The following is a 259,057-nucleotide window of genomic DNA, read 5'->3' as shown; positions in this document are numbered from 1 at the left end:
AAATTGTTTTGATTCTACATCACTTCATCTCAAACTTGTCTGAAATTTTCCTATTTCCATTTCCTTTGACATAATATTCCATTAAATTCATATAACAAATGATTGGTTCTGACATTTTCCAATTATCTGCTTATTTCTAGATCATTGTTATTACAAAAAGTCTGGCTCTCTATTTTATTTTTAAAGGTTTATCTATGCCTTTATCGTTGTTTTACAGTGTCTTCCCACCCCCTTTCCAGAATGAATTTTCCTTTGTAACAAAAAAAGCAATTAAGCAAAATCATCTAACCATATCTGATAATGTATACAATATTGATTTCCATCTCTGATTGTACAACCCTCTTTGTCTTCTATTTTCTTTCGCTACCTTTTCCCAGTCTTTTACCTCTCCCTCCCATTTAGAAGAGAGATTATTATCATGAGGGCAGGAGCCCAGAGGCTATCAAATGTTGTCTGATATCAAAGAGAAGGTATGTTTTATTATCTCTTCTTAGGAATTTATTAGCTTTTCTCTTATTCCTTTTAGTAAAACTGCTACAATGTTGTTGTGTATATTTTTTCTTAATCCTACTTATGTGCTAGTTCATACAAAATCACCCACATTTGTCCAAATTCTTCATATTTAGAACTTTTAAATTTTAAAAAATATTCTATTATATTTCTCATTCTTTAAAACCAATCTCCAATCGCTGAGCACCTAATTTGTTTTACTTGTTTGGTGTCACCAAAAATAGTTTGTATTTTGTTGTATTTTGGACCTTTATTCCCTATCTTTACTTCCATGAAGTATGTACTCACTACTGAGATTGCTGGGGCAAAAAGTATGTCTGATCTAGTTACTTTTTCTTATATAATTCCAAATAGAAATCCAAAATGATGGTACTTCTTAGTTCTATCAATAGTATATAAGCATGCCTAATTATTCATAGCTTGCCCAACATTTACTGTTTCCATCTTTTTTTATCTCTGCCAATATGAATGGTGTGAATTTTTCTTATTTGCATTTCTCTTACTGTTAATTATTTAAATCATATTTTGATGTGATAATGTATAGTTTGTAATTCTCCTCTTGAAACTTGTGTGTTCATATCGATGGATATGGTCTATTTGGGAATGGCTCTTGGTGCTATAAATTTGTGTCATTTCCCTATGCAACTTATTTATTTCTTATTCAAAAGGAACATAGGTCTTAAGTGGTTGAGTAACTTGTCATTCACACAGATAGTAAGTAGCATAGTCAGGATTTGAGCCCAGCTCCAAAATTCCACCTTTTGCTACTCACTAGTTGTGTGCTCATTGGGAAGTTATTTCACCTGAGCCTCACTGTCCTCACCTGTAAAATGATAAAGTTGGATTCAGTCTTAAATTCTCTTCTGTTTCAAGGAGAGCGAGCAAGAAAAGAGAGGACAGACAGTAACAGAAAAAGGAATAGAGTGAGTGACAGAGATAAGAGAAATACAGATGAGAGGAAATTAAGAGAAGAAGAGAAAAAGGTAAATGAGAGAGGTGATAAAAAGTAAGGATAAAGAAAGAGATCAGAAATAGAGAAATAGCAGAAGATAAGAATTGGGTCTGTTTAATTTTATGCAGTTCCCCAAACAAGTACTTCAACATCTACACAGGGCATTCTTCTAATAAGGCAGAGAGAGACTTTGGAACAAATAGCTGATCAGAGAAAGAAAGTATCTGACAAAAAAGACCCAGAGGACTGAGAAATAAAATGGATCTATTCAATTAGTCATCTATTGAAAATCATTATGTTAAATTATTAAGCCAAACCTAGGAATATAGCTCAGTTTTATGTAAAGAAACATCATGGCACAAAAACAAACAAACAAACAAACAAAACAAAACAAAACAAAACACAAAGAAACAAAAAAACAAAAAAAACCTGATTTTTTAAAAACATCAATTATAAATGTTAGGATTACTAAGTGAGAACTCGGGTTGTCTGGATAGTGACAAGGTGAGAATTCAGGTTGGACAATTACAAGGTGAGAACTCAGGTTGACTTGATGGAAGGAGCAGGCTCATTGGCTGAGGTGGTTCTTCCCAGAAGCCCTTGCATTATCCCACGCCCATTCTCTGGGAGAATAAAAGAGAGGACTCCCAGAGATAGAAGAAGACTCTGCATTGCATGAGGCTTGACGGGGCTCTCTGCAGGAAGGGAAGTCACTTCTCTGGACAAGAGTTAACAGCAACTGCCTGGAGACAACGGTTCATTACAGGAAGAAGAATCTGTCAGAGAGATTTGAGTAGAAGACACAGCAGATCTCTTCCCAGAGAGTGATCCGGCAGCTTCTAGAGACGACAGCTCGCTACAATAAAAGGGATTTAGAAAAATATTTCTGAAGATAGACAGCAAAATCAGCAGATGGAACTAAAATAATGATCCAATGTCCCAAATATCCCCCCTCCAACACATGCACATATATAAATACACAATCAAGGATTCTGAATGCCCATTGCATATATGTGTATCTAAGGTAGGAACCTAGCACACACATATACCCAGAATACACATGAGGATACACATATGACAAAGGGGACTGTACATCTCACATGGCATAAACAGTACATACAAACAATATCGAGAACACACTTTTAGTGTGCCAGTAGGCACAACAGCTCCTATTTTCTGAAGTACATATGAAGCAATTGACTCTTCTTCACCAAGTTGTTTAGAACAAACTGACAAAAACACAGCAGCATTTGATAGCCTCTGGGCTTCTGTTCTCATAACAATAATCTCTCTTCTAAATCTGGATAATAACCAAATGTAAGGAAGAGGTAAAAGACTGAAAAGAATCTTGATATATGAAGTTAGATCCTGAATACAGAGAAATTAATGTAAAAATGAAATAAGAAACGGGCAGAAAAGGAAAATAGGGGACCGAGAGTTGTACAATCTGAGATGGAAATCAGTCAATCAAAAAGCATTTATTGTGTTTAATATGTGCTAGGCATTATACTAGATGTTGACTATTTGAAGAGAAAATGTCTAGACATCCTAATGGCCAGACATTCATAACCCAGGAAACTGGGGATAGGAATCGGATTTTTATGGCTATTTTTCTGGACCTTGTACCAAGGAGAAGAAAGAGGGTGGTGGGTGGTGGGACAGGGGATATGAATTGAAATGATATAGGATTCAGAATTGCCCTGCCAGAGTTCAGATTTTGGAACATGAAGTGACATGGAATTGAAATGACAGAGTTGGAACATGGGAAATTGGAATGATACTCATATGAGGTGATACACTTGTTATGGTGAAGAGTGGGTAAATATCCTGAAAGTCACACAGGCACAGCCCTGCAATCTCAGGATAACCAATAACCCTACTCTACTCCACTGTCTCAAAGCATCCGGGGATCCCCTTATCCCCAGCGGCATGGTAACAGGAGGGTTAAATAGTGCGTGGCAGGCGGAGACGGAAGGTCTGAGCTGACGCCTAGCCAAGACAAGACAAGACGAGCTGAGCAGCGCTGAACTGAGCCTCCGCCGCCGCCGCCCCACACTCGGGGCGCCTCCTCCCGCGCCCCGCCCGCTAGTCCCCTGACCATGCGCCTGGCCTGGCGCCCCCCGCAGCCCCCTAACCCCGCACAGCCTCTCGCCCCTCTAGTCATCCCGCAATATCAACCACGGAGCAGGTGAGTGTGACACCCTGCAACCTCCATCCTTCATCCCAGGTGCCCAGGCTCTGTCCTTCTTGGCCCCTGTGTCCTTTCCTAGTCTCCTTTTCCAGCCCCAAATTTCCATCTATCCTGTCCCTATGCTTCCATCCTTCCTTCCCCATTTGTTTCCATCACCACCATCACCGTCATCATTCATCTACATCTGCATCTTTCATTCATCCATCTAGATCTGCATCCTTCGTTCCGCATTTCTTATCTCCATCCTTTATTTTCCGGCTCCGTCTCTCAGTTCCCAGTTGTCGCCATCCCTCTTGCCCCTCTCCTTGCCTGCATTCTCTGCCTCCCCATTCCTCCTCCCTCTTCCCATCCCTTCTCCTTCGCTCCCTTCCCTCTTGTTTTCCTTCTTTTCATTTCATTGGCCTCTTCCCACCCACTCTTCCTCCTCGGTGTTTCCCCCTCCCCTGTCCATCTCTGGGAGATGCTCTGTCTAGTTTGTAGTGAGAGGATGATTTGGGGATAGGGGCAGACTCCTTGGGAAGGGCCCCCTGCCCCACCCCCTAGCCTATCTCTTGCGCACAGACCTGTTGTGCGGAGCTTGGACAGGTGGGTGGGGGATGTGTAAAACACAGAATCCGGGGGACTGCGGGGCTCCTGAAAAGGTTGGAAGGATACTAGATGCTGGAATTAAGGTTGGGAGGATGGATAAGGAGACAGGAAAGGATGAACCCTGAGGTTTTAGCAGTCCCTCAGCCCTTCTCTACTTCCCTGATTAGCAATCACATTCTTCCCGTTCCTTCTTGGGAAAATTTGGAGGGACAATTCCGACTCCCGTATGTTTTCTCTTCCATTTTCCTATGCTCTGTCTTGTGTCTTCAGTCTATTCCTCTTACTCCTCTCCTTTCTCCTCTTCTCTACCTTTATTTATCTCCAACACTTTTCTGTTCTATCCTCTTTTTCTTTCCTCTATCATGTTACCATATCTCTTCTGTTACCTGCCCTCTTTTTTTCCTCCCCACCTCATCATTGTCTTTCTCTTTTCTCTATCTTTTACTCTCCTCCATGCTCCTCTCACTCTCTCATCATTCTCTCTCCCCCACTACATCCTTTTCTACTTACCTTTCTCTGATACTCTTTCTTCCCACATTTTCTAAATCCATCTCCCATCCCTCAGCTGCCTCCTTTTATTATTATTATTTTTTTTACTCTTCCACCTCCCTTAACCATTTTTCTTTCCATCTTTTCCCCATAATCTATTACCTTTCCTATTTGTGCCCACTGGGCTTCTGGGCTGCTCCACATCTCTACTAATAACATTTTTTTTTAACTGTTTTTCCCCTCTATCCTTCATTTTTACTAGCTGGTGGTGATCAGGTTTTGGATTCAAACCCGGAATCAAAATTACACCATTCAGACTAGGAACATTTACTTCTGTTGGGACCAGAGTGAGATCCTACTCATGTGGGATCCTCTAGGATTCAGAACCTAAGGGATGCCACATTTTAGGCTTACTCTAACTCCACCTCTCTTCAGAAAGCATCTATGCAACTTAGCTGATTTAACAGTAACAACAAAAATTTTAGCCTACATTTTTCCATTCCCCCTTGAAAATCTGAGGCCCTAGCTATGATGGAAATGGCCTCCTAGAATACGAAGTTACAAAAGCGTTAAGGAGCAGTAAAGAAAAAAAAAAAAAAAAAACTACTCTTCCTCCATCCGAAGCATCTTTTCCTTCCCTTTACCATTTTCTTGGACCCTTCCCCTGTGTCTCATGCTCAAATGCTTACCTAGTTCTGAGCAATGAATAAAAGTCAGGGGATAGCATGATATAATGGCAAAATATATAGGATTTAGAGTCAATAAGTACAAGCTCTACAGTATACTACCTGGCAAGTCACAGCCTCTGTGACCTCAATTTCCTCATCTGTAAATGAAAGGGTTTGATTAAATGGCCTCTGAGGTCCCTTCCTACTCTGAACCTATGAAATGCTGAGATGTGACATCCAAGTCAAGAATTCAGAAGGAGTCCTGAAAATAAGGATTCTAGACTCTAACTGTGTATCTCTTCTCTCCTTCAGTGAAGACTGAGAATCAAGATCGTAGCTGAGGGAGACCTCAGATATGGAGGCCAGGATGTGGTAGGTACTGGACACCAAACAGGAGTCCAGACACCCTATTCCTTGGGGTGTGGATCCTCTTATCACTGACCCAATCCTAGGAAGTTTCTACCTAGAGATAAAGAATGTTTGGGGAGTAAAAACTATAGTTAAAATCTGGCAAGAGATCTCATCTGTTTCTTCATTACCTAACTGGTGGCAATGGAGAAATCTTTTAGAGGTTACAACAGCAACAATTCTCCCTACCCCTAGATTAAGGAATGGTCTTCACCACATCCCCCAACCCTGTGAATACAAATAGGTCCAGTTGGGGAAGAGCATTAATCTCAATCTTTTTTTCTTCCCATTCCAGGTCTACACTCTTGATGTCCCATGTCCTCCCACTCTGGTCACTACTCCTGCTGCCCTTCCCACCTCCAGCCCAGGGCTCCTCTACCTCTTCACCTCGTACCCCTTCAGCTCCTGCTCGTCCTCCATGTGCTCGGGGTGGTCCCTCAGCTCCTCGACATGTGTGTGTGTGGGAACGAGCACCTCCCCCAAGCCGGTCTCCTCGTGTCTCACGTTCGAGACGCCAAGTACCACCAGATACTGCACCCCCTGCCACTCCATCTGGCTTTGAGGAAGGGCCACCTTCATCCCAGTACCCTTGGGCCATTGTATGGGGCCCCACAGTATCTCGAGAGGATGGAGGGGATCCTAATTCTGCTAATCCTGGATTTCTGCCACTGGACTATGGCTTTGCAGTTCCTCATGGGCTGGCTACCCCACATCCCAACTCAGACTCCTTGAGACGTGGCGATGGAGATGGAATCATCCTTGGGGGAGCTCCTGCCACCCTTCGTCCATTTCTATTTGGTGGCCGTGGGGAAGGTGAGGTTGAAAGGGCCTTCTGAGGGGTGAGGTAAGGCTGGTTAGAGAGTTCTGAATTTTGGAAGATGAAATTCATCTGGAGTGGGAAAGTAAAAAGAGTCTAGAAATATAGGTGCAGCTGGACAGAGTGAATTGAAGTTGGGGGTCACTGATACTGATGAAATTTAAGAGAGTATAGCCTTACCCCTCCCCCAAATACTTTGGGTAAATATAATCTATAATCAGATTTATATGTAGATTATGATAGCTGGAGAAATAAATGGAACTCAAAAGGTGAGTCTGGTGATTTGGCAGTAGATAGGAAACAGATGAATATCCTGATAACTCCTGATAACAGAGAGATCTGTTGTCTAAAGCAATCCCATTTAGGGATTGTGCAGATGCACTAGAGATTTGGGAAAAAATGGGCTTGAGAGGTGGAAAAGATGATTTTAGGAAAAAGGAAATAGGAGAGTTGGTTTAAAAAAAAAAAGAGAGAAGACTCATAAAGGGATTTCTCATTCTAAACATATGCATGGGAGCACACACACACATAGTTAGAAACTAAATTACCATTCTCCTCAAGGCTTCTCTAATGCTTGATCGTTTCTTAAACAGGTGTGGACCCCCAGCTCTATGTGACCATCACTATTTCTATCATCATTGTCCTAGTAGCCACTGGCATAATCTTCAAATTTTGGTAAGCTAGAGTTTGAAAAATGATTTATTGGTGGGTGAGGGACAGAAAATGTTAAAGAGGTATAAAGTGGAATGGATGGCTGGGTAGGGCAAGAGAGAAGGAAGGAGGCAGATGTAAAGTAAGACCCTGAAAGGTTAGAAAGGAATAGAAGGAATAAGATGGGGGAGTAGGGCAATATATCCTACCTTAGAGACAAGTAAGATTCAAAACATAGTCTGCTTTCCAGAGAGACAAAGTAAAAATAGTGATAGAATTTTTTTTTAAATTGAGACAGTATAAAGAGATGAGCATATGTTTCAGTCCCTTCTTGTACCCCCTCCACAAGATAATTTAGTTGGACTATATAAAATCTGGGAATTTCTTTTACCTCCCTCTTCACCGAAAGTCTAGACCCTTAGAGCGCCATATCCTATAAGAAAATTAAAGTTTTGGAGTGGAGCTTCTACTGTACCATGTGATAATTTGTGGATGAGTCTTTCATACTCTACTGAGAATTATAGGATTTCAGGTTATATTAGTACTCAGTTTGAAATAGAACTAAATCACGGGACACCTGGCCAAGAAAGCAAAAGGCTTCTGACACCAATCTGGGGCTGAGACCATATTGGGAAGGGTAACATGGACTGTATCCAAGGTGAGGGGTTCCTAAATAATGATAGGGTGGGAGGGTGAGTCTGAGTGCATTCCTTCAGGGAGAGTCTTCAGAGGTTTTAGGGGAAATATTTCTGGGCTACATTGTCCAAAAAAGGCTTTGATGGTAGATGGATGGTCCTTTTAGAGAACACTGCTAGGGAGGTTTTCCAAGGACATTTAACGGATGCTATCCTGCAGTACTTCTGGAAGGTATTGCTTGGGGAAGGGTGGGGGGTGATGACTGATGTCCTCTTTCCTTGGATCTCTACAGCTGGGACCGTAGCCAGAAACGACGAAGGCCTTCGGGGCAGCAGGGGGCCCTACGGCAAGAAGAGAGTCAGCAGCCCCTCACTGACCTGTCTCCTGCAGGAGTCACTGTGCTGGGGTCCTTCGGGGACTCACTCACACCCACCCCTGATCGGGAGGAGCCCCACGGGGGACTCCGGCCTGTGCCCCCCCAGCCCAAGGGGGCCCCTGCTTTCCAGTTGAACCGGTGAGGGAGAGAGGGCTTTAAGGAGGGAGGGAGATGGGGAAGAAGTTTGGAGTAGAGGGTCCGTTTGATGGAGGGTGGGGAATGAGGAGACTTCTCAGGAGCTGTGAGTCTTTTCCTAGGGAAGGGGGGCAGTGGGTGGGTGAATTGTAAAATATGTCTGATTGGGCTTGGTCCAGGGCTCTTTCATCTTTTCTCTTAACCCACCTCTAGATCTCTTTCCCACCTGAAGGGGTGAGACCACATTATCTCTAGGTCCCTTCTAGTTCTAACATTCTATAACTTTATGAACTCTGAGCCTATGACTCTATTGCCCAATCCAATCCAACAAGTGTTAATTATGCTCCTTTAGCTATGACACCATCCCATTAGTTCTGGCCTCATGCCTTTGGTTCTGACTCTCCCTTTTTATTTTTGATTCCACCCCTTCTCCATAGCCCTCTCCCCTTCCCCCCAACAACTCCACCTGTCTCTGGCCAAGGCCTCCAGTCCCTAACTCAGCCCTATCCCTGTGTCCCTGACTTTGCCCTTTCCCTCTTCCCCTTAGGATCCCCCTGGTGAATCTGTGATGCCCCTCAGTGGTGGGGTCCAGCCAAGCAGAAGCCCATGGGGCCTACACAGCCACCATTCCGCTGGGGGTGGGGCAGCTGTGGTGAGCTGGGGCCCCAGATGCTGCTGGCAGAGGACCCCTGCTCCTGTTCTTGCACACCCATTTTCTTGCACACTCATCTGGCCCCAAAGGCAGTCACCCCACTCACATCCCATAGATAGGGCTCCTCTCCCACAAAGCCCTTGTGCACTCACACAAAAGCCTCAAACACTCACCTCCATGCCAGAACAGTATTGCACACTTGTACAGATAGTTTTTTGCACTCACCCTCTTCCACATCTATTACTAATCTCTTGCATTCTATTTCCCCCTGGTACCACTCTTCATTCATCCCTTTTTTAAAAAATATTCTCATCTCCACCTGACCATCTAATTGGCCATACTCTCATATACATACACTCTCCCACATATATTAACTCTCTTACATATCCACTTTGTTGTCACATTGAGTGGCCTGCACATGCTCTCTTGCACACTCATTTAGGTTTTGTGGCCCCTGCATGCTGCCCTACAAGTGGGGAGGGGGTGACCTTTGGGGGCTTCCAGTGCCCTTAGTTTTCACTGCCCTAATCCACCCAATGTCTTGTGTTTCCTGTCTCTCCCTCTCTAGTTGTCCTAACCCATTCCTACTCAGGCGCTCTTACCACTCTGTGGTCTTCTTGATGGGAGGGAGGGAAGGGCAATGAAACCTCAACCCTTGCCCTTTACAATACTGCTAAATTCTGGTATCTAAAAGGGTTATAGGGTAGTCACCTCCTGAGCCCCTGGAGAAAGCTCCCAAGTCACCTCCGTCTTGCTAATAATGCCAGCTGTCTCTGTCTATGTGTCAATCCCTCTGGATATCAGAGTCCCCCTACGCCAGCTCTTTATTAAGGGAGTGGCCTCACTAATTCAGCCGAGGCTTTGTAGGAAGCAAAGTCAGTAGGCTTAAGGCCATTGGGCACTCTGCCCTCCCAACACCCATGACTATGCCCTTCTTATCCACTCATTCCTTGTCTCTCTCACTCTGCCTTTTTTCTCCCCTCTTTCTTTCTTCCTCTATCATTTGCCCTTCCTTCCCCTTTCCTTTGCTTCTTCTCTGAGCCTAATCTGTTTCTCTTTCCATTTTTCTCTTCCTCTCCTCCTTTCCTTGCCCCTCTTGGCCCCCTATGCTGTGATATATATTTTTGTATTATCTCTCTTTCTTCTTGTGGTGATAATCTTTGATTCTTGTGGGATGTAAGTTTCAGAATTTTAAAATAAAACCTTTGCAAAATATTCAAGCCCCCTACTTCTGCCTTGTGACCCCTGTTGAGAGGAATGGGTAATGGGAGAAGGGAAGAGAAAGACAGGTGAAGGAATCCCTAGCACCTGTATTTGACTAGAAGATAAGTCTAATTGGGGTCTCAATCTTTAATGCTGAGAGAAAGGGAGGGAGAGGAGAGGACAAGCAGCCATGAATGAGAAAATCTGCCTATCTTCCAATAAATGTACAAAGAAATATAGTGGGGAGGAGCAATGTGGTGTCATGCTTAGCTGGTTTTAGAATCAGAAAGATCTGAGTTCGAGGTATTGAGGTATTCTGTAATCCCAGGCAAATCACTAGCCCTTTCAATGCCCCAGGGCACTCTTTATGTGGCTGAGCTGGCGCTAATTTACATTGATTAGTAAAATTTCTTCTCTAGGAGTTTGTTTTATCACTGATGTTACATTGTCCACCCATCTCTTCCCCCCAAAAAAAAAGAAAGAAAAAAAAAAAGAACCGGCAAGATAGGGAAAGATTTAAGGCAAAAGGAAATGGAAAGAGAAGGTTAAAGGAAAAGGAGATGGAAAGAGAAGCTTAAGGGAGTAGACAAAGAAAAGGAATTTTTTTAAAAAATTAGAAACAAGAAGTGGGAGGGTGGAGAGGGGGAGGGAAGACGTCTTAATTGTTCGTCTGGGGCCTTCACACCACCTCCTTAGAGCTATCTAATGTTGCATTAGTGTGCCTGTGTTTAGCTCTCCTACTGGGCTCCCCTGACTCCAACATTTCTTATGGAGGGCCCTTAAGTAGAACCTCTGTGCCAGGGTGCGTGAAAGGGAAAGGGAAAAGAGTGGAAGCTGACTGGGTTGGGTGGAAATAGGGGAATTCAAAACCCCAGGTTCTGTGTTTGTGCCAACAGCACCTAGGCTCCTTGCTACCCCCCAGTGCAGACATCAGCTTCTCCATGTTGCTAGGCACTGTTGCTATGGTTTCTGCACAGTACTTGTTTCTCCCCCTATTTCCTACCCTCAGCCTCCACCCTGAAATGGGATAGCTTCAGGGTGTGTGAAAGTAGTTGCAAGGAAGGGTATCTGGGTCCCCTGAGAGACTATATGTATATCCATGTGATAGTATATAAAAATAGAATTAGACATGTATTCTCTGGCATGATTGTGTGCTGATACATTCATAGGTCACATTTAGGAAAATTACTAGGTACAGATTGGGTAGGTACAGATTCATATAAATGTGGAACAAGGTTATCTACAAGTGATAAAAAGGAAAATGTGATATGGGGTGGAATAGGGAAGCAGCAGACCAAAGCACACAGAAATGTGGAGAAAACAACTCTCTAGAGGAAGGAGTCAATGAAGTGGAAACAGAAGGGATCAGACGCAATGTCAGCATCAGAGCTGACAGAGAAAACCAGAACCAAAGTAGAGAGAATATGAAGGGATTCGGTGAAAAGACAGGGAGGAGAAAATGGAAACTCCAAACAAATTTCTTGATCTCCACTTCAAGCCCAAGGCAGATCTTTCCTTTTTTTTTTTTTTTTTTTTTTTTTTTGACAGCTCTAATTCTTAAGTTTTTCTTTATGTTGAATATTTAATATCTCCCTCCTTATAACTTTGACGAATTGATCCTGGTTATACATTTATAGCCCAAGCAGAATATGTGCAATCCCACTTCCTGGTTAACCCTTCAAATACCAGAAGAAAGTGATCACGTTCTTTCCCCACTTCATGCTATAATTTTTCTTCTCTGGGTTTAATAATTCCAATTCCTTCAGCCAATCTGAGAATGGGTTCCAAAGAAATACCAAATGAAGTGATAGAACAGAGAAACTTTAGGAATAGTCTTCCCCTGTAAATATTACATAGATACAACAATCAGAATGCTAATGATTTATTTTATAAATGCAAATTTACTTTAAAAAAAAGGCTCTTAATTGGTCTCCTTGTCTCCAGTCCCTACTTTTTCTAATCTGTTTTCCATACTGCTGCCCAAATAATATTCACTTAAAAACTTTAATGGTTTCCATTGCCAACCAAATAAACCTAATTACCACATTGGAAGTTCATTACAATCTGGATCCAATTTACCTGTTCATTTTATCTTACACTATTCTCCTTTACCTATACTGAGCTATACTGATCCTACCCATTTACCTCCTGCTTTCTTCTATCACCATGTCTTTGCTCATACCAGCTGCTGTTCCTGGAAGAGATTTCTCCATCCCCTTCTCTGTCTTTTGAAGGCCCTTCCTTCTTTCTAGGCTCAATTTAGAAGCTACCTCTTCCATGAAGCATTCCTGGAAGACTTTTCTTTTCACTGTTCCTCCCCAATCCTCAAAGTGAAAATGATCTCTCTCTGCTTGAGTTTTTTTCCTAACCTTTTGCCCAGATTTGCCCATTTTGCCTCTTCTTTTCACTTATCAGTTAGCACTCTTATTTTTTTCTATTAGATTTTAAGTTTCTTGATAGTAAAGTTTTAATTAGTTATCATTTGTAGCTGCAGAACCTAACCTTAGCCTGTGCATCAAGTAACCATTTAATAATGTTGGTTGGTATGATCAGGGCAGAAGGCAATGGTACTATCACCTCCATATACCTTTTAAAGCAGCCTAAAATCTCATAAGTTTTCTTGACTCATATCACACTGCTGACTCACATGGAGCCTGAATTGTTAAAACATCCAGATCTTTTTCAGAAAGATTTCTGTCTAGTCATATTCTCTACATCTTGTACTTGTGAAGGTGATTTTTTTAACTCAAGTGTAACATTTTACACCTCACCTTATTACATTTCATTTTATTAGATTTAGCCCAATGTTCTATTCTAATTTCTTTGGATCCTTACTGTGGTTCAGTGTGTTAGCTTTGGGTCATCTGCAAATTGATAAGCTAGTTATCTACTCCTTTATTAAAAATCTTTGATAAATATGATAAATAGCACAAGACCAAACTCAGATCCCTGATTCATTCCAATGGAAACTTATTCCCAAAATGATATTAAGCTATTAATTACCACTCTTTGAGTCTGGTCATTCAGCAAGTTTAAAATACACATAATTGTACTATTATTAGGCATATATCTCTTCTATCTTTTCCATAAAAATAGTGATATTTTGTCAAATGGTTTGTGAAAATCCAGATCACTCTATCTACAGCATTCTCCAAAGGAAATAAGGTTTCTTTTTCTTTTTTAAAATATAGCACTATCGGGGCAGCTAGGTGGCGCAGTGGATAGAGCACCAGCCTTGAATTCAGGAGGACCCAAGTTCAAATTTGGTATCAGACACTTAACACTTCCTAGCTGTGTGACCCTGGGCAAGTCACTTAACCCCAGCCTCAGAAAAAAAGAAAAAAAAAAAAAAAGTAAAATTAGCACTATCGTTTAAGAATATAAACCACCTCTAGCTTTATCGAACTGAGCTCTTCTCTGTAGCAAAGAAAAACCATCAAATTAAAAAAAAAAAAAAAAAAAAAAAAAAAAAAAAGGACCACTTTTGACTACGTGCAACCTTCTTCTGCACTTATAGGTCCCATTCTCTTTATCAAAAATAGAGGAATGCTTACTCTTCTCTAGATTCAAATTTGGTCATTACCAGCATTCAGTGGCTTAGTCTGGCTTAGTTTGAGTATACTTTTTATTGAGGTTATTGTAAGCATTGTGTATATTGCTCTTCTGAATATGTCATTGTGAATCAGTTCATACAACTTTTTTCATATCTCTTGATATTCTTCATATTCACCATTTCTTACATGATAATAATTATTCATTACCCTTATATACCATAATTTGTACAATTATTCTTCAATAAATGGATGCTTACTTTTTTTCAATTTTTTTCTAATCACAAAAAAAGTGCCACCATGAATATTTTGAATTATATAGGACTCTTCTTTTTGTCTTTCAGCTCCTTGAGCTATATGCTCAGGAGATCTCCAGGTCAAAACGTATGAATAGTTCTAGTCACTTTTCAAACATAATTCTAAATTATTGTGATTTCAGAATGATTCGATCAAAACACAGATTTACCAACTGTATGTTGTACTCTGCATGCCTTTCTGTAGTCTTTCCAATACTGATTATTTCTCTCTTTTGTCATCTTTGCCAATTTGCAGGGTATTGAAAGCTCAGGGTTGCTTTAATTTGCATTTCTCTTATCAGTAATTTGAAGTGATCTTTTATGTGGTTCTTAGTAGTTTGCAGTTCTTTTGCCAACTGTTGGTTCATAGTCTTTGATACTGAGGAATTTATTACCTGGTCTTGATAAGTTCATGCTGACTTTTTGTGATTCCAAATTATTTTTCTTTATTTCATTCCTTGGTATTGTGTTCTATATCTATAGTTTTCAGAATGCACCATCTAGTACTGTACTGGGCATTAAATGAGATAAAAAGATTAGAAAGGATACATCCTCTGCCTTCTTGAAGATTATATTCTTTTGAGGAGTAGGACACACACACACACATATATGATTGTAATACACAATAGATTTATTGGGAAAATAGATGATTGTGAAAAATTTAAGTGGAGGATGGAAGATAAAAGAATCTCCTAACAGACTATAGTAATCTTCTCTCAAAGAAGTAGGAGTTATTATTATTACCTAATTGTCTGTATCTTCTTTATCCTGGTCAGTATTCTTAAAATGCTAAGCTCCAATACATCTTTATTTACATATGAACTTACTTGCTATTCTTGCTTTTGCTTTCTATTTCTGGCTTTCTGACCTTTCTACTGGCTCTCACCCAAGTCTGGAATTGGATTCCTCCTCAATTCAGCTTTATAGAAACTTTGGTTCCTTTTAAAACATAGCTCAATTAATCAAGCAATCAAAAAGCATTTATTAAGCATTAAGCACTCAGTCCTCATAGTCTATGAAATAAACCACAGAGAGCACTTGGCTATCTTCAAATGATAACTCAATACATCACTAAGCATTTATGTGCCAGGTACTATGCTAGATGCTGGAGATGCAAAGACAAAAATGAAATACTACCTTCTCTCAAGGAACTTACTTTCTTGGGAGAGAACAATGTATACAATTACATATAATTAAATGAATAAATTTTTAAAAATACAAGGTAGTTTAGTGAGGAAAGGTACTAGGTAGATATATATGGAGGAAATCAGAGAAGGCTTAAAGGAGTTGGTTTTTGAGCTGAGTTTTAAAAGCAGTGAGGAATTATATGAGGTAGAAGTGCAGTGAGTTTGTTCCAGGCTTGAAACACAGACAGTACAAGAGCATGCAAAGGAAGATGAAGTGCCTTGTATGAAAAAAAGAGCAAAAAAGATGAGTATAGCTGTAGCACAGAATGGAAAAAAAAAGAAAAAAGTAAAACTGGAAAGATAATATGGGACAAGGTTATAAGGATTTATACTTGATCCTAGAGGCAATAAGGAACCCCTATAGTTTATTGAATATATGTGTGTGTGTGTGTGTATGTGTGTGTGTGTGCACGCGCGCGCCTTTGAGTATGTGTATGACTTCACTGGCAGCGGTATAGAGGATGTTATAGAGATAGAGATGGAAAAAAAGGGCCACAGATTACACATAGGAAGTAAGGGAAAATAATGACTTTAGGATAATGATAAGGCTCTGAATCTAAGAGAATAAAGAATGGTGGTACCCACAATAGAAATACCAAAGTTTGGAAGAGCAAGGGTTTGATGGGAAATGACAGGTTCTGCCTCTGAACATGGTGAATTTTTAATATCTATGTGACATCCAGTTTGAAATGTTCAAACTGATGATGTAGGATTTGAGCTAAGGAGAGAGATTGAGAATGGATTTATAGATTTGGGACTCATTTGCATATGGATGATAATTAAATCCATGTGAATTCATGATATCAAGTCAGAGTGTAGAGAGAGAAAAGAAGGCCCAAGAGAGAGCCTGGAGTGTACCCCCAGTTAATGACTATCATAGGGGTGATGAGCCAGCAAAGGAGATTGATTGAGGAAGGACCAGAAATGTAAAAGTAGGAGAGAGTAGTGTTATAAAAACCCAAAGAGAGTATCCAGGAAGAGGGGGTGGTCAACAGTGTCACAGGATTCAGAGAAGTCAAGAAAAAAAAAAGAGGAAAGGGCCATCAGATTTGATAATTAGGAGATGATTGATCACTTTGAAGATAATTTTAATTTAATAAGCTTTTTTTGTTATTGACCAGTCATTTCAGTGGGGTCTGACTCTTCAATAACTCTAGAGTTTTCTTGGCAAAGACACTGAACTGGTTTGCCATTTCCTTTTCCAACTAATTCATTTTATAGAGGAGGAAACTGAGGCAGAGTAAGGTGACTTGCTCAGGGTCACAAAGCTAGTGTCTGAGACTGAATTTTTTTTTTTAATTTAATTTTTATTTTATTTTATAATTATAACTTTTTTTTGACAGTACATATGCATGGGTAATTTTTTACAACATTATCCCTTGCACTTACTTCTATTCAGATTTTTTCCCTTCCTCCCCCAACCCCCTCCCCCAGATGGCAGGCAGTCTTATACATGTTAAATATATTACAGTATATTCTAGATACAATATATGTGTGTAGAACCGAATTTTTTTTTTGTTGTTGCACAGGAAGAATTGGATTCAGAAGGTAAAAATAACAGTTTACACTCATTTCCCAGTGTTCCTTTTCTGGATGTAGCTGATTCTGTCCATCATTAATCAATTGGAATTGGATTAGCTCTTCTCTATGTTGAAGATATCCACTTCCATCAGCATACATCCTCGTACAGTATCATTGTTGAAGTGTATAATGATCTTCTGGTTCTGCTCATTTCACTTAGCATCAGTTGATGTAAGCTGAGACTGAATTTGAACTGAGATCTTACCGATTTCAGGCCTAGGATTCTATCCATTTCATTTCCTAGCTGCCTAATTAACTTAGAAAGTCAGATAGCAAAGGGCTAAGAAATTCATGAGAGGAGAGGAATTGATGAGGAAAGGCCATCTCATAGGAGCAGAGGACAATGAAAAGAGACTTTGTGGTGGGGGAAAAAAAAGATACAGAAGAGGAAGCTTACAGCTCTTCCCCGAACCCAAGGAAGAATTGTCTTCTTTGGCCACTTTTCCCTGACTCAAGATTGCTGATACCTTCTCCCCCAGTACTCTAGCTCCCTTTTCAATTGAATTCTTTCCTATTCAATCACCTTAAACAAAACATTCATCCAAACATGACATTTCCCTGTCAGAGTAACTAAAAGGTTACACCATTGCTGCTTCTGCTGTCTGCAGTCTCAACTGTACTGCTGCCCATCCTAATCACTGCTACAAGAGATTTGAATTGAAACGGGTCTCAATTTCCACCTACACAAATGCCTGACCCTCAAAGCCTTTTCTTATTCACTTCTATGGCAGCCAAAGCTTCCTACCCAAGTATCTTTCTCCAGCCCTGGAAATCTAAATTGAAAATGAGAAGGGGGTAGGGAAAGGGGAAAGAAAGGGAAGGTGATCTATACTACCCAGCACAAACCTAACTGTCTCACTAGGGACTTAACTGTTCCCCCATTAATCTCCAACATGGACCTTAGCAAGAGGAAGACAGTCACCAGCTTTTTAGGGATCTAAAAAAGATAACAGTGCAATTGACAATCATTCCACTGTCCTTACTTCAGTCCCCAAACTACTCCGGACCTTTCAGCAGATGAAAATTCAAAATAAAGAAAACTGCTGTGGATCCCCATTACATTTGTATACAATGATGTGAGATAATTAAATTTGTTACTGATGTAATAATCCTTACAAAACTTTACATCTTTAAAATGTAATATGCTCTTATTTGCTTTGTTCATTTGTTTTACATGTTTTTCGACTGAGTTCATAAGATATCGACACATTCTCTAATTCAATAGGAAGCCACACTTTTATCTGGATATCAAGCATAACTTTAATAAATAGCTCATTTCTACCCTTGCTTATAGGTTTCCTTTTAAATTTTATTTTCAGCTCTGAATTCTGTCCCTTCTCTCTTTTCTTCCAATCCCCACATTGAGAAAGAAAAACAAAACCTGTCACAAACATAATCAAACTAATAACTTCAATGGATTTTAAATCAAGCCAATTCCCCGTCACTGAAGCATAATGGATAAATTCCTTATCATTTTATTTTTTGGGAATTCCTATATTTCTGGAACAAATCAGCTTCTCAATACATTAATACATTTGCCAGCATTCATCATTCCTTTATTGTAGTTATCCCCAGGTATTACAGGTCTAATAAAGTAAAAAAAAAAAAAAAAATTCCAAAATTTGAGGGGCTGGGAAAGAAAGTGTGAGATAAATAGTTTACAGGCTTATGTGAATTTCTGATATAAAGCTTTTAATGAAAAAGCTTCAGGGGAAAAAAAAAAAAAACTCCCCAATCTTCACCTGTCTTTGTATTGTCTTGGCTACTATGAGCAGCTTTTAATTCATAAACAATATAAATCCCCCCCCCCATTTTGTTGTTCCTGAAACTAAAAAGCTTATGCCACACTGCAGAAGAGTCAGTAAAAAATCCTTCCAGCTGCCAGAGGCCTCCGAAGGTCTTTGCACATTTTCTAGAACTTAATCAGGTTATTTTGCAGCAATACTTTGTTAGTTTTCTATATTGTTTTCTTTTTTAAAAAAATCTTTTGTGTTTCAGTGCAACTGATCCCGTTTCATTGGGCCTTGAATTATTATTGCCATACATTATTTCTCTATGCAAACAGTGACTGAAATATCTCTTAAGTCATTGAAATGTGCTTTTTAAGAATGACTTTTTTTTTTTTTTGCAAGTTTCTAGTTTAAAAAAAAATCACAGAATTAAAAGCACAATAAAAGAAAGCCATGAAATATGGGTATGTGGCACCAAATCTTGGACTCCAGTCCCAGAGAACCAAAATGGGTGGTGGGTGGGTGCAAAGCCGATTAGTCAGGAGTTATCAGCCGGGGACACAGAGGCGTGATCACACCGAGACCACTCCACGAGTCTCAGCTCCTTAAAGGCATTAGTTGTTTCTTTTTTCTTTAAACTCCTACTTCTTAATACCGTGCTTAAAATGCTGTTTGTGTAATATTGAACTGAAATAACGTCCTCGCCCTTTAAGGCACCATTTCCCCCTCCCCCCCCATTTACCTTAGAAGGACTGCTTCATAATTCATGAGTCCAAGATCCTCCCTCCTTCAACCAAAAGTCTCACCCCTCCCCCAAAAGGCCTCCTGGGGATAGTGAGTTCATTTCTGCCCTTACTTACCCCCTACTAGTTCCGGTTAACGTCACGTTCACCTCTGACCATTGAAATATTGCCCTTTCGAAGAAGCCACTTCCGCCCTTATCCACCCCACTTCCGTCTCGAGGTTGTCTGTCTCCCCAGGTGCCCGAACTACCAGATTCGCTCTAGCCGCTCCCGGAAGTGACTGGGCCTTTGCACCCCTCCCCCTTCTCCCCACCCCAGTTCCCTCCTTTCCCCACCCCTCCTTCGTTTCCGGTGTTCCCGCCTTCTCGCCGCTGCGGCTCCTCTCCAGGCCTGTGGGGGGAGGGGGGGAGGGGAGGGGGGTGGGGAGGGGGAGGAAATCTGGGTTCTTCAGTGCAGGAGCGCCAGCAGCACTTCCGGGTGAGTGGAGGGGAGGGGGGGCGCCAAGTGCCTCGCGCCCCCGCCCTGCGGGTGTGTGGAGCGGGGCGTGTGTCTATATGTGTGTGTGTGTGTCCGTCTGTGTGTATACACACTCCTCCGGGGTGGGGGGCAGAAGGGTCCGTCGGTCCGCCCAAAGCCCAGAGTGCGCGCGCTCTCTCGAGCTCTACTTCCCCTCATCCCATTTCCCTCCCTCCCCCCCCACCCCTTTGCCTCCCTCCCGGCAAAAGGCACGCGCCGCCCCCTCCCAAGCAGCTTTCAGACTCTCGCGCCGCCGCCGCCGCCGCCGCCGCTGCTGCTGCTGCTGCAGCCGCTGGAGCCGGGTGAGTCTCGCGGCGCTACCGCCGCCGCCGCCGCCGCTGCTGCCGGCACGCTCCGCGTTCCCTCCTCCCTGTCCCGAAGGGGGTGGGGGGTGGGGGGGTTCTCTGTGTGTGTGTCTCTCCCCCCCTCCCGGAACCGGAAGTGGTTGTGGAGTAGCGGGCGCAGGGGTGGGGGGGCGGGGGGAATGGTGGGAGTGGGGGTGTAGGGGGTGGGTTTCTGGTGGGTGTCGGAGCTTGGCTTTTGGAGGGGAGGGATCTAATGTCCCTGAAGGGCCCTGAGGAAGGGGGGCGTGAGCAAGGGGAGATACTCTTAGCTGATGTCTTGGGGAAAGAAGGGAGTTTATTAAAGCAGTGGGGTTCTTATTGGGGGTGAGGGGCTGAAGTTTGACCCAGAGGGGCTCCCTGGTATGGGGCCCTTGACAGATAAGGAACAAAGTCCTCTCAGGGGGTTGGGGTGGAGGGAATGGCCAGTGGGAGTGCCTCGGCCTGCACTAGAGATTCCGCCTCCTGGCACAAGAACTTGGGGCACCCTTATCTTAATTCTGTCCCCAGATTGGTCTTCTTTCCTCACAGGTGGGAGGTGACCAGAGTGCCCCCTTCCCCCCTCCACCCCAGCCTCCTTTTTTTCCTGCCTTCTGCTCCTTGGGTACCTGTGAGAAGGAATTAAGTATCTAAGCTCTGCTTTGGGGGTGGGGGGGGATGGGGGGACTCCTTCCAGCTCATAAGTAAATGGTGAAGATAATTTGACTTAATTACGAAGAGATTAAGTCCTTTTTTACTTAGTGACCAAATTCCAAATTTATTGTAACCTTCCCTCTACGGTTAGAGGCAGGAATTTTTGTCTTCCTCTAGACTGACAGCTGACAGATTGAAAATCCTCAGAGGTCCCCAACACTTCATTAATTACATCCTTTTTGACCATTCTAACACGCACACTTTGTTTTCAGAAAGTTCGGGAGCCTTGAGGAGGAGGAGTAATAGGACAGAAGGAGGAGGAGAGAGAGGGTAAGAAACATTTAACACAAGGAGGGGAAATTTTAGCTTGAGTTAAGAGAGGATCATTTATCTATATTAAATGTTGTTCTTCGGGTAACAAGTTAATTGTATTTGTTGTTGAAGTGTCAACCTGTACTAAATCAATTTAGACTTTGTCCAGTTTTGAAAATGATACTCAGACTTGTATTTTGGAGATCTGGGTTTTAAGCTGCAAAAGACTAGTTAGGGAGAGGAGTCCCAGGTTAAAACACTCCTGATGGTCACAGTGCCATTTAAAGAGATGCTATTTATGTTCCCATGTGGCATTGCTTAGCAGTAGTTTCCTGCTGTTGAAGCAAGCATGGCTTAGAGTGAGCTTTTGTTGTTAGTACTAGGATGTTTAGAGTGTAGTTGCTGATTGAAAGATTTTAGTAGTTAAGTTTGTGGCATCAAAGAATTGTAATTTGGGGGCGCAGACAACATCAGATGCTGAGATTTCAGAGTTGGGGCTCAGTTTGAAATACACTGAGAACTGAGTTGTCTTGGGATATAGATTTGGAATTAAATATAGAAATGACTAAGAAAGCCTGATTCTTTAATAGTGAAAGAATTGTAAGATTCTCATAATTGTTAAATTGCAAGACTGACAGGTAGAAAGAAATAATGTTCCGGGATACCTTGGCAAACTAGTTTGAGGCATAGCTAAACAAGATATATTTTTGTAGACAGGGATTTGAATTCATAGCATTGATTTCTCTAAGATAACTATTTTGAATCAAGTTTAGACTGTTAGAAGTGGTTTATAGAACTCTCTTTAGTACCTGAGGTTAGTAGTAACTCTTAATGTCAGAGACAAGTTTCCTCCCCACAACCATGACTGTCCTATTTTCTAAAGACCCTCTGGCTCTCCAAGATCCAATTGCCCTTTTTTCTTTACTAATCTCTTACCATTATTCCTAGTGAGAATAGCAGCCCAAGAGGAAACTGTTTTGAAAGCCACCCTACTAGTTTAGAATCCCAATTCTGGACTAGGGTAGGCTATTCTAGATGGTAGACTGTTTATTGGTAATAGTCATTTGGGTTTTTCGGATATGGAACAATGGTTTCTGTCCAACAGTGTAGGAACTTAGCTTTTGAGAAATACATGAAAAGTTCTTCCTTCAATTCCATTTGCTTATTTGATTGTTCTTTATAGTTCCTTGTGTACTTGATGACTTTGAACTGAAATATACAGGTATTGCTCTACTACTGGGGCTTGGGGATGGGAAAGGAAAATCCCAAAACAAAAAACTTTTCTCCTTGATGAAGTATTTCTGTAACATCTTTCTTCACAGGAACACTTCAAGTATATTATTCTTTAGTATAAAACTTTTATCTCTATCTTTTCTGGGTAAACTTTTGTTTCTGTAGTTCATTCTCTCCACCTGGAGGCTTAGGGAAGCAGTGAATTGTCCAGAGCCATATGTTGAAACAAGAAGGTATAAATCTCAAGAACTCGAGAATTTTTTCTTATTCTCTTCTATTAAGGAGGCCAGGTTAAGGAGAATATTCCCTGATATATGGCAATGGGCTTTGCACATACCAGATACTTAATAAGTGACTGTTGAATGAATTGGTTTGAGAAAAAAGGATTCTTTCTAAAGATTACATAAAAGAAGAATGCTTTCTTTGGAAAAAGAAATGGAGACTCTAATAATAAATGACTTTGTTATTTCTAATGGGGAAATTAAGGGAGATAGTCTCTCTACTTAAAATTTTGTGATAGGATGATACTCCTGGTGGCAGGCACTAGCATGGTCATTTTGTTTATTCTTTAGTAGAAGTATGGTAGATTAGAATGTTGAGTTCTTGTCTGTATGTAATCTCAGACAAATTACTTATTTCTCTACCCCAATTTCCACCATTTCTGAAATGTAAATTCCACTTTGCTTGCCAGATCTTTTGCTGATCAGTGAATATATGCAAGCTCATTGAGCCCTTTAAAAGAAGAATGCTGTTTAAATATAAGGTTGCAATAATGCTAAAATATATAATTCTTGTTTTTCTTAATATTGGTTTAGTTGATGCCTAAAGAGAATCTTCCCCAATGCCTTACAATGAAGAATTTATCTGTAGAATCCAGGTCTTCTGATTTCCAGGAATTTTAAAATTCCTTAAAATTTACTTTGCATTGTGAAATGCTTAGTAAATATTTATTGGTTAGTTGATTGATTTGATTTGATTTTCTACCATCATCTCACTTTGGAGTTATAAGGTTTCTGTTTCTCACACTATAGGATCCTCAGTTATTGAGTGTAGTGGTATAGCCAGAATCAACTTTCTTTGGTTTGGAGCCTACTATCAGATAGTTTAGGGTTTATACATCTTTTATTCAGTGTTACTTATCAATATATTTCTTTGGGGATAATGACGTTGATAAAGATGGTGGCTTTGTAAGATGTGGTGAGAAGAAATATAATAAGTAGAATTAATGTTGAGCCTATTTCTGTGACTTTTAGATGTATTAAAGGTGAATCTATCATCAACTTTCATTCCTTCACTTAAACCATTGTTTTTCTTTGGTGGTTTTGTTGGTAAAACCAAAAGAAAAATCTCAAAGGATTAGCACATTTGTCATTCTTTCTTCCCTCTCAAAAAATATTATTTATGATCCGTAGATGTTTTTGCAGTGAGGAAATTATAGTTTACCTGAAAGTTGACCACCACTGGTAGTCTACCAGTTACCATTCCATGTCTTGTCCCAAGACCTGTTAGAGGCTCTTTAGTGGTTTTTTTCTTTTCCTTTTCTTTAAGACTTAGAAAAGATAACTAGGCAACTGAGTAAGTAGAAGTTCTTTTTTTTTATAGAATAAAGTTCCATCATTCTAAAATCCATTTACCTTATTGGCTAAGACTGGATTTTAAAAAAAATTTACTCTTCAATATGTTTGTTATGACTCTACCTGAGTAATTGAGAGAACCAATGATCCTCAACAGAGAGGCATTCCTCAATATTCAGACCTCCCTGGATTGGATTGAATTATTTTTTGTTGCTTTTGTTTAATTTCAGGCTTCCCTCTCTTTAGGTCCCTCCCTCTTCTATTATTACACTGTAGTGTTCTTGTCAATAAGCTATATGCCTTTTTTCATTTCATTAAAAAATAGCTTGCCTTGATTGTTTTTTTTTTTTTTAAGGATTTACAAAATATTCCTTATAATAACTTTTTAAGATAAGTGGTATAAGTATATATCATTCTCATTTTACAAGTGGGGAAACTGGAGATAGTGACTCATCCAATTTCCTTCTGCAAATGTTGGTATTTGAATCCAGGTGTCTTGGCTTTCGACTCTACTCCTCTTTTCTAGATTATAAGATTATAGGTTTTTAGCTTCCTTAAACATAACTTCTAATTCCTAGTAGTTATCAATATTTTTATTCCTGTAAGTTTTCCCTACCACAAATTGTACAAAGCAGGATGTTGCAGGTACTAGGACTGGCCGTTAATATTGTTTAGGAGCTTATTTGTTTATATAGCAAACATTGTTTTTCAATTATTTATTAATTTATTTGTTTTTTTCGGAGGCAATTGGGGTTAAGCGGCTTGCTCAGGGTCACACAGCCAGGAAGTGTTAAGTATCTGAGACCAGATTTGAACTCAGGTCCTCCTGACTTCAAGGCTAGTATGTTTTTCAGTTTAAAAAAAATGTTTAGTAAAATATTATAAACAGACCGCCATACTAGGTTGGAGACATGGTGAGAAGAAATATATCTCTTCCACAGATAAAGAACTAGGACACAAGACTTAAGTCCTGACTGAGAAATACAAGAGAAAAAAAAATTTACATTTGAGCCATTATTCTAGCCCATGTCAACATAAACAAAATATTGGCAATAGGGGTCTAGCCAGGAATGCATTGTATGAGTTGTCCAATATAATAGAGCAAAGAAAAGTACCACATCTAATAGAGGGGCTTGACCTTGTACAAAAATGGGTGCCAACTAGCAGTTCTGTCATTCACTACCTAGTATTGAATCACATAGATCCAATGTGAAATTAAAGGGGAAGGGAATCTGTACCTAGGTATAATGATCCAGGGCATAGAATGGGCACAGATTCTAGACTTTGTATTGTGTGAGAAACAAATACAGAAGCAGGCAGCAGTTGCTCAGATTTGACTCTGAAAGCAAAATAGGGTCTTAATTCCACTTTCTATTCTAATCTGAAATCTGAAGTGAAATAACCATGGAAGGAATCCAAAACCAAAGGGGATCCTGTAGCTCTCTTGTTCCAAACTTGAAAAACGTTCCAGCTAGTTCCAGCTAGCTAATAATGGATAAGTCTAGCTGCTGTGTGTTGCTTAGAACTAAACCTAGTACAGGAACTGAGACCAAGAGAGTAGCAATCAGGCTTTGTCATGGATCAGACTGCTTTGAGAACATCTAAAGCTTGCTGGTCCTTAGCCTGAACTATCACTGTGATCTAGAATGACAACACTCAATACCCCATAGAAGTAGCAGTACTAAAGAGAACATAAGTGTAACCCAGATATATAAAGAGGTAGGTTAGAAGATTAAGCAACCAAAAAAACCAAAAGTCCCTTCTAGTAATACAGATGCTCAAAACACAAATCCAGAAGAAAAAGAATGATTCTCCAAAATATCTACAAACTAAACCTCAAAGAAACATATACGATTATAAGTTAATAAGAATTCTTGAAGAGCTGAAGCAAAGATTTCTTTAATTAAATAATTGTATAAATAAAATGAGAGCACAATAAGAAAGATTGAAAAAGATCTAAAAAAATTTTTTGTTAAGAGAATTAACACCTTGGCACAAGAAGTACTAAACTTTATTCAGCAAATTCCCTGAAAATAAAAGTGGACCAAATATAAGATAACTTCAGAAGACAAGATGCATTAAAAAAAAAAAAAAAAAAAAAAAAGTTAAAACTGAAAAAGTAAAAGGAATTGTAAGATTTGATTCATGGCAAAAATATTGACTTAAGAAAGAGATTGAGGAATGATAATTTAAGACTCATTGGACTTTTTGAAAGTTATGATGAAAAGAGTCATTTCAGGAAATCATAAAAGAAAAATGACCAGTTCTCTTAGAATCAAAGAGCAAAGTGAAACTAGAAAGAATCCACCATTCACTACTTGAAGGAAACTTCTAAAAGAAAATTCCAAAGAACATTATAGCCAAAATCCAGATCTATTAGGTTGTTTAAAAAAAAAAAAAAATACTACAAGCAAGCTAAAAAGACAATTCAAATATTGAAGATCCACAATCAGGAATACACAAGATTTAGTAGCACAACTTTAAAGAAATAGGGAGCTTAAAATGCAAAATTGATTATATTCCTGTAGGGGGAACAAATGGCCCTTTAATGATATAGAGAATTTATAAGCATTCCTGATGAAAACACCAGTACTATGTAGAAACTCTGAAATAGAGACATAGTCATCAAAAGAAACAAACACGTAAATATAATCAAACAGTCCTAAGGATTAAAGGATAAACTGTTTATGTTCTAAGTATTGTTGAGATCATAGAATTTCATAAGATAGAGAGCCTCTTAAAGTCTTTATTATATTTCTGTGATCCTAAAAGAAGAAAGCAAAAGAATAAGGAATATAGTGAGGAGTGAGGGAAGGAGTTGGAAGAAAAAGAAAATCTCACTATCCTCTGAACCAGTCAACAGGAGGAAGAATCCACCCAAATAAATAGCTTCTAAATACAAGGATATATCCCAAAGATTCAAAAATAGGGAAAGGAAAAATGACAAGCTTTTGATTGGGCTTTAGGGAAGGAAAGAGAAATAGGACAAGGGAGCAGAAGCATATTTCATCAAACCTAGAGTATTTTCTGAGCATACTTCTTTCTCAATGCCTTTTCTAGAAGACAGAAGAAGGAAACAAAGAATGAAAAGCATAAAAGAATAGTATAGAAGGAAATATATAATTAGTAGTTATAACTGTGAATGTCTATGGAATAAAGTTACCCATTAAATGGAAAGAGGAACAGTAGGTTGAATAGAAAAGTAGAATCCAACCATATTTTTTTTTTTTAATAAGGAACTTGAAACAAAAATTCAGAGTTAAAATAAGTGGTCAGTGAAATCTACTATGCCTAGTATTTAAAAACAAAACAAAACAAAACAAAACAAAAACTGGGGCAGCTAGGTGGCAAAGTGGATAGAGCACCAGCCCTGGAGTCAGAAGAATCTAAATTCAAATGTGACCTCAGATACTTGGCACTTAATAACTTTGTGATCCTGAGTATGCCACTTAACCTTAACTACCCTTCCTTCTCCCCCCCCCCCCCAATAAAAGGCAATCAAAATCTTAGGCAGTACAACAAGAATAGATTCAATTAGGAATTCCCCAAACAGGAGACTACGTTTTAGTAAAAGATAGTATAGATGACTTAATTTCAGTATTAAACATATGTACTGAATGGTATAACATCTAAATACTTGAAGAAAAAGTTAAATGAATTATAAGAGGAAATAGACAATAAAACTATAAGAGGACCTCAATATAACCCTCCCAGACCCAGATAGATGGAATTATTTTTAAAATGAAGAATAAATAGTTTTAGAAAAGTTTCATATTATATATCTGAAGATTATGGAATGAGAGTAGAAAGCACATTTCTTAGCTATGCATGGTGCCTTTATAAAAATTAACCATGTGTTAGCTAGGACATAAAAAAAATTTTATTCAGGTAAAAAGAAATGTTAAACTTATTTTTCATGATAAAACAATAAAATGAAAATTATTTTCACTAAAGCGTTGCTAAAGAAATGATTAAAAATGAATTGGAAATTAACTTAATCCTAAAGAATGGATGTGTAAAAGAACAAATCATAGAAACAAGACATAATTTCTTTAAAGATAATAACAATGGAATAGTACATCAAAATTTTGGGAATGCCACTAAATATGGCCTTATGGAAAAATTTAAAGCAACTACCTCCCAAAAAAACTTTTAAAAACTAACAAAATTTTAAAATGTAGTAAATAGAAATCCTGAAAACAGAGAAAGCAAAAAACCCACAACAAATAATACAGCAAGAATTTAATAAATAAAATTGATGAATTATTTACTCTAATTTGATTTTTTTTTTTAAAGGAAAGATGAAATTCAATTTATCAATATAAAAAATTAAATGTTTAGATAACTGAATAGTGGAAGGGTTAATGACCACATAAGGAATAGAGAGGATCACATAAAAAAGGATTTTTTTTTTTTTTTTTTTTTTTTTATAAAAAGTAAAAAGTCCCCAATACAGCTAATGTAAGAAAAGCAGGTATGCGGGGTTCTTTGTTGAAAATTTCTCTGATAGTCTCATTTGTAAAATAAGGAAATGATTCAAATATGTAAAAATAAGAACAGTTCCCAGTTGATAAGATTTAATATGAAAGTCATTTTTCACAAGAAGAAATCTAAGCCATTATAATAGCCATATGGGGGGAAATGGTCTACATCACTGTTAATTGGAGAAATACAAATTAAAACATTCTGAGGCTCTACTTTATACCCATCAAGTTGGTAAAGTTGACAAAAAGAGAAAATGATCAGTGCTATGAGGTATTTTAGTCCAGCCGTTCTGGAAAGCAATTTGGTGGTATGCCTCACAGATAATTAAACTATGTGTATCTTTTCACCCATTGATACTGCTGTTAGATCTGTACCCCCAAAAAGGTTCTTTTAAGGGGTAGGGCACATCACTTATTTATCAGACTTAATGGATAAGCAAATTTATAAATAAACAAGATTGAGTGCAAAATTTGATGTAAAATGAGTAATTTTGGTAATATTTAAAAAGTTTCTGTATGAATAAAACAAATATAACCAAGATCAGAAAGAAAGCAGAAAATTGGTGAAGGGATTTGTAGACAGTTTATTGGGTAATGGTCTCATAAAAAAAAAAAATAATTAAATCTATAAGAATATAAATTTTCACACAGTTGAAAAATAATCAAGATTTTTAAAAAAATATTCTTTTTTTTTTTTTTTTTACATTTTTAAAAGTAATTTTATAATTATAATTTTTTTTTGACAGTATGGGTAATTTTTTACAACATTATCCCTTGGGCAGCTAGATGTCTCAGTGGATAGAGCACCAGCCCTGAAGTCAGGAGGACCTGAGTTCAAATCTGGTCTCAGACACTTAACACATTCTAGCTGTGTGACCTTGGGCAAGTCACTTAACCCCAATTGCCTCAGCAAAAAAAAAAAAAAAAAAAAAAAATTATCCCTTGTACTCACTTCTGTTCCGAATTGTCCCTCCTTCCTTCCACCCTCTCCCCTAGATGGCATGCAGTCCCATACATGTTAAATGTGTTATAGTATATCCTAGATACAATATACGTGTGCAGAACTGAATTTCTTGTTGCACAGGAAGAATTGGATTCAGAAGGCAAAAATAACCTGGGAAGAAAAACAAAAATGCAAACAGTTTACACTCATCTCCCAGTGTTCCTTCTCTGGATGTACCTGATTCTGTCCATCATTGATCAACTGGAACTGAATTAGATCTTCTCTTTGTTGAAGATATCCATTTCCATCAGAATACATCTTCATACACTATCGTTGTTGAAGTGTACAACGATCTCCTGGTTCTGCTCATTTCACTCAGCATCAGTTCATGTAAGTCTCTCCAATCCTCTCTGTATTCATCCTGCTGATCATTTCTTACAGAACAATAATATTCCATAACATTCATATGCCATAACTTACCCAACCATTCTCCAATTGATGGGCATCCATTCATTTTCCAGTTTCTAGCCACTACAAAAAGGGCTGCCACAAACATTTCTTGCACATACAGGTCCCTTTCCCTTCTTTAGTATTTCTTTGGGATGTAGGCCCATTAGCACTGCTGGATCAAAGGGTATGCACAGTTTGATAACTTCATGGGCATAATTCCAGATTGCTCTCCAGAATGGTTGGATTCTTTCACAACTCCACCAACAATGCATCAATGTCCCAGTTTTCCCACATCCCCTCCAACATTCATCATTATTTTTTCTTGTTATCTTAGCCAATCTGATAGGTGTGTAGTGGTATCTCAGAGTTGTCTTAATTTGCATTTCTCTGATCAATAGTGATTTGGAACACTTTCATATGAGTGGAAATAGTTTCAATTTCATCGTCTGAAAATTGTCTGTTCATATCCTTTGAATGGTCAAAAGATTTGAACAGTAAGTTTTCCAATGAAGAAATCAATTTATGATTGGTCATGAAAAAATACCCTAAATTCTTATCAGTTAGAGAAGTGCTAATTAAAACAAACGTAAGATATTTTACACCTACTAGATTGGTTAAAATGATAGAAGAGGAAAGTGACGAATATGGAAAAATTGGGACACTAATTCATTGTTGGTGGACTGTGAACTGATCTAAACATTTCAGAAAGCAATCTCAAATTGTACCCCAAGAGTTATTAAACTTTTGACCCTGTAATATCATTACTTGGTCTATTTCCAAAGATGACTGAGGAAAAGGAAAAGAACATATATGTTCTAAACTGTTTAAAGCTGCTCTTTTTGTAGTGGCAAAGAACTGGAAATTACAGAGATATTAATCACTTGGGAAATGGTTGAACAAGTTGTGGAATATATTTGTAATAGAATATTGCTGTGCTATGAGAAATGATGAGCTCAATTGATTTTAGAAAAATACAGAAAGACGTGTATGAAATAATGAAGAGTGAAATGGGCGGAAGCAAGAGAACATTGTATATAGAAATAGCAATATTATTTTAAGGAAGACTGAGCAAATAAATTATTTTGACCATCATAAATGGCCAATTTAAGTGTAAAGGACATAAGAAGATGCTATCTGTATCCAAAGAATTTATAGAAAAACTTTACATAATGCATATACCTTGTTTATACATACATACATAAATACATATATACATACATATGTCTAATGGTAGTCATTTCTAGGGCCAGGAGTGAGGGAAAGGGGGTATTTTTGTTATATATTTGAAATAAATAGCAATTTGTGCATAGTAGATTTACAGTTTCATATGCAATCAACTTTTTTATTGTACTGTTATGGAAATGCTTGTTTTATTCCATAAATTTAAATTTTTTTTAAAGGGGGGGTTGCAGGAAAGGATCCCTATGTGCAAAATATTTATAGCATTCTTTTTGTGTTGGCAAAGAACTGAAAACTGAGGAGTGACCATCAATTAGGAAACAGCTGAGTAAGTTATGGTATATGAATATAATGGAATACTCCTTTGCCACAAGTTAATGATGAAAGAGGGATGATATCAGAGAAATCTGGCAACTAATGAACTAATACAGAGTGGAGTGAGTAGAATCAGATCAATTTGTATAATAACAATAATATTGTAAAGACAAACAATTTTGTTGATTATAAAGACTCTGAATACTAAGATGACCAACCATGAATCCAGAAAACATGATGAAGCACTTGCTGGCAGACAGATGGTAAACTATTGAGACAGAATTTTTCAGGGGAGAAATGGCTAATATGGGGGTTTGTTTTGCTTGATTACATATTTATTACTATGGTTTTTTTCCATCTTTTTTCGGTAGATGGGGAAATAGGAAGGAGAAAAGGCAGATTTTTGTTAATTTTTTTAAGGTAATTTAATTTTTGAAAACAACATGCTAGGTGATGTTGGAGTGGATGGTATGCTTAATTCCTGCTCTCAAAAACTTGGATTGTTTTTCTTTCAATTCCTTTGGATTGTAGTGTGTAATTGTTAAAACTGATGCTTTCTTTGGTATTCTTTCCCCATTCTCTTTCATTCTTAATCTTTTTTTTTTTTTTTTTTTTTTTTAATTTAATTTTTTTTCTTTGAGACTGGGGTTAAGTGACTTGCCCAGGGTCACACAGCTAGGAAGTGTTAAGTGTCTGAGATCAGATTTGAACTCGGGTCCTTCTAAATTCAAGGCTGGTGCTCTATGCACTGAGCCACCTAGCTGCCCCCTCATTCTTAATCTAATGTGGCCATGGTTAATGTGTTCTTTATTCTTTTAGGTCAGCTTTTTCTGTTGCTGTGTAATTGCACATTACATTATTCATCATGTTTACTCCCTATTTCTTAATATTCCTCTTACTTGTCCTCCTTAATGGTATTATCATATTCATGACCAAAATGTATTAAACCATTCATTCATACATTTAGGCTATTTTAAGTTTTGTGTAATGATGTGTAATGCTGCAAGTAAAACCTTTGATGAGGGGGAAGGGGGGGGGACCAAACTAATACTTTTTAAATTGAATGCTAATATTAAGGGATAGAGTTAATACTTGTCTTTATTAAATTTTATTATATTTCAGGGGATAATTTAGCTTTTAGTTTAAGTCACTTAAAAAGAACCCAGAAGTTTTACTGTTTTCAATGGTACATTCCCCTTCTCCATTTTCTTATAGAAGATCCCTTATTACAAGGCAGGAGAATGAAATTGCATGCTGCTTCATTATAAAGTTTTTGTAAGAATCGGAAATGCTATTTAGTATAGTCAGGAAAAAGCTAATAAGTTAAGTTTCATGAAGAAGAATGAGAAACTAGACTTTTAAGGTGACTCAAGATGCATTTAGTAGAATTTCACTTTTCTTTCCATGTTGCAATGCTGAATCTCCCAGCTTCAGTCATTGACTGAAGTCATGTTTCTTTGGCTAGTCCCAGACCACTCTTTAGTAAACTTCATCCAGCCTCATGTTATATCCTTTTCCCAGTTTTAACTAACTTCTTGGAGACTTAATTTCCCATCTATAATATAAAGGGATTGCCCTAAATGACCTTTGAGGTCCCTTCTGTTTAGATCTTTGATCAGCCATTGGTGATATGAAGAAGAGTAGAATCTCACTACTTTTATGGAAAGTAGCTAGAATTTGAATAAATCTGTATTGATTTATTGATTCTTTCTAGCATTGTCATTTTCTTAAAATTTTCACCTTTATCCCAGAATCCTTTTAGAATCTGTAAAGAACACTTTAAACAGGAAGATTGGAAAGCTTGACTTGTGCATTTCAGGAAAAGGAGCATGAGGCAATAAGGAGTTCAGGAAAAAGGCAAGAATTTCTTTCTGATTGTTATTTTCAGCTTTGCCACTTAGTGTGAAACTATGGGCCTATTATTTACCATCTCTGGGGCTAGGTTTCTCTTTCTGTCATAGAGGGAAAGTAATACTATCTTAGTATTGAGAAAGGAGAGTGAATAAGGTAAGTGTGGAGTCTTTTTAGAATTGTTAACTAATCAGACTGCAGTTATAAAGGTACCTAAATTTAGTCTTAGGATACCACTGTAGTAGGATAAATCCACCAAGAAGCAGATCTTAAGATCTGCCTCTCAATGGAAGTTACCAGGAGCCTTTTATGCTACCTTTAACACATTGTCTTGCTGATTATGATTTATCTTCTCTCTCCTTTCAGGTAGAATGGAAGAATCTCACTTCAATTCTTCCCCGTACTTCTGGCCAGCAGTTCCCACAGTCTCAGGACAGGTAGGTTATGCTAACTTGTTTTTCGTCCCGCACACATGGAGAGAGTAGTGGATCCCAAGGGTCAGGTACCCAGTTCCTATCTTTATTCTGCCACTTAGGAGCTAAGTGTATTTGAGCAAGTCACTTCTGTGAGCGTTCATTTCTCCATCTGTAAAATGAAAAGACTAGTGTCTGCTTACTTCATAGAATTGTGTTAAGATCAGCAAAGAAAATTTGCATAAAAGTGTTTTGAAAACTTTAGAGTCTTATGCAAAAGTAAGGTAGTATTTTTATTATTGTTCAGCTTTAAATAGAGGTGTATTCTATTTCTGTTTGCCACTTAACTGCTAGTAAGACTAGAACCAGGCTAATTAGTTACTACCTCTAAAGTATTTCCTGTCACTGCAAGTTTTCCCTTCTATACTCCTTTTAGAGGAACAGGTACCAGCTTTTATTTTATTTTTATTATAAACAAAGAGAAACTATGGAGAAAGGAAGAAAATAATCTTTGCTCCTTTCTGATAACAGATTTTTCTTCCTTTAGATAGAGAACACGATGTTTATCAACAAGATGAAGGATCAGCTATTACCAGAGAAAGGCTGTGGTCTGGCTCCACCTCACTATCCAACCCTGCTAACAGTGCCTGCCTCAGTACCCCTGCCATCAGGCATCAGCATGGATGCTGATACCAAGCCAGATCAACTGACACCACATAGCCAGGCTTCAGTCACTCAGAACATCACTGTGGTGCCTGTGCCATCCACGGGACTAATGACTGCTGGTGAGTTATTCCATTTACTCTTCCTGAAACTGCCTGACATACTAAAGATCTGTGGGCATGATCACAAGATAGGCTGGTTCCAGTGTCATTGAGTAGAATGGGATATGTACATCATCTCTCAGAAATTCTGTTATTAGGGTCCATGTGTGTTCAGCATTAGATTGTTCAAATTTTTTTTTTTTTCTTTTTCTTTCTTTTTTTTTTTTCTGAGGCTGGGGTTAAGTGACTTGCCCAGGGTCACATAGCTAGGAAGTGTTAAGTGTCTGAGGCCAGATTTGAACTCGGGTCCTCCTGAATTCAGGGCTGGTGCTCTATCCACTGCGCCACCTAGCTGCCCCTGACTGTTCAAATTTTTAAGGGGAAAACAGATTCCAATCAAGGGATACGTTTCATTGTTAATTCTATAGAATTGGGGATTTTGAAGCTCTGGGCTGAGTAGGACAGTTCATTTCAATAAAATGATTATGCAATTCTCTGGTAACTTTAAATGAAATACAGTGAGGTACCAGTACTAAGAAATGATAGCTCCATCTTTCTTCTACTCCTAGGTCCAGGCTTGGTGATCACATCCCCCTCAGGCTCTCTAGTGACTACAGCCTCCTCAGCTCAGACCTTCCCCATCTCAGCTCCCATGATTGTGTCAGCCCTTCCCCCTGGCTCCCAAGCCCTGCAGGTGGTCCCTGACCTCTCCAAGAAGGTGGCATCAGCTCTGGCAGAAGAAGGGGGCGGGGGAGGTGGGGGTGGTGGGGGTGGTGGCACTGTGGCTTCCAAACCTCCCCGGGGCCGAAAGAAGAAGCGGATGCAGGAATCAGGGCTGCCTGAGATGAATGACCCTTATGTGCTCTCCCCTGAGGATGACGAAGACCATCAGAAGGATGGCAAGACCTACAGGTGGGGGGCAGAGCCAGGGGGCTGGATGGGGTGAGGATCACTATCTCAACCACTCCATTTTGTGTCCTGCTTCAAATCAGGACTTTGTTGGGTGACTTCCATGTCAGACCCAGTTGCATGTCAGGGCTGTTTTGGGGTAGGAGGGAGGGTGGCACCAGAGCTGGGGGGAGGGTACATGGTTTCCTCAGTACTTTGTCCCTTCTTTACCTCTTTTTTCTGTTGCCCCTGTCTTAGGGTATCATAGCAGTAACCTGTTAGGGGCCATAGGGTGAAAAAGGGACAATTCTGCAAATATTTTTGGAGTTCACCTCTTAATAATCAACTTGGGATCCCCTGTCTGTCCCCAGCTATATTTTGAGGCATGAATTTTCCATTCCTGCTTTTCCAGGATATCTATTGGCCCAACCTTCATGCCTCCTTGTGGCTATAATGCCTGTTTGTTCCCTGTACCTTCTTGCCCCTGCCCCAGCATAGTTGGGATGATGGTAGAGGCCTACACAGGGGTGAAGGGTGGGGAAGAAAAGAAAAGCTCATCTCCTTTCCCCCTTCCTATCTTTTAAAAAACCTTATGTAGTTAATGTAGATGTTTACTCAGTGCCTAAATAACAGACTAGATCAGACTTTCTGATTCTGTCTTTTTCAGAGTTACCATTGTCAAAAAGTATTTCTCAAATACTTGTTTGCATGTGGTATACTACACAAAGCAAATAACAAAGATAGCCCTTATCCCCTGGAAATCCATGATCCACAAGCTGAAAAAAACTCTTGTGGTTTGGGGGAAGCTTTGACCCTTATGAACAAAGTGGGTGTAAATTCAGAATCATAGTCTTGGACAGAAACAGACATGTTTGAATGGGAGACTGGTTTCTCTCCTTAATATACCCAGATGGGCAATGTTGTTCCCATTTTAGGAGCCAGGGAAACTGCGGCACAGGAAATGGACAGAGCCCTGGGCTCATGGATACAGGCTCCACCACCAACTTGCTGTGTGACCCTGGGCAAGTCCTTTTCCCCTCTCTGGGCCTCAGTTTCCTCGTTTGCAAAATGGAGAGAATTCTGTTTTATATGCCTCCCTTCTAGTGGTATTAGGAATATTTACCTAGGTGTAATACTGGGTTTTAACTCAGAAGAAAGGGAAGAGAAATAGTAATTTATAGCATTTACTTATTTACTGTATATAGCTTCACCATGGAGAGTGGTCATTCTTCCTGACTGTTTTTCCTTTACTTAGGAAAAGTGTTACTGGGAACTTAACCCCCAAACCATTAAGTATCACAGTTCTACAGCCTTCCTCATTTTAAACACAAATGTATTCTCAAAAGGTTGTGACTCATGATTTTGGGTAACTTCTATCATGAACTCAAACTTGTTTCTAAAAGGAATCAATATGAATTCTTTTGTAAAATTGAATAACCACTCTCTAATTGTTTTGTGTAAATCTGGATACACATTGGATGAAATCAAGGGATCACCTTAGATAATGTAATTTTAACATAGAAATTCATCTATTTCAATAGCTGCAATGTGTGTGTGAGAGAGTGATGGCTTACTAGAATGCCACATATAGCATAGTCTCAGCTCTCCCTAACTAGCTTTGTGACCTTAAATTACTTGACCTCTCTGGACCCAAGTTTCCTCATCTGTAAAATGAAGAAGTTGGATCATTTAAGGTCCCTTCCACTTTTAACATTAAACCTCTTAATTTTTTTAGTTTAAAGTGCTCTGTCTTGGCACATCTCTGCTGATATTATCTTAAATCTGCTATAGAGTTGATTCTGAGCATCAAAGACTACCAGCATAGAGAAATGATGTACTTCTTGTGGTTTGGGTGCATTGATTTTTTCTGGAGCTAGGATTAGCTGTCACAGAGAGAATTTATGTTCTATAAGAAAGCTAGATTGAGTAGAATTAAACCTATTCTAAATTATAAGAAGGAATTCATACAGAAACAGAATTATGAACTGTTTGAGTCTTCCATAGAGCAAAGAGAACCCCTCATAAATAGTAACAGGATTGCCATATCAAAGAACAAACTCTCATGGGTATTGGCAGAACTAAAGATCTAGCTCCAGCCTAGTTTGCTATGACCTTAGGTAATTTACCTAATATTTCAAGGTTTTGATTTGCTTATTTGTGAAATGAGGGAAAGGTTCAATACCTTTAGTTTCTTAGAGCAATGGTATCAAATTCAAATAGAAATTATAGAAAACCACAAAGGAATTATTATCTATGTTGTATTTTTATTTTGTTAAAACATAATTCCAATTACATTTTAATTGGTTCTGGCCACACTGTAGAATTTGAGGGCCAGGAATTTGACAGTTTTGCTTTAGAGGGCAGATGGTATAAGAGTAAGGTATTTATATTTCTGATAATTTTATACATTAACAATTTTCTCACGTCTTTTTTATGGAATCAAGATTATATCCAAGAAACCAAATTTTATTATGTCTAGAATGGTGATCTTTGACTTTAGCAGTGGCTTTAAGCTTGCCAACATTTTCTGCACCAGAAAACTGCATTGAAATGGATTGGGTTTTGGATTTTTTTAATTATCCCAACAATGGAGGTGTGCTTGGTGTGTTAACTTTTTAAAACTAATTTAAAAAACCTGGTGAGATTTTAGCCTAGATTCATCAGAATTGAGGTATTCTACCTCTTTGGGAAAAAAATTCCATCAACAGAGAGTAATGTTGGACCATTTAAATAAAAATGTTGAGCAGTGTAAAATAAATGGCAAAATTAACTTATTGCTGACATTACTTTCATTTATATAGTGAGCTTAATCTTTGGTGGTGTTTGATATTTTCTCAAATTGAGGAAGCCTAGAGTATTTTTACTCTGTGGTATACTCTAGGTACTAGTAGGCATTAACATTTTTATCAGAAAAATGAGATCTAGAGAAGTAAGCAAGTCTACAATATCCCACAGTTAGAACTCACAGCTCTTGACTTCATCAAGGGTCTGTTCCCCATTATTGCTTTTTGAAAAGTACATTTCCTCTTCTCCCTGTCCTTTCTTCCCCCTTAGAATTTGCAAAGGGAAAGTGGATTAAAGTACTAGAATTTAAGTAACAGCTTTTGAAAGGGAAGGAGGGGTCTATATTTAACCTAAAGCTCTAGCAGCCATAATATTTCTTTTCATTGATCATTCTCACATTTTACAGAAAGAGGAAGAATAGAACCTGAGGCTCAGAAAAAGAAAAAGAAAAAAAAAAACTTGTCCAAATTTTTTGCCTTCCATTATGTTATTTTTTTTTTTAATTATGCTGCCTTTTCTTGGAAGTGTTGAGGTAAAACAATTGAGTTCCAGCTGACATAGTCTTTACCCAGAGACCATCCAAATTAATATGAAGACTTTTCATATAAGTCTGTTCTAGTTGGTAGCATAGCAGAGAAGAAAGTACTTTTATCCCAGTTAGATGCTGAATAAAAGTAGATCCAGGCAAGACTGACACTTTCTTCAACCTGATAGATTGTACCTACATATACCTGAGGAAAAGGTGTTTAGAGCAGAATGAGAAATTCCTTAAGGTGGGGTGAAAAAATAAGACCAATGCTGAAACAAAGTTATCCAAGAAGAGGAAAGATCCCTTTTTGGGAATCCAATTCTTTACTGCTTCCCTGGGGAATTGAGTGCATGGGTTTCCTTCTCCCCCTCCCCCAAATCACAAATGGGGAATACCACAAGGGGAGGAGAAAGAAATTCAGAATCTAAGAGGAGCAGAATAAATACATGTCATGTCTCCTATATGGTTGAACTTTTCACTTAGGGCTGGACTTAGCATGGGAGGAAGGTATGGGATGTGTTTTGGTGGGGGGGCATATCTAATTTGTTGCCCTGGCTGGGCCCAGGTGCCGGATGTGTTCGCTGACCTTCTATTCCAAGTCGGAGATGCAAATCCACTCCAAGTCACACACAGAGACCAAGCCCCACAAGTGCCCGCACTGTTCTAAGACCTTCGCCAACAGCTCCTACTTGGCCCAACACATCCGTATCCACTCAGGGGCCAAGCCCTACACCTGTTCCTACTGCCAGAAGGCCTTCCGCCAGCTCTCCCACCTCCAGCAGCACACACGGTAAGGCAAGCAGCCCTTCTTATCCATCCCTTTATCTTCACTGTGCCCATAGCCAGGCTACTGTGCCTATCTTTCCTCCCAGATAAGCTCTTGATTCTCTGTTTCTCTGGTTTACACTCTACAAGAACCCTGTCTCTCTTGGGTTCTCTGGGAGGGATTCTCCTCATACTTTTGGGGATCCTATTTTATGTATAGAATCTGTATTGATGTCATGGGCAGTATCTTCATGTGTGTAACTTTTCTGCAGAGCAGGCCTTGCTTTTGCTTTTTGCCTAGATTGAGAGCCAAGTATGATAAGGTATGGATCTATCTTTTGGCCTTATGAAATATCAGGAATTTGTTCTTTGTACAAATTACTATCTTTGAAGAGGATGTCCCTGGGAACTGTGTTGTGTGTGACCTTAGAGGGGACCGGGGAATTCATAGGATCATAGATCTATAGCTTGAAGCAACTTAGAGGTCACCATGCCTGTCATTTTACAGATGAGGTTAAGTTATTTGCCAAGGTACTAAGTGGCAAAATTGGGATTCAAACTCAAATCTTCTGACTCCAAATCCAGTATTTGTTCCCTGTACTGTGAGCTCTGATTCCTAATACAGGGTTATCAGGAGCCAAGCACATAGCAGCTCTTCACTATTTCTCTACCATTCTTGCCACCAACTTATATCAAGCAATCATCTAGAAATGGGTCTCCTCTTCATTTAGTTCTAGTCAGGCCTGTGGTTGTCTTTGGGAGGAGGGGGGCAATACTTTCATCCGTCAAGAAACATCATTTCACCCAGTGGAGAGCTCAGCCCGTGGTGTCGAACTGCTTCCTCCTCCTCCTTCCCCCTCCCCCTCTCCTCTCCGGCAGGATCCACTCCAAGCTGCACACGGAGACTGTCAAGCCCCACAAGTGCCCGCACTGCTCCAAGACCTTCGCCAACAGCTCCTACCTGGCCCAGCACCTCCGTATCCATTCGGGGGCCAAGCCTTACACCTGTTCCTACTGCCAGAAGGCCTTTCGCCAGCTCTCCCACCTTCAGCAGCACACACGGTAAGGGAGAGTGGCGGGCGACCGCCCCCTCGCTGGCATGCCCTCCCCACCCCCGCCCTGGACACACACAACAACCCGCATGCAGGGGGCAGGGGAGAGACCTGGCTGGAGGAGAGCATCACTGGCAGAACAGAGAGAGAGAGAAAGGACTGAGTAACAGCGCTGGAAACATCAGTGGGTACCAGGAGAGTTTGTGCGGGGCAGAAATGTACCAGGGAGATACAGTGGCTATTATGCCATACCCCTGATATATGGGAGATGGAGACAGACTTGGAGCAGAGACGACTTCTCCCCTACCCCCTGTACCCTCCCCTAAAAATATACACACATGCATACACATTTTGCAAGATATTTCCCTTGCAGTGGAAATTGATTGGAAGAAACCAGATCAACATCCCATAGGGTACTGACTTTGTGGGACCTTCATTTCATCTCACAAAGCAAAGGATTCCTGATCAAGATGATGGTTCCTGTAGTGGGGTATCAGAATAGTGAAATCCAGTCCAACAGTGAAACTCCAAGGGAGACCAGAAGAAAACCATGATCCCAGTTCCCAACTGGAACTTAATATTGGAACATCACAGAAGCCTGAGAATCTTCAGCCATCTGAAACAGCTTCTTTATCAGCTTCACAAGAGTGCCTAATGATTATATGCCATTTGAATGTGAATATGGGAAACAGTGGAACAACAGAGCTTGACAATCAGGAAGGACTCGTAATCATGGATTCTCAAATCTGACTCTGGGACCATCTTCCAACCACCCCACTCAACCTCATGGGGCCTTTGACAGACCTGCCATAGACTAAACTTCTTGCCTTTGTAGCTTCTCATACCTCTCACTCTGGAAAGTAAAAAGAACCTCAAGCATCCAGTGTGGGAGATGACAAGATCTATGATGATGGTGGCTTTTTTTTTTCTTTTTCTTTTTTTTTTTTTCACACTGTAATTTTGATGAGCTGACAAGTATTTAACTGAAAGGGTAGTCTTCAAGTTGTGGATCAAAAGTGGATGTAAAACTTTCAAACGTTCAAGAGTATTCAGTTCATGCCCAATGGGTAAACAGTGGTATAGGAATAAAATGTCCTAATTGGGACAAATTAGGCATTTCTTGGCATTTCATTTCCTGTCTAGCAGAGCTACAAGGTCTGTTACATGCATTATCAATCTTGCTATTTAAGATGAACATAATTCTGGGTTTTTGCATCAGTCTCCCTTGAAATCATTTAGGGCTTAGAGCATGATTCCTTGATGTAATGTGGGGAATGGGGAGGTTGGATGAAGGAAATCCTTTTCTTGCCATGGTTTAAGATATGGCTCTTAACATTGATTGGATGAAGTTGCTGACTGCATAGAAAGTTACATGATGCGTGTCCTGTGGCGGCATAGATACTTAACTGCCTAAATGTTGGGCAGAAATAGCAATATTAACCTGTAAAGAATGTGTGCCCAAGTTCTCTGATGATAATTAAGGCTGTGACTGACAGGAAGGAGAGAGAATTTGGAAAAGGATTGGTTGTCCAAGAACCAGCTTTGAAAACATTATTAATTGTCCTCCTTTTATTCTTTTCTCTCCCTTTGCAGAATCCATACCGGAGACAGACCATACAAATGTGCACACCCAGGCTGTGAAAAAGCCTTTACTCAGCTCTCCAACTTGCAGGTAAACTGCCCCACCAGAAGAAGTACTTGAACAAACCCTTAGGCCCAGACAGTTTAAGCATTAGTATTCTAACTGTTTAACTTCCTGAATCTCCATTACAAAACATTTTATCTGGCTTAGAAGGTACCTAAGAGACCATGCATCTAAATCTAATCTTTACCTTCTGTTCCCTTTGGGAAAGGGCTTGGTAATATAGTCTCTATGATGTGTATCTTGGATGGGATTGAGAGCATCAAAATGTCAGATATTGCAATTAGTTTGTCACCTTTCATCCAGTCCCACAGACGGCAGCACAATAAAGACAAACCCTTCAAGTGCCACAACTGTCATCGAGCGTATACAGATGCTGCCTCATTAGAGGTGCACCTATCTACACATACAGTGAAGCATGCTAAAGTGTATACCTGTTCCATCTGCAGTCGTGCATATACATCGGTGAGTGCTCCTTTCTTTTCTATAGCCCCAAAAGACTTTAATCGGCTTAAGTAATGTCCTGATTTTACAAGAAAAGGAAATTTTTAAAAATTGAATTACTTTTTTTATAATGCTTTTATTAGTTCATTTTTTTCTTTTAATTTATGTTTTGTGTTTTTTTTTTAAATCAAAGGAAAATAAAACAAAAGAGAATATTGTCATGTGCCCAGCAGAATATCAGAGAGTATTCAAAATATATAACAAATTACCAGATCAAGAATATATATATATATATATATATATATATATATGTTAATAGAAGAAATTATATTCATGAATGTCCATTTTTTTTCTTTGCTTCCTAGTAAATTGTTCTTTGCTTCTCTGCTGGGCAACTTATTTGCTTTATTCTTTTTTCCTCCCTTTCATTCCCCTCCCCCCCCGAAGCAAGATACAATTAAGAAAGGACATCTTTATGTATACAATATGTAGATATATACATATGTGTGTGTATACACACACACACACACACACACACATATCTTTCCTGTCCCTGCTGACTCTAATTAAATTCTGCTCCATAACTTGCTTTACTATTACTTAACCTTCCTCCCATTCAAGGATCCCTCCTTTGTCTTCTTCCTTCACCCTTTGTTTCCCCATCCACCCATCCCTCCCCCCTTATTTCTTTGTAGATTTTGGAGAATGCTAAAAACTTTTATCCAAGTTTAAGCAGTTCGTCCTTGTTGAGTTCCTAAAAATTGATCTTTGATAAAGGCTCTTCTATGATAAATTTTCTGTTAAGTTCAGTTTGATTAATAGAAAGTCCTGAAAATCTCCAAGTTCATTGAATTGTCCATTTTTTTCTCAATCAAATTATAGATAATTTTGCTGCATATGATATTTTTCACTGCAGGCCTACTCCTTTTGGTTGTAGGTAGATAAGATTCCACCAGGACCTTTGGGTCTTTTATTGTGACTACTGCTAAGTCTTATACAATTCTACTTGTAGCTCCAGCGTATTTGAGTAATTTTTTTTCTTGTTTCTTGCAAATTTTTCTCTTTTATATGGAGCTTTTGAAATTTGGCAATAATATTCCTGTGTGTTTTCCACACAAGATATCTTTGAGGTAATAATCAGTGCATTTTTTAAAATTTCTACTTTCCCCTCATGATCTATCATTCCAGAACAATTTTCTTGAATTATATCTATAGTGAAAATATTTTTAAGTGACACGATAGTTTTCGAGAGAAGTGGATTACATGATAGTTGATGAACAGCAATTCTCCATCTAATTTTTTAAAACAACCCACTGTAGCACATTTCAGAATTGTAGAAGGATTTAATTATTGTTTAGCAGAAGGATTATTAGATCCAGAAAGAAGTTGTGGAATGACTTTCCTGCCTTCACATTGTCTGACACATTGTTCAGTTGTAACTAATTTTTTTGTGAACATGTGGATCCTGGGTCTTCTTGGCAAAGATGCTGAAGTGGTTTGCCATTTCCTTCTCCAGTGGATTAAGACAAATAGATTACGTGACTTGCCTAGGCTCATACAAGTAGTTAGTATCTGAAGCTGGATTTAAGCTTTGTTCTTCCTGACTTCAGGACCAGGGCTCTCTCCACAGAGCCATCTAGCTTCCTGACATATAGTGTTTATATTTAATAAATGGTTCTTGATTTACTTTTATGCAAAAAAAAAAAAAAAAAAGTACCAATTCATAAAATCAGGCAGTGGACTAAATATCTTCTCAAGTTTCATTTTGATTCGTTTCTATTCAAACTTAGTAGATACTTGGATAGAGACTTGGCTGTTAACTAAGTTATAGATCTGGAGTATCTTAGTATGAAGTACTTATCCCGAAAACCAAAAGCTGTGTGTGTGTGTGTGTGTGTGTATTTCTATATCTTTTTCTTTTCTGATAACCATTATGTGAAATCCCTCAGGAGACATATCTGATGAAACACATGCGAAAACACAATGCTCCAGATCTCCAGCAGCAGCAGGTATCAGCAGTATCAGCAGCAGCTGCAGCAGCAGCAGCAGTGGCCCAAGCCCAGGCCCAGGCCCAGGCTCAGGCTCAGGCTCAGGCTCAGGCTCAGGCTCAAGCTCAAGCTCAAGCTTCCCAGGCCTCCCAGCAACAGCAGCAGCAGCAGCAACAGCAACAGCACTTCCAGCCTCCTGGGGCAGCCCCCCAAGGTGGGGGTGGTGGGGACAGCAATCCTAATCCTCCACCCCAGTGTTCCTTTGACCTGACCTCCTACAAGACAGCTGAGCACCATAAGGACATTTGCCTCACAGTTACCACCAGCACCATCCAGGTGGAGCACCTGGCCAGCTCCTAGAGACCTGATTCCACCCGACGGAGGGAAGAGAAGAGGCCCCATGTCTGTCCTCCCAACATGCACCCCCACCACCACTCCCTTTCCCTCTTGGCAAGTGGCAGGATTTGGCTCTACTTTCTTGGGCCTTTGGCTTCAGCTTCCCACAAAGGACACCACCTTGCTCAAAGAGCAACAACTCTTTGGGTCTGAAAAGGAACTCTTGAGTTGCTGAGTGGGGCCCAACTGTATTCCCTACAATCACATGGTGAAAGGGCTATGAAAGTGTAGTGGGGAAGAAGGTGGGGAGTATTTAAGGATGAGGCTTTCTTATGGCCTCCTTGACACATGCCAAACCTGAGATCTTCTCCTCCCTGTACTCCCCACTTCAAGAGTTGGGTTAATTCTTAGCAAAAGGGAAAAGACCAAAAGATTAACCTCTCTAAGCTACTGGAAAGGAAGAATTCCTGAATCCAGTCCATTGCCCTGTTTTCACGTACAAAAGGACAAGTTCATTTTGTTCTCTAATTTGGCCTCTGCTCTTGCTCTGCCTGAAGTGGTGGGAGGGAGATTTGTATTGGGAGGGAGGAGGCTGGAGTTAAGACCTCTTGGTATGAATCTCTGGATTACTAAAGGACAGAGGCTGTGGTCCCCAAGGGGCCAAAGATTCCCCATATGGTTTAAAAAAAAAAAAAGGAAGGGAAGAGTTTTCCTTGAAATATTGGTCCCTCTCCTCCCCCTTCCTCAGTCATTCTTTGGTTCCCCCAACCAATCCTTTCCCCTTTTGGCCAAAGCCTTGTTCTCAGAGGCTTTCCCCATCCTTAGGCCCTGAGAATCACCCAGTCCCAAGGAGTTTCAGGACATGTGTGTTCTTTATGAAACCCATAGCAAAAGGGACTGTAGAGAAGGGAGAGTTTGGACTGGACTTAGATCCCTGAGGTATTGGGGCCATTTGAATGGGACATGGATTTATATATAAATATATATATATAAATATATATATATATACACCCACTTACCACGGCCATCTTTGTTACCCGTTTTCATCTCTGACCATGGTATTTTTATTTTATTTTGTCTTTTTAAAAAATCATGGCAAATTTCAGAGAAGAGAAGATGCAACAAATCAGGAAAACAGTTGTTATAAAGCAATTTAAACATGGGGGAGGGGGGAGAAAAAAGATGTACAAAACAAGGGGTGTTTTTAGAATATTGTATAGAAATAAATTCATGTAAAAGGATCAGAGGCAGTGGAGGTGCTGGTGTGAACAAGTATGGGGGGGAACTGGAGTAGTTTGAAGGCATATACTTTAGGAAGTATAAATACATGTGCAGCTCAGTGGGTGCTATTTCAGAGATGCAAGGACCTACTTTTGATCCCTCCACTGTATAGACTAGTAGTCCTCAAACTTTTAAAATAGGGGGCCAGTTCATTGTCCCTCAGACTGTTGGAGGGCCGGACTATAGTAAAAACAAAAACTCACACTGTTTCCACCCCTCAGCCCATTTGCTGCATAAACGTCCTCAGTGGGCTGCATCTGGCCCACAGGCCATAGTTTGAGAACCCCTGGTATAGGCTGATGATATACGTGGATGGGGGGACCATTTTTCCAGTGCATGAATAATGTGGGGGTCTGAAAAAAGTTAACAGTTAATGAGAACAGGATTTCATGTTTGTAGAAAGGTCTCCCTGTTCCTTGGTTAAGAGATGAAGTGAAATGTCACCAGAAGTCTACATGGATTCTTGTCCAGCCATCCAGAAGCACAGTATCTGTCTATTCCTACCTGGCATTTAGGCATATATGTGTGCTTGTTAGGTTGTCTTTAGAAAGAACAAAAGTTAAATTTAGCATGTAAGTTCTTATGTGCAATGCACTGTTCTGGGTGATGATAAGTTAAGAATATTTCCCAGCCTAAAGTTTGCAGTCTAATAGGGAAGGAATATGTATAAAAGTAACCATAAAACAAAACTGAAAAGGTCGTGAGATTTTAGAAAGTGCTATAGAATTCTGAAAAAAACTAATTTCAGGTAGGAAAATTAGAGACAACATGGTGCAGTGCACAAAGAACCTGCTTTTGAGCCAAGAAGGCCTATGCATGTAATCTACTAGCTGTATGACTTTAGATAAGTCACTTAACTTCCTAATGCTTTGAGCAAATTTCTAGGAGTATCATCAGTTACAAAGAAAGTGATCATCTGTTAACAGGTGACTTCCTCATATGCCATTGAAATCAGGGGGGTCTATCAAGTTTCATATTTGATCAGAATAGTTTACAGAAGAAAAGTTAGCATTTGAGACAGAATTTGAAGGATGAGTAGGATTTAAAGATGTTAATGACTAGTGTATAGTACTTAAAAGTTTGCAAAGTGCTTTACCTACTTAAATCATAAATCTGAAGAAGGTATTACAGGTATTCCATTTAAAAGGGAAAACTAGTTTAAAGATTGTGCATTGCTAAAATATCAGAAGTAGAATTAAGATCCATGTCTTCTGATGCTGTTCCAACTAATCCATAATGTTACAAAATCACAGAATTGAATCTAAATCATACCTAAAGCATCAAGCATTTATTACTTCCTTCGAGTGCTAGCTATTGTGCTAAGAACAAAGGCAAAAATCTGCCCTAGTCTTCAAGGTCAGATTTTAAGAGGAAAGAAAATGTAAAAATATATGCATACATATATATTGTATATACAAGATATATCAAAGAGGGAAGCCACTAATAGAAAGGGGTGGGGTAGGGGAAGTCATGAAAGAACAGGGCAGAGATGAAGGAGAACATTGCAGGCATAGAAGATAGAAGTCAAACAGTCAGTGTGTGTTCTATGAAAAGTAAGATCAATGTTAATTGGCTGAAAGTTCATGGAAGGGAGTAAATATTGGAAAAGTACGAAGGGATTATGTAGTGAGGATATTTAAAAGTTGAACAAAGTCCTAGAAGTAATAAGAAGCTCTTGGGAGTTTATTAGTTGGGGCATTAATATAGGACCTGCTTTTTAGGAAATTTCCTAATCACTTTGGCAGCTAAATGGAGCAAGAATTGGAGTGGGGAGATTTCTTAGGAAGTTAAATTAGGCTCTCACAGTAATTCAGGTGAGGGGGAGGGGTGGAAACTGATTAGAAAGAAGGGGATGATCAAATTTAGCAGCATACTGGATATATGGAGTCAAGGAAGATTATACAGGTATGCCTGAATGACAGAAGAAATCAATAAGGAAATAGGAGAGTGGGGGAACATAATGAATTCTGTTTTGGACATGCTGAATTTGAAATATTCAAGTGATATTTGGTAATGTAAGACCAGAACTCTGAAGGTAAAATAAGAACCAGATATATACATCTGGGAATTAATACTTAAACCCATGGGAACTGATGAGATCACCAAGCGGATTGTGTGAGAGCAAGAGAAGACCCAGGACATGGCTTTGGATTATATCAATGTTTGGTCGACATAACCTGAATGAAGATTTAGTAAAGGTTTTTAAAGAATCCATCAGAGGAAAAGAAGAGAGCACTGTCACAAAAGTTTAGACTGAAAAGAGCACATCAAAGAGAGTGACTGACGGCGGCAAGGCTAGAGTCAAGGAGGATCAAGATAAAAAAAAATCCCTTAGATATAGCAATTAAGAGACCATTGGTGAAATTTGGGGAGACTGGGTTGATTTGGACAGAAGGTAGGCTGCAAAGAGATTAGAACTGAGTGGGAAGATAAGTGGAAGCTTTGAGGCAAGAGCTTGGAGAATTTAGCCAAGATTGAGGGAAGAGATATGGTTAATAAAGATGATAGGATCATGTGACAGGTTTTGTTAAGGATTGAAGAGGCATGAGCATGTTTGTAGGGAGTAGGAAAGCAGCCAAAAGGAAGAAATAAGGGAAGGTAAGATTAAGCAATTATTAGACACCTACTACATGCCAGACACTGTTCTAAGTATTTTTTACAAATATTACATTTGATCCCTACCAAGGTAGATGATATTATCCCCTTGCAGTTGAGGAAGCCGGGGTCACAGAGCTTGTGCAGGATCAGAGCTATTAAAGTGGCTGAGGTCAAATTTGAACTTGTCTTCCTGACTCTAGGCTCAGTATTACTCCATTGCACTATCCAAAAGATTAGTGAGGGAGTAGGGAGCAATCTTCTGAAGAAGATGGTATGGACAGATATAATGGTAGATGAAAGATGGAAGATGGTATGGAAAAAATTAAGGGCATATATATAGCAAATTGTTTTGACAAGGGGAAAAATATCTGAGACAGATAAAGGAAAAGACTGGGAGTGGGAAGGAAGACATCTGAGTGATGAGATGAGGTTAGATCTCAGCAAATAGCCTCATTTTATTTTTGGTGAATTGTGACTTTAGCTGAGAGGGTGGGGGAAATGGTACCATGAAAGGTATGAGGAGGGAATGAAAAATTTTGGAATAGCTTCAGAGGTGATTAGAATAATGAATCAATTGGGGAGGTCAAAACATTGTCTTGCTGAAGTGAGGATTCTGTTAAAATAATGTAACAAATTTTGAGTATAAAGGACTGTATTAACTGATTCACCAAGGAGTTGACAGAAAAGAGTGGAATTAGTTCATAAGTGATAGCTTGGGAAAGAACTGAGAAGTAGAAAAATTGCAGGACATTGAAGACAAACGGGTTAAAAGAGAGAAAAATGGAATGATAAGTTATGATCACAAAGGATTTTTGGCATTCATTAATATAGAAGATCATAGCAAGTTCAAGGCTATAAACCTATAGTTAGGCAACTAGTAGATGAAGTGGAAACAGTGCTGGGTTTGAAATCAAGGTAGCCTGGGTTCAAATCTAGCCTCATTCACCTGTGATCCAGGGCAAGTTATTTAATTTGTTTGCCTCAGTTTCCCTATTTGTAAAATAGAGATAAGAGCTCTTATACAGGGTTGTTGTGAGGGTCAAATGAGATTATTATAAAATTCCTGACACGTAGTGTTATATAAATATTAGGTATAGCTGGGGGTAGAGACAAAAGTCAGTCTTTACCTTCGAGAAGTTTACAACCTAAATTGAGTACACCTTAAAGGACAAAAGATTACTTTGTGATGATGGTATAGAAGGAATCTAGAAATGGCAACAAGGAGCAAAAAGTAAGCTGACTCAACCACTAGTGTACAGACAGTAATGGTTACCTATCAGCAAGAATCTTGAGGCAATAAGAGCTGGAAGATGGAAGGAAGAAAAAATTTAAGATGAAAAAATGAATTTGTTAATTATGGATCAGGTATGCCAGAGAGCATGTTGCAAGGAATAACTAGATGTGGAATGAAATGTACAAGTGGTGAGAGACAGGTTAAGGTGAAAGGGGAGATGGAATAAGGGAATAGAGTGGAAGATAAGGAACAGAGTTGTACAGTAGCAACCAATTGTCAAAGTCATTGGGATAAGGACCCTAAGATAGGATGGGAATATGCTAGTGATTAAAGAATGAGTCTCAGTATGTGGTATATTTGGTGGCTGAGGAGAGGTTTGTTGAGAGAGGCAGGTGATTAGATTTGCTCAAGGCCAAACCTCACAGGCAGGTAGTAATGCTATGTCCTGTAAAGTCTGGAGGGCCTACCTTAAATCAGAAGAGATAGACAATGGTATGGCCCCTTGGAAATCTGAGAAGAAAGGAAGACCTGGCAATTTAAGGTAAGTCTTAAATCTGGAAATGTTTTTCAGAACCCTGGAGAAAATTTAATATATGAAAACAGACACTAAGAGATAGTGTCTGGGACTGACACAATTTACTGATCCTGAGTCAAAAAGGTTAGAGGCAAGTAGGTAATTTGAATCCAGGGTTGAACTATTATAATATCTCAAAAACATTCATCCAACCTCTGTTACAAAGACCTCCAAGGAGAGAGAATCCATGGCCATTTTTTTTTTTCTTTGCCAAATCACATAGCTAACACAGTGAGTTTAGCCTTGGTAAAAATCTAAGTAAACTATATAGCATTCTTCTATTAGTTTAGTAATTCAGTCAAAAATTTTATAAAGTTCATTCTGATGTTTCCTAATATTGCTGAAACCAAGCTGCCCTTTCTCAGTAACTTCCCCTTTTTTGACATTCTCTGACCATCTCTTTAATGATAACTCCTAGATTTTTCTCAGGAATTTAAGTAAAGATCAATAATAGCCTGTAGCTGAAAATCTCTTTCTTTCCCTCTTCCCTTCTCTTTCCCTCTCTCCCTCCCTCCCTCTCTCCCTCCCTCCCTCTCTGTCTCTGTCTCCTTCCCATCCCCTAGCCCCATGTCTCTCTGTCTTTCTCAGGCCCTGTTTTGGAAATCAAGACATTTGCCCTTCATCGAATTTGCAATACTTCTATCATTCAAATATTATTAATGCCAATTCAGGAATCACATTTGTTAGTTCTTTTAGTACCTGATATAGTTACCTGAAGCTAGTTTTCCTGGGCCAGATGATTTTAATTCATCTAGAGTAAAACTAGGTGGGGGCAGCAAGGTGGTACAATGAATAGAGTACCAGCCCTGGAGTCGGGAGGACCCAAGTTCAAATTCAGTATCAGATACTTACTGTGTGTAGGCAAATCATTTAACCCAGATTGTCTCAAAAAAGAGCAAAACTAGGTGGAATCTTTCTCCTTTTTTATAAGAGATATTAACTCCCTTTTAATCTTTTCTGCTTTATTATTTCCAATGCTTTCATCTGAATATGCAAGAGATAGGGGTAGAAGTAACATGGTCTAAGACACAGGTGGGAAAGGTCTCATTTAATTGGGGCATAGAGGATATTGGAGGAAGTAGGAAGAGTAAGGTAAGGTATAGTGGTTGGTAAAACAATATGATTCGATGGAAAGAATATTCAACTTATAAAAAAATAATGGAGAACCAATTAGGGATCCTTAACTTTGTTCTGTGTCATGGACCCCTCCTTAGTATATTTTTAAAGTGAATAACATAAAATATATAGGATTACAAAGAAAGCCATGCAGTTTGAAATCAATGGGGTTTTTTTTTTTTGTTTTTGTTTTTGTTTTTTTCCGCCCAAACAAATTCATGTGCTTCCTAAAATGTATCCACAGAAGCCTTTGGGACTCTGTGCTCTCCAGATTAGAATTTCTTGTGTCAAATGTGTGCTAGGCACTAGAGATACAAAGATTAAAAAAAAAAAAATCTCTGTCCTCAAGGAGTTTACATTATATCAAGAGAGATAACAAATTATATAAATAAGCATATACAATATATAAAAATAAACAATGTAATTTTATGAGGGGAGGGAGACTAATACCTTTTAAGGGATCAGAGAAAGATTTCTTGTAGAAGATGGCACTTGCGCAGAGTTTTGAAAGAGACAAGAGATTCTATGAGGCAGAACTGAGGAGGAAGCACATTCTAGGCATTCTAGAAAGCCAATGCAAATGTACAAAAATGGCAGATGGAATATCTTGTGCAAGGAACAGGAAGAAAGTCAGGTTAGCTGGGCCATAAAGCATAGGAAGAGGAATAATATATAAAACTAAAAAGGTAGGTTGGAGTTAGTATGTGAAGGGTTTTTAAAAAACCAAACAGAAGAACTTAGGTTTGATTTGGCACTGGGGGACCATTGAAGTTTATTAAATAGAGGAGTGATCTGGGTTCAAGGTTTGACTCTGACATTAGCTGTGTGACCTTCAAAAAAAGTCAACACATCTCTGAACATTAGTTTTCTTTCTGTAAAATGGGAAGACTATACATTCCTTACCTCACAAAGTTATGTGAAAAATGCCCTGTAAACCTTAAAGATTTATCTGTACACATTATTTTTGCTTGAATGCTAGACTGAATTTATTCTGTAGTGGGATTATAGATTTCAAGCTGAAAGGACTCTTGGAAGCTCTTTATTTAAGAGATGAAGCACTTAAGGCCCCAAGAGATTATATGACTTACAAGGTCATACAGGCAATGTTTAGAGATGGGATGCATCTTTAGTCCTCCAACCGAAATATAGGACTTTTTCCAATAAGAGTTTATGAAAGTGTTTTTTTTTTCCTTAATGGAAATTAGATCTGTGCATTGAGAGGATTAAATAACCATAAATGTGAGATAGATTTCTCAGTTGGGAGGAGAGAAAAGAAAACAAAATGAGGTGGGAAGACTGTCCAAGAGGCTATTTCAATATTATTTAGGCAAGAGGCAATGGAGAAATGAACTAAGGTCAGGGTAGAGAAATGAGAGGGAAGTTGGCTGGGTATAAACTGATGAGATGCCTGCCCATTTGTTTGATACAGCATAAGGGCCCTGGTATGGTGATTACTGAATATTCCTGAAACATTATAAGATTTCTAACTACAAAATACCCTTTGGTAGCAGATAATAAGAGTTTTATACTAGTCTCTCCCTATGGGGAAAAATAAGCTAACATGGTCCACTACTTAGTACAATGTAGCTGATTAACCAAATAGTGCCCCCTTTAGTTTGGAAGTAGATGTATAAGCATCTCTGAGATTTTTCTTAATTGGCCCTTCCTTTTGAACAAGAGAGAATATATGTGAAATAGTTTGATGCAAACTCTATATACTGATTAACTGGGACAAAAAACAAAACAAAAGAAAACAAAACAAAAAGCCCAAATTCTTGCACCAGCAGTAGAAATAGATTTCTTATTTCGGTCTTCTGATGTTCTTTCTGGTCTAGGAAAGCTATGATTACTAGGAGTTTGGAGTACTATTCCTATACCTAACCAAAGGGTGTTTAGATTTCTGGGCTGTCCTGGTCTGTGGTAATTGTTATTTAAATTGGGAAGTGAGGGGCAGCTAGGTGGCGCAGTGTTTAGAGCTCCAGCCTTGAATTCAGGAGGACCCGAGTTCAAATGTGGTCTCAGACACTTAACACTTCCTAGCTGTGTGACCCTGGGCAAGTCACTTAACCCCAGCCTCAGCAAAAATAATTAAATAAAGTGGGAAGTGGGATTATTACGTACTTTCTCTGGAGAGTATATGCTGATTAAAAATGCCAATTTTAAAAGATGATGATGTTGACTGAACTGCCATCAGTAAACTGAGTTCTTTCATGCCCTGACAGGGACCAGGAATTATCTATTATTCATTTCCTTCCTTGCTCGTAATTGTGGGCAAAAAGGCAGAGTGGGTGAGGATGGTGTAGTGTGCGCTCCGGTCACCGAGTGCTGTTACTCAGCCTGCTTAGATGGACTTTCTTATATAATTGCACTCGAACAGCAGAGAAAATTAGGCTCACACATAGGACTAAAGTGCGGAGCATAAAGTCCCAGGCTTTGAGGGGACAAATGTGCTCTTTGGGTATGTCTTAGAGCCTTCAGGTGTGAAGCTGGGCAGACAGGATCTACGAGTGACGCCACCGTAATAACTCGTTCAACGAGCGAAGGTTTTAAAGCTCTTTGCACATATCATTTCATTGGATCCTCCCAACAATCCTATGAGGTAGGTTCTATTACTAGCTTCATTTTACAGATTGGGAAACTGAGGCTAAAACAGACACATCCGGATTTGAACTCGTCCCCCGACTCCAAGCCTGCTATTCTATTCACAACACACGGCGGTCTGGGCACGGAAGCCCGGGAGACTCGTGGTTAATCTCCCATCCCCATCCCTCCAAGGTTAGCCCCTCCCACTTCCTGATTGCTCCCCTATTCCTCCCAAGAGATTGAGGGAAGCAAGAAAGAAAAAGGACACAATCCCTTCGCTCCCCGTCCCTCTCCCCTCCACACCACACATTAATGAGAAATTGGGTGAGAATTTTTTTTTAAGCAACTAGAAGGAAAACACAGTTTTGGATTTCTAAAAGCATCTTCCTTTCGGAAGATTAGTAGAATCAGGGAATTTAATTCAAAATGGCGAGCGCAAGTGACGTTGTTCCTCTTCCTCCAGTCCCACACCGAGGGGCATCGGTAGGTGAGGGCGGAACACCAGCTCTCTAAGTGTAACCGGGAGGTCTCTCCTCCGAAAGGAAGGTGAAGATAATGGGCGGAAGTGCCCGGGCTAGAAACACACTAAGGGCGGAATTCCCCCCTCCTCCTTTTAAGGGCGGAAGAGGCCTTGTCTCTGGGATAAGCTCGAGCCCTGGAAGGTCGTCTATCACTTCCGGGAACGGACCGGAAGTTGCTTTGTTTTGCTTCAAGATGGCGGCGGGAATGTACTTGGAGCATTATCTGGACAGTAAGAGGTTGCGGGTGTTGGGTCGGCAGCCTTAGCGCGGGTGCAGGGCCCAGCCGAGATGGGACATGCGCACATCGGTGGGCCCGCGGGGGGAGAGAGACAACTGAGAAGAAAGGAAAGGAGGGGAGGGGAGGAGTGGGGGCGGGGTGCGGGGTGCGGGGTCTGCGGCAGCTGATGGATGTCAGCCCTGAGAGGGGCCGCTAAGGTGGGCTTGATCGGTTTGGGTTTGGGAGAAGTTCCGTAGTGTTGGCTGAGGAGGGGATAAGAGGGTTGTCTTGGACCCTGACTGTCGGGGGACACCTAATTTCAGGCTGGGGTGCGCTGTGTTGATCTGGCCTGGCCAGGTGCCCCAGCTGTCAGCCCATCTGTAACCGTGAAATTCACTGATCTCCTTTTTCTTAGAAGAATAAACCCTCCAGTGGCTCCTCCCTCCCCTCTAAGTGAGTGACAGTAACTACCAAACGAGAAAGGACTGAGCCTCCTTTCCTCATGGATCTGGGACCCCCTTCCCACCAAAAAGGACCTGGTGCTAGTCAGGTTTGATTGGTAGGATTTTTGGTAACTACTCCTCTTCTGCCAGGTTTGGACCACCACTATTATTGCCAGGGTTCAAGTCCAGTGTGAGGTTTTGTAGGTTGTGGGGACACAAGGGAACCCCATGACCTCCAGCAATTCACAGCCTCTTCTTCCCCCCAGGTATTGAAAACCTCCCCTTTGAGCTCCAGAGAAACTTCCAGCTCATGCGGGACCTAGACCAGAGAACAGAGGGTGCGTACAGACAGAGGTGTCCATTTATCTGTGTCTAGGGTGAATGATGATTTATTCTTCAGTTTGGTGTTTGATTGTACAGTCTGATGAACAGGGTACTACTGTTGCTTTTCTGTTCACTTTATGAAGGGAGGGTAATGGTAGCTAGATATCAGCACCAATTTTTCCTCGACAAATGAAGTGCTGAGGAAAGAGCTAAAGAGTTCAAAGACACTAACCTCATTCCCACCTGAAGAAGAAAGTCAGAAAATCTTATGGTTTCAACTCTAGTTGCATCTCTTTGGGGGTATAGCCCTTTCCAGAATACTTCTGCTACACTTCATTATCAGTCATACTGCCACAGAATTCACAGTATGGCCTTGACTGCAACTCATGTTGGCAGACATAATCTTTGCTTCATGGCAAATACTGAAAAAAATGCACAGAGATTAACAACAAGACCTCTACACTGTATTCTTCGACCTTACAGAAGTATTAGATATCATCTGTGGACCTGCATTCTGGCAACTCTTGAGCAAGTTTGGCTGCCCTGAGAAATTCACTTGGAGCCTGAGGCTACTCCCCGATGGTCAGGTTGGTCTCATCAGAGTTGATAGTGCCTTATCAGTAGAGGATTATGTAATAGGTTCAGTCTTTTCTCTTTTATATAGTCCTGCTCAAGGAAATAACAAGTGATCTGCAAGCTTGTGACCAAGTCCCATTGGGAAGGTCATCATAGTTAATTCATCACAACATCAAAAGTCCCGAAATGGTCATCCGGGAGCAGCCGAATGCTGAGGATTGACTTGTTTTCTCTGTAATCCAATCCTGACTTTTGAAGTGCACACAACGAGAAGAGATATCAGAGAACATGTCATTGTTTGCATGCCTCATAATATGTTTTTTGGGAAACTGACAGATGAAATGTAGTGCAAACATAGAATGAATCACCGTACCAAACTGAAGATCTACAGAGCACTGGCTCTGCCCAGCTTTGTGCAAGACCCGGACCTGTTGTAGTCAACTCAATCCATCTCATGAGCAGTTTCATCACCAGTTTCAATGAGCTCTACCAAGGAATAAATGGCAAACCAGGATCATCAGTAATGAGTTGGAATGCCACCAATCTCCAAGCCATTTTGCTTTAGGATATGCTAGTTGGTCTAGTTGATAGAATAGATGACAATAGAATGCCCAACCAAGTCACTGAATGGTTAGCTTAAATAGAGTGAGAAGCAGGTTGAGCACAAGATAAGCATTCAGTGAGGCACAGGGATGAATCACTGAGAAGAGTAACAGTGGGTGGATCACCAATAATTTGATCAGGGTAGATAGTTTTTGAGAAAAGACATAAAGTAGCTGTTGAGGCATGCAAACAGTGACAGGGTTTGTGAACAGCATCTACAGCTAGCAAAAACTCATAAGTATGTCTAAGATAGAAAAGTTGTAGAAAGGGAGATACCTCCATGTTTAATTTCAGCTTCTGCTATACCTGGTGGGTAGAAATGCTGATGGCATCCCCTTTGGTTATCATTCTTGGCTGTGTAAATTTGGGAAAGTCATTTAATTTCCCAGTTAAGTGTACCAGTGTCCTACATGCTATCCTGTGTTTTCTTATGTGAGAGTTCCCTGTACCAGTAGAGCCACAAGTTTAGTCCAAATAGTATTTCAGCCTCTCCTCAAATATTCTGTGCCTTTTAATTTGATGAGGTTGAATGGAAAGGGGTCAAGGGGGAATATGTTCAATCAACTCTTCGGGGGGTGGGGGGCATTGTGACCAGGCCTCTGTCTCTATTGTAGACCTGAAAGCAGAAATTGACAAGCTGGCCACTGAATATATGAGTAGCGCCCGCAGCCTCAACTCAGAGGAAAAGCTGGCATTACTTAAGCAGATCCAGGAAGCCTACGGCAAATGCAAGGAATTTGGGGATGACAAGGTGCAGCTCGCCATGCAGACCTATGAGATGGTATGGCTAGGATCCACGTGTTCTCTCTACCTTTCCATTTATTCCACAAGGGTCTTAGGCTTCTCAAATGTTTGGGGAGTTTTTATAGGTTTGGGAACTTTGTGGAATCTGTTTTGGGTCCAGAATTTTCCTTATGATTAGTTTCATCCTTTCTAGTCTCTCATCTCCCTGTCTTTTCTCCTTGCTCTCTACCCTGGTCCTAGGTGGATAAGCATATTCGAAGACTGGACACAGATCTAGCCCGTTTTGAGGCTGATCTAAAAGAGAAACAGATTGAGTCAAGTGACTATGACAGCTCTTCCAGCAAAGGAAAAAAGAGTGAGGAGAATGGGACAGGGTTCTGGGAGGTGGGAGGAAGGAGGGCTTAATAAAAGTAGCAATGGGTCAGATACTATATGCTACTTAATACCTATGTAATCTTGGGCCTCAGTTTCCTTATTAGAAACACTGAGGTAATGGGATTGGGTGGAGGTAGATGATTTTTTTCTTCCATCTTTAAATTCTGTGACTAAGAAAATGAGGAGGAGATTAATTGGATCAGAAGGAACAGAGAAGCCAAAAAAGGTTTAACCTATTTTTTGGTCCCCTTGCCTCCTGGCTCTTCCCCTCCTTCCTAGAAGGCCGGGTTCAGAAGGAGAAGAAAGCTGCCCGTGCTCGTTCTAAGGGTAAGAATTCAGATGAGGAGGCTCCCAAGGCTGCCCAGAAGAAGCTGAAATTTGTGCGCACGTGAGTTTGTCTTGCCAAAATCCTTACCTCCATTCCTCCATGTCTTCTACTTTCTTTTTCTTACAAAGTGGCCCAATATTTGTGTCTAGAATTGAAGATAATTCTTCCTAACTTCATCCTAATCCCCAAATCTCCTGTTATATATGAAGGTCATAACATATGCCATTACCTATTTTCTTTTAGAAGCCCTGAATATGGTATGCCCTCAGTGACTTTTGGCAGTGTCCATCCTTCAGATGTGCTGGATATGCCAGTGGATCCCAATGAACCTACCTACTGCCTTTGCCATCAAGTTTCCTACGGGGAGATGATTGGCTGTGACAACCCTGATGTGAGAACCAGTTTATCTGTAGAATGGGATGCCAAGAAGGGGTGATGGAGGGAGGAGATGAGAAAAAGGCTGTGATTGCTTTCCCACAAACACTGAAGTAGATCTTGTTAGGAAAGCATTCGCCATCTGCCGTTTCCCTTTTGGAAGATATTACTTTCTAAAAGGTTGAGAAGGATAAGAATAAGATGAAAAAAAGGCAAGAATGACCAGAACTCTGAAGCAGTTGAGTGCTTGAAATGTAATCAGAATTAGCCCAGCCCTACCCAGTTTTTTGGGAGGATCTTTCTCTGAGAGGAAGAAGATAGGAGACAGATTTAGAATAAGTTAAAGAAATTCTAACTCCTTCCTTCTAATTTTGCTTCTTTTTCCTACATTCTTTCAGTGTTCCATTGAGTGGTTCCACTTTGCTTGTGTTGGATTAACAACCAAGCCTCGAGGGAAATGGTAAGTTTATGGCTAAGGGTATCCTGAGTCTGAATCTTGGGCTGAATTTGAGAAGAGTTTCTTCCCAGATTCTTTTAACCTATCTGTCCCTCTTTACCACCTCCTTCCTAGGTTCTGCCCTCGGTGCTCTCAGGAACGGAAGAAGAAATAAACAAAGGCCTTGGATGTCATCACAATTTCATCTCTTCTCACCTGGGCTTGGGCATGGGGTGGAAATCCTGTGTTGGGGTGTTGGAATTCAGGGGGAGAAGGGGGCTGGTACAGAGAAGTCACTCCCTTCTCCCCCTGTCTCTCCCATACACATACACACTCTTGGTGCTGAGGCTGCATCTGAACTGCAGTAGGGTGGGTGGTATATGCCCTCCTTTAGAACATCACCTTCTCCTTCTTGGGGTTGGTGGAGGAGGGGTCATCCCCACTTCCCCTTTGCCTCCATGCTGAGGTTGGTGCTGTATCTTGGAGGGATACCTTCTTACTTCCCTCACTGTATATAGGGACTGGGACAGCAGTATAGGGGTGCCTCCCTTCCCCCCCATGGTGGGGGCTATGGTATGTTGATCTTCCTTCTCTCCTTGGACTTCATCTTTTTGTAGGGCCCTTTCTGTAGGGTCACCTTCTGCCCTGTGGCAAGGGAGTTTTTAGGCTTGTGTGTATTGGAGGGAGGTAGAGTGGGTGGGAGAATAAAAGTAATGAAATCTGGCCTGCTGTATTTATTGAGGAGAAATTAGGAATATGGGCCATTATAATAACTGACTCCCTCTTTCACATCCTCAAGCTACAGGAGGAGGAACAATATGACTTCAAATTCCTGGGCTTTGCTATCTTAAAAGCTTTTGTTCACCCAGTGCTTTGAAATTTATGACAAAATGCATTTATTGTTTCTTTTACAGATGAGGAAACTGAGGCTTAGGTTAAATGGTTTGCCCAAAATTCTACTGCCAGCAATTGGCAGTATCCCAAGAGATGAAAGCTAGGGTTTCCAATTCAGTTCAGTACTCTTTCCATCAGACTCCCTAGTTTATGATATGTTCAATCCCTTAAGATTAGGATAGATCCCATCTAAAGTATATATTTAAATATATCTACATAAATTATTGTGTTATTCAGTAAAGGTAGCATGATAAGGTTCAATCCCTGAGATTTGTTAGCATAGTGACCTTGGGTGGGCAAATCTTTTATTCTATCTTTTCCTTGAACAACTTCCCAGAACATCTACTAAATCAAAGCTTCTTAAACTGTGTCACAATTCCATATGGGATCATGGAATGGAATGGGAGGGTCACGAAAAATTTGGCAATGATAAAAGATTTCTGAACACAACAAACAAAAGTTAATTCAAAATATAATAAATAGAAGGTGTTTCTAATAGCATTTGTCCATATTGCATTGAACAACTTCACTACAGCCTTTTGAACACACAATATGTGCACTTTGCACCGTACATGCACGAAAGCTGTTAGAAACACCTTGGCTCAGATTCGAGATGGGGCTGCATAAAAATTTCTCAGGTAAAATGGGATCGAGAATGGAAAAAATTTAAGAAGCCCTATATTAAATCATACATTGATAGTGATATGGGTTGGTGAAGGGAAATGTATTTTCAAAGTTCACAAACATAAGTGCTTTATATAAGACATGATACTAGGCTTGGGGGAATACAATGACAAGTGAAATTGCTTTGGCTCTCAAGAAGTTATCTGTTCCAGAGGATGTAATGATATCTAGTCATTCTGTAATAATTCATAGTGATAAATATACACATGTGTGTGTTGTATTATCCCACATTCTCATACCCATGAATAAGCACTTTTAGCCTCATTTTACAAATGAGGAAACTAAGACTAAAAGATAAATTGGCTTGCCTAGAGTAAGATCTGGTAAATGTGAGGCAGGATTTGAAATCGACTTTTGATGAATTTAGGTCCATCCTTTTAATCACCTAATTGCTGCTATACAAGTACAAAGAGAAGATAACAGGATCACTACAGGTTTCATAAATGGCTGGCACAAGATTTGAAGTAAATAAAAGGTCATGAGGAAAAATTAATAGCGACTATACCAAGCATGGGGAATGCTTTTGCAGATACCCAGAAGTTGATGGTGAAATGTTTGATTTGGAATATAGTGTGAAGGAGATTAATAGGCTATGAATGAAGGTCAGAAAGGCAGTTTGGAATCAAATTGTGAAGGTCTTTAAATGTCAAGCTACAAGGGTCTTTGATCCTAGATGTAAGGATTAACACTCCATCATAACAATGTGAGGATCATGAAAAATGTGGCAGCAGAGTAAAGGGTTTCTGAACACAGCCAAAAAATCAATTCAAAATCACATAATAAATCAAACGTGTTTCTGGCACCTCCAGGGTGATTGAAGACTTTTGAGCAGGGGATAAAATAGAATTGTGCCTTGTGAAGATTGTTTTTGGAGCTGTGTAGAGTATTATCATTTGTCCTTCATTCTCCAAGAGGACCGTAAGTAACAGCAGGAGGATACCATGGTTGCAAGTGAATTAGATTTTAAATGAGGAAAGGCTGGGCAAAGTCACCAGCCTCAATTTCTCCTCCAATTGCCAACTGGGTCTAGGCAAGATATGATCAGGACCGGGCAGCTAAATAGTGCAGTGATGAGAGCATCAGCCCTGAAGTCAGGGGAACCCGAGTTCAAATTTGGCCTCAGACACACCCCAGCTGTGCGAGCCTGGACAAGTCCAATTGTTTCAGCAAAAAAAAGAAAAAATCAGAACTGGAGATGGCTCTGTATGCAGTCTCTAGCAGGTCTCAGTTTGACTAAGGCAGGGCCCATTTGGCTATTAAGACTAAGTATCTTGTCAAATAAAAAATTTACAAAAATCAATCTGCAAAAGAACAACCCACTAGGATTCCGGCCGAAAAGGAAACAATTGCTATTTACACTCACTCTCCGCCAATCAGGGCCCAAACAATGACCAAGTGGGGCTTGGCCTGGGACTTATTGTTGGCCAATCAAAGATAATTTAGATTTAAGGTAAGGTCCTTAAAGAAATCTACAACTTCAAGACAAAGGAGGCTCGGAGGAGGGAGGGAGTCAGAGAACTTGCAATAATCAGATTGAAAAGTAACGGAGGGGCTGAAGGTCTACCTGCAGATGGCACTGACAAGACATGATTAGATGACTCCGACTTTAAGACACTGACTCTGTCTATGGTGGTTTTCTCAACCAAAAGAGAATCCCGCTAAAGTCGGTATTGATTATAATTATTTTAATATCATTATCATAAAATGTGTATTGATTACCCTACCTTCTGAGTTCTAATCCCAACTCTTCCCTGCCCCTCCTCTCTCGCATTCCCAGTCTTCGAGCTCCGCCCTTTACTGTGAAACCCACTTCCTCCTCCTGTACGAAGCGGTGCCAGGCTTCCGTCCTCGATCCCTCAATTCCTGGCCACGCCCTAGTATGGTTTAGGCCCGGCGCCTTCCCGCCTTACTCCATCTTCTCCCGGTCAGGCCCCGCCCCTTCTCTGTTCTTTCTCTTGCACCGACGCGGGGGTGGGGGGGTTGGAGTAGCTCCTTTATGTTCCAGCAGGCCACGCCTCATTCCGCCCTCCCCGCTCTCGAGACTGCCCCCCTTCGGTCTCGAAGGCCACGCCTCTGGTTCTCCTAGGCCCCGCCCCCTCTCCGTCCCCTGTTAGGGACCGGTAGAGGGCTGGCGGGTGAGGTAGGAGGCTCGTGGGCGTCGGGCTGCCGAGCCTCCAAGGCCATGAGAAGCCGAGCTTCTGGCCTTCCCCTCCCACTGCTGGCAGGTGAGGCCTCCTCTGTTCTGCGGGAGAGCCGCTCTCCGGGGTGATATCTGCGGAGATCCGCCCAGCTTCTCCGTCCCCCCTCTGGAACATCCCGCCTTTGGCAGCCCCGGGGGGGAGGGGGGAGCCTGCCTCCTGAACCACCGGCAATCTCCCCTCGAGGTCCCGCCATCTCTCCCCGCTTGTCTCTGCTCTCCTCTTTGCGTTACACTCTCCCCGGCGGGTGAGGCCTGGGCGTCCCCCTCACTAGGCCTAGACTGAATTTGGGGGTAATAGGGAGGAGTTTTAGGACTTCTTCCCATTCTCTGTCCATTCCCGTGATCTCCCATTTCATTCGTGTGCCATACCCACCCATCCATCCATTCTGTCATCCATTACCCATCCTATCCATTCGTTCCTCCATCTACCCCCCATTATCCATCCACCCCTCAGTCATACATCCGTCTGTCTGTCTGTCCCTGCCCGCAGCGATCCTGCTGGCCCCAACACCGGCCCCATTCCCGGCCCCAGGCCCTGACGTCTCTGGCGCCCCGCTCTCTCCAGCCGAATACGAGCGCTTCTTCTCAGCGCTGACCCCAGCCTGGAAAGCAGAGACTGCCTGCCGCCTCCGGGCAACTCAGGGCTGCCAGAACCACAAGCTCGTCCAGTTGGACCAATATGAGAACCACGGCACCCTGCCCCAGGGTGAGCCCCTGCTTGGCCCCGAAGCAGCTGCAGACTGAGGGAAAGTGAGGCCGGGCCAAGCGCGGCCCTGCCTTCCGCCTCCGGGGAAAGGAGGGGGGCAAGGGGCGCTGCACTGAGGGGGGTGATTGTCTCTTCTGTGCGCCGCTTCCAGCCCCCTGTTTCTTACCCCCAACCCTAAATCCCCAGGCTCTGTCTGCACAGACCTACCTTTTGCTTCCTGGTTTGAGTCCTTCTGTCAGTTTACCCAGTATCGCTGCGCCAACCGACTCTACTATGCCAAGGTGAGGCTGGGGGGGGGGGTCCTGATGTCCAGGGGCGCCATTAGGAGAGGCAGGACTGGAGTTAGAGCTCAGTGGGGACGGCCGTCCGGGAAGGGGTCACTCCTAAACCGGTGGTGGCAGCGCATTCAAGCTGCATTCTAATCTAGTTACTGATAGTTACTGAGAGGGAAGGTGGGCAAAGATGCAGACTCCCGGAGGAGAAAGTGCGCCTGGACAGTCATTCTCTAAGGCAGTGGTCCTCAGACTTTCTAAATAGGGGCCAGTTCGCTGCCCCTCAGACTGTGGGTGGGCCCGACTGTAGTAAAACAAAAGCTCACACTGTCTCCCCCCTCAGCCCATTTGCCATCACCCCGCGGGCGCATAAACGTCCTCAGCGCATCTGGCCCCGGCCCGACTTTGAGAACCCCTGGTCTAAAGGATCCCAGTTATTTAAGGACAACGTTACAGAAGACAGAGTACTCAGACATACCCCTGATGACAGTAGGGAGCTCCTCCAGAGGAGTCATCTTGTGAAAGAATCCCCTCTTATTTATCATAGCCTAGGAAAGGAGATAGTGAGAAGAGGCTAAGGGTTGGGTTACCAACCTTCTGCAGAAAGAGTTGTGCTCCCCATCACTCCTCTTCTTTTCCATCTGCAGAGGGTCATGTGCTCCCCGTCACCCCCACCTCTCTCATCCCCTGAGACTTTTACCAGGATGGACAGCACAACAGTCCCTTTTAGCCTGCCCCATGTCGCAACAGGTGAGCTTCCTCAAGCAGCCATGAAGATTTCAGTCTCAGCCCCAGTAAGGGAGAATGATGCGTGTCTGCTGGTCTGAGACTGTCTCCTTGTTTGTGGAGATCAGTGTCCCACACCTGTGTGAGGGGCAGGGCACAGCTGGCAAGAGCAAGAGAGAGGGGAGTTCGACTCCCATCAGACTTTGAGACGCTGTTTGAGTCTTTTCGGGTTCTCCAGTAGTTTGCGGTGCTTCGAGAGAGAAGATGGATCATACCAAACCACACTTGAGGTTGCTTAATAAGACTCTGGGAAGAAGCTGACCTGAGAGGAACTAGTAATCTCCAATATGTCCTTATCTCCAGCTTACTACACTCAAGACTTCAGGAAATTCCTCCTTGGGTGAGGTCTGGGATTCTTTCTTGGTTGAACTGAGTTACCTTGTTCTCAATGGAAGAACTCTTTCAATCAATATTGTCTGGTATATTTTCTGGTGCACTTTGTCTGATTTCTGTATCACTCTCAACTTGGATAAATGGCTGTCTTTGCTAGTTACTATGTGTGTCCATTATTTAGTGAGAAAGGGGTCAAACCTTGAATATAAAGCTTGGGTTCCTCCTTTCCCCATTAAGAAATAACAGTCACAAGTTTAGCTTGAATCGGAAAACCACATCCTCCAGATTAACAATATTTAAAGGAGCAGATAGATACCTGTAGATACCATAGATATGTTAACAAAAATCTATTTTCTCTTGTGTTTTACACACACACACACATACACATTTTAAAAAAGAAAAACAAAACCTTTGTAACAAACATTCATAGTCAAGCAAAACATTGGTCAAGTCAAAAATGCATTTGTCTCATTCTGCACCTTGAGTCTGTCAGCAGTCTGTTATTACATTACCCATGTAATAAGGTAGCATATTATAGCATAAGTCCTTTGAAAATCTATTGGTTATTGTTATTCTAAATACCTTAATCAAAATTCTAAATACCTTAAAAGGTGTTTGTCTTTACAATATTGCTATTGTATAAATTATTCTTCTGGTTCTGCTCATTTTGCATCAGTTTGTATAAGAGTTCTCAGGTTTCACCATCCCTCCATCATTTCTTGCTAGCACAATAATACAACACATTCATATGCCATAACTTATTCAGCCATTCTCTACTTAATGGCCATTCCCTCAGTTTCTTTGCCAACACACACAAAAAAGAGCTACTATAATTGTTTTTTCTTTTTCAGACAATTTTTGCTGAGTCAGAGTATGCACAGTGTATAATAATTTTTGGGAACATAGTTCAAATTGTTTTCTTAAATGGCTGCACCTAATTCACACGATCACCAGAACTGTATTATTGTATCTGTTTTCCCATATTCCCTCCAGAATGTATAATTTTCCTCTTTTTTTTTTTTTTTTTTTTTTTTTTTGCCAATCTTATGGATATGAAATAGAGAACCCCATAGTTGCTTTAATGTTCATGTTTGTACTTTGATAATTTAGGGCATTTTAAAATTTGGTTATCAATAGTTTGGATTTATTCCTCAGAAAATTCCCTGTTCATATTGTTTGATCATTTGTCATTTGGGAAAAATTCTTATTCTTATAAATTTCCATCTATTCCCAAAATATCTTGGATATGAAACTTTTATCAGGAAAACTTGCAGCAAGTTTTTGTTTTGTTCTTTTTCCCCCCAGTTACCTTCTTCCCTTCTGATTTTAACTACATTGATTATCTTGGGTCTTTGAATCGGCCTCAGTTTTCTGTTCTGACTTAAACTAAGAGAGTTAAACTAGATAGTCTCAAAAGTTCTCATAGCTTCAATGTTCTTTAAGTTAAATGTGGTGGTGGGGGTGATAGGGAAGCAGAGGCTAAGGAAGAAGGAGGGGAATAGCATTAGGATGATGTCAAAAGCAATACTTTTCTCCCACCACCAATTTGCCAATTTGCCAATTTGCCATGTCCCATGTATTTTTAAATTATTTTAGTAACAGTATTTGCTTTTGTACTTAACAAATTTCAGAACTCATGCTTTTTTTCATCTTTGAATGCACATATCTGATTCAATCCGTTTATATCTGCTTGTGTATTTATTTGTATACCTAAATGTATGTGGAAATGTTGGGTGAATGTGAATATTGTCAGTAGTATATTAGTATGAGCCTGTTATTGGGGAGAGAAAGCTACAGAGGCTGCCCAGCTTAATTGTCCCATCTCTTCCATTCTTTTCTCACCTCTTCCTTTCTCCATGGCAGCAGAGGAAGTGAGGCCTGAAACATATCTGCCCTGGAATGAACAGATTCACACTGATGGGAAGGATCTTCTGCAGTCCTCCCTTTCTGTGGAAAAGAAGGGGAGGGGAAGTAAGGCTCACACAGAATCTCCCACTCCCCCATCTACCAGACAGGTGAGGAAGAAGAACCCTCACCCTGTAGTGATCGAGGGCATCAGGGAACTCATTCGATCAGCCCAGGTCCTGGGGAAACAGAACAAGACTACCCAAGATGATGAAGATGCTTCTTTTGAAAGGTAAAAGATAAAGACAAGGTTCCCTTAAATACAAGTCTGTGGATTTATGTAGCAGTCTCACCTCCCCAGGCCAAGCCTGATTTCTTAAAGATCCACCAAGACTTCTGTAGTTGCTTTATTGTCCCATCCTTACTCTGCCTATTGCAGGACCTGTTTTTAGTCATTATTGGCATGGGCAAGAGGGAGAAGGAGTCATGTGCCTATTCATTTTAATGGAAGATACACTGAATTTGAAAGACGGAAAATCTGGATTCTTGTTCTTGTTCAGCAACCCACAAGTACTATTGTTTCCCCATTGAGAGAGAATTGGATTACATGATCTCTAAGGTCCTTTTTAAGGGGTTAGGTTTGTGGCCCTATATTGGGTGTATATATATGCGAAATTGCCTCATTGTTTCCTTTTATATTATACTATACATGTCTTTCTGTCTACAGCTTTCCTCACATATCTTCCACAGGTCTGGTCTCTCTCTGCCTAGGGAGGAGGCCATGTTGGTATTGTGTTACACAATCCTTTCAGGCAGCTGCCCTTCTATCCCTTTGACCAAAGCCTGGCAACATATTGAAGAACAGAGTTACAACTTCGGGAACACGGTATTCAATTCAGCTTGATCGAGCAGGAATTTATTTAGTGTACCCAGCACTGTAAAATACAGAGTATGGCCTCTTGTCAATTAACTCCTACCCATTATGTCTGCCCTCTTATGCCTTCTCCAATGTGGTATCCAATTTTAAAAATTGCATTCAACAAACATTTTTAGAACCCATTATATATAATGTATTGTGCTAAGCTATGCATTAATTCATTTTTGATTCTTCACTTTTTCTGTAAAGGGTTTTTCCTTTCACATCTTTGTGAATGGAAGGTCCAAGAGCCCTTAAACTAAAAATCATTCTAGAGTGGTTAGGGACTTAAATTTAGTTCTTCAGAGCCTTGAATTGATGAGACCAGATTCTAGTCCTAGAATCCAGTTCTACATTTGTATTCTTAGCATTTCCCAATCCAATTCTCTTTTCTTTCCTTTATTCTGAAACTCCAGCTTTTGATACCAGAAAAGCCAGATCCTGTTCCAGGGAACCTGAGACTGGATCTAATTTTATTGTCTCCTTAATTGTCCTTGCCCATTTAGCTGCATGTTTTTCTTCTTTCTTTTTTTGTAAGATCTTTACATCTAGAATCAATTCCCAGAGATTGTTCTTGAGTGGGAGAGAGGGAGATACTAGCCTAGCATTTCTCCTTTCATAGCCTTTTCTGCCTCCAGGTGTGTGATAGCCTCGGTCGAAGACACCTGGAAACTTGCGAGCATTGTGCTTTCTGCTCCCTAAAATTAGAGCAATGCCAGTCAGAGATACCTCTGAAGCGGGAGCCCTGCAGTGAAAACCACATCGAAGAATTTCTCAGCCCACTGCTCTCTGCTCAGGATACCAGCATGGGCATAGAGGTAGCTAACTTAGGTGGCTATGACCATAGAAACTCATTGCTGGGGGTAATCACAGCTCTGGGGATCTTTTGGGAGGTAAGAGTGTGGCCTTGGGAGAATGTTTAGGGAGGAGAACTATACATTTATACTGTATTGCATACAGGTGGGCCCTAGAGAGGAGGGCCAATATTATGGGCTGGATTTGTATGGGGGCCTTGGCACGGACTTCTGGTGTGGTCAGCTGGCCACGAAGGGCTGTGAGGACCCTCGAGTCTCCAACTGGCTGCAGAATGAGTTCCTCTCTTTCCAGGAAGGAGATTACCCCTCCAAGGTCAGAACTTTTCCCCATGACCCATCCTCTTCTGACTTCTTCACCCCTCAATCATTCTGTTGCAAGTCATGCACATATCATAACTCTTTGATTTAGAGCTGAAAGGTACCTTGGGGATCATCTGGTCCAGACTCTTGATTTTTGAGAAAAAAGATCTGCTGAGGAAATAAGACCCAGATAGGTTAAATGATTTGCCCACTGTCACAGAGTACATAATTGAGATAGATTCAGACCCAAGCCTTTAACATATTTGGAGCATTTCCAATATGCTTGACTTTTGATTTTCTGTGGTTTAGAGAAGAAGCTGAGACCTTCATGTGACATTATCTTTCATTTGACTCAATAATCTTGGAAATAAAAGAGCTGCTCTTTCTTCCCTTTGCAAACCTTCCTTTCCCAAACGAATGGAAAGATGAATTCCTGTGATTAAAATGAGAAACAGAGTCATAGAGTAATAGAAAGTATACTGAACTTGGGACTTTTACCAACTTTGCTATTAACTGTTTTGTTTTCGACAAATCACTTAACTATTTGGGATCACAGTTTCCGCTGAAGCTGATCTGACTAGATGATCTCAAAGATCTCTTTTGGTTTTAAAACCTATTATATAGTATCCCAATATCATAAATTTAGAGTTGGAACAGACCATCAAGGCCCACAAAGCTGGCATGCCCAATCTCCTTATTTTACAAATGAGGAAACTGAGGAATTGAGAAGTTTTGACTTTCCAAGACTCACAGCTAGTAAATGTCTGAGGCAGAATTTGAACACAGTTCTTCTTCCTGACTCCAGTTTCATTCTCTGTTCATTATACCATGTTTGCCTTCTTTTCTTTTCCCTTTATTCTTCTAGGATTCTGTTTCCTTGTCTCACTGCCCCAACTCTGACTACTTTCTGAAATCATCCTTTTTTTCTACCAAGCATATTAATCCTATCATATGGATAGTCTTCTTTCCCTCCTCCCTCCTGCTATGAGTTCAGCAAAAATAAGAGAAGCATATAGGGAGGCCAAGAGTGGGGATTGCTAGTTACTCCATTACTGAGTCCTTAATTATTAACCAGAGACACTTAACACTTTCCATCTTTTTATCATCTCCAGGAAAATATGTTGCCTCCTTTCCAGTAGGTATCGTGAACCATCCCCAATCCCTCTGTCCTCTTATTGAAGACCAGGCAACACCAGCAGTTCTATTTCTAGTCTCTTTGTCCTATAGCTCCCTACTGTAGCCACTTCCCCAGGAAGAGAATCCCCAAGTAGCCACTTCTTACCCTTCTTGGCTTTTGGTTCCTCTCCCTAACAATTTACCTGTCCCTGAGGGGGAGCTTAGTACAATGGAAAGAATAGACTTGCCTACGACCCCTTAATTTTAGACAGGTTTATTTACCTGTAAAAAAGGGTAATAATGGGGCAGCTAGGTGGTGCAGTGGATAGAGCACCAGCCCTGAATTCAGGAGGACCTGAGTTCAAATCTGGTCTCAGACACTTAACACTTCCTAGCTGTGTGACCCTGGACAAGTCACTTAACCCCAGCCTCAGGGGGGGAAAAAAAGGGTAATAATAATTAGCTTGTCATAAGATGCAGATAAAATCATGTATGAGAAAGAATAGGAATCTGAGCTATTTTGGGGATTTGAAGACTAAGCGATAGGGTGAGAGAAAAGGGAGAAGGGAGAAAGAATAGGAATCTGAGCTATTTTGGGGATTTGAAGACTAAGCGATAGGGTGAGAGAAAAGGGAGAAGGTGCTCTGGACTGACAGTCTTTTGGAGTTCGAGCAAGAGTATCTGTAGAATTAGAGAAAGATCCCTTTTGTTGAAGGTTCATTTCTCAAATCCCTCATGTCCTGTGACACTTTTAAGGGACAGTGTTCTAAGAGAGTGTCTAGTATTCATGGTGGATAAGATGGAAAGAGGATCTCAGCAATGTTATGTTTAGATGGATTTAGAACTGGTGGTGATTAATGAATTGGTGTCAAAATGGAGAGGACATTAGCTAAATGTGCTTCTGGAACTTTGTGCTATCCCAATTTATTTTTTAATTATGTAGATGATGGAATGGGTGTCATGCTTTATTAAATCTGAAGATGAAAGGGATTAATAGCTACTAAAAGACCACATATGAAAATTTTTTAAGGTTTATTCAGCATTTTCCTAGTGAATAGAGTACAGGACTTGAATCACATACCTTGAAGACTTTTCTGGCTGTGAAATCATGATCAAGTCATTTAGTGTTCCTGAATCTCAGTTTCCTCTTCTGCAAAATGGGATAATAGTATTCACCTCACAGTATTGTTGTGTGAGGCTTAAAAGAAATAACATATAAACAAATATTTATCAAGATTGGAGAGAGACAGGCTTCCTCTCTCAAGAACACACCATGGCCATCTCTGTTGGTGGAAAGAATTCCCACATTGAGGGTTCCAGTGAGTAGCATTGTTGACATAATGAATTTGCAGTGCACTAGAAAACCCAAATCATTTTCACATCAACTATTTTCGATCCACATGTTCCCTGATTTATATAATTGATGTTAACATGAGGGGGACTTTATATTTACTTTTGTCAGTATGTTAATTTAATAGGATGGTGCTATTCCATCAGCTCTAACCCATCATTTCAGCTCCTCAACGTCTTTTGGGATTCTTTTTCTGTCATATTAACTGAACCCTATGTGTTGACAGGCAGCAATGGTAAAGTAAGAAAAGGGCTAGACTGGGAACTACACAAAGGATTGTACAATTTACCTAACTTCTCTGAGCCTTAATGTCTTTATCTGTAAAATTGAAATAATCCCATTTACATTGGCTACCCCACCCAGTTTCGTGATTCTAATAGCTGATACCTAAGGAAGCACTTCCTATGCATCATTTTCTTTGTTCCTTACAACAACTCTTTGAAATTGGTGCCATCTGTGATCTCATTTTACAGATGAATAAACTTGAGACTCAAGAGAGGTGAAATGATTTGCTAAGAGTTATCCATTTTCCAAGTGTCAGAGTCTGGACTAGATCCTAAATCATCCTTGATTCCAAGTCCAGCATCCTAACCATTAGACCTCCTGGGCAGAGGAAGGAGACTGGAAGTCATGTCTTAGAAGCATCATTTAAAGGAAAACTGTACATATTTATTCTGGAGAAATGAAGACTTAGAAGGGATGTTGTATCTTCAAATATTTGAAAAATTGTGGTTAAAAACAAGGAATTAAACTTGTTATATTTAAACTATAGCAGAGAGCAGAACTAAAAAGCCATAAGAAGTTATGAGAGATAATTCTTTTTTTTTTTTTTTTTTTTTGGCTGAGGCAATTGGAGTTAAGTGACTTGCCCAAGGTCACACAGCTAGGATGAAATACAAGTGTCTGAGGCCAGATTTGAACTCAGATCGTCCTGACTTCAGGGCTTGTGCTCTGTCCACTACATCATCTAACTACTCCATGAGAGACAATTCTTGCTATATATAAGGAAAAAACCCCTAACATTTTTTATTGAGTCGTTTCAGTCATGCCCAATTCTTCGTGACCCCATTTGGGATTTTTTTTGGAAAAGATACTAGAGTGGTTTGTCATTTCTTTCTCAGTTCCTTTTACAGATGAGGAAGCTGAGGCAAATAGGGTTAAATGAGTTGCGCAGGTCACACAGCTGGTAAGTGTTTGAAGCCAAATTAGAACTCAGGCCTTTCTCCAGTCTCAGCACTGTCCACTGTGTCACCTAGCTTACAGTCAGAACTGTTAATAGAAGTCTTCAAAGAGAAACTATATGTCAGAAAGATTGTAAAGATTTATCCTTTAGGTATGGGTTAAACTCAATCACCATTGAGTTCTCTTTCTATTAGAGAGCCAGTGTGATATTATGGAAAGAGCATAGGATTTGGAATCAGAAATAAGGGAATCGGGGTATAAGCCCTGGCTGACACTTATTGGAATGACAATGGATGGGCAAATTATCTTAACTTTCTTTGTCTCTCTTTCATCATCTGTGATTTTTTTATAATGGAAATATGAGTTGTCATTTTTTTTACTATATCCTCTTACCCTCTGATCCTTAACTCCTGGTCTAGATCTGTGACTCGGACTATATGCAGTACCCCAACTACTGCGCTTTTAAAAGCCACCAGTGTCTGCTTCGTAACCAGGACAAGAAGGTGAGCCCATTCTGGATCTGCCCCACCTTGATGTAGGCCTCTTCTCTATACCAAACCCTGAACCTTACCCCAAGCTATTTAGTCTCTTGTGAGCTCTTCTGAGAGCTGCTAGAAAGCATAGTTCTCTCCACACATACTTCCTTCCTCTTTTTTTTGTTCAAAACCCCTATCTAGAACCTCTTCACTGACTCCCTAATTCTTAGGAAAAATAAAACATCCCCTAGGTGAAAAATGGCATAAGATAGTAGAAGGGGTTAGAGAAAGCTGTTAAGTGTAATAGTGAAAGCATTGAATTGGGCATTAAGAAACCTAGTTCTAATCCTATTCCTTTGACTATTATCTTTATGACCTTGGACAAGTCAGAGGCTCTTTGTCCTCTTTTGGAAGATGACCAGATAGATGCTTTCGAAGGTACCTTATGATTCAAGCATTTTATGAGTTTGAGGCTACCCTTTTCTGTCTTGCATCCTGCTGTCCCATATCCTTCTCTTCCTTCCATAATATTCACAAAGGTGTTCCGCATGAGATGTTTGAAGAATGAGACGTATTCAGTACTGAACATACACAAAGGCGAGGAGGCTATACTGCTCTGGAGCCAGGAGTTCAGCAGGTTAACCCTGGGCCATGGGGGATGAACTTGGAAACCAAGGAGATAGCAGAGGTTATGGTCCCTTGGATCTACCCCAGTGCTCTTCATTCTCTAAGCTTGCCCACTCCCAACCCTTTCTCCAGCCTCATTCCTTCAAACACACTATCTCTCTTGGTCCTTCAGCAAGGTCCTTGTCCCTCAGTCTGGCCTCAGCCAGTCCATCTTTCCAACCCCTTGTTGTTTGGTCCCTGACCCTACTCTCCCATTGTTCTTGAGAGTGAGGCAACAGAGAAGGACATTTGTTATTTTGATGAGGAAATCCATCTGCCTGTATACCTGTGCTCCCCCAAAAGGTGCCTCTAAATAAATATTTATTTTCAATCTTGGATCCCATTTTATCTATTATCCCTTGGTCCTAGCACTACACAAAAATCTTGGGAAGCCTATGGCACATGTTGTATATATGTTGTTATAGAGGGAAAACCTGTCTCCTCTATGGGACGTAAAGGAAGCAATTACCTGCCATTGGAAGTTGAAGGTCTGAGTAAATTTGGAGCTCGTGATTGAAACAGATCTTGGATTCTGCTGAAACTGTGGTTGGGAACGTTACATATCTCTGATGTCTAAAGGTGTTCAATCAAGAAGCATTTATTAAAACATTTATTGTAAACCAAGCATTGGGCTAAGCACTAGGGATACAGAGATTGAGCAGTCTTCAAAGCAGAGTTGATTGCAATAATCCAGCTGAGCAATGCTTAGGGCCTAAAGTAGACTAGTAGCAATGTGAGTGCCAAGAAGCGGACAGGGCTAGTTCTGGTGACAGACACCTATAATCCCAGCTCTTGGGTTGCTGGGTTTGAGCTACAATAATCAAAACTGGTAGGAAAAAAACAAAAAACAAAACAAACCTGACAAGTAGTCTTAGTTAAATCCATCATTAATCTAGTAAACCCCCTGGAGCTGAGGACCACAAATCAAAACTCAGAGCTTCTAGTATGGCAACATAGAGAGGTCATCTCTCATTTTTCCCCCTTTTTCTTTTTGGTAAGAATAAAGGGAATAGATACAAAAGACACATTGGCAATGTACATTGTACAAAATGTAGAAGAGACATGGGATTGGAGGGGACATGTTGAGTTTGAGATACCTATGGGGACACCCAGTTTGAAATATACACCTGGAGTTTAGGATAGAAAGGGGCAGCTAGGTGGTGCAGTGGATAAAGCACCAATCCTGAAGTCTGGAGGATCTGAATTCAAATGTGACCTCAGATACCTTAATACTTACTATCTAGCTGTGTAATCCTGGGCAGGTTGATCCTCAGAAACCTCAATTGCCTCAAGAGGAAAAAAAAAGAAAAAAGGAAAGAATGGACTGAATAAATATATGGAGGAATAATTTCCATAAAAGATAATGATTGAATCTATGGGAGCTGAGGTTGGGGGCAAAGGGACATTGGCTCACTGGTCCTTTCAGGGAACTCCTATTTTACCTGCTCTAAGAAACTCTACCCTGATATTTGCCCAGCCTCCTCAAGGGATCATTGTCCCTCCCTCATTGTGTGTGTATATTGGTGTGACTCCCTTTTATTAACCTCTGATGTTTCCTGAATACCAGCAGGGTAAGAGCCACTGGGTAGATGTGAGTTGTACTCTAGTGCTAAGCAATCTTATAGAACCAAAAAAGGGAGGAGACACTGTCAGAGGAAGAATGACATGAGGGTAAATGCAAAGAGAATCAGAAGTGATGCTTATTATTCATTTGGTGACTGCAAAGTGGGTATGTCAGGAAGTCTTCCTAGAAAAAAAAAAAATTAGTGTATGTGGAGGAGTTATCTGAAGGCGGGGAAAGACAGTGTTTGATGGGCAGGGAGAGGCAGGTCTGTGTGTGCATATCTATTTCCGTGTGTGAATATTCCTTTGTTTGCATGTATCTCTTCCTGTGTGTGCATGTATCTATTCCTGTGTGTGAATGTATCTATTCCTGTGTATGCATCTAAATATGTCTCTCCCTCCTCCCTGCTTGGGATCACTTAAGAGCTATGAACAGGAAAAGGACATGCCAGGATATGCTAGGGTGGGTGTGTTGAAACCTGCCTCCAGAGCAGGTCCTACCAGCCCAGCTTGGAGAGTGCAGCGGAAGCAAGCACCAGGTATCGGCACAGCAGTGGTGAACACAGGTATGGGGGTGTCAGTGGCAGGGGGGTGTACTCCATAGTGCTATACACAGGCTCCCGGAGAATGGGAGTGAGTGGGGAAGATGATGATGGCCTCTGGTCCTGTGAATGGTTTTGAATGAATTACAACTCTAAGAGAAGCTACTGTTCATAATGAATAGGGCCAGTCGGGCCCAGAAGTTTTGAGATCTGTATCTGTATTCTCCATAGGAAAGCCCTCTGTGGATCTCCTCCCATGGGTCACTTAACTAGTGAACACAGTTCTTTTGACTTCCCTGTCCCACTTGCCTGCTTCTATCTTCTTAATGCCCAAGATCTTTAACAGCTTTCTAGACTGTTCAGAGTTTGCCACTAGCATTGCCCCACCCGGATCCACTTTCCTGGGTCAGTGCTCTGAACTTGGGCACTCTCTTCCCATCTCACTGTCCCCCACTCAGAAACTCACTTATCTGTTCTATTCTCCTAAGATCCTTTTGGTTACCTGGGCTGATAGCAATATCCTTCTAGGGGTATCTCTCTAGGAGACCTAAAAGTGACTAATAGGGGAAGTGTAATGAAGATGAGATTTGGGGGGTTTTATTGCACATGGTCTAAGCCTGCCATGTAGACCATTTTCTCTCTTGCCTATGCATAGGACTAGTCTCTGTGTCTATCTGCCTCTGTCTGTCTGTCTCTGTATTTTTTTTTTCAGTCTGTGCCCTTAGCCACCTTGTTCCTGAACTCTGACCTTGAAGAAAATGGAGATAAGGACAAGTGGGAAAACCTAGAAAAAAGCTAATCATCATGGTTCATATTTATATGTCACTTAACAAAGTGTTTTCTACATAAAAACCATATGAGCTAGATAGGATATTATCAATAAGAAAGCTGAGGCTTACAGATAAGAAAGGACTTGTTTATAGTTACAAGACAGGTAAATGACAGAATTCAAATCCTGATTTTCTAGATTCAGATTCTTTGCTCTTTCCATTACACTAGGTTACTCTTGTACTATCAAACAAATTCACCAGTCTTAGGGATACATATCTTCATTCTATATGGAAACATTGGAATTCAGAAACATCTCTAGAAACAGACCTTGCATACTTACTCATGGAGGGAGAAACTATGGGAGAGATGAGTGCCCAAAGCAGGAATAGCTGCAGACATTCCAAGGAGAAGAAAGCCACTGAAACTTTCATGGAAGAGCTTAGACCTGAGCTGGCCTTTTATAGAGGCTCACCTGACCTAACATTCACTAAGGGCATCATATCAACCACACATATTCTCATAAAGGTCATGCTTCATGAACCAAATTAGCCATTCCTCTCAGTTGATTATTGTCTGAGCTGTTAAAAATAGGAATTAGGAAGCATGTGCGACATCCAGGAAGCAGTGGAGGCCACTTCTCAGAAGGCTGAACCATGGTCCGTGTCCAAGTTGGCCAAAAGAGATATCAGAATGACTAGGAAACTTAAAAGCTTTCTCTGGAAGAGACCTAAGAGACAATCTTGTCCCAATTCTCATATACAGATGAGGAAACTGAGATCCAAACTCAGTTAAGTGGCTTGCCCAAGGCAGACAGTAAGCAGCAGAGGTAACAGCCACACTTGGATCCTTTGAGTTGCCTTAAAAAAAAAAAAAAAAAAAAGACCTGGGCTCAGGCTTAGCTCTTTAAGTTTCCATGGAATGAAGAGAACAATAAAGATGTTTAGGGGGTAGAAACAAATAAATGAAGCTTAGGAAGGACAGAAAAGGAGTCAAACAGATTTTTAGGTTAGAACCTGTTTGGGTCTTGGAAAAAAGAGTAATGTGGTAGAAACTAAGATTCACTGGGAGTCTGCTAGTTAGAGTGCATAAAATACTGGACTTAAGAGTAAGGAATATCTGAGTTAAGATCTGAGTTCAAATTCTGCTTCATATACCTGCCAGTTGTATGCTCCTGGGAAAGTCATAACTTCTGTGTCTCATCTCTAAAATGAGGTGGTTGGATTAACTCTGCACAATAAAAATTCCTTCAAAAAACATAGGAGTGGAGGAGGGAGGGAATCTAAAGGAGCAATTTAATAGGATCGCAGAGCTAGTAAGGACCTTGGAGGCCATCTGGACCAGCTGCCTCATTTTAGAGACAAAGGAACAAAAATTGAAAAGTTAAATGGATTGCCCAGGGTCACATAGGAGAGTTGAATCCAGGTCCCCTCACTCTAGACCTAGCATGCTTTGCATGGCTCCATCTTGCTTCTTATTTGCTCTGCTATGGACCCCCAGCTTTTCTATTCCTCTGTCCCAAGGAAAGAGTCACCTCCATCACCCTGAAAGACTCCTCCTGGGAAGAAGGCAAATGGATTCCTCTTCGTGCTCAGAGTAAGATAAGATGCTGAATGTGATTTATGGGTACTTTTCAGGAGTGTTGGAACAAAGGTTTATAGAAAATCTGGGTCTGTAGTGTGAGCCAAACTGCTGGTTGCAGAACATCAGAGTGTCTGAGGCCAGATAGTCAGGGGGTCAGACAGATAGCTTAACACCAGTCAGGCTGCATAGGCAGCTGTGTATGTTTTATAATTTCTTTGAACTCAAACCAAAGGGAATAGTTTTAACCCACTAGAGTAGAGTTTAAAGACTGGCAGAATAAAAAATTCCCTGACTGTTAGTGTGGTAAGATATCAGTAAACGTCAAGACTTTAAGAATCTTCAAATTCTTTAGTGTCCCTCCACCAGGAGGCTATAGAATGGAGTTTAAAGAGAAGATAGCTGCCTCAGAACCCAGTTAACAGAAAGTTAATCCTTCCCATAATATGGTAATTATAACAATTCATATTTATAGAATACTTTAATGTTTATAGAGCATTTTCTCAAACCACCGATATCTAGAAAGTTGTTGGGGAGAGAGGTGTAATTCCTAAAGTATAGGAAGGAGAGAGTCCTTTTAGGACTCATGGATTGGAGGTGGTAATTTGTTAAGTGAGGAGAAGAAGCCAAGGAGTCAGAGGGGTGACAGATTTTGTGCCAGTAGGAGATGAGTTAGTGGCACTTCTTTTAGAAATGAGGAAGTTGAGGAAAGTGATTTTCTATTTCTCTTTGACATATGTGCATGTCTTCTTGCTTCTCACCTCAGCCCAGAAATTCTTCTTCCTTTTCCTTCCCTCCCCACCAACACCACCAGCCAATAACCATCAACCAATGGGGTACCAAATGTGTGTGTAGGGGGGGAATGGAGGAATTCTTGGGCCTGTGCAATCTCTCTCATACTTCCTGTCTGCTGCATAGGACAACCCTGCCCTCCTTGCTTATCTCAGCAATGTGCAGAGCCCAGCCCAGCTCAGAGGGCACTGAGATGGATCACAGAGAGCTACAGGACAGGTGAGAAGACAGATGCCTGGGGCTGGGGTTAAAAGTGGGAGATGTAGAGGGGAGAGAGCATGGGAGGTTCAAAGGAGGGCGGCTGCATACTGGAATCTGTGTAGGTGATTTGGGAGAAAATTACTCAGGAGAAGTCACTGTGTCCAATAGGGCATAAATCTACCTTATTGTATTGAATATGTATCAGTTGCATTTTCTGTGTATGTGAGTGTGTGTGTATGTATGTATGTATGTATCTTTGTGTATTTGTAAGCTCCTCGAGGGCAGAAGCCATATACTTTTAGAGATCCTAGCACAATGCTGGGTTCAGGGTCAGTACTCAATAAATACTTGCTAATGGATCATCTCTGTGTCCCCTGTTTCATGTGTCTGTACATTTTACTAGGCTTTAGTTTAAGTGTACATTTCCTTGTTACTGCGTCTCTCTCCCTCCTATGCTCATTCTTTGTACCTGTGGATCTATTTTCCCCTGGTTGCAGATGTCTGATGAAATGAGGCCCCAGAATTGTGATCTAGGGTAGCTGTACTGTCTCTGTTCCTCTCCTACCCACAACCTCTCTCTCCCCTTTTCCCCCTCCCCTCCCAATAAATACACACAGGGCCTTCTCCTTTGAACAGATGTATTGGTTTGAGATGGCAGATTTCAACTGCTCCTAACCTATTCCCTTCTCCTCCCCTACCCATTTCAGTTTGTTTCTCTTTCCCATTTGGCTTGGCCCAGTGCCCATCTACCCCACTGTAGGCCTTAGGGACCAATCAAGTCAGAGAAAGGGATGAGGAGGCTAGGGTAGGGTTAAATTAAGGGAGGTTGGAAAAGGGGCAGAACTCAGAAAACTTAGAGAATTCCAATATACAAAAAAAAGCTCCATGGTGGGCTGATTGTTTTGCTTCTCCAAACCAACTTTATGGGGGGAGGTGGTAAAATTAGTTTTGCTTTTAAAATAGAAGTTCCTCTAGTTCATTTATGTGCCTAATCAACTAGTATTTGTTAAATGGCTACTAGGAGCCAAACAGAGTGCTTACAAGCTTAATGGCTTGATGGGGAGGGCCTAGTAGAATAATAATGACTAACATTTATATAGCACTTACAATGTTCCAGACTCTGTACTAAGTACTTTACAATTATCTAACCTTTCAAGTGTTAGGAGTGGTAACATATTTTAAGAGCTATTCTATAGGAAAGACATATAAAGTCCTCTCAATTGGAATGGAGAGTAGAAGGGAAATTGGATTATACAAAGCCTTTCAGAATCTTCTATATAATTATAACATAACATTTGTGAAAATGTTAAGATGTGGTTAATCTATATATGTCTCTGACAGGATGTAACAGTTGTGTCTTGATGTTTTGATCAACTTAGCATATACCATTGAGTATCTACTAAAGGGAGAGAGCTGGATTAGGGACTTTGGAAATGGGAAAGGTAGAAAAATAGAAGATGAACTCCTTAAGAGTTTATATCTAATTGAAGAAACTTTATAGAGCTATAATGGAAAGAGTGCTCATCAACCTACGAGGAGATTGTAAACGGAGTACTTAAGTGCTCAGAGGACTTTATAAATAAGGGACAAAATTATGTGTGTTCAAGAAAAACTCTGGCTTGAAGTAAGAGGGGAAAAGGGGAAGCAGGATGGTAAGGAAGAAGTCAACTCAATTATATCTGACTACAGATTTAGGCTAACCTGAAAAAGTAGTGGGATGGTTTCAGGACTTCCTGGGGGGGGGGGGGAGAACTACTGAAAAAAGTCCCACTTCCTGCAGTTGCTTCAGTTACTGTATATGATATGATATGCATATGTGTTTGTTCTTTCTGGCTATTGAACTTGGGCTTCCTTTCACATTTCAGGTCCCCATTGTAACAAAAGAGGAGCACTGGAGTTTCTGGCTTCTCTCTGTTTCCTCTACTCCATCTTGGTTGTACCTGGCCCTTCCTGCCCAACTTGAGGGATAATGTCCTTAGCTTAGCCCACTTGTTGGGGAAATGTCGGCCAACTCCACCTCCACTGGCACTGATATCCCCACGTGTCCTGACTACCGACTTTTCCACCGCCTGCACCTGGTGGGCTACAGTCTGGTGCTTGCTACTGGCCTTCCCCTCAATGCCTTGGCACTATGGGTGTTCCTCCGAGCCCTACAGGTCCATTCGGTGGTCAGTGTCTACATGTGTAACCTGGCAGCTAGTGATCTGCTTTTTACCCTTTCCTTGCCCCTACGGATCTCCTACTATGCTCTTCACTACTGGCCCCTTCCGGACCTCCTGTGCCAGACAGCAGGGGCCGCCTTCCAGATGAATATGTATGGCAGCTGCATTTTCTTGGCCCTCATCAATATGGATCGTTATGTGGCAATCGTCCACCCACTGCGGCTTCGCCACCTACGCAGGCCTATGGTGGCGAGGCTACTCTGCCTGGGGGTCTGGGCTTTGATCCTGGTGTGTGCTGTGCCTGCCGCTCGGGTTCACGCTCCCTCACCCTGCTATTATGAGAACATCACTGTCAACCTGTGCTTTGAGAGCTTCAGCGAGAAGTTGTGGCAGGGCAAACTGCTGCCCTTGGTACTTCTTGCTGAAGGGCTGGGTTTCATACTGCCCTTGATAACCATGATCTACTCTTCCAGTCGGGTCTTCTGGACCTTGGCCCGGCCCAGTACCACCAGGAGTGAACGACGCAGGAAAACGGTGCGCCTCCTGCTGGCTAACCTGGTCATTTTCCTCCTGTGTTTTGTGCCCTACAATACAGCCCTGGCTGTGTATGGGCTGCTTCGGGGAAAGCTGGTAGATGCCAGCTCCGATGCCCGGGACAAGGTGCGCCAGGTGTTGGTGGTGATGGTAGTGTTGGCTAGTGCCAACTGCGTCTTAGATCCCCTTGTATACTATTTCAGTGCAGAGGGCTTCCGAAACACTCTGCGAGACCTGGGAACTACTCGATGGGTAAAAGTCAGGTCTGCCAATGGATCTCAGGGACTACCTAGGCAACGGGAAAGTGCTACTCTCTCCACTCATGTTGAGGATACCTCTCACTGTGAACTGCTCTCACCTACACCTCTGGAAAAATCCTTCAGCCAATCCATCAAAGATTCAACCATCTGAGCAGAAACACTGGCTGGATTTCCCCTTCAAATTCATTCTCATGCACCTTAAGAGATTGCAAATGATCAAGGTAGTGTGGAGACAGGATCAGGTACCCAGACTCAGGTTTCAATCTTGGCGGTTAGTTCCAGGAATAAACAAAGTCTTAAGTATAAGGAAGGAGTTCCATAGAACCCTCTTTCTTAAAGAGGAGGAAAAATCCTTTCCTCCTTCCTCTGTCCAAAGATAGGGAAACATGAATGCCCAAGTTGTAAATTTGGCCCCTTTGAAGTTACCCAGTTGAACTGTCTGCTGAAAAGTCTCCTCACTAGAATGTTTTCTGCAAGGTATGCTTCCTCATACCACTGGGCCTTAGATCCCTTTATTTTGTTTTGAGGGGGGGGGTGGTAGGAAGGGATGGAGGAGTCATAGATGAATAAAATTGAAGGTAGGAAATGATTCTCCTCTTCTACGGAGTCAACTTTCTTTTTGGTGTGAGGTTAGAATGATCCATTTCTTAAACTCTGACGTGGGGCAGTGGGACAAGGTCATGGTTGGTTTGTGGCAAAATGGTGACGTAGAGAAGTTATCAGTTTCTCATCTCCTTTCACTCTCATCTGTCACAAATACCTGCGCCTTCATCTACCACGTTTCTTCTGCCTTTAAGAACAAAAGCAACCTGATCAACGCGTTTGCCTTATCTAAGTGAGAGCTATTCAACATCCATGATCCCCAACCCCAAACTTTAGGTACCGTGTTATTTAAAGATTTAAAATAGGATTACAGGGAGAGGACAATGTTTAACACAAAGGAATGAGGTATTAGTAGAATCTCCCGAGTCATAGAGGAGATATTTGGAGGTGGGGAGGAGAAGCCAGGAGCAGTAGGGTGGAGCTTATTGGCTGTCCCAGCTGGTAGAGAAGGGAGAACCACAAGAGAAATGAAAGAAGGAAATGCCCCATGTCACAAGCTTATTCTGAAATGAGGGGTAGGAGGGCCCGGCAGGGAGGGAGGAATGGGGGCTTTTCATGCCGTGAGTGGGGAAAAGAGAGACCGGAAGCAGAACATTCCCATGCGAGGGAGTGCTCTGGGCTTCTTGGCTCCCTGCCCCCACTGCCACACCACCCACACACCAGCACCCCAACCCCCCACCCTGGGAGAAGATTCCAACCAGAGCAACAAAGATGTTGCATGTATCTTGTGCCTCTGTATATCCCCCGGTTTTTTTTAATGTGTATATTTCTATGTTACCCAGCGTGTACGTATTTCTGTCTGTGTCATTGTTGCTTAACTAGGGTCTCCTGTGTGTCCTTTCGAGGTCATTAACAAACGGTTTGATTTTTAAGGGTAAAATGACCCCTGGTGGCCAAACTGGAGAATTGGCTCAGATTTCTCTGCCGGCCCTCTTGTCTTAAAGCAGGGGGATGGCTGGTGGTTAGTGCTCTTGATGACTCTCACCCTGCCACAGAGAAACAGGTCTGGTGTCTTTCTAGGGACAGTGCAAGCTCCTATGACAAAAATGTGGCCAGCTTTTGCTATATGGGCTTCTTTCCATTAGTGTCAATGATACTAACTGGGAAGAAAAGGAATGACCAAGAAATCTAGGGAAATGGATCAAGTATAGGGCCCTGGGGGCCCCTCACCCTCTGAACTGCCCCTATTGGTGAAAGGGACTTTTTTCATTGGGAAACACATAGTTAATGGAGCCGGGTCTCCCCTCCTTGAATCCCCTGCTCAGACTCTTCAGGTGCCCGAGGCTTTTAATTCCTTTTTAAAAGACTGGATTTTCTTCCCTAATTCCAGCTCAGAAATCAGTTATATTGCTTTCTTATACTGCTTTCTTCTCTTAATGATGCAGAGGAAAGGGCACTGTATTTGTCAGCAGATGACTTAGGTCAAATCCTATTTCTGTCACTATATGATTCTTAGGATCTCAGATTCTTCATCTATAAAATGAGGAGGGGTGAGGGGCTCTTTTATAATTCTTACCATATTTGAATCCTTGATCCTATGATTCTCACATCTTAATCTTGGGATCTCATCAGAAAAAAAATCTGAAGGATGATTATCTCAATTATGATACTTGTATGAAGGGACTCCTCCTCCTCCACAGTTTCCCTGTTTCGCTCTGGGTGCCCTTCCATTTTTTCTCCAACTTGTATTCTTAAAATAACCTTCTGTACATCCATCTCTATCCCTGCCCCTACTTCTGCCTTCACTTTTGTATGAACATATCCCTTTATGCAAATAAGCATGTGTAAGCTGTCTGCAGCCCTATCACCTACATGTACATACATGCAAATACCCAGATTCCTCTTCCCTATAAAATTGATCTAATCATGAACTAAGGGAAATCCACTTAGGTGAGGACTGCTTTACACACTTGAGTTTCTCTAGAGTTTAGTGAGCTCAAACTAAAGCAACCTAAATTAGTATTAAGAGTTATTTTTTGGGTTTGTGGAGTTCCCTACCTACTCTCTGAAAAGATTCATCAAAAATAAAGACAGTCCACAGAACACAAGAAAAATGCTCTGGAATGGTCCCACATTGGATGGTGGGGTTGAGGGGTGGATGGGTGGGTAAGCAATCCTCACTGAACACTGGCCAAAAATCTGCCTCCATTCTTCATTAGCCAATAATGTTCTCTAAAAAAGGGAGAGAATAAGAACATCTATTCTCTAAAGTAAAAAATTGAGGAAAATTAATTCATTTAAATACATTCTGTATGCAGATGACTATTTTAGATGGTAGAGAAACCAGTAAAAACTCTCTTCAAGAAACTTACAACACACCAGAAATGCATTTGAAAGGGACAAAGCCAAATCAAGAACTCTTTAGAAGAGCAAAGACTTCAAAAAGGAAGAGCCATTTGAGTTGAATTTTAAAATTGGGATGGAACTAATCAATAGGTAAGAAAGGGAAAATATTGCAAATATTAGGAACAAGCTGCACCAAGCCGTGTGGAAAGTATTACTTAGTGGTCTAGTGCATGTGTTTGATGATTCATTGAAGGAACTGAGATGTTCATTCAGGAAAAGAGATGTGGAGACAGGAGAAATAGTTGTCTTTTTGTATTTTTAGGACTGGCTTATGGAAGAGGTAATTGACTTGGTCCTCTAAGCTTCATAAGGCAGAATGAGGAGTGATAGGTACAAGTTTCAGACAGGCAGATTTAGGCTTATAAAGCAAATTTTCTAGCTATCTGTTTTTTTTCCAAGTGGCATGGTCTGCCCTGGAGGGAGTAGGTTCCTCTCATTAAAGATCTCTAAGCAAAGGCTTGATAATTACCTATTGGGCAGGTTGTAGGGTGGATTCTTTTCAGGTAGGTAAGTAGACCTAGGTGCCCTCTGAGGATCCTTCCAAAACATATTCTGTGATTTATGGCTGGACAAATACAGTGGTACCAAACTGTGAAAGACCTTGAACACCAGACAAAGAAGTCTGAACTTTACTGAAGCTAAAAGTAATTCTTGTTTTATGGAGCAGTTTTCCGAAAGTTGTCTCATAAAGATCCTATGAATTATATGCCCATTTTACAGGTAAGGAAACTTAAGGCTCATTAAGCAATTTGTTCAGGGCTACTCTGGAAATGACAGAGATGAGATTCAAATCCAAGTCTTCTTGATTCTTAAACCCCTGCCTCATTCCATCACTCTAGGTCTTTCCATCCCAAGAGGTATCTATGCATTGCAAACAACTGATTCCCTACAGAAGTTAATGGTGAAGGGGTGGCTTGCATTATAGTTTCCCGGGGGGGGGGGGGGGGGGGGGGGGAAGGGCTGCCCCAGACCAGCAAAGGAAAATATATTGCAAAAGGTTAAGAATTCTAAAGATACATCCCGTGCTTGATACCTCACAACATGGGGATGATCAAACAAGTATTTCTGGGGAAAAACTAGGACTTCCATAGTTTAAAAAAAAAAAAGGGGGGGAGCATATCCAGTATTGGAACTTCAGGCTTGGGGAACAGAGTGTGAAAAGCAGGCCAAGCAAAGTACTGTGATGTCAGGTCATTAGGGAAAGTTTGTAGGGACAGCAGCCTCTTTCCCTGAAGCAGTTATTCTAAGAGCCACAAGATAAATGCCCTATTGCCCTCTAGTATAATTTTACCTTCCGTGTGTGTGTGTGTGTGTGTGTGTGTGTGTGTGTGTGTGTGTGTGTGTGTGTGTGTGTAAGGAAAGAAAAAAATCTGAGAAGCAGATTAGGGAGAAAGGGTAATGAAGGACATTAGAGATGGATCCAGGACCAAGAAATAAGTTGTGAATTGGGGGTGGGGGGGAAGCAGTCTGGGACAAAAGGATTGGAAAGAGTCTGGAAAAGGGTGAGCTAGATTGAGGGAAGATGGAAGGGAGGGGAGGGAGACAGACCAGTGCTGACACAGCTGAGATGTGTGGAACAGACTTGGGATTTGGCCCACAGGTCAGGCTTCTGGCAATGTTATGGGATGGAGAGGCCTTAGGAGACATGGAGAGTATTATGGGCTGGAGCAGCCTTAGGAGACTGGCCAATATTATGGGCTGGTGAGGCTCAGATCCAACTGGAGGCAGGAGGAAGGGGTGCGGGGTGAGAAGGGGGGAGGAAGGGGGAGGAGGGAGTATTATGGGCTGGCAAGGCCTTTGGTGGCCAGAGGGGGGAGCAGGGGGGAGTTGGCACTGACTGCATGTGACCGAGGTGGGGGTAGCCTGGTGAGTGGAATGGGTGGGGTAGGGAAGCTTATTATGGGATGCTTCTTTGTACCTACTGCAGGACTGCCTCTCTGGGAAATATTATGGGATGGTGTGTGTGTGGGAGGGGGAGTGGGGTTGAAGGATTATTATGGGATGATGGTGCAGAGTGGGGAGGATAAGAAAGCTCTTCTTTGCCCCTCCCCCCTCACTCTCTAAGGTCAACCCTTTCACTCAAACCATTGTCTTCTTGGGGGAACACCTGATAACCAGTTCCCCCCAAACACCTCGGTTTTTCTTCCTTTTTTAAACTGCCCCAGCAGTTTCTCTGACATGTCGCCACCTGGGGGGGGGCTCTCAATCCAAGGTAATGGGGGCTAGTGTGTCGCTCCCCACCACCTGTACATCATTCTCCTCTACCTGTCACCACCCCCAGCTTAAGCCTTCTGCTGCCCCGCCCCCCCCCCCCCCGGAGAGACCCTTGCTGCTTCTCCCTCCCCTCTCTTCCTCTCCGGCTCCCTTCACAGCAGTAACCAGTAAAACAGGCAGACAACTATTATGGGATGGCGGCTCCCGGCAGCTCCGCAGGGAGGGGGCGGTCACCGCGGAATGTCTCCTGTGGGTGGCTATTATGGGATGACCGCCTCTTTTTGGAGGGGAGGGGCGGGGGGGGGGGAAAGGCTGACTATTATGGGATGTGCCCAGCACAGCTGGGTGGGGCTGCTCTGGGTAGGTGAAGCTTAGAGGAAAATTGGAAAGAGGAAATTGAGAGAAGGAAGGAGAAGAGAGTCGAGAAGTTGAAAACTATTTGGGGAGTGGGTGGGGAGACACCTAGAGTCGGGCCTAGCATCCTGCTAAGAGGAATCTAGAAGTTCCTTTGAGATGGCAGCTCTGAAAAAGGGACCTTTTCCCGCCCCCACTCCCCTCGCTCCCACCGTGTCCCCCTTCTCCAGCCCCACCACCTCCAGTCTCGTGCCGATGTAGTCCAAGCGTGGACACCCAGGTTCTGTTCCTAGCTTAGCAAAGAGCCCGGGAGATAATTCTGGAAAGCACCCACACCGATGGGCTCCTTCTCTCCTTTCCCATCCGCCAGCTCCCTACCTGGCCCAGGCTCTCAGTGGTGAACTTCAGAGTGCGTGGAGTACCTACCTGCTTGTGTATCTTCCCTGAGCTGCATTTATGTGGAAAGAGTTTGATATTATTAGGCCTGGGTCAGCCACCCATCCATTTGAGGGAACCCTCAGGCATAACTGGTTGCCTGCAGGCCGCCCATTCCCATGACCTCCTCAGGGTACAAAGATTCAGGTACTCTTCCAAGTCAGGGTACTGTAGGGGAGATGGGAAAATGATTGGATTCCTTTCCTCTTATGAACAGACGTTATCATTCTCCCCTAAAAGAAGGATTAAGAGGACGAGTATTAGGGTGTATGAGTTCTAGGTCCCATTCTCAACCTTTCTGAGTGTTCTCCTGAGATCTTCTCTCCTCATTCCATTTTCTGTCCTGTGGGAAGGGGCTAGAACGCTAAGGTACCCAGCTAGAGTTACTACTTGACTGGGTCTATTAGACAGAGAACTATCCTCCTCTGTCTCCGGGGACCAATCACACTGATGATTTATAATTTATCCTAACGGGTATCATGGGGTGAGGATAACAAGGGGGAAACAAGAAGGATAAAGAGAAACCACAGACACACAAGCAGCAAATACATACAAAGACACACTTCTTGACCCTATACTGAAACCTGTTCTAGTTGACAATTCATCCTTCACACAACAGCCAAATGCTCTTAAAACATACATTTATGATCATGTATCCTATCCTACTTAAAAATCCTCAATAACTCTCTTGCCTCCAGGATAAATATAAATTCTTTAGCCTATTGCCCAGATTAACAGAGGAAGAAGTAAACAGTCCCATTCCAGAAAAAGAAATAGAACAAGCTATTAACCAACTCCCTAAGAAAAAATCCCCAAGACCAGATGGATTTACATGTGAATTCTACCAAACATTTAAAGAACAATTAATTCCAATGCTATATAAACTATTTGAAAAAATAGGGATTGAAGGAGTCCTACCAAATTCCTTTTATGACACAGACATGGTACTGATACCTAAACCAGGTAGGCTGAAAACAGAGAAAGAAAATTATAACTTATTGTTTAAAGCCCATCATAACCTCAACTCCACCACCTTTTCAAATACATTCATACATCTTACATTTAAGCCAAATGAGACTACTACCCCCTTGGCATTCCATCTCTTCTTCCCTCTTTTCCTTTGCTAAGGCTTTCCTCCATTTCTAGAATTCAATCCCTTCTTACTTCCTACTCTCCTTCCCTTCCTTCAAGCATGAGCTCAGGTACCATCTCTTTGAAACTTTTAGGTCTCAGTGCTTAACTTCCTCCTCAAAATATATTGCATTTCCTTACCCATGAATGTGTATCTCTCTAAGAGAATATAATTTTCTTGAGGGCAATTTGCTGGTCAATAGATATTTATTAAACATCCAGTATATGGTAGACACTGTGCTAAGTAGTAGAGATACAAAAAGAGGCAAAAGATTGTCCCTGAATTTAAGAAGCTCAAGATCTAATGGAAGAAAAAGCAAACAAATATGTACATACATATGTAAGATAAATAGGAAATAAAGAGGGAAGGCACTAGGATGGAGGGGTTAGGAAAGGCTTACTGTAGAAGATGGGATTTTAATTGGGACTTGAAGTGAACTAGGGAAGCCAAAAGGTGGAAGAAAAGGAAGAAGAGCATCTTAGGTGTGGGGGAAATGCCTACAGCAGAAGAGTACAAATGGGAGGGTAAGACTGGAAAGTAGGAGGTGACTAGATTATGAAGAACATTGAAGGCCAAAGGATTTTGCATTTGATCCTAGAGGCAGGTTAAAATAAACTAGAGTTTATTGAGCGTGTCGAGGGTGTGGGGGGGTGACATGGTCTGACATTCCATTTAGGAAAATCACTTTGTTGGTTGATTGTAGAATGGGTTGGAGTGGGGAGAAAAAGGCAAGCACACTAACAGCTATTGAAGTAGTCCAGAGGTGAAGAAATGAGTTTCTATACTAGACAGGTGACCGTTTCAGAGAAGGGGCCATATTCAAGAGTTGTTGCAAAGGTGAAATTGACAGGATTTGGCAACAGATTGGATGTGAGGGATGAGACACAGTGAGAAGTGAAGAATAACATCAAGATTGTAACCTGAGGTATTCGGATGATAGTGTTGCCCTCAACAGTAATAGGGGGGTTAGAAAAGAGGTGAGGAGGATTTAGAGGGAAAGAGAATGGATTTAGTTTTGGATACATTGAGTTAAAACCTCTGACAATCAGTTCAAGATGTCTGAAAAGCAGACAGACCCGTGAGATCAGAGATCAGGAGAGAGGCTAAGGGCAGGATAGGGAGATTGAGAATCATTAGCATAGAGATGGTAATGAGTGCTAACCAGATCATCAAGTAAAGTTCCACAGAGGGAGAAAAGAAGACAGCCCAAGACAAGGACCCTGAGAAACAACTATAGTTAGAGGATGTACTTGAAGGAGAGTCCAGCAAAAAAGTTAGAGAAGTTATGGTCGCATAAATAGGAGGAAAAATGGTCAAGAAAAGAGAATATCAAACATTGGGAGTGACCAATGGTGCCAAAGGCTACAAAGAGGTCAAGAGAATGGTAATACCTCAGTTTTGTCTTTGTTTCATCAGAACCTACCAGAATCTGTTGTTTGTTATTGAATTGAATAAAAGATGTTCAACAAGAAAAGGTCCACAAAATGAAGCTGGGATGTTGCCTTACTAGCTTTATTTGTTCCAGACTTGCTTAGAGACCAGCAGCATAGGAAAGGAGAAAAATTTTCCACTTAGGAAGCTATTTTGCAGTAGGCCAAATTAGAGTTAATAGAGGCTTAAAGTAGCATAGTGACAATGTGTTTGTAGAGAAGGGGGACTGATAGAAGTGTGGCTATAGTATCAAGGAGACTTGGCAGTTAGTTGACTATGTAGTAGGGAAGTAGCAGAAAAGAATGATAATTGTAACTTCAACAGAAATAAAATTTTAAATAGGAAATAGTTTTGAGGAGAAGATAATTCTATTTTAAACATGTTGAGTTTGAGGTTCTGGTAGGATATTCAGGTGGGAATGTCCAAAAGACAGTTGGTGATGCAGACCTAGAGCTCAGGAGAGAGATTTGAGCTGGATATATAGATTTGGAAATCATTTGCTTTGGAGATGACAATGCAATATTTGGAAACTGATGAGATCACTAAGAAAGTGTAGACATAAAAAAGGACCTAATCAGTATAGTCATATAACATTCTCCAACAGCACTCAGAGACAATGGGAATTGTGGGGATAACCTGAGTCAAAATTTAGCAATCTGTGAGTAGCAAATAATGAAGAGGTAATGCCTTCAAGGTCAGAAGACATTGTAGAGCTGAATTGGATGTAGTGCCAAAATCAGAGAGTTAACTAGCTATTTTGGCTTCTAGGGCTAACGACACAAAAGACACATATTTTTCGTGTAGTAAAACACAATCAGTTCCAGTTAACATCAATGTAAATCTGGAGGCTCCCAAGTAAGAAGGCAGGTCTAGATTTTAGAAAGGAAGATTTTAAACCAGGTATTGAGATCCTTGAGAAAGGATGATGTCCTGAGGCCTGATTGATGACAGTGAAAAAGTATAAGCATTTGGTTTTATGTAAATGGATGGGGGATACTTCAAAGGAGAGACATTTGCTGAGTGAGATTGGAAACAGTATATGTAAATGCAATGAATTTCAAGGAGAATGCTCCTGTTAAGAGTTTTCCCATAGTAGATGGGGCTCAGAATCACAGGCATGATATGAATAGGAGAGGAGAGTTAATATTCCTAAAATACATCTGACCATATCTTCAGTGAGTCTGTTTCCTTTGTGCGAAGGTCCGGGATAGCTTCTCTGAAGGGCTCAGAATAAGTCCTTGCCCCACGTTGGGCGCCAAAATGTAAAGTTCCTGTCATCTATTCAATTATAATCCTTCTCTGGGAGAAGATCTCTTTTCTGTAAAATCTTTTCTCTGTGAGCAGGTTTCTTGGGAGCTCTGAATGTCCTCCAACTCTTGTCCTTCCCCAATCCAGACTGACTCTCCAAGCCCAATGTTGTCTTTTTTTTATCCTTCCAGAGAATGGGCATGTGAGAACTCCTTCAACCAATAAACTTGCTCCCTTTAAAGGTTGTGTAAACTCCTTTTCAGAACTCCTTTTTAAAGGTGTAAACTCCTTTAGGTGTGAACACTGAGCTAGAGAATTGTTTAAACAAACTGAGTTCTCACCTTGTAATCCTAACACCTTTGCAATGAAATTACAAGCTCTTCAGCATAGCATGTGAGGTTTTTTACAACCTGAATCCAAATGAACTTGCAAACTCTTTTTGTAATACTTTTCATGTACTTTGTTTCAGCCAAACAAGCCTAACAACTATTACCTTGTATTTGGCTTTCTATTCCCTCTCTCAGAATCATCCCATGAGCCCAGAATGCTTTTCCTCCTCATTTAGGTTTTTTTCTTATGCTCATCTTCCTTCAGGGTTCAATAGGGTACCATCTGCTCTCTAATGCCTTTCCTAACTTACACTCTTCTAGTTGGTATTTTTTCCCTTTTCAAATTATCCTGTATTTATTTTTTTTGGTATGTTTTGTATGTATGTATGTTTTATCTTTTAAAATTTTTTCAAAATATTCAAAATACACACAAAGATAATTTTCGACATTTACCTTTGCAAAATCTTGTGTTCCAAAATTTTCTCCCTCATTCCCTTAGCTCCCCACCTCCTCAAGACCGGAAGCAATGTGATATAGGGTAAATGTGCAATTATTTAAAAAATATTTCCATATTGTTTAATCTTTTTAAGAAGATATATGATTTTTGAGGGCAGAGACATTTTTTTTTTTTTTTTTTTTTATCCCAAGCAATGAGCGTAGTACCTTAAAACTCAACTTCTTAAACTGTGGTTTGTGAACCCATTTGAAATCTTATAACTGAATGTGAGGGTCACAAAATTATGAGTAATTATCAGTAAATATTTTATTTATATACTTATTTTATATAGCTATATACCTGGGGTCATGCAAAAATTTTTCTGGCAAAAAAGGGTTATGAATGAGAAAAGCTTAAGAAGCCTTAAAAGCCTTAAAATATCTTCAGCACCAAGTGCTTAATGAATGTCTTTTTAATTGAATTAAACACTGAAAGAACAATCCTGTATCTTAGGTGTATGGGAAGAAATGGATGGGTGTGATGATATTAAGGGAGGGTAAATTGAAGCCCAGAGAGGAACAGGGTTATTTAAAGACCCAGAATAAAGGGAAGATAATATACTTAGTATCTGACTGTTTTTTTGATAAAGGTATTTAACAGAGTCTCTCATGTTATCTTGGTGCACAAGCTGAAAAAATATAGGTTGTATGAATATGATGAGGTGGATTCAATACTGTTTAAATGACTAATCCCACAATTGAAAGTTCCAATAAATCCAATGATTCAATGATTTGAAGATAGATCTCTAATGGAGCATCCCAGATATCTGTCATTGACTCTGTGCTATTTAATATTTTTATCAATTACTTGGAAAAAAGGCATAGATAACATGATTATCAAATTTGTAGATGATAGAAAACTGAAAGGAGTAGTTAACACATTATATGACAATCGGGATCCAAAAATATCTCAATATTATGCAGAATCTAATAAGACACAATTTAATAGGATACATTTAAAAACATAATTATAAACAATACCATGCATCAATACAATTCTTTAAATATGCCTTTTGACTAATAATATTTAAATAATTTAATTTCATTGTATAAAATAGTATAACTTTTTACTTTCTCCTATAATACACTTTTCTCATGTATCATCTGGCCATTATGTATATACTCTATTCTTTTGGTTCTGCTTTTTTTAAAAATAATTTTGCATTATTTAATAAAAATCTTTCCAGATTTCTTTGTATTCCTCACGCTTTTCAGTTTTAATTGCACTATAGTATTGTATTACATTAATGTTCCACAATTTATTCATCCATTCAGCAGAAATATATCTAAAATCTTATACTTGAGTTTTTAAGAAATCAACTCACAAGTACAAGACAAAAAATACCTGCTAATCAGCAGTTCATTAGAAAAAGATCTAGGGGTTTTAATGGACTGCAAGCTCAATATGAGTCATAAGTGTGACAGCCAGCCATAAAAGCTAATGCTATCCTTGTTACATTAAAGAGGCACAGTGTTCAGGGGGGAAAAAAAAAAAAAAAAGTAGTTAGCACTACTTTCTGACCTAGTCAGATGACTTCTGGACTATTTGCATCACATTTTTGGATAAGATCTAGACAAGCAGGAGAGCATCTAGAAGTAGAGTGACTTGAATATTAAGGAGACTGCTATAAAAAAACTGGTTTAAGGAACTATCAGTATTTAGCCTGAAAAATAGAAAACATGGTAGGCAGGATGGAATATAACTGTTTTGGGGTGTCACATGAAAGAGGGATTAAAATTTTTCTGCTTGGCCCCCGAGGCTAGAAGAAGGAGCAAAGGGTGTATGTTGGAAAGAAAGAGATTTAGGATCTCTATAAGAAAAAAGCTTCCTAAAAGTTAGAGCTATGTAAAAGTGGAATGGTCTGTCTTGACAAGTAGTGGGGCTTCCTCTCACATGGAAAAGCAGAACATTGATCTGCCAGGTCTGATGCAGATATTTGTGTTCAAGTACTGGTTGGATTAAAGAGCTGTGAAGGTTCCTTTTAACTTTGAGATTCTGTGACTGCTCTGTCTTTCTAAAGAAGAAATTGGCTTCAAGAGAGAGGAGGAGATACTTTGTGGTTTGAGGGGCTTAGAAGAGATATAAGTGAAAGTTGTGGGAATGGAAAATACATCTTTGCTAGTTTTTCTGATCCATCAATTCTCAGATTAGATAAGAATACCTGTGTATATAGGGAAATGAGCCTGGAATTTGAGGGGGAAAATGGTGAATTAACAGCCCATTATGAGAATGCATTTTGGTGAAATAAGCCCTGCTTCTAACCATTAATATCCTCCACAGTGTTTAGATTCCGAGAGCAGACTTTCTGAAGTCAATATAGAAGTTGGGAGAAAAGTCTCCGTTTAGGGTACAAAGCTATTGAAAGCTTGCTGAAGACAAAAAGTCCAAATCCTGATAATTTGGGGGTATTTCTCTGGGGATTAAAGTTTTTCAGATAGAAACAAAAAGATTTGATGAGATATGGAAGAAAAGCCCAAGCATAGGATGTTGGACTTCTGAAAAGCTAAAGGAACTAGGTGGAGGTGGAGAAGAGGCCTCAGATATATTCTAAACATGGTTTTCAGGGTAGGAAGAGGGGGTAGGAACAATCAGTTGACAGGGATGGCCACTTATATGGTAGGGTATAGTAGGTGCCACTTGTTACAAGAGCTCCAGGATGAAAAAGTTTGATGAGATGGTGATGCATGTGAAGGAAAGGATGGAGGATAACAGATTATCCTAGAAAGGCAGGGACAGATAGTGTTAGAGGATGCACTAGCTGAATGGGTATGACAAGGAGCATTTTGAGATATCATAATGGGAAAATCATTAAAAAACAAGGAATACTATCAAAGATGTAGTGTGTGATAGGACAATATAGCATGTTAGGGGATTTTGGTGAGTATCCTGAAGAAAATGTTAATATTTTAAAATTCTGAAATTCCGGAGAGATGAACATAAATGTTTCTTAATATGACTAACAGGCTACCTTAACCTGAGCCTAGTTGAAGCCTTTTTGGAACTTCCGCTGAATGACAGCCATCAGGGACTTCTTATTGGAGATCTAGACATTGCTGAGGATTAGTTACCATTGGTTTATGTGATATTGAAAATCCCAGCTGGTTCGTGAAGTTATCTCTCAGAACTCCCACAGTGTTTGTACTGCGCTCTCATAGTATCTGATATACATTTATCAGAAGCATTATGGTTTTTTGTGGACCCCTTATCCTCTGCTAGACTGTTAACTTCTTGAGGGCAAGCAAGGCAGTTAGGTGATTCTCCCAGCCTAGTACAATGTCCCAGTGATGTCAGAAGATTAATTAGTGCGCTGTAGGACTTGGTGAGCAGAGAAGTACCCACTCTTGGGCTATGTGTATGGAGGGGCCTCAGTCCACATAACACACAGGAGCTGCTTAGGCATGTTGAGAAACAAGTCCCCAGGGCTTGAGGGTAGGGAAGAGAGCCAGCGGGAGTTTTATGTGATAGTCTGCATTGGGCCCTGTGAATATCATGGGAAAGCCTAAAAGAGTCAGTAAGCTCCATGAAAGGGGCTCATCTACCTGGGAAGGTGTCATGACTTGGTAAGCCTCACCAGGATTTGGAGGCAAGGAGTTTCCATTTTTCCATATACCTGAGTGGGGCTCCAGGTGATCTCTTTCTGAGTTCTGGAGAGGCCATCAGAGACTATTACTCCAGGATAGCTCTGGCTCAGGGTGGGGTAGAGGTGTGGATGTGTGTGTGTGTGTGTGTGTGTGTGTGTGTGTGTGAGTGGGTAGACTGGACAGTGTGGGTAGCCTCCCTCGCCCTCCCTGCTCCCGATGATTAGTATGGACTGTGTGTCTGGAGATGGGGGAGGTATGAATGTGAGTATTATGGGCTGCCTGGCTGGAAGGGTATGGGGGGGTGAGATATTATGGGATGTGACACTAGGTTGTTTCTGGGCTTATTATGGGATGTCTGGCTGCCCAGCTGCCCCTGGTGTTTACTATGGGATATCTGGATTGAAGTGGGAGACTTGTATTATTATGGGATGTTTTGAGGGAAGAGGTGATTAGATGTCCATCTGTGGGGTGACAGTGAGGGTGCTGCTCATTATGGGACATCTGCATGTGGGGAGGGGTGATTATTATGGGCTGCTAGACTACAGGGTGAGTGTGTAAAGGATGGGGATGGTGGTGGTGAGACTATTAGAGGATACTAGCCTGGAGGGGCTGGGGGTTGCTACCAGGGGGCTGGTTATTATGGGATGTCTTTATAGAAAGGGGGAGACTGGTTATTATGGGATGTGTGTGGGAAGGGGCCCTGAATGGCCGTTGTTGCAGAGGGCGAGGGTGGATATTATGGGATGTCAAACTGGGGGTGGATTGAGGGTGGTTATTATGGGATGTCTGTGGGGGATGGGGGGTGAGTATTATGGGATGTAAGGCTGAAGTGCTGGGAGGGGTGGTTATTATGGGATGGCCATGGAGAGGGAGGGGTGAGAGGGATCATTATGGGATGTCAATCCTGGGGGGTTAGAGTGGGGAAGTTGGCAGGAGAATGGTTATTATGGGATGTTTGGGGAGAAAGGGTTGAGTTGCAAAGGAACTGAGTATTATGGGATGTCCCTAACTCTGGCATACATGTGTATGGAAGTGGGGGAGTCCACGAGTATTATGGGATGTCCGGGAGGTGGGCGGTTGCTCCGGTGACACGCGCGCGCGAGCGATGAAGGGGCGGGGCCAATGGTTGCCTGGGCGACGAGGGGGCGGGCGTTGCCGGGGAGACCCAGGGAGGAAGGTGGAGGGTGGGGGGAAGGGGACTGGGGAGGGTTGGAGTTGGTTGGGGTTATTATGGGCTGTCCGCGGGGGGGCGGGGCTTGGGCTGTGGGATTTCCCGGCCGGTGTTTCGGGCCCTTTAAGAGGCGAAGCCGGAGCCGGAGCCATTTTCCCCCCTTCGGCCGCGGCGAGGAGGAGCTGGAGTGGGAGCGAGAGCTACATAGAGCTGGACCCCGCGGCTCCGGGGTGAGGAGGGGGCGGGGTCCCCGAGGAAAGACCCCTACACACATACTGCCTTTCTGAGAAACTCCCCCAGGGGTCCCCTCCCCTCTCGCGCTGAAAGACCCTTCAAAACCGGCTGGCTGCCCCCCCCCTCGGCCCCCTGAGGACTCGGGGGAGCAGCGCCCTCCCCCACCCAGGGCTTCGAGGCTTCTTCTCGGACCTCCGTGGGGCCCTTCCACCCTCCAGGACAGTGGAGAACGAGCGGCTTCTTACTGTATCAGGCGCCTGCCTCTCCTGCTGCCCTTTGCTAGCTTGTGCCCTGGGACACGTGGCCTGGCCCCCTCCCCTGGGTTAATCCGCAGACCCTCTCCCCCACCCCGTGCTCCCCACTCCGGTCGTGCTCCAGTCTGGAGGCTCCACCCGCCCTCTTCCCTTGGCTCCCTGGAGAAACTGGAGAGCTCCCGGGATCAGCTGCCCTCTGTGGGGACTGACCCCTCCCCGGCGTCCGGGAGCAGCCCCTTCCCGCCCCCCAGTGACCTTCTGCCTTGGAGAATCGCCCCTTCGCCGCCCTCCCCTTCAGCCCGCCCAGCGCAGGCCCTTCTTCCCCATGGCCCTCAGCTGTCCTCCCACCACAATGCTCGCTTGGTCCCGGAGGAGGGGAGGGCTCCTTCCTTCCTGCCCCTGCCCCACCTTTGGTCCCAGCCTCCCCTACGGGGAGTGAGACTGATCCCGGACCCTTCCCCCCTCCACTCCGAAACGCTGGAGAACGAAGTTCAGCAGAAGTGGGTTTTGCTGTCTGGCCCAAGTGGCAAGGGGAGTGGGGGGGGTTGTGGGGTGGTGGGTGGAAAGAATAGGTGGGGGTGGGTGGGGGAGGGGGACAGGGACAGTGCACGTCACTGACTGTTCTCTCTCTTTCTCTGTCTCTCTTCCCCCCTCCCCCCCTCCTCTGCACAGTGACTCGGGCCAGCACAGAGGGCCCCAGGCCGGAGGCAGGAGCAGCTGGGCCAATTCCCTGGCCAGGATTGGAAGGGGATGGCTTCGGGCCTGGGCTCCCCATCCCCCTGCTCAGCAGGCAGTGAGGAAGAGGACATGGAGGTGCTTCTAAACAGCCTTCCCCCACCCCATCCAGGTAAGTGCTCTGAAGGGGCCAGAGGCTGGGGAAGAGGAGGCATTTGGGGCCTTCTCCAACTGACTGTTGGGGCAGGGTTGGGTAATGCCTGTTTGCAGGATCTGAGGTGGGAGGGTATCTAGAGGGAGTGGTTCTCTTCTGCAGAGTTCTCCTCAAAGAGGGGGATGGCAGCCATGTGTTTCTGCCTTGGGCATTGTGGATTGAGATGTCTTGGAGATGACATCTAGTGCCCACTTGTGCCCGTTGTAGGGTCTGAGCTCATGGTGTATGTGAAACTTAGAATGAGTAAGGTAGCACTAAACTTCTCTTACGGTCAGCCAGTGCTTTGGGGCTCGGCGTGAGGGTATGGAGAGAGAATGGCCAAGCATCTCTGAAATCTGGGAGGTTCTTGGGAGTAGGGGTCATTGCTGCCTTGGAAAGTATAAACAGGGATTGCTGGGTTCTCTTTTTCAGTTTATTTTTAGCCAGTGATGAGTTACCGGTTTTCTGTTCTCTGAGCTGACTGAACTGTGCAAAGTTTGAATCTCGCTCACAGCCGGGATATGGAGCACTTGCAGCCAGGCAAATTGCTGGAGTGTTTTGGTTGGGGAATGAAAGCTGAGGGAATATGTTAATGATCTGGAAGACAAGGTTGAGCATTTGGGGAGCAGAGGAGCCCCCCAGGACATTTGAGTAGCAAAGAATCTATTTTTTTCTTAAGACTGTCCATCATTCTGTTTAGGGAAGAAATGTTTAACAGAAGACCTTGTGTCTGCGAAAGTACGTTTGTCTTGGTGGAGGGGAAGAAAATATAGGGGTGTGTTATATGTGTTTGGGGTGGCTCCTTAAGCCAAGCAAATGGAAATGTTGGATTTACCCTGTGCATTCCGGAGATGGTACTGACCGGTCCTGAGGAGTAAAGCTTTGGTTCGTTGCTCAGATGGGGAGATGCTGTGTGCTTCTCGTGTTTTCTCTGCCCTTAAACTGGCCTTTTTGTCCTCCTCCTTTTCTTTTTTTCCCCATTTTCAGATTTTCTTATCCTCATTATTGTCTATTCATGTGAACTTTCTTCCTATATCTGATCTTGAAGCATCAGAGACAATGTAGTTGAGTCTTGGGATTCAGATTCTGCCTTGTTAGCTGTGTGATCATTGGCCAGCCAAACCTCCCAGAGCCTCAGTTTTGTCTTTGGTTAAATGGAGATAATAGAAGTAGAACTAACTTCAATGGTTTATTATGAAGTTCACATGAGACAATGTATGGAAAGTACATATAGTGCTATATAAATATTAACTGCTCTTGCTGTTGTAAATTTTCTGTTATCTGAGCCAGGGATCCTCTCCATCCGAAAGGCTTCTGTTCTGGCTTAGGTTCTCCAGGGACTAAATTTTTTATTTTTATTTTTTTTTTTACTCTTGCAAAAACCGGGTTGACATAGATGCTTCTAGATTTGCAGTTTTTGAAGTTAGAAGCCAGATATATGCAATGGAGCCTCTTCCCTTCATGATTGTTTGGACATATGTCAATCCCTATCTTTCCCTGCCCTTTGCTTTAGTCTGACTTAATGGGGAGCCACATCTTGAACTTCTTTGGTGTGTATAGGTTAGGGTAAAATGAGGTTGTCCTGTTGTCTGAGAAAGTAGGGTGGTCCTAGCCTCTTATTGACAAACAGTAAAGTGGTCCAGAGACTAAAGTAAACTACAGGTAATTATTCCCTTTCTCCCCCCAGCTCCTCTGTTGGTCCCCAGGGCCAGGGTTGTTCCTGTCCTAGCTGGAAGCTGTATAGACTCCCAAGATGAACTCTGCCCCAAGCTGTTCTATGACCCAGTTTTTCCACTTTGCCACACCCCGTTCCTGTCCCTTTCCCAAATCTTCCTCTAGATCTCAGCTTGTATGATGTTGGCCATGTCAGCACATTCTTTGCCTGAGATGTTGGGGGGCTATTTGTGGGTGGACTAGGGTGCACCTCTTGCCTCCTCATGCCCTTTGCCTTCCTCTCAGAATTATTGGGATTCTAAAAAGGAGGAACTGGGGTGTTCTTGATCATAGGATAACATAGGAGTGTTCAGAAAAGGCCGTCCAAAAAATTATTCTTCCTGGTGAGATCTAGGCCGGTGTCCTGTTCCCTTGGGAGTGGGAGGGGTTGCCTTGAGCCTAGTCTGATCCTGAGCTAAGTAGGCTAGGGGGCCTGATGGGGCTTTGTCTAACCTCAGGTCTGTTTTCTAGTGTCTAGTCCTGGGAGGGAAGAGCCAGAGGCTGCTTAGGGGGTAGGTCTCCAGAGATTAGAAGGTAGAAGCTTAGTATAGAATTGGAGGAAGAATGTTGTTTACGTTCCTTGGGACAGATGTATGAGTCTTTGAAACTTGAGGGAAATGAGAGAATTTGTTGGGTATCCACTCAAATGAAAGTGGCATTGTAGGGTTGCTTTAGAACTTCTTGCCATGGATTTCCACCACAAACAATGGAATATCAGAAGTATGGCAAGGAGATTGTGTATTTGGGTTACTCTCAATGTCATCCCTATGTTCTGGTCTTTAAAACGATGTTTTTTTGGCAATGTAATTCAGTCTTTTGTTATCAATTGTCCCCTGTGTATTTATACTGGTTTTCATTCTTGAGCCCTCTCAAGAATGTCAACCTAAAAATGGGTAAGAGACCTGCATCTGGGGCCTTTTTGAAAGGGGAGGGGGGAGAGAGGGAAGGAAAGGAAAGAATAGGAAAGTTCTCATTGAGGACAATTTCTTTCCCCTTTCAAACCTCCCAACACTTCCTGTCTGCCCTGTATTGGCAAGCTGGGTGCCCTAGGTGGCTTCTGTGGTTAGGAGCCATTTTCCTTCTCCTAAGTTGTATCTCTTTTACCATTTCTATGATGGGTGGAGGTGGCCAGAGAAGAAGGAGTAAGTGAGCTAACATGGATTTCTGTTACAAAGGAAGCAACATCTGTCCTTCTCCTCCCCCTTAATGCCCCCCTCTTACCTAACCCTGCCCAGCAGCCTTGTATATAACCCTAGGCTTTGTGCTAGTGTGCTCAGAGCCAAGGGGGAGGGGGTAGCCAGATGGGAGAAAGCTGGGTTGGAGGGAGTAGTAACAGTTGATTAGACTCGGCCCTGGGGAGGGTAAGCTACTGGCCCCAGGGGAGACTAGAGTAGGAGCTGGAAGGTGAGAAAGAAGGGGGAGTAAACTAATGGGGATGGGGTTGGTGAGGAGTTTTGGGGGAAGCTGTTGGCAGTTGAGCCTAAGATCCAGAGGCTCTGGTTGCCCTGAGTAGCAATGGCCCAAAGGGGTTGGTTAAGGGTGTGGCTACAGGAAAACCTGGAGCTGAATTGTACCCATATTTTCAGAACATTATTGGAGAAGGAGGCATGCTGCTATATCTCCTTCCTCTCAGCTGGTGTAATTTCCCAGGTTAGAGATATTAGAGTCAATTAGAGTGTATCCTGATAGAATATTGGAACTTATTTTTCTTTCCCTGATAGTTACCTTAATTCAGAAGCTATGTTAATGGAGATAAAGAAAATTACTCTTAAGAAGTGGCTCTGGGGCTCTGTGATAGGCTAGAGATGGCTGACCTGCTATAGTGGCCCTGTTTAATATGCATACAGCTTTTTTCCTTGGACTTCTGGAGGAGAGTGAAGAAGGCAGATTCCCCTTAGTATTTGGGGAAATTAAAGGTTGAAGATTCAGCATTGGATCCTAACATTTACCTATCTTGCTACTTCTCCACATTTTGCCCTAATGAACTTACTTAAGAGAATGAAGAAGACCCAGAGGAAGACTTATCAGAGGCGGAGACTCCTAAACTCAAAAAGAAGAAGAAGCCTAAGAAACCTCGGGATCCTAAAATCCCAAAGAGCAAGCGACAAAAAAAGGAGGTGAGTGTGGGTGACTGAGGTATGGTATGAATGGAGGTAGGGTGGAAAAGAGGAAAAATAGGAGAATTAGAAATAGGAAAGATGTGTGTAGAGGATAGACTTTGTGTAGGAAAGGTCTGGGATAAGCCAGGTGGCTGTCCCAAGCCAGCATGTGTGTAGCATGTGTGTGTCTGTCTCCCTTTCCCTCTCCTCCCCCTCCCTGTTCTAGCGTGTGCTCTTATGCCGGCAGCTGGGAGACAGTTCTGGGGAGGGGCCTGAATTTGTGGAGGAAGAAGATGAGATGGTTTTGCGATCAGACAGCGAGGGCAGTGACTATACCCCTGGCAAGAAAAAGAAGAAGAAGCTTGGACCTAAGAAGGAGAAGAAAAGCAAGTCTAAGAGAAAGGAGGAGGAAGAAGAAGATGATGATGATGATGACTCAAAGGTGCTCAGAATCTTTTTTTTTTTTTTTTCCCTTTTCTCATTCCTTTTATTTCTCTTTTGACATCTAAAAGTCCCTTAGGAGACTTTCTCTTGTAAAAAGCTTAACTTCTAGTTCCTTCCCCTTGTGGTAGTATTTTGATATTTCAAGGATTCCTTCTTACCTCCTATTATGTACCTTTGAAAGGATGGCCAGGATTTTGATTCTCTTCCCTTGACCTTTTTAGGAGCCCAAGTCATCAGGTCAGCTACTAGAAGACTGGGGCATGGAGGACATTGACCATGTGTTCTCAGAAGAAGATTACCGAACTCTTACCAACTATAAGGCCTTCAGCCAGTTTGTCAGGTATTTAAGCTAAGACTCTCAGGGGTCCTTTGGAAGGGAAGGAGCATATAGCTCTTTTTCAGGCTCTACTCTTGCTATTTCTTCTGTTTATCAACCAATGTCTATTTTCATCCTTCCCCAGACCACTTATTGCTGCTAAGAACCCCAAGATTGCAGTTTCCAAGATGATGATGGTTTTAGGAGCCAAATGGCGAGAATTCAGTACCAACAACCCCTTCAAGGGCAGTTCCGGGGCCTCAGTGGCAGCTGCAGCTGCTGCAGCAGTGGCTGTAGTGGAGAGTATGGTAACTGCAACTGAAGTTGCTCCACCTCCACCCCCTGTGGAAGTACCCATCAGAAAGGCCAAAACCAAGGAGGGTAAAGGTTAGTGAGACTAAGATAGGAGTATGTAGATGTCTTTCCTTATCTTTTGAGGTTGAATTTGAATCTCTGGTTTAGGTTGAGTTTAGGGGAAATTATGTTGATAGACCTAGTTTAGACCTATTGTAAGGAGGATTGTCTTTTTTTTTTTTTAATCTATTGCCCAATGATATGTTCAACAAACTTCGATTAAGTGCCATACATGGAAGGTCCTGTCCTGGGCTTAGGGGATAAGTTAGAAAAGCAGAGTAGTCTTCAAAGAGTTTGCATTCTCTTGGGGAGGGGATAGGTAGTGGAAGATGTATTCTGTATGACAATATATAGGAGGGAAAGAGCATTGACATTTGGGAGTAACAGGAAAGACTTTGCAAAAATGCCAATTTTATTGACCCTTGAAGGGGGGACACAAGGATTTTGACGAGAGATGACAAGATAACATTTCAAGAATGAGGGACATCAAGTTTGGAAGACTGATTTAATCAGCTTTGGCTAGAGCCTAAAGTGTGAAGAGAAGTATTAGTTTGATAAGATTGGAATTAGATGATGGTGGATCTTACTGCCAGTCTGAGGAAGTAGAACTGTTTGAGGGTATTGCCTGTGTGAGACACTAAGGATTTGAATGGAAAAGGAATGGGACATGGGTAGTGACATGATCAGATCTTTTATAGAAATATTAGTTTGTTAACTGTGAGGAGGAGGGGACTGGAAGTAGATACAGCAATCTGTCAGGGTAGCCTAGATAAGATTTTGATGGCTGGAAATAAAGTGATAGTTCTGTGATTTGGACTGAAGAGAATGGATAGATTTTTTAGGACCGGATAATTAATTGGACAAGTTGAGTTTGAGATGCTAATAGGATATCCAGGTGGAAATGTTAAAGAAACAGAATTAATAGGTCTTCATAATTGATTGGATTTGGGAGACTAAAATAGAAGAAGTAAGAATAACTTCTGGGTGACTAGGAGAAATAGGAATGTTTAAAAGTGGAGTTTTTCGGTAGAGAAGACATGATCAACTTTTATTTTAGACTTGCTGTTTTTGAAATACTGATGGAATTTCCATGTGGAGATGTCTGACAGGTAATTGATGATGTAGATCTGAGAACGTAGGAAAGCACAGAGTGGATACATAGATAAGTGGGTCATTTTTGTACATGTGATAACAACTCATGAGATCAGGTGAAATTATCATGAAAGAAGACAGAGAAAAAAGGACCAAGGACAGAGTCCTGGGGGACATCCACTGTTTGGAGTTAGAAGATGGAAGGTGGTCTAGCCAAGGACCCTGAAAAAGATTGATCAAGTAAATAGAAGGAGAAATCAGGGGAGAGCAGTGTTATGAAAACTAAGGAAAGAAAGAATATCCAGGTACAGATGGTAGTTGGAAGGGAGTGGGATCAGCAGTCAAACTAAAGCGGCCAAGAAGGATGGAAAATGGATTTAGTAGTTAAATTGTTGGCAACTTTGGAGAGAAAAATTTCAGTGGAGTAGTGGGATGAAAGCCAGAATGGAAGAGTTTGAGAATTATGAGTGGGTGGTGAGGAAGTAGAGGCAGGCAGTTGAGTGAGCATAGATGATTTTTTTTTTTTCCCAAAAAGTTTGTCAGTGAAAGGGAAGAAAGGAGATTGGTGATTGGTAACTTGAGTAGGATAGGGTTAAATGGGTGTGTGTGTGTGTGTGTGTGTGTGTGTGTGTGTGTGTGTGTGTGTGTGTGTGTGCTTAAAGGATGTGGTAAACCTGACATATTTGTAGAAAACAGGGATAGAATCAGAAATAAAATATTAAAGGTGAATGAGGGAATAAAGTCAATAAGGCAAACTTCTGGAAGCCTTAGAGAGTTGGTATTTGCATTTGACTTAACTTTTCTTTTAGGTCCCAATGCCCGACGGAAACCTAAAGCTAGCCCTCGTGTGCCTGATGCTAAGAAGCCCAAACCGAAGAAGGTGGCACCCCTGAAAATCAAACTGGGAGGCTTTGGCTCTAAGCGCAAGAGGTCTTCGGTGAGAATCTGCATGTGGTAGGGTCACCAAATCCTAAGGAGGAAGTACCCTGGAACAGGATATAGCAATGGATATAAGTGTGGGAGGTTGTCAGCAGAAATGTTAAGCTAGGCATCTAGTACTCCCTTCTAGTATACTAACATTCTCTTTGGAAGGTGAGAATGGTACTTTCCCTTGGGTGGGACTTCTAGCACTCTGATACCTTTTTTCCTGCCAGAGTGAAGATGATGACCTGGATGTAGAATCTGACTTTGATGATGCCAGTATCAACAGTTACTCTGTATCAGATGGTTCTACTAGTAGGAGCAGCCGCAGCCGCAAGAAACTTAGAGCTACCAAAAAGAAAAAGAAAGGTGTGTTTCTCTTATGTCTTTGTCTGGTTATTGGTGAGGGCTCAAATCCCCTAAAATAGGACTGAAATTTGAGGGTGGTATCATGAAGGGTGGCGGGTTGTGCTACTTACTGGGCTTCCCCTCTTCCTTGCCTAGGCGAGGAGGAGGTGACTGCTGTGGATGGTTATGAGACAGACCACCAGGACTACTGTGAAGTGTGCCAGCAAGGAGGCGAGATCATCCTGTGTGATACCTGTCCCCGTGCTTACCACATGGTCTGCCTGGATCCTGACATGGAGAAGGCCCCGGAGGGCAAGTGGAGTTGTCCACACTGTGTGAGTACCTATCACATATGGGCCCCTTGGGACTTGGGGGGAAAGTTGTATTCTGTGGGGATTATGGGGATGAAGTTTGTGAGATTTGGGGGAAAGAAACTAGTTTGGGGGAAGAGATAGGTTGAGAGTGGGGGGGGGGTGAGACCTAGCTGTGATCTTTTACTACAGGAAAAGGAGGGTATCCAGTGGGAGGCAAAGGAGGACAACTCTGAGGGTGAAGAAATCCTAGAAGAAGTTGGAGGTGACCCTGAGGAGGAGGATGATCATCACATGGAATTTTGCCGTGTCTGCAAGGATGGTGGGGAACTACTCTGCTGTGACACCTGCCCCTCTTCCTACCATATCCACTGCCTGAACCCCCCACTTCCAGAGATCCCCAACGGCGAATGGCTTTGTCCTCGTTGCACAGTGAGTACCTGATTTGAAGGTGTGGGGTAGGGGGCAGGGGAGGAAGTACAATTTACAACTTACAACTTTATTGTTATGTGATACCTTTTGAGAGTATAGAAACAAAGGGATTGATTGGGAAATAAGGAAATTCTGGAATTCATCTGCCTTGGACCAATACTGGAATGATGTAGGGCAGGATGGTTAATGTTTTGTCCAGTGGATACTGAAGTAATGTCATACTAGAGCAGAACACTCTGTTCTTGTCCCTGTCTCAACACTACTAGAGGGATCCTATCAATTCATACTGGTTTAGAGCATAATGCTCTACAATTTTCCATAAGTCCAGTTTGCCAAGTCTATTGACATAGCAAGCTTGATTATCCTGTATCTTTTTTTTTTTTTTTTTAAAGAACTAGACATTTGGTTGGTAAAAAGAGAGTAGGTGTGAAACATGCAGAAGATAAACCTTTGACTGTACTGATATGATATAGGCTATGTTAGGCCTACTCCTTAGAGGTATGTGTTTGTATTTATTGTTTTTCTTAGTGCCCTTCACTGAAAGGTAAAGTTCAGAAGATCCTGATCTGGAAATGGGGGCAGCCACCATCCCCTACTCCAGTGCCCCGACCCCCTGATGCTGATCCCAATACTCCTTCTCCTAAGCCTTTGGAGGGGCGACCTGAGCGACAATTCTTTGTGAAATGGCAAGGCATGTCCTACTGGCACTGTTCTTGGGTGTCAGAACTACAGGTAAGTGAGAGTGGCTGCATGTATGAGATGAAATACTGGGAGAAAAGGGGAAAAATAATATTCCAAGATAAAAAATAATATCCTATTTGATAAGATGCTTTCTTTTTTTTCTGATCATAGCTGGAGCTTCACTGCCAAGTGATGTTCCGCAACTATCAGCGTAAGAATGATATGGATGAGCCACCATCTGGTGACTTTGGCGGGGAGGAAGAAAAAAGCCGTAAACGAAAGAACAAGGACCCCAAGTTTGCAGAAATGGAGGAACGTTTCTACCGCTATGGGATTAAACCTGAGTGGATGATGATCCACCGTATTCTCAACCACAGGTACCAGTAAAGCTCATAGTTGTCATAGAAATCTTAAAGGGTTCTTGGGGTTGGCAGAGATGTGGGGGAGGTGTGTGGATAACTTTTTTCTGTTCCTGAGATTGAATAAGTAAAAAGCCTGTCAGTGTCTTATAGAAAGTAGATGTGCAATAGATATTAAAGGAATCCTTACATTTGAGCTGTTAGAAGAGGGAGGGGGGTGGGTGGTGTTGCATTTGATCTGAGGACAAGAGCGTGTGACCCCCAGAGGCAGAATATGCATTTTCTAGTTTGTAATATATGCTATTCAGATTTGTCCATCCCAAGAACACAAAGAGAATGGGGTTTCCTACTGTGACAATTCTTTTTTTCTCTTTGGTACCACAGTGTAGATAAGAAGGGTCATGTCCACTATTTGATAAAATGGAGAGACTTGCCCTATGATCAGGCATCCTGGGAGAGTGAAGATGTAGAGGTGCAAGACTATGACCTATTCAAGCAGAGCTACTGGAATCATAGGTGAGTGAGTGTTTGAGTGGTTTCAGAATGGGAGAGAAGAGACATCGGAAGGGCAGGCATTTAATGCTCTCTCTTCTTTAGGGAGCTAATGCGGGGTGAGGAAGGACGACCTGGCAAAAAGCTCAAGAAGGTTAAGCTTAGGAAGTTGGAGAGACCTCCTGAAACTCCTACAGTTGATGTGAGTTGGGACAGAGAAGAGGAAATGATTTAATTAGGTGGAAGGGTGGATCATGTCTCTGTCCAAACCATGCTTCATTTGATGGGAGTTCTATAAATAATGACTTGTTCTCTCTAGCATTAATTGTTTTAGTAATTGTTCTTTTCCTTCCTTCTCCATGTCTTTGAAACAGAGAGGGTTTTATTTCCTCTTTTTAGCCAGCAGGGAAAACTAAAACACAAAGGTGGAGAAGGAGAGGGGAGGATAGGTTTGTTTAAGGTCATGAAAAAATTCCTGGAGTAAAGTATTGTGGTATAGTGGAAAGACTGCTATATTTAGAGTCTGGAAAGACTTGGATTTGAATCTATCCTTTGACCCTTAGCTGTGTAACCATGAGCAAATTACTTAATCACTTTTAGTTCTTGATTCCTCATCTGTAAAATGGTAATATTACAAATACTGTAATAATGTAGTATTGTCTTACAAAGTATTTGAGGATCAAAAAATAAGCCATTTTCACAGAGTACTTTTGCATATTAATAATACCATTGGCTCATATTTATTTGTACTTTAGGGTTAGATCTCAGCAGTCCTAATCTTCAGCTAAAGCTTTTTTCCTTTCTGTTTGTCCTATTTTGGAGAATAGACAAGAAAGTTGCCAAAATGAACCTTAGGAAGGAATTGGTAGAAACAGATTTATTCATTTTGGATAAGGGACAACAGAATTTGTTTCCCTGAAAATCTTTTAATTTGTTTGGTGGATTAGTTATCCTACCAAGAAAAGGGCGTTAGGACAAGGGAAAAGAGGGAATAATGACCTGTGAATCTTTTTCATAAACTTTTGTGCTGATATTTAATTAAGGCTGGAAAAGGACTTAATAAGGATATTAAGAAGTCGGCTTCATCTTCAGGGAATATATTAAACTTATCATCTGCCAGTTTCTGACTTCCCACTATTTTTTTCTTTTAGCCAACAGTGAAATATGAACGGCAACCAGAGTATTTAGATGCCACTGGTGGGACTCTACATCCCTATCAGATGGAGGGATTGAACTGGTTGCGCTTCTCCTGGGCCCAGGGCACTGACACTATCTTGGCAGATGAAATGGGCTTGGGCAAGACGGTTCAGACAGCTGTCTTCCTCTATTCTTTGTACAAGGAGGTGAGAAAGAACATATCTTATTAATTTACTTTTCTGTCTTCTCAAAACTATTCACTTATTTTAGTGCTGAGGTAGGAAAGGAGAATTTTATGTAGGAGGAGATAAGACAGAAAAAAATATCAAGCAACAAAATATAATTAGTAGCATTGAGAACTATATGAATCTTTGTGCAGGGCGCAGGTTGTGCCAGTTTGATCAGATCTGTGGGAGGCATTGGTCTGAGAAGTCCCCATATAAGAGGGAAGTTTTGAAGGAGGGTCAAAACAGAGTTGGAGGGTTAGATTGAAGATTGATGCTGATCCCTTTTGTTCTTTTTCAAGCTCTTGGCTTAGGGAGGGGCTGAGGAGTTGTATATAGAGTGGTTTATAGACATGGGTAGTTTTTAAAAGAACCTACATGCTTCTCTTCTGCCTCCCTCATACCAGGGTCATTCAAAAGGCCCTTTCCTAGTGAGTGCCCCACTTTCTACAATCATCAATTGGGAGCGAGAGTTTGAGATGTGGGCTCCAGACATGTATGTGGTAACCTATGTTGGAGACAAGGATAGTCGTGCTATTATTCGTGAAAACGAGTTCTCTTTTGAAGACAATGCTATCCGTGGTGGCAAGAAGGCTTCCAGAATGAAGGTATCTCAGAGGGAGACTTATCAAGAGGGAGGAGTAGCTCTTTCTGGCCAAGCATCTTCCCTTGGATGAAGGAAAAGGGATGGTCTGGGAACTGGAAGATGCTTTTTTTACAGTAGAGGGTACTGAACAACAATGATTGGGCTCCTTTGTAGAAAGAAGCATCTGTGAAGTTTCATGTATTGCTGACTTCCTATGAACTGATTACCATTGACATGGCCATTCTGGGATCCATCGATTGGGCCTGCCTAATTGTGGATGAAGCTCATAGGCTTAAGAACAACCAGTCTAAGGTAAGCAAAGTCTTTGGGCTCTCTTGTTATACGCTACCAATTTATTGAAGGTGGGGAATCTGTCAGTAGTGGGTAGAATAGAGAATGGCCATCCTGTGGCCATCCCTTTGTTATAAGGTTTTCAAGGGCAAAATTAGCAAGCTTTTTAAATTAGTAAGGCCAGTTTGGAATTCGATGGAATCATGCTGAGGTCCATGGGTAATATGAAGTAATGTTTTTCTTTCTCTCTCATATTTCCCCTTTGCACTACTAGTTTTTCAGAGTACTCAATGGCTATTCCCTCCAGCACAAGTTACTACTAACAGGGACTCCTCTACAGAATAACTTGGAGGAGCTTTTCCACCTGCTTAATTTTCTCACTCCAGAAAGATTTCAGTGAGTATTCTTGCATTACACACATCATTTCTCTTACTCAATTTAATCTTAATCCCTTGCCCTCCCCAGTTTTTTTTCCTGTTTATCATATAATTCTTCTTTTTTTTTTCATCCTCTGATAAACTTTTTTTTTAATAAAGCAATCTGGAGGGCTTCCTAGAGGAGTTTGCTGACATTGCCAAGGAGGACCAGATCAAAAAATTGCATGACATGTTGGGGCCTCATATGCTTCGACGGCTTAAAGCTGATGTCTTCAAGAACATGCCCTCTAAGACAGAGCTGATTGTGCGTGTTGAACTGAGCCCCATGCAGAAGTGAGTTGGAGAAATGTTCCCCAAAGAGACAAGAAAAAACACTAAATCCACTAAAAATATTTAGAAAAATCTGCTTGTCCCCTGTAATATTTCCAATATTCATACTTTGCCCTGTTCTGGGAGCATTCCAGTTCTGGGGCATCTGGTGATAGGGAACAATTAGGGCCTGAAGATGCCATCAGTACCAGTGTCAGGAAACATTTTTTTCCTATTTTAGTCAAGTTCTGACTACTTGCAAGTCACCTTATAGTCTTTTAGATTCAACCTAATTATTTTTAGGCTTGAAGTCTAGTGTTTTTTTAAACTTTCTGGGTTCCTGGACCCAAAAAGGGGAAGATACCTAGATCCTTAGGGTATGTCTCAGAGTTTGGTAGTATGTCTTTCTGTTCTGTCTGCAGGAAATACTACAAGTACATTCTAACCCGAAACTTTGAGGCACTCAATGCTCGGGGTGGTGGCAATCAGGTTTCCCTACTTAATGTGGTGATGGATCTAAAAAAGTGCTGTAACCACCCTTACCTCTTCCCTGTGGCTGCCATGGTAGGTAGAAAGAACCTCTTTCTTTAATGTTATCTTAATTGTACCCTTGTCTTCTATTTCATTTTTCTTTTCTACCTTTTATTCTAGGAAGCACCAAAGATGCCCAATGGGATGTATGATGGCAGTGCTCTAATTCGAGCATCAGGGAAGTTACTTTTATTGCAAAAAATGCTCAAGAACCTCAAAGAGGGTGGCCACCGTGTGCTCATTTTCTCGCAGGTATCAGAAGGGGGTGGATTTAAGTATAGGAGAGATAAGATAGGAGTAAGGGGGTTCTTAGTGGAAGATCTCAACTGATGTATGACAAATATATTTTCTCGTTAGATGACCAAGATGTTGGATCTGTTAGAGGATTTTTTGGAACATGAAGGCTATAAATATGAGCGAATCGATGGGGGAATTACTGGGAACATGCGTCAGGAAGCCATTGATCGTTTTAACGGTGAGAGATTGGGTTACATATGTGTTGTGACAAATCAAAATACCATCAGATTTTTCTTTTGGCTAATCACTTATTTTTAGCCACACAACTTCAGTTTGCCCATTCCATTTATACAGGGAATTTATTGGATGGGGAGGAAATGCAGAATGGCTTGAAAGGCATATTTGATTATTTCAGAAAGATATCTAATGTGGCATATTTTAATTCTTTTTCTTTCCAGCACCTGGTGCTCAGCAGTTTTGCTTTCTTCTTTCTACTCGAGCTGGGGGCCTGGGAATCAATCTAGCTACTGCAGATACTGTTATCATCTATGACTCTGACTGGAACCCCCATAATGACATTCAGGTGAACAGGATCAGATTCAGTGATTTAGCATTGATGCTGTTTATAAAGGGTCCCCTACTTTTTATGAGTAAATGCCTAAATGAAGAAAAAACAAAGTTTTACTTTGCATAACTTTTTTTTTTTTTTATAAATAAGAGATTAGATGTGATGGTTGTGCTTTCAGGGAATGATACTTCAATTCCATCTTTTTCTAGCTTTTTGATTGGGAAGATTGCTATTTCAATAGCAGGAGGCATTACAGACATTGGTACTTTGATTGGATAGAAGTACAGAGTCAAGGGTCAGTGGAGCAGGGAAACAAGGTGATAGTCATTTGAGCTTTTGCCTCTGTCTCTCTCCCTCTGTAGGCTTTTAGCAGAGCCCATCGAATTGGTCAGAATAAGAAAGTGATGATCTACCGTTTTGTGACCCGTGCTTCAGTGGAGGAGCGCATCACACAGGTGGCGAAGAAGAAGATGATGCTTACACATCTTGTAGTAAGGCCTGGCCTGGGCTCCAAGACTGGTTCCATGTCCAAGCAGGAGCTTGATGATATCCTCAAATTTGGCACTGAGGAATTATTCAAAGATGAAGCCACTGATGGAGGTAAAGATTTGGTTGAGTTTTTATTGGTATATTGAGCTAGAGAGTACTTATGGGACTAGGAGTGATAGATCTTCTAGGGGAAAGTAACTTAAATTCTTTGACTCATTCTATTCTACCAAACACCTCCTGGTGCTGTTCTATGTGAGATACTGTTTTCTCATAGGAGGAGACAACAAGGAAGGAGAAGACAGTAGCGTTATCCATTATGATGACAAGGCCATAGAGCGACTGCTAGATCGAAATCAGGATGAAACAGAAGACACAGAACTTCAAGGCATGAATGAATATTTGAGTTCCTTCAAAGTGGCCCAGTATGTAGTACGGGAAGAAGAAATGGGGGTAAGTGACAATAGATACCTCCTATATTGATTGGTTTCAATTCTCTTTTTTCTTTTCCTTCCTTCTTTTCTTTCTTTTCTTTCTCCCAGTAGTCCCTAGTCAGGACTAGGGTGGTATTTAGAATACCATTTTTAAATTCAGTAGGTCTGAATTGACCTTTGTCCCAACAGACTTTTGGTGGCTCTTGCCAGTATTCTTAATTTTGTATATTTTCTATTTTCTTTTTAATCCATTTGTTTCTGAAGGATTACTCCGTTGCCTCATTGTGGTATGGAGGTTTTCAGTTATTAAGCTAGAGGAAATAAACATATTGTGAGCTTTTATCGTATTGGGAAGACTTGAAACATAGTCAAGTCTTTTCAGTGGGTGCCCTCAGTTTGCAGGAATTCATTGTAAAGAGGTAAGACACTTTTTGATGAATTCTTTGGCCAAGAGAACAGTAGAAAGCGAACCTAAGGCCTAAGGTTTGGTTTTCATCCTACTTCTAAGTGACAGTGGCATCATGGTGGAGAATGGAGCAAATGGAAACAGGGGAGGATGGCAAAAAATGTGTTGAAAACATAGTTAAAAGAAAGAACCCTCCCCCCCCCAAAAAAGACAAAAGACCAAAGGATTGTAGTTACAAAAATCTTATGCTTCTGCATCATGTATATTGTCTCTCCTCAACTAGAGAGTCTATATGCTAGTTACAGGTGGTATCAAATTACATCACTAAAAAAAACTTATGTACTGATAGGAAGAAACTGATTACTGATGTATCAGGATATCTATGCACAAAGTAGTGATTTGTTAAAAGTATAAAAATTCTAATTGAGAACATAAGGCATTGTAATTGAAGTACTTCCAGTCTGATCTATTCAAAATCGCTGTTGATGCTAAATGATAGTGTAAGGATAAAAGAATAGACATTAATTCCGACTTTTTAGTAGTTATTGAGGAAACCTAAAGAGGCTAGAATTGGCCTTAGGCAGCAAATACTTGATCAGTTTGCCAAAGAAGAACAATGGAAAAGATCTGTCAAGATATTTTCTGCAATCTGTAGAACATGACATTTGAATTCTAATCCCAAAGTTCTTGTTCTGTAGTGGGAAGAGATAAAAATGGGAGAAATAACAAAGATAGAAAAGTGTCTGGAAGAGACTAAGGCATAATATAAAGAGGATTGCTTCTTAAAATACTTGAGAGGAGAATACAAAACCTGAGTGAGGAAGGACTTTATAAATTATTAGTCTACTTCATACCTGAACAAGAATCCCTGCTATAGTATACCCAACAAGTGACCAGTCTTTGATTGGAGATATCCAGTAACAAGTAACATACTACTTTTGGAGAGAGAGTTCATACATACTTTTGGATAGCTCAGATTGTCAGAAGGTTTTTTCCTTACATCTTCCTTTCTGCGTCTTCCAGCCATATCTTTGTTCTAAGATTTAAGCAGAAAAGTCTGTACTTGAATTAAACAACTGTGGCATGTTCTTAGTCTTATCTTCAGATTAAATATTGTAGTTTGTGTAGAGAAGTAGCATTGTAGAGCAGATAAGAGTGCTGGATTTGAAGTTGGGAAGACCTGAATGCACATCTCATACTTTCTGTGTGACCCTGAGAAAATAAATTAATCTTATTTTCTCATCTGTCAGATGAGAGGCTTATACTAAGGTCCCTTTTAGTGTTATATCTATTATCTTATGTGGCATTTTCTTGAGGCCCTTTTCTTGAGACAACCAGAGGACTGGTTGTCTTCTTAGCTGTACTTTCCAGTTAACTAGTGTTCTTTATAAAATATGGACTGAGAAATGAATATAATACTCCAAAAGTAGTTTGACAGGTAGAATTTGGTGAGACTACCCTTAATGTACTGTACTTTTCTTAATGCAGCATATTAGCATTAATTTTCTTAGCTGCCATATCACATTGTTGATGTTTCTCAGGTTTGCTACTTAAGCAGCCCTTTTTCTTTTTCTTTCTTATTTTTTGTTTTCTTACATCATCCCCAAAAGAGCAGCTTCTCCCCCTCCCAACGAAGATATCCATTAAAATGAAGAGGGAGGGAAAAGTCACAACTGATTGAAACATTGAGCCAAGTCTAAAAACATGTTCAATGTGTATAACACCTGTGGCTTCCTCCAACTTTATGAAGGGCCCCTAGTCTTTTTCAAACGAACTGCTGTATAGCATGCATTTACTACATTGTACTTAGAAAGATGATTTTTATTTTTTTTTTGAACCACTGTTCACACTTTGCATTTGTCATCTTTAATAGATCAGCCCACTGTTCTAGTTAGTCTAAAGTCTTTTTGAATTTTGACTGTTGCTCCTTGGTATGTGAAGCGTTCTTAACTTTGTGTTATCTGCTGATCTGGAAAACATATCATCTATACCTGTATTTATTTTAAAATATTAGGCAACATGAGATCAAATATAAATTCTGGATATTGCCTTCCTGTGGACATACCATTAATGACTACTTTTGGGGTTTGGCCATTCAGCCAGTTCTGAAGCTATTTTTACTATTGTTTATGCCATAACTCTCCATTTCTCCCTTTTATCCCCTTTCCCCCCAAAAAAGGTGAAACTTTGCTAAAATGTAGGCAAACTATTTACAACATTTCTTTAATCTACCAGGTTAGTAACCATGTCCCAGAGGGAATATAACTAGTCTGGCATGATTTGTTCCTAATGAAGCTAGTCCAGTCTTTGTGTTTGCTGCTTTCTTTTTTAGATTTTTCCATTATCTTTTTCACAGAATGTTTTAAAATCTTGCCAGGAATTGAGCCTATTGGCCTACAGTTTGCAGACTTCTTTTTTTTTTTTTTTTTTTTTTGAAAATCAGTGGTATTTTGCTTTTCTCCTGTTCTCAGTGATCTTTCAAAGAACATTAACAGTGGTTCAGCAATCATGTTTCCTAGTTCTATTTAGTACCCTGGAATGCAGTGTACCTAGGACTTGAACTCATCAAAGTATAGATGCTGTCTTCTTATCTCCTAAATTATCTTGAGTATCCTTTCTCCATTAGTCACTTTTGTTCTTTTGCATTCCAATGATTATTCTCCTTGTCAAAGAGAAAATAAAAGCATGATAGGGATAGAGCAGCTTGGCCTTCTTTCTGTTGTCTGTCTAATCCACCCTCATCAGCAACTCTGATGATTCTTTTTCTCTTATGGTATTCTTAAAAAGACTCTTCCACCCCACCCCACCCCAATCCCCTCATTTTTTCCCCCCACTTTGCTTTTCTTAAGATCTTTTCCTCAATTCTGTACCTTGGAACTTCTGACATTTTTTTTTTTCTTTTATAGTATTGTGCCACACTTTTTATTCATCCTCTTTTACGTACTCTTTTCTGTATGTCTTCAGAAATCTAAGATGGTTGATGACTTCCCTGTTTATCCACATTGATCTCCAGTTTTCTCTTTGTAGGTCTTGTTTCTCTGTCTCTAGAAAGTGTTTTGGTTTTTTATGTTTCCCCCATAGCTTTCCCTTTTTTGGACTGATAACTGGAAAGTGGAAAAGTATCCACTTTGTTTCTAATCACTTATTGCTACAAAGAATTGCTACATTGACTATTTTGGTATATGCAAAATCTTTCTTCCTATAGAATTTTAGTCTATGGGAAGCAATTGTCCTTTCTCTGAAGCTTTTGGAATCTTCCCTTTCAATATCTAGGGGGCGTTTCAGACTATCCTGGCTTTCCTCTGCTATTACATTCTGAGATGGAATAATCTTTTCTGTCAAAAGTTCCTATCATTTTTTTTTTTAATTGCATTTTTAGATTGCTTCTCTTCCTTTTAAAAAGAAAACAAGCAAAACGGTCCAAAAAAATCTTACTTTGTCTTACCGAATATATACCATTTTACTTACTTAATCTCCAGTCTACTAAGAGGCTACTAAGATCAGTATTTTTATCGTCTGTTCTCTGGGTTCCTGTGATTTCTATTCAAGCAAGTGATTCTTCCTTATTAGTTAAAATAGAATTATTCCCTTGTTGGTTTCCTCAGCTTTTGAAGAATAAAATTATCAAGGCAAGACAAGATATTATTGCCATTGGCAGAAAAAGTTATAGCAGATATCTAGATAAATACAGTCCTTGCCTTTTAGAACTGTCAGGTATTTGCTCAAGTTATTTACGAACTAATACCTTATTCTGTAGAAGTGGTTTGTTGTATACTCTGATGACAGTACCCATTTGATACTTTTAAAAATCTGTAAGTATACTTAGTGATTTCTATTTTTTTTCATTGTTACTAATTTTTTTTTCAATTAACAAATCTGTTTTGACTCTCCTTTTCACGTGCCATTGCAAAAATAAAAACCTATGTAACAAATATGCCTAGTTAACCTAAATCTTCACATTGTCTATACCCAAGAAATGTCTCATTTTACACTCTGAATCCATCAGATCTTCATTATAAAGCATTCTTTATTATTTGTCCTTTGAAATAAACTGATTTTATTGAGGTATTCAGAATTCTTATGGTTTTCAGAATTTTTTTGTTTTTATAGTATTCTTGTTTATTATGTAAATTGTTCTCCTGATTCTACTCGCTTCATTCTGCATTAGTTAATACAGATTCACAGGTTTCATTATATCTTCTTATGGTGCAATAGTATTCCATTACATTCATAATACAACTTGTTCATTTAAAAAAAATTTTGAGATTCTGCCTCCCTTCTACCAAATTGGCAAAAATGATTAAAGAACAAAGCCAATAAGGAAGTCAGACATACTAATATACTGTTGGCAGAAACATGAATTGATACAACCATTCTTTTTTTTTTTTTTTTTTAAGATGATGATTGGTTTGCATTTTTTCTTTTGAAAATTGTGTGTTTATATTCTTTGGACTTCTGTTGTTTTTTCATCCAGATATTATCCATAGTATGTTTTCCCCTATTGAGTTCCTAGTTTTCTTTATAGGGATTGTATCTTAACATGTGAGGTATATGGTTCTTTTCCAGGAATGAATTGAACCTAGGTAGGCGATTGAAATTAGGAGATTTTGTGTTGAATCAGGCATAGCCTTTCAGAATCATATTGCATTCATGGATCTCATCTTATCAGCTTTAAGACACGAGGTCAAATTAGCCTTTTTGTATTGGGGTATCTGATTTACCTTGTTTGTTACCCTTACTTTTTAGACATTTCTGTAAAGATACCTGAAAGCCCTGGGTTTTAATTACAGGTTCCTTTGTTAGATTTTTACATCCTGTGAACTTCTGGTGTTGTCTCTACTGCTATTTTTTTCCTTCCTACATTGTAGCTATTCTGTGGTACCTAACTTAGTGTACATTGACAATTTTTTCCTTTCCTTTACCAAATTCTTGTGTGGGGGGGTGGGGAGGGAATCATGGACTTCATTGCTGAAAAAATACAATTAAAAAAGCATTAGGTATTGCCTATTTACCTATATTTATTACTCTCTTTACAAGAATAGTTTATAAACTTATCTAAACCATCCTACATAAGTCATTCATGAAAATAAAATCTTTCCAAATATTCTGTAGTAAACCATATCTTTATAGTTGTACAGTCATTTGAAAAGTGTAGAAGTATGTAAGAGGCTCACATTATTATTTCTTTATTATAAAAAATGATTTGATAGAGTAAAATATCAAGGTCAAGATTTTCCTCCCAAAGTCATCTCTGATGAATGATAAAATCACATAAGAGCCCTTGAAAACTGTAATGACAATTTTATTTGACTTTCTGCTTATTATAAACAAGTAGGACAGAAATATAGGAATATAGGTACTTAATATGTTTTCCATAATCATGGAGGGTGTCTAGTAAGGAGTCCAGATAGAAAAGATATTATTCCTTAGACATACGGAGATTCTCTCAATTTTCCTAGAGCACTCTTCCCAGGAATATTGTATAATCTCCTAAATAGATTCATAGTAACTCAGATTTGGTCTAATTACCTGTGAAAGGAATCCGTTGTGTATATGTGAACAATTGGATGGAAAGTCTACAGAACATATAACATATATATCTTACACAAATATTGTGGATAAACAATGAACTTTGTCTATAATTGATATTGAAAGAGAAGGCTAGGTTGCACTTAAGAAATTGCATTCTTTTTATATCTATGCTTCTTGAAATAAAGGTCTATATTTAAAACTTTAAATTTATTTAAAACTAATTTAAAATTTTAGATAGGGAAGTGGTAGAAGTCTGCATGAGGTATGTTATCAAATAATTGCTAGAAGAATCATAAGCAATAGCATGCAGAGAATATCGCATAGAAAATATTTTTCTAGGAGGTAGACAAGCCATGTAGTGAGAGTGAAGTGTGACTGTTGGACTTTGATCTCAAGTAATATTTATGTATATCACAAGATTTGGTGGAAGAACAAAACTTCTGTGGAAGATTTATAGGACATGAACAAATTTCATAGTATGAACAGGCATCAGTAGGTTACAATCTAGTCTCCTAAAGCTAACATCCACATTAATGAGTCCGTGTTCTTGTTGAAGTGTACATTATGGAAGTACTTGAAGATCATGTTATTATCTGACTGAGGCATAAAAGCTCTGTTAGACATTTTTAGAATTATAAAAATATTTGGTAATTGCTGGTATTGGGAAATCTAAGAGAAGGATTACTGGTCATTAGTGTATGAAAAATAATGAATTTTTAAAAGACTTGTACGGGAGCAGCATTTGGATATTGTTATAAGGATTTTGCAAGGACTTTGAAGTTAAAACCATATAGATGGCAAAGGTTGTAGCCTTTTTATTTCAATGAGCATTAATGTATTTCAAACCATATTTATTAAACAGCCTTTTCTGTGCTAGGCATCAGTTTTTGCTTGAGTTTCTTTGAAAACTTTGAAGTCTAACCAGATATGGTACTATATAATTAATTATTCTGGAGGTTTGTAAACATTTTACATGTCTGAGTGGCATAGGACCTTTGAGAAGCTGTGTAGAAAGACTGAGTTTTGATTACATCTGTCTCAGGAGGAGGAAGAAGTAGAAAGAGAGATCATCAAGCAGGAAGAAAGTGTGGATCCTGACTACTGGGAGAAGCTGCTGCGACACCATTATGAGCAGCAGCAAGAAGATCTGGCCCGAAACCTAGGCAAAGGGAAGCGAATTCGTAAGCAGGTCAACTACAACGATGGCTCCCAGGAGGATCGAGGTGTGTCTGGCCGGCCCCATCCCCTGCCCTTGGGCCGCTCCCCTAGGGCCGTGGGCCCCGCTCATCTGCCCTCTCTCCCTCCAGATTGGCAGGATGACCAGTCAGACAATCAGTCCGACTACTCAGTGGCCTCAGAGGAAGGCGATGAGGACTTTGATGAGCGATCAGAAGGTGAGAGTGGTGTTCTTGGAGATTTAGGGTATCAAGAATAACTAATGCCCCTTTCATTACTATTCACCCTTACACTTTCCTAATACTCCCTTCTGTTTCCTTGTAGCTCCCAGACGGCCTAGCCGCAAGGGCCTGCGAAATGATAAGGACAAACCATTGCCTCCATTGTTGGCTCGTGTTGGTGGAAACATTGAGGTAAGCAATGGGAAGCCCCATCCTCCTATGAGAAAAGGTAGATTCAGAAAAGGTCTGTCTGATGTCCATTGTAGGAAGGAACCTGCTTTCTTCCTCACCTAGGTACCTTCTTCTTCAGGTACTTGGCTTCAATGCCCGCCAGCGGAAGGCTTTCCTCAATGCCATTATGCGTTATGGGATGCCTCCTCAGGATGCCTTTACTACCCAATGGCTTGTGCGGGACCTGAGGGGCAAGTCAGAGAAAGAGTTCAAGTGAGTGAAAGTTTGGAGAAAAGTATGGGTCAGGGCAGGGTTATGTCTTGTTGAGTGCTTCTACAATGGAATTCTCTTGGGATAGGGAATTCTGATTAGTGTGTCTATAACTATTGTGAAGCACAATAGTTGTTAATAGAAAATCATTAAGCTAAGTTCACTGCTAGAGTTAGAGCATGAATTTTTATGTGGAGTTCTGCCTGCCACATTAAGGAGTAATACATAACTATGTTGGAAGTTAGTGTTGGGTGATTTGTTCTGCAGAACGTCAGTTTGCCTATTTAACAGTCTGTTCTATCTTTTTACCTAGGGCATATGTATCTCTCTTTATGCGTCACCTTTGTGAGCCAGGAGCAGATGGGGCTGAGACCTTTGCTGATGGTGTCCCCCGTGAGGGCTTGTCCCGGCAGCATGTTCTTACTCGTATTGGTGTTATGTCACTTATCCGAAAAAAGGTGTGATCCCAACCACTTAATCATGAATGAATGAAAGTATGAATGAATGAAAAGGAATATATTACATACTTGCTTTGAATTAAGTACTAGGGACATTAATAAAAAAGAAATGGCTCTTATACTCAAGGAGCTCATAAGTCCAACAGGGGAAACATACTTACAGTGTATTAATGGATAGGAAAGAGAGTTTGGGTTTGGGAGATCACAAGTATGGTGGATATCTGATTGGTGACAATCTGATTGCCACACCCTTTCCCAGAACAATCGTAATATTATCAAATAGAGCAAGAAATGAAATGAGAGTGAGGGATTGTATTTGCAATGGTATTGCATGAAGTTGTCATGGTGGGACTGTCCTCGAAATGAGCTCTCATCAAGTAAGATAGTATGGACTGAGGGCAGAAACCAGTATAGAATTGGGACTTAATAGTGGCAGAAGCATGATTTATATTGGGATTGGGAAGAACAGATGTCCCCCAAACTATTATGAGTTTGGGAAGGAGGATGTAAAGGATAACCAGCGAGAAAATGGGAGGTCCCATAGAGAAGGACTTTCATTGCTCGAGGCAAAATTTTACCCTCTTTTCCTAAATGCTATAGGTTCAGGAATTTGAGCATGTCAATGGGCGCTGGAGCATGCCTGAGCTGGCTGAGGTAGAAGAGAACAAGAAGATGTCACAGCCAGGATCACCTTCGCCTAAAACTCCCACACCTTCCACTCCAGGAGACACACAACCCAACACTCCTGCACCTGTGCCACCCCCTGGTAAGTCTGGCTTTTTTCTTTTCCCTTCTCCCATTCCAGTCCATGCCTATTACTCCTTTCCTGCTTGTCACTGTGGCAGGAAGGCCAGAGGTAGGACTAAGAGCAAACCATCCTCTCAGATTAGGAGGGCTGCCCTGAGATGGGGCTGACTCTTAAAGGCACAAGAGGACACTTTTAAATTATATAAATGAAATCAGGCTAATTTGCCTAATGTATATTGTTGAATGTCAGTTTTATAAAGCGTTTCACATGTGATATGATAGGGTTTTAAATCTTCAATAAGAATCCACATTTTAAAATTTTACCCTATGTTGACTACTTAAATTAAAAAACCAGGTGTAATGATGCATGATTTGTTAACTGGAAGGCTGAGACTGGTGGGTCTCATGATTGGGAGTTTTGAGCTTCACTAAGGCTAAAGTGCACTGAGTGTAAACTGAAAAGGTTGAGAACCTAGGGAGTAGGAGATCAAAAAAGAAGAGATCAAAGCTTTCATGCTGATCATTAGTGGGTTTTGGGGCCTGGGAGAGAAAACTGCAGTTCTAGTTTGGGTAAGAGAGAGTATTTTTCTCCTTCTGCCTTCCTATCCCCTCCCCCCTCCAAAAAAAAAGTACCAAACATACAAATTTGTTGTCTAAGTCTTTTGTATCACAGGAGCTATATACCCAGTATAATCCAGTGTTCTCTACAGGCCATGGTCAGTGTGATTTCACTTACAAGAAAAAGTTAATAAGGAATGTTGATTACCTCTAGGTAACCTTTTTGCCAAGTTTAGGGCCCTATTCCCACTTTTTTTTTTTTTTTTTTTCTAGATGATGGGGTAAAAGCAGAGGAGAATAACAACAAAGAAGAGGAGAACACAGAGGGGGAGAGAGACGGGAAACCTGCAGCTCCTGAGGCTTCTGTGGAAGTAAGAATTGTGGTGGTAATGGCTAAGAAATTGTTAATGATCTTGGCCCTAGAGAAAAGGAACTTAAAATCCTCACTTCCTTTGGTGCTACCTATCCTACTGTTGATTTTTTTTTTTTAATTTCCTCCCTCTCCCTCTCCCCCCCCCCAAAAAAAAAAAAAAAAAAAAAAAAAGGCTGCACAGCCCTCTGCATCTAACCCAGAAGAGGAAAAAGTTTTGGCTGAGCCTCTGGAAGGAGAAGAGAAGGTGGATAAGCCAGAAGTCAAAGAGAAGACAGAGGAGACCATGGAGACAGAAACCAAAGGTATCAGGATTTCTGATCATGGATTTCCCCATATAGGTTTTGGCTTTCATCCAGATCATAGCATTAGAGAGATCTTGAGTTTAGGGGAATGCTATTTTTAAAGAGCATTTAAGCTAAATTTAAAAAAGGGTGGGTAAGAGGAGTCTAGAAAATTTTCTTTAGCTTTCTATCTTTGTAACTTTAATTGAAGAAGCTTAGAATTAGGGTTATTTATTCTGTTTGGGTCATGAAAGGATATCTGGTATAGGGAGGTATTACTTTAGTTTATACTTTAAGTTTCATTTATTTGCCAGGTGTTGCTGAAACGGAAAAGGTAGAGGAGAAAGCAACAGTGGATCTGACCCCTATTGTGGTAGAAGACAAAGGTAGGTATCTAGAAAATATAATTTAGACTAAGGCTATGACATCAGAAAATTTAAATTTTAAGATATAGTCTTGTGTTTGCTTCAAGATCTTTGTCTCAGAGATTGCTCATAGATGTCTGTTAAAGTACTGATATGAAAAGAGAGTTTGAAGGACCTAGCTCAGGGTGACTGCATCCTCTATGTTGGAATCATGGGATAGAAGTTTATCCGGGGCTGATCTTTCTCCCAAATATATTCTTCAGAGGAGAAGAAAGAAGAAGAAGAGAAAAAAGAAGTGATGCTTCAGAATGGGGAGACTCCCAAGGACCTGGGTGATGAGAAGCAGAAGAAGAACATCAAGCAGCGTTTTATGTTCAACATTGCAGATGGTGGCTTCACTGGTACAGTACAGATGATCATAGGAGTTTTAAGAGGGTTCTTTGACAAAGATCATTTGCTTTTTAGGTACTGGGGAGGGAAGAAAAGGTGCTTTTTCCTAGGGTGATAGCATACAAAATTTCTTATCCTTATATATAATTTTTTTCTTTTAATATATTTCCCATTAAGGATATAATTTGGAGGCGGTGTTGAATAGATAGAAATTCCCTGAAGGTCCAGGTCACCATGGTCCTTTTGTTACTCTTCTTAAATTCCAGAGCTGCATTCCCTTTGGCAGAATGAGGAACGGGCAGCCACAGTCACAAAGAAGACGTATGAGATCTGGCATCGGCGGCATGACTACTGGCTGCTGGCTGGCATTATTAAGTATCCTTTGTGTTTTTTGGTACTCCAGTTTATGGGAAGGTTTTCTTGGGAAAGGATAAGGAAGATTGATCCTCAAAGGGACTTGGATTCTTGTTTTTCCTGTTGTTTTTTATTTGTCTTTTGTTTCCTGAACATCCTTCTCTTAGCCATGGCTATGCTCGGTGGCAGGACATTCAGAATGACCCGCGCTATGCCATTCTTAATGAACCCTTCAAAGGTGAAATGAATCGTGGTAATTTCTTGGAGATAAAAAACAAATTCCTGGCTAGAAGGTTTAAGGTGAGCAAGAAGAGGAATGTAATCTTTGGTGTTTTTTTTAATGAAAGTACTGGCTAAATATTTTTTTTTTGGTCTGTGGAGTATAAGATTTTGGATCTGGAATTTTAGGGTTGGGGGGTAGGTAACATGTAACATATAGTTCTTTCTTTCAAACTTAATGTTGTTTATTTGGGAAGAGAGAAGAAGATATGAAATGTTAAATAATTTAAGAATTTAATGATCAAATTCCAAGCAAATTGTTCATCATCATGAATTTGAGTATTTCAGTGGGAAATAAGCACTGTCCTGGAGTGCAGGAAAGGTTTTCATGGGAGAGATGAGAGCATTAATAAAAGTGATACGGTATAGTCAGAGAGCATAGAAACAACTGAATTCAGTATGAAACCTATAGTATGTAAAGTTATCTGTGATAACTACACATTAGGGATACAAATACTAACATAGAATTGTACCTATCCTCAATAAAATATTAAAAATTTGGAGAGGGAAAAGGGAAATTAGCATTGAAGGAGGTTTCAAGTTCTATATGACAATGTTAGCTGAGATTTGAAGAGGAAAATAAGGATTCCTGATGGTGATCTAAAGAAGTGTATTTCAGACATAGAAAATATCTTTAGTTAGGGAAGTAGCTTAGAATGTTTTAGCTGGAACTTAGATTAAATGGGCTAATGTGAAATAAGGCAGGAAAGGTAGCCTCAGAGTCAGTTGTAGAGAGCTTTAAAGGCAAGTTTTTAGGAGTTTTATTTTATTTTTAAACTTTTAATGAAGCTTTTTATTTATTTATTTTATTTATTTTTTTATTTTATTTTATTTTTATTTTTAAAACATATGCAAGGATAGTTTTTCACCATTGATCCTTGCAAAACCTTGTGTTCCAATTTTCTCCCCTCCCTACTACATCCTTTCCTAGATGGCAAATGATTCAATATATGTAAATCCAATATAGGCATATGTATTTGTACATTTATCTTGCTGCCCAAGAAGAATCAGATCAAAAAGGAAAAAAATGAAAAAGATAATAATTCAAGCAAACAACAAAAGAAGTGAAAATGCTATATTGTGATCTCAGGTCCCGCTGTCTTCTCTCTGGGTATAGAAAGGAGTTTTATTTTACATGCACTGGGAGACACTGAAGTAAGGAAGAATCCTGAAAGACTTGTTAAGGTCATGAATCTGAATTTCCTAGAAAGATGGCATTATCTTTCATTTCAGAAATAGAAAAATTTTCGAGAGGCAAATTTGTCTTTCTCCAAGAGATGTGACTAAGAATAATGGCAAATCAAGATCTGATAGGCAATTGGTGATAGGAATTGGAGTTCAGAAAAAAAAGATATGTGCATCATTTTTGTAGATGGTAACTTAACTAGAAAATGGAAATAAAATATTTTGTGGACAGCAAATAGTTCAGTCTGGCTGGAGCAAAATAATTTTTTTATGAGCTAAAGACAAGGTCAGAAGGCATGGATTTGAGCCAACTTTGAATAAAGGTCTTACTGTCCAGTTTAGGAGTTTGTACTTCACTTAGTAAGCAGCAGAGAACCTCAGTGATTTTGAGTAGTGGGAAATAACATTATTTTAGAGTGTTTTTGGGAGATTAATTCAGTAATGTTGTAAAATGGATGATAGTAAAAATGGAAAAATTGCAGAGGACAATATTGGAGTAACTTAAGTATACCAAGAGTTAGGGGCCTAGATTAGATTGGTAGTATTGGAAATGAAACAGAGAAGAGATGTAACCAAAAAAAAAAAAAAGAATTGGATTGGATGTTATAGGTGCAGTAGAGAAAGGAGAAGAGGATTAAAAGACTATTCTTGAGTCTGTCTGGGTTATCAGGAAAATGATAGTATCAGTAGCAGAAATAGGAAGGTCAAGAAAGGGCACTCATTTTGTAGAAAAGATAGAAGTACAGTTTTATTTATGTTGAATTGTGAGGTTGCAATGGCCAATTTTTATATAATTGGAAATGTCTGTCAGGCATTTGGAAACAAGATTGAAATACAGTAGACATTCAGGACTGGAAACAAATTAGAATGTATTCTGTAGGCCAAAGATTGAATCTTGGGGAGGCACCCCTTGAGTGAGAAATTGGTAGGGAAACAAAAAGCTAACTCAGAAGATTAAAAGGGTATAAATTAAGAAAAAGATGCTTCTTGGTTTCTTATTCTCTAATAGGGAAAGCATTTAACTACTGTTTTCTTGATAACTAGCTTCATATAGGAAAAAATGGACAAGAAGGCCTTTAGTGTTAATTCTTCCATTAGATTGTAAGATTCCTTTTTTTTTTTTTTTTTTTTTTTTAACTGAACATTAATGTAGATCACAACAGGTACTTTGTCCTTTTTAGTAGGATTCCTTGTCTTATTGATTGGCCTTGTTTTTTAGAAGAAAACCTTTTTCCTTCTTGTTTTCTTTTATATATATGTACGTTTTTATTTACAAGATATATGCATGGGTAATTTTTCAGCATTGACAATTTCAAAACCTTTTGTTTCAATTTTTCCTCTTCTTCCCCCCACCCCTCCCCCAGATGGCAGATAGAACAATACATGTTAAATATGTTGAATACAATATATATATATATATATATATATATATATATATATATATATATATATATATATATATATATATATACATAGCCATACAGTTATTTTGTCGGACTTAGAAATAAGGTAAAAATAACCTGAGAAGGAAATCAAAAATGCAAGTGGACAAAAATAGAGGGATTGGAAATGCTATGTTGTGGTTCACACTCATTTCCCATAGTTCTTTTGCTGGATGTATCTGGTTCTCTTCATTGTTGAACAAATGGAAGTGATTTGCTTCAACTCATTGTTGAAGAGAGCCATGTCCATCAGAATTGATCATCATATAGTATTGTTGTTGAAATATATCATGATCTCCTGATCCTACTCATTTTACTCAGCATCAGTTCATGTAATAGACTGTAAAATTCTTGTGGGCAAGGGCTATGTCTTTGTTAATGATCTCCCCCCAGTGCCTTTAAACATGCATATTTTTGAAGTTCAATAAATGGTTATTTTTCCATCCTTCCATTTCCTGTAAATAAACCATCTTTAAGAACCAATAAAACTGTACATATAGCAAACAGAATATTTTATCCAGTTTTCCTCTTCTCTCCAATCTGGCAAGCTCTTGGAACAAGCCTTGGTGATTGAGGAGCAACTGCGTCGAGCAGCTTACCTGAACATGTCAGAGGACCCTTCCCATCCTTCCATGGCACTCAATACCCGTTTTGCCGAAGTGGAATGCCTGGCTGAGAGCCACCAGCACCTGTCTAAGGAGTCAATGGCAGGAAATAAGCCAGCTAATGCTGTCCTGCACAAAGGTAGCCAGTGGCTCGCCTGCCTATTCTTCTTATTCTCTCTAGTTTCTAAAACTGTTATTAGTGGATTTTCTGGATGTCTAAGGTGCTCTGCTGAGGCTTTATCATTTGCCTTTAGATAGCTGTACAGAGAATTATAGCCAATATATTTTTCATCAAAAAATGGTGTTAAACCCTTAGTGTTTAGTGTCATGGTGGTGATAATGATACATTAGATAAAATTCTGCTTGAATGTCTGGAGAAGGATTAAACATTTTCTTCTTTTCTTAAACATTTTTTTCTTGTTGTTGGGATATATTTACTTTTTTACTTTTTTTTTTCTTTTTTTTTTTCTTTTTTTCAAATTTTTAGGTAGAGTAGCATGTTTTTCTCCCCTTAAAGAAAATTTTTCTGAAGAAGGAAAGTTTTGCAGAGAGGGTAAATGAAGGGAAGAAAAAAGCTTCTGAAATGTAGTAGGAACTAGAAGAAAGCCCAGAGAAAGGAGAAAAGAAGCTTAGAGTTTCATAAACTCAGAGGAATTTGGAATAGTGCAAGAGAAAGTAGAATTAGGATAGCTTAATGGAATTTTGGAATTTGGGTTTGAATTCCAGCTCTTGGTTCTGAGCATATCAGTACATCTCTGTAGAAGGCCTTCATCTATAAAATGAGGGAGGTCTGACTAGATAACTTCTAAAGTCTCTAATATTTCTGAATCTGAGTCTTTAAATTAAATATATAGAATAAAGGTGATTCAAGGAGAGTTTGGAAGACTACAGAGAAAGTAGAGACTTGAGTTTTCTATTTAGTCCCCAGTAGCACAATGATGATCCGTTATTCACTGAGGTTAGAGGAGGAATAGGGGAAGCTGCTTCCCTTGATAGAGCTTAGAGCTCAACCACCTCCACTTACAGTCCCACCCTTATGCCTTTCTTCTTGTAGTTCTGAAACAACTGGAGGAATTGTTGAGTGACATGAAGGCTGATGTCACAAGGCTGCCAGCCACAATTGCCCGTATTCCCCCTGTGGCTGTGCGGCTACAGATGTCAGAGCGCAACATCCTCAGCCGGCTGGCAAACCGGGGCCCTGAACCCACCCCACAGCAGGTAGGCTTCTTTAAAGCCAACTTCCCAAATGGGGTGTGAAATGGAAATTGTAGTTTTCTTAGATTTTACCTGATGACTGACTGGTTAGGCCCCATTACCTGCTCACTTTGAAAAGTGGTAGTGAATTAAGTATTGAATTTTCTCACTCTCTCTTTATATCCTTTACAGGTAGCCCAGCAGCAGTGAAGATCTAGGTTGATGATACCACCTTACCACTGAGCAGTGACCCTCCCCCCCCTTTTGCCCCAAGCTTCTCCTCTGGGGACTTGAGTCCCTCTTCCTTCCACCCCTTCCTCATTTTATAAAGGAACTACTCCCCGTGTCACTTGGGAAGGGGGAGGAAGTGAGGGGCTGCATCGACCTTCCTGCCAGAGAGACATGCAGCAGTAGCGCCGGCGCCATCTGCAGGGAGAGGGCAGGCCAGTCCCTCTCCGGGTTCAAGGCCTCTTCCCCACTGTAACGTCTGTTACACATAAACTCTTGTGGGTTCTCACCAAGCTCGGAGAAAATGATCTGAAATTTCTTTTGTTTTTATTTTATTTTTTTGTTTTCTTCTTTTTGTTGGGGTTTCGGATGGGCCGGGCCCCTGGGCGAGACACAGCTACCTCCGTTGGCATCTTTTTAATACCAGGAACCGAGCGGCTCCAGCCACTGAGCGGCCAGAATGAAATAAAATGGGAAAAAAAGAAAAAAAAAAAAAAAGGAAAAAGGAAAAAAAAAAAAAAAGAAAAAGAACCAAAAGCATTAAAAAAAAAAAAAAAACTTCATAAAAATTGAAAATAAAAGTTTCCTTGTATTTTAGCCTTGCCTTTGTGTTTGTTCCTATACTCTGAAGAATATTCCTTTGTGACAATTTGTGGTTGTGATGATGCTTGATTATCATACACATTTATAGTGCCTTAAATTATTCCTGACTATTCTATAAAAGTGAAAAGTAATCACTTTAGGAGATAATAGTGAGATGCCTAATGTCACAGTAAGCATCTGAATTTTTTTTTCCCATCAAACTTACCTAATTTCTATTACACCTGCAATGTTGAGATATAACCTGCTTTGGGATGGAAGGCCCTGCAGTGGGTTATGATGAAGGGAAGAAAAGGAATAACAGTGTTAAGTGTTCTCTAGAACTTTCTACTTTCCTCTCTAGAAAAATTGTAACTTGGGAAGAACAAAACTAGTTTTAGAGGCCAGACAAACGTTAAGCATTTGATCCACATATTTTAGACCAGTCCATGATGAAACTGGCTTCCTGGACTAGATAGTTCTAACTGCATTTTCTTTGCTTTTCTCCATGACTGGAATGTTTCCTTCATCTAGGTTGTCTTCATGCTGTTTTCATGTTTCAGCTGTCCCTCCTCTTAGTGCCTTCCCTTTCAGATTATCTGAGAATTAGGTTTGTATTTGTAGTTTGCATTGTTGTTTTCCCCATTAGAAAATTAGCTTTTTAAAAAAAATAGCTTTTTATTTACAAGATATATGCATGGTCAATTTTTCAGCTTTGACAATTGCAAAACCTTTTGTTCCAATTTTTCCCCTCCTCCCCCCCCACTCCCCTCCCTCAGGTGGCAGGTTGACCAATACAAGTTAAATATGTAAAGTGTAAGTTAAATACAATATATGTAAACATGTCCAAGCAGTTATTTTGCTGTATAAAAAGAATCGGACTTTGAAACAGTGTACAATTAGCCTGTGAAGGAAATAAAAAATGCAGGGCTTGGGAATTCTATGTAGCAGTTCATAGTCATCTCCTAGAGTTCTTTCATTGGGTGTACCTGGTTCAATTCATTACTGCTCTATTGGAACTGATTAGGTTCATCTTATTGTTGAAAATGGCCACATCCATCAGATGATCATCACATAATCTTTTTGTTGCCTTGTATAATAATCTCCTGGTCCTGCTCATTTCACTCAGCCTCAGTTCAGGTAAGTCTCTCCAGGCCTTTCTGAAATCATCCTATTGATCAAGAAAATTAGCTTTTTAACATGCTAAATTCAGCAGTCATTTATTATTGCCTACCATGTGTTAGGCAACAGGGAAAGTAACCTGCAAATGACTACATACCATGATGTGTATTGTGTAAATGGGAGGTGATCTCAGAAGGAACTCGCCGAAGATGAGATTTGGGCCAAGTCTTTGAGGGAAGTTAGACTTGAAGTAAAGGGGGGGGGAAGAGGTGACATAGAAACAGTATTCCCCAGGGAATCAGTGTGGGGGGAAGGACAGTCAATGGGCTACATGGCTCTGGATTTAATTACCATCTCCGCTGATAGTCTCAGTTTTTATCCAGCTATTCCTTCTTGCAGTCCTCTGGTTTTGTTTCACAGCCCTAGTAGGCATTCTGAACCGAATCAACATGCCCAAACTTGAACTTTCCCTTCCAACCTACCCTATTACTGCCAAGGTGTGTCACCCACCTCCCAGGCCCCAGCGTAGGAGTCCTCCTCTTTCGCTCCCCGTCGCCAAGACCATGCCAACCTATCCCCGGATCCATTGTCTCTGACCGGGCAGGCCTCTAATCACGTCTGGGCTATTACATCCTTCCCGCACCCTGCTGTCAAACTGCTTCTTCCTCAAGTTGACTGTGCACTGGTTTCCTAGCGCCTCCTCAAATACTAAATCCTTTGATGTTCAAAGCCCACACAAGCTGCGCCCCCTTCAGTCTTATCCCTGCCCAGCCCCAAGTTCTCTTCCGGAATGCAGGCCTCCACCTCCACGTTCCAGACCGCCTCCAGGCTGAGCGGCAGGCCCCGAACGCTCCCCCAAGGCCCACTTAAAATCCCATCTTGGAAGCCTTTCCGTGGCCTCCCTCAGTGCTGAGGCGCCTCCCCCCCTCGGACTATCTCGACCGCATCCCATCCGCAGACCGTTTTGTGCATAGATGTTAGCGGTCTCCCTCCCCCCCCCTCCATGGGATCGCGATCCCTTCCGGAGCGGGCCTCCTTTTATATTTCTTTTGTGTTCCCAGTGCATGTCTGTCGTCGTGGTTTGACGGTCCTTCTGGAGGAGGACCGTGACATCCGGGAGGTGAAGTCACGGCGCTGAGGTGAATTAGATTTGAGTGAGGGAGGCCTATGCGAGGTCATCTGCCTCACTTCTCTTCCAGAGCTATCCGGGTCGAGAGGCAAGATATAGATCAAGAGGACTGGAGGTGATCCGGCATGAGTTTAATCAACGTTTACTGATTGACTGACCCGTTTGGGGATCGGATTATCAACGCACGCGCGCAAGACGGAAGGCAACTCCTATAAAGCTTAGGCAGCTGGCCAGAGGATTACTTAAGAAAGTGGCGGGCCGGAAGTAGCAAGCGGAAGGGGCGGGGCGAGGCCCGCCCGCCGGAGGCTGAGTGTCTTGCGTTGGCACGTTTGCGTAAAACCACTTCCGGATTGTGGGGCGTGCGGCTTGCGCACTCGTAGGTGCACGTGGACCCGTTTCTTGACTTGGTAAGGTTGGGTTCAGGCTCTCTAGGAGCCTAGGGGACCGAGGACATTAGTTCCTTGGGACCCCGGAGCTCAGGATTGGGTTGGGAAAGGAGATCTCTGGTTACCCTAGCTTTCCTCGGGCTGACAGAGAGAGGAGGGAGCCCGCTGACAGGGGCCCTGCCGCTTCGGCCACCCCACTCCGTCCTTGATGCTCCAGCGTCATGGGGCGCAAGTTGGACCCCACCAAGAAGGAGAGGCGCGGCCCTGGCCGAAAGGCCCGCAAACAGAGGGGCGCCGAGAGCGAGCTCGCCAAGTTCCTGCCGCCAGGTGAGAACCCCTCTAATGCCGCTCCCTGGGGGGCCCTTCCCTAAGGAGCCGTCCGTTGTTCCCTCTCCCCACTTGTACCGTGTGTGTCACATTACCCTTCCGGAAACCTTCCCTGCGCCTCCCCAGTGCTAGCATCCTTCTCCAAAGCGGCTTGCGGTCGTTTTGCGCGGACATTTCCCTCCGTGCCCGTAGCCGAGGAGTCTGGAAAGAAGGCTCGGGTCGCCGGCTATTGATTGGGTGTGGAGGCCCTTCCTCAGAGCCCCCTCGCCCCGTGGTGCGCGCTTCCGCTGTGCTTCCCCTGTAACTACTTCTCATCGCTGTCTTTAACAGTGGACGATGAAGGTGGGAAGAGACTCTCCAGCCGGGCCCGGAAGAGGTGAGTTGGGGACCGCCCGGGGAAGAGGAGGAGGCTAATTGTCACAATCCCGTGGTAAGAGGCAGGTCCTCATGCTTTCCACTTTTTCAGGGCAGCCAAGAGGAGATCGGAGTCTGCGGGGCTGCCTGAAACCAAGAAACAATCTCCTAGGCCAGAGCCCCTAACAAAAGGTTGGTGTGAGAGCAGAACTGGGACGTTAGTTTGAGAAAAGCCCCGTGATAGGTGTGGGCCAATACGGTCTCCGAGAAACAGCTGCAGGTGTGGAATATTCTGAAGGTAGATACGGTTTCCAAGTTTGGTGGAGGGAGTGGGGTTGTTGGATCGTTCAGGTCAACCTTTGGAATCTTTAGCTGGCTAGGATGCTGTTTAACACCTGTGGTCCCTGCAGGTGCTGCCCAGCCCTCTGGGAAAAAGGGACCGAAGGCTCCTGGACTCAAAACCGGGAGTCAGGCATTGCTTATCCCTGCCAAGGGCAGAAAACGTCCTGCCCCACCTCAGAGCGATGAGGAGGAGGAGGATTCTGAGGACCATGATTCCGGGAGTGAAGGAGGTGGCTGGGCTTCCATGGATAGTGAAGAGGACATGGTGGATGATTACGGTGTGGCCTCGGAAGAAGAAAGTGATGAAGATGATGAGGTAAGCATTCAGGATGGGGCTTTGTTCACTTGGAATTTTTTTAAACTTAATTTTGGTAGGAAAAACCACTGGACCTAGGTTTGACTTCCACTTCTGACACCTAATGAGCTGTGCAGTCATAAGCATGCTCTAATGCAGTGGTCCTCAGACTTTCTAAATAGGGGCCAGTTCACTGTCCCTCAGACTGTGGGAGGCCGGATTATAGTAAAACAAAAGCTCACACTGTCTCCCCCCTCAGCCCATTTGCCATAACCTGGGGGGCCTCATAAACGTCCTCAGCTGGCTGGAGCTGTAGTTTGAGAACCCCTGCTCTAATCTCTCAGGAGTATGTCTCCTCAACTACAAAATGAGGATAATGCCTGTAGGTTCTATCTCTTAATATGTACTATGATAATAAGAGGGAACATGGTTTAGTGGATAGACTAGTGATCCTTATAGTTAAGAAGACATGGCTTCATACGTCCTTTTTTTGACATATACTATTTGTGTTACCATGAGCAAGTTTTCCAAGATCTCTGTGCTTGGTGGAGAGAATTTTCATTGGAATTTTACTATTTACACCAATCTGTCCTTCCCCCAGAATGCTTGTTTTACAGCTCTATTGTTAAGGAAAACCTCTTTGCAAATATTCAGTAGTTAAGATTTTATTTTTATGAGAAATTTTATTTTATGAGAAATAGCATAGTAGTAGAAAGAATGTCACACTTGTATTTAGGAGACTTGGGACATATTTCATTATCATTGTCATGCCTATTGATTGTGAATAGACCTCAAGACTATGGACCAAAGGATCCATATGCCTTTTCTGATTGACTTCAGCTTTATTGAATCCAGTTATCTCTAAGAAGATCACACACACACATATTCAAGTATAAATAGATATCCTAAAGGGATTCAAAAAACAACTTACCTTTGCTCAGAAACCCAGTGCACTTTCAGACTTCTCTAGTATTGTTAAAGATTTCACACTTCTTTAATCACCTAGATTTGACACCTTTGTCCCTTTTTTTTTTTTTTTTTTTTTTTTTTTTGGTCCTCACTCATTCACTAACATACTTAATCACTTGCCAAATCCTATTCTATTTCCATTGTATATTTGAAGTTTTTTTCCCCCATTCACTCGATCATCATTCTAGTTCAGGCTTTCATCACCTCTTACCAGGACTATTTGCAATAACTTCCTTTCTGGTTTCCTTACTTCAGACATATTTCTGGTTCTTTACACACCTACCAATGTGGTTTTTCATAAATGCAAGTTTGACATCGTACATCCTTCTCTGACAAATTCTCATTAATTGCCTATAGGATTAAGTGTAAACACTCCCACTTCCACCATTCACAGCTTTGCATTAAAGCCATACTTGAACTATTCACTGTCTCCATGATCCATCTATAAGTCTTAGGGCTAATATTGTCATGAACATGTCACCAAACTCTGTGCTCAGTACAGGAAGTTTTCAATGGGATATGAAATGGATACCTACTTCTCCAATATTTGGCCCTGGACTCCAGAATTAATTTTTATGTCAATAGATTCACATGCATGTTTTCTCCCAAGTTAGAATGTAAGCTCTTTTGACTTTTCCTTCTTTTTTTTTTTTTTTTTAAACAGTGCTTTTAACACAATAAACATTTGTACTCTGCCTCAGAGAGTTGTGTTGAGAAATGTGCTTTGCGACTTTAAAGTGCTATCAGTATATTAATATCTTTAATAACTATCAACAAATGTAAATGGACAAAGAATACATTAGCTTTTAATTTAACCAAAGAATGATCAACATCTCTGTGCTTTGTGATGCTTTTTCCTACTTGTGTGGAAAGGTTTGGTTATTTTTTTCTCCCCATAATTTGTAGTTAGCTATAGCATACGATGTGTTCTAATTTTGCTTTCTACATCCCTTTGTGTAGCCTTATGTTTCTCTGTTACAATAGAATAGCATTCCATTTGGTTGGTATACTATAGTTTATTTACCTTTTATCCTATCTCATATGGAAGTTGTTTTTAGCCTCTTTTAAAAGTAAAACAATTTATGGATATTTTTATGCAAGTATATCTCCTTTCAGCAAGAATATGTTAGGTTTTGTAGTTATTTTTTTTGGCAGTCTCCCAAAATGTTATACATTTACATACATTTAGAATAATACATATTCTATTGTATCTAGGTTATACTGTAACACATGTAAAATGTATGGGATTGCCTATCATCTAGGGGAGGGAGTAGAGGGAAGGAGGGGAAAATTTGGAAAAATGAATACAAGGGATAATGTTATAAAAAATTTACTCATGCATATATATATACTGTCAAAAAATTTATAATTATAAAATTAATTTAAAAAAATTAAAAAATAATTCGATTCTCTACAACTTGCTGAACACTGAATTTCTTATTACTGATTTGCCAATTTGGTGATTCAGTTTGTATTCTAATCATTAGAAATTTTGAAAAAAATTTTCAAGACATCATTAACAATTTATGTTTAGTGTTTTCCTTGGGAAATTGTTTCAAATTCTTCTATGGTTCTTGGGAAAATCACAGATTTAGATTTTTGGTTGTCAGCCATTTGTAAGGCCTATTTACTTTGAAGACTTCCCCTTGTATTTTCAATTGAATGCATTGCTTTTTGTTGTTTTGTCTTTTCATATGATCAAATCTCATCAGTTTTCTCTCCAAAAATTTCTTCTGTTTCTTTGACAGCTAGTAAGTATCATAATTTTTTTTCCTCACACCTTAATTGAGAAACTTTAAAAATTGATATTATTGATGTGGTTGGAATTTACTATAGTAAATAGTCTAAGATGTGGAACAAAATTAATTTCTTCTCACTAAATTACTCTTTTAATTTGTCTTGAGTTTATCAAACTGATCTCTTACAGGCATTTGATTCTGTTTCTTGATTTCTCTGATGTCTCATTGATATATTTTTTAATCCAATACCAGATAGTTTTAATAATTATAGCTTTGTAAGATTTGAGAGTTTTTCAGGGTGAGTTCCTTTTCATTGAATTTTTTCCTTACTCTTTTTAAGGATTTTTTCTTTGTCTTCCTGAGGACAAAGACCCTAAGTACAACCAGTTCCCACTTTGGTTTAGTTGGTCCCACTGTCTTCTGTCTCTTTCTTCTGATATGTGCAGGTGTATAATAATAGTACCAATAACATTCATATTTCACTTTAAAGTTTGCAAAGTACTTTACACAGTCTCATTTGAACCTTACAACAACTGTTGAAAAAAAGGGGAAACAAAGTGATATGTTGAAGAAGCTAAAGTTGGCATTAAGTGCTTGTTTTCTCTCTCTGCCCACAGCTCTTGCCCATTGAGAAGGCTGCGCAGAAGCAGAGAGCCCAGGAAGCAGAAACTTTGTATGTCTTGGAGCTTCTAATTGTGGGTGTGGACAGAGGCTAGGAGCTGGGATCTCTTGCTCTCTAAAGGCCCCTTTCTGACTTGTGGCAATTTACAGGAGTCCATGGAGTTCAGAAGACACTGATGATGATGATGAGGAGGAGGAAGTGGAACATTCTCCCCAGCCAAAATCCAGAAGTGATGATGAAGAAAATGAAGATCTTCAAATCAACTTGGACAAGGATGAGAAATTTGTATTGCCCTCTGGCAAGGAGATAGAGGAAGAGAATATCCTTTTAGAATAGATACTGGGAAGGGGGTTGTCTGTGGTGCAATTTGATGGGGCAAGGGAGACAGATTTGGTAAAGGGGGTTTGAAATAGATAGGGATAAGTCAGATTACATTGGATGATGTTCCTTAGCATGATCACGTGCCCAGGCTCCAGATCTGCAGTCTGTACACCAGCGAATCCAGGACATTGTTGGGGTGCTGCGGGATTTTGGGTCTCAGCGAGAGGAAGGTCGGTCCCGGACTGAGTACCTGAGCCGACTTCGGAAAGACTTGGCAACATACTACTCCTATGGAGATTTCCTGATTGGCAAGATAATGGACATTTTCCCTCTTTCTGAGGTATTAGTGATACCAGTCATCTTGCTGTGGTCCTTTTCTTACCTATATTTCTTATTATGCTATATCAAGCTATTTTGCCTCATTGCTGTTTATATTCTGTTATACCTAGTCCTTTGCCATCCTAATCTCCTTTCTTTCTTTGAAGCTAGTGGAGTTCCTTGAAGCTAATGAGGTTCCTCGACCCATCACTCTCAGGACCAACACCCTGAAAACCCGTCGACGGGATTTGGCTCAGGTGAAGGGTGGAATTGATTAGGAAATATCTCAAGGAGGATCCATTTCAAATAAACTCAGGGATAAATCTTCTATTATATATGGGCACAATTGTTGATTTTTGGGGGGGTAAGGTAGAATGCTTATTTTTAAGCTTGGCCTTTAAAGATTCATAGGAGACATAATAGCTGTCTTCAGATATTTTCAAGCTGTTGTATGAAGATGAAATTAAATTTATTTTTCTTGGCTCTGAAATCAAAATCTTAAGCAATGGATAGAAGTTGTATTGTAAAGAGTTCAGTTTAAATTTAATGTCAGGAAATACTTCTTAACAATTAGAGTTGATTGTTAGTAGAGTGGGTTATCTTGAAGAAGTGGATTCCTCAAACAGAGGCTGGTTTATTACTTGTTAGTTTTCTTCTAGTATGTACAGATTTTATTATATAGTCCATGAAATCCCCATAAGTCTCAAATCTCGAGAGAAGAGGGCTATTCTGCATAGTGGGCAACATAGGGTCTTGCTGCCTTTGCCAGTTTTTATACCACTTAAATTTTAAATATTTATTAAACCTTATTTACACAACCTATACAAAACTAGACGGTAGACTCTCCAGTGTGGGCTATCGTTTCTCAATCTTAGTATAGAGAGATCTGTAGGGTATGAAATCTTATATAAAACAGCACAGTTAGAGTAAAAGTGCCATTCTAAATATTTCATTTAAAGGGGGTCCCTTCTATTAGTGTGGTTCATTGATACAAGAGTGGTGATTTAGAGCTTTATTGTACAGCAAGGAAACTTGCAACAGATTATTGGTGCTTTTGGTATGGTCTAAGTATCTTATGTGTTCTTGGGAATGGATCTTTAAGAAGGAAAGGAATATAAGGACTAAGGTCACCTTAGCTAATTCAGTTCAGCAAAAAACAAACAAATAAATACAAGTATTTTCTATATTTGAAGCCCGATACTTGGCTACAAAGTTAGAAACAAAGCAGCCTCTGGGAGAAAATTGTTTCCATGGAAATGATGAGGAGGGATGCAGGCTAAGACCAGAGAGACACAATGAAGGTGATGGTAGGTGAAGAGAGTTTTCTGTTGTGAAGACGTAGGGTGGTGCTAGTGCCTCGTTTTTAGGACCAGGCTTCCACATCCTAAGCTACCTTCCTGAACTTTTCTCTGCCCTGGACCTTGCAGTGCCTGCAACCTTGACATGCACTTTTCTCTTCCAGGCCTTGATCAACCGTGGAGTGAATCTGGATCCCTTGGGTAAATGGTCAAAGACCGGACTGGTGGTGTATGATTCTTCTGTGCCCATTGGTGAGTGGCTTCTGTTTCGCTGTTTTCTAGAAAGGCAGAAGAGCTTCTCTTGTCTCCCAGTGCCCCATCAGAGATTTTTGTGTACATCTTTTACCCTCTCACAAGGTTGTCAGCGCCTGTGTTTTCATATGTGCAATTCCAGTCTTGTTTATATTTATATTATGTGCTTTAATGTTTGTAGAATCCCACGAATCCCACCCTTCTCTGCTTCTTTTTATCTTTTTAGGAGCCACTCCTGAGTACCTGGCAGGGCACTACATTCTTCAGGGTGCTTCCAGCATGCTGCCTGTCATTGCCTTGGCACCACAGGAACATGAGCGTATTTTGGATATGTGTTGTGCTCCTGGGGGCAAAACTAGCTACATAGGTAGGGAAATGCACAGTAGAGACATTTCATTTAGCCCAGGAAGTATATCTTCATTCAGTACTCTGCTTTGGGAGAAGGGGGTTAAAGTGAGCCCATGGGTGTCAGGACCAGTTTGTACGCCAGAAAGTACTTCTGTAAAAGTGAAAATCAAATCCACAGATTGAATCTTTATTTTACCTTGAGGGTGGAAAGTGGGATACAGTCATCTAGGATATTGGATTGAGATAACTAGTTAATTATATGTGTGAGGTACTGGGATTTAATTTGGCTGTTTATTGAGTAGAGCTAGTAACAAAGGTGGGCAGGTAATTGATATAGGAACACAAGCACAAATTGAAAGATGATGACCTACTATAGCCCAACTGATGAAGAATACGGGAGTGATCCTTGCCAATGATGCTAATGCTGAGCGTCTCAAGAGTGTTGTAGGCAATCTGCACCGTTTGGGGGTCACCAACACCATCATAAGCCATGATGATGGACGTCATTTCCCTAAGGTTAGATTTAGAGCCACTTTTGTTTCTCTATTATATCTCCTAATCTGTTCACATTTCCAGGTATCTATGTTTTAATTTTGATTGTAATTTATAAGAACTTGGGGTGGGGAGCCATGCTGAATAGGGAGGAGTTCTTTTGACTACCACTTCATCTTCTTCCTGGCCAGGTGGTAGGAGGCTTTGATCGGGTACTGCTTGATGCCCCGTGTAGTGGCACTGGTATCATTTCTAAGGACCCATCTGTGAAGACTAATAAGGTAAGGATGAAGAGGAAAAAGGGACAGAATAGATATTTTGGAGGAAAGAGATACTGGCATGGAAGGGGATGAATCTGGCATAAAAAAAAACATGTCATCTTTGGCATGTTAAACTGTTTAGGGAGGACAACCTGTTTAAACCACAGACTTTTCTTTCTCCCATTTTCTGGAAAGGATGATAAAGACATCAAGAGATGTGCTCATATCCAAAAGGAATTGCTTCTGAGTGCTATCGATTCTGTTAATGCTGCTTCCAAGACTGGAGGCTACATTGTCTACTGTACTTGCTCCATTACGGTAGGGCATCTTACATTGGAGTGTGGGCAGAAGTGGCTGGGGGAGCAAATTAGTTGTTGATAGCCCTTCAGCTCCATCTTATTCTTTCTCCTTACTTCTGATGTCATCTCAGGTAGAAGAAAATGAATGTGTGGTAGAATATGCCCTGAAGAAGAGAAATGTGCGGCTGGTACCCACAGGGCTAGACTTTGGCCAAGAGGGCTTTACCCACTTTAGAGAGCGGAGATTTCATCCCACACTTCGCTCTACCAGGCGTTTCTACCCCCATACCCACAACATGGATGGCTTCTTCATTGCCAAGTTCAAGAAGTTTTCCAATGCTATACCTCAATCTAAGACAAGTAAGAAATCTGTTCTCATTTATTCAAATTCTCTCTAGCCACAAAATTGTGACCCATTTCCCTGTGTCTCTTGCTTGCTTGGAAAGCTCCATAAATGTCTTCCACTCCCTACTCTATTTGAATGAAAATACTTCCTTAGTGTGCTTTATTCTTAATAAATTCCTATAATAGTGCTTTAAACTTAGGAAGTGCTTTCTTCATCGTAACTTAAGTAGTAAAGGATAGGTATCTCACCATTTTAATCAGGAAATTAAGACTCGAGTATTGTCCACATTCATATAGCTAGAAAAATATTCAAAACTTGATCTTCTGACCAAGAGTCAGACTATAGCATACTTTCCCAGATTAGTACCTTTCAAAGTAGAATCTAAACAGAACAGAATTTTACTTTCTTCTCCCTTTCATTCCCCAAACCAGGTGACTGTATTTGTCTTGTTTAGCTGGCTAATTACATTAAAGAAATGGGAATTGTGTTTTCCTTTCTAGATTGCCTGGCTTTGTGGGTTTTGGGGTGTTTTTTTTTTTTTTTTTTTTTTTTTTTTTTTTTTTTTTGGTTTTGTTTTGTTTTGTTTTGTTTTTTAACTGGATGGCACTTACCCCTGAGAGCTGCCAGCAGGAGAACATCTAAACTCTGAGGAGATAAAGGCTGGACCTGAGATTTACATTGGTTTAGGGATATCTGGGATAAAGAAACTCCTTTCATCTCTGCCTCTTGTGGTCTAAAAGAATTGCCTAGAGCACTGATAAATTAATTGACTTGCAGGAGTGGTGTTTGAACCTGGGTCGTCTTGGCTCTGAAATGAACTTTTTACTCTTGTAACTTTGAAATTATTTTCTTGTTCATTTTGAGATCAGAATCACAGAAGTTAAGGTGGTATCTCCAGATGCCAGGTCATTGGTTTGAATGCTGAGAAAGTGATCCAAGCAAGACATCCAAGAAACTTTTGGAGTTTATTTTTTTAAAAATCATTTTAGTGCTTGCAAAAGTCATTTAGTCCACAAGGAAAGCATCAAGTTACTGAGTACTTTTTACAGTGGTTTAAAAGAATAACAGATAAAATGTCATGCTTCAGTTATATGCAGTGTTGGCTCCTTTATTACATTTTGCTTCAAAGTGGCCTATATTAGTTTTTTCTACTTTATTAACGCAATGTCATCCAAACTCATACAATCCTTTCACTCCAATCCCAGGTGATGCAGTAGCCAATCCTACAGACTCCACAGACTCCAGGATGACCAATGGACTTTCTGCAACTAAAGCCCAAGGGGTCCCCCAGCCTAAAGTCAGCCCTAAGCTTAAGAAGACCAAGAAAGTTGGAAAGGCAAAGGTGCAGCAGTTAGGAGCTGCAAGGAAAAAGGCCCAGCAGCAGCCGACTAAGAAGACTCTTTTCCAGAATGGGAAGTCTGTTCACAAGAGCCCTCGGACTCCTACAGCAAGGACTCCCAGCTCCACCAAGCCTCCCCCCAGGAAGAAGCATAAGTCTCAGACCTGACATGGCTGATATTGAGGGGTCTTAAGACTACTAGACTGGCGGGACTTTTGGGCCCATTCTGCCTGGATGCTGGGCCTGGGGTTGGGGACATAAGTACTGATTTCAACATATCCTTGTACACACATAAATATGCCCACCCCCTTCTGGCTGTGTGAGACTCATTATTGGTTTGGGAGGACCAGGGGATAAACTCTGCTGCCTGCTCCGTGTGGGGTGGAGTGAGGACGGGTCAATGCCTGGGGGTTGGTTGGAAACTTCAGCTCCTTGTGGTGGTCGAGGTTGGCTTATAAGGGGACTGGCCGTCGGCCCAGCTAAGGTCCACTCTAGTGGCCAGGGCCTAGGCTTTCTCAGAGACTTCTTTCGAATACAGGGCAGCGAGGAGTGTCTGGGTTTCCCCCTTCCCCCCTCCAAATGCTGGCCTAGAAAGAAACGCCCACTCCCGTTAGCCCCTGGAGTCGGGCTTTTCACCCTCCGTTAGCCGGCCGGGATGCTCACTGGGACCTCCCCTCAAGGCTTCCCATTGGCTCCCTCCGTGGTCCCACCCATGTCCTCTCTTCTCATAGGCTCCCCGTCCTGGCCGGCTCCCCGCCCTGCGCCGGTCTCCATCTCGAGGCGGAGAAGCGGTTGCGGCCATGAACCCGTTATTCGGCCCCAATCTCTTCCTCCTGCAGCAGGAGCAGCAGGGCCTGGCCGGCCCACTCGGGGGACCCTCGCTGGGAGGCGGCGACTACCTGGGCGGGGGTGGGGAGTTGCCTGCGGGTCCGGTGGCTGCAGCGACCCCCCCGGGCATCCCCCAGTGGGAGCCGCTCTCTCTGGCCGGCCCAGGCCCGGCGCCCTCGCCACCGCCCGCCGCCATGGCCCTCCGCAACGACCTGGGTTCCAACATAAACGTGCTGAAGACGCTCAATCTGCGATTCCGCTGCTTCCTGGCCAAGGTGCACGAGCTGGAGCGACGCAACCGGCTGCTGGAGAAGCAGCTGCAGCAGGCTCTGGAAGATGGGCAGCAGGGCCGGCGGGGCCCCGCGCGTCGCGACCAGGCCGTGCAAACGGGCTTCATCAGCCCCATCCGGCCCCCGGGGCTGCCCCTCGGGGCCTGGCCTGCCTCTCGGGGCCTCGGCTCCCCGGCGCGCTCGCCCGCGGGCCCACTGGTGTCCTCCACGTCCAGCCTGTCGTCGCCCGTCGGCGCGCTCGCCCCGGGGGCTGCCTCGCCTCACTCCACGGCCACGTCCGCCCCCTACTCCTCGTCGGCCCGCTTCATGCCGGGCACCATCTGGTCCTTCTCGCACGCCCGCAGGCTCGGGCCGGGACTGGAGCCCACCCTGGTGCAGGGCCCCGGCCTGTCGTGGGTGCACCCCGACGGCGTGGGGGTGCAGATCGACACCATCACCCCCGAGATCCGGGCCCTCTACAACGTGCTGGCCAAGGTGAAGCGCGAGCGCGACGAGTACAAGAGGAGGTGAGGCTGGGGAAGGGGAGCGCCGCCGTCAGCCCCGGAGAGGGAGGGCTGCCTGCCAGAGGAGTGTAGAGAAAACAAGGTGACAAATTCCGGGATGGGGGGAGTCTGGGGAGATGTGAATCTGGGAGGCCCCCCCCCCAAAAAAAAAAAAAAAACATCTGTCCGTAATCAGCCTCAATTTCAGGGAGGCTGCACCGAGAAGAAAACCTTGTAAAGAGGGAAGTTATGTATGAGAACCTCGGGTTTTAGCCTCGCGTCTTTACTTCCTCTCCCCTTGGGGATGCGGAGTTTGGAGGATTATGCTAATTGGGACTTTAGTTAAATTAGGGTATGGCTGGGGAGATAGTCTGGGGAATGTGTGTGCGGAGCTGTCTTTTCCGCGTCGGAGTCCCCGGTCCTCGGGCCAGCCCTGACTAGTACTGTGTGCGCAGGGGACAGAAGTCAGTGTCAGAAGAGTGGGGTCTGCCTCAGAGACTGCCCACGGAATGGTTTGGGAAGGGGAGGGGAGAGGGCGAGCGCCCCGTTATTTCCCACATACATCCGTACTGGGACACCTGCCCGCGGGCGCCGTGGGGGAGGCGTACAAGGCCCAGGAAACTTGGCAGGGATGAACCAGACGGGCTAAGTCAGTATTCAAGGGACGTTCTCTCCCGAAAGAAGAGGCAGCCGAGCGTTGTTATTGGCTGTGAGTGGAGACAGACAAGAGAAGGGGACAAGGAAGCTGCCGCAAGGGCCAAGTTAGAAAAAGTTGGTAATTCTCCACGTGGACACGCCCTGTGAGACAGAGTGAGGTCAGGGGTGGGAGAGACACCAGTGGGAAGACTCCTGCCGGAGCCCACAGCCTGACTCTCCCAAAGAACAAAAGAGACTCGGCTGCTGGGGGGGAGGGGGAAGATGTGAGGGTTCCTTAGAGCAATGTGCCTCTGACAAGTGATGGTACCTTATGTACCACCGGGAAGGAAAGAGGTGTCTGTGGGGAAAACTTTGTGATCTCAGATTTCCACAATGTCGCGGGCAGGTGGAGAGCTGTCACTGTGGGGGCCCGGGTGTTAGTAACTCACCTCAGAGCCGGCTGTGCTTTTTACTGTTTACTGTTTGCCCGTTGCTCTCTAAATTAGAGCACTTTTGTAGGGCAGGGACTGGGGATGATTAATGAAGTGACAGGCTTGGAGAGGGAGGAATGTGCTCATGAATTTTGTTTTGGGATGTGTATGATGGGAAAAAGAATTCTTCTTTTGGCCTGAAAGGGGTCAGCTTTTTTACTGAAACCTCTTCTGCCTCTCCCTGCCCTTTGCAGATCTGGTTCTGACCTGGCTTTCTGTAGGGGAGGCTAGTACACAGGAAAGCCTTTGTCGAATAAATATCCTTAAAGATTCAGCCACTTTGAGAGCCTCCTAAAATATTGTGTAAGACTAGTTGGTCTTTGTGCTTGTAGAGGTGCATATCTTGCAGTAAGTTATAGAAAGGAGCTAGTTTTTGGATTCACCCATTCATAACCACAGGAATAGTTGGTGTTTTTTGAAAATTGTGGGCTTTTGTTGTGGTAAAATTTTTAAAATTGTTTTATTTTTATATTTTTGGTCTGGAACCACTCTGGTCCAGCTGTCTAAGCAGCAAAGAGCTATTCTTAGGGGATAGCTTTGCTCATAACACTGCAGTATCCTGGTGTGCCAAGGTCTTTGTAGCCAGCGTCGCTTAGTATTTGACGTACATTCTTTCCTCCTAGACCCTGTGTCCTTTTCTTGTCCTCTCTATGTGAGCCCTCAGGATGTCGCTCTAAGCCAGCCATTCAGGCCCCAGTCTGGGGGACAGAGGATACTTATATGTTGAATTGAGAGCTGAGGCCTCCTGAGTTCTATTTTCAGCTTTACACTTATGTGACCCGAGCAGGGGCTCTTCCTCTCTCTCTGAGCCTTAGTTTTTGTTTTTTGAGCATTTTTTTTTTTTTTTTTTTTTTTTTTTTGCCATTATAAAATGAAGAAAGTGATCCCTACTCTCTTTTCAGCTCTCTTAAAGTTTACATATATCTCCTTAGAAGACAGTGTTTAGAAGGAAATAGCAACCAACCCCAGAATCTAATTCTAAAGCTCTCCATGGGAATCCACATTGTAAATGAGACCAGGTTACAATGAAATTCTTATGTAACCAGGAAAGTACAGGCACTTAAATCTGCTTTTTGAGGAACAGCTGAATGAACTTCCTTTGCACAGAAAAGTCATTTAACCCTTTCTGAGTGTCATCTTCCTTATCTATTAACAAGATAGCAATAATCTCAACAGTACCTACTGCATAGGATTATGAAGCACTTTGCAAACTTTAAGTTACTCCATAAACGTTCTACAGATGTAAGCTGCTTTTTGGATTATTAGCTCCAGATATCTCCAAAAAAATGCTTCTATGACCTATTGCTTAGAGGGGAGTAAAGTTAAAAGGTAGCAGTAATAATAGCTTACGATATGCTTGAAAGATATTCTCTCCTTAGATATATCAGCTTTGTGAACAAGTTGTTATGATTATACCTACTTTACAGATAAAGGAATAGAAATGCATGTGGAGAAGAGAGGGAAAAAATTTGAAACACAAGGTTTTGCAAGGGTGAATGTTGAAAATTATCCATGCATGTGTTTTGAAAATAAAAATCTTTAATTAAAAAAAAGAAAGAAAGAAACAGAGGCCCAGAGACATTGGATGGATTGTCCAGTGTTAGAATTAATCAAAAGTTTGCTCGGGGACTAATCTAATGCTCATTATGGTGTGGTACTTCCCTAAAAGTAAAGAGACTTGACATATTCTGTGTGGCTGCTGCAAAGCTAAAACCAATGGATAGAAATTAAAGGAACTCAAATATGGGCATACATTAGGTAGAACTTACTAATAATGTGTTCCTTATTCCAGAAAGTATTCATCTCCATCTGAATTGTTGTGGAGGGGCTTCCTGCAGGGGATGGAACCTTGGATTAAATGGTCAAAGCCCTTTTCAGCCCCAAGAAGCTGATTCTGCTTCAGTAATCTGATCCTGGGACACACCCTAAGTGTACCCACCTTAATGAATTCTTTAATATAGAAAATAGTGCTTTGTCAGACTTCTGGGTATTTATGCTCAGACTGCTTTGTCATTTTAAGGACTTCCTCTAACCCTGAAATTAAGATTCCTTCATTTAGTTTCTTCTTGAATTTGGTAAGATTCATACCAAAACAGTGCTTTCTGTTCTTCCTTATGCGCCTTGCTCAAAATCTACCATTAATGTTTGCCTTCTCCCGTTCCAAAGCAAATCTACTTCTATCCCTGATAAAAGAAACTCAGCAATGCCACTTTACCAGCCATGACAAGACAAGTATCCCTAGTGGCATAATATGTGGAACCTAGTTGAGCAAAAATTGGGGACATAGAAGGCACCTGGAGAGGAGTTGAAAAAGGAGGGGGTAGTGAGCTGGTGAACCAGAAGTGATGAGAGCAGGGCCGGCTGCTGGACTAGCTTGGGTGAGTGTGTTGGGGTGGCCATTGGGGACAGTCGAGCTGAGGTAGAGAAGTTATTATTAGGAATACTGCAATGCAGATGGGGAGTGAAGGATCCAGCAGAGTAAGGAGAGCATGGGCCACATGAGGGAGGATAGTAAAGAGAAGAGGGACTGATTAAAATGAGAAAAGAGAAGAAATAGAGAGATTTGATTCTTGAGTTGCAGAATTTGTTCTTATAATACAACATTCTTGTCTTGTCTCTTTGTAACCACCAACTTAGAAGCCTGTCTTTATATCTTACTCTTTCTGTTTTGGGAGGGAGTCCTTTCCTTCAGAATGTACTGTGAATATAGATGGAGGGTAGGGAGTTTGGACAAGGGATCATGTTTAGGAGAAATCTATCATGTCAATCTAGATGGCTGTAATATTTGAGATAACTTAATGAAATCATACTTTAAGCAGTAACACCCATTCTGTGATATGGGTAATTCTCTAATAGTCAACAAGCATCTATTAAGTGCTTACATATCATGTACTTTAGGTATTTGAAAAACTTGCTTTACAGGATGCGATTTCCCCTGGCCATACAGCTAGGATAAGACCAGCTTGAAGCCCATCTTGTTATGGGAGAGGCAATATGGCATGGTGGAAAGACTGAGGAACTTTGGAATCAGGACAACTGATTCACATTCCTCTCCTGACATTAGCTGTGTGATCATAGACAAGTTAGTCTCTCAGAGCTTCAGTTTTCTTATCTGTTAGAAAAGGATAATGATACTGGTAGTGCTTACTTCACTAGGTTTGAAGAGGAGGATTAGATGAGATAATATATATAAAGCATTTTGCAAACCTACAGATGTTAGCTGCAAGCATCTCTTAAAATAAAATGCTCCTACTATTAGCCTCTTCTCTCGATCAGTAGCCTTTGCTCAAATGACTGATTTCTAATTTTGATTTCTTGGGAATAATAGATAATGTTCTTATTTCCCTTTGGCCTACACTAGCCAAATTCCTTTTGTGCATTGCTCTAGAGCCAGCCCTGTTAACACTCCCTGGAGCTCATGAAAGGTAGATGAGGGTGGGAAGAATCTGGAGCTTAGGGGTTTGACTTCCGAGCATCATATGAATTTGCTGTTTACAAACTCTGTTGATGCGGTATGTGTCCTGCAGATGCTTTACAGGGTTAAATGGCCCCACAGGAGTCAGGGGAGCAGGCTAGAGGAGCTCTGTTCTGGTGCAGGCAGGAGGCGGGAGCCCGGATCTGTGGAACTGAAGGTGGGAGACTGGGTCGGGTGGACCTGGTGTCTGGTGTGGGCAGGAGGTGGGAGACAAATCAGGAAGGCAGCTCATTGGAGCTGGGGCACGAGTAAGCCGGGGCTAGTGAGCGGTAGGTGGCCAGAATGTGACCAGAAGGCAGTTGGTGTGAGTCTGTCAATTGCCAGGAGCTACTGGAGCATCCCACTAAGGGCCACACCCAGGCTGTGGCTGCAGCTGTTCAGCACAGATGAGCATTAAGTACCTACTGTGTGCTCAGTCCTGAGAATAGGAGACAAAAATGACAGAGTTCCTTAGGAGGAGCTCAGGTCCAATTGGACTTTCAGCCCCCAGCCCTCCTTCTTCTGGCCTTAGAAGCTTGGTGTTGGCTCCTTTTGTTGGCTCGGGAAGTACTGTCTGGGAAAGGGGAAAGAGGGCATATTGGAAGCGAGAGGATTTTGTACCGATGTCTTCTCCATTCTTTCAGGTGGGAAGAGGAATATACAGTTCGGGTCCAGCTGCAAGAACGTGTGAATGAGCTTCAGGAGGTGAGGGTGCCTCTGGGTGCAGTGTCTACCTCTGGCTGTGCTCCTCTCTGACCTTCCCTTGACTATGCCACTAATGCCTGGGCATTTTTCATGACCACAGGAAGCCCAAGAAGCTGATGCCTGCCAGGAAGAGCTCGCCATGAAGGTGGAGCAACTCAAAGCTGAGCTGGTGGTCTTCAAGGGACTCATGAGTAACGTAAGTACAGCTGCTGCGGCGTCCTGCCTGCTTGGGGAGTGAGGTCTTTCCTTTATTACCGTTGCTTTCTTATATCCCTTCTCTTTACCCCACCCCTCAGTAAATATATTGTGGGAAGTTCTCAGCAAGGTCCTTTCACCCCCTTGTGTGTCCTGGCACGTGCAACTTATCTGTCATAAAACAGAAGCTCCTTGAAGAGAGGTCTGTGGTTCCTGTGCAGAGGGCCCTGCTTATCATGGCCTTCGTTTGTGTGTATTGTCCTGAGGATAGGGTAGCACTCTTCCTCTGTTCTCTCTCTGGCGTAGAACCTGACTGAACTGGACACCAAGATTCAAGAGAAAGCCATGAAAGTGGACATGGACATCTGCCGCCGAATAGACATTACTGCCAAACTCTGTGATGTGGCCCAGCAGCGCAACTGTGAGGACATGATCAAGATGTTCCAGGTAAGAGTCCCTTATTGTCCCTCTAGACTCCTTCAGGGACAAGGAGGCCCTGGGCCCCAGGCTTTTCCCAAGCTCTACGTCTCCCCTATATCCTGAGTTGGTCAGAGGAGGGTTGGGACAGATGGAGACACTGTTGGCATTGTTAGCCTGGGGCTTAAGGCCCTTCCCTCTTTCCTGAGGGTCCCTAGCTAGGGAACTAAGAGACATCAGGTGGTTCAAAATCTGGGGGGGTGGGGCAAGGAGCAACCTCTGAAAGGAGGTTTGTGAAGCTCTCACTAACACCATCTCTCCCCTTCCCTCTCTCTCTCTTTACCACCCTCTGTCTGCTTCTCTTTTCTTTCCTTTCATATGCCTCCTTTCTTGCTTCCCCCACAGAAGAAGCTGGTTAGTTTTTATCTCCTGCAAGCTCATTAATGCTTCTGCCCCTGTTTCTAAACTAGCCAGGAGGTTTGGCTATCAGTTTTGACCCACTTGGCTTTTCAATGCAATTTTTTTCTCTTTCTCTACTCCTTCTCCTCCTTTTCCCTTAGTCCTCTCTACTTTCTCGTTTCCTTTCTTTGTGTCTTTTTTTTGTTCCTTCTCTCCCTGGTTCTGGATTTGGGTGTAATCAAAGGTCTCTTATGTAGAAAATTCATCTGCATCATTGTAGTTATTAGTTCTGTCATTGTGTTCAGGATTTTTTTAAATCACTTTTTAGCTACTTCACATCTTTACATGATCATAATCAACCCACATCCCTTGTTTCTCTTTTCCCTGCCTCTTCTTTCCCTGCCTTATCTTAATCCTCGATTCCATCCTTTCCTATGTATCTGTCTTTTTGTATCTTTCCATGTTTCTGTGCCTGTCTTTATAACTCTGTGTCTTTGTCTCTGCCCCAACCTTTCCTGCTGGTTTGTCTTTCCTTCCTCCCCCCATCCTTTCCTGCCCCTGCCCTTTCTCCTCACGCACCCGGCCTCGTCTCTGTAGTCTCTGCACTTGTCTCCCATTAAGGTCCCATCCATGGGGGGGCGGAAGCGGGATCGAAAACCTGTCATCGAGGAGGACACCTCCCTGTCTGAGAGTGATGGGCCCCACCAACCTGATGGGGATGAGGATGAGAGCACAGCCCTCAGCATCAATGAGGAGATGCAGCGTATGCTCAACCAGCTGTGAGTCTCATAGGCCCCAGCCCTCAGCCACCCTCCTCAGCAAGGTCCCCACTCTTCCTGGAGAGGCTGGAGCTGCCCCAACAGTGTTCTCCTGGAAGAGCTCGCCCACCCATCCATCTTTACTGACACACGGGTTCCCTGTCTCCAGGCGGGAGTATGACTTTGAGGATGACTGTGACAGCCTGACTTGGGAGGAGACAGAGGAGACACTGCTACTCTGGGAAGATTTTTCAGGCTATGCTGCGGCAGCTGCAGAGGCCCAGGGAGAGGTAACAGCTCCTCCCAGCTGCAGCCCTCTGCCCCTTCTAGCCTCCCCCTGCCCTGCTGCCCTGCCCTTCCTTCTCTCCTCTCCTCTGCTCACTCCCTCTGTCTTGTGTGACATTCTTTTTGTACATACTTTATTTTTCCTTCTGCTGTTCTTTGTTCTTTCTGCTGGCTTTTTTTTTTTTTTTTTAAAGCATGTTTTTCTTTTTTACTTTTGCCTTGTCCATCTTGGATGGTCACCCTCCCATTGGTCTCTTCCTCTCTGTTGCTGCTACTGCTCCTTTGCTTCCCTATGTTTCCCAGCAGCAGGAGGACAGTCTGGAGAAAGTGATTAAGGACACGGAATCTCTGTTCAAAACACGAGAGAAGGAATACCAGGAGACCATCGACCAGATAGAGGTGAGTATGTGCCGCATGGATGGGTGAGCTGAGGGATCCCCCCCCCCCCCGGCCATTCTAAAGAGTTACACTTACCTGAGAATTGTTAGTGGCTAGATCCAGTTATCATTCATCTCATCCCAGAGCGATGGTAGCTTTCAGTGGTGTGGGTAATCCTTCCCTCTTTAAGAGAAATATACCCTTATCATAACTTCCCATGGACTTGAAATTCATTATCTCTTTACCAGTCTTCCTGTGAGTTTCTTCTGTGCACTTAGCCAATGAATGAATTTTAAAAAACATTTATTAAGCATTTTCTCTGGGCTAAGGACTTTGCTGGACATACAAATAAAAGGTAAAGACGGTCCCTGCCCAAGAGCTGTAATAGGAGAGACACATTTATATGGGAGTGATGATGAGAGGGGGATATTTTGGTGTGGTGGATGAGTAGAGCTGCCATAGAGAGTATATGCTCTTTTCAGGAGCAAGGAGAGAATTGATTTAATTATGGGAAATTCCACAACTGGAAAAAGGCAAGTGGTGGAAGAGAAGCATAATAAAGCATGACTGGGACTCAGACTTAGAAGTAGTGAGCAGCTGAGGCAAGCCCCAATCAAGGCTTTGGGGCTCCGAGGCAGGAGCAACATATAGGTTAGGCAGATGTTAAGTCCAGGGAATGAGATGAAGGTTGACTGCAGTCTAGTCCTATATGTAATGTGGTAGCTGAGAACATGGTGTCAGTGTTCAACTAGCTTGTACTTAGACTGTTGGGCCTCTATTGGAAGCCATTCTGGTTTCATAGAATCATAGAGTTTGTGTTTTGATTGAGGGAGGAGATGTCTCTTGCAGTGTCACAAGAAATAACCTTTTTCTTTGCACTTATTCCCTTTCCTCCCAACTGTCACAGCATCACGATTCTGAGCTTGGTTCAGTGCCCTGGCTTCTTGTTCTGTGGTGAAAATTGAGCCCCAAAAAGCTCCCCAACTTATGCAGAGATGAAAATCGTTCTCCCTGCTTCTTCATTTTAATACCTTAATTGCCTTTGTAGGAGTGGAGGCTCTTTCATCTCTTCCCAGAGTTTTTGGGAATCTGCTTTGTAATAATTATGGAAGCTGGGGCTCCCCTGTGCATAGGTCAATCCTATATAGACTGTGACAATCCCAAGAATATAGGGAAGTGTTGGGAGAAGGGAGGTTGGACAAAATCCTTTCTCTTTTCCTCTAATGTGGATAAAAGAACTTAAGGATGTGGCTGGTGCCCTACAATTCATATTTATTCCTGCATTTTGATAATAAAATCAAAAGGAGTATTCCCTTTCTCTTTTCACGTAAATGCTTTTTTTTTTTTTTTCTGCTGCAAAACTATAAACCTCTAGTAGAGACTTCTCTATAGAAGTTTGCTTTATCCATGTCCAAGGAGAAAATTTAAATTATAGGCACAGTCAAATCAGTGAGAATGGCTAGAGTTCAGGAACTGTCTGCATTTGTTCTTCTATATCTACTGAAATGTTTCTTGCTGCTCTACTTCTTGTCTCCAATAGCTCTTTGGCCATCTTGGTTTAGGACAATGTCTAATCATGTGGAGACTCAGTTAATGTCAGGGCTTTGATTGCTTTGTAGTCCTAGACCAAAAGCTTTTAAATTCCACACTTTTCCTTCAGAAAGGAAGGAAATAAAAGGAAATCATAAATTCAAACACCACTTTTCAAGTACTTCAAAATGGGCTCCCCACTTTTTTACTGGATGCTTCTTGAGAAGGCTGTCAATAAATAGCAATGGTGTGGATGAGGCCACAGGGATTGGCAGGAGATAGGAGGCTGTGGATGAGGACCACAAGGTAGGAGGAGATGGGAAGTTGCATTGCAATTAGTTGAAGGGACTGAGTATATTTAGTTTAGTGAAGGGAAGACATTGAGGACATGACTGTAATCTTCAATATTTGGATCAGAAAGATTGGATATCCTACAGACATCTCAAAAACCACCCAGCCACAACAAAATCTCTCTCTTTCCATATATCTGCCTTTCTTTCTCTTTCTTTCTTTCTTTCCTTCCTTCCTTCCTTCCTTCCTTCCTTCCTTCCTTCCTTCCTTCCTTCCTTCCTTCCTTCCTTCCTTCCTTCCTTCCTTCCTTCCTTCCTTCCTTCCTTCCTTCCTTCCTTCCTTCCTTCCTTCCTTTCTTTCTTTCTTTCTTTCTTTCTTTCTTTCTTTCTTTCTATAGCTTTTTATTTTCAAGATACACACAAAGATAGTTTTCAACATTCACCCTTGCACAGTCTTGTGTTCCAAATTTTTCTCCCTCCCCTTCCTTCACCCCTCTCTCCTAGACAGCAAGTAATCCAATATATGTTAAACATGTGCACTTCTTCTGTACATATTTTCATATTTATCATGCTATTCATAATGTATAAGAAAAATCAGATCAAAAAGGAAAAAAACAGACAAGAAAGAAAAAAAGCAAACAACAAAAAAGTGAAAATACTCTGTTGTGATCCACATTCCATCCCTGCAGTCCTTTCTCTGGGTGCAGATGGCTCTGTCCATCACAAGTCTATTGAAATTGGCCTGAATCACCTCATTGTTAAAAAGAGCCACATCCACCAGAGTTGATCATCACATAATCTTCTTGTTGCCAAGTACAATGATCTCCTGCTTCTGCCCATTTCACTCAGCATCAGTTCATGTAAGTCTCTCCAGGCCTCTCTGAAATCCTCCTGCTGATCGTTCCTTATAGAACAATAATATTCCTTAACATATGTATACCATAACATATTCAGTCACTAGTGATATCCATTTAGTTTCCAGTTTTTTGCCACTACAAAAACATATTTGTATGTGTGGGTCTTTTTCCCTTTTATGTGATCTCTTTGGAATACAGACTCAGTAGCATACCTGCCTTTCTTAAAAATTTCTCTACTTCTGTTAGGGCAACAGTATTTTTTTTTTTTTTTTTTTTTTGGTCACTTAGCTTAGTAGCTTCGGTATTATGCTCAACTTCTCTCCTTCTTGCCCATGTGTTTAATCAGGTACCAAATCATGTATCTTGTACCAAGCAATCTACCTTCCCAATGTTTCTTTCTCCTCACACAGGCAACAGTGGGGTGTAGGCTTGTCATCCCTTTTTGCCTGGATTTGCAGAAGCCTTTTAATTGTTTTAATTATTCCCTTGCTTAAAGTCTCTCCCTTTTCTAAGTTGCCAAAGAATTGATGTGCTCACACCACTCCTCTATTTCAACTCTAGCTGTTCCCTGCTATTTCTACGTTAAAATGCAAACTCAAATATTTGACATTTAAAGCTTCAACCTAACTTTCCAAACTATTATTCCAAACTATTTGATGCAGCCAAATCATCTGTCTTGCAGTTCCTTTCTTGAAGGTAAGAGTTGTTTCTGTGTTTAACTTTGTGATCTCAGTATGTGTTTAACAGTTCTTGGCCCATAGGTGCTTAATAAAAGTTAAACTAAGTTTGAAAAGTTGTGATATGGAAGGATTAGATTTATTCTCCCTAGCCCAAAGGTCAGAATTGGGAACTCTTGAGTGGCAAGGAGAAAGCTGAGGTTAATTGTAAGGAAAAAACTGTAGCTTGGTGAGGGCTGCCCCAAAGCATAATCAATTGCTTGGACTACTTATTGGAAGGTCTTTATGCAGAGATTGTGGGATTATGGAAGATGTTATTGAAAGCATCTTTGTTCAGGCAGGATACTTCTTGAGTGCCTTCCAACTCTTAACATTCTATACTACAGAAAGGTGAGGCAGTCTAAATACCAGTCATCTTTCTCAGTAATTTTTCACTTAAGATACTGTTTTACTTAATAAATGAGGAGGGGAATCTCAGAGATTTAAGGTTAGTAGCTGAAAAGTGCTGGCAAATTAAGATTTCGATTTGTTGGCAGATTCATCCTTTACCTTTTAGTAAAATAGAACTTCCTTAACGATGATCTTATTTTATTTTTTTGTCTTTGAGGTCTTAACACAGTGTCTTTAATCTATTGGGTATGTAATAAATGCTCAACAATCAATTCCCATCACTATTTAAGAATGTAGACATTCAGGAGAAAAAAATTTAATTCACCATTTATATTAAATGCCTTCTTTGTCATTTTGTGAGGGTACTGGAGAGAGACAAAGTTTATTTTATTTTGTTTTATTTTTTTAATAACATATTTTAATTAAACTTTAATATCAATTTCAAGTAGACAAAAGAAATTTAAATAGTTGATTTTAAATACCACTACAATACAACCCTGCTAAAATTAATCAAGATATCAAATACTGTTATTTTAATATATAATAAAAAACAAAACTTTCTTGTTCCTAAATATTTGTAATTTTATATTATTGGCATAATTGTGCATGATTTGTGCATATTAATTTTACATTTATGTATTATAAACATAACCTCAATTCTCAAAAGTCTAAATAATTAATCCAATAGCACATAATTATATTCAAAAATAACTTGAGGACAACTGCATTGAAGTTTCTTATAAATGGTGAAAAAAATGTTTCTTTTAAAAATAGCATATGCAAAACATTCACTGAAGATAAATTAACATATTCTAAAACATGGCTTGCAATTTGCGTTGTTAGAAGGAATTTCTGAATTGAGGATACATCTGAATATTTGAGTATTAACACTACATTCATTTAACATCATTGAGGAATGAAGTGTTTCACTTAAATGAACTTTCCAGATTACATAAACTTTATCTCTTTTTCTCTCAGAATTGATGACTTTCTAAGGTGTTTTTCTTCTGCCTGCTCTCTGGATCTTTTTTTTTAATCTGTTCAAGTTTTCTGTTTCCTTCATTCCCAGTTTGGACATGTGGAAACCAATCATAAATAATCTTAACAGTTTGCCCCTGTTGTCAGCCCCCAATCCCTTCTACTCAGTCAAGAGAATTATGTTCTGGCAGCTTTCTCCCCTTCTACACTTTGGCTATAGTTCTTTGTTTCAGGCCTGGGAAGCAGTCCATTATCCCAGATCTGTTTTTCTAACCGACTTTTCAACTCATCTCAAAAAGCTTTTCTTCTGGGAAAGTTAACCTCAGTGTGTATATGTTTCAAAAGAAAGCAGCATTAAGAATGTTCCTCCTAAGCCACACTGACAAGATTTCATCTCTATATATCTTAAACCTTACAGATAATTTAGAGTCATCAATGTAGTTTTGTTTATACCTTTCAATCCAGTTAATTCTGCCCTCATTTTTCCTTCTTCCAACTACCTTCATCTCTCTTTTGACTCTCCTTACTATTACATTGATAAGAGCGTAAGTCTACAGCAGATACTTAGCATTTTTCCACAAGCCTAGGTTGCCATGAAAACCAAAGAAAAAGAGAATAGTATAGTCAACCTTTTTTAAGGCTCACTCTGATTTATTTAAATTTGTAAGTATATGGCTGTTTAATTCTTCCCATCCCCCACTACCAGCTGCCCCTGAAGACCCATATTTGTCCATTCTGGCCCTTTCAAATATAAATTCCCTAAGTAGTAGGAACAGGTGCCACAATATCCCTTTGGCATGTAAAAACTGACTCTTGCTGCCCTCTTCCCTTTCCAGCTGGAATTGGCTACAGCCAAGAATGACATGAACAGGCACTTGCATGAATACATGGAAATGTGCAGTATGAAGCGGGGTCTTGATGTGCAGATGGAAACCTGCCGCCGGCTCATCACCCAATCTGGAGACCGGTAAGGGTCTTTGGAATACTCAGCAAACCTGGAGAAAGAACAGTCCCAAACAAGCTTAACGGATTATGAATTTAGCCCAGTTGACTGTTTTTGGATATCTTTAGTATAACTCCACAAGTCAGACTAGACAGTTGAATAAGATATATAACAAATTGAACAGTGCTAGTCTGTTCTCTCTTGTCCTATCTCTGGTCTAGCCACTTGTGCTAACTTGCCACATGTAGTTTTAAAGGTTGAAGAGGCTAGAAGAAAAAGTACAGGGAAGGTGGAGGTGGAGGGGTGGGACAGACCCTTCTACCTGGCTCAGCCTTTTGCTGAGTCTTTATTCCTGGGTACAGTTGTAGTGATTTTCTATGGAGGGGTTTTTACTGTTGTACTTATTAGTTTATTAATCCCTTCAGTGTCACTAATTATGAGAATAAAGGTATATCTGTTTTGGGAGAAGAAAAAACCCAAGTTCTGGCTCTTACCTCTATCATACTGGCTGGGACCCTGAGAATAAGCCAGTTAATCTATCTCTCATTGTCTCAGGCAAATCTTTAAAAACAGGTGCTGGATCTGAGTAGATTTTGAGCATTTCCTTACATATAGTTCTCTAACGCAATGAAATCCTAGGGCTAAATGCTTACTAGACAGTGTCCCCCTCTCCTGCCCAGATGCTAAATTTGTGGAGAAACCAGGCTATTGTCTTTGGTGCTTCTCCCTAACAGAAAGGTAGAGGTAGGGGAAAGGGAAAGGGAAGCAGACTACTTCCTGAACTTTTTTTTTTGTCCCAAAGTATTAACTGTTTTCTTTCAGAAAGTCTCCTGCTTTCTCTGCCGCCCAGCCTAGTGAACCACCACCAAGTGAGACTGATGACTCTGATCGTGATCTCTCATCTGATAGCTCCATGAGATAGGGAGTTTGCCTCTCTCCAAGGTCCTCCTTGAGACTTCCCCCTACCAGGGAAATGACATGCACTGGAGATGGGGGAAAGCAGAAATCACCTGTATCTTGGATTTGGGATATAGGAGACAATTCCTTAGCCCTTCCTCCTGGGGCTAGGGATGTTACACAATCAGAATACTTGTACCATTGCACCAAACCGACCCAGTCCTAGGGTGCTGGGGAGCATTGCTCCCTTCCTTCTTCCTCATAGCCCCCCAATTTCTGTGGTGGCTTCTGGTCTCACATCAAACTCTCAACAGAGTGGGGCATTCTTGAATCTTCAGTAATAGGTGCCCACGGCTGCCTCATATTGAGAAGTATTAAGACTTAAGCTAGAGTGGTTCCTCACGTCCTCCATCATGCTGTGAAACAGTGCCGCTGCTGACTGTTCTGGATCCCATACTGGTGCTAACTGGCCCATATACTGGTGTAAGCTGGACCACGCCAGAAGTCTCAGGGCCAGTGAAATACGCTTAGTATGGAGAAAGCAGGACTGGCACTGGTGCTGGCTCAGTTGCTGACTGCAGTGTGTATGTGTGGGTGTTTTTTGTTTTTTTTTCTCCCATAGACATATCATGTATTAAAAGGGCCTTGATATCCCAGCTTGGAGGATTGTTTCTTTGGGACCAGGGAGATTATGCCCATTTTAGGGAGAATGAGAGACCTGGGTTCTCAAACTTCCTTGGCTAATTTTCTCAATTTTAGAGGAATGAATTCACTAGAGGTACCTAGCATTACTCAATCTTTGATTCTGTCAGTTTAGGAAAACGTTGGAGCAATTGAGCCATATATTTATATTGTTTTTCTGGTTGGCCAGTTTGAATAGTGTTAGTCAACAAAGTCAAACCATCCTTATTCCAGGTTTCTTCACTATATCAGCAGATGGGCTCACTAAATTGACTACCAGGTGATTGACTTCAGAAATACTGTAGCCCCTCGCACACTGCTATCATTCTTAAGACTCAAAGAACACCTCTATTTCTAACCTTATTCACAAATATTTTGTTACTGGTAAGGCTGGATCTATCTAGGAACAACAGCCTAGAATCCTTTATATTCATTCTTGTGCTATTTTTGATCTCTCAGTATGAAAACTGATACTAGTTACTATCCTTTATACTAAAAACCGATCAATCTATAATCTATATTTAAGGGAAAGTATGTAGAAGGCACTTTTCCAGAAAAGACAAAGTGGACAATAAACACACTGAAATAAGATGACTTTATTGATGGTACACAATATAGGACACTCTAGGTTTCTCCCCCTTACTACAGGGGTGGCTGTAGGACAATGTTGTGAATGGGGCATGGAATCCCCAGTATATGAACATAGGTTAGGGATGTGGGCTCCCCAGTGGTGGAACAACTTTTTTTGGCTGGGGATGAAGATCCATGGCTTCCCACTTTACTCCTTGGAGGCCATGTAGACCATGAGGTCCACTACACGGTTGCTATAACCATACTCATTGTCATACCTAGGAAGAGACATACAAAGGAAAGGTGAGTCTATAAAAAGCTTAGGAGGGCAGCTACAGTGTCATACCTATTGTGGTGAGCTGCTTAAACCCCTCTTTCCAACTCCACAAAATCCATTTTCCCTGTGCTACATACCAGGAAATGAGCTTGACAAAATGGTCATTGAGGGCAATGCCAGCGCCAGCATCAAAGGTGGAAGAGTGGGTGTTGCTGTTAAAGTCACAGGATACAACCTGGTCCTCTGTGTAGCCCAAGATGCCCTTCAAGGGTCCTTCTGATGCTTGCTTCACCACTTTCTTGATGTCATCATATTTGGCCTAGAAAACAAAGAACAGTAGGGGCTCAGGATTACAACTCCTGTCTGGTTCCATCTGTAACACAGGCAGGGACTCCCAATCCCCTTTGTCCAACGCCACACTTACAGGTTTCTCCAGGCGGCAGGTCAGATCCACTACGGATACGTTGGGAGTAGGAACTCGGAAAGCCATGCCTGTGAGCTTTCTGCAGAGGATAAGGTATGGTGAGTGTAAAAAGGAAACCAACTTCCTGCTGGCTACCGCCTCCCCCCATGCCCTCTTTGACAGAGAAAAAACAACGGTGATTCTCTTACCCGTTCAGCTCAGGGATGACCTTGCCTACAGCCTTAGCAGCTCCAGTGGAAGCAGGGATGATGTTCTGAGCAGCACCACGCCCATCACGCCACAGCTTGCCGGAGGGGCCGTCAACTGTCTTCTGAGTAGCAGTGATGGCATGAACTGTGGTCTGCAGCAAGAAGGAAGGATCAGGCCAGACCCAGGGCCCTGGTCCATTACCACTACTATTTCACTGCCAGAATCTTTTAGGGTGAAGTGATGACCCCTCCCCAAAACTGGCCATTTGGGGCCATCAGAACCCCATAGAGCTTCTGTTGTAAAATGAGAAGGGAAAAGGGGCCCAAATTTTCATCCTCCAGGGTTATGTCCATACCATGAGTCCTTCCACAATGCCAAAGTTGTCATGAATGACTTTGGCCAAGGGGGCCAAGCAGTTGGTAGTGCAGGAGGCATTGCTGAGGAAGGAAAGAGAAGTCAGAGGGAGACATCATGCCTGAAATTTCATCCTTTTCCCCGTGCAATTAATGAACCTTCCTCCAACTCCCTTCCCCAGGCCAGGCCCACTTCAATTCTTGAATTCAGCCCACTCACCTGACAATCTTAAGGGAATTATCGTATTTCTCATGGTTCACTCCCATCACAAACATGGGGGCATCAGCAGAAGGTGCAGAAATGATGACACGCTTAGCTCCACCCTTCAAGTGAGCCTAAGGCAGGGGAAAGGAGAAAGTGACAGAGGCTGGCCCCACCCTTCCTGGTAACAGGCCAGTCTCCCCAAGGAAAGGCCTTCACTCAAGAGTGGAGCTGGCCCCCCCCTTCTACTCACCCCTGCCTTCTCCATGGTGGTAAACACGCCAGTGGACTCCACAACGTATTCGGCTCCAGCATCTCCCCATTTAATGTTGGTGGGATCCCGCCTACCAGAGGGTAAAGAGGCAATGATTTCCCATGCTCCTTGAATCTCCCCAAACCCAGTGTCCCACCCCGCCCACACTTACTCCTGGAAGATGGTAATGGCCTTTCCATTGATCACCAGCTTTCCATTCTCAGCCTTGACAGTGCCATTGAACTTGCCATGGGTGGAATCATATTGGAACATATAAACCTAGAGTGGTATCAAGGATGTGGGAAGAAGCCTCAGACACTGCAGATACGGCTACGCCCACCCCTTCCCTTGCTCCCCCCCCCAGCATGACACCTACCATGTAATTAAGGTCAATGAAGGGGTCATTGATGGCCACAATGTCTACTCCGCTAGAGCAGAAGGCAGCACGGGTCACCAGGCGTCCGATACGGCCAAATCTGGCAGAAGGCAGAAACAATGAGTAAAGAATTGGGGGGTACGGTGGGGGGGTTCTAGGCAAATCTATTCAGGAAAATGGTTTTCTAATTAAGTGAATATAATATAGCCAGCTTCAGAGTCAGGAAGATTTAGCTCAAGTGCCATTGATATAAACTGGCTAGAAAGCTTGGGCAAGTCACAACCTCAAGCTATCAAAGGTTCTTCATTTGATTGTTCTACTAATGGAATCAGATCCAGTTCCTATCTTTTACCCTAATGGATTCCTCAGCCTTTTTTAATAGGCCTGCAAACATACTTTGGACATTCCTGTCAAGCAGGCTGGGCATAGTTTAAAACCCGAAAGGTAAAGGGTTGTTCTATTATATTGGGTATTAACTTAGCCCTTCCCCCATCCTTTGACAATCTAGGATCTTTTAATGTATCCTTGAGGGAAAAGCGCCACAGAAGCAGTACATGTCACTTACTGCTCAGGCACTGTGAACATAGATACTTTGGATCTGCCAGGATCCAACCCCCAGCCAGTTTCTTGGCTTCCAGCTCCCAGAGGTTGAGGATTTCAGAGCCAGAGTTCAAAGTGCAAGTTTAAAGGTTAGCAATTAATCCCCCAAAGGGTAAAGCTCCTCCTCTCTTCCTCTAAAACAAGCAATGACACTTTTTCAATACCTAGTCTTGGCTTCTCTCTCATCCACGGCCTAAGTGCATTACATTTTGCCACTTGAGATCTTTGGGGAGGCTTTCTTTCCTGCCTCAATACGAGAGATTTCACAGTGTTGTATATAAGAGAAAATAAAGCTAGGTTCCCTGACTAAAGAAAGGTCAGGCAGTTATATTTAGCCTCAGGGTGGGGTAAGGGAGATCTGGTTTCTAGGAGCCAAAATGGAGAGGCAGGGTTCCTAGGAGTCACAGACAACCTAATCCTCAAGCTGACCTTTAGAGGGCTGGCCTCTGAGGCAAGACTAGCTCCGGGATGGATGGGAAAACCCAACAGATATATGGGTGCTAAGGCAAGAAATGAGATGGATGCTATAGGAGAGTTTTACAGTGGAAATTTTCCTTTCTAGACATTCATGACTCAGCATAAGGCTAGAGCCACCACACCCACAAATCACTTTGGGAGGAAGGGGTGCTCAAACCCTAAATCACATGGAAATGAGACGGGGGCGGGATTTTGGGGAGGCTAGCTTCTTTTTAAATTTAAAATGAAACTCGATGATTCTATTATCTAAAGTCCCTTCCAGATTCTAGTCCTACAATTTAAAGGGCAGGATGGAGGGAGTGGGAAGCCTGAGACAGGCAGGGCAGGGAGCAGGTAGCTGATGGCAAAAGGAGAGGTCTCACCTGCCCCATCCCCCAAGCAGGAAGCGGATGAGTCAAGCACAAGGAGTGGAGAGATGAGGATCTGAGTGAGGATCCCAGTGAGGATCCCTAACGGTTGCTCACTCATTTCCTTCCCTATTACAACATGGCTACCCGGCTGACCCACAAGAAAGGCGCCCTCTCCCTGAAGTGAGGTGAATTAGTCAGGGGAAAGCAAAGTGCTAATGAAGGGGGAGGGCAGGAGCCCTTCCCCCATCCCTCTTCCCCCCCCCACCTCCCCCTCACGTGGCCCGGGAGGGCGGGAAAGGACAGAGGCGATCCTGGGGAGAGAAGCTCGGGGAGATTTCGGCACCCCGTAGCAACAGCTGGGACAGCTGCGTGGGGAAGGGGACGGGGGCGGGGAGAAGATGGAGGGGGTGTTAGCACCGGGGCAGAAGCCCTGGCAGAGCTCAAGCCTTTGACCTTGGAGTCTCCTTGGAGGCTGCACCTGCCCCACCTCCCGGGGTCTCAGACCGCAGCTTACAAAAAATCCAATAAGCGGTCTCGTGCCCACGGCTGGGATAGGCTGCAGGAGCCTCTCGGGGTTAAAGCGGCTTATTAATCCCCTCCCTCGGAAGGCCGCCCGGATCCCACTCACCCATTGACTCCGACCTTCACCATCTTGTCTCGGGGATGTTCACAAAGCAGCGGATCCTGGGGGTAGAGAACGCGGCCGAGTCAGGACCCGCGTCCCTCCTCTCCGCCCCCCGCCCGGGGCTCCCTCCTCCCCCTCCCCCATCTCTTACAGCACACCTAGCCGTCTCCAAGGGCGTGTGTGGGGTAGGATCTCCCGGAAACCGGGTAGCGGGACTGCCCCCTCCCCCGCGGCTGCTCTTTCTCCTTCCCGGGGATCAGCTTCGGCGCCACCCCCCCATTCATTCCTCCGCGTTGGGGATGCGCAGGGGAAGGGAGGACCCCCGGCCTCCATCCTCGCCCTCCGCAGCCTCACGTCCCCGTGTCCGTCCTCACCCCTCCCTCCTCCCACCCGCTGATTCCGGAACAGCTCACGCCAAACACCTCTTCTTTTCTGACTGCACCCTTGTCTCCCCTCAAAGAGGGAAGGGAGCGAAGGCGCGCATCGCAGCACCCCCCCCCCAATCCGACCCCCACCCCCCCCAGCCCTCGGTTCCTCCAGAGAGTTTACCTGGCAGCGAGCTTGGAAGAGGAGCTGAGAGCGCAAAGGGAGGAGCGAGCCGGCTTTTATAGAGCGCCGGACCACAGCCCCGCCTCTCATACTGCGCAACCAGTCCCGGGGCCGGAGAGCTGCAGCTACGTGCCGCCCTAAAGCTCCGAGCAGCTGCGGAGGTGCAAAGTCTCCCCTCCCCCCTCCCTCCCCCTCCCCTCTGCTCCCGACTCTCCACTTCTCCCCCCAGCTCCGCCTGCATTCTGGGCCACACTGGGCCGGAGAGTGCGCTGGGGGTGGGGAGGGGGTCAGGAAGCAGAGCTGGGCAGCTGCTGGAAAATGGGGGTGGGGGATTGGACACTAGGGCAGACTAGAGGAATCTGTGAAGAAGGGAAGTGATTGAGTTAGCCATAAGGGGACTGGGCAGTGGCCCTGATTGCTGGGAGGATGGGGGAGGGGCAGAGACTGTGGGATTCTGCACGTAGTGAAAAGCCTGCTTCTAAGGGCATGGCTTGAATTTGAGTCCGTGCATCCTCGAACCGGGGCTTTGTTACTGGATGTCCGAGGCCACAAAAGGCCATAGAGGCCCTCACGCGCACTCCGATTCCTGTCCCCCAAGCTTGGAGCGCTTTTCCCTTTCTCGCCCACCTTTGGCAAGTCCCTGGTTCCTTCTAGAGTCTCCTAAAGCACCGCATTCTTCTGCACGAGGTCTGCCCTGGGTCACGCAGCTACTATTGTCTTCCCCACCAAGGTTACCTTGTATCTGTTTTGTGCATGCTTGTATGTGTGCACGGTGTCTTTTCATTTAGAATATCTGTGAGAGCAGAGACTTTTTTTCACTTTTTAAATTTTTTCATCCCGGCCCGTGCTGATAATTGACATCTGGATTCAAATTCTGCCTCCACACTGTAATCTTGGGCATTTCCATAAATTCTTCAGATGTTAATTTCCATATCTTAAACTCAAATCTGGTTTCTGGCTGTGTGGTCCTGGGCTAATCACTCAATTCTTCTTACCTCAGTTTCCTCCTCTGTGAAATGAGCAAGAAGAAAATGGCCAACGATTTCAGTATCTCTGCCAAGAAAACCTCAAATAGGGTCACTCGAAGAGTTGGACTGGACTGAAAAACAACAGAAATGGGGCTAATCATAGTTTCACTACATGCCCCACTTTCTATGGTTACTTGGAGGGCATTTCTTTTTAAACATTTAGGGACAATTTAGGGAAGCTTTTTTTTTTTTTTTTTAAATAATAGCCTTTTATTTTCAAAATACATGCAAAGATAGATTTCAGCATTCACCCTTGCAAAACCTTGTGTTTCAAACTTTCCTTCTCTCCCACTCTTCCCCTGAAGTAATCCGGTGTAGGTTAAACAAATGCAATTTTTCTAAACATCTAGGAAATAATATTTTAAAAAAAAATCAGTGGGGAGCCAGACAATTAAGGCTGCCACCTGATTAGATGAAATTAAGACACAGGAAAAGAGACTCGGAGAAGCAAGGAGGAAGAGAAGGGGAAATTAGGGAAACTTTCCACACGTGGGAAAAGACATTGGATTTGGAATCAAGGACATGGGTTCTGGTCTTTGCTGTTTTTTTAATCCCTGTGTGACCTTGGAAAGTGAGTCTTTTCATCTACAAAAGGGTTTGTACTAAATGATTTTGAAGGTTTTTTCCAGTTTTAAGACCTGTATCAGCATAGGAAGTAAGAGAGCTGTCTCACAGTGGGAATGTGGCCACACTGGTGACTAAAGTCAGCCCTGTTCCCTTCCATCTCCACTTTGCATTTTCTTTTCTCCTTTTCTCCCTCTGGAGACCTACAAAGGCACCTCTCCTTCAGTCTTTACGGTAGTGACGAAGGAACAGCTGAGGAAAAGGCAGGGGTGGGGCTCCCCAGCCCCCATTTCCCACTCGGCTCTGGCCGCGCTGGTATCACAAAGGCCTTCGACCTCGGGGCTTCTTCCCTGGGACTAAAACGTGGGAGAAAAGGGAGGCTCCGGCTAGCTGAAGGCCACTCGAGTCTACCTTCAGGAGCAGAAGAAGCAGCCTGGAGGGAGAGTACATAATTCCGGCAGATTAAATCTAGCCCAGCCGGCATCATCCCAATGGCTTTGTTACTTTGCTACTGGGAGCCTGTGGCACTGTAGGGAGGTGGAGGAGGAGGAGGAGGGGAACATTATCTCCCCGGGAGGTGGAGGAGGAGGAGGGGAACATTATCTCCCCGCTTCCCTCCCCCCCCACTGCTCTGGAGTGGGAGCCTATCACCCTGGGTACAGCTAGGATGAGGAGGAAAGGCACAGGAAGGAGATTGAAGCTTTTGGAAACTCGGGAGGTGCCCAGTCCTTACTGAGAACACAGTGCCCTTTTCATGATGGGATCAGGGTGTGAGGTCCTCCTGGACTCGGGCTTCTTCTATCATGGGATGTGGAGGCTAGTTTGAGTCTGGAAGTCTCCTTGGTGTGGTGGCCAGAGATTGGTTCTGAGTTAAAAGGAGGCTATCAGACTTACAGAACATGGGTCCATTTCGGTAACGAGGCTAGCTGCTTCAGGAAAGAAAGGATTGGTCCTTTTATTTCTTTCTCTAGATCCCAACTTCCCCTTCAAAAGAAAGATTGCATCAAAATGGGGTGACTAGATGAGCCTCTATAAGCTCTGAATTCGGATTGTAATCACAAAGTCACCTTGGGAATGTGGCTAAGTGGGCTGGGAGAATGGAATCCTTTTGTTGCACTGAAAAGATAAGAAATGGAGATCCAAGGACTACAGGTTCATTGGTGGGGGGCATCCAGGGGGCTCTGCTGGTTTAGGGTAATTTGAGCTCCACCTCTACCCCTCTTGAAAAAGCCTGTGGCTAAATTTAGCTGAGTGATAACCTTTATTTTAAAGGTTAAGAAAGGGTGGTGGCGTTCAGCACTGACTCGCTGGTCCTGGGTATGTCCTGTCCTTTTCCAGAGACTGCTCCCATCTTCAGTAGCTCCTAAGGCCAGTTTGTATTCATGCTTGGCTATGGGTTCATGGATTTAATGAGGCATCGGCCAGAGAGGGAAGGGGGCGGGGTGCCTCTGTGCAAAGCAGAGACTGTTGCTTTTGCTCCTGTGGGAAAGTGGCAGAAACAAGCTTTGGGGAAGAGGAATACGTGAGCACATTCATGCAACCATGCAGCATGAAATGCAGGCAAAAAAATAAAACCTGCCTTAGAGAGATGAGAGCTTTTGCCACTGTAGCCCTTCAAGGGCACAGGCCGACTTTTCTCCTTACAGATGGCAACCCTGAGGACCTTAATGTCCTCCATTAAGTAACTGTTTTCATTCAGTCCTTCACTCCCTTCTCCTCCCCAGTCAGAGAGGGCGGCTCAGAGCTGGGGACAACTATCTACTGTTGTCACTTAATGAATGTCCCATGTCTCTCGGCAACTTGTGTTACAGATTGCCATAGATAGAACAAGCCGGATAGAGGCAAGCCATCTTCTCCCTCTTTATTGGGTGCTTCTTTGCCACCTTCAGACACACCTGTGTCCTTTAAAACTTTAATCTTTTAAAAACTGTCACTGTATAGGCACTCATCCTTGCCTCAAGCTGTCAATCCCTATCTTTCCTTTCCCAGACTAAATCCTAGATAATCTTTACCCATTGCTTTACTTTTCTCACTCCTCAGCCCTTTGAAGTGTGGTTGTTCTCTCCCTACATCAAATGGCCAAATCCTATTGTTTATTCACCTTCCTTATTGTTTCCACTGTTGACTCTCTTGTGACTATAAACTGTCTTCTGCTTCTCAAAACCACTCTCCTGGTTCTCCCTGAATGCTCCCTCCCTCTGCTGCTGTTTCGTCATCCATCATGTCTAACACACATCCTCAAGGCTTGGTTCGGGCCTTCCTTTTCTTCTCTACACACATTTTCCATGACATCATCAGCTCCCCTGGCTTTAATCAATACCTTTATGCTAATGATAAGAACTTCACATGCAGTTCTCATTCCCAGACTTCAGTCCACAACACCAATCTCCAATGTCCATCAGGACATTTTCAAACTGATTGTCCCATAGACACCTCAAATTCAAGCAAAAATGTTTTCTTCTCAAACCTACCTAAACCTTCCAAACTTCCTTTTGCCTAGTTTTCCAGGTTTGTAACCTCATGGTTACCCTCAATTCTCTCTTGACTCACGATTCTCCCCCATCCAATCCTCTTTATTCAAATAGCCATCACCACAGTTCAGGCCCTCATCATCTATTTATTTCCTGGACTTTTGCAATAGCCTCTTAATTAGTATTCCTGCCTCAAGTCCCTCATTACCTAGATCCATTGTGCACACTGCAGCCAATGTGATTTTCCTTTAATTGTAGAACCATGTTCTTCCCTACTCCATAAATATCAGAATTTCCTTGCCTTAACTTTTAAGTCCCCCACCTATCTTTCTAGACTCAGCATATATTACTCTCCTCTTTCCCATTCTATAATCCAGCCAAGCTGACCTCTCTACTCCTTCCATAAGATGCTTCCTTTCTGGAATGTATTTCTTCTCATCTCTGCCTCAAGAATTCTGCTTTTCCATTAAGATGAAATTTATGCAGTACATACAACACCTAAGTTCAAATTCAGTCTTAGAAATTCTTACTACCTCTGTGATTATGGGCAAGCATTTAACCTGTTTGCCTGAGTTTCATCTGTAAAATAAGCTGGAGAAGGAAATGGCAAACCACTTGATTATCTTTGCCAAGAAAACCCCAAAATGGTCAGACACAACAGAGCTTATGTAATTTCCTTCTACATAGGGAAGCCTCTTCTTAGTCTCAATTATATAAATGTACCCTCCCACCCCACCTTACATGTATTCTTGTATGGACTTAAACACGTACATCTTAAATAGGTGCATATTCTCTCCCCCAAGGGAAGATGGGTTCCTGGAGAGTAATATTGATGCACTTTGGATTTTATGTGTTGTGCCCAGCAAGGTGCTTGATAATACCATGGACAGTTAATGCTTATTGACTAAGGCTACAAGTAGTAGTTGACAGGCAAATGGCAGGAAATGTAGCTCTCCGGTCAATCTGGTAGCCCAAAGGTTATGAATCATGCATTCAGGAGCTATAACTCAAACCTTCTGAAAGCAGAAGAGTCCCCAATATAGTCAGATGCTCTGATCTTTCTACATTTGATACATGTTGGCTCAGGAGACCTAACCAGAGCAAAGAAGAAATAGGGAGAGTATTACCATTGCATCCCAGTAGGTGAGGGCACACTCTTAGCAGCAGCAGCTTTGTACCTTCAAAGTTAATGTTGAGTAGGTTGAAAGGAGGAAAACCATGATTTCTCAGAGGGGTCATGAGGCTTATTTGAGATTTCTATGACTCACTAGCCCCCCAGGACGTGTGAAGTCTTTCTCTGGTTCTTGATTATCCTTCCACTATGGCTCCCAGAAACAAAGATAAAGAGTTTCTAAAAGAAGAATCCCAACTTAAACCAAGGAAGGTGGTTAAGGAAAAATTCCTAGGTAGTACATAAAAGTTTTTTTATTTGTAAAAAATAAAATAAAATAAAGGCACAGGGAAACATATATTACATAGTGAGAAGAGCCAAACCTGGCTCAATTATTTCCACTGAGTCCCCTCTTTCTAGACCACAGGGATGGGAGGAGGGCGCCTTAATGCCTTTTGGCTGCGGAGAGATGCTCTTCGGATAGGGGTGGTCTTCTTAGGTGTCTCATCATCTTCCGTCATTTCTGCTGAGTACTCACCTGAAAGGGAAAAGAAGGCTGAAGCTGGACATAAAGACTGGGTCACTCAAAACAGAATGGCTACAGAAGAAGGGGATCTGAGACCTGACCCCGGAGGCTCCAGCTCATATTTTAATTGTGACCTTAGCTATCCACTCAATATCTATAGGCTTCCATCTGCCAATGACAGGCTGGGCCCAGACTGCCTTAAGGATTCTTCCAGCTCTCTGAACAGCCTAAGATTCTAGAATCATGAGGCAATAATGACCTCTAATTTAGGGCTCATGCACTCTTGACCCTAGGGAGTACTTCACTGTGGATTTGAAACATTTACCTTCATCACTGGATTCATCGCTGGAGAAGATGATTGCTGCCTTCTTAGAAACTACCTTTCTGGAGTTTGACGCTGTTTAGTGGTGGCCCTGGGTTGAGGTGTAACAAAGTCACTGTCTGAGGCAGTTGAGGGGTGCCCTAGATGAAGAGGTTATAAAGACATGGATAATTAGTCACTAGGTCTTCTTAGTGAAAAGACCTTCCTTTTTTAAGATTACAAATATTTAATCAACTTACTTTTTCTTCTTCCTATCCCTATACCAAACTAAAGAAAAACAAAATCTTTTATAATATATATGCCCAGTCAAGCAAATAAATAAATAAATAAATAAATAAATAAATAAATTAAAAAAAAAAAAAAAAAAAAAAAATCTCCTACTGGCCAAGTCCAAAAAATGTGTCTCAATCTGTACCCTGAGTTTACCACTTCTCTGTTAGGGACATCATTAGTCCTCTGAATTGGTCAAAGTTCTTAAATCTTTCAAAGTTGTTTGTCTTGCAAGAATATTGTAATCGTATAAATCATTTACTTGGTTCTGTTCACTTAGTTGTGTCAGTTCATGCATTCCTGCTATCATTTTCATGCAAATCCTCCTCTTCATGTTTTCTCTACAACTTTCCCCTTCATCATTTCTACAGTACAGTAGGACTGCATCATAATCATATAGTGTAATTTGTTCAGCCAAAACTTCAATTAATGGGCACCATGATTCCAGTTCTTTGCCAGGTTCTTTTCTTTTTCTTTGACCTCTTGTAGTATAAACCCAGTAGTGGTATCAATGGATTTTGTAGTTTGTAAACTTTTTGGAGACAGTTGCAAATTGCTTTCTAGAATGGCTAGATCAATTTATCAGTATATTAAATGTACCTATTTTCTCCTAGCTATCCCCCCCATTTTTTTTTTTTTTTTTTACATTTTCTCTTTTTTTGTTTAATTTTGTTAATTCAATGAGGAGTGAAGTGGAACCTCAAAGTTGCTTTAATTTGCATTTCTTTAATTATTGGTGATTTTGTATATATATATATATATTTTTTTTTTAATACAGTTATTGAAAATGTGGATTTCTTCCTCTGAACATTGCCTGTTCATATGCTTTGGCCATTTAAATCTGAGGAATGGCTCTTCTTAAAAAATTTGACTTTTCTTCCCAGTTGCCTACTCTTCTAATTTTAGCTACATTGGTTTTATGTGTGAAAATATCTTTTAAATTTTACGTAGTCAAAATAACCCTTTTTACCCTCTATGAATTCTTGCCTTTTCATGGATCTGAAAGATAATTTCTTCTCTACCTCTCACATATGAAAGTCATATACCCATCTGCAACTTATCTTGGTAAATGCTATGAGCTTCTGGTCTCTACTAAGTTTCTGCTAGATTACCTTTGCAGGGTTTTGGGGTTTGTTTTGGTTTTTAACAGTTTTTGTTAAACTCTGTGAGGTTGTTCTTCATTTCTAACGTGTGTCCTAACCAATAACTTCTCATTTGCGCCAGTGGTTCTTTCATACATTTTAACTTGAGCTATCCAACATACCATTAATGTGTCTTCTAGTTGTTGGTTGGGACAGCTGATCAGAACCTTGGTTAATCTCAGGCTCCTGTGTTCCATCTAGTCCTCGTGTGTGACAGGCCCGAAGTTTTTGTTCAAATTCATCCACCAGAGCCTGAAGTAAAAGTAGTTATTGTTGTTTAAGACAAATGATAAAGTCTGGAATAATCTAAGCCCTACAATGTTATTTTCTCTAGGCCTGCTTGGAGGCAGTAGAGATGCTTATATTGTTACCCCAGAAGAGAAGAGCTGTGAGTCCTACTCACCTTGGCTTCTGGTTTAGCCCAGCGACGAAGCTTGCCTATAGCTGCCAGAAAGGCACTGAAGATGGTCTCATCAGACAATTTGTCTCCAAAGCATTCAAAGTTGTCTTGCATCTTACGGAGGCCTCGTTCTGTCAGGGGTAGCAATGACAAACAGTAGGCCAGGTCTCTGTGTTGCCTCTCAGTCCTGAGGACACATTGGAAATTTATGAGAGTAGGTAGATGCAAGTATCAAATTAAGCAATCAAAAAACATTTGCTAAGGAGCCAGATATAGTAGATACTAATCCAAAAGTCAGTGCCTATGCACAAAAAGCTTTCATTTTATTGGACACATATAATAAGGGAATAGTAACTACAGAAGAAATGCTCACAGATAAATATATATAGCATATACCCCCCCAAAATTTTTTTTTTACAATGTAGGGTACAGGGGTAGGTACTAAGAACTGGGGAAATCAGAAAAGGCCTTTTAAAGGAAGTGATGCTTGAGCTGAACCTTGAAGGGAACTAGGGTTTCTAAGAGGCACAGATAAAGAGGAAGTTCATTCCAAGCACAGGAGATAACCTATGCAATGTCATTTCTGAGGACAAGAATGCAGGTCAACTTGCTTAGAATATAGGGGAAGAAATGTGTAACCAGCCTGGAAATAAAAGCTGTATTTTAGTTTAAAATAAAAATTCCTGAGATTTCTTGAGTAAAAGTATGATCTACATTTTAAGTCTATCATTCTGGCAGCTGTCAGGAGATTAAATATAGGACTGAATGCATGGAGCTTAACTTAGGAGTTATTGGAATAGTCTAAGAAATGATGCGTCTAGATATCTTCCATGTGCACCTGTCATCAGAAGATCTTAAAAGCCAGAGCAGAAACAGAACATAATGGGTCACTGAATCCAAGTTACTCACTTCAGAGATATTAAATAACCTGCCCAAGACCATAGGGGTATTAAGTCCCAGAACCATGATTTAAGCTCCTATTAAGTCCAAGTTTCTTTCCACTGAAGGATCATACCCCTTGTAGTAATCATCAAACATGATTCTAGTGAGTCTCTGGGGTTGGGAAGGAAGCCTTTTCCCCATTCCCTTTTATGGAGGGTTCCACACCCTGTAGTCAGCATACCGGGCTGTTCTGAACCTTTGGCACAGCTTCTCCACCAGACTCTCTGTCTGCTTGTCCTTGGTGATGTAGGATAGAAGTTGCCTGTGAGGAAGAGAATTGTGACTCCCTCATTAATAATCCTAACCACCAGGGTCTATCCTCTCCTATACTTACATTAAATTTTGCCACTCCCTTGCCTGGGTAGGACCTTCTTTTCTAAGGTCCCATGGGTTTCTTTTTTCTTTTATGAGTCAATTGGGGTTAAGTGACTTCCCAGAGTTACACAGCTAGGAAGTGTTAAGTGTCTGAGGCCACATTTGAACTCAGGTCCTCCTGACTCTAGGGCTTATGCTCATTCTATAGCACCTTCTAGCTGCTCCAGTCTTATGGATTACTAAATGACCTGCTACCTTGCCTACCTAGAGATTTCAATGCAATCTCAAAGATAATTTTGAACAAGCTGTAACTCAGCAGGACACAGAAACTAAGGCAACAATTTAAAATGAAAAACAAACTGAAGGAAGCACATGGACCAGGTAGGAAAAGAAATAGATTTTTGCAGGTCAGAAAAGGGAAAAATGTTCTCTATAAGATCCCTAGCAAGTGCTACCCTAGATATGGGTAGTGCTCCCTTTAAGAAACTAATCCTTTCAGACTGATTTATTCCTTCCTAATTCCCAGCCCCTCCTAGCAGATGCATTATCAATTCAAGAAGCTAGGACCTTGGATTCACAAATTCTGTCAAAAGCACCCATCTGAATTCCAATAGGAGATCCCGGTTCCCCTCCAAGGGGATGCATGATCAATTGAAGAAGCTAGGACCTATGATTCACAAATCCTGTTAAAAGGATCTAAGCTCTAGGTTCTGGCACAATTCTTTAGGAATTGCTGTGGATTGACAAAAGGTTGTCTTTTGTCTCTCTAGAGTGAGGACTCTAGAGATAGGAGAGAAGCTGCAAAAATTTGGAAAACTTTAACCCGTCCATAATCTAGACATACCTCTGCCTCTAAAATCCTTCCTCAAGCAGATGCTGAGCTTGAGGAAACTCCCTGGTCCAAATCCTTCCAGAGACAAAGGACCTTCTTTTGCATCTCAAGGCATTTCTAAATTCCTGCCCTCAAGTAGGAACTCTGAGAGTAGACAGCCCCCAGACCAAGGAGACAAGAGGCAGGCGGTTCTGGGGACACCACCCTTCTAGGGGGTCCCAAGCTAGCACTCTTTGATCTGTTCTGGGGAGATAACCGGAGAAACTTAAGAGAATCTGTGTTTGGGCCCTTCTCGCACTCCACTGTTAAATACAATGGAGTCTGTAATGGTCAGGCTGTAGCCTGAGAAGGGTCACTGAATTGGGGTGAGCGGTTTCTCCTTCAGGTCTTGCTCTCCCAGCAAGGTTTGGGGGCTTGGACGAACTACCCCACCCTCAAGTTCCAGTGTGAAATCCACAGAGGAGCCCTTGCCATTCGGGACACACAGGGTAAGATGGCATCTCTTTCTCCACCCCCCCCTCTGGCCTTTCCTCCCCCTCCCCCCATGGAGCGGGGATGAATTCAAGGCCTTTTTCAGACCTCTCCCCTGTGGCTTGGCAACCTGCCATTTAAATGCTCCCATCCTGTCCCCTTCTTGGGGTACTGTATAGTGGGAAGACTGGGGACTCAATCTTAATCTTCTCAAATCTCAGGAAAAGCTTTCACCATTTTTAAAAAATGGAACTTTGCAGGCCACGCCCCTCCCAGACCTTTTGCCTGGCTCTTAAGAGCCATAGCTTCCAGCCCCATACATTTTAAAACGGAACTTGGTTTCCCAGATTTGGTCATCTGCCTTAGAGCAATGCTTCCCATCACAGCCTTTTAACTGTAGAAGCCTCAAAATTACACTTTTACAAGCTCAGGAGGCTGTCTTAAAAAACAAAACCAAAAAAACCCAGGGGATTTCAAACTGCTCTAGGTTGTTTTTTTCCTGGCCTTAGGATACTATTTTATCTCTCCACCAGCAGGTGAGGAAAGTTTAATAGCCTTGTTATCTCCTGAAACCCAGCTAAATCCCTCTCTCACTTTCCTACCTAACCTTCTTGTGCCACAATTTCTTAATATCCGGACCCAGTTTCCCCGAATTGTCCTACTATAACCTGCCTCAGGTTATAAACATTTAATGTTAGGATAAAGGTTTTATTTCTTAGACCTTAGGCTATACTTATTCCTCCTAAATGTCCCCCTAAAAGGTCTTTATCCATTTTAGAGGCCAGCCGCATCAATGACCTGTCCTCTGGAGCAAGCAGAACAAATCATTTTTCACATGATCCTAAAAGTCCTTGAAGCCAAGTGTCACTCCCCTTTCTCTGCACATTCCTGGTGGGTGCCCACTCGGTCACCAGGAAATCTCAAGGGGATGCTTTGTGGACCAGGACACAAACCTCATGATGATGTGAAAAGGCTGTTCCTCCACTCCACTCTCAGCATCAGACAGGCGACTTATAATGTCAGGAAGGAGATTGTAGACTACATTGCCCTGTAGGGGAGAGAGGCAGCTGGAAGTACCTGTCAGACATGCACACTCTCCTTTCAGCCTTCCCTGGGTGGGCTCATTCTCTCACCTTGCCAGCAAGCTCATTGAAAAAGTTCTTCGCTAGAGCAGCAACTTCAGGTTCTGGATCAATAAGCAATACAGCCATCTCGCTCACCTGTCCTTTCACCCTCACCAGATCCTTCAGGATTAGGTGTGTCATTACCAGCCCTGCTGTTTTCCGAACTTGGGGAGCTGGATCCCGGAGTCTGGGGGAGACATGCAAGGCCAGTTCCAGTTTCATTCAGGGGAAAGGAAGACTTTCCCTGTGGGGACCAAGGCCCTGCGTGTGGTACCAAAACAACAAATTCTTCCTATTTTGGAGCCAAGATATCCCCAAAGCATGACCCCCATCACTCTTCATAATGGTGACTAAAAAGATGGGTTCAGAGGGCCTCAGACAAGGGGCAAAAGTCAGTGTCTTGATTTTTAGTTTTAGGTGTCCAGGTCAGCAATACGATTGGTCTCAAATCAGCATATGGCACAACAACTGGAATGTATACTCAAAAGTTATGTTGTTTAAGCTATGTTTCAATCACCAACTCAAATGACTTTTGCCTGATTTTAGGTTCCCAGCCCTTGGTGATAACATGGTATGTCTTACCTAGCATAAAGGTTAGGAGTCCAGGGCTCTACTAAGTTGGGGAACCGGATCGCCAAATCCCCAATGGCCACCATGAGGTTGGATCGAACCACAGGAAGTGAAGACTTTTCCAACATAGTAAAGAGGAGGCGGAGGTGGGAATCACAGAAAGTGGCACTGGAGGCAGAGAAAGGAAGGATACTTGAGGAAGTGATAATCCATCAATACTCTTTTAAAAGAGTGGGCCATTAAACAAGGCCTACCTGATCATGCAGAACTTGCCAAGAGCTAGTGAAGCAGCTGTAGAGAGGGTTGGGTCACTATAGAGGCCAGGGTTATTACAGACCTTGAGCAAAAGGGGCACAAAAGCTGAGAGTAACTGTTTGCCTGTTGGGAGAAAAATCAAATCAAATTTTAGGCTGAGACAGGAGCTGAAGTAGTATGCAATACAATATAGAACCCTGGATCCAGCAATTGCACTATGGATACCAGTCAAAGGGAAACATTTTTTTTGCACAAAACCATTCACAGCTCTTTTATCTGTAACAGCAAAAAATTCAGAAATAATCTCTACCTATTGACATGCCATATAGTGGATAGAAAGCCAGGCTTAGTGTCAGGAAGATACAGTATTAGACACATATAAGTGTAAATAGTGTGACACCGGGCAAGTCACTTAATCTCTGCTTTGTTTTCCTAAATTGTAAAATAGGAATCATTACATATTAATTATACAAAATAACATGTTATTTTGTATTTGTGTACAATACCACCTCTCCCAATATTGTTGTGAGTTTCAAATGACAAATTTGTAAAGCACTTATTATTAATACACTGCCTGGCTTAATAAATGCTTTTCCCCTTTCTTGTTTATATATCAGTGTATCAATTTAGTTAGATACTATTGCATTATAAAAATAAGAATAACAAAAAGAAATATGGGCAGATAGGAGGTGATACAAAATAAGGATGCCAGAATTAAAAGAATGGCAACAAAATCTTTGTATACAGATGGACAAGATCAGTAGCAGAGAAAGTAAACCATTATTGTTATTAAATTTTTAAGTTTGTATCCTATTTCTCTAAAAAACTCCTGTTGTTCTCATGCCTTTATAGTGGAGCAGAATCATGCTAAATGTGTGAAGCCTAAGACCAGCCTATCTCATCCAATTTAGAGAGAGACTGTGAGCTTCAGGCTAGACTGTGTCCATGACTAATGGACAAACCAATGCCCAATCTAGCTAAGTCCAGAGAAGTTGGCTACACGATTCCCCCCCCCCCCAAAGCAACTTATGTAGACTTTGTATTGCAGTGTGAAGGTCTTGTGAACTGCTGATGAAGGAAGGAGTGACACCAACTACATAATGAATGCTTGAATTTAGAGCTAAGTAGTACATTATAACTTAATAAAAATGTGAATAATTTGAATTCTCTTGCTGTTTTTTCCTCCCAACCCGTATTATATTTTTACTTATTGAAGATGTTGTTAAATTTCCTTCTAAAATTATGGTTTCTTTTTGAAAAGAAAATGAGCCTGGGATAGAGGAACAGTTTCTTCCACCCTCATTTACCATCCAGTAGCTCCATCTCACAGATACTTCGGATCAGCTCTGCCTCTGTGTCATCAGCAGAAGCACCTACTAGGCCCAATTCTTCCTCCATGGTACTCTCATTGCTGGGATTCTAGTCAAAAAGATTAGAAGATCATGAAATTGCTAAAGGCAATTAAATTTGTTTTTCACTTCTACAGAATTAATATAACACACTAAATTAAAGGGCAAAGTTGGAAACAAAATCCTCATCTACTCCAGAATTATTTCTAAATGACAATGTAAGCCTTCAGTAGAGAAGACAGAGTTCAAAATCAGGTAATCTGGGCTCAAGAAGCAAAAATTGTTACTAATGTTTTAAATAATTTGAATATAACTTGTTACATCTCCGTAGCTTAAATTAGGCAATGTCTTCTAATAAGTTGAACACAGATATACTATACACACACACACACACACACACACACACACACACACACACACACACACACACACACATATTTATTGTATAGAAGGGACCTTGGGTTCTTGAAAACTATTTTTCAGAGGTAAAAAGCTTAGCTAAGTTGGAAGGGACTCATCATCAGATCATCATTATTTAGTCATGGTAGTTAATTAAGGCATTAACTACAAGTGTGGTACCTTGGTCTGGGGCAGTAGAAGAAGTACCCACACTGATAAAAATCATACAGCCTAGTATTCATTCATTCATTCATTTTAACATTTTTATTTATTTCTTTCCCCCTGAGGCTGGGGTTAAGTGACTTGCCCAGGGTCACACAGCTAGGAAATGTTAAGTGTCTCAGACCAGATTTGAACTTGGGTCCTCCTGAATTTAAGGCTGGTGCTCTATCCACTGCACCACCTAGCTGCCCCCAGCCTAGTATTTATTAATGAAACATTTTTATTATTATAAATCTATTATATGTGTCGGTTTCTTTTTGTGAGGGGAAGGGTGAAATAAGAGAAAACAGATTGAAAATCACAGGTTGGCAATAATAACCACAATAATAATGATGATGATATAATAAAATCTTAAACTTTCAGCATTTAAAAAGATAAAACTCAATGATTAACAATCAACAAAATGTTTTTGTTCTGCGTCTGTATGAAATTGTATTACCTTTGACTTTAGTGAATAACATAAAGAAGAACCTCCCCTTCTTAGGCAGAAGTATATAAATTGTTGTGTTTATATATATATACCACTCTATTCTTTCAAAACTAGGATTATTGAGGTCTTACATGGGAAAATGACTGCTCTGAAGTCACACACAAATCAAAGAAAGGGCTAGCATGTGGGACAAGTGCTCAGATTCCCCATCTGACCTTTTCTTTCTGCCCTTTGGTCTTGGCTTCCTCTTGCTCTTCTTTTAGGACTCTGCGTCGTCGGAGCTCACTGCTCACTGCTTGCTCTAAATGCACCAGCTGTTGTAGGGCCACATCACCAGCCAAGGACAGCAGATTCATCAGCAGGAAGGTGGGAAGTGTAGGTGCTGCTTCTTCAGGAGAAACATACAAGTATACCTCAGAGCTCCTCTTCCTAGATTTCTAATGTTTTATTTCTTGCTTATTCTGATACTGCTCTGATTGAGGAAAGGCAGGCTTCTTTTTTTTATAAGTATGTATGCACAATATACATAAATAGCAGTTAAATATATATATTTACCCAAACCATATCTAGAAAGGTGCATGTCCTCCTGAAGCTAGACTTATACAATGCCAGGTAACATGTTCAGGATAGTCACAGGTAGTATTGCTTCTATCATGTCCTATTTCCCCATAAGTATCTACTCTTTGCTCCTTGGCAGCTGAAATGCTAGGAGGGTGGGAAGCAGGACATGAAGGGTTTCTGAACGTGTCACCCTGCCTGAACACCCCTGATTGGAAGTGGGACCTCTCTCCCAACCTAGGTATTAAACATCCCCTCTCTGTAGGCACTAGTTTGGTTCCCACTTACTACTGCCCTCCTCAGTTGTACTTGGGTCCTGTATTCTTTCCAGAGTCTGCTTTCCACAGCCTTGTAATAGTTGAGCACAGATCACTTCAGGTCCTTCTGCTAACTGGTAGATAAGGCTCACTGCCACCTCCTTGAAGGGGATCCAGAGTGGGTCTGGATAGGCAAAACCTAAAAGAAACTTAAGGAGTTATCTATTTCTCAAAAGGACATTTCCCTTTTCTTCATACCTCTATCTTGGCAAATTACCTTTAATCACCATTTCCCGAAGCTGCTCAAACAATCGGTGGTCTTGGGGCAGCCGGAATGGGGGATGGTTTTTGCCTAGGCCACGCTACGATAAACAAGGAGGTGAATTCTGGAGCAGGCAAAATCATCTTTCCTACCTCAACCCAGGCAGTGTATAACCATCCCACACTCACCTTTTGACTGTCAGAGATGTTAGCGATAGCCTGGCATACCTGCTGAGCCAGGCGATAATCCTGTTCTACCTTTTCTTCTAGTGCCACACTTACTAGTGTGTCCAGATTGCTGCCCACAATCTCTGGCTTTCCTCTGGGGGATAAAAATGCAAGGTTAAGCATATTTATATAATAGCATATATCCTAAATGTCTACTGGATAGTGAACCTGTAGCACACTGGAGCTTCCAATGGACAGAAAGAGCCCCTGAGTTTGGTTCTGCCCGGGGCCCAAGCCTCATATGTATGGCATCATCAACCACATTGCTCAGTTTGCTATTTACTGGAAGGCAGAGGAAGATGACAACAAATCTTCCCTCAGACCTGGTCTCTTCTCTCAGACCCCACTCCATGAGCCTTACTTTGCCATCATTCCAAGTAACATGACAGAAGAGCAGCGCTCCAGGGGAGAGCAGGAAACCTTCTCAGTAACACGTTCCCACAGCAGTTGGGTTACTGCTGGCTTCAGTTCTCCTTTCTGCACAAATTCACACAACTTAAGAAAACATAAAGAAGACTTATTAGGAGATTAAAAAAATAAATAAATAAAGGTTCCCCCCCCCCCCCCCCCGAATACTTTAGGACAGAACAAAGTTTCAAAAGGCAAGGTAGCACTAAGAGCAGGTGTTCTACTTTCCCTAGGAAATGTGTAGGAACACATCAACTGTTCATACTAATTAATACTTCCATCAAGTAATTCCCAAATCTATGGTCTTGAGCCCTGACTTGTTTTTCAAACCATTCCATAGTTCCAACTGCAACATGAATATTTCTATCTATTAAGATGACTTTTTTGAAAGAAAAAAATTTAAAAGAATTTTAAAATGTTTAAAATGTTTTATTGTAATTTGATTTTACATGTCATTTTCAGCATAACATAAATGACCCATTGAATCTTCCTTTGTTAAAAAAAATTAAATTAAATTAAACCAGCCAATTGTTGCTGACAGTACACACAGCTCCATGCCCAAGAATCTTCTCAATCTCTCCAGAAAGGAGAAAGGTTGTTTTCTCACCTGATTTTAATTAAATGGAGCTTAGCTTTATTTAAGTACTATATTTATTCATTATAATATGTATATTGTTCTTTTTCTGCTTATTTGACTCTATTGGTTCATCAAAACCTTAACTTGGGTTTGAATCCACTATATTCATAATTTCATATGATAGGTTCCCCCCCCTTTTTAAATATGGGATGTTCTTTCTTTCTTTCTTTTTTTTTAAATGTGGGGTATCTGTTCAAAGTCTTGGTAAAGAAATTCCCTATATGAATGTATTTTGACAACTATTAAGCAACTTAACGTATTAAAGCCTGCTTGGGAAAAGAGGGGTTAAGTGATTTATGTGTGTGTGTGCGTGTGCACACGCAGTAGCACATAGAATTTATTTAACCACTTCCTCAGTTAATGTTTCCAAGTTTTTTGCTGCCACAAGAACTATCAATATTTCGATATAGATGGAGTTCATGTGCAACACTGAGATCATTCCAAATATGCTCTTAGTTCGTCCACCATGACTACTTCTGTCTTTTATTGTCAGGGACCTTTTTGAATATGAACTCTTCATCTCCTCCATTCTCACAAGATTTAGGAGCTGGAAGGAATCTCAGAGGAGTTTTAATCCAACCCATGTTGAACAAGGCTTTTCTCCCACTTCAAACTGGTCATCTGGCATTCACTTCAAGATATTCCATGAAAGCAAACCTTTGACTTTTTAAAGCAGCCAATTCCACATCTGAATAACTTTAACAAATAGAAGCCTTTCCTTCTTTAAAATCTAAATTGGCCTCTATGCAACTTCCACTCATTCCTACTTCTGCACCAGAGGCCAAGCCAAACAATTATAATCCCTCTTGTTGTTTCACTCAGGCACAAAACGTTGGGAGTCACCTTTGGCTCTTTCTTTTCCACTTTACCAAGTCTGCCTTTTGATTGAAATGTCCAACATTCTTTCCATTTTTAGCATATTAGTACAAACCCCTCTCATTTCATGTTGGTATTATTGCCTTAACACTTGTCTTCCTGCTTCCAATTTCTCACCTCTCTTCAATCTACTCTGCATACCTGTCAGCTTAATTTTCCTTAAGTAAAGTTGGTCTACTTTCTTTTTTATAACTAATTCGATCCATTCTTTACTTAAATGCTCCCTTGTCATTGTGGTAAAAGAGCTCTCTCCTTCACTTCTATAAATTTTATGATAGGACCCTTTATATAGTCATGATCCATTTAGAATTTACTCTGTTATGTGATGTAAAACATTAGTCTATGTCTAATTTCTACTAGACTACTGGAAAGTAGATATAGGAATGCATCATTGGTGGAACTATAATTGATTCAATGACTCTGGAAAACAATTTGGAGCTGTACCCCAAAAGATACCAAGTTAAACAAAGGCTAAGATACCCTTTATAAGGCAAAACATATATCACAAGGAAATAAAGGATAATCTACAGGAAATTTTTTATATAAACATTAGCAATATTATGATTACTGTTATTGTTGGTGGTGGAAAATGGGGATAACAAAGCACCTACCTGGTAGGTTCTTCACTTCCAAAGCAAGGGAATTAGATTAGATGGCAAATGTCTCTCATAAATTCTAGTACTCTATGATTCTAGGTTATCTTCCTGTTCAAAAATGTTCATAGGATTCCCATTATCTACAGTAATAATAACTATGACATCTTTGTCATAGTTTTATGGTGTTTTAAAGTTTACAATGAGGTACAGCTGTGCTAGTTGTTGCCCCCTTCCCCAAACCTTCTTCCGTCTCAATTTACAGGGATTCTCAGCGAGGCAACTAACTGTATCATCCTCTCAGCTTCATCCATATTGGTAACCTCAGAACTTTAGGGTAATAATGCTTTACAATAGTCCTGGGACCCCCTGATCTATAGGAAAAAACAGGACTACACTGCTGTCACATTCAAAGTTCTCTAGAATCTGGTTTAACTTTATTTTAATCTTTCCAATTTTATCTCTTATTCATTCTGCTACAGTCAGAAGAGGTTATTTCCCTTAATATCTTCCAAATATGCCATTTCCTACCTCTGAACCTTTGCTCGGGGCTAAAGATTATCAGGAATTCTCTTCTTTCAATTTAAATCAAACTCTTTCTTCAAGACACAGATCAAATCCTACATCTTCCATTAGGTTTGAATTCCTTCTCATAGACTTTATTGCCTAAATTAGTCCTTTTGGCACATAACAGTATTTAACACTATTTAAATATTTTGTCTTCACAGATAGATCATGAACTCTAAGTCTTTCTGTGGAGATGTAAAGAAAGAATAATGTTTTTCTTTTGCATTCCTCACCCTGCCTAATTCAATGTTAGGCATAAATTTACTAAACACTTGATGAATAAATGCTTGAAGTTAAGACAGAATGTGAAGACACTTACAATTTCTTCCAAACACTGAATTGTCCCAAGTGAGGCATCCACCAGGAGCAGAGAGAGGTTCTGAATTAAAGTCTGGGCCTTGGCTCTGTGGGATCAGCAGTAAGCAATTTAATAATAATAATAAAAAAATTAATAATCCATTTACAATTCCTTCAATTTTAATTTATATCAGGAATGCAAGGACTCATAAAGAGAATGCACAACTTGGGTTGTGACTTGACTAGTGAAGCTTCTAGCTTCTAGCTGACACAACTATCAGATGGAGTTTATAAGAGACTATTATCTTAGTTTGTTATTTCCCTCATAATCTATAGCCCCAAAGTGCTGCTTCTAGAAGGGTTCCTCGTGAATGATTGATTAAAAAATTTCCACCAAAAAACCTGACCCCATAAAAATCAATTAAAAGGAAACAGAAATGGAAGGTTCTCTATATACCTGGCAGAATCTCCTTTGGGATGGAGGTAGAGCTGGCGGTAGGCATTGAGCACAGCTTCCCTGACACCAGGTTCCTTGGACCACACAAGGGGTAGCATTCGACGTACCCCCAACAGTGCTTGTGGTACTCCAAATTGGTACACCATTACAAAGAACTCAATCACCTCTTGTACCACTAAGGAGATAAAGATGGCCATTCCTTCTCAACATATCATTAAAAAGCAGCTGCTTCTTTCGAGTCAAATACAGTTCTGTAGATAGAAATTTTCCCACAACAATCCAATTCCATGTCCATACCCTATTGCAAATAGAATTTATTTGCTGCTAGTTAATGGATGAAGTCAATCAACCTAAAGAGACAACAATTTTTACATTTAAATAAACTATCTCTGAAATACTAAAAGGATGGCTGCTTCAACTGTTGAACCCAGGGACATTAGCTCCTCTTCATAGAGGGGCCCTAGCATACCTGAAGTGGTGTTTTCATACATCATCTTGCTGATGATACCAATGGCTTCAGTGACTTGCAAAGAAAAGTTGTAGGCATCCTGCAGATACTGTACTAGCATCTCTTGCTTCACTAATTCTTCTTTGTCACTATTATTCTCTACCATCCCATGCTTGTCTTCAGGTACAGCTTCCATTGAGGCTGTTTTGTCTGGAGAAACCTGTAGATTCTTGTCCTGAGTGGAGCTTGTGGGGCCTAGAATTGTAGATATTTTTTATTGTATTGAAATGAATGTTTATAAAATCCTGGCAAACATCTTTAGGTCTTTCCCTTTTTATTAAATTGGACCCAAACTGGTCACACTTCTCCTCCCACCCCTCAAAAACAAACAAACAAACAAACAAACAAACAAACAAATAAATAAATGTTCCTTGGTGGCAAAATGAATGCTTAAATCTTTGAACGATTAAGGATTGAAAATTTCACTGAGGTTCTTAGACTACTGTCATTCTAATGCTATATGGGTCCTGATGGAAAGGGGAATAAGAGTATTACCTCTGAAGATGTTTCTTAGTAGATTCAGGATTTTAGTTTCTTCTGATTCTTCTTGGTTTATATGTTTAAAGGGAGCTTCGTCCTGGAAGTGGTGCACAGCCTTTTGGGTGAGAATGATGGCATGCCTGTAAGAACCCATTTAATCAGAAAAACTTAAACCAGAAAAGCATCAAGGTACATTTTTTTAGCTTGATTCAGTCTCTTTATAGTTTTCCTCAAGGGGCATTCCTAATTTCAACAAATCTTCAATGTTGTTGCCAACAAGAAATAGGGATACTTCTACTAAATAAATGAGGGTTGCTTGACATTATATAGGTACACAATAACTCTGGTCAATATTTTCAAAAAACACAAATTTCTGTCAAATTCTCCAGGAACTCAAATCAGGTTAGTAACACAAAGCAGCATAGGCTTAGATCCAAAAATCAAATTCTTTCACCAAAAATCACCTTAAATCTGTTTTAAAACATTAAGTACTATTTAAATATTGCATAGGAAAATCATAGGTTGCTAGGTGCCAAGAGAATTGTTATCATATTTAAATTTCAAGAAATATCCAATCTGGGAAAGAATTCTATTGGAAAGAGCCAATTTTTATTTCTCTATTCTTCTTTAAAAAGAAGAGATAAAAAAAGAGAGAGAGAGAGAAATCCAAACCACTTAATAATGAAAGAAATGTAAATCAAAGAACTCTTGAGTTTTTATTTTATATGTAGAAAATTGTAAATGATGACAAAAAAGATCAACCAATCAAGGTTCATAGAAGGGATTGTGGAATAATACATGCATTAATATGTTATTTGTAGAATTGTGAATTAATCTTAAGTATTCTAGGAAACAATCTGGAATTACTCTAAGAAAGTAACAGAAATTTCCATAATCCCCCCCACCTTTTGTATAAAGTTAAGTGTGTGTGTGTGTGTGTGTGTGTTTGGTTTAAGTGACTTCCCTGGGGTTACCTTTTAAGACTTACAGATTGCACTGCTAAAAATATACTCAAAAAAGATTTAAAAAGAAAGATACCATATATTTCTTGTAGATTTAAAGCAGCACTTTTTGTAACAGAAAAACACTAGAAACTAAGTAAATGTCCATCAACTGGGAAATGGCTAAACAAATTTTGATACCAGTGCAATAGAAAGACTTTTATAAACTGATAATATAAGACAATCTATACATTATCTACAACAATGTAAAGAACAAGCAAAATAGGAACTTTGAATCAATTCAGCCATTCTGGAGAACTATTTGGAATTATGCCCAAAGACTGTACACATATTTTGACTCAGCAAAACCACTACTAGGTCTTGATCTCAATTAGATGGGGGAAAAAAAAAAGATCTATATGTACAATAACATTTATAGCAGTACAACTGGGGAATAACTGAATAATCTATTGTATACTGATTATTGGATAACTTGTATGAATGCAGCAATTATTAGGCTTTAAGAAATGGTCAAAGGGATGGTTTCAAGGAAATCCAGGTAGACCTGTATGAATGATTACAGAGTGAAGTCAGAAGAACCAAGAACTTTGTAAAGAATTAAGAAATTTGATTAAAGAAATGACCATCTGTGACTCTTGAGGACTGATGATGAAAATATATATCCACCTCCTGACAGAAAAGTGGTAAAGGGAACAGAAGAGACATGCATTTTGGGACATGCCTAAAGTGTGGATTTATTTTGTTTGATGATGTGTATTTTACAGGGATTTTGTCTCATCCACTCTCTTTTCCCCCAATTTTGGGAAGTAGAATATTAATAGCATTGTCAAAAAAAAAAAAAAAAAAAAAGCCAATGAAACACTTAAAACTGTATCAAAGAGAAGGAAATTCAGAAAGGAACATATGAAGACAACTTTGAAAGCAATATATTCAGCTTTTTATACACCTAAAAGGAAAATCAAGCTGTATTAGAAGTCTAAGAAATTCATAGTTTTATGAGCTCTCATCTGTTGTACTCTGGACAAGAAATCATCAATTTATTTTATATAAATAAAAACGGTTGAACTGGATGAAACATCTAATTTAAACATCTTCTAGCTCTAAGCTTCCTCTTCCTCATAATCTTTGTGACCAAAGATAGTCTTGCAGGATACCATGTTTATGTTAAAAGACTGATACTATATAACAGCAAAGTCAACTGAAAAGTAGCAATAAGAAGGAATAATATCAACAAGAATCATAGAGGATGGGTAGGCACGTATGGATTACTATCTGCATCACTTCAGGAAACTCTTGCATTATTAAGATGATAAATCACGTTGTGTCCCTTAACACACTCCATAGTCAAGCTCAGATGAACTTTTATGTTATTCCCTAAACTGGACATTTCATCTCTTTGTGTATGGCACAGAATTATCCCTTATGTCTATGATGCAATCCTTCTTTCTAAGATCTTTCTTTTTCCTTTAGGCTCACTTCAGATTTCATCTAGTTTTTGATGGAATACTCTTCTCTCTTGGCCACGGTTAGTGTTCTCTTTTCTTAGAGTTCCTTCTATTTATTTATCTACATATGTGCATGTCTCTCCAATAGAATATGACAACAGAAGCAGTTTCTTTTTGTTTTCATTTCCCCCAATATGCAGTATTGCATGTAGAAGGAAATTAAGAAATACTTATTGTTACTGAATTGCTCCATTCTGATTAGGACGGAAAAGAGCAGTGGTGACAGCTGTGGCAAGGTCCTGGAGAAAGTGGAAAGGAACATGCTTATGAGTAGATAGATTAGTATAAGTGAAATGTAGATAAACTGCTATAATTAAAAGAAAGTAGACTAAGGACTATCAAAGCAGAGAAGTTTGGGGAAAATGGAGAAAAAAAACTTGGGGAATTGTCAGATAGACTTAATCTTCTTATGAAGAGAACTGTCTTTTATAAGGATAGGTAACAAAATTCTTTAAAAGAAAAAAACCCATTAGATCAGTTACTTTCAAGAATGAGACAAATAATAAAAGCAAAAAACAATGAAGAGGGAGAATGCTTAGAGTGTGAAACAGTTTAAAGAAGTGATCCAGGTGACGTGATATGAGTTGGGAAGAAACAAGTCACTTTCGGCTGGGGAGGATTGGGACAGGACATTCAAAAAACCTTCATGGAATAGGAAGCACATGACAAGAAGAGACTTCACTGACTGGAGACTGAAGGGAGAAAGAAAAATCCATTCTAGATATGGGAAATAGTTTAGTAAAAAGAAAAAAAAAAAAAAGTATAAGGGCAGGATAGGTACTCTGAATGAAGAGAAACTTGGCTAGAATATTAAAGTAAGGAAAGCTATCAGATAAATACTGTAAAGATAGCTAGTTTAGGGGAGATGAATGGTTTGAAAGTCAGTATCAAGATTTTATATTTTTCTTGCTAGGAAGCAACTAAAGGCATTTTAATAGAGTGATGCTGTCAAACTGATGCATTAAAATTTCTGGGTGGCACTAAGAATACTGTCATAAAAACTAAGAGAAGAGAGGATAACAACAAAAAAGGAGGGAAATGGCTAAAAGTTTATATAAAGTTCAAGTAGGATGAAAAAAATTCTAATGAATTTTATAGTAAGATATCACCTAATAGAGAACTATTATAATCAAATAACGGCGAGATACCAGGCAGCAAGGGGTAAAATGTGGATTATAAGGATGAGTCAAGATAATTTTATTCTTCCAGTTAAGCAGTGAAAAGGAGGAAAGAGAAAGAGGGGACAAAAGTCTGAGGGGATAGCAAAGTCAAATAAAGATATCTAAAACAAAATAATAGAAGGTATCAAACTATACCTGGGTACTTATTTCCTAAAGACTATTTTTATCTAATCATCTTTAAATTTTATATATGTCGCTTGAATTTATTTTAATCATTTTTAGAGAGAAAAATGACAAAAAAGTATACTTATCTCAATCTCAAAAAAAACCTGTTCATTAAAGGTAATAGGCATTTATCTTTCAGATTCAGGTCACCTGGTCTGATGAGAATACCCAGAATCATACTCTTAACTTCCATTTCTGTTCAAATCTCATCAAAGTTGAAAGTAAACTATAATTCTATATAAATCAAGAGCAGAAGTTATTTCCTCCCACTTACTTATAACTAGTCTTGACAAGAAGCTGCTGGATGCGCTTTACCACTTCCTCAGCTGTTTCTGTATCACCAAGGTTTTCTCCTTCCTTTCCATCTCCTTCAGGCAATTTCAGGAGTTGCTGCAAGGTGGACTGAAGCTCTGGCAACATGGCTTCCCACTCCTCTTCAAGATCTGGCACCACACCTAGGGAAGGAGACTTATTTAATGTGACTTCCAATCTGTATTTGTTCTAGTGCAATAAAAGAATTATATGGGTTAGAGCTCACAGGGAGCTGTAGCTCGACGCTTGGCTCTCATTTCCTGCAACTTCTGTGTCTCCTTCTGAAGTGGTCTGGAGAGGTCAGTATCACTTAGCTATGAAAATGGAACAGATATCAAGAATTACTAAAGGCATCTAATCCCAATTCTTATCTTTATAATCTTTTTCTGCTGAGCAGACAGGCTGCTTACCTTACATGAATAAGGGTTGTTGGCTAAGAAGGTGGCCAGCAGCTGGATAGCATTTTTACTCACTAACACTGATTTGTCAGCTAGACGCCCCACTGCAAGGGTCACTACTGCCTGGAAGCGTGTCAAGGGAAGTGCCTATGTGGAGAATAAGGGAAGTTTCAACCCATAAAACATAATATCCCACAATATACTTGATATTTCTGATTTGACTAGGTGACTTATTTTTAGGAATACTGAGATATAATACAGGATAGCTAAGGGAGTTGTTCTTGGTTAATCAAGAAGGTCACTAATGTCCTTAAGTGTTGCTTTTAAATAAGGGTTAAGAATCTCAATGCTTTATATAAGATGACCTTTGTTACTACTGACAGTAAAGACCTAACTTTATAGGAACAAACAGGGAAAACTACAGTACTCTTTTGGAGTAGATGTAGAAGCTTTACACTCTGGACACTTACTTCAGTCTTGATAATCAGATATAGCCTAGATTGTCAGGGGCCCTTCTTCATAAGAAGATCTCACCTTCTGCTGAACTATTCGAGTAAAAAGTTGTAACACCCGGCTTCGCACAAACGAGTTAACATCATGACAATGGGCCTGTAAAGTGTCCAAGAATTGATCCCGAGTGCTCCGAGCTGCCTCTTCCAGCTGATCCCCATTCAGCACCTGCAGCACCATTTCTGTCATAGCTGCAAGAACTGCATTGCGCATCATATAGTTCTAGCAAAAGGAGAGAAATGCACATTATGAGCCTCTAAGCAAAAGCTGAGGCAAAGAGAGCAATAACTAACTTAAAACAGTTTTTATTTATAAATAATTTGATTTCCACAAAATATATAAACATTCAAATATAAGATATCTCAAAAGTCTTAGTATAGTTTTAAGATACTAAAATTTAAAAGATAGTACATGACATGGAAAGTTTTCAGTGAAGAGAAGGAAGAGTAGGTTTTTAGTTTTAAGCTATTACAGCTTACTAGTGCACTAAGACTTTTAGAACATTGTAGAGAGCCATAGACAGTGGGGGAACTCTTGGTGAGGTATAAGACCCTTCAGCCCAGAGGAAACCTGCTGACAATGTCTGGTTCAGCTCTCATCTCCCCTTGAGGGCATCTCTGTCTTCCTGAGAAGTTGGGGGGAGGAGAGGCAGGACCATCTGTATTCTACTTGAAGTAGGGATACTTACAGTAAAGAGATGCATTTACATATTACTAGCAGGGTGTTTATAGTTAGCACTTGCACAGTGTACTGTGGTGATGTAATGGTACTCTAGTTGGCACATGCTCAGTGTATATTGTAGTGATATGATTGTACTAAGATATTTAGGGGCAGGGGCAGCTAGGTGATGCAGTGGATAGAGCACCAGCCTTAAATTCAGGAGGACCAGAGTTCAAATCTGGTCTTAGACACTTAACACTTCCTAACTGTGTGACCCTGGGCAAGTCACTTAACCCCAGCCTCCAAAAAAAAAAAGATATTTAGGGGCGGAGAGGACTTGAAAGAAATAGACTCCATCTTTGACCGTCCATGTGGGTGCCTGCCTCATCACTCCTCCACTAAGACCAAGGACTCGGGATGGTCCCAAGATCCTCTAGAGAGCTAGTCTGGACGGTATATTTTGGCACCCCAGCTTAGGGGCTCTAGAAAGCAAATTAGAGAACATCAAAAGTCTTATAGAGGAACAAAAACCTAAAAAAATACAGCACAAATAAAATTTAACCAAAAAAATCCCTAAAATTATGCAAAACACAAATCAATTCAAATTAACAGAATATGAAAGGATCTTAATCCAATTTTAGAAAACGAAATTGAAGAGATGGAAAACCAAAATGGTAAAGTAAGGGTAAAGACTCACCTGAATTTTCCCAAATACCCCTACAAACAACTTTTAAAAATGAATTCTAGAGCAACAAAAGTGACAAAAGGTTGGGTATAAAACAATATTCTATTTCAAGACAAGTTAGAAGGTTGGGAGGAAAAGTCTGTCTCCCTGGGATAAGAGTTATGCAATGCATACTTCATTTACACTGCAACCTTCCTCTCTGAACACTAGATAAATCTAGCCAAAAAATAATTAAGAAAGAAGTTAAGGAGATGAATAGAATTTTTTTTGGGGGGGGAGAGAAGACATGATAGATTTCTAGAAGAAAACTGAATACGAATAGTAATACATGGCACCTCCACATAAAGTGATTATGTACCAAGATATAAAAACCTCACAACCAATTGAAAAAAAGCAGAAATATTAAAATGCATCCCTTCCAAATCAAAATGCAAGAAAAATTACATTTAATAAAGGTCTGTGAAAACATAACTGAAAAATAAAAAGCTAATATAATTCTAAAGAATTAATGGGTCAAAGAACAAATCATATGAACAATGAATAGTTTCATTAAAGAGAATGACAATGAGACAACATACCAAAATTTATGGGATGCAGCTAAACTGGTACTTAGGGGAAAAATAACATCACTAAATACTTATATCACTAACATGGAGAATAGACAGGTCAATCAATTAGGGATGCAACTAAGTAAAAAAAATCATAAAGCCAAATTAAAAATTCCCAATTAAACACCAAATTAGCAATCTTGAAAAATCAAAGGAGATTAATAAAATTAAAAGCAAACTACTGAGCTAATAAATAAAATTAGAGCTGGTTTTGTGGGGGAGGAAACCCCAGTAAAACAGATAAACCACTGATTAATTGGATTTAAAAAAAGAAAATCAAATTAACAGTATCAAAAAAACAAAGAGTGAACTCCCCACCAATGAAGAGGAAATTAAGGCAATGATTAGGAGTTATTTTGTGAAATTATGAACCAACAAATCAGACAATCTAAAAATGGATGAATATTCACAAAAATATAAGTTGCCCAGATTAACAGAAGAGGAAGGATACATAAATAACACTATTTTAGGGAAAAAAAAAATTATCAATGAGCTCAAGAAAAAAAATTCCTTACTGAAAACTTTCTTTGCAAGTATTTGAAAAAATAAAATACTATTAAAAATAGTTAAAAAAAAAAAAAGAAAGAAAGAATTCCTAGATGGATTCACAATTCTATTAAACATTTAAAGAATAATTAATTCCAATATTATATAAACTATTTGGGAAAATAGGCAAAAAAAATGTTCCATCAAATTCCTTTTATGACACAAACATGGTGTTGACACCTAAACCAAGCAGAGTTAAAAGAGAAAGAAAACTATAAACCAATTTCCCTAATGCATATTGATGTAAAAATTTTAAATAAAATATCTAAACAAAATACAGCAATATATCACAAAAATCATATATTGTGACCAGATGGGATTTATGCTAGGAATGCAAGGCTGGTTCAGTATTAGGAAAACTATCCACAAAACTGACCATATCAATAACAAAATCAATAAAAATCATATGCTTATCTCAAAAGATGCAGAAAAGGCTTTTGGCAAAATACAACACGCATTTTCTATTAAAAACACTAAAAAATAAAGGAGTGAACGGAGTAAATTTTTAAAAACTAAGTAGGATTTATTTAATAACAAGTATTATCTATAATGGGGATTACCGGGGGAAGCTAGGTGGTGCAGTGGATAGAGCACCACCCCTGAATTCAGGAGGACCTGAGTTCAAATCTCGTCTGGGACACTTAACACTTCCTAGCTGTGTGACCCTGAGCAAGTCACTTAACCCCAGCCTCAGGGGGGAAAAAAAAAAATAATGGGGATTACCTAAAAGTCTATCTACTAATACAGGAGTAAAGCAAGGAGGCTTGTTATCACCACTGTTATTTAATATTATGCTAAAATATGTTAGCTATTACAATAAGAAAAAGAAATTGAAGGAATAAAAAAAAGACAATGAGTAAACAAACCATCATTCTTTGGAGATGATATGAGTGTATCCTTAGAGCTATCAACTAAAAAAATGAGTTGAAATAATTAACAATTTTAGCAAGGTAAGAGGACATAAAATAAACCCACATAAATCATTGACTTTTCTACATATTATCAACAAAGTCCAGCAGCAAGAGATAAATTTCATTTAAAATAATTGCAGGCAATATAAAATATTTGGGAGTCTAATTGCCAAGACAAAAAACAGGAATTGTATGAATCCAATTACAAAACACTTTTCACACAAATAATCATCTTAAACAACTAGAAAAATATTAATTGCTCATGGGTAGGACATGCCAATATAATAAAAACAATTCTATCTTAATTACCTTGCTTATCCAGTGCCAAACCAATCAACACAAAAAGTTATTTTTACAGCAAGAAAATATAATAAAATATAGCCAGGAGAAAAAATGTCAAAAATGTCAAGGGAATTAAAGAAAAAAAAATGTGAAGGAAAGTGGCTGGCTGTAGACCTCAAACTATGTTACAAAGTGGTAATCATCAAAACAATCTGGTACTGGCAAAGAAACAGAGGAATGAATCAGTATAATAAATTACATACATAATATATATTAGGAGATAACCATACTAATCTTGTATTTGATAAATCCAAAGACCCCAACTTGTGGGATAAGTGCTCATTATTTGACAAAAACAGCTTGGAAAATTATAAAGAAGTTTGATAGAAATTAGATATAGACCAATACTTCATACCACTTACCATATACCAAGAATAGGTAAAAATAGATATATGATTGAGACACAGTGATATCATAAACAAATTAAGAGAGCATAGATTAGTTTGCCTGTCAAAGTTATGGAGAAAGGAAGAATTTATTATTAAACAAGAATTAGAGAACTTTATAGAACATTGTATTATATTAATAAAATGGATAATTCAATTAAATAATGGATAAGTAAAATTAAAAAGATTTTGTGCAAACAAAACCAATGCAGCCAAGATTAAAAGAAAAGCAGAAAACTGGGGATTTTTTTTTACAAATATTTCTGATAAAGGCCTTGGCTCTCAAAAACATAGAGTACTGAGTCAAATTTGTAATTCCCCAAATGATAAAGAGGATATGAACAGGCATTTTTTCAAGTGAAGAAATTAAAGCTAACTATATTCATATGAAAAATGTTCTAAATCACAATTAAAGAAATGCAAATCAAAATAACTTTGAATACATTAGATTAGAAACCAAAAATGACAAAATGGAAAGAATTGGTACACTAATAAACTGCTGGTGGAGTTGTGAATTGATTCAACTATTCTAAAGAATTATGCCCAAAGTACAATAAAACTGTGTATGCCCTTTGATCCATCAATATCTAGATCTGTATCCCAAAGATATAAAAGGGAAAAGGACATATTTACAAAATATTTATAGCAGCTCTTTTTATGGTGGCAAAGAATTGGAAATTAAAGGAATGCCCATCAATTGAGGAATGGCTGAACAAGTTATGGGATATGATTATGATGGAATACTATTGTGCTAAAAAAAAAAAAATCTGGACATACACAAATTGATACAAATGAAATAGAACCAAGAGACCATTTTTCATAGTAATAGCATTATACAGAGAAAAAAGTAACAGAATCTGAATGCATATTGAAGCATACTATCATTTTATTTTTTCTTGTCAGTTTTCTTTTATAACATAACTAATATGGAAATGTTTTACACAACTGCACATGTATAATCTCTATTCCTTGATACAGAACTATCTTTTCTGGGCATGGGGGATTGGATGCTATGTCTTTTAGGAATTATATTCTTAACAGACAAGTCAGTGCTCTTCATGATTTTTATTTCTTTTACCAAGATTTTATTTACAATTTTTGATTCAGAATTAGAAATAATGATTTATAGTTGTTTCTTTGCTTTATTTTTTCTTGCTTAGGTATTTCCTTATAAAAAGAAGTCTGACAGAGTCAGGCAGAAGAGAATTTGGGAAGGCAAAATTGTAAAAAAGTGGTTAGAAAGTGTTTTACATGTAACTAGGGAAAATAAAATATTAAATTTTTTAAAAATGCATGAAGCTAAAGAAATAAAAGAAAATGAAACTGAACTATAATAAAAGAACTACCAAAGGAAAAAACTCTCGAGTCAGATGTATTTACGTATAATACAAGTTATTCTGAAAAACACTCTAACAAACTTCTTCCCCTTTTTTCTCCCGCAATGAGATTTAGAAAAGATAGGCCCTTGACACCAGTGATGAAATTTATGGAACTTGAGTGTGTTGTGATGTAGTGTGGAACAATTTCTAAATGAATTAAGGTAGACTGGAGTAGTACAAGGAGAAGGAATATAGATCTGATTAGTGGATATTGGGTAGACATATACATTGTACAAAGGGGAAAGAGTACTTCAAGGTGGATTATTGAAATAAATAAATAATCCTTTACAAAATTAACTAGTCACAGAAGCTAGATATACTAGATTTTATGCAAGTATTTGACTGCATAGTTCTGATCCTTAGTAGCTTCCCCACACAGGTGGGGAAAGATAGACACGGACATGAATATAATTAAGAGCCCATAGAAAATGCTCATGACATGCAGCTAGGTGGTACAGTGGATAGAACACCAGCCCTGAAGTCAGGAAGACCTGAGTTCAAATCTAATCTCAGACACTTAACACTTCCTAGCTGTGTGACCCTGGGCTGGTCACTTAACCCCAATTGCCTTGGGGGAGGGGGAGAATGCTCATGAGCAAATATTTATGGTTGTCCTCTTTTGTGGTACCAAAAAACAGTAAAGAAATTAGGTAGCCATCGATTGTGATACATGAATGCTGGAATACTACACTCTTAAGAAATGACAAATATGAGGGATTCAGAGAAAAATTCAGAGATTTGTATAGACTGAGGCAGATTTATGTGAGACTTGTACAATGAGTGAAATGAAAATAAGATTGAAAATCCAGCTGAAATCAGATCAATTGCAACAACCAACCTTGGGTCCTGGATACAGATGATGAAACATATTTCCTGCCTTTGGCTAAAGATGGAGGTTAAGATCAGAAAGTCACATATATCATCAGAATTCACAGGATGATTTTGCTTTATTATTTTTCTTTATCACAAGGTATAAATTCACGGATGATATTGATGTCAAGAATAACAAGGCACTAATGCAATATTAAAAACAATACTTGCATATAGTAGTGGGATGAATGACATCTCAAATCAGTGGCATGATGATTGAGCTTTGTCTTGGCTTTTACACAGCAATGCAATATTCATCCCTCCCAATTAATCATGGTACAAAACTGAATCTTAAGCACTGCTCTTTCAGAAAGGAGTATGGGGAAAAGAAGTGATGGTGCTGTAATCATATTTTTAAAAAATCAAGATCACACATTTAATTTAACAAACATTTCAAAATATACATAAGATAACCAGACTAGTAACTGGTTATTAAATCATAGGATACCATAGAGGAGGGTCCCAAACAATTGCTTCTTTCTCCTCACAGATGACAAAGTCACCTCCTATTTCCTTCATCTGAATAATTCAGCCATCTTTCCCATGCTACCCCTCTTTCCCTTGCCTCTGCCCCTGTCCATCTCAATTTTATCAATTCCTTTTTCTTCCCATATCCTATCTTTCCACTGGAACCTCAAGAACCCTGATGCCATTATGAATAAACTTTCATCTTGTGCTCATGAAAACATGTTTCTGACCTTATGACACTATATTAAAGCCATTCTCCAACTGATAAATGGTCAAAGAATGTGAACAGATAATTTTCAGACAAAGAAATTAAAACCATTTCTAGTTATATGGAAAAATGCTCTAAATCACGATTAGTTAGAGAAATGCAAATTAAGACAACTCTGTGGTACCACTACACACCTTTCATCTTGGCAAAGATGACAAGAAAAGATAGCAAGGAATGTTGGAGGGGATGTGGGAAAACTGAGACACTGATGGAGTTGCGAAAGAATCCAACCATTCTGGAGAGCAATTTGGAACTATGCTCAAAGAGCTATCAAACTGCGTATACCCTTTGACCCCGCAGTGTCTCTACTGGGCCTTAAAGGAGGAAAAGGGACCCACATGTACAAAAAATGTTTGTGGCAGCCCTTTTTGTAGTGGCAAGAAACTGGAAACTGAATGGATGCCCATCAAATGGAGAATGACTGAATAAATTATGATATAAGAATGTTATAGAATATTATTATTCTATAAGAAACAATTAGCAGGATGATTTCAGAGAAGTCTGGAGAGATTTACATGAAGGGATGCTAAGTGAAGAGAGTAGAACTAAAAGAACATTGTACACAGCAACAAGATTATGTGACGATCAACTCTGATGGACCTGGATGGCTCTTTTCAACAATGAGGTGATTCAGGCTAATTCTAATAGACTCGTGATAGAGAGAGCCCTCTGCACCCAGAGAGAAACTATGGGGACTGAATGTGGATCACAACAATAGTATTTTCACCTTTTTTTGTTGTTTGCTTTCCCCCCCTTAATCTGATTTTTCTTGTGCAGCATAATTGTGGAGCTATGTATAAGAGAATTACACATTTAACATATATTGGATTACTTGCAGTCTAGGAAAGGAGATGGGAAAAGGAGAGAGGAAAATTGGGAACACAACGTTTTGCAAGGATGAATGTTGAAAACTATCTTTGCATGTATTTTTAAAAGAAAAAGCTATTATGATTTAAAAACAAACAAACAAACAAAAAAACGATTACCAGTGACCATCTTTGCCAATACTTGGTTGCTCTTCTCAAATCATTATGTATAATTTTACTCTTAAGATAAAAGAGCAAGAATAAACCTACATCTGTTCCACTCTTTACACCCCCAGAAAGAACCTAAAAATCCTTGTGCTTGTTTTTGTTAGAGATCTTCATTCCTGTTAAATGAGCCTATTCCAAAGGAGGGATAAAAAGCAAAATTGTCAGTAAAAAAAGCTTCTAAACAAGGGGATTTAATAAGAGGTAAATTGATTCCCAAATAAGTATTATATCAATAGAGAGAGGAAGTACAACACAAATGGAAAGAGCACTGGCTCTGGTATTAATGGTCCTATGTCTAATTCTCAATTCTAATACCATCTCTGTGATCATAGCTATGTCACTTAACTTTTTTTGATCTCAGCTTCCACATCTATAACACATCTATTATATAGCTTTTGAAATCCCTAGTAATGCCAGATCAATAATCTTAATAATTTCTTGTAAGCATATATGCTTTATCACATATATGATTTTATTCAGCAACTCAGTTGTATTTGTAGGAACACACACACACACACACACTCTCACACACTTTGTCTTTACTTAAAAAAAAAAAAAAAAAAAAGCCATGTTTTTTCTTGTTTTTCATTACTTTGCATTCTTAAGGTTCCTCCCGTCCCTATTGTTGGCAAAAATTATAAAGTCACTAATAAATCAACTGTCTAAAAATTTTATCTTTGCATCTGGGGCAGGTAAAAATATCTCTTCAAAGATGAGATCTCAGCTTCAATTATCAAGTTAAAATTTATATCTGGCTTCTGACTCTCTAACCTCTGGGGTGAATACATGTATATACACTTTTGAAGTTGATATGTGTATAGGAAAGCAGTTCTGATCAGAATGTTATAGCCTACTACGAGAATAAAAATCCTATTTGTAATATTCAGAAAGCTCAAAGATCTCTAGGTTAGTGTTCTTTAAGAATATATAACTCAACTATTGTATAGAACACTGGAGGACATTGACAACCATCAAGAATACGGTCAGACACTGAAGTCTCTAGGACTAGACTACAGATGGGGTTTATGTGAGCCCTAATAAGTACCTATGTTCCTCATTTTGCCATGAAACCCAGAGCCCACTTACCACACCCTGAGAAACTCACTTCATGTATATATGTATTGACCATGAGTATCTTTCATTTTGCTTGTGAAGCCACTACTCCCCACAAAAGAATTTTTGCTGCTAAAGAGTAAAGACCATCAAACCCTGCAAAGCCCAATTTAGTATCCCTTCTCTGGCCTTCATGCATCAATATTAGGCCATGCCTATGCCTGGTATATACCTCATAAGATTTCTCAAGCAGAGTATTTGTCATTAAGGCTCTAATACCTCCCATCCTCCATCCCTAATACATCTCTCTTGCCTCAATACACTTGGGCTATCCTGTTGTGTGTGTGCTGTGGTTTTTCCAATAGAATATCAGCTCCTGGAGGACAGAGACTATTTTGATTTCGAAACCTGAGGCCTATTACAATGGCTTGCACATGGAAGGATTTAATTTGACTTAAACATATATCTGAAAGACACAGTTACAAATAAGAATTTTACTATTAACATCTATTACTCAGCCCACCTTTCATAACAAGTCTAAAATTCTTAATAAACAACAATTATGTCCATTTTATTGACAAAGAAACAAAGAAGGGTATTATCTGCCTTAGTTTGTGAAGCAAATTTGTGACAGTTTGGTGGTAAACAGGATTCTGGTTTTAGGGAAGTAGTTCTTGACCCGAGATATGTGAATTTCTTCTTTTCGGGAGGGGAGGGAGGAGAAGGCAATTGGGGTTAAATGACTTGCCCAGGATCACACAGCTAGGAAGTGTTAAATATCTGAGGCTGGTTTTGAACTCAGCTCCTCATTAACTTCAGGTCCAGTGCTCTAACAGAATTTTGATACAATTTTCTTTGTAATCTTATGGGTTTTATTTTATGCAATTAAAAACATGATTCTGACAAGGGGTCCATAAGATTTACCAGATTGCCAAAGGTCCATAACACAAAAAAAGGACAAGAATCTCTGTTTTAGGGCTTTTCTTAGGTATTGCACAGGAAGCTATAGAATGAAAATTTGTTTGTGTGATTTCATATTTGTAATGGGGTTTGTATTTTTTGCCTTTTCAATAGGAGTGGCTAGGAGAATGAGAATCTGAAATTGAAAATAAAATAAAACTAAATTTAAAAAAGACCTTGCACATAGTATAAAGGTGAATTAAATGGATGAATAGATTGTCTCTGTTGGCTCTCCTGAGAATTCACAGAATTAGTTTGGGAGAAAAATCCCCTCAAGCCAGAATGGGAGAAAAAAACTGGGGGTGAGGGAATCTGAAAAAGCTCATTGTTTAGAGGAAAGTAGGCAGGCCAGATGGCAGCAAGAACCCTCAGCCTGAGGAAGGGATGAGATCTGGAGCCAGAGCTGAGTCATTCTTGCTGGACAAGAATTGTTCTGTCCCCCTACCAGATCCTAATGTAACAGTGGGAAAAGTAGTGAAGCTGATCTGGTCCCCTTTCACAAGTTAATTTGCTGTTTCTAAACAAGGAAATTCAGGGTAACTGTTTCCTATACCACAAAACCCAAACAATCCCACTTCTTTAAAATGAAGGTATCTCTAAAGAAACAAGGCATGGTGGCTAAATTAACTTTTCAAATAAGCAGTAGAGATTCTTAAGGGCAGACCTACCTCTCCATCCAAGTGATCCAATAAGACACTCATACTGGACATCATTATAGTTGGGACTTGTTCTGCTAACTCTGTCAGGAAACTTGCATAGCCCTTAGCTCCTGAAGTGTCACGACTTAATTCCTGAGGGCACTTTTGTCCGATTTCTCTATGTGAGCAAGAAAACAGTGAGGTTTTAATAAAACATAGCTAATCGAAAAGGGTCTGAAAGAACTGATAGTTTAAAGGAAATTGAGAAAAATCACAAATTTCTATATTTCCCATTTCAAATGTCTCTTGTGTAAGGATATGAGAACAAGGATCACAATAGCGAAGAGTCTCACCTTACAATTTCTCCCACTATGCTTTTCACTCCATACTCAGTTGACCAAACGCTCACAGCTGCCACTAACACAGACACCAGATGTTCAAAGTGCTGCAGCATCTGGATGATTTTCAAGGTAGCACCTGTTAAAAATACTTGAGATCAGCAATTAGGGAGGGATAGCTAATATTATAGCTAAAATACATATAGAGCTTTGTGGTTTGCAAAGCACTTTAAAGATATTTCATTTTCTTCTCATAATCCCAGAAGGGAGAGTGCTTTCAGTTTTCTCATTCTAGAAATGAGGAAACTGAGGCAAACAGAAGTCAAATGACTTGCCCTGGGTCACAAAATGTTCAGATTTGAACCCAATTTTCCTCATTCTAAGCCCAGTATTCTACCCACCAAGCCCCCTAGTTGCTGACTACTGAAGCAGTTAGGAAAAAAAGAGATTGATTACTCACTAAGCATGTGATTGTAGCGTGTCAAAGCTACCCCAAGGAGATGGGTGATTGCTTCCCTAGTTGGGCGGTTCTTCTGGTGGCTAATGCTGGGATTCTCAAGAAGTCGGTAGCAGCAACCTGTTAGCAGACTAGGAGAATGAAAGATATTACAATAGATGAGAAATAAGGCAATGAAATGGGAGGAACTAACAGCTCCTTGTCAGAATAATTCCCAAAACATGCTCCATTCACTCCATTGTCACTACTAAAAGCAGCAGTCTGACTTTCTTGGTCTTCTTCCCTTCACAGCTTTTTCTCTCCAACTCTCCTCTCTACTGTGCTTCTCTTATGAGCTATTACAATTGGGAGTGATTTTAATCAGTATTTTGACATTGATAATATAATGGGAAGAACTCTTTCAATGAACAAATCTACATACTTACATGGAGCTCATGATGGTTCTGATTACTAATAAGTCTCTATTCAGGGAAGTCTATTGCTCTTAACTGTGAGAAATATTTGAAACATTATCTAATCCTCTTTCTGATGATTATACTTCCTTGTCTTTCTGGGAAATCTAGAGTGAGAGAAAGCTAGAAACAGAATCTCTATTGTTCCTCAGTCCCTATACTTGTTAGTACCATTATTAAAGATTTAAGGTCTCTTGCTGCATTAGTTCTTGCCCTCCATTCTAATTACTTACCTGACAAATTCTTCTTCAACCACTGAGTGGTTCCACAGGCGGTAAATATCTAGCTGTAGAAGCTGTGTTAGCATCTGGAGAACTGGCTGCCTTGCTTCTTCCCAATCAAAGCCTTGAGCCTTGGTCCTACTTTTCTTACCCTGAAAGGAACATAGAATAAACTATTTCAAAGAAAACTGAGGAACTCTGAACTGACAGTTTAAGCATCTAAACTAAGGGCCATCAAGAAAGCTATAACAGAAAAATCATACTAGAAGAAACATTAAAGTTTCAATATAAAGAACAGTTGCTACTTTAATCAAAGAAGTCTGTACTAGGATGTCCTTAGTACCTCCCAATAATCCCTACAACCAGAAATGAATGAAATAAGAAAGAATACTCTGAATTCAAGTTTTCTTCTTCTCCCACCACTTCCCTTCCTTTCTGTCCTCCCCCTAACCTCCTACCTGGCTCCCCAGCCAAGAGGGCCAGCAACTCCAAATTACCTTTCCTCCATGGTCCTGACCCATTAAGCTTGTTTTGTTAGTTGTAGTCTCAAAAGATTCCATGAGACGGATCAGGACATAACAATTCATTTTGAGGGCATTGAGGTGGGCACTTCGATCTGATGCACTCAGAGCTGTATCATCTAGTACTGCTGGGAGATCCTGGGAATGACGAGACACCACTGCAAAGGGCAGGATCCGGGAGTTAACTGTGCTTACTTACCTTCACCATATACCAGATTCACTCTAACCTCCCACGACTACCCCTTTAGCCATCAGATTACCAAAGATCTGTGCTCATCTCTTGGTGGCTATAACAAAAGCTAAGCCTTCTAGGACCCTTGACCTCAATAGCTTAGGCTTGTCCTGTTACCTCTGCCCTATTCTAGCTACCAGGATCTTTCAGTGGCAGCCAAGACCTCTCCCCTTAGGGGAACACAGGAGCAAAAGAGGTGGCACTTCCTGTTGGTCTGCCCTTACAGCAAACAAACACAGCTCTGTATTGCCCACCAAGATTACAGACCTGGATGTAAGGTCAGGGTCCTAGGGCTCAACCAGACCAGCCAAGTAACAATAGCCTTGGTATCATCACATGGCTTCTATTGTATAGGAAGACGGCTCCCCAACTTCTACCCCCCTACACCCTGTAAGTACCTTTCATTAGAAATTCCAAGGTGTCTTCCTTGAGATCAGAATCTATATTTCTAAAGTGACTACAAGAGAAAGAAAGAATGTAAGGCAGGAACTTGAAGAGCACATTCCTTTTTTTTTTTCTTTTTTAAAAATAAAGCTTTTTATTTTCAAAACATTTACATGGATAATTTGACAACATTGACCCTTGCATAGCATTATGTTTCAGATTTCTCCTCCCTCACAAGATGGCAAGCGATTGTTAAATATGTTAAATCCAATATGAATACACATATTTATACAATTATCTTGCTGCACAAGAGAAATCAGATCAAAAAAAGAAAGTAGATGAGTAAGAAAACAAAATGCAAGGGAACAACAAAAAGAGTAAGAATGTTATGTTGTGATTCGCATTCAATTCCTACAGTCCTCTCTCTGGGTGTAGATGGCTCTTTTCATCACAAGATGCTGGAACTGGCATCAATCATCTTATTGTTGGAAAGAGTCATGTTCATCAGAATTGGTCGTTGTATAATATTGATGTTGTCATGTACAATGATCTTCTGATTCTGCTCATTTCACTTAGCATCAGTTCATATAGGTCTCTCCAGGCCTCTCTAAAATCATCCTCCTGGATCATTGCTTATAGAACAATATTATTCCAAAATATGAAGAGCACATTCCATCAGAGATCAAGAACAGATTAACAGAAGTGGTTAAAATGCAAGGGAGGCAAGGCTTGAAATGGTAAATGACACAAAACAATAGAAACAGGGTAACAGCTTATAAGGATAAATGATCATTAGGAGAATTCCAAGTAAAGTACCCAGTACTATAGAGTAGTGGCCTATAATTAGAAGTTCAGGATTCACATTCAATGTAGAAATATTTTGATAACAAACACAGGTAGTCATCATTTCTTTTTAAGATATTATTAACTTAGTCACTTACTGTAATATGCTATAGAGAGTATCAAAATGCTCCAACACAGCTAGAGGTCCCTGAGTTCGAAAGGCAACCTGGAACACTGACAAGAAGTCAGAAATCAATCAAATGTCTTTAGAAATGAGTTCCATCTACAGATTAGAGGACAAAGAATCAAGTTCCTTTTTTTTTTTTTTTTTTTGGGTAAGGGCTTGGCTGGCATAAACTAGATGTGGTTACATTTGACACTGATCCTATATACTAAAGTCCTCCACTGGATGGTTCAAGAGAACAGGTAAAGATTTATTCACAGCTAGAGAAATCTTTTGCTCACAGTCAAAAGAACATGAGAATGAGAAGTCCATTATCTTCATGAGAATTAAAAGTTGAAAATGACACTTAGATTGTTGGCCTGTGGGACTGGGAAGATGGTTATGCCCTCAAGTCCCACTTCCCCTCCTGAGAGTGACAATTTAATGATGCCTTCAAACAACAAGAGTGTTCTTTGAGGATAACCACTAAACAGTTGTAGAAATGATATCTACTTTATTCTCTGGATTATTCTCCTATCCTTCCATTTGAATGACCTGATACATAGAAGATAGATACATAGTAGAAGAGCAAAAGAGGATTTAAAAAAAAAAAAAAAAAAAAAAAAAAAGGGAAAAAAGAGAAAGAGGTAGGTATCTTTCTGCACACCATTCTCCCAGATTTGATGAGGCTTAAAGTCAGGGATTAAAGGCGGTCAGGCCAGAGTACTCTCTTGAGTCTTACATTCTGCTACCTCATTGAGCTGTCAGCACTAAGTAGTAACATATTCGTATGTTGTCCAATGGTAATATAAAACTCTTGCTGTTGTTTGATAATCATTTCTGGGCATATAACTCCCAAATCAACATCATTAAGCCTGGTGTTTCTCAAGAATTTCCATTTGATTCTTTCGACTGTCTATTATCTCAAATATTTACCTTAAACTAAAAACTGGACTCAGCATCTAGATATCCCACAAAACCGGTTTTCCTTTCCTTTGCCCCATTTCTGTAATTAGTAGCACCGGCCCACTAATATTTTACACAAGGAACCTTGAGATCATCTTCTAAGAATCATTCCCTCTTCTTTATCCCTGTTCTATAGGTTTTTTCCCTCTAAAAATCAGCCTTTTGCTTTCTATTCTCAATACCATTCAAGCTCAGGCCCTTAGTGTTCAGATTTTATTTTGTAATAGTCTTCTAATTGGGCTCCTCACCTCCAGAGGAGATGAACAAAACTCAGAAGGGACACAAGAGGTCTGGTCCAGCCCAGACCTCAATAGGAAACTAGCAGGGAAGCAGTCATACTGAAAAGAAGGGAGTGAGGATCTGCAGTTTTAAACCTTAAAAGTATTTAAAATAGAGAGAAATAACATCTCAATAACCTTGAGATTATTCTCAAAAGAAATTCTCAGTTTTATTGATCTCATTGGGTCCCAGAGGACAAAGTAATGTCTTTTTAACAGTAGCAAAGCTGAGCAATGGGAGAAAGGGTAAAAAATCAAGCTGACACCTTACCTCTGAGCTGGGAAGGAAGCTGCTTGACAGGCAGAACTTCTTGCACCACATACTGGTTGATTCCTCCACTTTTCAGCAGCTCCTCCGGAGACAGCGGTAGATGAAACTCGCACACCTGAGGAGGCATCTTTCCACAGGATCACCAGGCTAGAAAACACAGAGAGTTACCAAGGACCGCTTGGCTCTGGCCAATGTACTATTGCACAAAAGGCAAGGAACGGGGAAAATCTTTATTTTATTTTGATAGTAGGGGTGGCAGCGCCATAACTGTGAACAAGTTACACTTCCCTCAGATACAACATACTCGTCCTGCCTACCTTGCAAAGCTGGGAGAAATGTATTAAAAGTCATCTGATGCACATGACAAATAAGGAAATGTTTAGAAAAACCGCACGTTTAACCTATACCAGATGAATCGCAGTCTTGAGAAAGAGAAAAATGACTTGCAGACTCTAAGGAGCCATAAGATTCTCTCTATTATAACAGTGACGGGTCTGACTTCTCGGATAGAATTTTGACATGACCGTCTCTTTTTACAAATGAGAAACAAGGCTCTCGCTTCTCCTCTGCTTCCTGGCTTCCTTCAGGTCCCAGGTAAAATCCTGCCTGCTGCAAGAAGTCCTTCATTAAGCATTAATTATCATCGTTTTATGTATGAAGAAGCCCCTGAGACCAACTCAAGCATGTGCCGCAGGGAGCAGAATCTGGGCCTGCACGTCCAAGTTGCACAGTTTTAGGCCGCAAAAGAATTAAATCCTTCAAACTGAGCGGTCTCTTGCAGCAAAATGGGCGCTTTACTTCACCCAAGCGGCCGGAAAGCCGCCCTCCGGGACCCCTTCCATACCTCTCGGGCTCCCTCGTTCCTCAGGTTCCACGTTCTTTAACCCAGCACGCAGGATTCCTAGAACGCCCCCCACCTCCCACCCTCTGCAGAGGCCGTCAGTTACAGAGCGTTCCTCCCTTAAGTTTACTCACCTTCCTAGCACAAATTATGAGCCTCAAAAAAAAAATTCGCGCGCCGGGGAACGCTCGAAGACAGCCAATCAGTGCTGCGCTTCTAGGACACCAACCAATCACCGCGCAGAGAGGGGGGAAAAGGACCGCCTTTTTACTTTGAGGCGCGCGGACCAAGCCTCAAAACAAATCTTTTTAAATATCAACGGTTGTGACACAAGCCAATCGTGGAGTTCCGACCAATGGGAAAAGAGTAACGGGCCTGTCACGTGAGTCCCCGGAAGTGGGAAAATCGGGAAGCTTGTTCAAGTTAGGTTGTTCTATTTACTGGTCGTGGAGAGGGTGCTCTGAGCCAGTCCCGTCTGGAGCTCCAAGGCTAGAGGGCGGTTGGAGATGTTCCCACGACTAATCACCCAGCAACTGGCAACAGCGGCAGATCGCAAATCTGAACTCAGACTTGGCTCAGTCCTAGGCAGTAAGCCGTGCATTCGGTTGCATGAAGCTTCAGAGAAGCAGCCAGCGTGACCTCCTCCTGACTGATTCTTAGACCCTCCGAGGCCAGCTTCCCCGCTAATGTGTTCCTTATAGCTGCGAGACACCTGGGGGGAGCCGAAGGCTGGCCCGAATGCCTTCGGGCTTTCCCTCTTTTCTGGTGTAAGGCCCAGGAAAATCTTCAGCAGCTCGAGCCGTGAAAGGCAAAAATCAGCGTCCCAACAAGCATGGCAATGCCTTCAAACCCTGAAGCAGACAGTCTATTTCCGGGGGCGGGTTGTCCCTCCAGGAGGCGGGGCCCGACGCTAGGGGAGGAGAAGGAAGGGGGCGGGGCAGGGGGCGCGAGCGAGCCTGGAACAGAGGGTTCTGGGAACGACCGGAATGGGCTTCCGCTTGCCTCTTTACGTGTAAAGTGAACTGAAGCGGCCGGCGCTGCCCTCTCGCGGAGGCCTCTGGGACGTGGTCCTCGCTTTCCCAGAATTCTGCGCAGCGCCTGATTGCCGAGTCTGGTTAATGGCGTGGTCTCTGACCCGGTGGGCGGGCGGGGCACTATGGCGCTGCGCTGCTGGGGCCGCCCGGAGCTTCTCCTTGGGTAAGTATCCCGGCAGAAGGGAAGCCCAGACATAAGAAGACTGCTTCGTGGGGCGCTTGCTGATGGCTCTTAACATTCCTTCCCCAGGCGTCCCTGAGACGGCCCCCGTGCGGATGACCCTCCCGCCGCCTAAGGTAGTGGATCGGTGGAATGAGAAGAGGAGCCTGTTTGGGGTGTATGACAACATCGGGATCCTGGGTGAGAGCAACACTGGGCCGGGGCTGGTTGTGGCGGAGCTCCGGGAGAAGTCTAATTCGTTACTTTAATTGATCTTAATTCCCGGAGGAGACAGGGACCAAGGTCATTTGCTTTTAATAATGCTCGAGAATGAATGGATATTCCCGGGGCCTTAGGAAGCAGTTCTGAGCTGTAAGAGACAAAATGGAGGAAATCTTTAAATACATGTTTAACAGTCGCCTCCACCTTATTCTAAGAACGGGTTCTCCATTTGCCTCACAGGAAACTTTGAACGGCACCCCAAGGACCTGATTAAAGGGCCCAGATGGCTCCGGGGCTGGAAAGGGAATGAGTTGCAGCGCTGTATCCAGAAGAAGAAAGTAGTGGGAGACCGCATGTTTGTTCAGGACTTACACAACCTAAATAAGCGCATCAAATACCTCTACAAACAGTTCAATAGAAAGGGGAAGCACCGATAGAGAACTCTAGCTGGTGATGATAGGAACCTCATCTGTCATCGTCAGGATGCTCTTTGGGTAGAGACTTCTCAGTGGGGAGAAAGGCCTGTGTAATGTGTTTATAATAAAATTGATCCACTAGGCATTTGGTTTTTCTTTGCTATTCCTCTCTGTGCCTATCTCACCTCTAAACTCTGCTGTAACCTTGTAAGCTCTGTCCTTGACTCATCATTTTGCCACCTGCTGATTTAAGGATTAGGAAATGTAGTCACCTAGGCCTCTAACCTTGTACAAATGCCCAACTCCGCATCTCTGGCATGTTTGCTCTATCACTAGTTCTTCAGAAGTAGTCTCTGTATCCATCGTGCCTTGGGCGGAGTAGGCATTTGGGAAATATTGAGTTGAGTAGACTTGAAAATCGTTTCAGAGGAGAACTCAATACTAAAGTAACTTTTTCTTGTTAGAAACTATACCTGAAGAGTCTGCAAGAAGACTTTGCTACTACCATTCATGTGGTCTTTATGTCTTAAAAGTGCTGTTTTGTAGCTCCTTTCCTATCCTATTAATTTGGAATTTATTCTTAGAGATTCTAACATGTTGCTGTCTTGTAATAGTGGAATGGGAGTTAAGCTCCTATTGCAGGAGGCAGTTTGGTCCCACTTGGCTCCTTCCCTGTGTGGAGGAAAGCTACAGAGGAATTCTGTCAATATTTGTGTGAATCTTTAGATAGCTTAAATTCTAATTGGTGTATTCAAGGTTGTGTTTGGAAAGGGCACTAGTTCCCTTTGTTTACATTTTAGTCAGCATAAAAGAATCCCAGCTGGCCATAAAATAATTTGGATTAGGTCCTTGCTGCATTGTTTTATTTTTATATCAAATTGTAATTAAGAAAATTCCTGATATTAGCTTTCTCTTCTACCACCGATAACAATTTAGAATAGAATCATCACTATCACTAACAAGAATTTATTGTTTAGTTGTATAAGGTGCTTTGTGCCAGAGAAGTTTAAGACTATGGTCTCATGCCTTATTTTGGGAGATTAACTATGTATTCAAGAAACAAATTTTCAATACAGGATGTTGCATAGTAATTACCAAATGACTTTTATGCACAGGAATCAGAAAGAGTTAATAGTAGGCAGGGTTTTTGTGGAGGAGATAGAATATGAACTGGGTCTTTGAGGAGATAGGAAAGTGAAGTGAGCAAAAGGATGGAGACAAAGAATGGCAAACTTGTTTTTCTTTCATTTGCATTCATAATTTTCTGTTGCATGTTATAACATGAAAGATACGTTGTCTGAGTAAAGAACCAGCCAACAGTCAATCTGGAAGACATACTTGTTCTAGTTCATTGACAAAACTGGCTATGTGAACCTGGACTACTGGCTCAGTGCTTCTGGCAACTCTATAGCTCATATTGCAAAACAATGAGATTTGCATTAATAGAGTAAGTTTCCTTCTAGGAGTTCTTTATCCCAATGAAATCTGGATTCCCAGCCAAAGAAACCAAACCACACAATCCTTGCAGTTGGAAAGACTTCAGAGGCCATTGAGTCTAATCTGCACCTGAATAAGAATGCTTTTACAGAATGAGAGATTTTAAAAAGATTATTTCATTTCGTCATCTTGATAACCCTGGGCAGACAAAATAGTTATTTTTGCCTTCTTAACACATGAGGAACTAAGTCTTTGGATCTTGTGAGGAGCTTCAAAGTGTCTGAGTGGTGAAGCTGAAACTGGAACCCAGGTTTTTGGTTTGCTAGGGAGTTCATTATGCCATTATTCCTATCCCCATTATCATATCACACTGGCAAGAATAATAATAGCTAACTTTCATATAGTGCTTTAAGTTTTGCAGAGTGCTTTACATGTTATCTCCTTTGATTCATATCCCAACACTAACATCAGTACTATTATATGCCCATTTTACAGTGAAGAAACTGACACTCTTAAGTATATTTGAGAGGAGGGTTTCAAGACATATGTCTACTCTGAGATACCACTACACACCTGTCAGATTGGCTAGAATGACTGGGAAAAATAATGTGCAATGTTGGAGGGGATGTGGGAAAACTGGGACACTAATACATTGTTGGTGGAATTGTGAATACATCCAGCCATTCTGGAGAGCAATTTGGAACTTTGCTCAAAAAGTTATCAAAACTGTGCATATCCTTTGATTCAGCAGTGCTACTACTGGACTTATATCCCCAAGAGATCTTAAAGAAGGGAAAGGGACCTGTATGTGCAAGAATGTTTGTGGCAGCCCTCTTTGTAGTGGCCAGAAACTGGAAATTAAATGGATGCCCATCAATTGGAGAATGGCTGAATAAATTGTGGTATATGAATATTGTGGAATATTATTGTTCTGTAAGAAAATAACCAACAGGATGATTTCAGAAAGGCCTGGAGAGACTTACATGAACTGATGCTGAGTGAAATGAGCAGGACCAGGAGATCATTATATACTTCAATAACAATACTGTATGATGATCAATTTTTTTTTTTAACATGATGACAATGGTTTATTCTAAATATTTCATATTTTATGACAATTCTTTCAAAAATATGTTAAGAAATTGACTTCTTTTCAATTTCATATTCAAGTATTCTACAAATTTCATTGATATGGAATCTAATTAGAAAGTTAAAATATTTTAGTATTCAGCTCCATTTTATGTGAATATAAAAATGATCAAAAACATGTTAAAATTGTGTTTCTATTTCATGACAATAGAGAATAATATATATATGTGCATAGAATAAATATAAATTTCACAAACATTGAATATGTCCTATTTATAATTATTTTTTTAATTTTATAATTATAAAATTTTTTTGACAGTTTATATGCATGAGTAATTTTTTTTTTTTATAACATTATCCCTTGTATTCATTTTTCCAAATTTTCCCCTCCCTCCTCCTACTCCCTCCCCAGATGACAGGCAATCCCTTATATTTTACATGTGTTACAGTATAACCTATATACAATATATGTGTGTAAATCCAATTTTCTTGTTGCATGAGAAGTATTCGATTCCGAAGGTATAAGTAACCTGGGTAGATAGACAGTAGTGCTAACAATTTACATTCACTTCCCAGTGTTCCTTCTCTGGGTGTAGTTGTTTCTGTCCATCATTGATCAACTGGAAGTGAGTTGGATCTTCTTTATGTTGAAGATATCCACTTCCATCAAAATACATCTTCATACAGCATTGTTGTTGAAGTGTACAGCGATCTTCTGGTTCTGTTCATTTCACTCAGCATATGATGATCAATTCTGATGGACATGGCCATCTTCAGCAATGAGATGAACCAAATCAGTTCCAATAGATCAGTAATGAAAACTGAACCAGCTACATCCAGTGAAAGAACTCTGGGAAATGAGTATGAACCACTACATAGAATTCCTGATCCCTCTATTTTTGTCTGCCTGCATTTTGGATTTCCTTCACAGGCTAATTGTACACTGTTTCAAAGTTCGATTCTTTTTGTACAGCAAAACAACTGTTTGGACATGTATACATATATTATTTTTAATTTATACTTTAACATATTTAACATGTATTGGTCAACCTGCCATCTGGGGGAGGGGAGTGGAGGGAAGGAGAGAAAAAATTGGAACAAAAGGTTTGGCAATTGTCAATGCTGTAAAATTACCCATGCATATATCTGTAAATAAAAGCTATAATTTAAAAAAAAAAAAAAAAAAAAAAAAAAAAAAAAAAATGTCTGAGGGAGATTTGAACTCAAGTCTTTTAACTTTGCTTTCCTTTCAAGTTGCAAATTACTTTTATTATTGCAAATTACTCCATTAATTTGACTCTTAAAACTTTAATATTTTTCAAGTATAGTTTCTAAAATTGACAGTTTGAGTTCTATTTGCTCAATAATTGATTTCTCTAAATATTCAAATAAAATACAAAGGACCTGTGAAGGAAGATACTATTTCCAGAGCTGATAATTAGAAATATGTGTAAAATGGTTTGACATATGTAACTATATTTACATCTTTGTCAAATCATGGCTTTCTCTAGTGTGATTTGGGCAGGGAAGAAGGGAGACAGTTTGGAATTTAAAATGTAACAAAAATTTTTTTAAAAGATAGTATTTATTTGTAAAAGGCTTTATAAACTTAAAAATTTTACATAAATGCTAGTTATTAAGAGGGGACAACTCATAGCTGTAAGTTAGACATTAGAATGTTTTATGAGGACAGCTAGATGTTGCAGTGAACAGAGCACTGCCCCGAAGTCAGAAGGACCTGAGTTCAAATTTGGCCTCAGACACATAACACTTTCCCCCCTTTCCCCAAGAAAAATGTTTACCATGATAGAATTTTTCTATGGTTATTAAATTCCTCATAGGGATGAATGAGAATGGAATGAGATATAGTAGTGGAAAGACTAAAGAATCAGTAATAGACAAACCTGGGTTCTAGTCCTAGTTATATTTCTAATTAGTAGAAAGGCTTTACACAAATCACTTTGTGCCTCAGTTTTCCTCATTTTAAAAATGAAGTGCTTTTTTTTTTTTTTTTTTTTTAACCTAGCATCCTTCCATGGACCCACATTTAACACCATATACCAAGATAAGATCAAAATGGATCCATGATTTAGGCATAAAGAATGAGATCATAAATAAATTAGGAGGACGTAGGATAGTTTACCTCTCAGACTTGTGGAGGAGGAAGGAATTTGTGACCAAAGGAGAACTAGAGATCATTATTGATCACAAAATAGAAAATTTTGATTACATCAAATTAAAAAGCTTTTGTACAAACAAAACTAATGCAAACAAGATTAGAAGGAAAGTAACAAACTGGGAAAACATCTTTACAGTTAAAGATTCTGATAAAGGCCTCATTTCCAAAATATATAGAGAACTGACTCTATAAGAAATCAAGCCAATTGATAAATGGTCAAAGGATGTGAACAGGCAATTTTCAGATGATGAAATTGAAACTATTTCCACTCACATGAAAGAATGTTCCAAATCACTATTGATCAGAGAAATGCAAATTAAGATAACTCTGAGATACCACTACACCCCTGTCAGATTGGCTAAGATGACAGGAAAAAATAATTATGAATGTTGGAGGAGATGTGGGAAAACTGGGACACTGATACATTGTTTTTGGAGTTGTGAAAGAATTCAACTGTTCTGGAGAACAATCTGGAATTATAACCCAAAAGTTAGCAAATTGTGCATACCCTTTGATGCAGCAGTGCTACTACTGGGCTTATATCCCAAAATACTAAAGAAGGGAAAGGGACTTGTATGTGCCGAAATGTTTGTGGCAGCCCTTTTTGTAGTGGCTAGAAACTGGAAAATGAATGGATGCCCATCAATTGGAGAATGGTTGGGTAAATTATGGCATATGAATGTTATGGAATATTATTGTTCTGTAAGAAATGACCAACAGGAGGAATACAGAGAGGCTTGGAGAGACGTACATCAACTGATGCTGAGTGAAATGAGCAGGACCAGGAGATCATTATACTCTTCAACAATGATACTGTATGAGGATGTATTCTGATGGAAGTGGCTATCTTCTACATAGAGAAGATCCAATTCAGTTCCAGTAGATCAATGATGGACAGAATCAGCTATACCCAGAGAAGGAACACTGGGAAATGAGTGTAAACTGTTTGCATTTTTGTTTTTCTTCACAGGTTATTTTTACCTTACGAATCCAATTCTTCCTGTGCAACAAGAAATTTGGTTCTGCACACATATATTGTAATTAGGATATACTGTAACATATTTAACATGTATGGGACTGCCTGCCATCTAGGGGAGGGGGTGGAGGGAAGGAGGGAAACATTCGGAACAGAAGTGAGTGCAAGGGATAATGTTGTAAAAAATTACCTATGCATATGTACTGTCACAAAATATATAATTATAAAATTAATAAAAAAAATTTAAAAAATCAGAGATTACAAAGTTAAAAGGAAAAAAAAATAACCTAGGGGCCTCCATTACCAATCTGACTTCAAATTATTTGTGATTCCCAAGTAAGAATAGATTAAAAAAAACAAAAACAAAAAACTAAACCAACTCCTTTCCCTTCTAATTATCCCTCATTGCTCTTCATTATCAACTCAACCCTTGTAGCATCTGTAAATTGCTGTGCACATCCCTTCTCTGTTAGCCTCTGGACTCATCATTCGTTTTCTCACTCTCCTGTCTTTAAACTATGAAACTTTACATTTCTAAAAAACCAAAAAGCAGCATTCTTTGCAGGCCTGATTTAATTTTTTAAAAGCTGCAACTTTAATACCAAAAAGAACATTTTTGTGGAGCAGAGTACGAGGAATGTATGTGAAATAATCTCCTTTTTAATATTGTTTTTTAAAAGATAAAATAAATTGTACCTATATGCTCAAAAATATTCTGCTTTTATGTGCTTCCTCCTGAACTTGTGTACATTATAAAATTTACTTCAGTGGACTTTTTTTTTTTTTCACAACAGTATTACTAAATTTCCCTTTTCTAGACTATCCCTGTCCCATGAAAAGCCAAGAGAAAGGCAAAAAAAAAAAAAAAAAAAACAAAAAAACTTCTTGTAAAAAGTAGGAACAAACAAAATAATCCCTAGTTTCAGGGTCCAAAAAGGTATGTTTTTCTGTACTTTAAGACTATTATTCCTGTTTTAGGAATAGATAATATGCTTCGTCATAGGTTTTCTGGAGACATTGCATTAATATTGAACTGATCAAAAATCCTAAGTCTTTCAAAATTGTTTTTACAATATTATCTGTGTATAAGTTGTTCTCCCGATTGTGCTCACTTTACTCTGGAACATTTTATATTATCCATGATTCTCTTCAATCATCTCTTGTTATTTGTTATGGTGCAATAATATTTTCTTATGTTCATAAACAACGGTTTGTTCAGCTCTTCCTCAATTAATGAATACTCTTTAGATTCTAGATTTTTTTTTTCTCTCCTTTTAGTCCTTGTCAGGATCACAAGTTTGTTTTGCTTTTAGTGATTATCCCCCTTCTCAGTTTTATTTCCTATTTGGTTCATGGATTAGTTGGAGGTATTCCTCTCCCAAACTCTGTACAATCCTCCTTTCTCTATTTCAAGTAAAAGTAAGATTCATCTCACGCATGAGGACTGCCCCCAGTTGTTATTGCCCTTCCCTCATATTTATATTTGTATTGGTATTTATCTGTGACAGTGCTGTTTCCTGAGGGTGCATTAGCTAGGTATCCTGAGTGACCCTGTTCTGCAGTGGTATTGACCCCACAAGAGCTTGTGTCCTTGTTTCTGCAAGCCTTCGGAGAAGCAGACTGCCAATTAACCAACAAATAGGTGTAATAGAGAGAACACCTGTTCTAGAATCATGGTACCTGAGTTCAAATCCTCTCTGACACTGTCAGTGCTGGCAAGCCACTCTCTGGGCTTATTTCTCAGTAAAATAAAGGAGTGGAACAGAAAGTTCTTCCAGCTCTAAATCTGTAATTGGGCACTTTTCCCACTAGGTGGTGCTACTCTCAAGACACCAGCCAAGTAATTTGTGCTCCTTCCCAATTGCCTATCAGTTATTGCCCTTCTTATAAATTCAAACTATCTCCCTGTCTCAGCAGCTTGAACTTTCATGGCTTCCTACCCACAGTGGTCACTGACTCTGTATTTAACAGTGACCTAGGACAGGAATCTAGTGATTTTTAATGTGGGGTATGTGCAAAATAATCCATGGCATTGTGGGAAGAAAATATACACACACACATAATCTAAAAAGGAAATTAAGCTTTTACTGAATTTAATTTATGGATTAACCCTGCTCCCACTTGCTCCACATGTCAGATGGTTGTATTACATATGGAAGGTGAGTTATACAGAAAACAAAGTTCATAAGTAAGGTACTCTCTGTATACCTCTAGTAAAGAGGTTGGTGGTGGGTTCCCTTAGATTCTCTTACTCATTTGATCCCTCAGCATACTATATATTGTAGTTTTGCTTGGCCAGTGAGATTTATGAACCCCAACAATTACAAAGTGGAGAATTAACTTTGAAAAGATTCCTGTAAAAAGCCTCAGGTTGATAATGTAAGTCCAAGTGAACAAGAAAATGGCATAGCTAACCCTTGTTTCTTCATCTATTACGTTATGATGTAAAAAGTTAAATGTTAAGAGATAGAAGAAACCCAATATTATAAAGATATTTGAAACCTGGATTTTACAGTATTATAGTTAATAACACAGTGCAGCTAGATGGTGTAGTGGGTTAGAGGGCTGTCCCTGGAATCAGGAAGATATCAGTTCAGATTTGGCCTCAGACTAGCTGTGTGATCCTAGGCAAGTCACCTAATTCTGTCTTATTAGTAAAATGAGTTGGAAAAGGAAATGACAAACATTCTAGTATCTCTGCCAAAGAAAAGCCCAAATGGCGTCACAAAGAATCGGATATGACTGAAAAATGACTCAACAACAATAGCTAATAATGACACTTGGCCTATATTTGTATTTGTCCCTTGAGATTTTAATCGATGATAGTATGACACAATATTAGAATAGTATTTTTAAAGTTTTTCTTGCTGAAAAATGTATTGCATTAAAAAAACTCATCTGCTCACTGAAACTTGGTATTTTTTCAAAATGTTTTGGTATCTTCCATATGAATTTTCAAATTATAAAAAATAGAATATCTTTTAATTAGTTTGCAAGAACCACCGATTTGGCATCAAGAAAGATGGAAATTTACTAGCCACAAACAAAAACCTTTGCGTAATTAGTAGATGGGATTGAAAATTTGAGTCATGATTTAGTGAGTCCAGCCAAATGATGCATTTCTTCCATTTGGATCTAAGAATCTTTGCACGGTTTCTTTCTTCACCTATGACATCCGTTAAAAACCAACTATTGAAACAAATCGAACTAGATTTATGAATAGCTGCATCACAGAATATTAAATCAATATTTTAAAAAATGAGCATATTCAATCATATTGCTCTCAACAAAATACTATGAATTTTAGTGAACAAAAGGTTCTTATGTTTTGTAAGTGAATCTACTTCAAAATATGATTTATTTCATTATTCATCCCTATTTTTTGTTGTCTGGTCTATAATATACTTTCTGTACCAAGTCAGCGCTTAAAACTACACGATTTCTGGGACATGCTGTGTATTAATACAACACAACCGCTGCTACCGGACTGGCAATGCCTGTCTTCTTCCCCTCCACTCAGGGGCTCTCTGCACGCGGACTGGGTTCTATCCAGCAGAACTGGCATCCCCATCGAGGGCGGACTTCCGGCCGGCTACCCTCCAAAAACTCGTTACCAGCACTTCGCACTCCATCTACAGGGGAGACTCGTGGGCGGGGCGCTAGAGGAGCCTACCCCAGGGCCTTTTGGGTCTTTTTATTGGCTAGCAGGAGCGGGGCGGGGTCTAAGGGAAGCAAGAAAACTGAACATCCCTTCAATGATTGGCTGATAGACTCCCCGGAAGCCGTTTCATTGGTAGTCGAAACATTTCGACGTTAGGTCATGCTCCGGTCTTTGGGATTCGTTAGTGATTGGCTCTTCACGAACCGCGAAACACGAGGGCATGTTACTCTGTTCGTGCGCTAATTGGCCGGAGACTTTGCAAGCACCAAGCGGCAGAAGAAAAGCAGTTCTCCTTGCTCGGATTTGGGGTGGGGAGCAGAGAAAGCGAACGTTTGGGGAAGTGTCCGATCGGCGAAGGCAGCGGGCAGGGCCGAGGAGCTTTTGGCGGGTCTCCGGCACCGCGCTAAGGGTCTGTCTCCGCAGGGCGCTGATTGGGCCTCTGGGTTGCTTACATCACCGTAGAAGGCGGGGCCCTCCCCAATAAATTCTAAAAGCCGGCGCTGAGGCTGCAGTAACTTTAGCTGCAGTTTACGCTTGCTTCTCTGTGGAGAGGTGGAGACCGTGAGCCGAGTCCTGCAGAGGACGTCGTCGCAGTCCCAGCGTCCCGCGCAGGCTGCCTTCGCTGCCGCCTCCAGGAGACGGACCCTTCCACGCCCTCTCCACTAGAGAGATGTAAGTGGAGCCTGTTGATGGGTGGGGAGCCTTCGGGGCCCGTCCCACCCCCGCCCCGGACTCTGCAGGGGGTAAAATGGCGCATTGCAGCAGCAGTCGCCAGTGCAGCGGAGCGCCCACCCCCGGGCTACGCCGGCCAGGCGGTATGGGTGCTTTCTTCCGTCTGACCCCAGTGGCGCTCCAAGCCCCCCTCCCCCCGCCGGGGTAACGCTCGGCCCCCTCCCCCGGGGATTCTGACTCCCGGGGTTCGGGCTGTGTGTGAGAGGGGCGATGCGCGCCGTCCCTGGGGGGGGGGAGAGGGGGCGGGTGTCTCAAATGGGACAGGAGGTTGTGGACCAGCCCGAGGCTTCTAGCCAGTTCTCAGTCTGTGTCTCTGCTGTCTCTTGAGCCACATACGGGGGCGTGTGCCCACGATTGGCTCCGGGAGCGGTGCCCCCGCTGGGGGTGGGGCAGGGTTCCCCATAGGCTCTCCCTGGGGGGTGTGGGGAGCAGGCCGGCAGTCTGGCTGGGTCCACTAATTAGTACGCTTTGTAAGCATCTTTTCCTCCCCCATCTTTTCTCTGCCCTCACTGCAGCCAAGTAGATCCAAAGAATGTTTTCATCCAGTTTATGTAGAGGGTCCCCGTTTTTCTAACCGAGCCTGGGGCAACCTGTCTTCCCTCTCTCCACGGTATCAGCGCCGAGAGCGTGCCTTCCGAGCCCCGGCCCGGTGGAGATGGTGCTTCATTGTGGGTCATCCAAATACCGTCAGAGCCCGGGCTAAGTCACGCCAGCACTGGCTTCCTCGTTACCTCTGCTTTAACCCGAGTGCCTGCAGAGCCTTTGAGTCACGTTTGGTCATTTGAGTCCCGACACTCTAGTTGTCGAGGGTGTCCCTGAGGGGGCAGTGGAGGCGGGGGCTTCCCCCTCAAAGTTCTGGCTGGCAAAGCCATGTGCAATGTGCTTAATGAAACGGTCCTCCTGGTGCAAAGCGCCGAGCGATCCCTGACCTTAACGCTGTCATTGGTGCTGCCGCTCTGGCCCTCCTCCAGGGCTCCACCGGCCAGTCGGGACCCACTGAGCCCTTAGTCCATGGATCAGGTTACTCTGGTGTAACTTCTGGGAGAGTCCAGGAAGAGGAGGGGACGGGCTTGTTAGTTTTCAGAGGAATTACCCATACTGGTTTCTCAAAAATTAGCGAACTAACCGGGTGTGGAGGGGTGAACTATGCACCTGGTTAGTAGTAACTTTCGCAGTCTCTTCTGGCCCTTGAGATCTTTTTCTCTCAGTAAAATGTAGGGTTTCTTTTCCGTCTGAGGTGTGGCAGGAATCATGTCCATAAACTTTGAAATAACAGAAACCATAATAGGAAGTATTTTTTCTTATGTGAAAGGAGTTTCCCATTAAAGCTTTGGAAATTTTTAAGGGAAAGGCCTCATTTTGCTTTGATAGGAGCACAAGCCTGTTTAGAAGATTCCTGGGTCAGGGATCTGAGTGAATGGTGGGAATTCATATCATGAACTGCTTTGGGATGGGGAAAGCTGCTGAAGGGAACTTCGAAAGACCCCCTGCTGTACCTAGAAAAGGAACCACTAAGCCATGATGTATGTGCTGGCCCGGGAATACAAGGCTGCAGTCTCATGACCCAAGGAGAAGCACCTTTTTACAAGGGAAGGTTCTTTCTGAGCAAGCATCCTCCATTTTACCAATAAGCCTCTATTTTTGGGAATTCTCCAAGTTTTCATATATTGAGCAGCTTCAGTATTAGTAGCTGCTGCATAGAGCATAACCCAAATGGGATCCTTTTAAACAGACTCAGTTCTTGCTTTCCTTTCCCTTCCCTTTGTACTTGGAGAACACTGCTATGCACAAGAAACTTCTCCAATTCCCTCATCAAGACTCACATACCAAAAGACTAGTGTTTTCATTCCCCTAGCATCCCAAAAGTGTCAGAAAACATTCACATTCTGGAAACATTTGAATTCGGTTCATATCAGAGAAAGAAATCCAGACCATCTTCCTTGCTGCTGCTCTAATTATAGTACTAAAAGTTCCTGTGTTAGGGTTTCTTGCCTCCCTACTCAAAGATCAATCGCTTCTGCTTTGAATTTGTTAGGAGAATAATAAAATTCCCTTTTTTGTTTTTCATGTGCATTTGGTTTATTTCCCTCCTATTTCAATAGGTCTGCTCCAGCACAGCCACCAACACCAGGGGCCCCAGAAGGGGGTGCTCCAGTGGGGGGCCCGCCTCCCAACACAACTAGTAACAGGCGACTGCAGCAAACACAGGCACAAGTGGAGGAGGTAGGTAAAGACTTTTTGGTTTTCCTATGAGTGATGCAAGTCAGTAATTAATAAATTAAGATATATAGATTGTGAAAATATCTGAAAATCAGCTTTGATGCTGTAGTCCAATCTTTCATTTTACAGATGAGCAAACTGAGGCCTAAAATGGTTGTTTATCCATGCTACCTAGAATTGGAGGCGTTTGATTTTTTTTGCACCAATGCTTCCTGCATTACATACACTTTTCTTCCTCAGGTGGTAGATATCATGCGAGTGAATGTGGACAAGGTCCTGGAAAGGGATCAGAAGCTGTCCGAATTGGATGACCGTGCAGATGCCTTACAGGCAGGAGCATCACAGTTTGAGAGCAGTGCTGCCAAGCTAAAGAGGAAGTACTGGTGGAAAAATTGTAAGGTAATTATTTTTCTTTCTTCCTTCCTTGGGCCTAGAGTTAGGGTAATAGTATCATTTAGTTTTTACTTTTTGCTTGTCCAAGTGCAGGTTATTTTCCCTTGAATTGTTCTGAGAAAAGTTAAAACAAATCTTCAGAGCTTCCCATTTTCTCTCATTGGTCCCATAGCGTATTTTGCTGACTGGCTCTATAACACTTTCATATTGTATCCTGGAGTAGCTGTTGGGTGGTTGGGGAGGACATTTTGTTGTTCACTTGTTTCAGTCCTGATTCTTTTGACTTTACTTGGGATTTTCTTTGCAAACATACTGGAATACTTTGTCATATCCTTCTTCAGCTCAGTTTACAGAAGAGGAAACAGAAGCAAGCTGAGTTAAGTGATTTGCCCAGGGTCACACAGCTAGGAAGTGGCTGAGGCCAGATTTGAACTCAGGAAGATGGATCTTCTTCCTGATTCCAGGCCTGGCACTCTATCCACCAAGCCACCTAGCTGTCCCTGGGAAGGGGATAAAGAAGAAATATATCTAATGAGGATATTGGCTTTGGGGCTGAAGGCTTCCTCAGTTGTGCTGATAGATGCCATAAATGAAGAGTATGAGACCAACTTAATTCTCACTTCTTTTACTTATTGGCTATGTGACGACCAAGTTTCATTAACCTCTATCTGATCCCTGGATTCCTTCTTTGTAAATGGGAGATTACTAATATTGCTGTAAGAGCTCATTCTGTAATATTTAAGAATGCTTTGTTCACCTTAGAGTACTACAAAACTGTAAGCTCTTCCTAAAGAATTCTGTTTTAGAGCATTTTCAGAAGAAATGTATGACTTCCAAAAATTGTCCCACAAATAATTTCACCAAATTATTTTAAATCATTCAGCTTCCCCCTAAAAAACACATCATCTTATATCTCTTTGAAATTCCAGGAAGACTTACCATGGGTCTGTTTGTCTAAAATACTTTTTAAACAAAGGCCTATTTTATTTTATTTTTTTGTACCAGAAAAACCCTACTTTACACTGTTGTTTTTAACATGTGTGTAGCAATCTAGTCCGATTTATACCCCCTCTCCCAATAATGTCCTAAAAAATAGGAGCAAGTTATTCTGAATATCGTCACATACTTATTTCATGAGACAAGGTACTTGGGGATGAGAGGAAGGAGAAGGTAAGGTTGTATTTCCTTCCATAGTGGACCAAGAAAGGAGAGACACCAATCATTGTGGGTGCTCACAAATGACTTGAAGTTAGGAAAAATTACCTTTCTAAAGGAGTTTAGTTGGTCATTGGTAATTGATTCTAGTACCTTGCTGCGAACAGGGGAAGAGGTGTTCCTAGACATATATTTCTGTGAAAATGTTCAGGTGCCTATGATGTCTGAGTTGAGATCTGTTTTTTTTTTTTTTTTTTTTTTAATGGAAACATTTTTATACATCATGGATAGGGGAACATTTTCCCCACAGAAACAAGTTCCAAGTGAGTGGAGACTTGCCAGTTTTTAAATTACAGCATGTTAAGGACCTTCTATATGACCTTAAAATAATAATAAAAACATCCAAAGAGAAGTGAAGCTTTATGACTTTTTGCAAATATAGTCTCCATTTATAATTCTGTACAACCAAGAGACTATTTTCTTAGGCCACAGTAAACAAAAGAAGGGCATTCAAGGATCTTGCGTGGTCCATTAGTTTACCTGCAGATATCAGAAGAAACCTTTATGATATTTCTATAATTGCTTCAAGGCATGGGGAATTTCTTCAGTGTAGGGTTTAAAAAAAGGCAATGCTGGATCCTCTTAATTCTTCTGAACCAAGGGGCTTACTCCCTGTTACCTTTGTTTTCCCAGATGATGATCATGCTGGGAGCCATTTGTGCCATCATCGTGGTAATTATTGTAAGTAAGTATCGTTGAAATTACTGAGGGTGAACAGGTGGGAAAGCCCCAGAATCTTCTCCCCTGCCTGCCCAGGGAACTGGAGGTACTCTGGGTGAGCTACGGACTGACTGTCTCTCTCTGTGGGACAAAGAGCCTGGCCTGGTGGGAGTGAAGTAGAGAGACCACCACACAAGACCCAAGCACCTCTTGGTGCTGGCCAAATCCTTCCTCGGTGAGATTTTGGAGGGAGGCCAATTCTCTGGTCTTTGGTGCTCCTGGGAAAACACTGGGGATAGGTCATCTGTGCCTGACCGACTAGAATGTCTAATAACTTGGGTTAATTTGCCCTCTTGTTTTCTCCTGTCTCTTTCTATCCGTGCCTTCCTGACTCCTGTCTACAGTCTATTTTTTTACTTAATGTACCACCCCTCCTTCATCCCCCACATCATCAGAACTCATGCCATGCCCTTTCCCACTGTCATTTCCCCAGCAGACCCAGGCCATCCACCTTGTCCTTACCCAAGCTCTTTCATCTCCTCTTTAGTTGCTTTGTTTGTATCCAGACCACCTGCACTGGACACACTGCTCGTGGGGCCGCTGCATTCTCGTTCCAGGAAGCACGAGTAACCAGGGTTTGGCCCCTCCCCTTCAGAGAACACCCTGCCCCTAGCCCAGGAAGTGGAGTGGAGGTCAGGGCAGAAATAGGTCAGTCAGAACAACTCCAGAGGAAGCTGCCCAAGTGGGAGCCAGGACCACAGAAGCCAAGGCAGCCCGGAGTGAGGCTTGGGGAGAGTGTAGGGAAATGGCAGTTTCCTCCTCTTATCTCCTACTGCAGCTTCTCAATGGGCTCTGCAGTGTTAACAGGGTGGGAGAAGCTTGACCTCAATAATGACCATCCTGGGCTGGCAGAAATTGCAGTGGTGATTTTGATCATATAGCATTTTATTGTAAAAGATATTTCAGAGTCTGGGGCAATGATATGCAGGGTCTGATCATTATTTTTATAATTAAGTACAGTACTCAAAAACCTAGACGACCATGAGTTGTGTCCACTCCCAGAGTGTTCCTGGTACGCAGTGTTTTTTCAGAAGATTTCCCTTCCTCCCCTGCTGCTGCCGCCGCCACTGCTACTACTACTACTTTCAGTCTGGCCTAGGATCTGCCAGTGCTTCTGGTGCTGCCATTCTATTTACCACAGAATTGGTGGGTTTGAACACTTTTTCTTTTGACTTAGAAAACATTTGGGGCCCAATTTTGCTTACTGTCTGCTCTTCATTTAGAATTGGTACCTAGAGGCTAAGGTGTCAGGTCAGCTCTTAGTAGACAAGTCTAATAGTGTGTGAGAGGGCTCAAAAATATCCTTTGCAGTCAAAATTTGGGCCTGTTGGTTATTCTTAGTCATTATAAAGATATTGGGGGAAAAACTGCCCTGGGAACTGAACTAAGTGTAAGGCAAGGTAAGGTAAGGGACCTCATTCAAAAATAACAAGTCTAAAATAAGCATATATTAAACACCTTTTCTGTGCCAGGCACTGTGCTAAGCACTGGGGGTACAAAGGAAGGGTAAAAACAGTTTCTATCTCCTCGAGGAGTTTTTTTTTTTCTTATGGGGAAGAAAGTAAATGAATCCATATGGAATAGATCAATGATAGTCTCAAAAAGAAGGCAATGGAGTAGGTATAGAGGGAGAGGGAGGAATTGAGAATAAGGAGGACCAGGAAAAGCCTCCTGATAGTCACCAAGGTTTGGCTGGGATGAGATGGCCTTTTTACAGTAGATGGTTTTTTTCTCCTTTCCCTTTGATAGCAAGAAGGTGGAGGTTTGGGAACGGGAAGTCCCTGATACCTCAGGAAAGTCCTTTCTCAGCTCTGCCCCGTTGTCATACCAAAGACAGAGACGTGGTGATAGGCCCAGTCTGGAACCAGACTATAAGACTTTTCAGGGAAGTCCAGTGTTGACACTAGACCCACATCTTCCTGTTGTGGATGACAGTTGTATGGCTGTGCTGACAGAGTCATCACTTTGCCACCTCCTTACCATTTAGTACCTTTTCTCTCCATCTTCTACTTGCCCCTTCATGCTAATTTTAACTCTTTCCTTCTGTAGTGCTTGGGTTTATTGGCCTAGGCAGAAGGATCATAACTGTGTCCAGTTTTCTGACTGTATTCTAGGGATTTCCTTCTAGCTTTAAGACAGGATGCCAAATGAGACTCTTGGGCAGGTATAACAGTGACCTCTTCTCTCACCTTTATATATAGTCAAGCAAAGGGAGTGTAGGGCTTGGGGCTGCATGTTCACCTTCCATGCACCACCATTTTATTTGCCAAAAACACACCCTTCCCCAACCTCTGCCTACTTCCATATTCCCTTTGTCCTGCCCTGTGGCAGGACTGAAGAGCTGGAAGGAAGCAATGAGTGCACCTCTCCCAACATCTCCCCCAAGAAGGTCTCCACTATCCTCTGGGCGCCTTCCTCTCTTGGGGGGACACCGCTGGAGAAGAACCACCACTGTCCTCGCTGCCTCTAGAGCCAGGAACAAACCAGCCCCTGGGCTCACTAAGCCCCAGCCTCTTCATCACTTTAAGCGCTTTGTCAAAGGATTTTGCACTCTGGGTTTTGTTGTGCCTAAGAGCTCCCTTCCAGCAAACAGAATAGATTCTCCAAACCTTGGAGTGGGGGTAAAGGGAAAAAGATGTCTTCCCTCAGTTTTCCCACCCCATGACCTGATTCTGTCTCTTTGCTATCATCCCCATGCATGGGCAAAAATGCTGTTGTACACCCAGGACTTTCCAGCCAAATGAAGCAGATTTCCCCATGTTTCCCCATCCCTTCCGGTTTGTCATGAGCCGCTGTGGGGTTTTTCACTGTGTCTGTTGTCCCCTTTCTGTCTTTCTTTCCCTTCTTCCAATCTCATACTTGTGTAAAATAATAACAATTGTATTCCAAGTAAGGCATGTAGCACATTTACTAATTTCGTGTATTCTGGGAAAAACAAAAAAACAAATTCCTACCACCAACCTGACGGCTTCTGGGTGACTTGGCCTAAATTGGGGGCGGGCTACCACTGGGGCAGATTTCTCCATAGGTTAAAGCACTGGTGCTTCTGTGCCGTTTGCTCTTCTGATTGAGATTAAAGGTACCCTCGTATGTTGGCAATGGAACTGGTCTCCACTCTTGTGTTCTGTGTGCTTTGATTTCTCATTGCAAGCTGTGTAACTGTCCATCCTGAAGCAGGTAGGGTGCCGGCTGGTGGAAGTGGTGACAGAAAACTGACCTGGGCATTGTGGCTGCAGATATTCTCTGTCATACACTTAATTTCCTTGGCACTGCCATAAACAGCTTGCCATCCTCAAACCCTGTGTTGTCTCCATTCCTGAATAGAAGCTTTTGCAGAACAAATTACCAGGTGTAATTACCCTTCTGCTCCACCAAGCAATTAACTGGTGCAGAAAATTGTGGCCATATAGATTACAAGTCTTGGGGAACAAATGAAGAAACAGCTGTAAATAGAGAATGGGTGAACAGAGGAGAGGCACAACAGAGTTTCTGATCTACGGGCAGCTGAAAAATACATTGCTGAGCTTTTCTTCTTGAGGAGAGTTTAACTTATTAATACTTAATGATCTAAGCAGCCTGAGATGAACTTTGTGAGCATTACATACCATTGTATGTACTGTTATGGTTTACAACTGACAGGCAGCTTTCTAAAAGACTAAGTTGCATATTAGGTGACCTCTGAAGTCTCTTTTAGCTCTAAAACTGACTGTAAGGACTCTTCCATGCATTCTAGTTTTTAGAAGGAAGTTGGACAAAGTAGAGACCTATTTCCTGAGACTGAAGATGATAAATATGACAGCTCCAGTATACTTTCAACTTTATTGCTTGCAGTTGGGTTTTGTGCTCTCAGAACCTGAGGACAGATTAAACCTGTGCTATTAGAGAGCCCTTTTGGGGGCACCCCCAAGGATTCCCATCATCAGAAACTTGAGTTCTCTCATAAATGATCGAATTTTCCTGATGATCCAAACTGTGACTCAATAAGTAGTCTTCCCTCTAATGTGTAAGGAGAGCAAGAGGTCTCTCAAGTCACCTACTTATTGTAGTTGGCAAGATGAGTGGCACTCCCCTGCATGGACTAATAGGCATTGGACTCAGGAGGGATCTGGGTCCGGCTTCAAGATACTTAATAGTTATAAAATCCTGAGCACATTACTGCCTCTTTGGACCTCATATGTAAAGGTGATTAGACTTATACACCTCTAAGATACCTTTTTACATTCATGATTCACAATCACTATAAGAAGGAACATTAGAAATGTGAGAGATGAATTTAGCCCAGTATGGCATAAGACTGGCTATGGAGAAGAATGTGAGGAATTGAGGGGCAGCTTTTAGGACTCTGAAATTCAGAGTGATATGCAACAGGGAAATTCTAGAGGTAGGGAGCTGTCAGGAAGGAACTCAGAACCCAAAGGAGGCCACTGCCAAGTCTCAACTTGAGACAGGGAGAAAGGCCAAATCAATGGAGCCATCCAGTATTCCCTGAACAAGAGAAAGCCAACCTTGCTGGTATCCCAAGCCCCAGTTGTGGATAGTACTGTTCCAGTCCCCTTTGACACTGCTTCCAGTGCCAGTTTCCTTTGTTTTCCATCTCTAGTTTGTGTATGCCTATGGTGATAGCCCCAGAATCTCCACCCAGGAAAAATAAGGGTTGGTTTTACTAATGCCAGAGATCATGGTTTGGACTGAGCAATTAAGGGATTGTGACTTCAAGTTTTTCTATTGTACATTCCACAACCAGAACCTGAATAAATACCCTGTGAGTAGAGAAAGCTCTCAGAGAGAGAGAAGGTGGCTTTGAGGAATGGTGGGCAACAGCCTGGGAATTGATTTTTCTTATCCTTAAGGATCTCAGCATTTCAAATTAAGAGATGGAGGAGATCCATTTTAATGTTTCCTCTCAACTCAGAGAAGTGCATCAGTTTTATTTGTACATATGGTCTCTCTCCACCATGGTAGAAAGGCACTCAACCCAAGCCCTGCAGGGTGCACCAACTGTGCCCTGCTGCTCACCACAACCCTTTAGCTTTACCACACTCAAATGAGTTCCTTGACAACCGTCTCCGTTGTTCGCAGAGGCAGATGAAGACTTCTAAGGAGGGGAAGACGTGGGCAGCGGGTGGCGGCCAGGGCTCCTAGGAGGTGTCCAAATTGAGGAGGGTTCTCATCTCCTACTCTTGTAAGTAGTCAGGCAGGAGCCAGGCCAAGATGGAGAAGGTCGCTGTCCCATCAGCAACACCTTGGCCTCGTCTGGCTTAGGGGAAAGAGGAAGGCTCAGGCTTTCGGTAATCTTCTTGGATGGGCACAGTGCTCCCTTCCTCCTGCCTCGGACAGCAGGGGCCTGGCTCTACCCGGGATCTTGTTGGGAAGAGCTTGACTGGCTGCTGCTTGTCTGCAAATGGAGAGTAAAACAGGAAATACAAGTGAGAGGAAAGGGGAAATAGGCAGATGAGAAAAAGGAGAAGAGGATCCTCAAAAGGTGTGAGGAGATAGGGACTGGAAAAACCAAGAAACTGAATAGGGAGAGTAAAGCCCAAGTAGGAGAAGAGGAACAATAGTAGGGTGAAGGCCCAAAAAATGGCAGCGGGGTTTGAATGGAAGGAAAGGACACGGAGGGTAAAGTGTCATTGAGGTAGAAATGAGACAGGAAAAGGAGCAGGGTTGGAGAGAGGGAATGGTATCCATGTGGTACCTTGTTCTTTTTTGAGGTAGCAGTTTCTTTGTTTTAGGATGAGCCAAGTCCCATGAATGAGCATGGTCAGAATCAATCCACAGAGGATGAGGAGGATGTAGATGCTGACATGGTTGGATGGGGCTGTTGGGGCTGTAATGGGCAAAGGACTGAGGGGGTCTGGCAGAGGGTCTCCCCCTCCACTGCTACTTCCCACTCTGGCTCCCCTATTTTTCAGATCATTCACCCTTCTGCTAGATCCCACCCAGGAATGGGAGATTTTCATGACTGGTGATGGAACTTACATGGGTTTTGGGCACGTCTTGTGGCACTAGTGCCAGCCGTCTCTGGAGAGAAGAGACAAGAATGAAGACTACTTGATTTTCAGTCCTGTTGGCTCAATATCTTTTATCAGTTTTTTTTTTTTTTTTTTTGAGGGAAAGGATGGGACAGTGAAAGGGATTCTCTTCCCATCACTTCCTCTCTAGGTTTGTCTTTGAGTACAAGGCTTAAGATCCTATTTTTCTTTTTAAACATTTCATAATTTTACTCCCTTCCTCCCCAAAAGTCCTATGGGGAAATTTTCCTTCTTAGACCCTCTTTGAATTATGTATATATATTTGATCAGCCAAAATATGCCACCCTCTCAGTTTGCCTCTCCAACCCCAAATTCCTTCAGCCCAAACTTATGTAAAATTAAAGGTTTCTTAATAAAATGTGAGAATAAAAAATAATAGTGTATTAATAAAAAGATGCAAAAGTCAAAATCAAAATGTAAATGTCACATCCTGATTGAAAACCCAATAATATGCACTCCTCCACTCTTCCTATTTTCCTGGACTCTCCCTTCTAGCAATCTTTAAGCAAAACTGATCAACAAAGCACTTTCATATAACAATGTATGCATTGCACACTCATAATCCCTCACCCCATCCCCACCAGTTCTCAACACCTCTCCCAGACTATTCTCTTCTGGGGTCCTTAAAAGTTAAAGGTACAAATTTGGGTGGGTGGAAAAGGCAAATATAACTCATGGAGGATCCCGGGAATAAGCTGCTCTCCCAGCTGAACTTTTTGGGGTGTCCGACCCCTCCCTATGCCTGCCCTGTCTGGAGAGGATTGAGGAGCCGTGTCCTACCAGAGGAGTACGCTGAGTGGGTGTCGGTGGGGTGCTGGGGCATGGTTGCAGGATGTGGATGTGGACTTCTGATGGGATACTGGGGCGAGCTCAGCAGGGATGTAGGTTGGGGGTCACAGTTGGTGCATTCCTTATCTCGACACTGTTGCCCCTCGGGGCAGCCACACTCTGTATTGGTAGTGATGTTGCATTTCTGAATCGAGAATCCTGAGGAAGATTGAGGTCAGGGAGATGCTCGCCAGGAGGCCCCCCCTTATCATCACCTCTCATAACATTCACTGGAGTGGCCCAGGATTGGGGACAGCTGAGATGAGATTCCAGTCTCAGCATCCCTGCTGTTATTAATCATCCTGACTCGGCCGCTAGCTCCATCCCCACCTGTGTTCTCTTCCCCTTAACTGTCTAAATTCATCTCCTCCCAGCTGTATCCTCAAAGTACTCCTGGATTTTCACTGCCTCCCTACTGTCTCCAGCATCCACAGCCCCCTACTTTGTTTCCAGCAGCCCCTTCCCTAGCTCCTCCTTCACCCATCCTTCATTTACCCAGCCCCACTCCTCTTTCAGCCTCACCATTATTACAGATTCGACAGCTCTCACATTGGCGCTGGGCATGGTGGTCTGGGGTGAAGGACAATCCAGGAATACAGGATTTACAGTGAGGATCCTTCCCATCACCCTCACAGTCTCCGACTAGGAATGTGCCTGTGAAGAGACCCAGTGAGGGATTAAGGGCCTGTGGAACTTAACCCTCTTCTCTACCCTGTTTGGGCTAGAACATCCCACTGACTTCAGGATTCCTCAGTTATTCTCTGAAATTTGTATTTCCTCCCCCTGCATCTCTCCACTCCCTCCCCCATTTCTGTCCCTCACTCCCATCCATCCCCTTTCTGGTTCATCCTTACCTGGATCACATAGTCGGCAGCACCATGATCCTTGCTCTACCTGGTACTGTCCTTGTGGACAATGACGCTTGGGTATTACCCCTGGTGAAAGTCCCACCAGGGTTCCCAGTACCCACAGCCACCAAGAAGTTCCCGGAGCTTTGCTTCCCATTCTCAGGCTCTCTGTCATCTCTGTCTCTGTTCTGTTCAGGATTATTCTGGTAGCTTATTTCCTTTTCCACCTCTTGCCTGTTTCTTCAGATATGGAAGGAGGAATCTGTTGCTCCAGCTTAGAACTGTGCTGGACAAGGACTCCTGCTGTGACTCATTTCTTTCTCGTGGTTCCATGAGCCCATCACTGGGCCAAACATGGTCTCCTCACCCCACTTCTTCCCCTTTCCCATGTGCTAACCAAAGCACCAAAAGGCAGACTCTGACATAAACAGCTTGTGAGTTGCCTCTCTTCTGAGACACTCCCTTCCTCTGCCACTAACACACCCCTCACAAATATATCCTTTTACCCCCTTCTGTCTCCGAGTCTTATACACTTGCCTTTCTGACTAGTTATACGGGGAAGAGACCTTCCACTGAAGGCCATCCAGTGTACACCATACCTCCATTAGGGACCTAGGCTAATAGTATAGGTTAATTTTTCTCCCTTCTGTTGTATCTGACAAGTGATTGAGTCTTGAATCAGCCTGAGGAACTTTGAATAGTTATAGATATTGGGAAATTTTCTCTCATAACAACGATGATACGATCCCAGATTTAGGACAAGGAGAGACCTCAGAGGTCCTCGAATACAATCCCCTCATTTTACAAACGAGAAACAGACCCAAAGCAATTGTGACTTACTATTATTCACAAGGCACTCTAAGGGTTATAAAACACTTTATTATCCATTATCTGTATCAGCACAAATCATTTGGGGCTTTTGACCCCCTTTACAAGTGGGGCTCAATCTAATGAGAGTTTGTACAGCTCATTCAAATCTCCCACTCAAGACTCAAGTCATGAAACTATATGAGTTTGCTCATTTCTACTTCCCCAGCCCCATTCAAAGCAAGCACTGAACTTCCAGTTAACGTATGAACATAGGTTCCCAATTCATGTGCTGTTGAATGAAGCTGGAGAAAATCAAAGATCTCTGCTGAATGGGTCTATTACAAATGTTCATCACATAATCTCATCGGGGCTCTCACTGTGGCAAGGCAATCCTTTCACACCTTCCTAAATCAATTCACTCTGCACCTCGCCACAGAAACCCAAGGCTTTTGACCCCTCCTCAAGCTTCCCCTGACTCTTTCTCAGCTGAGAAACTTGTCTCATGGTTTATTGAAAGAAAATTGGGGCTATTCATGATGAGCTTCCTTTTCCTTCTTCATCTCACATTACTCAGATGCCCTCCAAAGCTATTTCCTCCCTCACTGGTGACTTCACTTGAAGAGGTAGCTCTTCTTGCCAAGGGAAAATCTCTGCACAAGTGTTCCCATTCCATCTTCTCCAGCAGATTGTCCTCATCTCCACTCTTTCATTAATTTTCGATATTTGCCTAACTACTGGTTGCTTCCTTCCCTCTTATAAACATGTCCATTTCTCTTCCATCCTCAAGAAACTCTTACTTGCTGGCATCTAATTGATGCAGTGATTAGAACATCAATTCTAAAGTCAGGAAGATCTGAGTTTAAATTCAGCCTCACACACTTACTAGCTAGGTGGGTATGTCACTTAACCCTGGTTGCATAAAAAAAGAAAGAAAGAGAGAGAGAGAGAGAAAAAAAAAAGAGAAAGAAACATTACTTGGTCTGTCCATCCCCCACCCCCAAATCTTTGGCAATATCTTTCTTTCCTTTCCTGCCTGCACTCTGAAAGAAGGTCATCTACATGCAATTATTCTACTACTTCCTTTCCCCTGTTCTCTTCTTAACTCTGTGCAGTCTAATTTAGTGCCTGTTATATGCCAGAGACTGTGCTAAACCCTTTAAAAATATTATCTCATTTGAACATCCCAACCCACTCTGTGAGGTGAGTTCTACTGTTATCCTCCATTTTACAGTTGGAGAAACTGAGGAAGACAAAGGTTAAATAACTTGATCCAGATCATACAGCAGTTGAGGCTGGATTTGAACTTAGCTTCTCTAGGCCCAGTGTGCTATGTGCTACATCACTTAGCTTCAGCCTTATTGAACTGAAAGTACTCTCTCCAAATTTAACAGTGATCTCTTAATCTCCAAATCTTCTTTTCTCAGCTCTCATACTTCTTGAGCTTTCTTTAGCCTTTGATATGCAATCATCCCTTTCTTCTAGGTGCTTCTAGTTTTCTGGTTTTTTGGTTTTTTGTGTTTTGTTTTGTTTTGTTTTTAGATTTTTGTGACATTGCTCTTTCCTGGTTCAACTATCTATCTCCTCCTTCTCAGCCTTGTTACTTGGATCTTCATTAGACTGTACCTAATAACTATGAGTTAATTCTCACTCTCTTCTCACTCTATACTATTGTTTTATGAGCTTATCAGCTCCCATGGATTCAATGATCATCTCTATGCATGTGACTCTCAAATCAATTTATCTAGCTAACCTCTCTCATTTCATCTCCAGTCTCATATCTCCACCTGGACAGCAAATCCCATAGATGTCTTAAACTCAGCATTAGAACTAGACTCATCATCTTTCCACCCAACCTCTCCCTCTTTCTAACTTTTCTGTTGGGTCTAGGGTACCCCATCCTTCCAGACACCGAGACTCACAATGGAGCCATCTTCCTTCACTCCCCACTCTCTCTCAGCTTCCCCCTTCTGATATTTGCCAAGTTCTATCAATTCTGCCTCTGAAAGTATCTACCTCTTTTTCTCCTGGCAATTGCAATAGTCTGCTCCCTCAAATCTAGAGCCCATCCTCCTGCACTCAGTCAAATTGAGTTTTTTAAAGTGAGATCTGACAATATCACTCCTCTTTCCTCTCCATTCAGTAAGCTCCAGTAGCTCCCTCTTACCTCCGGGATCAAATATAAAATCCTCTGCTTGGCTTTTAAAGCTCTTTATAATGTGATCCTTTTCTCCTTTTCAGTGTTTTTATACCTTTCTCTCTGCTTACTTCGTGATTCAATTACATGGACTCTTTGCTGTTCCTGGAACAAGATATTCCATTTCCCGACTCAGAGCATTTTTACTGGCTATTCCCTGGTTTTGGAATACTTGGAGATCATTCCCCCATCATGGACCGTTACATTCTTTTCTTCCTTTACCTAATACCCAAGGATAGATTTGTTATTGGAGAATATTGGAGGAGAGAGCATCCCCCTTTTAGTTGGAAATCTCAACTAGCTTCTCAATCAGATCTTTCTCTCATTCAGTCTCTACTGGGGTCTTCTGAAATCCCTAATCCCCCAAAGGAGGCTGAGGCATGGGGGACCTGTTCTTCTCCCCCATATGCTTTGCAGCATAGGGACCTTGAAGCTGTTTGCCTACTTCTCTTAAAATGACTCTATGTTTCCATCCCCCCTGCCCAACCTACCAAGTCACATCCCCTGTGGTCTCAACATATCTGCTATATGTTTTTTTTTAAATCTTTTTTTCTTGTTTTTTGCCTCTGTTCTTTTCATCTTTTTGCTTCTACCCCCACTGTGGCCCCTCATTAGATTTGGCTTTCTTGAGTAGGCGGAGTTGGTGGTCGCTTCTGTGAAATGATTTCAGAAAGTATTCAACCTAGTGTTTCACTAAAAATATTCTTCACAGCCTAAAATGCTGCCTGAAATCCCATCATTAGTGATTCATACATTTGGATCTTCAACTTGATTCAATTCAACTTTTTTGCTTTTTACTTGGTGCTGAGGGAAAAAACAAAGATGAATATATTTCATATTTATATGGTGCTTTCCTTATATTCAAGACTTTTTAACCTGGGGTCTGTGAATTTGACAGGAAAAAATGCATCTTTATTTCAACATATTTGATTCCTTTGTAATCTTCTGTATTTTCCTGCATTTATTTAAAAACATTTCTGAGAAGGGATCCATAGGTTTCAGAAGACAACCAAAGAAATCCATGATACTAAAAAGGTTAGGAACCCATGCACTTAATGGTATAGATTCTAGAGAAAAGAGAGTTGATTGTAGCTAGGAAGACTTGAATTCAGATCCCAGCTCTCACACATCCTAGACAAGTAATCATTTAACTTCTCAGAGCTTTCAGCAATTCTAATGAAGATATCAACCTTTTTTAAGGAAGGGGAGTCTCCTTATGCACAAGTTTCTTATGCCAAAGAAATCACAGGTAGCCTCTATCCCTAATCTTGTGAAGTTGGAAGTGAGAATATTAGCAATATTTTACAGATGAAGAATTAAAGTAGTAGAATAATTACTTTAGATGGCTTGTCATATAGCCAGTAATTGCCAAACCAAGGATTCTTCTTCAAGACCAGCACTCTTTCCATTGAATTGGAGCAATGTGGATCTTTCTCGAAAAACCGAGAATCTAATAGGGAAAATCAAAGTGTACATATAGATTTAAAAGTTACAAAAAGTTCAGAGAATTCTGAGACCTTAAAGGATGAATCAGTCACTCTTGACTTGAGGGATCAATGGAATAAATGTTGGTTAAGTCAGAATCTGTGCTGGACACTATGGAGAAGGCACAGATAAATAAGAGGGAGTTTTAAGTTTGAATGTAAGTAACAGTATGAAAGCCTATGTATCACAAGCCTCTCAAGAGGTAGACAGATTCTGCTTTTCCTGTGAAGATGCTGGGAAATTTAATTTGTGAAGGGATGAAGCAGGATTTGGTCACTGCTCTACAGGACTGGAAAAGGAGGAGGAGGAGGACCATGACTAAGAATGAGAAGAGCATATGGCTGAGGGAGAACTGGAAGAAGCTGCTGAGAGGAAGATGTTGTAATGGGACTGAGAAAACATAATGGCCAAATACTTTATCCTGGTTTCCTCATCCTTCAGCTGTGGAAGTGATAACGGTAGCAGCAGCAGCAGCAGCAGGGACTAGTCCTAGAAGCTGGCTATAAACACTGATGAATATTCCCTGACTGGGAGTGCTTTCTCTCCAGGCCACTCTTTTCTGTCCATCTCAGACTCCCTGTCCAGTCCTCAAATGACTTTCGTGGTGTTTCCTTTAAAGAATAATCCCATTCACTGCTATGCAAATGTTGGACTAATTAGAATGTTCATAGAGAGCATTTCTGAAGAGAGTTTATATTTCACACAATATAAAAGCTAAGACCCCACAATTTTCTCCCCACTTAATAGTATTTTATTTTTCCAATTACATGTAAAGACTATCTTTAAATATTCAATTTTGTAAGAATTTGAGTTCTCATTTTTTTCTTCCTTCCCTTCCTGCCCTCCCCTCTCCCCAAGACAATCTGGGAGTAATGCATGTGCAATCATTTTAAACATATTTCCCACATTAGTTGGGTTGTAAAAGAAAAATCAAAACAAAAGGGAAAAATCATAAGAAAAACAAACAAACAAACAAAAAAAAGAGATGAAAATAGCATACTTTTATCTGCATTCAGCCTCCATATGTAGATGACATTTTCCATCCCAAATCTATTAGAACTGTCCTGGATCATTGTATTGCTGAGAAGAGCTAAGTCTATCATAGCTAATCATACAATGTTGTTACTATACAAAATGTTCTAGTTCTGTTCACTTCCTTCAGCATCAGTTCATGTAAGTCTTTCCAGGATTTTCTGAAATCAGCCTGCTCATCATTTCTTATAAAAAATAATATTGCATTACTTTTATATACCACAACTTATTCAGTCATTCCCCGATTGAGGGGCATCTATTTATTTTCCAATTCTTTGCCCCGGCAAAAAGAGCTGCTACAAACATTTTTGCACATGTGGATACTTTTTCCCCCTCTTGTGATCTCTTTAGGATTTAAGCCCAGTAGTGACTCTGCTAGATCAAAGGATTTGCAGTTTGATGACTCTTTGGACATAGTTCCAAATAGGAAGAGCAAATTTTATTTCCTCATGTTGAACCCTTTGAATGAGAAACAAGGAACAGAGTCTCTGTGGATCTGGGATATTTACTTCCCAAAGTCCAAAGGCTCATGAATATCCATTATTTTGGAGCTCCTTAAGAGAGGGGGACTGTGGACCCTAACTTATCTTCCTCTTCTTTCCTCTATCCCTCACTTATCTTTGGAGGAGTTGAAGAAGGGCAAAGAAAGTCACTAAAAGACAAAGTTCTATCTCCAAGATGGCCCAGTAGGAAGAGACCCAAGTGTTCTATATTTTGACTTTCTGACTTGGAAAGGTAGATCTTCTAATGCAAGATTTGTCTAGTCGTGTCTGACTCTTTGTGACCTCATGAAGCACAATGTCCAAGGGGTTTTCTTGGAAAAGATCTGGAGTGGTTTGCTATGTCCTTCTCCAGTGGATTAAGCAGACAGAGCTAGTAAGTATATGAGGCTGGATTTGAACTCAGGTTTTCCTGACTCCATTTCTAGTGCTCTGAATCTCCTAGCATGTCCTAAATCTTCTCTAAATGCCTAATGTTATATATGACAAAAATACAAAGTGCTACAAAAACTTCATAAAAAAAGCAGTTATTGCTGGGATTCTGTTCCTCTCCCATTCCTTAGTATACACATTTCAATATTTACCCTAATCCTCTCTTCATTTTAAAAAAAATTCCTTGTGGCTAGTCTTTATGTACTTTTAGTGTGATGCTGAATCCTATTTTCTGAATAATGGAAATATCATATATGTATGTATTTACTCATCTTTTCCTTGATTCATAGAAGGAAGTTAGATAGTTAGTGATTAAGAAATGTGGGTAGGACATTCAAAAGTTTGTCCTTATAAAGAAAATTTGTTTTTCACTGATACAATCTTTGAAAACTTTTGCAATAAGAGGAGGTATCTTTGAGGAGAGGAACTCATCATACCAATAGTAAAACCAACAAAAATTGTATGATCACATCAGTGGGTTTGGAAAAGTTCTTAGGATCTAGACCTGTGAGTAAAAAGCAGATCTTATTTACACATGTACAGAGGGACTAAAAGGAACCTGGGCTCCAGTCCTGAAAATTCTACTTGGAGAGGAGAGGTAGAGCAGCTAACAATTTGAAGCAACATCTGGTGACTTATGTAGCACCGCAAGTAATTATGACTCTTCTAACCCTGCATCTACATAAAGTAGATATTTCAATGGAAAGAGTCATCTATCATCATTATCTCTTTAGAGTCATTCCATTCCTTTCTATTCTATTCCCTGCTATTAGCCAAATTGTACATTACCATATCAGTAAAATTTACATTTTCTTGACTTGATTTTTAAGAGCTAACATTGTCATCTGATAAGCCCAATTTAATTATAATTACTTCTGCCTTAGCCCAATCTGGCTAGTGACTTTCACTTATTATTATTGATAGGAAATAGTGTTTTGCAAAAGTTGGTCATTAGGTCCACAATGGTAGAGAGTTGGGTGTTCACCACATTTGATAGATGGTGAGGTCACAAGTCCATTTCTATGCAAAATGGTGAAATTTCCTACTCGTATGAGCTTGGTGCTTCTTATATATATATATAGGTAGGAAAAAGAGTGTTGTTGATGAAGAGAAATGGGATAAAATCTTTGAAAGAGACTTGACCTTCAGTCTTTTTTTTTTTTTTTTTTTTTGTTAATATAGGTTCAGTCAAATCTAATCTAGAGTATGAACATTCTCCTAAATAATTCATAATTTATTTGGTTTATTTTGATGGCATTAATTCAGGATTTTAATCTTCCCAATTTTGTGTGAACCAAAAAACACACTTTATTCAATGAAATTAAAAGTATATGGTATAGTATTGAAACTCCCCAATTCCCCTAGGTCTAGTAAGATCTGAAACCTCTACTTCCCAGATTTCTTACTACAATGAAAGCAAAATCAGCAATGTTAGCTTTACTGCCATGACTAGGAAGACTTGAAATCACAGATTTCCCACCCTCTCTTCTATATTTTGTCAGAGAAACATATGTGCCCAGAGGCCATTTATGTAAACCTCCTATCAGTAATTCTTGGGCTCAAAAGTCAAAGCGGGCAATGGGCATTTTGATTTACTACAATCACCTCACACTCTTACTGTATGGCAGGTGACCATCATCCCCTCTGACTCCTGTACAGATGGCTTTGCTTCCTGGCCATTCTCCAGGTGAAATTCTGATGAGTCAGAGAGATAATCAGTGGATATTCCAAGGTCAGGAGCAGTGTTCTGTAAGGGAAAGAAGCCACATACCCTTCTTAGCTTCTTTTCTTCCTCTAATCTCCTTTCTCCCCCAAACCTAAGGGCACAGAGTGAAGGGAAGAGAGTGGAGGTGGGAAGACTTGTGATGAGGTTATTTTTATAATATAAATCAGCAAGGAGTAAATCTTCATGCTGAGGTGGTGGTAATAGGTATAGAGAGAAAGCAGAGGGTATGAAAAGTGTTGCAGAAGTACAATTAATAGGCCCTGAGGGCTAATTCAGAATTAGGAGTGAAGGGAAAAAAATGTCCAAGATAATCAATCCCAAAGTATAGGAGAGATAGAGGAAGATGGCGAAGTGAGATGATTAGAGGGAAGGGCAGTTTTGGACATGGTGAATTTGTGTTGTTAATGGGACATCCAATGGAGATATTTTATGGTCTGGAGCTCAAAAGAGATTTGATAGTTATCTGACTAAAGTAGTAGTGGGAGCCACAAAAGTGAATGGGATTGCAAAAGGAGAAAGTATAATGAGAGAAAAGGCCAAAAGACAGACCCTTGGGGAAGATGCACTTTGAGTCTGGAAAAGGATGAGGAGCCAGTAAAAAAGCCAGAGAAGGAGCAGTTAGAAAGGGTGGAGAAGGTAGAGAAGTAGAAATGTCAGTAAGCCAAATACCCTGTCCTGTCTAGGGTTTGTGCCTATTTTACCTGGTTCCTGTCATCTCCCCCCCCCAAAAAACACCCCAAAAACAAAACAAGCAAAAAAACCAAACCCCAAAAACTTCCTCCATTGCTCAGGGACCCCAAATGACTAGCGAGAAAACAGGAAAATCGACCTCCCTTCATTCAAATTAATCCCCTCCATCCTTAGCAGTGGATGTCACAGGGAAATTCAATGGTTAGCTGTAATTGGTGGTAGTCATCCCGGAGTGAAAGGTGGCTCAGCAGAAACAGGTAGGCATTGATGTTCAGGGAGGCAGTCCTTTTATGATGACCTCAATATAGCACAAAAGCCACTTCTTTGTTCTGTTGCCAGATATACTTAATAAAAGCAGGAATGTAGGCCAGGAAAATAGAAGATAATAACCTTACCTTCTTCACTTAGTCTTGCTGTTGCACGCCAGTTTTGAAAGGATTTTAGAAATAAAATAGCTATTGGATTGCTTGCTAGGGAGGGAGGGAGAAATATATGGAACACAAGGTTTTGTAAGGGTGAATGCTGAAAACTATCTTTGCATGTATTTGGAAAAATTAAAAGCTATTGTAAAAAATAATAATAATAATATAATAATAATAATAATAATAAAAATAAAATAGGCTTTGTTGTTCCAGTTGGGTTTTGTTTTCAGTGCTCCCTGAAATTGGTTTGGGGGACACAGAATAGAATCTCCATGGTAAATAGTTGTTACAGGGAATTTCTACCCCCTAACTCACATAGATGTCTGAGAGCACAAACTTCAGCACCAAACACAAGTACTACATCTCAATCTCTTCATGCCTCAGGGCACTCTGTTTTTGTTTGCCATTTGCCTATGTGATAGTTCATAATATTAGGTATGACTAAGGAGTGGCAATCACTGACCCAGAGCAGACCAGGGCTCAAATGGCCCTAAAGAAATAAAATTTAGAAGTTGATCAAAGACAGAAACTCATTGGCTGCAAGACCCAACGGATTCCCAGCAGATGACTCCCAGGGGTCCTCAGAGAAGAGTGCCATGATAACCTCCCCAATGAAAATGTTAAGTGAGAATTTCGCTGACCTTATGTATTTTCCATGTATTTCTATTTGCCAGAGTTTGCTCTTTTATGCTTGCTTTATTGTGTGGGAATATGTGTTCTCTGTCCTTAGCTACATGTTCATCAATAAAGCAACAAACATTAATTCTGAGGAAGCCTAGATTGAGATAGAGAAAAGTATAACGGGATTTGGAGTGATGGTATTAAAACTACACTAAAACCAAGTCTATACCTCACTCAAAAATATATTATAAAGTTGGGAAATGAATAATAAAAGTGGACAATAAAGCATCCACAAAAAAAATCAGCAAACACTTATTGAAGAGTTAGTTATTGTGTTAAGATTCTGAGTATACAAAGAGGAAAATTAAGTTACTCTTAAGTAACTTGTATTCTATATGTATAACATACATATATGCATGTAAATATACACACATATTTAAAGAATAAATATATGCAGAATAAATACCAAAGAAATATAAGGCAGTTAAGAGCAGTGTAGCTAATTAGAGAAAGCACTAGAAATTGAGAAGATCAGAAAAGGCTTCCAGAAGATGGTGTCTGAGTTATGTATTTTCCCCACTTTTAATAGTATTTTATTTTTCCATATACGTGCAAAGATAATTTTCAATATTCACCTTTGCAAAACCTTGTGTTCCAAGTTTTTCTCCCTTCCTCCCTCCATTCCCTTCTCCCCAACATTGCAAGCAATCCAATATAGGTTAAACATGTGCAGTTCTTAACATTTACTTCCATATTCATCATGCTGTACAAGAAAAAAAATCAGATCAAAAGGGGGTAAATATGAGAAAGAAAAAAAAACTAACAAAGAAACAACAAAAAAAGTGAATATACTATGCTTTGATTTACATTCAGTTCTGAGTTATGTCTTGAAGGAAGTGAGGGGTTCTATGAATTGGATAGAATGAAGAGGACCAGACCTGGCAGATAAACCAGACAAATTCATGAAGACTGGAAGTGAAGGGTCCTATTTGAGAAGCACAAAGAAGGCCTTATTAGTTGGATCTTAGAATATGAGGTAGAGGCAGGCGGCAGGGGAAATGATTTGTTCTGAGATTGAAAAGACAAATAGGGGCCAGATTATGAAGGCTTTAATAATGAAACAGAAGAGTTGATTGTAGAGCCACTGAGAGTGCACTGAGTAGGGGAGTATCATATCATTTTGGTAGCAGTGTTATTTGGAGTCAGGAGAGATTTAAAACAAGGAGATGAATTAGGAGTCTATTAAAAAGTCATGATGATGTTTAACATATATTGAATTACTTGCCATCTAGAGAAGGGGGGTGAGGAAAAGGAGGGAAAAAAATTGGAACACAAGGTTTTACAAGGATGAATGTCGAAAATTATCCATGTATATGTTTTGAAAATAAAAAACTTTAATTGTACACTATTTCAAAGTCTGATTCTTTTTGTATAGCAAAACAACTGTTTGGACATGTATACATATATTGTAATTAACATATATTTTAACATATTTAACATGTATTGGTCAACCTGCCATCTGGGGATAGGGGGAAGGAAGGGAAAAATTGAAACAAAAGGTTTGGCAATTGTCAATGCTGTAAAATTACCCATGCATATAACTGGTAAATAAAAACTATTAAAATATTTTTTAAAAAAGAAAAGAAAAGAAAAAGTTTTAATTAAAAAAAATGATGATGACCTGAAACTAAAGTGGGATGCAAGAGTTGTAGTGGAGGGAGAAGTTGTTTGACAACTGAATGGATGTGGATACGTGCCATTGGGGAAAGCCCTTCTTATGAGTCCCTTCCATGCACCTTTGTATGTCTTTCCCTATTGATATCATATCCCATGAAAATTATTTGTTCTTATCTCTTTATTTGTTGTTCAGTTTGGTTGCATATTATCTGTAACTAATATGTCTTCTGGCTTGTTAATAAAAGGTGGTAGAGACTCATATGACATGATTTCAAGGGGATGCTGATACTTGGAGTATTTCAAACTGAGGGTAACTTTTTTGGGGGCCCTCACGAGAGAGAGGGAGATCATCCCCTGTGCTACAAAATAATTTCCGTTGAGAACTGTGTTCAACATATCTTTAGACATCCTGAAAGAACAGGATGTTGATGACTCTAAACCAGATTCAGCTTAAATGCCAAGGCTCTCATAAGTGTGACAGAGAGGAAAACATAGCAAGCTGTAATGTTCAAAACATCCCTTTTTCCCAGGGCCCCTTACCTGGTTTATGGTTTTCAGATATTCAGATCGCGTTTGCCCTTACCTATTCTTTCTTTTTTCTTATATTCTCTATACTCTCTACATGTCATATTCATCCAAGTAGATTAAAACTCCTCAAGAGCTTTTTACAGGTAGTTTTTCATCTATTTCTCCAGCACCGTGTCTTGTATATGGTATAATAAACTATTATATGGTATTGATGAATATTTGCTCAATTTCTGAATTAAAGTGGTATCCCTGCAGCTAAGAGAAATATTATGGTCATCGGCATTATAGGATCATGGATCAGTCAGCTAGTCAAGAAACATTTAGTAAGCACATCCCGATCACCAGCCACTGTGCTGAACATTTGGGGATAAGAAGAAAGGCAAAAGTCAGTTCAATGGAAGAGACAACATGCAAATCATTATTTAGAACCAAGCTACATACAGGGTAAATTGGAATCATCATAAACCTCAAGAAGAACAGGACAACTGGAGGGGTTGTAATTGATTCCCTTGAAGTGTAGCATTGTTTTGAAAATGGAAGAATAATAACATTATTTATTTATTTGTTAATGCTTTTTATTTTCAAAACATATGCATAGATAATTTTTTAACATTGACCCTTGCAAAACCTTGTGTTCCAAAATTTTCCTCCTTCCCCTTTCCCCTAAATGGCATTTATATTAAAAATATATAATAACATTAGTTTTTTAAAAAGCTTTTTATTTACAAAGCATATGCATGGGTAATTTTTCAGCACTGACAATTGCAAAACCTTTTGTTCCAAATTTTCCCCTCTTTTCCCCCACCCCTTCCCTAGATGGCAGGTTAACCAATACATGTTAAATATATATTAGTTTTTAAAGTCTACTACCATTACTATCAAGAAAAATTTCATCATGAGCAAGATGGTAACACTGTACTGGAGGTTAGAAAAAAACATTCATCAATCTATGTGCATCATAAAAGACACAAGATAAAAAACTGTTTAGCAACTGTTTTCAAGAAAATTTTAATTCGGAGCAGCTAGGTGGCGCAGTGGATAGAGCACTGAAGTCAGGAGGACCTGAGTTCAAATCTCGCCTCAGGCACTTAACACTTCCTAGCTGTGAGACTCAGGGCAAATCATTCAACCCCAATTGCCTCAGGGAAAAAAACAAAAAAATAAAATTTGAATTTATTTGGCAGGATATGACATGTAGAAAAATAAGTCTAGCCCAAAGAAAGAGCCTGTAAGAGCAAAGGAGAGTTCTAAACATCTGAAAACCATATTACTGATGTAACTCATATTCATTCAACATCATTCGAATAATTATAATAGTTAATATTTGTATGGCTCTTACTATGGGCCAGGCACTGTGCTAAACATTTCACAATTAATATTCCATTTGATTCTCACAACTACCCTAGGAGTATGTGTTAATTATTGTCCCTTTTCTATAGATGGGGGAAAATGAGACACACAGGTGAAAGTAATTTGCTTAGGATTATACAGCTAGTGTCTGAGGCCATGTTTGAATTCAGATCTTCCTGACTCTAGACCTGGGGTACTCTATCCACTGAACCACCTTACTGCCCCCCCAAATCCAGACAGGCCTATCTTATAGTTTTAGAGCTTTTTCTAGAATATTAAAGACCTTAGAAGGTCTTTGCACATCTGTAAACTGAAGTTTATAGAAAGTAAATCACTTATTCAAGATCACACAGGTGCTAAGTGGCAGAGATAGGATTCAAATATATAATTAACTTTTTTTTCTTCCTTTTTTTTTTTAATGTAACTTTCTTTCCACAGTACCATGCTGCCTTCTACTCAAATGAATACTTTACGTTAAAGAAATTTTTAACCATGTCCTTGATTTGATGATTAACTAGTAGGATTTCATTGAGACTCTAAACATGTTCATAGATAGATGGGAAAGAGCAAGTAGCAAAGTCAAATAAAGATTCATGAGAGAGGGGACAATTGTTAGGAGTATGGAGGCAGGTGTGTGTGGCTAGAGATGGGTTGGGGATAAGATGTCTTGGGGAAGAAACTAAGGGCCATTGAAACAAAATGTTATTTTTATCCCTGCAATCAGTAGAAGGTAAGGACTTCAGTGTAGAAAGATTTGGGAAGTGTTAATAGTGTTTAAGTGTTAAACTGGTTAGGAAAATGGAATCTAAGGATGCAATTTCTATTTCTCCACATTCTCTTCAGTGTAGGAAGGAAGGAGTCTTGGCCAGGGATGGAATACAGGTAACAAGGGTTGGTAAGATTGTATTTTCGAGGAGTTTGCCAATCTATTTCAATTAGTGATCACTAACAATCAATGGTGATCATTAACATTCAATTACCATCTCTGTGCTTGTGATTCTCAAATCAACTTGATGAGGTAATAGAGAACCTCAAAATGATGAGGTAACTTGAACCAAGTCATGAGGTAAATATCTAATAATGAGGTATATACCTCAATAGGATTAAGTGAGGTCTAATGGCAGGATTCGGGGTACAGGGAGTCACATGGAGCTTCCCTGCAACCCCCTTAGGATTTGGCGCAAGGATACAAAGTTAAATCAGGTCTAATGGCGGTGAGAGTCCCCTGTAAATGAATTTACAGGCCGAAAACCTAGATGGGTAAAAAGATGTTTATTGCCAGGTTTGGAAGCAAGGTTAAGGTCTGGTTAGTAAAAGGCATTAGATAGAGGAAGATATACACCGAAAGCGGCGGGGACAGAGAATCTCTGATGCAAGCATCTTAGCTGGCATCTTTCAAATCTCTGACCAAAGATGATTCTAGCTTTGCTCTTTTTATCTGCTTGAAGAAGTAATGGGCGGAGCTCAGGTTAATTCCTTGAAGGCCAGATTTTTGGCGGGCTTTATCCAAGCCAGCTCAGATCCGGTGGGGGGGCTGGGTACAAGCCCAAACTAGTTCTGACCAGATCTTGTATCAAAGGGGGCTGAAAATCCAAACCATTTGGGGGCTGGGTACAGCCCAAACTGGATCAGATACAGATCTTTTCCCTTAGGAATATCTTGTCCCAAAGGTAGATCAGACAAGGAATCTTAAAGGGGCTTACTTAGCCCTAACTCTGCTGATTTCCGATCTCACTTCGACTTCCTGTTAGATATTTTGAACTGGATTGCAGTAGGCATCTTAAATTCAGTTTGTCCAAAACTGAACTCATTATCTTTCCTCCAAAAACTTTCCTCCCTTTTTCTATTAAGGATATCCCCATTCTTCCAGTCCCTCTAAGAGTCATCCTCATCTCCTCCACGTATCCAATTTGTTGCCAAGGTTTGTTAAATGTTACCCTCTATCTATCAGACTGGAACTAGCCTTTAAACCTGTGGGTGTCCAAAGCTGCACAAAGCAGAACTAGAGACAGGAGAGTCAGGACACAAGCAGAGCATGAGGAAAATGATGTCTGTAAATGGAAGCCTCCCCTCCCAAGTAGAAGGGCTTATCATGCTGAGGGAAAGTATCTCTCTCTCTCTCTCTCTCTCTCTCTCTCTCTCTCTCTCTCTCTCTCTCTCTCTGTGTCTCCCATTACATCCATTCTGAGGTCTTGAGTTGCTGTCCTATGGGAATAATTCTTAAGTTCATTATTTTAATTTTGGGGAGCTGTGATTACTCTGTTGGGCACAGAACCAGAAGTCTGTGATGGGAATGGGAGTATAAGGAATGGGGATTATAAGTATGTTAGAGATGTTGGCTCTCAGATCCCTAGAAAATAAGGGGAGTTAAAATGATAAATCCCTTAGTGAACACCTGGTGCTGGTCAAAGCAATGCATTTTGCTAGGGAATGAGATCATCCAGAGCACAAAGGATTATTGTTATGCAAGCTCAGGGCACAGCCTTTTTTCAGGGGCCTTAGCTCTGGGAAACAAGGGGTTTCCAAAATATTCTGACATTTCATAACATGTCTCTGACACTACCACTGTCCGATGCAGGTTCTCATCACTTCACACCTGGACTATTGCATAACCTGCTGGTGGATCTGCCTGCTTCAAGTCTTCCCCATTCTATCTTCTCTTCAGCTATCAAAGTGATCTTTGTAAACCCTGATCTGACCATGTGACAGTCTATCCCCCATGCAATAAATTCCAATGACTCCTATCTATCACTTCCAGCATCAAATATAAAATCTTCAGGCATTCAGAGTTTGATAACCTGAGCCCATCTCCACACACATTTCTAATTTTCTTACCCATTATGCCCTTTCACATACTCTGAGTTCCTATGACATTTGGCTATTTTACATACAAGATATTCCATCTCTTGGTTTCAAGCATTTCCACTGGCTATATCTTTTACATGGAATATTTCCCCTCCTCATCTCTACAACTCGGCCTCCTTCAAGTCTCACTTTCTCTAGGGAGTCTTTCTTTCCTGATCTTTCTTAATTCCAATGTCTTTCTCCGATAAACCATTTTTGTTCTTAATTATTGTGTTTTGATGAGGTTTAGATTTGGGGTACCCAAATGAAATTAGGGTTTTTGGTGGCTGGGAGTTAAGGTCTAAATGAGGTCTAGTGGCAGCACAAGGGTAGGGAGTTCTGGGATTCCCTTCTGGAGGCACAAGAGTCCCCTGTAAAGGAATTTACAGGCCTAAAAACCTAGATTGATAAAAGAGGTTTATTATGGGGTTTGGAAGTAAAGTTAAAGTCTAGTTAGTAAAAGGTGTTAAGTAAAGAGAAGAGAACACCAGAAACAGTGTTCCAGTGGACAGAAGCTCCTTGGGATGCCAAGCGTAGCATATCTGGCATGTTTGGAACTTCTGCAAAGAGAGGGCTCCAATCTGGCTCTTTTATAATGGGGGGTTTTGACTACAAACTGAAGGGGGCTCGTGGATGGAGTCCCATCTTGGCTGCTCTCTGGGTTTCAGCCAAGATTAGAATTTGAATTGAATTCAGTGAGTTTCAGGACTGAGCTGTCCCCACCCAGATAACAAAGATGAAACTGTTTCTGCTTGGGGCGGAATCTCCTCACTGAGGCACAGTTGAAGGTTTTCTCCTTTAAGGATTTTTCAGAGTTTTGGGGTTCTCTCTTTATTTCCCCCTCAAGCAGTCAAAACTTAAATTCATTTAAAGGAAAAAAAACTTGGGATGGTGTCCCTTATTGAGGCAGAGTTGAAGGAGACTTTCTCCTTCAAGGATTTTCCAAATTCCAGGGTCCCCTCTTCATTCCTCCCTCAAGCAGTCACTTCCAAATGCATTTGGGATAAAGAGTGACAACCTCTTCTTAACTTCTTCGAGCTGGCAAGGGTTGTAGAAATTTGGGGGGTTCATGCCAGGAGATGAGGTGTGAGGTATGGGGTTTGGGGAATTTAGGACAGAGACTGGAGTCTCCTTGGACAGTTCCTGTGGCACCTATAGGCCTAAGTCTGGGAAAGATTTGTATTAAAAGGCACCTTTGCTCTGGGTGTCTTTTCAGGAGGCAGAAGTAGCCCTGAGAAGAAAAGAGCTGAGTCTCAGGTTAGCGAGTTAAAGAAAACAAAACCCAACAGCTGTTTCAAGGACTGAGGGGGTGGGTCCCAGGTCTCATTAGGCTTTGAGTTTTTCAGCTTTGAAAGAGGCTAATCTGCTGGGTGTGTTTCCCTAGCCACTTTTTGTCAGAGAGCAGAAGTGTTAAAATGTAAAGGAGGCTCCTTTCAAGATGGGTGGAGGGAGATAGGATCCCTTTCAGCCAATCTAATCAGTGTTCAAATTGTGAGGTCCAGACATTTTTTAAGCCTCTGCATTAAGAGACAGCATAGGGGAACAGATCCCAAGCACCCCAATTCTATAGCTTTTCATTTGCTTCACGCATCCCTAAAAGAGAGTTACAACAAAAACTTTAATTTTTGTCAATTTCACAGGAGTTTTCACCATAGACATCTCTATGGGAAATACTCTGCTGAGCATAGGAGCTCCAGACAGTGCCAACCAAGTCCTGGGATGTTGAGCTGTCCCACCTTGCCATAGAAAGGGTAGGGTGGTGGCTTTAAAAAAATAAATAAATAAAAACCTCATGAATACTAAATAAGAAAGACTGAAATCCTTAGACTGAGGCAGGAGCAGAGTCAGAGTACTGAGAGTAGGAACAGGACTCTGACAGGGTAGCGTGAGCCTCCAGAGAGGGATGATATAATCAGGGGGAGGCACTCTGACATGGGGAGAGACATTCTGATACTCTAAAACATGAGATCTTTTATCCTTATCAAGGATTCTGATAAAGAGGGAGGGGAGGTTTTGCAGAACTGAGAAGCAGGGAAACCAAGTCAGGACTGAGTCAGGAAACTTAGAGAAACTAAGTCAGGACAATAAAGCAAATAAATCAGACTAAAACTAGACAAATGCAAGGACTTGTGGCAAGGACCAACCCCAAATTATTAGCATCAAAAAGCATTCTTTATTTAGGGAGACACAGAAGCTTCCCTGTTCAGGTCCTCTGCAGTTGGGGAGCATCTCAGCCAGACATGGACAGTTTGAGGTCTGTGGTCATTTGTGCATTAAACTCAGCCTCTGCTGAGTAACCATGCTCAAGGCAGTCCTGCTGCCCTAAGATGGGCAGCCCACGTCTGTCAGGAGCTCCAAAAGAGGGAAAAAGTGGCCCTGGAGTAGCTCCACCTGTCCCCTCTCTCTAGAACAGGAGCTGCTAGTAGGAGACAGATTTCTGAGCAAATTATGTAGTTAGACCAAGACAGGCAACCCCAATTATTAGAATCCTGATATCAAAATGCTGAAATAGTAATTAAGGAACTGGGGTAACAGGAGTGGAGAAACAATCAGAGAGTCAGACTGCCGGTCCTAGTGCCGGTGTCTGATTTCTGATTGTTTCCAAAAAATAATCCCCAAAACTGAGTCTGCCAAGGCAATTCTAGCAAAATAAGGGAATTCAAAGTTAAAACATAACCAGGAAATCATAGTCCAGTAAATTTTAAGCAAGGAGTTAAATAATGTCCAATTCAATCTGAACTAATGAAATAGGGGGCAGAGCAGAAGTGCCTAAGAAAAATACATCAGTTTTCCCAATTTCCTGACCAGTTTCAGTTTCCTTCCTCCCTTTTTTTACACTGGAAAGAAATTAACCATTCCATGTATACATCCCAAGAGTGGATCAAAATCCATATACATAACAGCCTAGTAAATTTCCTAAAATCTCTCAAACATACAGTGTTAGGATTACAAGGTTCAGAACTCAGAACTCTCCCCCTTTCTTTTGATTTAGAACATAGGGTGGTCATAACCTTGAAACATAAATCCATCAATATGGGAGGTATTACACATAATTACATAAATTACATAAATACATAGTAACGTAACACATGTTAGAAGTATGTAACAAATAACATGATCAAATTATCATAAATTGAGAATTTATACATGTCCATAAGTCCATTGTCCATTAGTCTCATCTTGTGTTAGGAAATCCAATGATTCCTTCTGGCTTTAAAGTTCTTTAACAGTCTTATCTTGTGTTAGGGAATCTTTATCAGCCATGCTCTTTCATTGTCAGATGTTTCTTAGATCTTCTCCTTTGTTTTGAGATTTTTCTCTTTTTCTGTCTCTCTCTGATGAACAAGGCGAATACGACTCATTGGCACCCATCTGATTCCTTCTCCATCTGAAGAAATACAAGCAAACCCCCTTCCCCAAGCAGTTAACCTATCTGGTCCCTTCCATTCACCACTTTCTAGGTCTCTCCACATCACCCGGCAATTATTTAAGGATAGTGGAGCTGCTCGCACTGGACACTGCCCTTCTGGTGGGCTATAAAACCTGTCTGCCGGAGCCAGTGCATTTTTGTCAAAAATTAGAAAGTTAATGGTATAGAGAACTAAATTTAAAAGTTTTCTAGGGTTACCTGTGGCTTCCCCTTTCTTTTGTTTTTGGAGGAGTGTCTTAATGTCTCTGTTTCTTCTCTCTACTATTGCCTGACCTTGCGGATTAAAAGGTATGCCAGTGGTGTGTAAAATCTTATACTGTGCACAAAAATGTGCAAAATATTTAGAAGTATATGCAGGTCCATTATCTGTTTTTATTTCTTGTGGCACACCCATAATCACAAATGCTTGGATAAGGAATTCAGTGACCACCCGGGCTGTCTCTTTTGCTGTTGGCCCTGCAAAAGTGAATCCTGAAAAGGTATCTACCACCATGTGGATAAAAGACAGACGACCAAAAGATTTATAATGGGTCACATCCATTTGCCAGATTTCATTGGGTCTCAAACCATGAGGATTCTTCCCTGGAGGGAGTGTAGAAGCGTGGAAAGGAAGGCAAGCTATACAGCTTTTTACTATGTTTCTAGCTTCCTCTATTATTATTCCAAATTGTAAACATAAAGCTCAAGCAGCCTGATGATATTTAGAATGAGATTCTTGTGCTTCCTGAAATAAAGGAGTACTGGCTAACATAGTTAAAAGGCTATCTGCCTTTGAATTTCCATCAAAAATAGGACCTGGAAGTCCACTATGTGAGTGGACATGCAAGATATAAATCTTGCCTGGATGCTTTCTCACTTGCTCTTGAAGTTCTTTAAAGAGCTGATAAATATTAGAGGCTGCAAATTTTATTTGGGCTGTGGCAATTCTTTGTACCACACCTACTAAATAGGCTGAATCAGTAATTATATTTATGTCTCCTGGGTAATAAGTAAGAGCTAGCATGATAGCAAATAATTCATTCTGCTGAGTGGACTGAAAAGGAGTCCTGACTACTCTCTTTATGGTTAAATCATGAGAGTATACAGCACAAATATTTTCTTTGGAGGCATCTGTAAAGATTGTTGGTCCTTTAAGAGGAACCTTAGAAACCTTTTCTTCAAAAATCCATCACCAATTATGTAGTAGCCGGGTTATCTTTAATGGAGACCCATGTGCAAAATTTGGAGCTGTGGCCAATAAAATTTGCCATTCTGGGATGGTCTCACAGTATACATTAATTTTTTTTTATTTTTCCCCCTGAGGCTGGGGTTAAGTGACTTGCCCAGAGTCACACAGCTAGGAAGTGTTAAGTGTCTGAGACCAGATTTGAACTCAGGTCCTCTTGAATTCAAAGCTGGTGCTCTATCCACTGAGACACCTAGTTGAGCATACATTAATTTGTGCATTAGTATAGAATGTGTATATTTTTTCAGGACTTATCCCAGATAATTGTACTCTCTCTTAATTGCCTTTAATAAAATTTTAGCCACAAGCACTGGGTAAGGAGTAAGGCTTTGTTCTGGTTGTGCTGGATCGCACTGTGTCCTTGATGAAGGACTGCTGTGGGTGCCTCTTTTGTAGCAAAAACTGATATTTCCAAGGGTTTTTGAGTGACTCTTTCAACCACATTGGATAAAGCCAGTTCAACTTCTCTCAAAGCCTCTTGTGCTTCTTTTGTAAGCTGGTGTGGTGAATTTAAAGCACTGTCTCCCCTTAAAATGTCATATAGAGGTTGCAGTTGATTGGTAGTTAAGCCTAACATTGGACACATCCATTGGATATCTCCTATTAATTTTTGGAAATCATTTAAGGTGTCTCTGTTCTTAAAGAAAGCTTTTGTACTGTGAGTATCTTAGGATATACTTCATATCCTAAAATAGAGCAATAGTTAAACAGTTTTAACAAATCTTAAAAATAGATCAATTAACTTAAAGGCGGGCCTATGTTTTGAAATCTTTTGCCAAAGCCAAGCCTCTATGGAAAGGAGACTGGAACCCACTTAGTGCCTGTGGGGGGATTCCACATGGCCGCCCTTCCCCCCACTCCACTTCTCAAGAGGCAGGGGGGAGGGAAGGCAGCTAACCTTTATTTTAGGCTAACTAGGTGCTAGCAGAGAGCAGTGGGTGAGTTTAAGACAAAAGATCATACCTCACCCAACCTTTAGTGGGTTGGGGTGGGGGTGTTGAAGTTTTTAGAAAAGTCAGACCCTAATTGGAGATATGTGACTCCTTTGAAGTAAGTTAACAGAAATTCACCCCAACAAGTTCTTAAGATCTTACATTCAGAGATAACCAAATCTAGCCTGCAAAGGCAACAGTAAAATTATTTAGATGCAGTGATACAGTTAGAATGTTAACAATAATTCAACCACTTTCCCACTCCCCAATGTCAGTCTAAAGTGCTAAGGAGTTTTTAAATAGGTTCAATCTTTCCCTCTAATTCCTCATTTCCTGCTGCAGTCAGGAATTGAGAAGAGAAAAAAAAGAATCTATCTTTACTCTCTTAACAATGTAATCTGTCCTGATATGGAATTTTATTCCTCAGCCATCATTCCAAAGGTCTTTCTTGAAGCTGCAACTGGGTCAGAGTTGAAGCTAAGAAACCCTTAATTGTTGGTAGGGACATAGAATGCCAATCCAGAAAAATAGAGAATGTGCTAAGAGCAAAAGGTCTTACGACTGAGAAAATTAGGAGTGAAAAAGTTATAGGAAAGGTTATAGGAAAGTGAGAAAGCAAGAGAGTGACATTCATCTCTCCAAGGGCAACTGAGAAAAAGTTTTAGGAAGTGCCCTGAGGCCAGGAAAAAAACCAAGAGCAGTTTGGAATCCCCAGTGGTTGTAAAAGGCTGTGACAGGAGGCAGTGCCCTAAGGCAGATGACCAAATCAGGGAAATCAAGTCCCATTTTAAAATGTAGGGGACAAGCTTTAAAATGTAGGGGACACGCATGCTTCCTGAGAGGGCTGGAAGTTGCAGCTAGTTTAAGAGCCAGGTAAAAGGTCTGGGAGGAGTGTGGCCCGCTTATCCAGATTGCTGACAAAATTCTGTTTTAAAAGTTGGTGAAAAACTTTTCTGGAGATTTGAGAAGATTAAGATTGAATCCCAATCTCCCCCCTGTACAGAATCCCAAGAAGGGGACAGGATGGGAGCACTTAAATGGCAGGTTGCCAAGCTGTATGGGAGAGGTCTGAAAAAACCTTGAGTTCTATGATCTCCACTCCATGGAGAGGGGGAGAAAAGGCCAGAGTGAGGGTGGGAGAGAAAGAGATGCCATCTTACCCGGTGTGTCCCAAATGGAGAGAGCTCTTCTGGCGATTTCACTCTGGAACTTGAGGTCGGGGTAGCTCATCTAAGCCTCCAAACCTTGCTGGGAGAGCAAGACCTGAAGGAGATGGCCCCACTCCTGTCCAGGGAGTAGCAGCCAGGTAGAGACATATCTCCAAGCTCACCTTTCTCCTCGTGGCTACAGCCGACCATCAGAGACTCCATTGCATTTAACAGTGGAATAGGAGAAGGGCCCAAACTCGGCTCCTCTTAAGTTTCTCCGGTTATCTCCCCAGAATAGACCAAAGAGAATTCTGGCCTGGGACCCCCGAGAGGGGGTGGGGTCCCCAAAATGGCCATTTGTCTCCTTGGTCTGGGGTGAGGTGTTAAAGAGACACTTCCTCTGGTGTTTCAGAGTTCCTGCCTGAGGGCAGGGTTTTCTGGTGAGAGAAAAAAAAAGATTAGAAATGCCTTGAGATGCAAAAGAAGGTCCTTTGTCTCTGGAGGGACTGGGCCAAGGGAGTTTCAAGCATCTCTGCTCAGCCTGGTCCCACTATCTCTAAAAGTAGAGTATGACAAAAAGAGGCCTGATCTGGGTGCTCACTACCTTTAGAGATAGGATGAGGCAAAAGAAAGAACGCAGATATTCTTCCTGGAAGAATACTGCATCAACAACTCAAAAGTTGGGGCTCCATTTGGTCACCAAATTATGTCTAGTTTTCAGGTTCCTGGTCAGGGAACCATAAATGATGAGGTTTAGATTTGGGGTACCCAAATGAAATTAGGGGTTTTGGTGGTCAGGGAGTTAAATAAGGTTTAAATGAGGACTAGTGGAGGTGCAAGGGTAAGGAGTTTGGGATTTCCTTCTGGTGGCACAAGAGTGCCCTGTCAAGGAATTTACAGGCCCGAAAATCTGGATTGATAAAAGAGGTTTATTATAGGATTTGGAAGTAAGGTTAAAGTTAGTTAGTAAAAGGTGAAGGTAGAGATAAGAAGGCACGGGAAATAGGATTCCAGTGGGCAGAGACCCTTGGCGTGCCAAGCGCAGGGCTGCCATATTTGGAACCCTTGCAAAGAGAGGGTTTTAGTTTGGCTCTTTTATAATAGGGAGCTTTGGCTACAAGTTGAAGGGGGCTCGTGGGTGGAGTCCCAGGTTGGCTCCTGGCTGGGTTTCAGCTAGGGAGAGAATTTGAATTGAATTCAATGGTTTCGTAGACCCCACCCAGATAACAAAGATGAAACTGTTTGTGCTTGGGGTGGAGTCCCCTCACTGAAGCAGAGTTGAAGGTTTTCTCCTTTAAGGGTTTTTCAGAGTTTTGGTGTTCTCTCTTCAGTTTCCTCCCTAAAATTGTGAGCTCCTTTGTAAACTAATAGCTTAATGTGGTTGCCTGGGACATAGAAGATACTTAATAAATATATATTGACTAATAGAAAAAATTTTATACTGAAAAGAAAGGAGATGATAGAGGAAAAATCTTTCTCTTTATAGCAACCAAAGTAGATGCCATAGAGAGGAGTGTCAATGTAAAAGAAGAGAAGAGAATCAATTAACAGATATTTATAAGTGCTTATCATGTCCTAGGCACCTTGCTAGGCAGATACTAGGGGTAGAAGTACAAAGAATGAAACTGTCTCTACTCATAAGTAGCTTACCTTCTAATGAAGGAATAGCAAGGAAATATAGAAACATATACAACAGTATACATACATATAGTCAGCACAAATATAAAGTTAATAAATACAAAGTAATTCAATATAAAATAGTTTGGAAAGGTGGCCCCCAGCAATTGAGGGGATCAGGAAATTTTTTGTGTGGAAGATGGTGTCTGAATTGTTTAAAGGAAGAGAGAGACTCTGAGATGGAGGGAAGGAGGGAGTGCATTCTAGTCATGGAAGATAACGTTTGCAAAGGCATGGAGGTGGGAGATGCCATTTTGAGTGGATTACAGTGTAGGATACTGGATTTGGAATCAGAGGAACAGGACTTAGCTCTGTTCCTTACAACCTGTGTAGTCAGTCTCTCTAGATTCAATTCCTCCTCTGTAAAATGAAAGGGTGGGACCATATAATATCTAATTTCCTCCTTCTAAATCCATGACCTTATGATCTTAGCACAGTCATTGGGCAACTGACACTGGCTTGGAAACCCAGGAATTCTTGAATTTATAAGGCAGCAGCCAAAGCTAGCAGTATCTATTTCTCAGGACTTTTCTCAGGCTTGCTGATTGCTAGTTGCCAATTTGTGCTCAGGGAAGAAACACAAAGGCAGAAGGAGACAGATTTAGGTTCACCTTGACAAGTACATGTTCCTGCTGCCTCATGTTCAAGATGAAGGCCACTATTGCCATTGAGTGGGGGGTGGGACAGGAGACAGGGAAGGGAAATTCTCTACTTCCTTGCTTGAAGTTCAAGCTGAGAGAAGAGAGAAAGAGGCAGGGATTTTCTTTTATTCCTTTGAGAGCCTGCTGAGTGGGTGGTATTTCCTAACTTAGTCCCCAGCCATCTTAAACACAACCCTAGTCACAGGGTCCTAGGGACCCATCCTGACTTTTGTGTCACATAAAACTTTATCAAGAGTGCCAAAGCAAACCTCCTACTGGATGGGAACAGATTGTATGCTCAGTTCCTAGTCTGTTCTTTCCACTCTCTACCTCCCAGTTTAATAGTTGTTATCCCAAACAATCAACTGGGGATACATGGAGCACATTCACTAACAACTTTTAAAAAAATATTTTTAAATTTTAATTTTTAAAAATATTTTAAATTTTTAATTTTGTGAGGACTGTGGGAGACTCAAACATTGTCTTTTCAGTTGTCTTCCTCCATGCCTTTTATTTTTCAGCCAGGTCCAAATAGTACTCTTTTTAATGGGCTTCTGAATGCCATGAAAATTATTCCAACAGTACATTCAGTACAGTTCTTTGACAATCTCAAAATAAACAGTCTTTTGTGAGGGCACAGGTCCAACCTACAAAGTTATATAAATTCAACAAGTAAATGACATTTTACAAAATTTTCATAGGTCTTCATCTGCCGGGCACTTAAAAGGATCCATGTCATCCTTAAGAAACAAAGGACAAAATTTAAATTAAAAAAAAAACAAAACAAGAAGGAACCCCCTCCCCCCCAAAAAAAAAAACGCTAGAAAAAAAGGAAAACCAGTTTTTTCCTGACAGAAGGCAACCAATAGAAATGAGGACTTGAGATTAATGAACAACCTTAGATGATAAATCAAACTGTCCTGCATGAAAATTCCTCCCCTGGAATGCACAGGATAAGGCATAAATTTCTCCAGTGAATCCTTGCAAAACCGATGTATATTCCAAATGGAAGTCTGAACTCATTTAATGATAGAACAAGCAGACTATTTAAAAAAAGAAATTCATACTCAAATGAGCCTCAAATGTGTGGAGCTCCTGAAAAAGCACCAGGCACTTGGCTTGATTTGGAATCAACCCCCAAACTCCAAAATAAGCTCCCACGATGTTATCTATCGTCCAGTGAGCCTACCTCCCACAAAAGTTCTGTGGATGCACATGGAGGCTAAAATCATTCCAGAGACAACCTGTTCTGGACTGAACCTGACTTAGGCTAATTCCTTGATGGCTTAGGTTCAATATTGCAACAAAAAGAGACATTTGGAGATAATTCAACAATAAAAAAGGAGATATACTTAGGTATAGAAGAAGGAAATCCAACAAATATAGACACTGAGGACATTTTGAGTTGATTAAGTTGAATGAAGGTCCTTTGTCTGAGTTACTCATTGAGATCTATAAACTATAGATGTATAAAGTGAGATGTTCCCATTTTATATTGAGGTAACCAGGAAATTATGTCAACAACCTGAATTTTTAATCCCCAAACAACTAAGATTGGAGATTATTTTTAATTCCTTTTAAGGAAAAATTAGTTTAACTAACTTGAGAGAGGGAGGGATTAGGATTGTGAGAAATAATTCATTTGGAACCCTTCTCTATTCCAATCAGTATTAATCAATTTGCTATGATTCCTAAGGGGTAGTGATTGTAAATTCTGTAGGTTAGGCCCTAGAGCTTTGAATTGGAAATTGTAAATACTTATATAATCATAGGAAACTAACTAGAGTACCCTCACTGTTTGTTTTTCCTTGTTATGGTGGCTAAGCCCAGAGTGACAGAGGTGATTCAAGTCCCCTCAACTTCTTTTTGTACCTTTGAGGCACTCTCTCTTGTCTAATATGAGAAGGTGACCATCTTATATCCACTTAGTCAGTGGAGATGACCATACTTTGCTCAATATGAGACTGTCCTTCCGACCCCAGCTGACATTCCATTTCTAGCTGGTGCGTCATTTTTTGGCTCCTGAAGCAAAGTCTATTAATCAGTGAGATTCTGTGCTTTGTATTGCCCATACAGAGTGTTCAGGTATCAAATCTGGTATTGTGAGGAATGTAGAAGACCCTTACCCAAAATGACTACTCAGAGATCACTCAGTGGAAAGCAGAAAAGTTGTTTATTAAAACCTCCAGAGGATGAGCATTCCCATCACAAGATAAGAAAGAGA

The 259,057-nt window shown here is 41.0% G+C and overlaps 13 protein-coding genes and 2 non-coding genes across 52 annotated transcripts; 11 read left to right on the top strand and 4 right to left on the bottom strand.

Annotated features, from left to right (window-relative positions):
- The first annotated feature begins 3,453 nt into the window (after positions 1-3,453).
- On the top strand, positions 3,454-13,638 carry PIANP (PILR alpha associated neural protein). Of its 2 annotated transcripts, none has more exons than XM_074266777.1 (6): positions 3,454-3,650; positions 5,711-5,770; positions 6,102-6,619; positions 7,217-7,298; positions 8,203-8,424; positions 13,468-13,638. In XM_074266777.1, the coding sequence occupies exons 2-6, from the start codon at positions 5,754-5,756 to the stop codon at positions 13,499-13,501; spliced, it is 873 nt and encodes a 290-aa protein (XP_074122878.1). In that variant the 5' UTR covers positions 3,454-3,650; positions 5,711-5,753; the 3' UTR covers positions 13,502-13,638. The 2 variants fall into 2 exon arrangements, with proteins under 2 accessions (XP_074122878.1, XP_074122879.1); XM_074266778.1 differs by lacking the exon at positions 13,468-13,638 and adding an exon at positions 8,969-10,288.
- A 6,058-nt stretch (positions 13,639-19,696) lies between these two features.
- Positions 19,697-45,328, top strand: ZNF384 (zinc finger protein 384). Of its 14 annotated transcripts, none has more exons than XM_074266757.1 (12): positions 19,796-19,841; positions 21,127-21,184; positions 33,096-33,201; positions 33,562-33,632; positions 34,156-34,393; positions 34,942-35,284; positions 36,196-36,282; positions 39,139-39,363; positions 40,218-40,400; positions 41,984-42,062; positions 42,339-42,497; positions 44,426-45,328. In XM_074266757.1, the coding sequence occupies exons 4-12, from the start codon at positions 33,567-33,569 to the stop codon at positions 44,822-44,824; spliced, it is 1,779 nt and encodes a 592-aa protein (XP_074122858.1). In that variant the 5' UTR covers positions 19,796-19,841; positions 21,127-21,184; positions 33,096-33,201; positions 33,562-33,566; the 3' UTR covers positions 44,825-45,328. The 14 variants fall into 14 exon arrangements, with proteins under 14 accessions (XP_074122861.1, XP_074122853.1, XP_074122863.1 ...); XM_074266756.1 differs by lacking the exon at positions 33,096-33,201 and adding an exon at positions 29,542-29,790 and having other exon boundaries at positions 19,797-19,841; XM_074266754.1 differs by lacking the exon at positions 19,796-19,841 and adding an exon at positions 19,847-20,182.
- Positions 45,329-54,785: 9,457 nt separating this feature from the next.
- On the top strand, positions 54,786-59,851 carry ING4 (inhibitor of growth family member 4). 5 transcript variants are annotated; one of them, XM_074266776.1, is made up of 9 exons: positions 54,805-54,937; positions 55,634-55,705; positions 56,175-56,278; positions 57,485-57,651; positions 57,855-57,969; positions 58,269-58,377; positions 58,561-58,708; positions 59,091-59,152; positions 59,264-59,440. In XM_074266776.1, exons 4-9 carry the CDS (start codon positions 57,523-57,525, stop codon positions 59,301-59,303), a joined length of 603 nt encoding a protein of 200 aa, XP_074122877.1. In that variant the 5' UTR covers positions 54,805-54,937; positions 55,634-55,705; positions 56,175-56,278; positions 57,485-57,522; the 3' UTR covers positions 59,304-59,440. The 5 variants fall into 5 exon arrangements, with proteins under 5 accessions (XP_074122873.1, XP_074122877.1, XP_074122874.1 ...); XM_074266772.1 differs by lacking the exon at positions 56,175-56,278 and having other exon boundaries at positions 54,786-54,937; positions 58,272-58,377; positions 59,264-59,851; XM_074266773.1 differs by lacking the exon at positions 56,175-56,278 and having other exon boundaries at positions 59,264-59,851.
- A 2,799-nt stretch (positions 59,852-62,650) lies between these two features.
- ACRBP (acrosin binding protein) lies at positions 62,651-82,662 on the top strand. 5 transcript variants are annotated; one of them, XM_074266766.1, is made up of 12 exons: positions 62,652-62,931; positions 63,397-63,612; positions 63,799-63,893; positions 64,532-64,634; positions 66,867-67,140; positions 67,599-67,734; positions 68,403-68,582; positions 68,725-68,892; positions 72,948-73,031; positions 78,067-78,139; positions 79,043-79,135; positions 80,983-82,662. In XM_074266766.1, the coding sequence occupies exons 1-12, from the start codon at positions 62,889-62,891 to the stop codon at positions 81,078-81,080; spliced, it is 1,563 nt and encodes a 520-aa protein (XP_074122867.1). In that variant the 5' UTR covers positions 62,652-62,888; the 3' UTR covers positions 81,081-82,662. The 5 variants fall into 5 exon arrangements, with proteins under 5 accessions (XP_074122868.1, XP_074122867.1, XP_074122870.1 ...); XM_074266769.1 differs by lacking the exon at positions 78,067-78,139; XM_074266768.1 differs by lacking the exon at positions 68,725-68,892 and having other exon boundaries at positions 62,731-62,931.
- LPAR5 (lysophosphatidic acid receptor 5) lies at positions 81,118-82,662 on the top strand. The gene has a single exon (XM_074266771.1). The coding sequence runs from the start codon at positions 81,118-81,120 to the stop codon at positions 82,222-82,224; it is 1,107 nt and encodes a 368-aa protein (XP_074122872.1). The 3' UTR covers positions 82,225-82,662.
- Positions 82,663-97,382: 14,720 nt separating this feature from the next.
- Positions 97,383-130,343, top strand: CHD4 (chromodomain helicase DNA binding protein 4). 8 transcript variants are annotated; one of them, XM_074266738.1, is made up of 40 exons: positions 97,383-97,643; positions 98,574-98,748; positions 102,478-102,599; positions 102,829-103,023; positions 103,247-103,365; positions 103,487-103,728; positions 105,597-105,724; positions 105,942-106,077; positions 106,213-106,391; positions 106,560-106,799; positions 107,328-107,531; positions 107,652-107,857; positions 108,224-108,355; positions 108,437-108,533; positions 109,483-109,674; positions 110,100-110,300; positions 110,453-110,590; positions 110,844-110,965; positions 111,106-111,279; positions 111,678-111,819; positions 111,907-112,038; positions 112,144-112,261; positions 112,482-112,606; positions 112,954-113,191; positions 113,355-113,530; positions 120,492-120,672; positions 120,757-120,843; positions 120,950-121,038; positions 121,157-121,290; positions 121,601-121,745; positions 122,346-122,511; positions 123,324-123,421; positions 123,596-123,725; positions 124,019-124,090; positions 124,333-124,470; positions 124,726-124,834; positions 124,981-125,113; positions 128,268-128,463; positions 129,379-129,542; positions 129,711-130,343. In XM_074266738.1, exons 2-40 carry the CDS (start codon positions 98,652-98,654, stop codon positions 129,726-129,728), a joined length of 5,715 nt encoding a protein of 1,904 aa, XP_074122839.1. In that variant the 5' UTR covers positions 97,383-97,643; positions 98,574-98,651; the 3' UTR covers positions 129,729-130,343. The 8 variants fall into 8 exon arrangements, with proteins under 8 accessions (XP_074122839.1, XP_074122837.1, XP_074122840.1 ...); XM_074266736.1 differs by having other exon boundaries at positions 128,268-128,466; XM_074266739.1 differs by having other exon boundaries at positions 97,386-97,643; positions 102,808-103,023; positions 106,252-106,391; positions 128,268-128,466.
- On the top strand, positions 122,548-122,684 carry LOC141545257 (small Cajal body-specific RNA 11). The gene has a single exon (XR_012482943.1).
- Positions 130,344-132,867: 2,524 nt separating the features above from the next.
- NOP2 (NOP2 nucleolar protein) lies at positions 132,868-143,197 on the top strand. 2 transcript variants are annotated; one of them, XM_074266742.1, is made up of 16 exons: positions 132,868-132,983; positions 133,093-133,289; positions 133,620-133,665; positions 133,756-133,835; positions 134,054-134,301; positions 137,606-137,661; positions 137,760-137,929; positions 138,072-138,271; positions 138,417-138,506; positions 139,712-139,799; positions 140,026-140,166; positions 140,524-140,663; positions 140,831-140,920; positions 141,095-141,217; positions 141,330-141,558; positions 142,750-143,197. In XM_074266742.1, exons 2-16 carry the CDS (start codon positions 133,184-133,186, stop codon positions 143,049-143,051), a joined length of 2,109 nt encoding a protein of 702 aa, XP_074122843.1. In that variant the 5' UTR covers positions 132,868-132,983; positions 133,093-133,183; the 3' UTR covers positions 143,052-143,197. The 2 variants fall into 2 exon arrangements, with proteins under 2 accessions (XP_074122843.1, XP_074122842.1); XM_074266741.1 differs by having other exon boundaries at positions 132,883-132,983; positions 133,111-133,289.
- A 409-nt stretch (positions 143,198-143,606) lies between these two features.
- On the top strand, positions 143,607-159,419 carry IFFO1 (intermediate filament family orphan 1). 7 transcript variants are annotated; one of them, XM_074266746.1, is made up of 9 exons: positions 143,609-144,507; positions 149,709-149,769; positions 149,870-149,965; positions 150,271-150,417; positions 151,402-151,559; positions 151,708-151,828; positions 152,130-152,222; positions 157,760-157,890; positions 158,689-159,419. In XM_074266746.1, exons 1-9 carry the CDS (start codon positions 143,684-143,686, stop codon positions 158,786-158,788), a joined length of 1,731 nt encoding a protein of 576 aa, XP_074122847.1. In that variant the 5' UTR covers positions 143,609-143,683; the 3' UTR covers positions 158,789-159,419. The 7 variants fall into 7 exon arrangements, with proteins under 7 accessions (XP_074122850.1, XP_074122847.1, XP_074122846.1 ...); XM_074266745.1 differs by having other exon boundaries at positions 152,127-152,222; XM_074266743.1 differs by having other exon boundaries at positions 143,610-144,507; positions 150,271-150,411; positions 151,378-151,559; positions 152,127-152,222.
- Positions 159,420-160,022: 603 nt separating this feature from the next.
- Positions 160,023-164,794, bottom strand: GAPDH (glyceraldehyde-3-phosphate dehydrogenase). Its single transcript, XM_074266750.1, has 11 exons — positions 164,690-164,794; positions 164,144-164,199; positions 162,089-162,188; positions 161,885-161,991; positions 161,713-161,803; positions 161,478-161,593; positions 161,260-161,341; positions 160,904-161,055; positions 160,716-160,794; positions 160,429-160,610; positions 160,023-160,292 (listed from the first exon to the last, which is right to left on the bottom strand). The coding sequence occupies exons 1-11, from the start codon at positions 164,777-164,779 to the stop codon at positions 160,223-160,225; spliced, it is 1,125 nt and encodes a 374-aa protein (XP_074122851.1). The 5' UTR covers positions 164,780-164,794; the 3' UTR covers positions 160,023-160,222.
- Positions 164,795-170,159: 5,365 nt separating this feature from the next.
- NCAPD2 (non-SMC condensin I complex subunit D2) lies at positions 170,160-207,419 on the bottom strand. The gene is given in 33 exon segments (XM_074266740.1): positions 170,160-170,401; positions 170,715-170,786; positions 170,789-170,851; positions 172,246-172,375; positions 172,527-172,710; positions 173,647-173,727; positions 176,037-176,131; positions 176,217-176,394; positions 176,790-176,945; positions 177,032-177,155; positions 178,340-178,451; positions 179,648-179,820; positions 180,279-180,446; positions 180,525-180,609; positions 180,698-180,830; positions 181,098-181,231; positions 184,137-184,221; positions 184,572-184,746; positions 185,041-185,274; positions 185,575-185,699; positions 189,647-189,827; positions 189,911-189,998; positions 190,095-190,229; positions 190,617-190,814; positions 201,431-201,578; positions 201,754-201,877; positions 202,199-202,326; positions 202,881-203,020; positions 203,366-203,547; positions 204,020-204,078; positions 204,947-205,022; positions 206,467-206,613; positions 207,311-207,419. Coding segments are annotated over 32 exon segments (4,215 nt in total). The 5' UTR covers positions 206,594-206,613; positions 207,311-207,419; the 3' UTR covers positions 170,160-170,279.
- On the bottom strand, positions 203,636-203,962 carry LOC141545265 (small nucleolar RNA U85). Its single transcript, XR_012482949.1, has one exon. It is a non-coding gene; the product is annotated as a small nucleolar RNA U85 (small nucleolar RNA).
- Positions 207,420-207,722: 303 nt separating the features above from the next.
- On the top strand, positions 207,723-211,921 carry MRPL51 (mitochondrial ribosomal protein L51). Its single transcript, XM_074266751.1, has 3 exons — positions 207,723-208,504; positions 208,592-208,702; positions 208,964-211,921. The coding sequence occupies exons 1-3, from the start codon at positions 208,426-208,428 to the stop codon at positions 209,158-209,160; spliced, it is 387 nt and encodes a 128-aa protein (XP_074122852.1). The 5' UTR covers positions 207,723-208,425; the 3' UTR covers positions 209,161-211,921.
- A 6,721-nt stretch (positions 211,922-218,642) lies between these two features.
- VAMP1 (vesicle associated membrane protein 1) lies at positions 218,643-230,607 on the top strand. 2 transcript variants are annotated; one of them, XM_074269050.1, is made up of 5 exons: positions 218,643-219,153; positions 221,316-221,436; positions 221,674-221,832; positions 223,675-223,726; positions 229,674-230,607. In XM_074269050.1, coding segments are annotated over exons 1-5 (354 nt in total). In that variant the 5' UTR covers positions 218,643-219,151; the 3' UTR covers positions 229,694-230,607. The 2 variants fall into 2 exon arrangements, with proteins under 2 accessions (XP_074125151.1, XP_074125152.1); XM_074269051.1 differs by lacking the exon at positions 229,674-230,607 and adding an exon at positions 224,106-226,865.
- On the bottom strand, positions 228,650-231,644 carry CD27 (CD27 molecule). The gene is made up of 6 exons (XM_074269048.1): positions 231,476-231,644; positions 231,144-231,275; positions 230,574-230,780; positions 229,741-229,782; positions 229,457-229,588; positions 228,650-229,156 (listed from the first exon to the last, which is right to left on the bottom strand). The coding sequence occupies exons 1-6, from the start codon at positions 231,642-231,644 to the stop codon at positions 229,020-229,022; spliced, it is 819 nt and encodes a 272-aa protein (XP_074125149.1). The 3' UTR covers positions 228,650-229,019.
- Positions 231,645-259,057: the final 27,413 nt, after the last annotated feature.

The sequence above is a fragment of the Sminthopsis crassicaudata genome, chromosome 5 (assembly GCF_048593235.1).
Source record: "Sminthopsis crassicaudata isolate SCR6 chromosome 5, ASM4859323v1, whole genome shotgun sequence".
Lineage (NCBI taxonomy): Eukaryota > Metazoa > Chordata > Mammalia > Dasyuromorphia > Dasyuridae > Sminthopsis > Sminthopsis crassicaudata.
The sequence above is the reverse complement of the archived record's forward strand: the minus strand, read 5'-3'. Positions and strand labels throughout refer to the sequence as shown.

What these genes read in the sequence shown, in the direction of transcription:
- PIANP (XM_074266777.1), top strand. An exon ending in GGCATAATCTTCAAATTTTG is followed by an intron (nt 7,299 to 8,202) that starts GTAAGCTAGAGT and finishes GGATCTCTACAG; the next exon opens with CTGGGACCGTAGCCAGAAAC. An exon ending in CCTGCTTTCCAGTTGAACCG is followed by an intron (nt 8,425 to 13,467) that starts GTGAGGGAGAGA and finishes TTTAAAATATAG; the next exon opens with CACTATCGGGGCAGCTAGGT.
- ZNF384 (XM_074266752.1), top strand. Translation starts at nt 33,567, where the DNA reads ATGGAAGAATCTCACTTCAATTCTTCCCCGTACTTCTGGCCAGCAGTT. An exon ending in TTCCCACAGTCTCAGGACAG is followed by an intron (nt 33,633 to 34,155) that starts GTAGGTTATGCT and finishes TTCTTCCTTTAG; the next exon opens with ATAGAGAACACGATGTTTAT. An exon ending in AAGGATGGCAAGACCTACAG is followed by an intron (nt 35,285 to 36,195) that starts GTGGGGGGCAGA and finishes TTCCCATTTTAG; the next exon opens with GAGCCAGGGAAACTGCGGCA.
- ING4 (XM_074266773.1), top strand. Translation starts at nt 54,901, where the DNA reads ATGGCGGCGGGAATGTACTTGGAGCATTATCTGGACA. An exon ending in CCATGCAGACCTATGAGATG is followed by an intron (nt 57,652 to 57,854) that starts GTATGGCTAGGA and finishes CCCTGGTCCTAG; the next exon opens with GTGGATAAGCATATTCGAAG. An exon ending in TTCCAGCAAAGGAAAAAAGA is followed by an intron (nt 57,970 to 58,268) that starts GTGAGGAGAATG and finishes CCTCCTTCCTAG; the next exon opens with AAGGCCGGGTTCAGAAGGAG.
- ACRBP (XM_074266766.1), top strand. Translation starts at nt 62,889, where the DNA reads ATGAGAAGCCGAGCTTCTGGCCTTCCCCTCCCACTGCTGGCAG. An exon ending in CCACGGCACCCTGCCCCAGG is followed by an intron (nt 63,613 to 63,798) that starts GTGAGCCCCTGC and finishes CTAAATCCCCAG; the next exon opens with GCTCTGTCTGCACAGACCTA. An exon ending in ACCGACTCTACTATGCCAAG is followed by an intron (nt 63,894 to 64,531) that starts GTGAGGCTGGGG and finishes TTCCATCTGCAG; the next exon opens with AGGGTCATGTGCTCCCCGTC.
- LPAR5 (XM_074266771.1), top strand. Translation starts at nt 81,118, where the DNA reads ATGTCGGCCAACTCCACCTCCACTGGCACTGATATCCCCACGTGTCCT.
- CHD4 (XM_074266732.1), top strand. Translation starts at nt 98,652, where the DNA reads ATGGCTTCGGGCCTGGGCTCCCCATCCCCCTGCTCAGCAGGCAGTGAG. An exon ending in CAAAACCAAGGAGGGTAAAG is followed by an intron (nt 103,729 to 105,596) that starts GTTAGTGAGACT and finishes CTTTTCTTTTAG; the next exon opens with GTCCCAATGCCCGACGGAAA. An exon ending in TCTTCCCTGTGGCTGCCATG is followed by an intron (nt 111,820 to 111,906) that starts GTAGGTAGAAAG and finishes CTTTTATTCTAG; the next exon opens with GAAGCACCAAAGATGCCCAA.
- NOP2 (XM_074266742.1), top strand. Translation starts at nt 133,184, where the DNA reads ATGGGGCGCAAGTTGGACCCCACCAAGAAGGAGAGGCGCGGCCCTGGC. An exon ending in TCCAGCCGGGCCCGGAAGAG is followed by an intron (nt 133,666 to 133,755) that starts GTGAGTTGGGGA and finishes CCACTTTTTCAG; the next exon opens with GGCAGCCAAGAGGAGATCGG. An exon ending in GTCGACGGGATTTGGCTCAG is followed by an intron (nt 138,507 to 139,711) that starts GTGAAGGGTGGA and finishes TTTCTCTTCCAG; the next exon opens with GCCTTGATCAACCGTGGAGT.
- IFFO1 (XM_074266743.1), top strand. Translation starts at nt 143,684, where the DNA reads ATGAACCCGTTATTCGGCCCCAATCTCTTCCTCCTGCAGCAGGAGCAG. An exon ending in CAGCGTATGCTCAACCAGCT is followed by an intron (nt 151,560 to 151,707) that starts GTGAGTCTCATA and finishes CCCTGTCTCCAG; the next exon opens with GCGGGAGTATGACTTTGAGG. An exon ending in AGACCATCGACCAGATAGAG is followed by an intron (nt 152,223 to 157,759) that starts GTGAGTATGTGC and finishes TTCCCTTTCCAG; the next exon opens with CTGGAATTGGCTACAGCCAA.
- GAPDH (XM_074266750.1), bottom strand. Translation starts at nt 164,779, where the DNA reads ATGAGAGGCGGGGCTGTGGTCCGGCGCTCTATAAAAGCCGGCTCGCTC. An exon ending in GTGAAGGTCGGAGTCAATGG is followed by an intron (nt 162,189 to 164,143) that starts GTGAGTGGGATC and finishes GCCTTCTGCCAG; the next exon opens with ATTTGGCCGTATCGGACGCC. An exon ending in AATTCCCTTAAGATTGTCAG is followed by an intron (nt 161,342 to 161,477) that starts GTGAGTGGGCTG and finishes TTCCTTCCTCAG; the next exon opens with CAATGCCTCCTGCACTACCA.
- MRPL51 (XM_074266751.1), top strand. Translation starts at nt 208,426, where the DNA reads ATGGCGTGGTCTCTGACCCGGTGGGCGGGCGGGGCACTATGGCGCTGC. An exon ending in CGCCCGGAGCTTCTCCTTGG is followed by an intron (nt 208,505 to 208,591) that starts GTAAGTATCCCG and finishes TTCCTTCCCCAG; the next exon opens with GCGTCCCTGAGACGGCCCCC. An exon ending in TGACAACATCGGGATCCTGG is followed by an intron (nt 208,703 to 208,963) that starts GTGAGAGCAACA and finishes TTTGCCTCACAG; the next exon opens with GAAACTTTGAACGGCACCCC.
- VAMP1 (XM_074269050.1), top strand. An exon ending in ACTGGTGGAAAAATTGTAAG is followed by an intron (nt 221,833 to 223,674) that starts GTAATTATTTTT and finishes TTGTTTTCCCAG; the next exon opens with ATGATGATCATGCTGGGAGC. An exon ending in CATCGTGGTAATTATTGTAA is followed by an intron (nt 223,727 to 229,673) that starts GTAAGTATCGTT and finishes CCTATTTTTCAG; the next exon opens with ATCATTCACCCTTCTGCTAG.
- CD27 (XM_074269048.1), bottom strand. Translation starts at nt 231,644, where the DNA reads ATGACAGAGAGCCTGAGAATGGGAAGCAAAGCTCCGGGAACTTCTTGG. An exon ending in CCACTCAGCGTACTCCTCTG is followed by an intron (nt 229,783 to 230,573) that starts GTAGGACACGGC and finishes TCTTCTCTCCAG; the next exon opens with AGACGGCTGGCACTAGTGCC. An exon ending in AAGACGTGCCCAAAACCCAT is followed by an intron (nt 229,589 to 229,740) that starts GTAAGTTCCATC and finishes TGCCCATTACAG; the next exon opens with CCCCAACAGCCCCATCCAAC.